The sequence below is a fragment of the Melospiza georgiana genome, chromosome 3 (genome assembly GCF_028018845.1).
Source record: "Melospiza georgiana isolate bMelGeo1 chromosome 3, bMelGeo1.pri, whole genome shotgun sequence".
Lineage (NCBI taxonomy): Eukaryota > Metazoa > Chordata > Aves > Passeriformes > Passerellidae > Melospiza > Melospiza georgiana.
Genome location: NC_080432.1, coordinates 59,374,590 through 59,590,242, shown reverse-complemented (window position 1 = coordinate 59,590,242; position 215,653 = coordinate 59,374,590). Strand labels below are relative to the sequence as shown.

General features: G+C 37.3%; 2 protein-coding genes across 4 annotated transcripts; one reads left to right on the top strand and one right to left on the bottom strand.

Moving 5' to 3' along the window:
* Positions 1 to 17,768: 17,768 nt before the first annotated feature.
* GREM2 (gremlin 2, DAN family BMP antagonist) lies at positions 17,769 to 58,707 on the top strand. 2 transcript variants are annotated; one of them, XM_058020517.1, is made up of 2 exons: positions 17,769 to 17,984; positions 55,688 to 58,707. In XM_058020517.1, the coding sequence occupies exon 2, from the start codon at positions 55,689 to 55,691 to the stop codon at positions 56,193 to 56,195; it is 507 nt and encodes a 168-aa protein (XP_057876500.1). In that variant the 5' UTR covers positions 17,769 to 17,984; position 55,688; the 3' UTR covers positions 56,196 to 58,707. The 2 variants fall into 2 exon arrangements, with proteins under 2 accessions (XP_057876500.1, XP_057876499.1); XM_058020516.1 differs by lacking the exon at positions 17,769 to 17,984 and adding an exon at positions 53,545 to 53,625.
* A 2,962-nt stretch (positions 58,708 to 61,669) lies between these two features.
* On the bottom strand, positions 61,670 to 214,666 carry FMN2 (formin 2). Of its 2 annotated transcripts, XM_058020006.1 has the most exons (19): positions 212,916 to 214,666; positions 197,711 to 197,877; positions 184,902 to 185,049; positions 180,593 to 180,651; positions 168,207 to 168,239; positions 163,355 to 165,054; positions 162,167 to 162,311; positions 151,657 to 151,744; positions 130,708 to 130,769; positions 123,185 to 123,276; positions 122,916 to 123,045; positions 121,884 to 122,030; positions 120,002 to 120,061; positions 119,699 to 119,819; positions 110,964 to 111,056; positions 95,732 to 95,783; positions 79,790 to 79,939; positions 65,150 to 65,231; positions 61,670 to 63,757 (listed from the first exon to the last, which is right to left on the bottom strand). In XM_058020006.1, the coding sequence occupies exons 1-19, from the start codon at positions 214,477 to 214,479 to the stop codon at positions 63,731 to 63,733; spliced, it is 4,920 nt and encodes a 1,639-aa protein (XP_057875989.1). In that variant the 5' UTR covers positions 214,480 to 214,666; the 3' UTR covers positions 61,670 to 63,730. The 2 variants fall into 2 exon arrangements, with proteins under 2 accessions (XP_057875989.1, XP_057875990.1); XM_058020007.1 differs by lacking the exon at positions 168,207 to 168,239.
* Positions 214,667 to 215,653: the final 987 nt, after the last annotated feature.

Below are 215,653 nucleotides of genomic sequence, written 5' to 3'. Positions count from 1 at the left end.
CTTCTACATTGTGATCAGGAAGAGGTCTAATTTGTCCACTGATACTCTGTTTTCTGTCAGTTCAAAAGGTTTGGTAGTGAAATTAGGGGAAAAGATCACAGTCAATTGGTGAGAAAGAGTAATGAGCTTATTTTTGGATTCCTCCTGCTGATAAAACCTTTAAGGATTTATGGCAGATCAAATTAGCAGGAGCTTTAGTAGATAGCCTCATAACCTTTGGATAGCCAACACTGCCTATGAGGCAGTTAAATCTACTGCACACTCCCCACGGGGAGCTTAATTCATCCTCCAGGACATCTGCCTTGGAGCCAGACACCCATAGCCAGACTCTTACACATCCAGGGCCTGCCATGTGGAGACTGAGGCCCAGCAGCGGACAAAAGAGTGCCTGCCTAGCGCTGCTGGTGGCCATGAGGGTGGAGCCGGAGCAATCCCCTCATGGGGCAGGTGTCTGCAATGAGCAGAACAAGCACAGGGCACCGGAGCATCTCCTGGGTGCTGGGGGGTGGGTCCAGTTCCATGGGCTCTAAATCGTTTGGGACCCTCAGGATCAGAGACTAATAAAAGCAGAGAAGGTGGCCTGTGATTGTAGGCTGCTGCCACGTCTTGGGGAAGGCAGGTCTGACACGCACTAATGCCTAAAGCTCAGTCACTGGCGCCCTTTGGATATTGCAGTGGATTTTACAACGCACATTTGACAAACATGCCGTGCGAGGGCCTGCAGGAAGAGAGTGAAACACTCAGCAGTGGGTGCTGAATCAGGGCCTGAGCGTGTAATCCAAGGCTATTTGCTATAAAGTCTAGGACATTCCCTTAAAAATGTTGAGTTGTGCAGGAAATGTCTGGTTACTTGTGTAACTGTTTGCAAGATACACAAACTCATCAGGCTCTGACTCCTAAGTCTTATGACAGTAATGCATTTTCTTCCAGACATGTTCAGTTGCATATCTGATACACATACTGCTCAGCCAAAATGACTTGTTAGTGATTTATTTGGAATATCCAGCCTTTACCATATGACATCACCTCCTCAACTTGATGAAAAAAAGGTTTAGAGTGAATTCTTCCCATTAAAAATAATGGGGCAATAGGTTTTTTCATGCCAATATTTACTGATATCAAAGAAAAATATTGTCTTGGTTATTTGTCTTAATTTAGCTCAAGCAGTACACAAAGCACAGTGTACAAAAACAATATGTTCTTTCTTCTAAACCAGATCATCACTTACTAATTGCTATATGATTTTAATGAAAACAGAGGCATGATTCAGTTATGCTTCATAAAAATTATCTCACTATATTTGTTTCTTTTCTTACCCTGATTGATAGAGAGGCCACATAAAATTACTTTCTATATCTGCCTTTACACAGAACCTCAGAAAGATTGCTTTTAAACTGTGCATTATACAAAATACCGGAGAATGAGACCCAGACCCCTTGCTAAGTTATGTAAGAAACGGTTACATTATGTATATGTAATTGTATATATACAGGTAATAAAATATGTACTCTGTGTCTGTGTGTGCCCACACATATAGAATTAATTTTTATGCTTTAATTAAAGCTTATGGATCTCAATGATGTTTGAACATTCCTAAAATTCAGGTGTTGTATTTGGATACATTTTGCACAGACCATTCAATATATTGAAATCCAATATAAAATCCAACCTAATGCTAGGGCAAGTTCATGTGAGAACTGATATGCTCAGAGAGAATGCTTTGCTTAGGAGCATGGACCTGGATGCAGACAGAGCCGTGCCTTACCTTCCTGTGACTTTTGTCCTGTTTAGAAACTCACATGGAATCCCAAATGTTGCAAGCTCAGATAAAACATCAGAGAAAAATAATTTCAAGCAAGGGCAGACATGTGAATAGCTAAAAGACTTTGTAAGAACTAGTCTGCTTCCAGCACACCAGAATAAGAAGGCTTGAGCCCAGATTTTTTACTGAGGACTCTAGGAGACATTTGATGATGAATGAAACTGCCCCTTCTCTGTTGCCTTTCCATTGGTTAAGAAACCTTTTTCAGAAGTTACTAATGCATTTTTCTCCTACCTTTCTACCACAGCACGACTCATTTACAGGCATTCAGCAGATCTTTGCTTTCATCTACATTGGGAAATTTCTCTTCCTGCCTCCTCTTGAGCAGTTCCCATTCCAAGCTCCACACCAGGGGTGTGGTGCAATGGCAACCATGTTCTGTCAGTGGCAAGCACATCAAAACCCATGAATTGGTGTCTCCTGGACTTTAGTGACTGTAAACAAGCCCAAACCCTGCCACACATGCAAAATTAACTTTTAGCCATAGCTCACACACTGCTACTTTAGGGAAGGAGGAGAGAGGATTTCTGCCTGGTTGCCACTAGATGGAGTGAAGCCAAAACTGTATATTTTATTAGGCTTGTGATGGAAACGCAATCTTTCCCTACATAGGTTTGGGGTTTTTGTTGTTTGGGTTTTTTTCTTAAATAAGTCTATTAAGCTGAGAACCAAGCCTGTCTGGTTCTGGACTGAGGGAGCCCTGTTAATGTTAGTGTGCTGCTCTGATTTGTAACTTGGGTTCATGCAAAGTATTGATAACACATGGACTTTCCATGCTGTACACCAGAGAACTGAAGTAAAAATTTTCAAATTACTTTCCTTTCTTTGTCTTCCAGCACCCAATTCAGATGAGTAAATAAGGAGTTTTAGCTGTGGAGAGAATCCTTGTGCTGCGACTACAGAGGCACACAGGTTCTATCTTTGGGCTTCTAAGGCAGATCATTAATACCTGGTGGTGCTGGCAACCTTCAAAGAGTTTAAGCAATAGTCCATCTTTCCTTTTCCTCTTTCACTCTGTTAGCCTACCTTTTGCACTTGTCCATGTGCATCTAAACTCCTGTACTCTGCTCAACTAATTACATGCTCATAACACATGGGGAAATCACAAGATATTTCTTCTTGGTGTGTAGTATATTATCAATCACTGTTTTCATAGCACAGCTGGTACTCCCTGATGTGCTCAGCATTGTTCTACTCCATCTAGGGGAGCTTGATTCTTGTTTTAAATGGCAGATGACAATAAGGTCACAGCTATGGTTTTTCAAAATCTAGTACACACAGATGTGTACTTTGAAAAGTGCAGTGCAGTTTGAATGGTGAGCATACCTACATAAAATTCATTACACTGTTGTTTTTTAATTATACCAAATCTGCATATGCCTGAAACACTTGAAGTCCCTGAAAGCCCAAGGGTGTTTTAGGAACTGTTTTGCTTAGAGAATAGAATAGAATAGAATAGAATAGAATAGAATAGAATAGAATAGAATAGAATAGAATAGAATAGAATAGAATAGAACTACTTGAGTTGGAAGGGACCTACGATGATCCTGTAGTCTGATCCATCAGATCCATCAGCCTGACCAAGGGCTGACCAAGTTTAACACATGTTCAAGGCATTGTCCAAATGCCTCTTTAAGGCAGTGAAAGGGTTTGGGCATTGAACACTACTCTAGGAAGCCTATTCCAGTATTTGACCACCCCCTCCATATCTACTAAACTCCTAAGAACATTTATTTCATCCTACATTTTATTTGGCAAGAAAGTAAGCAATTTTTTCATACTCTTCCTTGAATCTGAATTATAAGCTATTTTTTTACCCTTACTCCTTCTGAAGCAGGAAATATTACTATTTTACGAATTTTGAAGGCCTTCTGTTAAGCAAATTTAAACCTTGCAGATCTCTGCTACTGCTAATACTCTTCCAGATGAGGCTGCTTGGATGTTACTTCTTTTCCACCAAGTGAGGTTCCTTTTTACAGAACTCAGTGATGAAATGATTTAAGACAATAGCTGCTCAGAAATCCAAATACATCTCATCAAGAGCCTTTTAAAAGAAAATTTTGTTGAGGAATGTTTCTGCTTGAAGAATAATCTTGTATTTTCTCCAGGAAGTTTTGAACACATTCAGGAAAAAATAGAAACTTTGAAACATTAATATTTATACTTTACATATTCTGTTACTGTATTTTTCATATATTTAAGAAAGCAATGAAATTACTAATCATAACAGAATAAGAGATTATAAATATGATTATTATTAATTGATGGATATTTTGACTCTAAACATAATTTTGTTTGAGATTTTGAAACGGGTTAGTGGAAATTACAGAACAGCAAAAAACCCTGACATTTCAATGTAGAGTGCATCAATTTGAAACCAAACCACTGTTTCTCTCTGAAAGAGTTTTTCAACCACTTTCAGAGAGCTCCCCATGCCAAAGGCTCACCTCCCCATGTTCTGCATGCGCACTTTCAAGTCTGCCAGCGTTTAATAATGAGGGACAGATTGTGAGATCTCAGTTGTGCAAGCAAAGCTGATTTTTTCCATTCCAAGACTGGAATTGAAGTGAATCAGGGCAAGAGCCAGACATTCTCATCATGGACAGGAGAAGAAGAGTGGGCAGGAGTATAGAACAGAAAGGGACAAAGAAATGCTCTAGCAGCCCAGGCTTGCTGCTTCTGGGACTTCCAGGGGGAAAGGGAAACTGAGCATGGCTGGGCTGCTTCCAGCTAGGATTCTGACAACTTCCCACATCCCAGCTCTTCCTTCAGCAAAGCGGTGGAAACATCCCTCTGGCACACACAGTCTGTTTTCTAACCAAAAGGCATGACTTTCTAAGCAACCAAATTTTTCTAAGCTACACTTTGAGCTGGATACAGCTGTGTGTAGTATATTATCAATCACTGTTTTCATAGCACAGCTGGTACTCCCTGATGTGCTCAGCATTGTTCTACTCCATCATGACTTCCCAGTTAGGAGTATAGCAAGGCTGTCCCAAGTACTACAGGACATTTTGATGCAAAAAATAAAGGGTTCATTGACCCTTCTTCACTAATGATTTTCTGATTATCTCCCTCTTCCTTGAAAATCCTGCTGGAGTATCGGTTCAATATCACATGTTACAAACATCAGATACATCAATAGCTCTTGAAATTAGCATAGGATTTCTTTCAGGGCTCTCACACACCTTCTAACTATTCCTCATCCTATCTTCTTCACAATAGCTGGCACCACTGCATTAAAAATGTGCTACAAAGAAGTTTATGATGATTTGTTGCTTTGATGAAACACTGACTGTACCCATTAATATCCATATAAATTTCTAACCTGCATGGGTGAGGGTATCTACAACTAATTAACTTCACTTTCTTAAAAATCACATCAAATACAAAAGACTTTGTGAGATTTTTTGATACTCAGTGGAGAGAAAGAAGCATGTTTATAGGGCAAATAATTTCTTCTGATGCCATAGATGAGGCTATGATACCAATTACTCAAGGGGTATCTTTTTCCTTCTGCCAGTCACAAAAGGGCACCTAGGTGAATAACTTAAAGTTGATAATTATTACTTTAGAAGGTAAAATTGCGTCAGATGAATCCCAACAACCATGTTGTAACTTTATCTTGCAGTGAAAAACAAGGATTTGGCCAGCAAAAACTCTGTATTAGAATATTGCTATGTATATGCTTATGCATATATATTTAAATAATAATGTGTCTATCCAAACCCCATAAGTGAACCACTATATTATTCTAATAATATTCTAACAATATAGTGATTCTTTGCATCAACTAGGTTCTTTCCTTTTTCACCTACCTTTCTATCTCTTCATAGTCTGGAAGATATCGCTATCTAAATACTCGGTATGAGGTCCTAACTTTTTAACTTATTGAAGAAAAACTATTTGGAAACGTCTCACTCTCTTAATTGCATATTGTTTGGCAATATTCTGTAGTGCAAAAAGGGTTTTTAAATTAGGTTGCTTCCTGTAACTCACTTCCTGAAACTCATCTTGCAAGCCTCAAGTCTTTATGTAGTTTTGCAGAGTGAAATACCATTTCATTCTGAGGCTGTAAAGAAAATTGCTTCCTTCACCACTGTTCAGGCAGGATCACCAAGCAGAGGGGAGAGGGGATCCTGCTGGGGGCTGCACTGGCAGTGCCCGAGGTCAGGGAAGGGGAAAGTGAGGGGCTGCAGCTCATGTCTCATGTGCGCGCAGTGTTTGCTGCCAGCGCGCTTGTGCCTGGGAGCGCAGCAGCCACAGCCTGCGCGCAGGACGGACACAGCTCTGGCAGCGTGTCCTTGCCCTTCAAACCTGCCATTCAGCCTGCCCAGTGCTAGCCCTGTCCTTAGGCACGAAGGAAAATTATGCCAGTGAAAGCAATTCTTTTTGATATGGAAAAACGTCAGAAGGGGCTCGGATAAGATTAGAAAAACAATTTCCTTTGCTGACCAAACACAAATTTTAAGCCAGGTCACCAAAGGTGAAATGTCACTACACCAAGTTATGTAGTTTTGACTTCCCAGTTAATCCTTATTTCAAGGTAATGAAACTTAACTGTCAGCTGGAATACCGTGTCCAGCCCCAGTATCTACACCTTCAAAAGGATTTTGAAAAATTGGAAAGCATTCAGGAAACCACTTCAGGAATGCTTTGAGAACTCTTTAATCCAGCAGACAAAGGCATAACAAGATCCAGTGTCAGAAAGCTGTGTTTTGAAATATTCAGATTAAAATAAAGGTTATAAGAATTGCATAAGCAGGGAAGGACTTACTACATTATCCATCACTTCAAACTTTTGAATCTAGACTCCTTTATCTTATTAAAAAGATCATCATTTGCCTAGCTAGAACTATGGATTTGAGTTGAGAATTTCAAGATTTTTAAGATTCCTCTTGAGCCTTGATAAGCAATAAGTCAATGTGAAGTAAGGTACTTAACTTTCAAGCATTATGTCTCTTGTCTTCTCTCTTTGAGCATGTACTTAAAAGTTGGTACAATAGTAGCATACCCAAAGGAAAACCTAAGCCAAGCTTTAGGCAAACTTTGATCTTTGATTATTTTAAACTATGGTCTTTGATTCTTATAGAAGAAAAAATACATTGTGGTGGTTTTTGTTGTTTTCTTGGGGTTTTTTTGTTTGTTTGGTTTGTTCGCTTGGTTTTTTAGGAGGCTTGGTTTTGGAGTTTCTGGGTGGTGTTTTTTTTGTTAGTTTGTTCGTGTTTGTGTGTGTGTGTGTGTGTGTGTGTGTGGTAGAGATGTGAATTATGATGCAATCTTAGACATATGTTCAAAGTACGGGGGAAGAGATAGTGCTGCACTTAACAATTTGCTCTAGGACTCTTTCCACACTTATTCAAAGTTCACTTGCAAATTATAGACTCATCAGACTTGATCAGTATTTAGAGGCACTCAGCTATATTTTACCAAAAGAATATACTTCAGACCATTCGCATTTTCTGCATTTGGCATTCCTATTGCAATGGTTACCTGGTATTGTTTATGCTACCTGAGTAACTTAAATGATACCAGGAGTGGATGAGTGGTCTAACGCATCAAGCATGAGTACTTGTACATGCGTCCCATTCACAGAGGCTTCCTTGAGCAAAATTTCATTACTTAATCAGAATATGAAAAATTGCATAAGCAAAACTTTAATTATTTGAGGTCCTTAAAATATTCTCTGAGTTCTTTGCACCAGCCCAATGAACTTTCAGAGAAAAGTGGACTGATACATCAGAGAATTGTGATGTCCCCTTCTCTTTAACACATAATTTTTCTAGGTGCTATGCTGCATGTCCTTGTCTTTGTATGTAACTTTGTAGTTGTCAAATCCTTCTGTGACCAGAACTTTCGCAGACTTTTCCTTATGTCTGTTTTCCTCTCATCCTGACCACTCCAATTCCAGATTCTTCCGTTCCCACAGGCTTTAGGTGTAGAAAATTATGCAAATTGTGAAAATTAGAAGGCATATGGGCAAGTCCCCTTGCTATAGCTACACTATGGAGTTTTGCTCATCTGAAGTTCATTTTTCCACTGCAGATGTCCAGGACACCTGAATGAAGCATATGATACTTTATGACACGAAGTAATTTTTTCACTGTGTGTACCCAGAGCACTTCAGGAGCAGCAGAAGTTCTAACCTTTACCTCTGAATGTTTTTGAATTTCCTTGTGGTTAGAGGGAATAGCACTAAGCCTGCCCTCTTACGTAACATTTAAGCAGACAGTGATGGTATTGAAAGCAAATCTGTAGACATGCTTATATATTCAGAAGTTTGTTTGTTTACTTCTAATTATGTAAGTTGGCTTGCTAGGAGCAACATACGCCTTCCTTTTCAACTAAAGGATTCACGAGGTTGTTAAATGAAGGTACAGATCTAGGACTAAAACAAAAATAACCATGGTGTGCATTGCCTTCTGGTTTCCAGAATTATTCAAGTGGTCTAATCTTATTTCATTAGCCTGTGAATTTCTCCTTATTCCTACCCAGGCTTATCATCATATATAGAAAAGTGGATTATTCAGATCTTAAATAGCATGGCATGAAAAGAGAGTTAAGTACACATGGCAGTACTGTCATTTTTAACTTGCTTAAGATCCTTAAGTTCTTTGCAGTTGGAAGCTTTATAAATACTTGGTTGTAATCAAATACATCATTTAGAGAAAGTACACTGCTTTTCCACATGCAGTGTCAAGCACTCATGACAACTGCTGCAGAGCCTGTAAAATAATCAACATACCTGCACTGCCTGGACTGCTCTGTGTTCCCTGTGGATGAGCCCCTCCTGGTCCCTGCATAATTTACCATAAATTAAAATAGATAGTGTATTTCATCTCTGATTGATATCAAAATGGATAAGCATCTGTGTGAACAGCAATACGTCTCATTATCAAATCTTATAATCAAATTGAATAACTACTAAGTGATTGGTATAAAGCACCATCAAGTCCAACTCCTGGCCATGAACAGGACACCCCAGGAGTCACACCCTGTGCCTGAGAGCAGTGTCCAAACACTTCTCAAACTCTCTCAGGCTGGTGCTGTGATCACTTCCCTGGGAAGCCTGTTCCAGTGCCCATAGCTCTGGATAAAGAACCTTTTTCTGATATCTAATCCAAACCTCCCCTGACACAACTTCACACTCTTCCCTTGTGTTCTGTCCCTGGGCACCAGGGGGAAGAGATTGGTGCTTGCCCCTCAGCTTCCCCTTGCAAAGGAAGTTCTGCACTGCCATAGACCACAAAAGACCAAAAATTCCCTCAAAAGTTTTCTTGAATGTTAATAAAGGGCAGTTGATTTTTGAGAATGGACACTCATCTGCATTCATTTAGATTCTAGCTCAGCCTCCCAGAGGTGGCAGGCAAGCTGGGTTAGCAGCAAGCATCCTCATGAAAGTGAGGATGGCTGGAGCGGGAAGATGGCACACCTTGCTCCTAGAATTTGTGATAGAACTCTTCAATTGACAGATTTGCTCTTGAGATGTATTTTTCTTTTTTGGTAGTTCTGCTCTTTTATCAGTTTGAACCTGACATTGTATTTTTGTGGTAAAGGACATTGCTGGAATCCAAGAAATTCCTTGTCTCTTCAAGAAGAGGAAAAGACAAATCTTTATTTAATTTCTCCTTAAATTCACTTTCTTTAAATATTATCTCTTTACATACATAATTTTTCTTGCATAACACACAGTACTTGGGATCATGTTTTATTTAAAAGAAGACTTCATAGTGAATCCACCCACAACTGACAAAGATCTCTTAATAACTAACAAAAAATAAAGAATTTATTTATTTATTGAAGGAATTAAGAAACAATGTGCAAACAAAAATAACTATATATAGCTAACAATGTGCTATTAGTTACTGCACATATACCTCTCAAAGTTTAGATGGATAATTTAGTCAGAAATGAACATTATGGTGTGACATTAGGAGCAAAGAGAAGGAAAGAATTCCATCAGTTACATAAAGTTGACAAATTAAGTATTAACTGTGCATAAATTTTACAGAACTGGCCAGGTAAATTAACACAACTTGGCAAAAATAATTCAATTCATGGTCAATTTGTACAATTAAAACCGGCTGGTGCTGTTCAAACTGATACATTTCACTTAAAAATACATATAAATATTCCTAGATTTCCAGCAAATAAAAGACTGCACTTTTTCTGGCCCAATCTCAGTCCATTCTGTGTCATCCAACACAAGTGAATGGTTTTGTAGCGATACAAATTTTTTTTGTAATTCAGTTTTAATGGTCTCTGATCACATCTATTTATTTCCTATTATGAAAAAGTCTCTTAAGAAAATTACTTAGAATCATAAAATGTTAACGGTTGGAAGGGACCCTAAATATCATCTAGTCCCAACCTCCCCTGCCATGGGAAGGGACAGCTTTCACTAGAATATGTTGCCCAAGGTCTTGTCCTACCTGGTCTTAAACACTTGCCAGGGCTGGAGCATCCACAACCTTCCTGGGCAAACTGCTCTAGTATCTTATCACCCTCACTACAAAGAATTTCTTCACCATAACTACCCTTTTTTTCTCTAATTTTGTTTGCAAATGTTACTCCTTGTTCCATCACTACAGTTCCTGATGAAGTCCCTGGACAGTTTCCCTGTAGGCCCCTGCAGGCACTGGAAGGTTGATGTGAAGTCTCACACAACCTTCTCTTCTCCAGGATGAACAGCCCCAGCTGTCTCATCCACCTTTTCAGGGGACTTGCTCCAGTCCACTTAAAAACTTCATGGCCCTCCTTTGGACTTGCTCCGACTGTTCCATGTCCTTATGCTGGGGACACCAGAAGTGAATACAATACTCCAGGTGGGGTGTCACAAGAGCAAAGTAGAAGGGGAAAATCCCCTCCATCAGCCTGCTGAGCAGACTCCTTATGATGCAACCCAGGATTCCACTGGAGAATCTTTCTGGGTTGCCAGCACACACTGCTGGCTTATGTTGAGTTTGTCATCAACCATCACCCCCAAGTCCTTCTCCTCAGGGCTGCTCTCAATTACTTTTCTGCCCAACCTGGAGGTGTTCCTGGGATTGCTAGGACCCAGGTGTAGGACCCTGCACTTTGCTTTGTTGATCTCAAAGAGTTTTGCATCAGCCCATCTCTCACGTGTGTCAAGGTCTCTCTGGATGGCATCCCTTCACTCCAGCATGTCCACTGCCACTCAGTGACACCACTCAGCTTGGTGCAGCAGTAAAATTGCTGAGGGTGAACTCAATGCCACTGCCCATGTTGCCAGAAAAGATGTTGAACATAAAGGGAGCAAGCATTATGTTTTCAAGGGCCTGCAGAGACAGCCATATGTGGCAAACATTACATTATAAGATATTCTGTGCTCTATCACCTCATCAACTAATTCAGAAGCAGCTTAGTATTATTTCTTCAGAACAATTAGCTGACATGTTCATAATGCATTTGAAATATTGAAGAGGATACTGTCTTTTGTTTGAACTGATGGTTTCAGTTAAATGCTTGTGTATTTCCCAAAACATCCAGTGCCAATCACTATCAGTGAGATATATTTAGGTTTAATTAAAATATCAAATTCAATAGTGCCATGTGATATTAATATAACAAGGGATATTAACTTCTGCCTTATGTGATGCACATATTAAATTGTTATCACATGTACTCCATCCTCAACAAATCCCTGGCAGGATTCTTGTCACTTAAAATCTGCCCCGCTGATTTTGGAGCATCTTCTGCTGCGTGGGGTGAGGGTAGGCTCTGTTTGCTTTGGGCAGCTCCAACATCTTCCACAACCTTCTTGCTCTGTTGTAGTGAGGAAAAAAGTGCTTGTTAAGTTCAAAGGGGACATGACCTTAGTCATGGACAGCAATGGCTGCTCCAAGAGCAGTACCAGGGGAAAGCCTGAAGTACATAGAGAGCAAAAAAAGACGGAGCATTCCTTATAAGGTGTGACAGTAACAGCAGGCTGAGAATTGTCCTTTCCTCTTCTTCATAGCGGATGGACATGAGATCCACAAGCAAGGACAATATGTTGCTTTTTGTGAATATCTTCTCCTTTGCAACATGATGCAACTACTTAGGCTTCTTTAATCTCAGGGAAGTTCTGAATGATTTTTCCTCTGAAAGACTAGAGATTTGAAACACTTCAAAAAGAAAGAAGCCAAAGATTCAAAAAGGAAGAAGCTTGGGCATGTTATATGGGGATACAATAATTACAGCTGGGTTATAGAACCAGATTTTGAGAGGAAAACCACCAGGAGATGAAGACCTAAAGTGAAGCAAGGATACACTAGCTGATGAAGCTGGAGACAAACTCTTCTCAAATTCTGAAACTTGAATTTTACTTTTTCTCCCTTTCAAGTTGCATGAACTTGTGCTGTTTGGGAGTAGAGGGAGACATCACACAAAAAGTACCACTTGTAAGAATCTCACTCAACACATTTTCATGAAAGAAATTAACCAGAGACCCTGTTAATTACTCACAGTTCTTGGAAGAAGCTGCATTGGCTGCCTTCCTGGTTCCACACATATTGCCTTTATTAGGCGTTATACAGCAAGTGAATCATACATGACAGGGCTGGTCTGGCTCTAATATTCTGAGGTTATCTGGTCCTATTTAGTGATGTTCCCTAGAGATCCAGATGTCCCCACAGCCCATCATGGCAGTGAAGAAGGAAGAGAACTCATCTCAAATGGGCTTCTGTTCTCTGCTACTCATCTCTCTTCTTTGTCTAGATAATATTGCAATCTAACCAGAGAAAATAGAATGGAGTGGAGATTAACTTGTGACTTCATTCATTCATACCATCCCAGCTTTTGGGAGGGTTGTCTGCTCTAAAACTAATAGAGCATCATCAAAACAGGGAGGAAGAATGTCTAAGGTTAATTTAGAGAAGGAGAACACCAGACTTCAGAGAGATTAACATTTTTTTTTTCTTTTAATTGTTGCTGAAAGTTGTTACAAGCAAAAGTCTAGACTGGTCATAGAATGAATGAAACAGAAAATGTGATGCTTTGGCACATGAGATCACTGCTTTCATTCTAGATTAGCAGTTTTTGAAGGATTCTCTGTAGCTCAGGTTCCTCAAGTTATTTTGAAGAATTGTAAGGTTTTGTAGTGTTCATGACTTTATGAACCACAGCTTTAAAGATAGTGTTGAGAGGCACTTCATCAGCCAAAGCTGGAATCATCCCCAGGGAAGAAAAAAAAAATTCAATCATGGAGAAATTTTCTTCAGGCCCTGTGTAGACTAATCTTGTTTAATCTGGTAAAGTGAATTTGTGAGCCTTCTGGAGACTTTTCAAGGGTAGATGTGTGAGGAGCCATTATTTCCTCCCAAAGAGCAAACAAAGCAGAAACAACTTTCAACTACCTGAAAGCCTGAGTGCCTGGAGCACATAGATGGGCTCAGGGTATCTAGAGAGCTCAAATGAAATTTTGATGGGAATGAAGTGAAAGAAGCTAAAGAAATGTAATAACAGTTTTTTTTTCCTTCTAAGTGTATAAGGTGTGCACAGAGTAATTTATATTTGAAGTCAGAACAAGGCAATACTAAGAATGTTTCATTCATGATGACTGTGAAATACAGAGATGGCATTTTTGTCAGGAATGCATTTATCCATGTTAATGAAGTTCTTTATCGGGGGTTGTACGAAAGTATTTACTCATGTTCTGGGATGGGATGTTGCCCTGTCTAGGTAGACACATATTTTAGAGTTGCTTTCCACATAGCAAAGATAAAGTACTGAAAAAAACAGGATCAAAATTACCACTGCTTAGAGTGCTTTCCTGGCTTACATCCACAATGCTAGAAAGAACTCCAAACTAAAAAACAGGTGCACTATGTCCAAAGGCATTTAGGTGCCTAATTGTCTGTGAAAACAGTACGAGCCGTTGAAGATCTTGACAAGTGTGATTTATCTTGCAGGGACGCCACATTCTCCTGCATTCTTGCATCTTCTCCTAAGCCACGACCCGACATTGCCCACACGACCTATCCCACCGGCGGCTGAGTTATCGTGCAGATAAGCTGTGTGCCAAATGTTCTGCGTCAACACTGGGATATCGTGTTTTGTAATTCCCATTCAGAAAGGTGGCTTTGAACGGAAGTTATTAAGGAGCCACAAGTGGAATACTTGTGCTAAGTGAGTGTAGTTGGGGCGGGTCCAGCCACTGAAACGGAAGAAACTCAAGACCAGGAGTCAGTCACCAAGGACAGACCAGCCCAAGGCTCCAAATGGAAATGCGCCCAGGAAAAATGAGAAATCATGGGTACCTCAAACCAAAGAGCAAATCAGGAGCAAGGTGAAGAAATCAAAGAGCCTGCACTAAAGTTGCACATAAACATGAACTAGTTGAGAGGCAGGAACCATGAAGAAACAAAAGGGGTATTTGTAAGGCAGTGGGATCAGTTTGTGGGGCTGTAGCTGAGTCAGAAAGGTATGGCATGCCTTGGACAGTCAGGAGTCTCAGGACAGCAGTCTCCCAGGAGGGTACTGAGGCAGATCCTGTCTGCAGAGCTTGACCACTTACTCAGGGCCTAAGAGAGGAGGATATGTGTGCAACCTGACACAAATCACCTCTTTGTTCATTCAGTGCAGATATGTCAATATACAAACAGGAATAATTCATATGATCACCAGCTGGGACCACCAGATTTCCCAGGTTTCTTCTTTTCTGATTTCTGTAACTGTGGATTGTGTTTTGGGGCAGAAATGAGGTTGGGGTATGTGTCGGACAGTACCATCCCTCAAGCCTCCTTTGGCTCTGGGGCTGTGCTACAGCTCTTGGTGCTCTGCAGGCACTCCTGCCAGATGTGCTCACAGACCAAGACAAGCGCTGTGTTCAGGGCTGCAAAGCAGAACAGCTTCTGTAGTGGCGATGACAAAGATAGGGACCTTGCTGTGAAGGAGATGGGCACCAGTTGTTTGTGTTTTGTCTCAGTGTGAGACAAAAGACACGGATTACAATCATTCCTGAAGGGTGGCCACATCAGAAGTAGAATATAGTCATTAAATCTGTACATTAAAAGTAGGTACAGGCTCCAACATCTTGCTGAATTAATAGCTCTGTAAGTGCCAGGGGACATTCTAAGGTTAGTCTGTTAGTTTAAGTACAGCATACAATAGAAGTCAGGCACTCACAGTGGAGGAAAGAAGCAGCAATATCAATACTGCAAAATGTGCTTTACAGTGATATTGCTGGAGAAATGCTATCTGCAGAATATAACGATTTCAGTTTTTAAAATATAAACAAAAACCTGGATAAGTAACTATTTTTAATGGCATAAAATGCTAGCTTTAGACCACACCAAAGAATAAATATGCTGTGTATTTTCCCTGTCAGATCAAGACCCTTTGCAGTTCTCACTAACCAAATTGTAAAAAAAAGAAAAAAGTTGTTTAGAATCCAAAATGTCTCAGTTTGCTTACTACTATATATGTGAAAGAAATATGTGTGAAAAACAATCATTGATCCAACAGAAAATGAAACATTTTTGGTTTAAAAATAAACCCCATAATGAGAAAATAAAAATTATTTATGAAGTCAAACGACTTTTAAATCTTTAAATTCCCCACATACCTTCTAGGATTATAGTAACCTGTGGAAGGTCATTATAGTTATAAGGGAAAAGATTAAATAAGCACTTAAGCAGACATAAATAAAACAGACAGGTTAAAAGCTATTAAATTGAACAAGACTAGAGGGAAACTTATCAGCACTGTAAAGGAATCCAAACACAGAAAGAAACAAACACAATGTTGAAAATATCTAATGGGAAGTAGCAACTCTGCAAACACAAAATCTTACTAAGTCCCAAGTCATCTACACCAAAGAAAGTTCTTGGTCCATAAGGAGGAGTATGGCAAATATATCACATGAAAACTTCTCTAATAAGTTCAGAGGTTTTCCCCCAAATAACACATAGCAGGATATACAATTTGCATTAAAATTAGAAGACAATATGATTGCAACCTAGTGGCTAGAAGGAAGCCTAAGGGAACAGACTGCTATAACGTTTGCTGCAGACAATGCTCAGCTGGAGGGCCGTACCCCTTCCTCTGACACAAATACCTATCTGCTCAGGGAGAAAAACAGGAGGCTGAGAAGAGGCCTTGAAAATGGAGTCTACATTCTTCCCAGGAAAAAGTCAGACTGAAGACTTAGGAAATACTGAAAGACAGTGTACACACACATATATATACATATGTGTATTTGTATATGTATGTATGTATGCATCTGTGTATATATCGATATATATATGTCAGCCAGTCACTTGGATCAGGAGCACGCGGGGAGAGACATGCCTGTGACGGAGGTGTCAGGGCTGGGGGGTGACAGAAGTGCAGAGGCTGCTGTGTCTCTTGGGCCATGCCTGGAAATGTAGCTTGGTCTCTAAACCAGCAATTTCATTTCTCCAGGGAAAAATAAATCTCAGCATGTGAAGGAAAAACATTTAATAAAAAAGAAACGGGATTTTTTAGTTATTCTTGGGGGGTAACTAAAGTTCCAGAGGTGTAGCTTCACTGAATTCACTGAGGGATGTTTCTGCTAATAAAGCTTTTAAAATGGGGGATGGACTATACTCCAAGTATGGATATTTCTAAATAGGTCTGGGTTTATATATTTCTCAATATTTCTATTTTTATTTTTCTGACTTTTGCCTGTGCAAAATATAAACAAAACCATTCTTAACTAGTTTTCTGTATGCCCCAAAGAGACAAAAGTATGCATGTTTTATAGGGAATGAAAAGTAACATACCATTTTGTTGGAAAAATTTAATTAAATACAGAATCGATTAAAATGTTATGGAGGTCACCATTAAGAAATGTACATTCTGGTGTCATGCAAAGGTATCTCTGCAACTCCATCCTCTGTTTCAAATGCTTCAATCTGCCAAATTTGGATCAATATTGACTTTTAGTGGCATCTGATGTAGCAACAGGCATAGATGCTGCTAAATTCAACAGCATCAGTTAAATGCAGGTCATTGAATTAATTAAGAGTGCATCTGTTATAACTCATCATTTTGTTCTCCCTAATTTTAATAAGCAATTTTGTCAGCATGCTTACTGGAAGTATTACAACATCTTCTTGCACTGAGAAAACCCACAGGACCTATTCATCTGGTTCAACTGTACGTTGTTTAAACAGAGGGTCAAACTAAAGGCTCGCCACTTTGCCCATAGGACAGGTCAAAGATTTGCCTTAAGATTACAGCACATCTGCAGGAGGGACAATACTTTTCCACAGGTCACTTAAGTCATCCTGAGCAAAAGGAATACCAACAGCAAAGATGCACCAAGGAAGGACAGCCACAGCCGCTTAGAGTGAATAACCTGAGACTCAGGACGAGGAGCCATCCTGGTTCTATTTTCTGTGCATGCCGAGATTTGACGTGTAGCTAACCCAGCCGAGGCTAGGAGCCCAAATAGAGTAAGAAAAGCAAACTGAACTCAGGCAAAGAATGCTTTGTCCTACCTCAGATTTAGCCCTCAGGTGATCAAGCACTGCATGCTTTCAATTTTACCGGCTAGGGATATTTTTCTTGAATGTTCACAGAACAAACGTGTCTGAATATTGAGCATGACACAAAATGTCACGAATGCTTAAAGTTGCGGCTCCTTCAGCTCACGGAGGAAGATGCGAAGGGAAGGAGGGGTGTTTTGTCAGACCCAGGGTGAGAATGTCCCTACATAAACAAAGGGATTGGACGTCGTCTTGGGGAAGGGGGGGGGCGTAGCGGGGGAGCGGGAGGGTGCGAGGGGACCGAGCGGAGCCGGCAGTGCCCGCCAGGTTGGGGAGCCGGCGGGAGGAGCGGGGCGGCCGGCGGCGGAGGGGAGGCGGGCGGGAGGAGCGGGCGGGCAGGCCGGTGTGAGCTGTTTGGCCACCGGAGCCAATCGAAAGCGGGGCCTTGATCCTCTCCCCGGGCAGTGGCTGCGCCGAGCCAGTGCCGCGCTGCCCGCAGCCGTCGGGACCGGCACAGCCGCCTCGCTCTCTGCGCGCACCGCCGGCCCCACCGAGCGCCTATGGGCATCTGCAGCCGGCCGGGGCTTCGCACCACCGCCACCGGCAGCAGCGGCACAGGGCGGCGACCGCCACCGCGCTTCCTCGCCCCTTGGGATCTATAGCCGGCGGACGGAGCGCGCTGCGGACCCTTCCCCGCCTCCGTGCAGGTATGGGGCGGCCGGGGGACCCTGACCCGGCACCGCTCCTCTTGCGGCCGGCTCGCTCCCTTCCTCCTCCTCCTCCTCCTCCTCCTCCCCTGCCCTGCTACCGCCTCTCCGGGGACAGGCGGCGGGCCCCGCGGGCGCCGTGCGGTGACAGCCCGCAGCCCCGTCCCGTCCCACAGCCCCGCACCGCAGCCCCGTCCCGCAGCCCTGTCCCGTCCCATCCCGTCCCGCAGCCCCGCAGTCCCGCTCTGCCGCCCGGCCCGTCCCGGCTCGGCGCGGGGAGCCCGGCGGGGCCGCGCACGGCTCGGGGCAGCGGCGCGTCCGAGCCGCGGGGCGCTGGCACGGGCACGGAGCGAGCCCAGCGAGAGCGGCGCCGGGCTCCGAGCGCCCCGGGAAGGCACCTGGATGGCCAGGTTTGCCAGCGTTTGGGGCGTCGTGCGTCGCGTCCCCACGCTCCCCCGCAAAGGAAAAAGAAAGACAAACCAGAAAAAAAAAAAATAGTTCGTGCTTGAAACCTGTGCCCCTTTGTACCTTTCTTTCTTTGCTTTGGGTTAATGATGGTTTGTGATTATGAAACCCCACGAGGGATCAGCTCCAAGAGCGAATAGCATTACTTTAAGTCATGACTTGGAAATATACGTGTGCGTATACAGATACCCGGGTTTTTTTACCTTGAACTTGAGGATTATACAAACTCATGTCTGTCTCACAAGGAGCTACTGACTGACTTTCTGCTAAAGTTAAGGAAATATTTGTGCTTCCACAGGTCTTGCAGAATTGGAGGCACAGGTCTTATAAAAAAATTGCAGTGGCATTTGGCTGAACAGCTCTTATTTTTAGCATGCTATTGTGAAAGGGGTTATATAACTTTTGGTGGATTTTTGAGGACAAAATTAACAGCTCATAATAAGTTAAACCTCTTTTTTTTTTTTTTTTTTTTTTTTTTTCCTTCTTCTTCTTCTCTCTGAAAAGGAGAAATAAACAATGAAATCCCAATGAGTAGAGTCAGGTGAACTTCAGCTGAATGACAGAGATTCCCTGAGAAAAAGCCCCAGGTTAGGAATCCCACAGTCCTCTCAACAATCATGAAGCAGCAGGTGCAAGACCAAGCAATGTCAGCTCAGAGCTCCAATTAGGAAGTTGCTTATCAGGCTGCTTCAAGGTTATTTCTTGCTCAACCGGGGTGAAATTAGCAATCACTTCAGAATCTTGTGTTCCCACCCGTGCCAATACAATACAGATGCTGTGTTTCCTTAGGGGATTAGATTGTTTCTTGAACTTCAAAAAGTACGGACAGCCTGAAGTATTTGCTTATAATGCTTGATGTATTTTAATGCAGATGCTTCACTTACAAAACTTGGTTCCTGCTTCTCACGCTGGTCTTTCTTCATTACTTGCAAAAGTTTAGGAGTAAGATGCTAAGATTTTGAAAAATCGCTTTAAGAAAGTAACTGTGTGGAACAGCAGTGTGCCTGCCGTGAGAGCCAGGACGTGAGGGTGCTGTGACAGTGTTCACACTGAGCAAATTGACTCTCCCTCACTTTTGTTGCATGGTCCTCATGAACTGCTGTCATCCCATTGAAGTCCTGAGTTCTTGATTTGTGATCACTGTGCAGCTGAAAAGGGAGGACTGGTTTGTAAAATCTCTGTTCTGGGATGAGTGAGAAACCTCAGCAAGTAGGATTTTGCCTCCTCACCTCTCTTGCAGCCCGCTGTTCGGGCAGAGCTCTTGCGTGTAGGGAGGAGGTTCATGTGGTAGCAGGGAGTTTCACTCAGTCTTCCATTGCAGTGTGATAACTAAGTGAAAGATGTGTCAGTGAAAAGCATCAGTAAGACGTCCACAAGAGTGCCACAAAAATAAATGCGGCTAGCCTAAGGTTTTGAGCTGATATGTTTAGCTGAAATATATTTTCTTTTTTTATCTTTTAAATATACTGTGCATGACTTTCAGTGGGGAATATAACAAATGTATGAAAAGTTGAAGAATTTAACTGTGGAGACTTGTGCTTCTTTTCATAGTATCAGGTGAGGGTAAAAATTAATATCTGAAGTACCCACTGAATGGCATCAATAAATTGGAAAATGCTTGGTTTCAGTCACCATTTGTCAATCTCTTTGAAACAGCAAATCTCAGAGATCCAGATCATCTTTTGTAATAAGTAATCCTGTTTGAGTTTTGCTTAATAAATCTGGTAACTGGTTTAATTCTAACACTATTGCTAAAATAACTTAATATATCTCACCCAATCATCAGAAACTGGTAAATTCCAGTTTGGGATCGGTACAGTGATGTTTACCAATTTCTGATCTAGAGTTAGAATTGTTTCAGTGAGCAGTTCCAAGTTACTGAGTAAGAATTGAGCGGTTCAAGCTACTGTGGAGATTTACTGACATCTGAAGAGTATCTTAAAGAGTAGCATAAAAATGTCTTTCCCTTCACACACGGCTGCTCCTGGGTGTAGGTTGTGCAGTTATAATGTTGTGGTTCATGGCAGGAGTGGGCTTTTGATGCCTATCCTTCAGTTGCTCCACTTATTTCCCTCCTTCTCCATGTTGTTCATGGTGGGCCAGTTGGATTCCTTTAAGATGAATCTAAACTAAGAGATGTGCTGGAATTGTTTCTGGAAATACAATCCATATGACCATATCCAGCTTGAAGTAAAAATCTATAAAATACATACAGTGTCTTCTGTGCCTAAATGTTTTGCTGTGCCTGTCAGTTCCTGTTGGGCTGTGCTAGCTTCTACAGTAGACCTGGTCCATTTGCAGCATGCTGTTCCTGAGACACCACGCAGTCTGATGACCATACTAGCCATTTTTCCCAGGGGTGTGGGCTGTAGTCCCTGCTTCTTGTGCCATTGCTCATGTACGTGTTACCAGAAAACACCTGGATGAGCTTGACAGCACAGCCCTGCAACCAACCAGGGCTGTCCTACTGAGATATCTTCAGTTCAAAATAAAGATGGCTAATGTGGTGGTTTTTTGGTTTGTTGTTTTTTTTTTTTTTCCCTAGTCTGGCATGTGATAGGACACTAGTTTTTGAGTGGGAGCTTTGGATAGTGTAGCCTTGTGCTTGTCTGCTGAGCGTGGACACAGCAGCTGCATTTAGGAAAGGACAGCTGATGCTCCTTCATGGTCGTTTGCCTGTCACTGGCCATAGCCCTTCTGCGTATACAGGTCCGTAAGGCTGTTTGTATTCTTTGTTGCATTTGGGAGTGGTGAGAAATGTTGGCTTGAGACTTTAAAGCTGTCATTTAGAAATGCTTCACTGTGCTCCCTTGGTGCAGCATTGTGGCTGACTGCATCTCCCACAGGGCACCAGAAGAATTGCTTGGGAGCAGATCTCACCTGTGGGGGTAGTTCCTGGATTCCAGCACATGATGAGAATCATGCCCTGATCCTGGAGTCTAGTTGCCTCAACCAGGGGGAGAATGTTTAAGGGGAGATGTTCAGAAACATCCACTTAAAACTTCAAGCTTCATTAAAACATGTTAAACCTTTTTTTTTTTCTGCAGTTTTCACTGTAAAGGGAAAAAAGTTTCCATTTTCTGTTTCTTGGTGATTTGGCTGGTTTCTTAGAGTTTCATGTTTTTATTTGGTTTGCTTCTTTGGGGAAAATGATTTTAAATTAAAAAATCATTCTGTTAATTATAAACAGTTATCTCTTTTATGAAAGCATTTCTTACTTTAAAATATATTATTGGAGCAATCAGGGATTAGGTCCTTCTTTCATGTAGAAATGGAAGATCGTTGTCATTGCTGCAAAAAGTGGCTTTCTTACCAGCTCTTCAGATTTACATGCGTTTCCATTGGATTATGATGGAAATGGTTGGATTGCATGTGTAGAGCATGCTTGATACAAATATTCTTCTTGTCCTGGATCACTGGGACTGCTCCAAGACAGCATTTCGATTGCAGAAAATGTTGTGCTATATAGAACAATAAGAAGTGAAAAAGAAGAGAGGATTTCCTACTCCCATGACTGTATTTCTGTTGCTAGAAGCTGTCTACTCCAAGTCTTATTTCAATGCATAGCTTCTCTGTGGGATGATGTATAGATTTTAACGTGAGTTGTGTAGATGATGGTATGTCACTTGAAACCATGGTATTTCTCGTTCTCAATGCATTAAGGTTTTTATTATCAATTTTTAGAAGATTTTTGAAGCCTGTTTCAGAAAGGGAAGAAGACCATAAAAATCTGTTTCGCTCCAGGACATTAAAACAGAAGGCAATCCATCTTTCAATATCTGGTATGATACAATCATGGCAACTTCAGTTGTTAACCTGTCTTCCTCAAAAAGTCATCTTACAGCACCTACTTCTAACGTTGTTGTTTTTTGTTTTGTGCTTAACAATATTTATCTATGACATTCTGAACAATATTTATCGATGACATTCTGAATATTTTGTTCTTTGTTGCTGTTCAGATAATATCTCAAAGATTTATAATGGTGCATTTTAGATTAGTCATAAAAGTTAGGGGGATTTGCTAAGGTCAGTTTTCCATGTAGACCATGCTGCCATATAGAATTGGTTATACTGTAAACGTGAGTTGTATATAGAAATATGCATGTTACTGTCTTTATTACAAGAATTTTGGAGAAAGAAAAAGGGTGAATTTATCTCTCATTCCCAGCAATTTTAAAGTCATTGTTGCTTGGGAAGTGAGTATTTGGAGAAACCATAATTTGCAATGAAACTTGAGGAAATTAAAATTGTGATCTATTCAAGTAGAGAAAGACTCATAAAAAATTTTGTTTCTGTCTATTTTGTGCTAAGGATGTGGGAGAAGTAAAGTACACTGTGAAAGGAAAATATATTATTTACCCTCCAAATTTCATTTTGGAACCAGTTTTTATTGAGTGTGATGGGCAGTGCGCAAATACAGTGTCAGACTGTGGATTTAACACAATAAATCTTGAAAATTTCCTGAATTTTTAACATCTCTTAAAACTTGGAAACAACACTTGTACAGCTCATGCAGAACGCCTTGTTGACCTTGTGTTGTACAAACACTTTCTGGAGCTGGAAAACTCTGTTGAGCTGGTCTAGATGTGAATTATTTGCCCGTCTCCGTTTACATGCAGTGTTGTTGTGGATTCCAGCCATGTCTCATCTATCCTATTACTCTACTTAAGTGCTGTTATGATAATGCTCAAATAGACTGATATTATACAGTAGTGCTAACAAAAAAACAAACAGCATTGTAAAAATTCTCCGTGACCATTTCTGGCATGGAAGGGCAGGTTTTTTTTTCCCTGGTGCAAATCTCAGACCTAATCTCATTTCCAGTGAGGCCAAAACATAGCATGGCTCGGAGTTAAGCGAGATCCTGCCCATAAATCTGGCCAGTCTCCATTGAGATAACATCTGGAAAGTTGTCATTTAAAAATATGTGGGAGAGCTTGGGATAGGGGCGTAAATAGTGGGTCAGAGCTTCTATCCAAAAGGAAAGCATTCAAAAGGAAGCTCTCAGATGTCAGACATCCTTGCTCTAGGCATGTTCTTTGTCATGATCCATCTATCGTTTGTCCGTTCCTGTTCTGTCAACATAATTTGGAGCTCAGTGTCCTTTGTGAGGAACAAGATGAGACTGACAGGCAGAGAAGATGGGAATATGTGAACATGTTGCATGACTTAATGGATGCATCCAGTAAAGTCTGCTAATAAAGAGAGAGATAGCTATCTCTTGTATTTTGATTTAAATTGTTCTCTGGCTGATACCTTTCAGATTACTACACACAATGGATTTATACTTAGCATGTTTGTTGACTTTTGTCTATATTCTTCATTAATGATGTCCATGGAAACTTTGCCTGATTCTTCAGTGAGAACAGCTTTTGCTGGGATAGTCTGAAGAGTGACTACTTACAAACCGAAACAAAGTCTAAGCATCTTGGATTCCGTGTGGGCAGGGGAAGATTGTTCATCTGTCTCTTTAATTCTTCCATTCTTTACTGAAGCTGAGCCTTTGTTAAAGTCATGGCTCACAATGTGTGGCTTCTTAAATGGTAACTGAGGATTCAAATGCCACAGAAACTGATTATGGGGAATATTTATTGTTTTGTTCAAAAATCACAGAAGATATGCGAAAATAGCACCGTTGTGTTTGATTCTTGATAAATGTAGTGACTCTGTCTCTGTAGAAACCCTGAAGCAAACAAGACAAATGCACACAACTGGAAATTGAGCTAATATATGTTACCTGAAACTGTCTTGCTTTCGGGTTCCCAAAGTCCCTTCAGTCACTTACATAAAGTTATTCAACAACTCAGCCTAGATTTTCGGGTTTTTTTGAACTGTAAGACAAATCCCACCTTTGTCTACTGTACATTCCTCTCACATGAAAAGAGGCTTTAAATACAAACAGTACCATAATTGATCCCATTTTGTTTTCTTTATCTAATTTTTTTTTTAAAGTTGTCTGCACTTGGTGTTCTTTCTTCTTGAAGGAGCATTGCAAAAGCTCCTTCACAAAGTAAAGTCTCCTATTTTCTGAATTCTAAATCCAAAATTCCTGTTGCTTTTTTCCTTCAATTCAGGTAGGCTGCTTCCAACTAGAAAAATATTTTTCTGTTGGTGTTTCAATAGCTGACTTTAAAAATATGATACATGCAAACACTATTTTGAGTACCTATCAGAATTTGCCAATCTTCTCCTTATAAAAATAGCCATTTTTTTTTCAGTCCAAAAATATAATATTTTGTGAAACTTGTTTCTTTGGAAACAAGTTTATTGTGTTATTCCAAGTTGAGCCTAATTATTTTCTGGACATCTCTAAGGTTTCTTTAAAAGAAGCATATGATATTACAGGAAAAATGTTCCTCTTGTTTGCCAGAGAGCTGTACTATGTTTACTATAATAAGATTAAAGGAAATTTGAAAGTCAACGCTAGCTCAGTGGGAAACTGATAAACACACGTTGTACTTGCAGGAACACTCTGCCCAGTAGTATTAGGAAATTTATCACTATTTATTTAGCAGCTCAGACTCTCTCTGACAAACAGATTTGGTGTCCATTTAAAAGTACACCAGATGCTAAAAAAAACTTCTACTAACATTATGGATGGGATTTGTGGAATCTGAGCTGTTATCCTGGCATAGACATCTCGTGTGGTTTGGGATTGGGAATCTCATAGCATAGTCTCTCAAAATAAGGAGTCTGTATCTTATGGATCCCGTCGCTTTCCAAAAACTGTGGTTTCATTCCTGGCACTGCTGGTGAGGTTAGCTATTACAGCCACAGTCATAAACAGCAATTTTCAGAATTTGAGCAAGCTAGACAAGGGTGTAGCTCCTTGGAAAAGTTATTCTGGAAGAGGCAAAACCAGCAATATCTCTGGGTCCATATCATGCACTGGCAGTTTTTACTCTTGAGAAGCAATGGCTGTCCAGTCTCATATTTGCTCATTGTGCCTTGGCCAATGTTTCAACTAGAGAGTGAAATCTGGAGAAAGAAAAGGCCACAGGGATGACTTTTCATTCCTAAGTTCAAGTTGAGGTCATTTTTACGTGGTCACAAATGCTGCTTACACATCAGTAAAACAGAATGAAGAAATTTTGCTATGAAATGCATGCAGGAAGTCTTATTAGAAATTCTGTGAGTAGAGGGGAATGCGTAATCACACAGTGATACATAATCTACTGTTGTAAATGTCTTCACCACCTCCAAAATAGCAGATCTCTTGCTAAAGTGAGCAGATACTCACTGTGTGCTTCTGAGCGCCACAAAAGGCCAGTGGATTATTCCCACCAGGTGTTGGTAATTAGTTGGAACTGCAGGATGAAGTCACGATTGGTTATAGAAGCTACTGTGGTTATCTGTTCATGTTGTGTATGGTAATACATTTATTTGATAAATAGGTGATTAGGGAAATTAGTTAATTTCCACACTTCTCTCAACCACGAAATTTCTTAGAAACAAGCCTAAAAAGCAAAGATCACTCTTTGTGTGAAATTTATGGATTTGTATGCTACCCATGAAGTTACCCCAAAATATTAATTCCTTTTGCTGGGGATGTAAGATGTAAATGTGAGCTCCTAACCTGCTTCAGATGTAATTAAAGTCTGATGTAATTTGTTCAAGCTGTGGAGGAGTAATTTCATTCTCTTGTGTTCCTCTCCCTACCCCCCCACTCCTAAATGTTCTTTAAAGGTCTGTGGAATCAGTGGAGATGACCTGAGTTATCATTTCATTAAGGACCATGCCTGTCCATTATAGCCATGTACAGTCCAGCACGTTGTGGAGTCTTTGAGACTTCCAGGAACCATGAGAAGTTTTATTCTGCCTTTAGGTGATCCATTCAGGTAGTAGAACTGCAAATGCATGGGTACACAGCCCATACCAAAGGTTTCCTGTCTTGAAGGAGACTGTTGTGTGTGCAATTCTGCTGGCCACTATTCCAGGAGTGAGTTCTTCTGCAGGTCTGTCCTTGGCAAGTTCACCTGCAGATTGAAGAAATCTATGGCTTTGTCATTAGGTAAACCAGAGTGTTGCCTGTTTTGGTGTTTCTGCTTGGCTTTGTCCCCATAGATAGGCAGACTGCAGTCAGAGTGCTTGCAGGCTGCCCTGTTTTATACAAATGGTATAAAATTGATGAACGGCACACTGCCAGTTCATCTCCCCACTCGGACGCCAGCTTCGTTTACTCTTATAAATAACTGGATAGCAGTCAAACATGATTGACTTAAGCTGTTACTTTATCTGAATGTGTAAGATGCAGAGAGTTGGAGATGCTAATGCCATGCTTGTTGTTTGGGTTTTCTTCTTCCACACTGAAATTTAGATGTGTTTTTTAAGACCGTTGAAAGTTATTGGTCATTCATTGGGTTTAGGGTTATTGTCACTGTTTATAAAACTACCCTAAATTAGTTGTTTTTCTTGTTAAATTAGAATCTGCATGGTTGGGTTTGTATTCGTTAAAGGGAGGCTTGTTTTCTGTTGTAAAAGTGAACTGCAATTTAAGATTTTTTGGTTATGAAGTGCTCCAAATTAGATTTTTCAGAATCAGAAAAGGCCTTGATGCTGTGAAAGTGCTGCTTGGCAATAACTAAAACTTCCTGTGTTATCAATACTGTCATATCCAAAATAGCTGTATACCAGCTACTGTCAGGAAAATTAACTCTATTAACTCTCCCTGACGAAAGCATCACAAAGTATTAATGGTCCAGAGAGTGTCCATGATTTGTTCTTCTGCCTACAGCTGTGCCCATGTGACATCACTTTAGCTAGGCATAGGTCTAAACGTTTAAACTGAAAGGGTTATCCTGCCCTTGTCTCTGCTTCTGGCTGTTAGGCTGTGTCTTAATTCTGTTCTATCCTTTCTTCGTGCCCTCTGGCATGTCTGAAATGATTTGCAATCAATACATATGGGAAACTGGCTCAGAAACTGTGCTGTAAATGTTGACATAAGTGTTCAAAGCACTGTATATCCCCTAACTAATGAGGCTGGTAGGTGCAGACTCCTTGCATGATGTCTTGAAAACCCTGTTAGTACCAAGTGGCCCTAGTGGTCTAGATAGATGAGCTTAGTTGCTAAGTGTGGAAAATCTTTAGATAAGATTGTTATTTAAGACAGCCTGGAGACCATAATTCCCAAATCTTCTGAAATGACGTGGCCTAATGGGAGTGGTGAGACCCAGGAACAGCTTGCTGAGGGAAGATGTGTGTGTCTGCAAATGTTCAAGACCAGGCTGGATGGGGTTTTGAGCAACTTGGTCTAGGGGAATATGTCATTGCCCATGGCAGGGGGATTGGACTAGCAGGTCTTTAAATTTTCCTTTTAACCCAAACCATTATATGATTGTATAATGCTGTCATTGTTTGAACAGAACCTTATGATTCACTTTATGAACTGTAAAAACTCTTATAGTCATTGAGCACTTTAAAAAAATTGTGAAAGTCTAACATGTTTCTCTTATTAACTGCTATTGTGGTGTGATACATGTGCGTGCGAGCAAATATGAGTAGTGTCTAAAAGAGGTAGCTCTGACTTTATGTGTAGGTACAAAAAAATTAAATGTTTTGTTTTTCTACAAAGCCTATAAGGATATGAATTCTAATGCAGATTCGCACACACTGGATTAAATTCCTTGCACGGAGAAGGAGAACAATGTGTTACTTCAAGATAATGTGAATATTCTTTTATACTTAAAAAACCTAACACTTTTACCCATGCCTTCTATACAGTGAGAATTTCACCCCAGCGTGTATTGCTATGCTACCTTCATTATTTAGTGTTTATAACCTGGGACATCCAAAGTTTTTTATGTATGTTTTGCACAAGGCCATCCATAGATGTTAAAAAAATTTAACTGTAGTGAAAGAAAGAGACGATTGCTAATTGTCCTTGCACTTTTCACTTTTGAAGCAGCATATCTAAACTCAAGTACTATAAAGTAGGGAAGAGAGGATTTGCTTCTGATGAGTTTAATTATTCCATACATACATTGTTTATGGACATTTCAGTTATACCTTTTAGTTTGTGTGATTTTCCTGGTAGTTGTGAGTCAACATAATATTTAAATGGAAACTTTCAAAACAGCTTTGTTCCTACCTAGGTTTTATGATAAAACTTGTATCTTGTAATTCTGAAATTATTCAATCAGCTTTTCCTGACTTGCATATGTTGTAAAGGTCAGAATTGATTTCAAATTTGAGTTAAACTAGCTCAGGTGCTTTGAGACATGGAGTTAACCTACTAAAGATTATGTCCAGTAAAGGGTTGACATTAACACTTCTGAACTTTGTTCTTTAAGAGTCACCTTATTTATAGCAAGATAAATGCACTTTCAGCTCTTGCACAGAGTGGCAAAAGCATTCTTTGGGTAGCCTAAGTAATCTAAAATATATCTTATCTGGGAAACCTCAAAGAATCTATTTATTCAAGAAGCTAGGAAAATTTAAGGGATGTATACTTACAGCCTGGATTTCAGAATATACAACTGCTGCTTGCACATTTTAAGAGGACTGTTAATTTCTTTTAATTAAATAGAATTTTTTAAACATCATAAGCTATGTTTTCACAGAGTTTATAGGAAAGATATCTTGCCATGCTAGAAATTTATATAAGAACTTGAAAAGTACATTCAAGAAGAAAATCCAAACAGATTAATGCTTTTATGTTAGTGAAAAAAAAAAAGAAAAATGCAAATAGTGACAGAAATGAAAAGTGAGTTGAACTTTTCAGTGGTCTGAAGTTAACTTCCAGACTGTTTATGGCTTCACAGTGTGTGTGGGTTCAACAAGTGTTTTGGGCTTTTTAAAGCAGCTTTAGGGGGGTTTTTTGTTCATCGCAAGCTATTCTGCTCACACATTCACTGTTTTTTAAAGTATTTTTACATGGCAATTTAACATGATTCCTAAGAAATACTTGCAAGATGCATCTTTAAGTAAGATATCTGGCTGTAAGCTGTCTCTTAGGGTACAATCTTTTTCTAGGAGTGTATACATACAGCTTGCTGTTTTTAAGGCTTTTCATGAGAAGTCAAGTGGAATTTATTACTTCGTAGACTTCCTTGGTTAGCATATATGAGGGAACTCATGTCTAACCACTGGTAGATTTTTATGTTGAGTAACCTTTACAAGTATTCATTGCATGTTAACTCTTGACAGATAAAATTACTTATTCACTATTGACTTATCTTTGAAGGATGATTTACTTTGTCACTACTGAGTAATCTCCATGCTATTGAGACAGCAGTCTCTCTCCAGATCATCTTGTGGCTATTGCCCTGATGCAGAGTTGCTAGAGGTCTGCGGGAGGAATGTGCAGGAGAAAAGGGAGAAAGACAAATGCTGAATCTGTGCTGAGGACAGCAATCACTGGTGTCTGCAAGAAGAAGAGTTTCACATTGTAGATCTTGCTTGCTCCTGTTCGCAGGGCAGCTCTGCAGGGCATGGTAGGGGAGTGGGGAGATGAAGGCTAAGTATTTAGCCATTTTCTCTCTTTCTGTTCATGGGATTGTGTTATTTTGCTACACTAATAAAATCAAGAATTCAGAATTGCTGTGACATTGCTCCTCTGTCTCGGTCACCTTCTCATATCAGCTTACCCTTCAGTTAAAATGTCCCTGTTCACCCAACCTTACATATGCATATGACTTACAATAAATCCTCAATTCCTGCATAAGTTAATGAAAGGAACATTTTTCTTTCATTCTGGAGATTTCAACACAATCTCTGAGTAATTTAAAAAGAACTTAAGAATAATCTACATGTATCTAACCCCAGTGACACTGCTTACTTATGTGGTGGGTAAAAGTAGCCTTTGCCTTCTTCTCACCTATTTTCACTCTACAGAAGACTGGCCTCTTAAGAAAATCAGAAGAGTTCTACAAATAACAATGCTTAGAGTGCTAGTTTGTGAACAGGAAGCCCCAAATGTTTTGTTGGGTAACTTACTTACCTTAAACCTTTTTATTAACAGTGATGAAGTTTTCTTCTGCCTAAAATTCAAAAGGCTGAGAATTTTACATGCTCCTTGGTCAGTATGTGGAGCTGTGAAGATATATTAGCCAGAGAGTCTTAATTCATTGAATTTTGTAGAGAAGCAGGAGACTAATAGCTAAGGTAAACTGCGTTGTGGTGACCTGCCTAGGTGGCTTCCAAACAAAATGAACTGTAGACTGAACTGCACAGTATTATGGAAGTGCAAGGCATAGTTTTCCAAAGCACCTGTTTTTGAATGGGAAACTGAGCAACCAAAATAATTCAGTAGAGGCGTCCTTCTCAAGACTCCTAAGGACTATTGAAGAACACAAAAATTAGATGGCCAGTATCAGGAATTCCAGAAGTAGGGCAGACACCTGTAGCCTTTGTGCTGCCAATAGGGAGTTTGGGGGATTAGCTCTAAAGTGTACATGTTAATGTGTCAAAGTGGGAAATTATTAAACTTCAAATAATGCTGAAGAAAGTAGTGTTTACAGAGCCCTACATTTCAAAAGTGGAGGCTTCTGCAGAAGAGTTTGGAAGAAAAAAAGAAGGAAGAATGATTGAGAAATGCTGCAAGGTTCTGCTTAATGCTCCCATTTTTGGATGTATCTGCTGAGATTTTCAATCTGCCTGGAAACAGGTGCAACTGCAGGCTGGGATCACTATGAGGGTTGAATGCATTGGTTAAAGTACACTCTGGAACTAAAGGTGACAAGATCCTTGGAGCTATAAGAAGATGAAATTAGATCCAAAGTACAGCTAGACACATATTACCCCCTCCCCTCTACTGTTTAGCCCTCACATAAGGAATGGCCCCTGCTGCCAGTAGCCAGAATGTCACAGTTCAGAGCTGGTGAGCCTTTCAGGGGCTGTGGGATTTCCCAGATGCTGTTAAGGATCACTGAACATGACTTTACTTCAAGATGAGGAAGTCCCATACAAGAACCAATTTTTCAGGTCCAAAGTTCAGTTGGGAGCTGTGCACACACAGGAATACAGATACTGAATTCTTCACTGATACTGTATTAGCCTTGCACGAGAAGAGATTAGGATCAGCCTTTCTTTGCTGAAATGATTTGCCTGGTACCGCCAACTGGCAGTAAGTAGGTCCTTCCAGCCAGGAAACTACCAAACAAGACATTTGTGTTATGAAGCCAACAAGTAATGCAAAAACATTGTGGGAAAATTACCATTAGCCTCAGAAAAACAGTTATGTGTCACCATTGCTGAAACTGAACCTCGTGACTTCAGATGATCTGATATCTCTGGTTTGTTCAGCTGGTCTGGTATCTCTAAAGTGAACCTTAACTAAGTGTTAATTTGGTTCAAACCAGGAGTGTAAATCAATGGAGTATGGGGTGACTCCTATTATATTTATATATTTATTGCTTTAGAAATGCATGGCACTTGTACCACAAAATACTCCTCATTTCTTTACATTTTCTCCCAGAAAAATTTGTATTACAGCTTTTTCTCCTCCTTCACTTACTTCAGTGTTTTACCCACAGTGGTCTTCTATGAAGTTCTTACTAGATCCCTATACCTAAGGTGATGGAAAGATAAAATGTTAGTAGATAGTTATCTTTGGTATTGGTACTAAATTATTGTGGGCTCAAATGTCTTTGAAAGGCATTTAATGGGAGTCTGAACCATTCTCACATGTCCCAAGTGAGCCTGCCAGGCAGCTTCACTAACTTGCATAAGAAAGAAAAATCAGAAAGCAGAAAGTTTGGGTTGCCTCTGGCTGGCAGGATTTCATTGGACTGGATGTCTTTAGAAAAGAGGGAACTTGTTGAGGCACTTTTGGGGGATCCCTTTATAGCCATGTTTTATGGGACCTCTTGAAATACTGGTCATTTTGTAAAGCCAAGGGCTTCTCTAACCTAGATTAGGATTTGCTAGGCTAGATTTATTTGCCATTTCACACTAGGCAGAAAACATTCATCTTCAGACTTTTCTCTTCCCTTGTCCATTTTTTAGCTCTTCGCAGCTAGACGAAAAATAATTAAAAATATAAGATGATTTTAAATATAAAAAATAACTAAAGGAGCAGCATGGTATTAAGTGCAAATGAAAAATAATTTGTAGTAAAATTTCAAGATATTCTAAGAACATAAATGTTGTTAATATGTTGTTTTAAATTACTTCCTGGAAAACGTTTTTTGTGTCATATTTATTCTTTTTTCCCCCTATCTTTCAGCTGTCATAACTAATCTGTAAGCATTTGCTGGCTACTTAAAACTGATCAAGTATTTTAATGCAGTACATTTTTGTGCTGCCTGAAATGTGTCAAATATCAGCAAGTCTACCTGAAGACAGATCATAGCCTGATCTAAATGACTATATATTTTAAACCTCAAGGATTTTGTACCGGTATTTCCACAGAGTAAAATTATTGTGTCTCTATTGTGTCTCTGTTGAACTAAAATATTTTTTTCCGTTCACTTCAATGAAGTCAGTATTTGTCAAATAAAGTCTCTGAAATATTTTTAAATGCATATTTGCAGAGAATCCACCCATCTGCCGTGTTTTATTTTCCTGAGCTTACTGAACACAGTGGGCAGGTGTGGAACTTTTTGTTGTTAGAAGCACTGCCAGTATTGCCTAGTGCATGAAGCCTTGCAGGGCGTTCTCATCCTCTGCTGCACTGATCTGTTTAAGGATTCTGTCTTGTAATAAACTTCCCTTTGTTTCAATCTTGCTGTAATTCCTTGGCAAAGAGTGATGGATTTATTTTTTATTAGACCATGAACATATGTATATCCACTTGACTCTAGCTTTGCATTGGTTTATAAGAGAGTATACATGTAGCATTGGTTTAAAAAACATTGCATAGCAACTGGCTTCTCTCAGAAATAGCAGTATATTTGTTACTAAATAACAGTACATAATAAGAATGCAGTAGTAAAGAAATAACTAATATGGGTTGTAGGTTGCTTTTAGTGAATGACTCTTTCCTGGCTTTTATGAAACCACACACTGCCATGTCATCTCACCTGTTTATAGTAATCAGAAATATTAGATTATATGTAGGTAAGGAAGCAGTTCCTTATAGGGAAAATGCCAAGGAGAAGCCCTTACTCTCTGTATTAATTTTAGGAAACTATCAACAATAAGTAAATCTTATTTCAAAACTTATATCAGTGTTGGAAGGATAAAGAAGGCAGATGGGAAACTTGAATTCTGTTCCAGTGTGTGTTCAGTTTCTGTTTGAGGGCAATTTCATTATCTTATTTGTCGTGCTCTGTGGGAAAGGGAGTGTTGGACAGTGGGTACAGCTTCACAGAGCTCTGCTGTGCTTGTAGGACAAATACCATAGCTTTATGATAACAGCTGTTGACAAACTATTCCACACCTGTTAATTACAGGTATTACAAATAGAGAGGAATTTGGGTGTTTGCTGTCATGAGGACATTACAGATGTTTTCTTCTGTGCAAACCTCTGCAGTTGGCCTCAGATCTTTGAGGACATGGTTGTTTGTCAGCCTGTTCTGTCATCCTGAGACCTCTGGGTAAGAAGCCACTCAGCTGTCCCATTCAGTTTTTGGTTGTGGAATTTGGCAGCTCCATCAGCAGTGTCGCATCAGCAGTGCCATTGCCAGCCTTCTAGTTCAGTGCATCTGTCACTGCATCTGAAGGGACCGTGGGGAAAAACTCTGCATGGAACAATATTTCCATCTTCTCATCTAACCATCCTGGCTAATTAAACAGTTTGGACTCCTCTGTCTTGAAATTGGTCTTCAGATATGGTTTGAAACTATGCCCAAATTAGCCTTATATGGAAAAATGTGTCTATGTGTTATATCATATTTAAATATGTTTTAGGAAACCTGATTTATTTTCTAATGATTCATAACTTACATTCATTTTCTTGAGAAATAAACAAGGCAATGTTTCCTCTGAATAACTGAAATTTTGGAAAAGCCAAGGCATTCTTCAAAATCCCAAATCTTGACCTCCTTTGCCAACAGAGGAGCATTGCACAAAAGTTACGTATTCTGCCTGCAGCAAAAGAAGTCAAACTGAGTCTTTAATTCTGAAACCATCTGATCGTATCTGCATTGTAAGCCTGGTAGGTTCACATTTAGCAGATTGCAGTGTGTTAAACGTCAGGCTGGCTTTGAGTAGTGGTTTGGTGACTCTGTAGCAAAAAGAATGGTGCTTTATTTCTGTGATAGTTAGCACAAAACCAAAAAGCCTAGGAGGATGAGAAGAGAGATGACAAAACTAGGCAAAAAAACACTCCTACAAGCTATTAAAAATGGTCCTTTGGCAGATAATAATTATTCTATGTTATATATGTATATATATCTATTTACTTAAAACTGAATTAAAAGAATTTTGTGAAGTTGTCTGGCTCTTCTCCTGCTTATTAGGATCCATTTAATCTAATGTAATCTATGGCAAATGTGATTTTGTTTTTTTCCTTTTGCATCACATTTTCCTTAATAATCCTGATGATGAATCTACAAATTTAGGCAAATCAATTCCAATGCCTCACTCTCTGTATCATGGTGCTTGCTAATAGGAATATTGCCTGAAATCTTATCTGCTAACATTACTACATTCAAATCTATGAAGACTAAAACCATAATTTCATTCTTTGCTATTGCCCAGTATGCATTTAAAAGCTATTAACATCACTCCTCTGGACTTTGCTTCTTTGCATTAAAGAGCACTGATTCCTGCAATCTTGCCACATTGAGTTGGTTTCTGTGTGAATAAATGCTCTTGTCTTTCTTCCTTGCCTCCCCTTGGGAAGACTGCATGGCTTTCCTGAGGCATGGTGCCCAGAACTAGTTCATAATTTACTACTTTCCATTCTGTGTTTGTGCACCCATGTTTTCGGCGCCAAAAACAGACTCTTGATTTGTCCTTAACATCTTCAGTGTACCATCAGCGAAGGGTGGTGGCCACACATCTGAGTTTAGCATATAAATTGGATTAGCTTCTGTTTTTGGATTTTTGTTTTAAATTCCAGGTGCAGAGGAGTTTCTTGTCTAGTGTGGAATGTGTTGGGACAATGTATTACCGTGATGACCATTGTGAGAGGCACCAGTGCACACTGAAACAATAGAAAACTGAGGGACTGTATGGAAGCTGATTGAACAAAAAGCTGTCAGTGAAGTACAGAGCCTTTTAGAAGAATAAATATTGCTTCACAATTGATTAAAAATAAGAGCTATACATTTAAGATGGCAGTCACCTTTCCCTGTTTAAATGCCAACTGGTCCAAACTTCAAACTTATTCAACTGCTGTACAATTTCCATCTCTTAGTTCTAATTACAAGTGGGTAGAGGGTGTGTTCCCTGCTGCTTATGAATTGCTGGTGTGCAGGATACATTACCTCACTTTTCTTCTAAGGTCTGGTAACTTTAACAGGCTTTTAGGCCTGAATGCAGGAAGCTAGTTAAGTGTTTGCTTAACTTCTACAGTGTTAGTTTAAAGCTGCCCTGTCTTAATCAGAGTCCTAATTACTAAAACGCTCCCATACCTGCATGAGAGTTAGTCCTATCTGTTGACTATTAATTATATTACATTTATTCTTGCATAAAAGCGGCTGTAGTTAAATGGAAAGCCTTAGCCCACGTGGTTCTCAGAATCACCCAGGCTTTTGGAGAATGAAGGTGCCTTTGTACAGTATCAAGGGAGAAACTTAATAAACAAGTTCTGTGCATAAGGCATGTTCCCTTTGGCTGGTGATTGTGGTGTCTGTATGGTGGCAGACGTACAAGCTGGTGCTCTTTGGCACTGAAGCCATCACCTGAGAAACAGTCTGGGACCAAAGGAACAGACTGCTTCAGCCTTCTGCTGAATGAATGCTCCTGAATGTTTGCCTTGTGTTTTTCTTCTTCAGGTGTTAGCACCATCACTCCATCTCTTGCCATGTCTGTCAAAGCACAACTTATGCTTTTGCCTAAGGAGGGTAAAAATCCATACGAGTTCAACAGCAGAACAAGTGACCAGCTCTTTTTACAGCTCTAGGGCTCTGTTCTGAAAGGAAGGTTGGACAAATATTTGCATTCGAAATGTGTTAGAACTTCTGACAGATTCAAAAAAACAAAGTTTGGTTCTGTCTCATGAGTATGCTGGCAAATCCGTTACTTGGAAAGAGAATGGAAAAGTGCTTCCTCCAGCTTTTTTTGCCAAATCACTCTGCTTGTTTGTTTGTCCTTAATTTGGTTTTATTTAATTTTGCATTGCACTAATTGCATGGGCATATGTAGCATCTTCACATGAAAAAAAGAACGATCCTGTCACCATCTTCCAAGTTAGATTCTGGATCAGGCATGGAGAATCCAGCAAAGGTAGATGTTAGGGCAGGTAGGATGATATTGATAATGGAGAAAGAGTGAAGCAGAAGGCGTCAGTGTTTCATATATCATATAGATAATTTTTTTGCAGTGTAACCAGTGGTTTTGTTTAATCACTTAAAACCCTGATGTTTTGGCAGTAGAAACCTTTGCACTTAAAAGGCAAGACACTCCAAAGTCAGACAGAAGGATGGAGAAATTAGAGTAAATTTTCATGTTTCTTTTTCCATGTTTAATATTTAGTTTTGCACTACAGTTGCAGAGCATATTTTCAAGATAAGATACAGGATCCTCTTCTAAAGTACCCCATAGCCATTGAGGACTTGAGATAAACTGCACATACCATTTTTGGAAATCTAGTTGTAAGTTAGAGCTGTACTGTTTAAGACACTTGCTATAATCAAGTTCTCCTGTCTTTATAGCAGGAGGTTTTTATGGCAAGCTAGCTGCCCTAACACATGTGCCTGTTCAAATTTGCCACATATCTCACCTGGCCCCCATTGGCCGCTGTGGAGGAGTGTGCATCTCTCACAGGGTCTGTCTCTGATGTTTCAAGCTAAACAAACATATTTATGATTAGCATTCTCAGGTATCTGAAATGGTACTACTCATCACATTCTATACTATTATTATTATTATTATTATTATTAATCCTTCTCACTGCAGTGGTACAGACTGTACTACTGCCATCAAGCCGTTTAGATATAAGGACCATGCATCTCTCATGGGAAGCCAGAGCATGCAGTTTCATCTGTCAGCGCCGCCTTTATCAGCCACACCCTCCCGGTTACATTAGCCTCCCCCGCCCTGGAACAGGTAAGTTGGGTGACAGCGTTCCCAGGCCCCAGTCTGGAAGGAGTATCAGGGTGTGGTGTGGCCGCTGGTTGGAGGCAGCGTGCTTGTAGGCTGGAGCTGGGAAGGCAGAGCAGCCCAGCACTGGCATGGGGGCCCGGCAGCACCACTGATGCTGCAGGCAGAACAGAAAAAGCCAAACCTTTCTGGCTGGAGCAGCAAACTTGTCTTGCTGCCTGTGTGGCTGCACACATGCATGTGTCCTGGGTGGGGGGGAATGTGAGATCAGGAGCGGAGTGACAGTGGCTCACAGTCCAGAGGACTTAAACTGCATCCTGGAGTGGGTGACAGCCTAAGATGATTTAAGCTTTATCTCAGAGGGGCACGGTTGGCATTCAGAAATATATCCCGCTGACATTAATTGCTGTTTTGGTTATTTCCCCCGGTCAAATACAGGGTTTTCTATGGGTCATTACTCTTCCTGAAAGTGGAGTTGTGCTGTCCTAAAATGACTATATATAGTGGGAATATATATTTGAACCTATATGCTGCAGTATTCTAATCAGAATCTAAAACTGAGGGAAGAAGGCATAGGTTTTAGTGTTTTGGCCTGTGATTAGTTTCATTTGGACTCAAAAATCTAGAACAATTGACCTTCTTAATCTGTCAGGGAGGATGTTATAATACAGGGATCTTAAATCCCTGTATAAAGACCTCACCCTCCATACCTCAAAACCTAATGACATCAAAACAATGTTGAATATGGTATTGTAATTCCCTTCAGGTCCAGCAATTTTGTGTTTATTGCCTACCTCATAATCCAGCTTTAACTGTAAAATATGCTAAATGCCTATTTGTACTTTGCATTTTCTCACTAACCTTTTCTGCAGCTTTTAGAGGGTTTTTTTTTTGTTTGGTTTTGTTTTGGTTTTATTTTTGGTTTTGTTTGTTTGTTTGTTTTGGTTTTTTGTTTTGTTTTTTTTATTTTTTTGGGGTTTTTTTAACAATGGGAGGGGAAGGCAGGTCAAATTATCTCCGTTTCATGTGTGTACTGAAACCATGAGCTTACATTCATAAACAGGGAAGATGTTGCTGGAAGTCTTGTTACAAGAAAGATAAGTAGCGTCCCCCACTGGCTACATTTTTGGATGACTGGTAGCAAGCAGTTTGTGCTGTTCATCTTCCACTCAATGGTGGCTGTATGTGAAACACACATGACAAAGCAGGGCTCTTGGGGAACTGCTGAGAGGCCCCCAAATTTCATCTAGCATTTGGGTGAATGGCAGCAGACAGCATCATCACCTACCCAGCTGTACATCTGGGCATCCTACAGAAACACATGTGGACACATAAGCAATGTCACAGTCCAGAATAAAACTGGAGGCTTTTTAGGTGTGGGAACAGATGTTTTCTGGATTGCTGACATTGATTCAAGTGATATCTATGTCCCTGTCACCTATTTCTAATGTGTCTCTAAATCTCTTGTTTCTCTTAGATGCTTTGCCATGGATTTGGCAAGCAGCTTTAAACACATAATATTTTGGTTCTTGTGAGGGGGTGGAAAATAGAGATAGAGAAGACCTCGTTAAAACTGTAGTATTGAGGGGAGATCTTTATGTCTTCTGTACAGTTATGCTCTAAATCCACTAGTAGCTTGCATTCTAAAGTGTTTCTGTTATTTCAAAATCACCTGTCTCACTTTCTTTTTTAAGTCAGAAGTGCCATTGCACATTCTGCTTAAACCATACAGTTTAATGATTTAATTCTCACTCCTGTTTCTCTTTTTTTTTAAATTTTCTTACGTAAGCTTTCCTCCTCTTCAAGTTTATAACAAAGATGTAGATATTGAAATGTGCACTTGCTTTGATGTAGCTTTTTGTGTCGTTCATGTTGTAAAACAAAGTGTTTTATTTTGAAAATCAAAAGGAAAAAAGCCCCACAAATGTCCCTGTGTTTTTAATAAGCAGAGTTTTGCCAAGTAGCAATTAGTACTCTTCAGTTTTTGTGCTAATTAAGAGCTTCTTAGGATCCTCTAAGAAGAGCTTTTGCCGAGCTAGCAGATTTCCAGACAGGTGAGCTGCTTTTGGCTTTACCTTTGCTAGGTGCATTTTTTGTAATGTTTTTCGTAGTTATTATTCTGCTGCTCTGACATTCACCATGCTCTCATGCTGCCCAAATCACTGATGTGATATGTATGGAGCTTCTCTATATCTGTGCTGGAAAAAAATTACAGAAGCTGAAATAATCACTCAAAGCAAAAGCTGTTGTTCTGAGGCTAAGTAAGGGAAGAGAGTCTTGTTTTCCTAAGCCAAATTCTTTACTGAGCCTCCTTTCAAAATACAAGTGTAGGAAGTCCCATGGGGCTGTGGTTATCACTGACCCATTGAGGTCCATCATACTGCAGGAATTGTGGTAAGTTCAGTTGAAACTGTTTTTGTCTTTTCACACAGTGGGAATGAAGGTTTTTAGAAGTGTTGATCAAAACTTTTTCTCAAAGATACTTTTTCACTGAAAGAGATACAGACATTTTTAGACTGAAAGCACCTGAAGGCTGTAGTTTGAATTGACATGCATTTTTAGGGTTTTCCCATTACTGAGACAAAAATGTGCTTCATGTTAATTCTGTGAAATGTCTTGGCTTTTGAGGATTTAGTAACTTTACATTGATAGTATCTTAAAACCAATTTTTGCTCCCTTCAACTCCTTTTTGAAAAAAAAAGGGACAATTCAGAATCTTATTATTTAGCTAATCTTAAGTGGAGACATAGGTCAATGTTAGTATTTGCTCCAATATCAGGATAAGGCTTTCAATATGTCATAGTGTCAGAAGATATTTTCCCTCGTTCCTTATTTTAGATACCTATCCTCTTAATCCCATATGACGCATAACTTCTTTAAAAATTCTACTGTTTAGCCAAGACATAGGAAAAAATATTAGAAAAGTCTAGTTCATAGGTGTACATAATGATTTTTGTATTTTTGGTCTAAATCACTCATAAATCATCTATGTGAGGTGTGTGTGAGATCACTCATTAGGAACCAGAGTAAATCTATGGATCAGAGCATTTTCTTTGGGACAACCTTATTTAGCTATAATCAGACACAGTGAGACTTAGCTGGTGGCACAGATGGCATCTGGTTGCTGAGCCATTACAAGCACTTTTATCTGATTGAACAAAACCTTCGTCTGATCAAACTCCCTTGCTGCTTCAGTGTGAAATATGTGATTGCTTGAACCAGCACTCAGTGGTTAGGATTAGTAGAATGGTGTGACCTGTAATGCCTGTGTTCTCTGACTACTTCGTAAGAACAGAAAAGAAACTAAAGCAAACCATGAATGGGTAACCTTCCTGATCGCTCATTCCCTCTCTTCCCAATCGGCTTTGCATTTACTGGTCATACATGGACTTGTTAGCTAGGATCTCACATTGTAGTCATGTCAGAAGGGAAGCTCTTTGTCACTTCACTTGGACCATTCATTACTCTCAATCCAATTAAGCATTGAAGTGCAATGGGGTCTTGGTATCTTTTTCCTTCTGTGTAGTAACATGAGGTCATCCAACATTACCGGATTAGAAGTGTTGCCTCTCTCTTGTCTAGATTCAAGGAGGAGCTGCCTAGGGTAGATCTGGGGAAGAGTCCTTGAATAGACCTGGAAGAGAAATGGAGTTTGCAATCTCACACTGAAATTTATAGATAGATGTTGGCTAACTCTTTCCAAGATATTTTCCTGACCTTTCTGAAATTAGCTTTCTGAAAGAGCCATAGAGAAGAATCTTCAGATTTTCTTTCACTTATTGTCTATTTCTGCTGAGCTTGAAAGCATCAATAATGGAAAAATACTCAAACCTTAACTGTGGTGACACAGTTTGAATGGCTTGTGGCCAAACACTGTAAAAAATCCAAGGTCAGAATAAGTTAATAACGAGCCTCCAGGTGCAGTTTATCTTCTGCCTGTGTTTGAGTAAAGAAGGTGCCCAGTTACTATGAGCCAAAAAATAACCTCTCTGCCAGTAAGTCATGAAGTTGGAATCCTTCCTCTCCAATGCTGCAAAATTGTAAGTGCAACTGGGGTTACAGAGATAGGAGTGGTCCTGAAACTCTCTACAGAAGGGGAGCTCTGGCACTTTTCTGTGGATGTGTGAGCAGAAGTGGTTGGTGATTGCCCCTGTCAGCATTCTCCCTTCTTCTTTTGTCATAGGGGAAGATATTCCCTGCTGTTATTAAAAAGCGTTTGAACTCATTCCACCCCACAGGGCTCCTGTATGATGTCTGATTTCTTGTCACTTTTCATGCTGGCTTTAAAACTGGATCTACCCAGATGACTCAGAAGACTGAACTTTCAAATCCAGGTCTGATCGTCTGTTTATCATGCAGCATTCCATTTCCCAAGTTCTGTATTTGACTGACAGCTCAGTTCTGAGACTTTGTCCTGCTCCTAAGGTTCAATCATTGTCAAAACTGGCAGATGTGGATCTTGCCTTCCAAATAGTGAAGAAGTTACTTCTTTAACTCCATCACTAGCTTTGCCTCTGGTTTACTAGTCCAGTGGCACACTAATGAATCTCCTTTTGTGCTGTGAAGGGAGTCTGAAGAAATCAGCTTGTGTTTTTAATTACATGTTTTTTCAGCCTTCCGAGGATGTCAGGAGCTGTGAACAGCAAATGCCAAGTGATTTGCAGGAAGAAGGCTGCTGACTGCAGTCCATCATAGACAGAACCGTTCTGTGTAGCTGCCACTGCCTTGCCATGCACATACCGACGATATCTGATTTTGATTATAGTCTCTCCTCTGATGATAGTGCTGTCTCGGGTTCTCCTGGAGACAAAGTCTTGGTCAAGTGAAAACATAAGCAATGGTGTAGTCAAGGACAAAGTCAGTCAGTCTCCCCCAGATTCCAGTCTATTGACTCTTCTTTCTTCCTCATTTGGAGTGAACTGAGAGGCCAACGATCTCCCTTTAAATGAGCATAACTTACTGTATTATGTTAGTCTAGACAAAGGAAATCAAATTAATTAGCAGAAAGACTGCAAATGTGCTGTGGAGGAGGACCTGTCATTAGAGTACCTCATTCAGGCTCCTGTGGCTTGCTGTGTATTCAGAATGATAGCTCTGGTCTTTCTCTCTGCAGAGGAGAAATAGAATAATACTAGGCTTCAATTAGTGACAGAACTATAATTCAGTCATGGGCAAGGAGAGGGGGAGGTGAGTAGGAAGATGACTGCTCTGCAAAGCCTAAGTCATAAAACATAAAATCCTAATTTACACGTGGCAACAGATCCTTCTGTGATTGAATTACAGCCTGCATATTCAGTAGTGGGTCAGGTCTGTAAACCAGAATACAGACAGAGCAAATATTTACATTCTGTTTGTAATGACAGAGGGAGAATCATTGATCTGAGCATGAATCAAAGCCACGAGAACATAGATGTGGGACAGACATGTGTTGCCAGCAGTGTGAAGTGGGAGGAGTGAAGTAAATTTCCAGTATTTGGATGTTAAATTTCCTACAAATCATCCTACAGCATTTAACTGAAAATTTGTCTTCTATTTACTTTTAGTTGTGACACACATGCCAATAACAGTGCATAAATGGCAGTTTTCCCTTTTATTCTGTGTGCTAAATGTTTTCTAATATTTCTGGAAAATTAATTGAAATGTATAGGTATTTAGCATTTCATGTTGACAGTGCATATATAATTAAAATCTTATTTGTATTCCTGACTTCATAACATCTCAAAAGATTTTTTCTTTTGACAGCTGTTGAGCTAATGTGATTTTTTTTGGTCCATTTGACAACTGTGACAGTCAAAAAGGTTACTGTCACTTTGGAAATGTCAATAGACATGTCGTGAAGTAAATTTTTTTTTTATGTAGTAGAAAACAACTTAAAAACAAGGGTCAAAATATTTGCAAACTGAAGAACTTGCATCAAGGCATCAACTGGTGGATGGGCTAGGGTAGGCAAGAAGCCGTGTAACTCTAAAGGTTTTCAACTCCAAATGTCACGTTTGTTCATGGGCTTGCAAAAACACAGAAAAAGTCTCTGTCAGAGCACGTGGTTTCTGCACTTTTCAGCCCTTATAGGTGCTAATGATGTTTCAGTTGCATACATCAAGTTTTTCTTGTAGACACCCTGAGTGAGCAGGTTCCTTTCAGAGCAGAGCCCACAGCTGAGTTAAACATTTGAAACAAAACTAATTAAACAGGGATAGTGAGGGGGCATTGGTTAACCCACAAAAAGTAACTGCAAAAGTAAGCCAAGCAGAGGGCTGGTGCTCTTAGGGAAAGAAGCAGAAAACCTCTGGTAATTCTCCAACTGAGTTTGTGAACAGAAGGGGTTACACAATATTACAGGATGAACCCAAGGGTGATACCGTGTGTGGTGTGCAGCAGTGACTTGTTCCTGCCTGGCATGCATCGACACAGAGTGCAAACAAGCTTTACACTGTTGGGCCTGGGTGAGAGAATGTGTTAAAGAATGTATTAAATGGATTTGAGGTGACCTGCTGCCGTTTCAAGGTGTCTTGTGTTACATGTGAACATAAAAGCTCACGAACTCTGATTTTTCTATGGGTGTGTTCAGTGTGCCAGTCCACCACAGTAACCCTAAACGTTCCCTTTACTACTCACACTCCTGCTCTAAATTCTGATACCACTGACTTGTTCTGCCCATCTCCTTCCCTGAAATATTTTTCATGCCTCTTTGTGTACCCTAGGAGATAAAACACTCTTAGTGCCATGCAATAGAAGTTCCAAACCTGCCTTGCTGTCCAACCCATTTTAAATTTGGCAGAAGGAAAAAAAATATTAATTGTGAGGAGTTGTCAGATGTGTTGCTTATAAACTGAAGGAAAGGCAAAATAGGATGAGAGGATTCCCTAGATTTAGCCTCACTGAGGAGTTAAAAGTACTTTTCTGTGACACTAATAACTCTGGTAAGGCTCTTAGTTATGTGTTTGCATGGCATAGACCTGGTTGGAGCTAGCAGGCTACATGGGGTCAGCACTTGTTTTATTTGCTCGTTAGCACAGACCTTCTGCAGTCTGTCCCCAGAACTGCTGCAAGTTTTAGTCAGGAGGACTGATGCGTTGTCAAGCACATTTAATCAGAAATAAATGTAAATGAAAAATGCTCCAAGCAATAAATCTATGCCATTTTTAAGACAACTATATGAAAATACAGCTGGAATGGTTCTTACAAGTGACAGATTGGAAAGTAGTGGGATACATAGCTGAAATTTTGTTCGTATGGGAATTTGCATACTACCTAATAGAAAGATTAGCCTGTGGGATGTTGGTATAGGACCAATTCTTATTTGAACCGTCTGTGTTTCAGCTCTATAAATAGGATACTGGCTTACAAAAATTCATAATATAAAGACTAGACCATCAATAACATTTTAGATTTTTCAAACAGGAACAGGACCAGAATCATAATGTGGTAACTGAGGATAGCATCTTGACAGAGAGCCTGAAAGAATAAAACTATCTGAATCTACCAGAAAATCTGGAAATTTTAAATGTTACTTCTCTGCTGGTTAATCTAGTGTTTCTTTTATAAAAGATTGCATGCCACCTGTTGATTTTTAGAAGTACTTGCATTTTCCTGATCATTAAGAGAAGCAAGCACTTCTTTTGAGGACGTTAATGATGCTTTAGAGACCTCAGTTTTCTCCTAGAACAGACCTTGTTCAAATGCCCTCTTTTTAGAATAGTGCAAGTACAGTAAGGAACATATATTGAAGAGTAATGGTCATCTCCCTTATTGAGGCTAGAAAATGAGCTGTGCATTCTAAAAGTAGTGTGTTGTTTGAAAATATGAAGAAGTGAAGCTCCTAACTCCATCCCTGTTCTATCATAACTCAGGGAAACTATATTGGAAATTTTCATACAGAACGATTTTCATTTACAAGAGTATGATGTTTTTAAAGAAAAGCTTGCCTAAGGGTAACAAATCTCTGTTTGTTTGCAAAAAGAAGAGTATTGGTGCCATGCAGTGCAATTGAAAGATGTTGGATACAGTCCATTCTCAGTTAATTTCTGACCTCCAGTAAATCACTTCCCCTCTGAGCTCAGTTCTGGTCCCGCCATATGTTGGTCACCAAGTCAGTCTACAAACATTTGAATTTGTGTTGTTTAGTCAGGCATTGGTCTTGGATGAGATTTCTATGTTCTGTTGTAATGCAAACAACAAAAATATAATTGAGACTGTTCATTGCAAAATAGTCTTTTGTAGCATCGATTCTCCAGTGAGGAAGCAACGAAATGAGCTATTGTATTTAAATGCTGAACTTTCCCCATTCTTGTGTTGACTGTCCTCCATTCCAACAGGCTGAGGGATGGTCACAAATGAAGACGTTTGCTCAAGTCACCGCTTCCCTTCATATTTAGTTTTAGTTTCCCAAGGGCAGAAGTCTGCTGTTTTCTCCTGAATGAAATGCTGCCAAATGGGAGTGTAACAGCTGCCTTCAACACAGAAGAATAAAGTTAAATGTAGGCTGTTTTTACTTGCTGTTTGTCAGTTTTACAGAACTGACTTGCCTCTTTGGGGCTCTTTATCTTGTGCTGTAAAGCTCAGAAACACTGAGAAGGAGACCAAGTATCTTTTCAACTTAGTTCGCTCTTGAGGGGAGACATTTTTTAAATTCATAGGAGAAATATCAGTCCTTTCCAAAAAAGATCTTCTCCTTGTATCCATTCCTTCCACCCCCTGACTGTAGCATTCTTCAAAACCAGGTTGTGAGGAAGAGAATCAGCCTCATGGACAGCTAGCAGAAATCTGGTTTTATTTTGTGGGTTTTTCCCTCCTCCCACTGCCCCTTTTTTCCCCCAGTGTTGCATATGCTGCCAGTACTGATGACTACCCAGACACTTCTGCGTAGGACATCTCACTCTGCTTGGGACAATTCACATGTGCTCACCAGGCAGACATTTGTCTGTGGTTGGTTCTAAAACCACAAGTTCCTGAAGCTGAAATAGCAACAAAATTTAGGGCTTTTAATCATAATGATACAAAAAACCCCCCCTTTTTCCAGTTACCTGCTAGTATTCAGAGTTATGCGTGTTCCTAATCCCCTAAAAAAGGCCTTTCTATATTACGACAAGTACTGTAGGACGACTTTGCTTTTACATTTCTTGCAGCTTTCGTTTCTTCTCTTTATTTCACTTTTCCTGTTTTAAAATGATAAATGTTGACACAATTGTTGAATCAAAATCTTTGCTACTGATAAATACAGCGTCATATGAAGCTGATAGTACCTTTATTCACTATATTACCTGGCTAACATTTAGCCTTAAAAAAACCCAGACCAACAAATCTTGCAGCATTGTTTCCTACGCTATTTTTTTCCAGTTGGGGCCTTAGTAATTGCATCTATTATATGTGTGTGTGTTTTTTTGGGAAGCACTGGTATTTATCATGGACATAATCACAGAGGACAAGTAAGGTTAGAAGGAACCACAGTGGGGCATCTGGTCCAACCTTCCTGCTCAGACAGGGTCATCCTAGAGCACATTGCACAGAACTGCATCCAAACAATTCTTGAATGTCTCTAGTCAGGGATACTCCAGCACCTCTCTGGGCAATCTGTTCCACTGCACCCTCATCCACACATTCAAGAAGTTCTTCCTCATATTCAGATGATACTTCCCATGCATCAGTTTCTGCCTGTTGCCTCTTGTGTTATTGCTTGGCACCACTGAGGAGCCTGGCTTCATCCTCTTGGCACCCTCCCTTCAGACTCTTTTAGGCATTGATGAGGTCCCTTCTCAGTCATCACTTCTTGAGGCTGAACAGGCCCAGCTCCCTCAGTCTTTCCTCATAAGAGAGATGTTCTCACCCTCATCATCCCTGTATCCCTCCACTGGCCTGCTCCAGGAGCTCCATGTCTCTCTTGTACTGAGGATCCCAGAACTGGACCCAGCATTCCAGATGTGCCTCACCAGGGCTGAGTAGAGGGGCAGGATCACCTCCCTCGACCTGCTGGCAATGCTCTTCCAAATCCATCCCAGGAGACCTTTGGCCTTCTTGGCCATGAGGACACACTGCTGGCTCTTGGACAGCTTGCTGTCCACCAGGACTCCCAGGTCCTTCTCCTCAGAGCTGCTTTCCAGCAGCTCAGCCCCCAGCCTGTGCTGGTGCAGGGGCTTTTCCTCCCCAGGTGCAGGACCCTGCTCATGCCTTTGACAAATTTCAGTCAGTTCTTCTCTGCCCAGCTCCTTCCGAAGGGCTGCACAGCCCTCTGGGGTACTGCCCCCTCCTCCCAGCTTTGTGTGCTCAGTGAACCTGCTGAGGAGGCACCTGCCCCTTCACCTGAGGCATTGATGGACAAGGTGAACAGCACTGGGCCCAGTGCTGGACCTTGGGCAACACCACAAGTGACAACACAACCATGTGCCACTGGGTACAACCCTCTGGGATCTGTCATTCAGACAGTTCTGAATGCACCTCACTGTCTGCTCATCCAGCCTGCACTTCCTGACTGTGCCCATGAGGATGTTGTGAGGGATGGTGTTGAAAGCCTCACTAAAGTTGTGGTAGACAATATCCACTGCTCTCCCCTCATCTATACAGGTTGTCATTTCATGGCAGAAGGCAATCAGGTTGGTCAAGCATGATTTTTTATTTATGAATCCATGCTGACTTCTCCTGATCACCATTCCTGTGGCTAGAGATAGACTCCTGAATGAGGTGCTCCATCACTTTTCTCCGGGTTGAGGTGAGGCTGACTGGCCAGGGGCTCCTTGGGTTCTCCTTCTTGCAGTTTTTGAAGACTGGTGTGACATTTGTTTTCTTCCAGTTCTCAGGCACCTCTCCTGACTGCCATACCCTTTCAAAGATGATCGTGAGCAGCCTTGCTATGGTGCCCACCACTTCTTTCAGCACTCATGGACGCAGGGCCCCGTCAGGGCCCATGGACTTGTGGATGTCAAATTTGCTTAGGTGCTCTCTAACCCAATCCTCCTTCCTTCCACCAGTCCTTTATGCTTGTCTCCTGGGTCAGAGATGCCTAAGAGATGTCCTATGAGACCAGTGCAAAGATGTTCAGTCACTCTGTGTCCTCTGTTACCAGCATCCCCACTCCATTTAGTAATGCATCCACATCGTCCTTGGTTTTCCTTTTGCTATAGTTACGTTTGAAGAAGCCCTTCCTGTTCTCATTGACATACTTGGCCAGATTTAATTCCAGATGGCCTCAACCTTCCTTGTCTCATTTCTACTTCCCTGACAACCTCTCTATATTCATTCCAAGTGGCCTAACCCTATTTCCATCTCCTTAATCATAAAAGTATGTCAAAATACCAGGGCTGACTTCATCAATACTTTCCTTCCCCTCTCTCTGGTCTTCAGGAGCTACAGTTTGCAACCAGGTTCTTCAGTGACCCTCCTCACAAACTTCTGGTCCTGGTTTAAAAAAAGAGAAACTTCTTTCTATTCCTCCAGCACTAATACTCCTTAAAAAAAACCAAACCAAAACAAAACAAAACAAAAACAAAAACCAAAAAATCACAGGTTTAAATGCTATGCAAGATAAGAAGAATTCAGCCTATGAAGAGGTGAATACTATAAATCAGTGAAACAATATTTTATACAATATTTAGGTCAATATACTTTGTGGCAGGATGAGAGTGCAAAGAAGAACTGCTGGAGTAGTGTGATCCTGTAACACTGATGAAATGACCAGATACATTTAAACAAGGTTTGAATGAGCTTCTGTTAAATTCTGGAAGGGAAGAATAAAACATGAATTTCTGCTGGCAGTAAAGGCAGATAAGAAAGAGAGAGGACAAGATGAGAAGGAAAAATCCAACATTCAAGCTGGTTAGTTTTAGTTTCAAGGGTTGGTTTACTTTCCAGTTTTCTTCATTATTTCTTCTGTGCTAAAAATAACACATAACATATTGCTGAATAATTGGCTGAATTGTTGGTTCCTCTTGTATTTTTGTGCATGGATCAAAAATTCTTTTAAACTCCCTGTCTTTTCAGGGAAAATTCAAGGTAAAGGTCTTGGTAGTAGAAAATCTATTCAGTGAGAGCTGAGTTAGTGCAGTGGAGCATCCTTTCAACTAGCGTAGACTGTCTCCACCAGTGTCTTTTACACACTTCCATTTTGTTGATGATTTACTTTATTTTTCAATACTTCAGGTTCATTGTTTGCAGGAGCTACCTTGATAAGGAGAACTTCTAAGTTCTGGCATTACTGGGGAAATGCTGTCCTGAAGAATGCAGGCTGGCATTGTTGAAAGCTAACTTCATCTCCCCCTTGTGAAAAACAAAGCAAGAGCTTGCACAGTAGAGTGTGACTCCTGAGATGTCCAGCCTGCAGGAGAACCTTGCCTGGCTCCTTCAAAGCTTTGTGGTGTGCCCTGTAGGCAGTCTTGGCTCTCTGGGGGAGAGGTGTTGGTGCAAGAGAAGAGTGTGGATCTCCTTTGTGGAAGGGAGAGAGGAGGATGGAGAGGAGGAAGGGTCTCCATTCAAGCGAGCCAGTGAGGGTACTAGGAATTTATTAAGTCTGAAAGAAATGTTTTCCCCCCAGCCATCCTCTGTTAGGGCTGTGATGCAACAAAATAGCTTTCTTTCAAATCACTGTAAAAGGTTCTTAGAGGACAAGAATGGAAACATTTCTGCCTGTAAATTGCAGTAATGGCATTAGATATTTGTGTTTAAATAATTACTGCCTTTTTTATTTAGTGCAGTGGTTTTGAAAAGTGATGTGTTGTACTCCCAGGACATGGTAACTACTGCTACAATGCAGATCTGAATAACTGAATCCTAGTTGCAGTATTGTGGTTTCTACACTTTTAAAAGTTTGGTCTGCCCAGCCTCCTGCGTGTTTTGTTGTTGTAGCTGGCCTCACTCTTGGCAATTTAGTAATGGGAATCTATTAATGATGGAATGATTTAATAAGACGCCCATGTCTCTGCAACAGGAGATACAGTACAGTATTCAGTTATTGCTAATGCTGTTGTGACATGGGAGAAATAGTTTCCAAAGGATAGTTAAAAGAGAAAAGTTAGCACCAAATACCTCCTTTGCACAAAGATGCCTGATTAGTCTTTATTGAAGTCTTTATGAGAACATTGTACCATTAGAATCATGCCTAACTATTAATAAATTAAATAAATAGCATTTTTGGCTTTCTGGTAGAGAATTTGATATTTCCTGGCTATCCACATCTGTTTCTAAAGCCAAGTTTTAGTTCTTTGAAAAGCTATTGCCTGGCTTGTCTTCAAGGAACACTTCTTGTGTCCCATCTTAAATGTGAAAACTAACCATGTACATCGTGTTCTTATATTATTATACATATGACTGGTTTATACAGATTCTTTTTCTGACTAGGTCTAATAGGAAAGTAAAGGGGCCTTAGAAACAATTTTTTTGGAACAGGGCTTCCTGCATTCAGCCATGCTCAAGTGATCTCTAAGGAGAGCTCTCATGTCTCTGAAGTTTACAGGGTGGAAACTGGAAGCAGGTGATACGGGTGGTCAAATGTGGCCGTCTGTGTATTGTACTACCTAATGGGACCTGATTTAATCTAGTCTGTAATGCCTGCCTTTCGCTGGTAGTCACAGAGAAATATTTGTCCAAGGGAAGCTCTTCTGCTGTTAATTAAATAGAATTTTTTCAAAAAGCAGAAAAAAATCTCTGAATTTTTTTATCAACTTCCCAGCCACTGGCTCTTACAGTACTTGAGACTGTACTTCTGATGGGTGTATGATAGGTTTATAGTACTAAATCTTCTTCATGAATCCAAACTCTGATTTAGCTGAATACACAGAGTCTCAAATTCCATGGTAAGACAGATTTTGCAAGTTTGGATTTTTTTGTTGTGGGTTGGTTTTGTTTTGGTTGGTGGGGTTTTTTGGTTGTTGTTGTGTTTTGTTTTGTTTTAAATTGCCTACAACTTTTATTTCTGAATTCCCTCCACAAAGGTCTGGTGAAGAGATGATTGTATGATACCTATATCAGAGTTGGATGCTTCCAGGAATGCTGATAATGCTGAGTGCTTTGTCTGTGCTACAAAGTAGGTGCTAAAGGAAACAGGGGGTCTCACACCTCCTGATTTCCGAGCAGCTAACACAAAATATCACAATGATCTTTCAGTTACATCCCTCTTTCTTTCTGTCCACTTGCAACCTTGAAGTAGGCTGATCTTCAAAACAGTAATTCCCAGTAAGAATCTTCATAGTGAGCTGAGAAACTGGCTGTGACTTTGAAAACTGGATGAAACATCAGAGCAGCCACTCAGCACAGATGGGCATGGGTGTTACCTCCTGCCTTGCCTTTCAGACCATAGCACCCACTTCTTCTCAGGGAGACTTCTCTGAAAACTATGATCTTGAATTCTGAAAGCAAATCCATTGCTCCAACGCAGAGAGAACTTTCTTAAGCACAAAACTGTAAGCAATTTTGGGGGTTACATTACTGCCTGTCCTGCTCTGGAGCTGGATTACTTTCAAGAATGCGTGAGTTATAGGGCCAGGAGATCGGTATGGGAAAGGGAGCCTGGATTGGTAGGTACTTTAGGACACAGTAACTGGATGCAAATAAGAAATAAAGCTAGGGGCAGACACAGTGATGCTGGGTCTTCCCCTTCCAGCAGTGACGTGACCTCTGAATGACAGAGCTGGGTTTTGACAGTCTTGCTTCCACGCCTAGGATTTTTTACACTCCTGAGCCTGACAGCCGAGCTCCAGCATGTTGGGTTTGATGAGTTTATGAACTCATACTTGATGCTGACTTCCTTATCTCAGGGAGAAAAAACTTGCCACGTGATATATAAATGCAGCCAAGCCTTGCTGGGTGTCTTGTCTAAGGTTAAGTAATACTCAGCTGGAAAAAAGGTGTGGGGGGGACTGGCAGCAGCTGGCAACAATGCTTGAAGAAGTTGAAAACTGTCACAAGGGACCTGCCACTAGGTCTGCTATGGGGACCCCCAGTGCAGCAGGAATGGGGGGGCCCAGGCTGGCGCTGGTGCACATTGTAGGGGCGTTGGTCTCTTGAGGCAGTTCTCACTTGCATGGTCTCAGCCACATGCTGTTTCATTCTGTTCCATCTAAGTAGGGCAGAGCAGCCCTGTCCTTGCCAAAAGCCAGATTCTTCTCCAATACATTTTGTGTTTCTTCTCATCCCGCTCTGTCTGCAGACAGACAGCATTCACCATCCTGCTTTGGGCTCAAATTCAGTTTGCCAAAATGTTCTCTTTCTCTGGGAGTCCTGAAGTTTCTCTTCTCTTTGCATGCGAGTGCTGAAAATATATGTGTAGTCCTTGGCAAGTTGCTGGCACCGTGTGACCTTGTTTGCACCCTTACTTGCTTGAATAGGGGATTTGTATGGCAGGGCTTAGAAAGGGGTGATTTGCAGGCTAGTAAGGGGTAACGCTGTGATTAGAAATTCCACGATCTGACAGAATGCACATTTGACCTGCTAGTGTAGAATGGATCATTACTCCGTTATGTAAATATTTTCAATTCAAGTTTGATAAGGATCAATGAGAAATAGGTGGTGTGTTCCTACCTGTCTGTAGAAGTACTTGCACATATTGCAGTATTTGGTTTATAACTGTACAATAGTGGCTTTGATTAATAATGCTTTATTAGTTATAAACACAGACTTACTGAATAAATCCTATTTACTCTATTGAGTGACTCTCCATGCCTACATAAAACCATTTAAGCAATTAGAATACTGCTATAGTATTTCTCTATATTGTAGACTTTGTTGTTAGTTCTCTGTCAGCTTTCCTTAATTCCTACATAGGATTTCTGCTTGACCACCAGTCTTGGGACAAAAAGGAAACATGTCCTTTCGAGTTTCATTTTATGAAGAGAAAGGGCAGGCGTGGTAACACAGGGTTTCATAGAATTGTAGAGCCGTGAAAGTTGGAAAAACCCTTAAAGATCATCCCAAGAAAAGAGGAGGGGGTGGGGGAAAGGGTGTGTCTCTCCTTCTGACCTTTGCTGTCCTCTTCTGTGCCAGGATCAGAAAAATGAGACTGGAGAGGCAGTATTTGTGTATCAAAAGAGTAGAAGAGTATGCCTGAGAAATGTGGCATAAGGAATCTTGTGGAGAGCTCACCTCTGTCTTTTTCTAGAAGACAAAGGTTTGTAAATCTGGTTTCTTTTCCTCCCCTTTCTGTATAAAACACAAAGCACCGGGAATCAGTTGTTTTATCTACTACTGAAATGCAGCCATCAGTGCAGAATAACATGAGAACAATTTGAAAGGAAGCATGGAACACTATATTCAACTGAAACTAATTACCTGATTAGGTTTTGGCCTGGCTGTGTGGGTTGACATCCAGTGGACTTGGCGACAATACCTGCCTGTAAAGCCAAGTCTAGTCTTGCTTCGTTTAAAGACCTTGGACAAAACTTCTGGACTTGCATGCTGAATGCTAAGCAGTGTGAAAATAGGCCACTGATTTAAAGTACCCATGGCTACACTGGGTGTTCAGTGGGGAGATGGCATGGTTGCAGATAAATGAACTTTTTTGTGGTTTAGAAGCACTGATTTCCATTTAAAGGTGGCTCTCTTTCAAGCATACACTTGGGTGATATTTAACTCTGCATCAGAACATCCTCTGTTTACAGCTATACGATTGGCACTTTTGTTTCCTTCAGCACTTCAGGCTTCTCCCCTTAGAAACTTAGCCCAGGTCTGACATTGAGATCTTGTAGACTTAGAAAATAACCTTAAGCAATGTTATCTATCTGCTAGAGTAGTTCCTTTTCTTTATCTCCACAGAAGTTAAACATGTTAGGTCTGCTTTATTAGGTGAGAAGCATTTGTTACTGCTATTCTTGTCTTCTTTTGCACCTTTACTACAAACACTTTTTTGATCTTTTGGTGTCATTGTTTGGAAAGTGGCATGTTTTCCAGATGACCTGTGCAACATCCTGAACATTAGACATTAGACATACTAATTACCGGTGTGATGGTAGTTTTTGGCCTAGGTATCTCTCTAAAGGAAAAAAAAAAAAATAAAATCATTCCAATGATTAAAATCATTGGAAGGGATTGAAGCTTTACTGTGAGGAGAGGGGTAAGACTATCTTCTGTACACTATAAAAATATTCAGTCAGAATAAAGAAAGATTTGGATGGGAAGCTTCTGTGCACCCACTTCTGGCACTGAAGAGCCCCTCTGTTCTCTTTTCCCAGGGAGACTGGTATGAAATGAACTGCCAAATGAGCAGTTCACTAGTGAGACTTTATAAGGAAATTTAGTACACCTAGTCTGATGTTTTGGAAGCACATTGAGACCCATTACTAAAATGAATTGGACAAGAGCTGGCAAGAGATGCTCCACAGAACAAGAATACGTAATAGACAACCATAGAAAAAATATTTTTGCCATCTGCTGACTATTTTAACTTAGCAACAAGCTTATGCTCTAACCTATTCCTTAAAATCTAAAATAAATATTGAATCCTCTCATGTTTACAAACCTTCTTAAACCATTTTCCCAAGAGGCCTTGCATTTGTGAAGTTCTCTAAGTTGTGTTTAAGCATTTCCTCTTACTGCAAAAATAAATCCATCAAGGTTTTGGCCTCATACAAAGACAACAAATACAAGCCTGTAAGTGCCATAAGAGCCCTAAGAAACTTAAGAAGCAATTTAAAATAATAAAACTAATTTTTTGGACACCCCCTGCTACTTCTGTGGAGAATGAGGCTGGGCTGGGACTCGGGGGCTAAAGAGACATGGGTGTGCACTTTGTGTAACCTGGTATTCACTTCCCCTCTCCCCTGCCATCCCAAATCAACTCTCACCATCTTGGCAAGAGTTTCTAGAGCCTTTGCTAGCCAGGAGTTTGCCCAGCTGTTTGGCCCAGGATTTCACAGAGAAGGAGGAAACGTTTCTGGCTGAAGCTTTTGTAAAACCACCACTTCAACCACCAAAGCATCAAAGTCCCTGTGGAGAGAAAACAAGTAGTTGGAAAGTTTGGGGAGGGGTGAGGGGGAGCAGCGTGACTTTCCAAAGGGCCTGGCCTCTTCCTGATAAGTAATCACCGTGGAATAAAGCTAATCTAGGAAAAGTGATGGGATTATAAAGTCGATAAGATCTCCACTTCTAAAAGCATGCGTGAAGTACCAACTCCATTCCATTTCTGTGGTTTGAAAATATGTTTCTCCTAACAGTGCCTTGTGCTGCCTTTGCAGGATGGTTTGGAAATTTGCCCTGTCCGTTCTTCTGATGGCAGCACTGGTCCGAGTGTCGGAGGCCAAGAAGAGCCGCCCCGCAGGTGCCATTCCCTCCCCGTACAAAGGCAGCAGCAGCAACCACTCGGAGCGGAGGCAGCAGCTGAACAAGGAGGTGCTGGCCTCCAGCCAGGAGGCTCTGGTGGTCACCGAGAGGAAGTACCTCAAGAGCGACTGGTGCAAGACGCAGCCGCTGCGGCAGACGGTCAGCGAGGAGGGCTGCATCAGCCGCACCATCATCAACCGCTTCTGCTACGGGCAGTGCAACTCCTTCTACATCCCGCGGCACGTGAAGAAGGAGGAGGAGTCCTTCCAGTCCTGCGCCTTCTGCAAGCCACACAAGGTCACCTCTTCGACCGTGCAGCTGGAGTGCCCCGAGCTGGACCCACCGTTCCGACTCAAGAAAATTCAGAAGGTCAAGCAGTGCCGGTGCATGTCTGTGAATCTGAACAGCTCAGGCAAACTGTGAGAACAGGCACGTAGCTGCTGCTTGGTGTTGTCTCCATCAGCTTTACTGCTGCCTCTCCCCTCCCACTGAGCGGACTGTCCATTTCATTGGTTTGTTTCTTGTTTTCCTTTTTTTTTTTTTTTGGTGTTTTTTTTTCTTTCAGGAGGCATCTCTCCAGCAAGGAAAGGCTCCTTGTCACTTGCCTACTGGAATAACGCTTTATAACCAGCTGTGTTAGGCACTTCACCATAAAGTTTCATTGTATTTTAAATATCATCTGGCAGTTGAATCTTCTGGAGTGGAGCAGGCTCACAGAAGTTGGGACTGATCATCTAAGTGACCAGTTGGCTGAATCCAGCATTAAATGTTTCCACTGTGTGGAGTAAAGCCCTCTGCCCTACACTCCAGTTCCCTCCACAAGCTGAGAACGCCTTCCCCGTACTTTGGTCTGGAGCTTGCTTCTCTCACTTGGAAGTGCTGGGGTGCTGCCCAGGACTGAGGGACACAGATGAGGGAGAGTAACGAGGAGTAATGTGTGAAAAGCAAGTGAGACTTTCCGATGAGGCTCCTCTCCTTAAGACAGCTCCAATTTTGCAATGACAAATGATTCTGGGCTTGTTGTCTGAGCGGCAGATCAGAAGCAAGGGGAAGAGGGTGAGGCGCTGGGTCAGCCACGGTGACCACAGAGCAGACTGAGGGTGGGTTCTGATGCTGTTGTGGTTAGAGTATATTGAACACATGGCCTCGGCAGCAGTGTTTATTTTGTAACCTAGCTATAGTAAACAGCTGTTTAAAGTATTACAGACCTAGCCATGTATATTTTTCTTGTGGCAGAGTATGCCAGCAATTAAAATATGTTAAGAGACTCGGTTGCTAGGTTGGCTGCCTGGCTTAAAATGGACATGGTTTTACTATGCTTTTGGTAGGTTTTTGTATGTTAGATATGTGTGTGTGTGTTTCTTACTCCAAAAAGGACAGCATCCATTTATTACCTGACATTTATGCCTGCTCAAACCACAGGAGGTATAAGGGTAGTTGGAGAGAATGTTTAAGGGAATGATGTGTCCCCAGAGGTATAAAAGCACTGTCACACAAAGGACAAAGTTTGTTCATTGCTGGACTGAATACAAAAGCTACATAGGTGTCATCAAGTTTTGGGAGTGGTGTCTCTCCCATGATTGGAAACCATGCTAATGTGTTAGTGTTAAAGGACAAATGCCTCAATCAGTGCTGGTGGAATGCGTCACAGCTGTGGGAGCAGGGAGAGAGTAAGTTGTAATTGCTACACTATTGGTGGTCCACTCAATTTTTGAGACCTGCACAATAAGTGTTGGTGAACACTTGCAGTTCATGTTAAATCATACTATGTTGTTATTCAGTTGATGGAGTTTAACATTTGTCCTGTATATCCCATTTGTTACAGTTCTGACTTGTATTAGTCCCAGCTGCATTAAAATCCTGTCTCAAATCAGCCCCTTCCCCCAAACCAAAGCCAGTGCACACACAGTTGTCTGAAGCTTACAAATTAAAGACGACACGCCGACTCCCTGTGCCTGTCACACTGCTCAGCATCTGCAGCCCGCTGCCGAGCCCTCCCCAGCAGCCTCTGTGCACGCAGCCACTTCAAGGGGTTAACGCGTTCAGCACTGTCACCAGCCAGCCGGGGCTTCAGAGCCACAGCTCCCCATTATGTGACACAGGCCTCCCTAAGAGGCTTTGAGGACTGATCTCCACAGGAACCCCAAGCGGTTTACAGGGGCTGCCGTGGCCAGGGGGAGGTTGCTCGGCTCTGGCAGCCCTGTTACACGAACAGACGTCGCTTTTCTGCTCTGACCTTCCAACGTGTCACAAGTGCACAGGGAGACTCCTGGTGCAGGGAATGCTTTAGGCTTTAGGGGCTGCTGCTGCTGCCCTGTGGCATCGCACCAGCCCCAGGATGGGCACAGTTCAGACTCGGTCAGTCTTGAGAGTGTGGGTGTGGGTGGGGTGCAGATGGGGAAGGTGGCAATATAGTCTACTAAGACTCTGGGGATCTCAGTCTTCACCTGAAAGGAATCAACTGAAAGTCAGACACTTTGGACCAGAGCGAGAAAAGCACCCTAGTAAATTCACTTAAGAAAAATGTGCAAGAATCTTTACCTTTAAGCTATGCCCTGCCTGGGTTTTTCACCAGTTTGCAATATGAATATGCTGCAGCTTAAAGCTCCTTCTAGGAGCTGTGTTTATGTAAAAAACTGAGTTGAGCTTGTAATGGTTAAAACTGTATTTAATTCTTGTTTTATAAATGAAAACAAAAAATGAAGAAATGCTTTAAGTATAATGTAATTATTTTATAGGTCAACTATTAAATTATAGATTAAATAATAAAGCTACTCTAGGGTTATATGGCATCCAGGTGTTTTGCTTCAACATTTTGTGTCGAACTGCTCTCTAACCAGCTTCCTTTTCACCCTCCCAAATATAGGTGAATGATGGCTCACCCTGACAGGTTGGGAAAACCTAAATACTTCTCCCCTTGTTTCCCACTCCCCTCAGAAGTACCTGGAAGGCAGGAGGGAAAAATAAAATGCATTGTTCTTAGATTCTGGAGTTGATTTTGCATGCACTTATTCTGGGTTTTTTGGTAAACTGACGAACAAAGCTCCAGCACTGGCTGAAACACTGCCATCATTTGCCATAAGAGGAGTAACTGGCCTAAATAATTTTGTTTAAAATATATACAGATCCTTATGTAACAGGCACTGAAGTACTCATAAGGGGAAAAAAAAAGTTATATCCTAAGATATAGGTGAGTTTTAGTTGTTGCTGTCAGCTCTTGAAGAAGTTCAACATATGGCAGTACAAACATGGGGTACTATTTTGGGGCTTGTGGTGTTTTCCCCTACCAGCCCAGAGATAATTCAGTTTCTTAAGGGAAAATTTCTGTGTGGGAAGGGAGCTGTCACATTGATTGATGAGCCTCCGTGTGACCAGAAGAGATGCCTGTGATGGGTCTTGAAAGAAGCAGAACGTAGACCACAGCTAGCAAGGGAGGGCTCGTTCCTTTATGGCACTGTGCTTGTAGGAGCCCTTTGCTGTCTTCCCTTCCCTGTCTCTTGCCCAAGTCTTCTCACAGTTCAGTGTTTGGAGACTTTTTTTTAGTAGCTGTTGCTTTAGAGAATAAGTGTTTTGCTTTGCCTTAGCTTCCTAGATGTGGGCAGGCTCCCTGCTCAGACCTCCCAAGCACCTCTGTCCCTTGGCTCAAAGGGAGCTCAGCCGTCACCTCCTCGAATGCCCCTCTCTCATTCCCACCATCTCTTGGCCAGTCTCCTGCTTTGCAGGCCATGGATGGCCCAGCACCCACCTAAACCTCTGCTGCTTGAGGCACAGCCCAGACTCCAGCTCCAGTTCTCTGTCTGTTGCTGCCCAGCTGTTGAACCATGATTGTACCAGAGGCATGCTCTGTGATCCAAAAATCTCCCACGCATGGAAGCAACCCAAGAACAAGGTGAATCTCTCTGAGTAGATGGAAAAGCTGTAGGTCAGACAGATGCAGTTACTTCTTAAACTGGACAGGTGCTACAGGAGAGGGAAAGGCAGGAAGACAGTGCATGTTAAGCTCAACCACAATTGAGCTGCCATGTTGGCAGCACCCCAGTTTGAGGTGGGTGGCAAGTGAAGTTTTTAAGATGGTAAATTTGACCAGCAGCTGGGAATAAATGAGATAACAGTGTTGATGCAATAGGGACCCTTTATGTTCAGAAACACAGCATTTTTACAGCATTTTTTTTAGGCAATGGACTTATCCCTGGATGCTCTTATAAGAAGAATATCAGATACAGGAACAGATGGGTCAGTTGTAAGCAAGAGAATAACTCAGAGAACCTGTTCTGTAATGAGAATCCTCTTGATGGGTGGCAGACATGAATGGTATTGGGGCATGGTTTTCTCTTTTCTCCCTCTTCTGACTTGTTTATACTTTATTCAGAAAAACTCAACTTCATCAGTTTTTGCTGATTCTGTCCATAGCAGTTTCAAATTATTGTAACTGAAGTAACAAGTATAGTGGATTTGTCACAAATTTGGCTTTGCTTTTAAACTAGAGGCTGCAACAAAATAATTGCAACACAATGACTTGCTATATGTTCTCTCAACGAAATTAATATTTGCTTCCAACTTTTTAAACTGATCACTGAAAAACTGGGCAAGAAAAAAAGTCAGTCTGTGGAAGATCCCTCTAATTATTATTCCCACTGCCCCAGCTGGTTAATACTTAACTAAGTTTTGGAAGTGTTTTGGGATGATGAAAGGTGCTACAAAAAAAGCTAAGCCACTACAGTGTCACGACGTGACAAAGTGCCATGCTTCTGAAAGAGCTTTAATTGGCAGGCAAAACAACATGAATCCTCTTAGCTCCTCATAAAAAACCAAATTGTTCTGCCAGCATGTCACATCTGCTGCTCAGGTATGAAAGTCCTTTTGCTGCTGCATTTAAGTAACAATGAACAATATGTGGTGTTAGCAATCAACAAAGGCTCAGAATTTTGTCTGTGAGGGGCAATACTTCAGTGTAGAGTGCTTGATGTTGCAGTAAATGAGGGGGATGGCAGTAAATGAGGGGAGAGGAGGCCAATGGGGGGTTCCTATTCTTTTTTTAAAAAACCCAAAACAAACAAAAGAGCATTGGTCAAGAATTCTGTAAAAAGTTGAGTATGCTGCTAAAAACAAAGAGCAGAAGTGAAACTTGTGCTGTGAGAACATTCCCTTTGGATGTTCTGTGGGTTAGCTGTGGTGCTGCACATAGTGGGCTACTTTGCGTGGAGGTTTGGGACAGGTTGGAGAGGAGCTGTGTAAAAGGGAGACATGTTCTATCAAATAGGCTGTGTCTGAGTAAAATGAAAGAAAAATCCTTGTAGCAGCATGTGTCTTAAGATCATAATACAGTTCTATCAGCTGCAGTCAACCTTTGACATTTCAGAAAGAGAGATCCTTGAGGTAACTTTTATCATCCATGCTGCAGATCCTATAGAAAGGGTATGTATGTGACAGATTTAAGAGGTTGCTGAACCTTTTAGGAGGTTGCTAAAACACTTGCATATATAAAAAAGGATTATAATATGCAGATTAACTTCTCAATGCATGCATGTTTTTACCTTACTAGCAATTTCATGAGACTGTTAAATCAGCAATGTAGTAGGACCAGGTTACAAACCTGAGCCAATTGTAAGACTGGGAGGCATTCACAAGCTGGAGAAGTGAGTTTTACATAGTCTCCTTGGGTAAAGAACCTGGAGCTCTCACTACCATCACCTGGGGAAAAGGTAGTATATCCACATAACTGGGAATTACTGTCACTACCCTTCCAAAAGGCAAGCAAAGAGAAGTCTTACTTCCTCTGCTCTCTTCACAAAGGCTGTTGTTCCTTGATCATGGGAGCCAGAATGGGATGTGGTGTTTAGGGAGCAAATAGTTTGTAGCACACTACAGCATAGCCAGAGAGTGACAAGGGAAGGTAATTATTTCATTATTATTCCTTTTATTTTCTTATAAATTAACATTCTAAAAAAATTGGAATAGAAACACTAAATACAGTATTGCACATAGTGATCTTTGTTAGATGATCTATTATTTCATTTAGTATAGTAATATACATACTGTAGGTACTGAAGAGAACAGGAAGGCTACAAATGAAAACATGCTACTGCATCCTTGCACTTAGGAGCAAAGTTAGGAGGAAAAGACTATTGTTTACATAAATACAAACATGGATTTGAATCAGTGCCATTAAAATAGCTTTACTCTTTAAAGTTTTTTTTCCATAAGTTAGTCGTAACAGCAAATAATCTCTTGTTTTCTCTTCCCCAAATAGTAATGTTACTCCCGTCAACACAAAATTTTAGAATTCCATTCTTGGTAATTTATATCCCTGCCAGAAATTACTGCTAGTACAGATTTTCACATAGGTTTATCAGCAACAGGAGACTTGCTTTTCACACAGTGAAAAAAACCATCTTTTCTAGTGCTTGGTATATGTGAAGAATAACAGATTCCTGAGGTCATATTTTGCACTTCCTTTTATGACACCCTGTAGAGTATATTAGCCTCTGAACAGCTCGGAATGTCTCTTGATGTGCTAGATTAGACAGGGAATGATGCAACCCAGCAGGTTAGAGCTCATTTGCTTTACCCTGGTGTCTTTTAGGCTCCAAAGCTGTGAGCAACGTGCATCCAACTGAGCTGCACACACGGTCTGCTTTCAGGAAAAATTAGCTTAGAAAGAAAAACGTTGTCAATCAAGCTGATTGGTTTAGGGCTAATAAATAAGGACTGGAGGAAGGGGTTGTTATCAGTTGATTAGTCCAAAACTGATACGGTAAATTCTGGATTGCAAAAAGGAAGTAAGCATGTGGTCTAAAATGGAAGCCCTAAGTAATATATTTCAATCATTAACCTCTTATTCAGGGACACCGAAAGCCTGGAGGAAATGTCTATAATTCTGTTAAGTGTGAAATTGACGTCAATTAGTTGGTAGTCTATGTTCTGTCACTAGAATTGGCTACTGTTTTCCATAAATGTTGTCTCCATGTGCATCTTTTAATAGCTCTCTAAAGGAGTTTTAAATTAACTGTAAAGCTAATTCCAGAAGGGAAGTCATGTACATGTGGCCAAAAGCCTGACTTAAGTGATCAGCAGTTAAAACTATACTATACCTTCTAAAGTTCATGTAAAAGTATTAGCTGCTTTATATATTAACAAACTATAATAGCCAAATCTCTCATACTCTCTATCATACTTCTGTGCTTTTCTGTATTTTTCTGCTTTTTTTTTTTGCTTTTTTTTTTGCTTTTTTAGTGCTGGATTTCTGACCCCCATACCACCTGGCATTCACTATCTGGCAGAAGATGAAGTAAAAGTATGCTGCCTTATCGATTTTAAACATAGTTACAGTAAACATCTTGTTCCACAAATATTTAGTCATGGAGGGCAACCAAACAAGTTGGGAAAGCATTGATTATACTGTATAAACAGCACTTAACAATTCAAAATACAAACTACAAATGCCAACATGAAACGGATACAAACAATTCACTAGGAGTAACATTTCTTTCCCTAAACTAAGTGCAGTGCCATGAAGTATTTGTCAGATGTTGCCAGTAGGAATGGAAATGTTTTACTGTACCAAGTAGCATTCTTATGAAGTTCAACTTAATGCAATTTTCAGCATGTTCAGAACTGATGCAGATACCACTTTTTATGCATGCTGACTTGTCCTATTTGTAATATACCATACACTTTACAAAATACCATTTTTGAGTGGCAAAGGAGATACAGAGTACAGGGAAGGTGTTTCAAGTCCATACCTAGTCTATTTCTGGGCACTCCAATAAAGTGATTACATTTGTGAATGAATGCACAATAACACATCAGTTGGTGGAAAACTAGAGAACAAAACGCAAATTTTAAAAGGTCAACGAAGCAAATGATCAGGATGATGTAGTTTCCTTCCCTCTCACTCCCCACCCACAGGCATGTTGAATTTTGGTAACCAGGTAACAATGGCTTTTGAATTTCTTCTCTCAGATTTTCATACTTATCTTTGCTTTCTGAAAATAGAAGAAAATTTAAAAATAAGGACAAAATTTGAGTGTACACAAAGCCAACTTACACAAATATGAAAAGCATAAGAAATACATAGGCAAATGCTAGATTATATTTACTGTAGCACTGACTTCACAAACTTTGAAGCTAGAACTGAAGTAGACTACAGCTATGCACTGCTTGTGAAATATTTTTGTTTACTTTCCTGTTCACTCATCAAATTTTCACTAATACTGAAGGTCCCTGTTTCAGTGCAAATAAGAATGATAATTAAACAAATACTTATTTCTTAAAAGAAATCTCTCAATGTCTTCATATAGAGCAGTATGTAAGTTAGATGGAGAACTCCCAAAAAATGTTAATTTGGGTTTTTTTTTTAATCAAATGTTGACCTGCTTTTAAGTAAAATCAATAAAATGTAGTTTATAACTCCTTACCAAGCTAGCAATCAATTTACATTTCTTGTGGCACTAGCTACAATCAACTCTCTCTAAACATTCAAAATAAGTAACAATAAATGCAATATTATTGCTTCCTGTATCAAATTATATTAGTTGGAATACAGCAAATTACCTCATGCTTCATTTACAAGATGTGTCACAGATTATATGACTACACAGCTATGACTACAAAGCATGAAAGAATTAAGTCCTGTCTTGGGGTGGTGGGGAGCAGAGGACACAGAGAGGGGGACACAGACACATGAAAAAAAATCTTCTAATATTTTTCAAACAAAAATGATGGCCAGTTTCTACAGTTATGAGGTAAATGTGAGGTACCAGAATAATTTTTCTGTAAAATCAGTCATGATCCTTACAACTGTTAGGCAATCATAGGGGAAAAGTGTCATTAAATGACCAGAATTACTCGTCTATTATCACTGAAGTTATTTATTTGTTTTCAAAAGAATGGTGAAAGCACAGTATTATCTTTTTCTAGTGTTTCTATTCCAAACAAATCCATATCAGTGGATCAGAAAACACTGTATTTGATACAGTGATCCAGCTTGAAAAATGTGTAACTATCAAAATTCTTCCTTTCATGCTGTATCTGTAGAAAAGAGAATGAATACAAACAGAATAAGCTGGAAGACCAAAATTGCCTTTCTGCCTTCTATGTGCATCCTACACCAAGACTGGGAAGAACACAAATTGGCACAGTGGGGCAATAATAAACTGCTCTTGCTTGTGCTACACCTATTTTGTGGAGTAATATTCATAGGCAGATTTCAAATTTGTTAATTTAACACCTTTAAGAAAAATGTTAAACGTTAAAAGAAAAAAAAAAAAAACAACCCAACAAAAAACATAGATCAAGAATAACCTACCTATAAAATGCAAAGAGAAAAAGATGAAACAAGTGATATAAACAGAAGCACTGCTACAAATTTTACTTACGATTCCAGAGTCATGTTTTGGTCTAATATTGTACAGCGACTTCCCCTTTTTCTGCCTGCACACTTCCTCTGCTTCTTTGACTCTGAAGAGAGAAAAATCTATAAATACTCCTGTACACCAACAACATTTACAAAGACAATGCAGTATAAAACTTACAAAGTTAAGGCCTGAGGACACAAGTGGATAACTTTATTCTCCATATATTCATTAGCATGCTCCACAAAATAGTTCTTGCACTTCAGGGCTGCTGTAGCCATACCCAGCACTTACACAGACAGGCATAACCAATTGAATAATCAATTCTAGTTACAAAAGCAATCAGTACTTACTGCAGCTGAAGCTTCAAATGTATGAGGGTTTAAAATACACTGGATTATATGAAGCTTACATTTGAGAGCATTCATGCACATATTGCTAAGAAAATTACTTTTCTTTTTTCACTGTTTAAAATACTTCTTCATCTATGCCAACCCTCAGTACTTCAATTACAGTTTAAACAAAGTTTGTCACCAAGCTATGTTCCCCTCCACCCATTTTTGTTTGTATTTAAAATGGCAAAATAGCTTAACCTAAATTTCCAGTCTTTACTCTCAAACTTTAAAAAACAAAAAAAAAAAAAAAAAAAAAAGGAAAATTTCTACAGAAAACGATGTTTAACCCAAGGTGATGCATGTGATTGCACGCATCTCTCTAATTCCAAACCTGAGGAACCTCAAGGCTTATGTGACCACTGGGGAGGAATGCACTTTGGCTGCTTGGATTTAAAGAGAGAAGGAGGTTCTAAAAGCAAGGGTCTACTTAGTGCTCTCTGACATGGCAAACAGTACCAAATTAGGACCTTGTGAAAGGCCACCACATTTTTGGTGAGAGAAACATCCTTTTTCATCATGCAGATAGAAAACAAACTGTGAAAGGCAGAGGACTAGACTCAGACTGGGAGCCTGCCAGAATCCAGCTGATGAGTTCAATGTCACACTGTAAAATGTTTCTTTACAATTTTCACTCATTTTATATATCAACCTTGTAAATACACATGATTGCTGGAACACTGATAATACAGATTTTTGTTATGAATTCTCTGAGCTGCAGACTTAGATAAACACTCTCTATAAGAGAACATTAAATCATGTGAGATCTTTAATTTTTTTTAATAAGAAATGAGAATTTTTTTTATAAATAAGAAAGTAGAAAACAAAAATGCAAATCCTATATTGGCTTGATCTTGCTGAAAATATGGACTTGAGATGGCACTTAGTCTAACTTTTCACCATTATCCAAGACTGAAAAAAGAAACAACAGTTGAATGATATTAAGAAATCATATATCCTTGGCTGGTTCGTTGCAGTTCATCTCCAGACCACTAGTATGCCTGTTACGTCACTGAGACTACACACTGAGAATCCAACTTTGTGTTACTGTTATTTTTGAATATTTTTGTGTGTGTGATAAGGGCCAAAATTTTGAAAACAAAACTCCAACTGAGTCTGCTAAGCACATTAAAAAAAACCCCTTCATATTCATCTCTACTTTATTCTACTTCACCATACCTTGTTCTTTTCATAAATTTCAACTTGATACATTCCAAAATTAATTTAAATGTCAGCTGTTTTCCAGCACTTCTACAACCTGCCGTCTTTAATGGCCTTGTATATGTTGTTAGTGTAGGGAGACCTTCATGTGCACAGGTCCGGGGGAAAAAACGTTTTGAAACCTCTTATTTCAAGCTGTAATGCTTTCTCTCTGACTGCAAATCAGACAGAATGCAGCATAATCTAGAACAAAAATGTCAAGCAGCCAAGTAATTCACCTTCAAAATGTATACAAGTAGATTCAGTAAAAGAGGCAGCCAAAATGTGGTGATAGCTTCAAACAGAAAATTATGGAAATTATGCTGAATGGAGAAAAATTCAAAGACATTTTCTTTTCTCTATAACAACTTTTCTTCTGCTTCATGTCTACTTTTCTCCAAAGGAGGAAAAAATATCTGTGACAATGATCTTCCCACGATCTTTTCTAAACATTCAGACACATTCCAACCTATCAATGGCCACTCTTACGAAGTCAGATATAAAATAGCAAATCTATCATATAATTTCCTCTTTTTCAAACACAAGTACAGTTGGCTCCCCTCACTGTAGACATAATTTAAATAACAAAACAAAATCTTACATGTGTGTAAATTAGTATCAAACCCCTGTATGTGTACAGGGGCTATACAAGTACTATTGAGTTTATCAAAATGACTGTTTTATCAAAGCAGTGGAATATGTGCAGGTATTCAGACTACTCAACATGAAAATGGCAGCATATGCAACATAAAAAAAAATATTTAACAAATCAGTTCTCACTGATCTAGATGTTATTCTTGGGAAATGCCAGGGAATCTTCAACTCCAGTCTTTGTCCCACCTAAACATCTCCCTTCCAGGTTGGATTCCTAACTGCCTGCTAAGGTCATGAGACAACACAGCTCCCTGTGGGTCTCATGTTAATTCAAAACAAAAATCCTCACACAGCAAGGAACCCTTGATAATGCAGCTCTTTTCTAAAGACCAGGTCCCATTAAGTGTCACTGTCAGTGCAAAACGTTAATAACATGCCACCCTGTGAAGGAGGAAGTCAGAACTTCTGTGTCCCTGAGATAGCCCTTCAAAAAATGATCCACAACCTCCAGACTGATAAGTGACAATTTTAAGGTTGTGTTTCCCAAATTTCCAGTATTATGTAAGAGGTGCTGGTCTCAATAGTAGGGTTGCAGTTCTCAAGGTTTTGGGAGCTTTATGAAATTCCTTGGAGTTTGAGCTTATTTATTCATACCAAGGGAAATACAGAAGATGAGAAGCATGACTCCCTAATGCACTTAAGGCCGAGAGCAAGCAACCACTCAGTTCCAACCATATCCCTGACTCACTGTGTGGGTTTGGGACAGTCCACAGCCTCCTGGCTCGCATCCTGCTCTCTGTGCAGGAAGCTCCAAGTGGTTGGACAGAGACTCAGTGAAGCCCATGTGACCCATACATATGCTTCTTCAGCAAGAAATGCCCTGAGAAATGTAAAGGTAGCACACCAAAGGCTCATTTCAAGGAGGTTTAGTTTGTGACCATATTAAATCTGGAAGCATGGAGAACTGTGTAAATCTACAGCTATATTTAAAAAAGAAAAGCTAGCAGACTGGTGAAACAGAGTCAAAGGCAACTACTAGCCTTCCACAGGGCCAAATCATAAACCAGTGATTGTGGTTAGCAATTCTGACAGTGCGCAAATATATTTTGTGAAGGCTGATCATTCAGCTTAATTAAGATTTTATTAAATGTAAAATTAAAATAACTTAATCCTTCTGGAAGAGGAAAAGGATGTGTTTTGTAGGAGCATCAGCAACATTTAAACTGTGTGACCTGGAGAAGCAGATAAAAGGTTACATTTGAAGTAAGGGCAATAGTCTTAGTCCAGCTGGAAAATAATTACCACTGGCAAGTTTCTGTCATCTCTATTGGCCACAAATGTTTTTTTTCATCTTTCCATGAAACTAACAAGATTTAGGCAAAAGCACATTGCTTGCCAGCTCATGGCTGGTTCAAGCCATATTTCTCTCAATGGCAAGCAAATCCCTGTGTACCTTCCTCTTGCTCAGGCTTTTCCTGCACTACTTCCCACTGACTTCAGTGGCCCCCTGATCAGCACGGAGGTGCAAGACAAAAAAGTGCAAAAATTGCATGAACACTACTGATTGTGGGTTAACTCAACTATGGTGAGTTAATAGACATTTATGAAGAAACTAATGGACCTAATTCAATAATGGGAGGAGGAAAAAAGGATTTTTGGAGAAAACAGCACAAGACTCCCAACAGTCACAAAAGGAGAAGCAACAGAAACACAACAACATATTTCCAAGCTCCAGTCCAAAATGACACTACCACTGTGCCAATGCAGAGCTCAAAGAGCAAAAAAACAGTTAAAAAGATATTCCTAGGAAAGGGGTAGGTATTCAATTGTCAGGCCTTCTGTGGAAAAACAGGCTGCCACTGGGGAGACTGTGGAAGAAAAGTCTGAGGAAGGTGAGTGTTCCCCAGTTCCTGAGAATTATAACCCTTAAGCAAAGCAGGCATGTGATAGATTGATTTATTGTTCAGAAAATCTGTTTCTACTTAAACTATTTAGTTCTTCACAACTAATACTTTTCTGTTAGACAAGCTTTCGCTCCCCTCCCAGAGCCAGCACTCTCAACAGCAACCAAATCCTCAGAAGCAGGACAGACCTTTCAGGCATGATCTGAGAGTGAGAGAGGAAGATGGAGGGGGAAAAGACATGGTGTGCTCTTAGAGAAGCCGGGTGGTATCCTTAACTTCCTAAGTGTGGTGGGAATGACTTGCAAGCTTGCAGTGTGCTAAACTTTGCTAAACTGATGCTCAAACTGTCCCACCTCATACTTTACAACCACTTCTCAAAATCACTTTGTTTCAGCAAAATTACTTTGGTTCATTTACTATCAATCCCTGTCCCATTTTATGCCAATTCTGGCTCAAACTGAGCATATTAGTTTGACAGAAAAAATAACATCAGCTGATGTTATTTTTAGAAATTTTTGCTTCTTATTCTTTTCCCAAGTATTTTCTTGATTTTGTCATAGTGAGCACATAATTCTACAAAAACTAGAGTTCTCAGCCTAGACAACCAACAAGTTGATTAAGTCTCACTGTAGTAATCTGAAGAGCAGAGTTATTCAAGCCCAGGACAGATTCTATAAATACTTGTTAAGAGCGCTCATCACTTGAATCTCCTTAAATAATAGATTTAGCTAAAGCATTTTCCCCATTGTTTCAGAAAGAATATACTTCCAAATAGCCCCAACAATAAGAAAACATGTAGGGAACACAGAACATTGGGTGATAAGTGAATCTGTTAAAAAAAAAAAAATCTACAAGGGAATGAATAGTCAGTCACTTACAGAGCCTAAGAATTATAGTCTTGAAATCTGCTACTGAATAAGATTGAGTTTATCAATTGTCACCTGTAACAAAATAGTTTCTTATTTCCATCATAATAAAAACTTTTCTCCAGGACTATCATCTCCTTGTACCTCACATTTATTGTGAGACAAACACATAAAAATTATGATTAAGTTTAAAGACAGCCTGTAAGATGAATAAGCAAATTTCACTTCAGCATGCACACAGGAAAAACAAACCAGACATGCTTAAAAACCCAAAAGACAGAATGTTTTTATCTACCTTCTAGACCAAAAGCCAGCCTGGTCACAACCTTATCAAGGCTTTGAGACTTTCTGTCATCATTCAATCCATTGAAGGGGTAGCCACTTCCCTGCCACTAAACATTAGTTATTTTGTCTGAAGTATCTGTGGCAGACAGATTCATTTCTTACTGGCTCCATCTAGGCTTGGTCGCCTCACACTTCACTAGCGAGCACAGTGACATGACAAATGTAATCACAGTGAGAGGACTGGAAAGTTGTGCCTTAGATAGCAGAGCTGCTCGCAGAAATTTCCACGATAAACTCAGACAGATATTCCTTTTACAGTTGCCAGTATAGTTTATGAAACCCAAAAGACATTTTTCTGCAGATATTCTGCATTTTTTAACACAAAACAAGGCTGAGGCCAATACTCTTTATACTACCAAGTGCTTATTATCAGTTAAATAAAAGGAGTGTTGCCAAAATATTTTATGTAGCTTTGTCTGGGTTGAATATTGAGTTAAACTTGTTTATAATAATAACAGTACCTTTACATCTAAAAAAAAAATAAAAAATCCTCCACTAAATTATTGAATGCCAAATGTCTTTCAGATTTCAAGGGCAAAAAACTTTAAAACACTCTCCTTAAACTCTTCCAGGATAATGTTCTTATATTTTATTCATTGACTAAAATATTTAAAATATTTTTTGCTAAGGGAGAAACCAAAACAAAACCCATAATGGAAAATTACAGTTTCCAACATAAAAGTTGAATAAAAAAATGTAGAGCTTTTACTTTCATGCCAATAGGCTTGAAGTGATGACACAGATATGATTCAGTAACTGACTGCAAAGACTTTATATAGATAAGAAGTACACTGTAATGTACCTGGTCCCCTCAAACAAACTAATGAAACCTAACTTTAGCCTACCAATGGAGAGATAATGTATTAAACTATCCTGACATCCCTGCTAGCTCCTTGCATGGTTAATTCAAGGACCATAAGGCAGACAGTTGCTGTTGGAAAGACACAGTGATTAATCATAATTTTATCCAGAGGACCACAGAAAAAGAGATTAAAACATTGTAATCTGGCCACTTAACATACACAATAATCTGCAGCAGGACCCTGAATAAGATACCTCCTCTGTCAACAGTGTAGACGTTGGGGAATACATTTAACATTTTTTTCTAGTGTGAATCATGTCAAATGGACCTAAAATAAAGCTTCAAGGCCAACTGAAATAAAAATTAGACTTTCCCATTTACAGTCTCACTGTGCTTCACCAAACGCTTAAAAATATTCTGAAAGTATTGTAATTCAGAAGTATTTAGTTTCCCTTAGTTCTCTCTAGCAATCATACTCTTGATGATCTAGGGATTCTGCTCTTGTCTATGAAGAGATATACAGATATAAGTAAGTAAAATAAAGAGAATACTGTGCAAAACATGATTTAAAGATTATAATTTTAAAATTCAAGAGAATTTCACATTGAAAATGTAATGAAATAGAAGAATTGATCTGTTAAAGAGTGGCTGTGCTTGTAATAAAATGCAAACATACATATCCCCACTTAAATACATTAAATTTTCAGAGTGGCCCGTATTGCAGGCTGTTTCTGGCTACCTTTGGGCAAGATGAAAATCACTTTTCTACAGACTTGACATATCAAGATTGAAATTATGCTAAGAAAAGTTAGTCATCACCTTCCACTGTTTTTCTTGGAACTGAAGCCAGGTTGCTCTCAAAGAAGCTGGCTACATTTGGGCTATTTGATTAGGAAATCTAACAGTAAATAATAGGGAAAGGGAAGAAGACTAGAAGTGAGGTAAAACTGGTAACATAATCAGCAAGCAAAAGAAACAGGAGTGTGAAATTCAGTGTTAGCTGTAAAATGTTTTTAAGCAGAAGATGGGGTAAAAGAAGGCAAAAACCCAAGTAGAAAAGGATAAGCAAAGTCTTGGTAAACAGACTTCATGGAGAAGATGATTCTTAAAGAGAATAAGGAAATATATCCTAGACAGAAGTGTTGCTATAATGGGTATGTTGGGGCTACTACATTGGATAATTGATAGCTACCAAATTGTAGTACAAGCAAATATGAGACATGAATGAATAGAAGGGATCAGTGAAGAGAAAACAGAAAAACCTGAAGTCAGCTGGAGAGCCACAACACTAAGAGATCTCCAGTGCACAAGATGGGAAAGTAAGAGGCCTTGAACTTCGCTGCATGAGGTCAAAAGTGCCCATCCATCATCAGGTAACAACTCAAAAATTATAGCAGACATCTTTAGGTTCTTCTCAAGAACATAAGAAAACCCTCTGATATTAGACTATTCCCTATACTGATGGCATGAGACACGCACAGAGCCATGCACTTACACTTAATGGATGTTGCCACTTGGCCAACTCCATGCACTGGTTTGGCAAACTGCTGGAGAGCAAGGAAGTTCACATCCTTGATAGTTCAGGGTCAGTCTGGGTGACAGAAGGTTTTAAGCCTTTGTGAGCATTTCAAATGTTTGGGGGCTGATATTTAATGACAAATGCTGCTTGTTTGTAAAGCGTTACAATGCTTTATTGCACCTCAAATGCCAAAGTGATCCTTTTGCCTGGGAATAAAACCACTAACAAGTATAACAAGTGTAGTGCCTGACAAAAGTTCTGCTTACATTTTTTAATTATATAATTATTTTCACCGGTATACAAGTAACTATTGAATATGCAGCCCCTGCTTTTATCATAGACAAATGCCATTCTTTAATCAAGAGGCAGTGAACAGGAAAAGGTTAAAAAGAGATTGAAAAGATCACATGGTAGAAATAATGGTATCCTGTCCTATCACTACAGCTTTGACTACGACTCCCAGTCTGACATTACAGCCATGAAAACAGTCTGTAAACTTCATTATGAAATGATGATTCTTAGCTACCTTCTTTTTATGCAAAATACACATACTAGGATGCAACATGACATGCCAGCATGGTACAAAACCATCACCAGATAGATACTACTGAAGAACCCTTTGCTATTTATGTGAGGGCCATTCTGGAATCCAACCTCACACAAGTCATGAAAATTAGGAAATATTACACATTTGGAACTAGTTTTTTACTAGATCCTTCACTTTGTTTAAGTTTAATATTTGTAAGCACCAGTTGGCTCACAGCTGTAAATGGAAATATTTTTCCTGTCTTATAAAACACAGGATTGCTTGAAAATGTTAGACTAAGGTATTCAAAAGGATTTTCTACCAAAGATCCAGACTGAGAAATGCATCTCCAAATGCTTTTTTTCTCACAAACCTTTCCCTCAAAAGTAATGCTAAGAAATGAAAGTTCTGTACACCTCCCCCTAACCAAAGTATGATGATCTATTAATTAAAAAAAAAAAAAACAAACAGAAAAAGTAATTGCCAAAAATGCCCAAGGAAGAAGAAAACAAACAAATACATGTTAAGCAACCTCTTTTATCTGGATAGCAAACAGCATCTTTGTGACGTACTGCCTCACAGATAGCTACTGAATCTTTGGTGTGTTTATGCTTTTTAAAGTAGATTTTTCAGGGCCCATAACAGTATATTCTGATCAGAAAACTATTCAGGTTAACAATTTTGAAATAATCCCAAAAACTGAAGATCCATGTAATTATTCGATCGAATGTCATGTAAAATTGTCTTCTGTTTTGAAATGTCATTATAACTGAGTTGTAAACCCATGCCTACCAGCATGCAGCTCAGTTGGTTAGAGTGTAATAAACACATTGAGATTAAAGCTTCCAAGAGACGTCAGCAAATTTATCTGCCCATTACTACTCACCAACATAACACTTGGAGCTTTCAGTTGGCATTACAGGAGCATGCCAAGCAAAATGTGACCCCACTAAACATACTCCACATGTTCATCATTTCCTTCTCATGTTGCAGTCCATATACATTTTTCTTCTCTTTTCTTCCATCTCTGCATTTCTTTGCAAGTACCTATTCCCATGTCCCTCGATGTCTCACTCTCAAGTCTGACTCACTGGTTCATATTATAAGCGTTAAAAAAATATCCCTTAAATTACTCTGAGAGGACATTGCTCGTGCTATGGGATTTAATGCCCTCCTCTGCAAGCAGAAGTGGCAGCTTACCAATATGCTCCTCACTGTGCAACGTACAGATATCCCATGCCAGACTTTAAATTGCTCAACAGCAAGTTTTAAATCATCCTGCCGAGGAGTCTGTAGGGAGACATACCAGTCTTTCTGCAGAGGGAGATCAATGAGCTGTGGAGACATGCTGGCCAGGAATCTCCCTTTCATCTAGATATACACAGTGTGACACACCAGGTGCCAGCTTAACTGCTATTCTTACGGGAATGGGCAACTTCTGCATTTGAGAGATGAGTGCATTTTTCTGAGTTTATAGATTATTTTCAATGTGTCAAAGATTTATCGTGGGAGTTAAAGGGTTGAATAAAGTCAGCCAAAAGAAATTCTCAAGCTTAGTGTGATGCAAGATATCAGGGACTTACAGAATTTTACCATTGTGTTGATCCTGCTTATGAACTCTCCTCTGCTGGCATCCCTGACACAGCCTCTGCTCAGCAACACAACTTGTTAGTAAAGGCAAGGGCCTTTGTGTACCTTATACCCACATTTACAGGCCACCTCTGTGTGCCCCTCACTCCTTCCTCCTCCAGCTCTCCCATCTAGAAATACAACTAACTTGGTAAATCTTTGCCAAGTTTCACAGGCCCTCTAGAACAGCAAACAGTTTGAAGAGAGGGAAGCACATGCAGAGTTGGAGAGGACTAACAAGTGTAAGCACCTTACTCACACCCAGAGAAAGGGAAGGGGAACTGCAGCCCTGCACCCAAGCTTCTGCCGTATCATTGATCCTTTTCTAGCGAGGTCTGAACTGGTATCTGTGACCTGATGATACTAACATTTGACAGCAATGGAACTTTGAAACCTAAAATTTCCTAAAAGACTCAGTGCTTTTTGCTACTGTAATGAGCCAGGGTCTATTCCATGGCCATAAAGAAAAGATGTAGTCCTAAAGATGAATAATTGTTGTCCATAGCAATATGAGATTTTCTGATAAATAACTGCATTTTTGTATCTTAGTTCCAGGACCAGCAGTTGCTTAACTTTTTAATTTTTCAGAATATTTCAAGACTTCCCCCATGGGATGTTGCTTTACGAGCTCTTTTTATCTTTCATTCTTAGGACAGGATATCTTTTCCTGGTGGGAAAATGGTAGGGTCTGGGCAACAATTCTACAGGCCTTTGCTGGATGGCAAGAAAAATAAAAATACTTGCTCTCACAGAAGTCCTAGACTGAAATAGCACACTTCAGATTGACTACATCTAACTACAAACGTAAAGAAATGTTTTCAGAAGCTAAAGAAAAGAGATTAATGAGAAAAAGGTTGATACATTTAGAGGTCAGCTCATAAAAGACACTTTTTTTCCAAACAGGAGGGAAAACTAGGCACTTGTAGATTGGTGGTCTGATTGCCTAAGAGTTTTTCTAAGAAGGGGAGACTTGCAGAGCTGTAACTGCAGCTGTATAGATGCATAGATATATATATATAGCTGTATAAATGTATAGATAATAAGGGTGCTAAAGAGGAAGCTTGTGAAGTTCAAAATCATACTCTCTCTTTTCAAACAACGTAAAAAAATATTAGGGAAATATGTCAGCTCTTCTAGTCTTTCTTGCTGATTAAGCACAAAATGCAGGCTATACTAATAGTAAAATTTTCAAGAGTTTGCAAAGTCTGAATGAAAACCATAAACTATGACTGACACATTATAAATATATTTGAAGGACAATGACAACAACATCACAACTGGAAAAAGTCAAAACATGCCCCAATAAGTTTGATTATGGCTCTCCTTTTCTCGTGGGCTTTTCTGGCTTTTATTTTTTCCTTTGGTGGGCTTCTTGTTTATTTTGGATTTTTTTAAAGTTGCTTATCAGAAAGTCGTATTTGAAAATTTTCACTTAAAAAGATATATATTTAGGATAGATATATCATCAGAAATGTCAATCTCCACAAAATATCATAAAAAAGTTTATAAACAACCCAATATCAATTTCTGATGGAATGATCTACTCAGCCTTAACTGTGGTGTGACCACAAAAAATAGTACTGCTCAGAAAGCCTCTTGGCAGACCTATGCTTTTACTGTAATTTTCAGATGTATTTTTTCTTTTTATTTCTGCTGTATTTAAAAGTTTATCATATATAATTTTCCCAAAAGATGGTATTTTCCAGTTGTGCTTTACTTCAAGTGAGAGAACAGTAAAGGCAGTAGAAAACTTCAGAAAAATTAATTGTTTTTAACTTTGCACCATTTTTCTTTTCTCAACTTCTCGTAAGGAAATACAAAGTCTGACACTTCAATGCTTATCTTTTGCATATAAATGCCTGGCAAACCAATATGCAAGTTGAAATGCCAAGTGAAAAGTGTTTAAAATAAGAACTGTCTGTCTGACTGCTTTTGTTAGAACATACACGCTTAACCTATCACTAAGAAAACATAGTACCACCTATGGAAATACCATCTATGAAAATTCTTTGGTTAAATTATTGTAAAAGAATAAGTAAGATGCATATTTGCAGCTACTAAATGAGGAACAGCCTCCATTAGCAGTCCATATGGAAACTGGGATACAAAATATACTAGAAAAATCCCACGCAACCAGAGCTTGATAAAGATGATGAAGCTAAAAAACAGAAGGGAATAAAGCTATACATTTGACAAATAATTATTGTAAATAAAGTATGTTTCATGAGGCAGAAACCTGGTCAATAGCTCACCAAGGTGGCATACCACAGTCTTTGAAAATGTCTCACCATATCCGTCACTTGATTTTGCTGCCAACAAACAATTACAGAAAGTTTCTCTCATCATTACTGTTTTAGCCTGCTCCTCAAATTTATCAGCAGAAAAAACTCCAAGAACATTACCTAAAGGGGAAAATCTACTTTCTTGAAATAATTATTTATATTTTAGTGGCAATAGGCAGTTTTCAGATTTTTGTCGCCTACAGATCTCTTGAGCTAGGCCGGCATTTTGAAAGCCATCACGATGTACATTCTTACACCTCTGGGCAACATGTATATTTCCATTGAGATTTTTCTCCTTTGATTTCTCAATACCAAGACACCTTTATAGCACACCATCTTGTCTTTTATTAAGAGATACAGAAATGCAAAATCAAGAAAAAAAGCCTAAAAGACAGCTTCAGATATCAGGTTGAACTATGACTGGAGAAAAGGCATTTTCTGTGCAAAGGCTTTGGTAAGACAGTTGTTTAACTAAAGAAGATCCTCAATTTTCAGGAAAATTATATATCTTACTTTAAAAACTATTACTCTTACTGCTAATTTGGCCAAAACATTCTAATTCCTATAATGTAATGAAGAGAGCTTCACTTTGCCAGACCTGACACAGCAGCACCGTACCAAAGATCTGAGAGCTGAGTACAACTAGACATCAAAGGTCCCCAAAGTCTAAACCCTGCCTCACCTGAACAAACAGAAATTGAGTGGAAGATTTAAACGTAATGAGGCAAGTAAAAGTTAAAATTCAAACCAAAAATCTACTTGTAGGTAGATTTTCAGGATGTATTATTTTTATTCTTAATTTCAGTGACCTCCTGGACTGAAGTTACACTGTCCTGCCTGTTCTTCCAAGGGAAAGCCTCCTTCAACTCACCAGTTCCGAGCCCTGGTTTGAACAACAGTCCCTCTGCTGTTCTTCCAAGGGATCTCCCAGTTTCTTTCCCTACTGTACATCCTTCTCACTGCCCTTTCCCTTCCCTGTCACATCTTGTCCCTGCAGCCATTTGGTAGGTTATTTATGTTCAGTTCCTTTTGGGCTACAACCACTCTTGCCCTAGAAGGGGCAGGCTGGCAGCTTTTTTTCTCTGCTGCTTCAACACATCTTCTTAGTATACACATACACTGACACTCAAAGAGGGTCAAATGATTGTATCTCAATCCCATTCTTCTCTTAAGCTTTAGATGTTTAAGGAGGAAAAAGCTCTGTGCTAATTTAGTTAATGTCTCTTAAAGAAAACTATTTTCCTGTGAGAACCCTCTGGGGGATTTATTGCTTTTTTAAAAGAAAAATAGCTTAGTATTTTGAAATAAAAGAACATTTTGCTTAAATCCTTTTCTATAAAATATATAAAGACTAAATTAACCTGTATTAACTAGGCAGCTAAATCGCTGTATAGGAAAATCAAAGGTATTATTTAACTGTCAGTTAAATCAGTTTCAAAGAGATGTACTTAATTACATAAAATAATTCAGACAGTCAGTAATATGAATGAGATCCCCAGAGATCTGCTGTGCTGTGTTAACATTTGCACCATGCTCTTGCTATAGTAGCAGAACCCAGGTTTTTTCACTGTGAGACTTCTTGTTCCAAAATGTACCCAGTTACAGCAAATATATATGGTATACACAACACTAACTGTAGAGCTGCCTCAGGGAAGTCTTCAGTAACTTTCTAAACCAGAAGTCAGATGTCTGTGACAATTACATAGGATGAGTACACTTGAAAAAGGGCCTGTTCTTGTCAAATTACCCAATAACAGGTTGATGTTAATAATTTAATTAATCCAAAGCTTCAATCCCATCAATTTTTACACTCAGATGTAGCTTCAACTCAAGCTGCCAACAGTAGTAGGATTATATAACAATGCTTAGAATTTACATGTTTGCATATGTTTCATTTTTCCTGATATGACATTTATTGCTATTTAAACAACTGATTAATTTTTGGCATAATTTTTACAAACAAAGGGCGAACACAATGGACTATCTGCATGCAGATGAGTAGAGATTTCATAACTCTTCTAAAATATGGACCAGACACCATGGCTGATTTTCAAAGCTCCTGTCTCATTTCTTTATGCTATATTATACCACACCTGCTCTTGTGTACCCCATCACCCAGGCTGTGATTTGCAATATGATTCAGTCTTTTTTTAACACAGGGCTAATTGACTTATTCCTTCCGTCTTCCTTTTTCCTAGCATTGCCAAACAAATATTTACAATATGCCATGTCCTAATGCCTTGACTTTCTTTGACTAAATATGCCAATGATAATTTTAATTAACTTTCAGGCCTAAAACAAGTCTTCCATTGCTTGGATTCATAGTAGCATAGTAGTTACATGCTCTGCCAAAAACACTGTTCAGGTAATGGACCCAAAAAACTTTAGCACAAACTGGTATTAAAATTCCATTCAAAAATTAGGATGACTGGGGGTTGGGGTGGTGAGGGTGGGTGTCATGATCTGTTAAAAAAACAAAACCTGAGAAAACTCCAAAAGGCATTCAATGGGTTGTGTGCTAATGAAGTGTGGCTGACTGGTTTCTGTGCGATTGCTCCCAATAACATTCTTTGAGAAAAGCCTTTGAACAAACAAACAAATGTACCTTTCTTGAAGAATAAGTTTGTTTTCCTTCTTCCAGAAGTCTTTGAAGTCAGAACTGAATTCATGCCAAATACTGAAGAAAGAATGTGGGGACACCTCCTTCTCTCCCATTTTTGGTTTCATACAGAAATAGGCTGTAGTTTCCAAAAAGCTGTCAAAGAAAGCAGAAATAGCAAATGCTTCAGTAGTCACTGATATTGATTTCTTTCTTGTACTTGACACTGAAATAGTATTTAATTATTCTTGGTAGCAGATCTAAAATAAAAGAATAGAAAAACATACCAGTTCTGAGCTCTTCACATATAAGTAGGTATACAATGTAAGATGATTTTTCAGTAAAGTTGGCATCTGGGATTTATCACAGTTTCTAGTTTTGACCAAAGTATTTTCCATTTGAAAAGCTAAAATGAACACAATGTCCACAGCCCTGAAAATCCAGATATCCACACTCCCCCATATGCTGCTTTCCTGTTGTGTTTAAAGCTGTTTTCAAAACGCAGAGTCAAAACCCATCAAGGACTGTAAATAAACTTCAAGTTCTGTTAGGTCTGTGCTACAACACAATAGCTTAGGCTGGAGACTACACAGAAATATTAAAACTCAAACCTGCTTTGTACTAAACAAGAAATGACGCAACAGAAAACTTGGCCCAGGAAGGGCTGTGCTAGAAAACAGGTGCCCATTTTGACTCTACCAGAACAATCCAACAATCCCTTCTGAGCACAGCCAGAACAAAACTAATGCAGCAAACACATAAGCTACTCCTCAAGTAAAAGCTACTCCTGTAATGCAAAGGTCATATTTCCCACACTGAGTGAGGACTGTGAGTGCAACTACAAGTTAATGTATTTCTGAGTTTGAACTGTTTCTATTTTATTTCAGGAATGTTACAGGAAGGTACAGAATAATTATTTTTAAAAATATTGCTTGATTAACTATTATTAATTTTTTTTTTCATTGTATGTTTTGTAAATACTGGAGATTTTAAGAATGTTTTCCTGATCTGAAGCTCAACATGCAAGCCACTGGATAATTGCTCATTTTATGAAAAATGCAATTGAAAAGTCTCACTTGAAATAGAATTGTAGGTGCTTTGCTCACTGATCTATTACTATTCATTGACTCCTATGATAATTTTCTCTGAATCATAGATCACAGTTTTAATACTTTAATTATGGGGAAGAATCCAATTTTGGTTAAACGGATGGAAATGTAATTTTAGTCTCAGAAGTCGTATCTTCATTCATGGATTATGATGGTGAAAATAACATACAAAGATTCAACCATTCAGAAGGGTCCCTCACAAATTCTGCAGGAAAATTTCACCCTAATTCTCAAACCCAAATATTCCAGTTGTTTTGCCCAACCTGAAAAATAAGCATCTACATATATTATCATATTGCTGAATAAAAAAGTCTACATCTTAAAAATTTAACATCAATTTACCAACCAAATTTTACATCACATTTTTTTCTCCTGACCTGGAATTCATTTTTCCATCTGCTGAAGCAAACTGAAGATGTTGAGCAACAGAGATGTAGCACATAAAAATATAGAAAACATTCTCATTTTTAAAGTCATTACATTGGTACTCAAATGCCACCTTACACAGTCAGGTAATTTCTTCAGTTCTGTCAGCCTACCATGGCTCTCTGTTCTTTAACTCAAGTGTTTGGCCAATAAATGCCTTTTTTTTTTGGATGGGTTGTGTTGTCGGTTTGGTTTGGGTATTTTTTTCAGATGATTTATTAACAATTAACAAAACTGATTAAAATACTCAATTTTACTTACTTATATTATCCCCACAGTTTTATACTGGGAAAGGTATTTATCATCTATCCTCTGATTCCAGAGAATGACTCAAAAAGAATATCCCTGACACTGCAGTCAGCTGCACTGTTTTAAACTTCCTCCAACTGTCACATATGTTCAACTTTTTGTAAGACTACAAATGTTATCATTTTTTTGGGTATTTTTTCTCCCAGTCTCATCCCCCTTACAGCTCTGCAGCTGGCTAGTGGAGAAGTCATATTAAAGGCTTATTTGAATTTTCAGAATGAGCTGACAATATTTTTGGAGGAATGTGAGAGACAAAGAACAAGAGAGAAATCTTGAGGCATCAGCTGAATCACTAATTTTTTAAGAAGCCCTCTGAATGAAGTCCATTAATGATTTACAAAGCAGAGAAAGACAATTTCATATAAGAAACCTCATTTTGGGAAATATATGTTCAAAACATTTTGCAAACTACAGTGATGAGAAAAGAATTTGACAGTGAATGGCCATCCCAAGTAATGCTTTAATATATGAGATAGTGAGCTAGAATTCTATCACAGGAAAACATCCCAAGAAACAGGAAGCCAAACAAAATGAAATTTGTACTGTATAAGTGAACGCGCGATTTAAAAAAAAAAAAAAAAAGATAAAGAGCACTAACATCTATTAGAGATGCAAAGAATTCCACTGCTCTTCAATTATTCCAACTATCCTCTGAGAGCAGGAGGAGATAACCAGTGTTTTTTCCCTAGTGACTGAAAACCTCCCTGAGGACTACTTGTATAACCATTGCAAACTTACACATTCATACAGCTGCGTCTAACAGCTGTAACATAATTACTAGGTTTATAGAAAGCAGAGAAATGCTCGTACAGGTTGCTTGACTCCCTAGCAGTTAGTTTGGGAGGTAAGGAAAATTAGCTGTCTGTGAAATGCGAAACAGCAGCAGCATAGCAGGTTGTCATTGTTAGTATGTCACACCTTTCTAATGCCCAGTAACAATGCACAAGACATCAGCTGCAACACAATAATACTTCAGGGTGTAAATCTCCACGAATCAAATATTTTTTTCTATACATGCAGATCAAACAGTTAAGACAGTTGCCATGTTTTTTCCAACCAGAGAGGTCTACCCTTCTTTAGCATTAAAGTATCTTAGAGTTCATTTAGAAGACATATGGAAACCTGCTTGTTATACATTTGATGCTGTCATTTTTGTAGGCAAAATGGCCTATTTCACACATGAAAGACAAAGCAAATAAAGCAAATCCAAATGCATCAAATAATAAAACATGGACAGCAATAAATCCTCTCTGTTACCATGGTCTTTAAATATCTGATTTGGAAATGTTTACATATGTCAAACTAGATATATCTCAAGGCTAATTCCAGGAGGGGACATGCATTTTAAATACACAGAGAAACTTGGATGATATTGCCATAGCCCCAAGACTAGATACAATCCTTTCAGACTTCAGTCAGGCAGAATATATCTTAAATATCTTTGGTCTTTGCTCTGAAAAAGCCATTCAAATTTTCCTTTTCATTCTTCAGCAGATTTTAAAACAAAATATCTGCAAATACCATTGTTACTCTTCCTAACTGTGCATCTCATAGATATTTTGAATCAAATAAAGAACTAGTTATCAAAAGCCTTTTGTTCCTATACTCAAATTAACTTCTGCATCATACAGACTTGGGAAACTCATCTGACCTGTTTAAATTTCATTTCACCTATCTGCAAAATTAAACATTCATTTTGAAACAAGTATTGCTTAGTGTCCATTTCTCAAGTGAAAAGGTTCCTACTTATGCATACTCTTTCTGAGAGTCTTAAAGGAAAAGAATGTGCATTAGAGAAGTTCTTTGAGTCATGGAAGAGGGAAAAAAGGGCATCCAACTCAGGGATTAAAAGAGGTAAAGGAGGTCACTGCCTTTGCTTCTAACAGCCTGACTTTTCAAGCATGATTAAAAATAAGACAGTGATGTTCACACTACCGTCTCACCCTGACACAGCAAAAGCCAGAAATCTTTGAACAGATTACAGACTGGGTTTCCTATCCCTCATGTTGGCCCTGAAGGAGAATTAAATAACATCATCTTTCTCACAACAATGGAAGAGTTGCTCATCTCTGACAAGTAAGAAAGGAAATAGCATCAGGAAAGATGGCTAGTTCCTTTTCTTTCCTTCTTGTCTTCTACTGTCTTTGTTTCAAGTGTTTGGGCAATTCAGAAAAATCACTTCAGACTGATCTCTGAACTCACTGCTTACTCAAATGTGGAAATTTGATGAATGAATCACTAGACTTTTATGTGTGCTCCCTTGAGTATAACTATGAGTCTATGAAAGTGATTTTTCTGTTTGGAGGGAAGAAAGGAACGGATGTACTAACAGCCAAACCAAATTTAATCATATGAAAAAGAAAATAAGCTATTCACATTGCAAATAGCTCATTGACAGCAACACTAGCTAATAGATCTGATCCATTAGGAATACTTTAAGAGCAGCTATGGATTATTCAGCTTTTTTTCTCATTCTATTCTGAAAATAGAGAGCAAAACGTTGCACACAATTCCAATTCAAGCCTGCTGTCTGGGATGCATTGGCTGGTTTATAAATGTGTACTCAAGCAAATCAACAATACTAAGACAGCAGTAGTTTCATCTCAGCATTATTTGATCAGGCTTCCTTGGCCAAACAAATAGCAAAGAAACCATAGGTACAGACACGCCCTGGCTGACCTTTCTGAGAAATGCTGAACACACACACACACACAAACACACATGTATCTGGTTTCCCCATACAGCAAACTAAATCACCTGCAAGGGTGAAGGTTGGCTCCAATGTGGATTTAAAACCAGAAAAAAAGGTTTTCTGTTCTACTTAATATTCTTCTGTTTAATAGACTACATATTTTGGTTAAAGTTTGAACATGGATATTCTTTTCTATTTTGGCTTTATGAATCTCTAAGCATCACTTATGTACATTAGTGATTACGAACAGTTAGTGTAAATGATTTAACTTGTTACTTTTGTGAAGCAGTTGTGCTTCAGAAGCAGTTCTAAATCAAGCTGAAACTACTAAAGTACCTTTTTTTTCAATTAAACTCATGAATAAAATTTAGAACTAAGCACATTCTACCAAAAGAAAGAAGGCAAAGGGAAAGAAAAGACTATATGTGCCTACTACTTTAAAACTGACATGAGTCTTATTTAAAGCCAAACTGAGTTGATGAGCTGTAAGCCTGTTCACAGTGTTGATCCTGAATTGTTGTCTATAAACAGAAGGTGAGTACAATATATAGGTAACAGTATTTCCTTCCTGGATGCTAATAATTTGAACCATCATATTAGCATTTGGTTTGTTATATAAATAGGCCAAGGCTTTGTATCTATTTTCCTACTGTATTCAACATCTGAAAGCAAGAGTCAATCTTCAGATAGAATACCAACCAGTTCAACAAGGTCACACAAAATATGTAAAATAAAAGAGTACAAGTATCCTCATGACTGAGATACCACAAGCCTGTTAGGAAACTTTATATGCACAGCATTTTGTGAAGGGTGTAATTTTCTATTGATGTATTTTGTTGAGGGTCCTTCTCTGCACTATAACTTTACATCACTTTCTTCACCTTTTCTTTACTTTTTAAAAAAAATGTATAATTTCCTCTCCTCAGTGCAGTCTCTTGTTCTGCATAATTATAAGTGAAAAAATGCAAAAAATAAGTATAGGTTCATTCAAGATATCCAGTACCTGAAGGCTGGTAAAGAAATTTCTTCTTGTCCTTTTATTTCCCCCCCTTTTTATAAAGGAATAAAAGTAACTTTCTTATATTAAAAAGAAAGTTGAGATAATATGCCAGTTTAAATTAGCTTCCAGAATCATTAATCTCATCTTTCATTTGCCAATTTATATTGTGTAACTGTGTATTTTGTAACATTGTTCCTTAGAAAACAAAGGTCTCAAGAGATTTTTTTCTTCCCTCTAAAAAAAACCTGCCAAACATTTGCAATGTTTTGAATCCTAAGTCATCTCCCCCATGCCTGGTCCCTTGCCTCCTATAAATTCATATTAAACAGAAACACTTCTTATTGCTTCAACCATATGAAAATTAGCAGCTTCAGTAACTGCAAAAAAAAATCCCTCTACCTTTGAAGCACCATTTCTTTTTTTCTCCCAACAAAAGGTCAACAAAAAGCATCCAATATGAGGAACAGAAAATTATGTATTGACAGGCCAGTCTGTCTTGTTCATGAGAATTTTAACACCCTCCCTCCCACTACTAGGAATGCTGTACAACTTTAGTGATGATATGCAATGATCAATATTATCAGCTGTACATAATTATCAGTGACACAAATGCAGAAGTTCCATAGTTTATACAAATGGCAGCAGACCCTGTACCTGGAAGCTGTTACATAGCACAGAGCACATATTGTGACACAGACTGTTAAATTCCATGGGTATTAGGACTATAGCTTTGCACTTAAACATTTTGGAAAAATAAATTTTTAGGAAGACCAACGATCTCAGTGTGTTAACAGGGAATAAACCCTTCACATATCAGATTGCTACTTCAACCTGAATTTAAACTGCTGCTCCAGACACTTCTATTTACTTAATTCAATGGGAGAGTAAGTTCCTGTCTTTCAGGAACAAAGTGCCTCATGACAGCAGGTTGCAAACCAGCAAAACAAAATGGTCATAACTAAATTAAATCATACTTTTGTTGAAAGCTGAATGCGAGCACTGAGACTTTCAAAACCTTTATTTTAGAAAATATTTTTATCAGGTCCAGATTAAGATATATTGGTTGGGTGTGATGAAATTTGCCTAATCTATCCTTGTTGCTTATATCTTCTGTCAACATCAGGCTATTAGGGATCATGGTTAATACTACATTTAAAAAGCATTCTGCAAGATCTTCCCTCACTGGTTTAATTATTTTTTAATTTGTATTTTTACCCTCATTCATCTCTAAAACAATAGGATACAGCCTGGTCCCTCTATACGTTTGGGTTGATTCCAGGCTTTTTTTGCATTATTCTGATGTAAAAAAGTGCTCCACTGATATAAAAATACCATCTTTTATCCAAGGTGGCATAGGATTAGGTGCTAAATTTTATCAGGAAGGAGCTATCTTGGCAAACAGAATTTCTGCTGACAAAAAAACACTGTGCTGAAAAAGCCATTCTGCATATACTGAGTCAGATTCTAGCCATTTGAAAATCAAAGATCAGGAAATGTAGGTTAGAGGTACTTTTGCTACTTTCATTGTATCACATGCAAAGCATTGGTCAGCTACATCTCACCCAGTGACTGGGGCTTACGTGAACCTAAATTTTGCTGTGAATATTATCAGTCATATTTCCATTCAAGAATATTATTCAGAATAAAATATGAATTGAGAAAATGCACTAGAAACGGAACTAACTTTGTCTTTTCTTTGCCTTCTAACAAGCCACTCCAAGGGAAAAAAAATCTAAAAATCAAGCATTTTTTAGCATGACTCTTCAGATGCATTTTTAATTTGCATGTGCTCTTCCCATGAATTTTAAAATAAAAATTTTAAATCAGTTCAAACTTTCTCCCAAACCCTTGGTTCGAAGTAGTTAAAGTTCTCTAGATGCACTGGCGTTAGCTGCAACCCACTGTTACCTGAGTACCTTGCATCAATGTATGGGCTCTCTATCTTGGACTTTAATGCTTTTAATTCATGTTAGTGTGGATATCGTGCCCATGCCTGCCAGCTAAGCTGCTCCAGACATATGGCTAGCTCTGTGCTAAGCTAGACACAGGCAATGTGAGCATGTGTAAAACAATACCATGTAATTTTGTGCACTGGAGAGTCAGGCCCAGTAACATATCCAAGAGAAAATTATTTTTCTCTCTTAAGAAGACAAACATGTGAGCTTCAAACATATTAAATAACCCTTGACTGGCTGAACTTGAAGAAATAATAAGGTGCTGTTAGACACAGAATACAGTGGTAGAATGAATTTCAACAGCAGCGGGCTGACACAAAAGCTGCTGCCTCAGTGCTCTAAGAAACAGCTAAAAGCCTCATGTGAAAGCCCAACTTGACTTCAGATCTTTATGTTAACACTCCTCATGTTCACTGGAGGCCTTCTAAGCAATCATTATTACTTAAAGAGGTTATAATTACATAAGGAAGTAGCGCAGAACTGTTGTGCACTAAATATTGTGTTAAAAGCTTATAATGGTTTTTCAATTTATTGATTACAGCCTCAGCCTTGTAATCTGTCTGCTGTCATGGTATGGCTCATTTCTATAAGTGAATTCATGAAGAAGCATGGTCAGGGTTATCTAAGAAAATACCAATTATATAATGGAATAATATTTTTTCTTAAATCTAGAGCAAATTATTTAGATATCTAGATGGAAACTACACACATGCTTTACAAAATTTCAGGTACACATAAGATTAGCTCATCTTTAAAAGTATAATTCAGCATAGATAAAATTTTATATATGTGCGTTGACAAAAATACACTTTAAATATAGCAAGTGAAATGAATGTACAGGGTTTTTTTTACATAATCATACTAATTTCTATTATGGTGCTCAAGTCAAACTTAGGTTTCAGTTTCTATTCTTTGAAGTTTTATTCTTTATCGAATAAAAACTGTCTGAAATACTTGGTTATTATAGAACATCCTAGCATTTTAAAGGTCTTTTGATGCAGTTTCAACTTAACCCTTTGTGATTGCTCTGGAGAGCATTCTTAATTCATTGTGTAAGAGCTCTGTCCTTAACATGCATCCACTCATATCATCATGGCCAGCACAACTATGAATAGAAGAAATTGATCCTTTGCTGAAAACAGAACTGTTCATGGGGGTTTTCATATTCTGAAAGTCAATTACAGAAAAATCCCATGACAGAAAATTGAAAGGCTTCAAAATCTCTAAATCTCTCTTGATGAACTGTCAGGTTGGAAAGGTCTTTATTTGCATTTTTCAAACTTTAAGCACTTGAGGTTCAAGTCTCAAGTTATCCCAATATATTCTCTTCATAGAAGTGAAAGAACCTTTCTGTAGATGAGTACAGAAAATGGGCAGAAAATCCTTATTTTCTATAAGGATTGCCCATGAAAAGGTGGCAGACACTAAAATTAATAGAAATATTGTATTAAATAACCATATCAGCTCTGGATTTGTGAACCATTAATATTCACACATCCAAGAAAAGCTAGAAAAACCATATTCCTTTGGCCTAAGAAGCCTATCTCTGGGCTGTTCCTATCCTTTCCAAGGAGGCTTCGTGGGGTTTCTGGTCTGGGGTCACCACACCCTAATAACTTTCCTTAGGAGGAGGCAGGAAGTTTTACTTCCTTCACAGACTGATTATGGTAGAACTATCTTTCAGGCAGCAGCTGAGAAAAAAAGCAGGTGAGGCTATTTCATGAGAAGCCCTCATGTAAGACATAGTACAGAAGGGATTTGGCCCAGTGAAGCTGTTTCTGAACTAGCTTGTTAGAGCACTCAAGGAACAAGGCAATGAGGGTGAGCAACACACAGAGGAAGAGCAAAGAGACAATGCCTTCTCTCCTAGTCACCTAAGCTCCATATATGAGAAGAAGAACTATATCATGGATGAGCTTGCGGAGTTTCAGCAGTAGGCTGTTCCCTATATTATGGATCAGCTTGTGGATGGCAGCCTTCCATCAGCTGGAAATTGTTATGGAAGGAATGACCTATATTGCACAGATTATTACTGGATAGTTCCCAGATGAGTTAACACAGCAGTTGTGACCTAATTAAATCCCATCCCTGACGTTCTGCTTTTCTATTTGCATATACATAACAACAACAACATAATATTGTAATACTTAAAATAAATTGTAACATGCAGCAAGGAAGAAAGGAACAACTCCAGTGGCAAATCAGCATAAGAGAATAAAAGAGACCCATTATCCACATTTAAGTCACAGACCTTGCAAATGCAAACACTGACTAGGAAGGTCTTAGGAAACCAACCAAACAGCTCAGGTAGACAAAATGATGAAAGAAAAGTCCTGCTGAACATAATCAGAAGCTGATGCACAAGGGAGAGGCACTGGAGCTAATCACACATACACACACGCACACAAAACACTTTACTTCAGCTGCAACAGCTCAAGAGGAATATCTTGAATTTTTGAGGGCTACTCAGTGAAACCACCTGCTGAACATAAACTGGAAGCCAAACAAAATGTGACACATTGAAAGACTTTAATTCATGTATTATTTTCCCACTAATTTTACTAGCTACATGGTTCCCCTATTCTTTTCTCTTTTTTTAATCCTCAGTCTGATGCCATGGCATTAGTTTTGAGTTGATCAGATGCAAGTTATTTTAACTATATTGTTATCAGGGTGTTAGCCGTATTGTCATCAATGCTATTTAGCTGTGTAACTGGAGTTGCACCTTAAACTAACATCCTTTACCTTTTACTCTAAGGTCTAAGAGTAAACACTAACATCCTTTACCTTTTACTCTAAGGTCTAAGAATAAACCCTCTTCATGAACTTTACAATAAGTTGCATAAAAATCAGTTTACATTGCAGAATATTAGATCTCTGAATTGTACCCCAGTCTGTAAGGAGTTGCATTAACTTTTGTTCATACTAGCACTGAATGCCATTAAATGCCAACTAATTTCAAACCAATAAAATAAAATTATTTTTCAAAGCCAGTAGGCCAAAATATTTTCTTTTAAAGATAACATTCTTACAGGCAAAAATCAATCATCTAAATGGTTAAGGACTTGTGTCACTAGGCAAATATTTTCAGAAAAGGACAAGGACTTCATCTTCCAGGATAAGACCAATTACCCATATTTTAGAAGAGACTTTCTGACATAACTGAACTGCTGGCTAAGTTTCCATTACTGCATATCTACGGTCCTGATATTTTGTCAGAGACAGGATACTAAACTAGAATGATCCAAACTGTTTAACAGTCTGTAAGCTTCTTCTATACACATCTCCCCTGCTCAGCAAGTATTTACTTTTTGCTGATCCAACTAATGTATACCTAGGGTCTGAAATGTATTACTCTTAGTGATTCCAGCCTACATGCTGGGAGCCACACAGCGAGAAACAGACATAACAGTGAAGAAACCAACAATAGATGAATGGCCAAAGAGTAGTGAAAGACAAAGTCCAATAGTATATTCTTGCCTTTCAGTTAAGTTTCCTTCTGGTTTTTTTTTGGTTTTTGGTTTTGTTTTTTTTTCTAAACTACATACCTCTTCCATTCTAAGCTTTTCACCAGTTTATTTCTATCATTAACTCAATTTTCTCTTTAACTTTATAGTTCACTTTTGGAAACAATCCAAAACATTGTGTGGAGGGTAGCGAGGTGGGAGGAACATTTAATGTTTTGAAGGATTACCAGACTTAGGTGCTACATTTCGAGGTGTTGCTTTTCAGCAGTGCCATTGTACCATACTGTCTGCTATTTCTCTAAATGTCATCAACTTGTCAGCTCATAAGCAGGTGTAAACCTTTGTTCCTCCCCAAGTTCTCATGTTCAGTGATGTAAATGGAAGTCTGCAAAGAGTGTTGTGTCAAGAATACTGGGGTTTTTTTGCAGGCAATTTAAAGGTAAACATTTCTCTTCAAAATTAATGTCATTTTGTTGCTACAGCAAAAGAAAGCAACAACACATTTCTAACTGGATTATTAAAAGTCCTGAAAACAGAAGAGGTGCCTGGGAGGCTGCACTCAGAAAGCACTTAAAAGCCCAAAAATCACTGGAATGTGCAAGTAATGGAAGAATGGAAATTATAAAATAAACCAAATAAAAATATCCAGACGTGGAGAGATGAGCATTTTATACCAAGCCACACACATCCTAAATTCCCCACTTGATATTTACGTCAAAAGGCAAAAAGTCCTCTGTTTGACTTTTTATAAAACAAATATATATTCTCATAATGCACTGAGATTTACTAAAGGAAAAAATTAAATTCTAGGATTTTTTTTTAATCAGTGATCTACAGAAAGCCAGGATAGCAAATAGAATTTCTGTCCTTCCAGGTCTTATTAGGCATCAGCAGGAAAGACAGGTGAATGATTTTAAACCACCAGTATGTGAGACTGTTGCCTTTCTGACTTATCACTTCAAGCAGGGTTATACTATCTGAAATACTAAAAAAAAAAAAAAAATCTTTAGTATTCTTTAACATTTCTAGCATACATTGTCTCTTACAGGAGTGGAATATTAGTTAATTATATGAAATATGAATAACTAAACTTTTAGTGCTGCTGAACTGAATTCAGAATCGAATGCTTTGTTGTTACACTAAGAGATGACAGGAAAAATTGAAAAGCATTTGACTGTGTCTTAGACAAAAAAAACCAATCTTAATTAAATTTTTGAAACCAAGTTGTTATTCCAAGAAGAGAAAAATGTTTGCAAAGGGGAAGGAAAAGAGCATCTTAACTATTTCAGTGGAAGAGAGATCAATGTTACAAGTCTGGATTTATTTGCTTTTTAAAAAGATGTGAATCTGGAAGCCTTCTAAGGAGATAAGAAATTGATACTGGGTGAGGTATTATAAGAAAAAGTAACAAAGCTCTGTGCTACGCCTCTAGAGCTATTCAGTTGGTGAGGTATCAAGGCAGAGAATTATGACCTTCAACGTCACTGAATGCTGTTTCCAGTAACTTCAGTCAGGTTGTTTGGCTATTGGTTCTTCAGAAATGAAGTGCAGGAAGAGGAGTAACTAATTTCTGATTTTAAGTCTGCAAAATGGTATTTCTGCTGTTGCTCCTGCCTTTCATCCTAGCCCGACAAATGAGGTATCACTTGTCATATTATTTGGATGATAATTTTGATGCAATCTTGGTTCCTACTTTTTGTGCATACTATGATAAAAGTCCATCTCATTCTGAAATTGTATTAAGTACACCTGGAAACAATAAGACTTCATTTTTTTTTTTTTTTTTTGCTGCTTAAGTAAAATCACATCTGAAAAGACGAAAAATATTTAACACTAAGTAAATGAAAATAAGAAAACAGAGAGCATATCTATAATACAAGTCTTGGTATGGAGAACATTAGTTCAAATTTAAAAATAAAAACAGAAGAAAAAATAAAGGGGCACCGAATAAAGGATTCCTAAAATACAGAGGGATCTCTTTCCCCTCCTCTCTCTTTTCTGTTTTACTTCTCTCACCTCCCCCCAAATGAGTGATTTTTGCTTTAACTTGACAAGTATTTCACAGTTTCTCAAGCATTTAGCAATGAGGATCTAATTGGAAAGTGCCAGGTTCTTTCTTATTGCACTTTATCAATATTGTTAAGGGAATGATGTAATTGTTTGGGGTTTGGTGAAGACATTCCATGTCACTTCAGTGTTAATACCAGGCTGGAGCCTTCCTTGTCTGCCTGCGTAAGCTAGATAAACATAGACCTGTGTGCTTTCTTCTCATCTCAGGATACTTACTCAGAGAGATCTTGGAACATATGCCTATTGTGAGCTAAACATTTCACTTTTCATTTTTATCCATGTGCCAGAAATCCATTCCTAGGATAAACACTTTACATACTGACACTCTTAAAGTCACTAAACACGATAAATAAAGAGAGAATACATCATTTCAAAACTGATTAAACATTTTCTCACTTGTGACAAATGAACAGCTATACACTGTATGGAGTCCCTGGAGCAGACATTCCATTTTCTTTGTCTTCATTTTCTGTGTAAGATTAACTTTCCATTTCAGCTCATCTATTGCACAACTGAGATTTTTTAAAATACACATTGCTGCATTTTCCCCAAATCATTATTCATTTCAGAAACAGGGTTTTTTATTGCTACAAGATCTTTTCTTCTGGATTTTTGTATTTTAATGGAGACAAACTAACAAAGAAAATACTACTAATAATAAAAAAAATCATAGTTTTTAATGAAAGCTAAAGAAATGCTCCCCTGCAGTAGACCTGAACTTATACATAGATTGAAGTCATCCACTTCAACAAGGAAAATCCAAGCACATTAATCACATTAACTTTGCTCCATCTAATCCATCACTTTTCCTTGCACTACTTGTTTGTCTCGTCATCCTATGCACTGCTGTCTACCTATGATTAGTCAAATGCAACTAATCTTTTATTTAGCTTCTTAAGCTCCTATCATCTTTTTCATCCACTCCTGACAAAAAGGATCCCAAGCATTTTATTTTCAAACTAAATTAAAAATCTTACTGAAATAATCACACATAATACTAAAACTGTATATGAAGTTGTCTCCAGTGTTCTTACAAAAAGCACTAATCTGATCAAGAATTTCAGTGGGAAGGTGGAAGGAAGAAAGACAATATCCTTGCTAGATATTCACAGAAAGGAGTAGCGATGAAGCAGAATTTTCTTCTTTGACAAATTGTGTAAAAGGAGCTGGGAGAAGAAAGAATTAGGGATTAAAGTCAGAAGAAGCAGACCAAGCTGAACAAGAATCCCCAGAACAGTTTGCTTTCTTCCCCCATCAGGCTAATAAAACCAGTAGAAAGTTTTTGATATGGTTCCAGTCATGTCAGGGAAAAAGATTAGAAGGGAAAGTGAATTAGATACCAAAAGATAGTGATAAGTCACAAGATTTCTGAACAGATTGAAGATTCCACTGTCATTAGATTTCTGTCACCTTTGGATTTGTATTCAAATCCACTTTTGACAGGACAAATATTTTCCTTAAAAGAGCAATTAGGCATCACAACAATCTCCTAACAGTGCCAGCTTCTCTCAAAGTTTTATTGTGAAGGAAAATTTTAAAGATAAGAATTATGTAACCGAGCAGCTAAACAAACCTAAGAAATGTCAGGAATGCCTTTCATATACTTGAGCAAGAGGCACGATACTACACCAAAGCAATAATACCCTAATATTATCTCAGCTTGTTAGAGCATTGTGCTAACAGCGCCAAGGTTGTGGGTTTGATCCCTCTATGGGCCATTCATTTAGGAGTTGGACTTGATGATCCCTGCAAGTCCCTTCCACCTCAGAATATTCTGTAATGAACATTAAGGCAACACAGACCAGTTCAAAGCAGCTGTCTGTGATTCCCTTATACTCCCTTTCCACACCCATGATGTGCCACTCAAGGAGCCACCATCTCCCCACAAGTAAGAAGGGAGGCTCTTGTGGCACTCACTCCTCTTGGCTTCTTTTTCAGGTACTATCCCAAGGTACATGGCCCAAGGAAATAAAGAAAAAATGTACCAGGAAGGACATCAACCACCCTGTGGCATTACTGCAGGTAGCAAATTTGTTGAGGCCATAGAATGGCTGACAAACCTAGTAAAAACTAGGAACTTTTATAGTGATATCTTTTAGAGGAATCCTATTGAGAGACTTCACAATTCTGGGAGTATAGAATGGATATATGCATTAGTAGTTATTAAGTGATAGCTGTAGCTAGTAGAAAAAGAAAATGCTATTTTCAGTGAAAGAAAAACAAATACAGACTGCGAGTTTCCCTACATTTGGGCTATAAATGCTGTGCACCATATTTTGATCTCTTTCTGGGACTGATAAAAATCTTTCCCATTTAAACACTGCTGCTAGAGAAGTCTCCAAAAATATCAGAACAAACCACATGTTGTGCAATGGAGTGAGGTTCAGTTTTGAAAACTGTCTCAACTGCACAGAATTAAATTTAATGAGGTATTTTGCTTTCTGCCACAAAAAACAGTATTTGAAGATCTATTAGCAATTCTACAATGGAAGTCACATTTAATTTTACATTTAATTTGTTTATTAAAAAAAGTTGTTTTTTTAAATAAAATGGATATTTTATAAGTACAAGAAATGGGACCTAATAATACTTGTTTGGGGAATGCGAAATACCTCTCAAATCACCATGATACTGGTGTAGTATGAACAGTGTTTTCTCAGTCCAGATGGTATACTCTGAATTTATTTTTACATAAGGTTAATGCATTTTCTGAAAGACAGGAGTAATGTACAATATTCATTTAAATTGTTCCAAACTTTCTTCATTTGCAAATTAAAATTCACAATAACTAAATATCACTTTTCTTTCTAAATGCATTTCTATATCACTCAAAAACACAGTAATACTGGCTACTAATACATCAACTGCTAAAAATACCATATTTTTCAAAGAAAGGTCTTATGACATTACTCCTTCTTACCTTTTATGTGCTTCTGTGAGTGACTTCTCTTCATTTTCTTGGTCTATTTTGGCTGTAAAAATACAATCAAATAATTAGCAACAAAGTGAAAGATAGAGATGTTTCAGGATAATTTTAATTTTACATATGTCATGTGTAAAATATATAGAAACCACCTGAGGATATACTCATGTACATCAATTCTGAGGAAAAAACCAACCAATCAACCCCCCCATTCAACAAACAACCACACAAACAAAACGACACAAATTTTGATAACCCTATTAAAAAGGAATCCAAAACCACCACTGCAAAAAGAAAGCAATCCAAAACTCAAAGCCTTGAAAAGGAAAAAAAAAAAATTTCCCAGTATTCTAAGCAACAACCAAATAATGAAATTGACTTAAAACCAGATCTTAAATAATGATTCCAAAAACTCAAATAATACGGGAACTTGTCTACCAAGAGGAGGAAAAGCTGAGCAAAGAGCAGGAAGGATTCAGCCTTACAGCTTTTGTACAAGTTGTGTGGAAATTACAAATGAAAACTCTTTCCTCTCCCTGCACACACATCCATTAGTGAAGTACTACAGCTGTAGCCAGCCTGTATTGAAAACATGATTACTTTTACATGAAGGATATTAGCATTTAGTGATCATGTGAATGAAATTAATATTTTACTTGTATCATTTTATATATAATTAATATTTAATTGCATTAATAATACAGCAAGAAACTGTCCTTCCCACACAATGGTGAAAATATTCTCCATTTGCCACAGGTTCTCTTTTTTTTTTTGCCCACATTTCACTAAATTTAGATGACTGAAAGAATGCTTAACAAAAAATCTATAAGAATGTGCATGTTAACTTAGGCATTACCAATGTGCAAAGCAATTGTCCATCTGCTCTGAGCATGAGCTTAGGTGAAATTTATATTTATGCAGTCATTCAGGTAATACAACTTAAGTCTCATTTAAAGTCCCTGCATGCTTAAACAGAAAGCTCTTTTAATTTGGTACTTGGCTCTTTGTTCAGTCTGCTAGACTTCTGGACTGTTAACTTGCAAGGAGAACTATAGTATTCCCAAGAGTCAGAAAGTTTTGAAAAATGAAAAGGCTCTGAGCTGTCCTGGTAACAAATGTCAGTGCTATAACATTCATATAGAAATCTGAAAAAGAAGGAACGTTTCAGCTATTTTTTATTCCACTTTCAAGACATAGCTCTACAATATTAACTCATTAAATTTATTTTTCTGCATCATAGATACACTTTCTTTGAAAATTTCAAATTTTTTGGAAAAAAGCAAAGCAATGGCATAATTAAGATACAAAGATAATCACTGTTTTTCAGTTAAAATGTTTCAATCAACAGTAATTTACAAACATACACTGAAATAGGCATGTGAAATCTGTAGCAAGGAAATACAAACGGAATTGCCTTTTACTTTCCCCAGTCACAACAATGAGCTTTGTCTAGTGCTGCAAATGCTTTTTATTAGTAGCAATGTAGTCTCCTGAGCAGTAGCACTGCTGACTAGTGCCCAGATATTTGGAGTGGGAAACACTGGATTTGGTAATCATTACTTGATGTCTTGGGCTCCACCATTGTTATCCTGAAAGTGAAAAAAAAATCCCAGCAAACCACAGAAAACCTGAGGGAGAGATGGGTAAATGTTCTCAAGGAAATTGAAGAGCACGTGAATCCTGAATGATTACAGGTTTCAATACCAAATTGAATCTTGGCCCAGATTCTTCAGAAGGTTTGTGAGGGCTCACAACCCTTCTGAGTGAAGTTGAGCCCAAAGCTGAGTGAATTTGGGCTGACTCAAGAGCTTTTCTTGAAAGCCTTGCATCGCTTTGGATAAGAAACCAGGTGAAATGTGGCAGCTTTTACAGAATTTCATTAATACTTTTCTTTTTTTTCCATACTTTAATCCTGAAAATCAAAGTATGACCAGTAAAAACTTATAGTTCAAAAGAAAAACTGCACAAACTCTCTGGATGAAACCAGATCAAATACCTCATTCTGCATTAACACAATCACTAAGTATCTGTGGATGCAACTCTCAAATAATTCTGTTACTGAAAAGTGCAATTTGGACTTCTTTCACTTAAACAATGCTTAGAAATAGAGGCTACCATATTCCATCCTACAACAGTCTTGTATACTGGTGCATATGTTGTATTTTAAGGATATAAGTATTTTTATAATTTTCAAGACTGATGGGATGGAATATCAATAGAGTTGCCTTGTTTTAGGTACTTTCTTCTTTATTTCAAATATTCTGTACCGGTTTACAAATAATTTTTTACCCACCAGTAATGGAGCAAAAATTCCACAATTTATTTCTCAAAAGAGTGTAATCATATTATCCTAAGCTTATCAAAGCATGTCAGAATACCCTCATTTGGGCACAAGTTTCCTTTCAATTAAAGAAAAAAAAAGTTATTGTGGTCCAGAGAAGAAGAAAAACAAAACAAAGCAAAGCAAAACCAAGTTATTTCTGGTATCTATACTTTCGACAAATTAATAGAGAATTAGTATTACACAATGAAAAGAAACTGTAGAAACCTTGAATGGCAGAGATGCATGCAATAAAGAATTTTCTCTAAAGAATTTCTTTGTAGTTGTTCCAAATGCAATATTTTTAATCCTTCCTCATTTTACCAAAAAGATATTACATAGGTGAAAATTTGCAACCCTTTTGCATTATCATTTTTCTAGACAGAAAAAGTTACTACGAAAACAATTCTTCTTCCACAAGTCAACAGGTGGCACCAGTGAAAGAGAAAATACGGTATTTGCACTCAGATCTGTCCCTGTCCAAAGAAAATAATCAGATGACTGCTTTTGCACTAGACACAGTTAACATCCAAGAGCTGTGGAAAATGGCTAGCTGAAGATTTGCAGTGAAATTTAATTGGCAAGGGAAGAAAACCTCCTGTTATCAAAACAACAGAATTTTTCCTATCCTGGATACCCGGATACAATGGAATAACTATTAGATGTTGAAGCAGCTGGAGATTGTTATAACCTGTACATTGGGAATATTAGCACCTGATATCAGTGGTTATATGTACTTTGCTCAGTAATAATCACCCCATTGGTAAACTACTTCAAATTATGTTTTCCTCTTTGACTAGGCGCAGGAAAAATTTAGTTATGATGGATCCAGTTGATTTGCCCCAGAATGCATTATACTTCATCATTTCACTCATTATCATGCATCTATATTATCACTTCGTCCTCCAAAGCAATTCATCACAGGTATAAAAAGAGTGCATGAAAGGCACTGGTTTGGCTTCTTCATTCTTGGCATATATCCATTAAGAGCCAAATACCAGCTAAAAGTTGCCCACTTTGGAGGAACATTCAGGGGAGAAAAGTGGACTTCCCCATTACAAAGACAACACCTATAACAGGTGACATGAAAAAAAATAAATTAGTAGCTATACCCAGTCCACAGTGATCACAACATAGTGATCATCAACTGCCAACACAGAAAAATTAGATAAATCCTGGGATACCATGGCAGCTGACTTCTCTTCTGCTTCTATAGAAGCACTCTCTTCTGCTTCTATAATTATTCTCTATCTTCAAGAAATAAGATTATTTCAAAAATATTATTTGATTGTCTTTGAAAAACAATAAAGAAATCTTGTAGACATGCAGTATCCATATCTGCTTTAATATATATTTCCAATCCATCAGCTAATATAGCAGACACTGCCTCGATGTAGGAATTTCTGCTTTTGAGTTAGTTTTTTTCCCAGATATTTTATTGGCTCATCATATTTTCTAACACTCCCAGCTAAGAACTTGATTCTTGACACTAATTGCTGAAGTACATCCAAATAAACAGTTCCAAATCTATTAAAAACTCTATGATACCAGGAAATTCTAACCCCTCTATTTTGTGTAACACATCGGTAAGCAAAAGTAGCAGATTTATATGTTGGCTGTCACACACTGTATGTGTTGTAGGACTTTTCATGCAGCTTTCACAATACTGAAGACATATATATTCTGAAAAATCTACTCCAAGTTATATAGCTGAAAAATGGCCTTAGGTCACATTGAAAAACATGGCCATCTCAAAACTCACAGCAATTTAGAGTCAAAGTGACCTCTAACAGAGTGAAGTGACCTTATCAACGGTTTACAACATGCACTGGTTTAGTTATATTTTCCCTTTTTAGTTTGAAAGCATCTTTAATGCCTTCTTGTTGGATGACATTCCACTGTTTGCCTGCTTTTTCCATTAAGATACCTTCAGATTATTTAAAGTTGGTCTCCTTTTAGAGTGAGGTCTATACTTCCTAAACACTTTATATATTTGGTCAAAATTCAAGTACATTCCTTCCTCCCTACGTCATTGCTTACCAAGTGTGAGGACTGTACTATATCCAAGGCTCTTATATAAATTCTTTTAACTACAGGACATATGTATCTCTTCAAAAATTACTCACATCAGATGTCCTAATTTCTATTCTATAATTTTCTTTTTTTTTTTAATTTGCTTAAATTTACTGCTTGGTGTTTTATAATTGGGGCATAAAACTTGATTTCATGCAGCTCAAAATGAGGTTTCAAACAAGATCTCACAAATGAAGTCTAATTAACTGAATTCTCAAATATTCTGTCCTTATCAGCACATACCCACATTCCAGAATTATACATGTCATTGTTTTGCGCATTTGCTCTTCCCATTCTTTTTTTGATTACAGTCCTGAAAATGTTCCATATAAACATCTACAAAGGCACGTAACTAAAGTGACCTACACATTTGTGAAAATGGGATGTATCTCGCCAAACTGAATGTGAGAAATAGACACAGGCATTTTAGAAAATGCTGGTTTTCAGAAGAATTGTAAAATTCGGTTTTCTGTAAATAGTATTTTGTTTTCAAGAAGTCTAGAAGATTAAATTAAATTAAATTAAAAGGGGCTCAAAGGCAAGATATAAACCATTGATTGACCACAACATTGTCCCTTCTAACTTCAGTGGATCATTGTGGATGTTATGCTAAGTTCTCTGCAGAAATCAAGCCACACTGTGGATGAAGACAATTGCCAAGTATCCTCTCATTTTCAGTACAAAAAACTTTCTCTGCTAGTCTCCTCCAAATTTAAACACTATACCTCGTGAACGATATCTAACTTTTAAAAAGCTAATAACATGAATATATCTATTTTCTATACGTACAGACCATTTTTTCTGTGAACAGATATTGCAAAATAACATCTGTTGTCTCTATTATTAATTGTTGTGATTTCTTGTTTGAAAGTGTGATATTTCACTATATCATCTCTTTCACAGGATTAAAAAATCTAAAAAGAAATATTTGACTTACAACTCAGTGAAACTCAAGACATACAACTGTTTTCGACTAGGATTATTGTGCTCCCATGTTATATACATATTATTAAAAAGCAGGAAAATTTATAGAAATCCTTTTTACTGAAAACAATCCAAACAAATAAAAGAGAAAACAATCACTAATATTTGTACAAACCCTTGTTGGAGATTTACCTGGATCTTTAAAGAGGATATATTTTCTTCCACACTGGTGATGGGTGAATAGTAGCTGAGGCTTTGAAAATATACCAAATATTTCCACTGGCAGAGGCACAATTTCCAAAAAGTCCCAACAAAACTAAACTAATAACAAAATTGAGGGTAAATTGCCTTTTTTCTTAAAAAGTGTATGGAACTTCAGGTAGTTCACCTGTCACTTCTGACCCAGCTTCACTAAGGCCTGAGGACCTGAGGTGCCTGACAGAGGCCATGAAGATACTGTAGGTATCTCAAGCATGTGACTAAGACAGAAGGAAAATGGATACAGAGAAAATTCTGAGTGAACTACCAGCACAAACAAGAGCATGCAGTTACTCTGTCATTATCAGGGTCTAAGGTCCAAGTTTACAAGAGCTCTGTCAGTGCTTCTCAGAAAATTCCCCTATTCTCCTTGGTGGTACATATACTTTCAAACACCCTCAGGAAACACCAAAATAACACTTTTGTTTTTGGCAGTTAGCATACTATTCAACACTTTGTTTTGAAAAACCTTCAAACACCAAAGCAGAATAGCAAATACCCCTGAATCAATAGAAAGTTCTTGAGAAAAGTTTCTTTCTTACCCTCCCCCTCTACCCCTACTCCCTTTTAGACTTGAATTTGTTTTGACTCAATTTTTGGATTTTGTTGGTGTTTGTTCTCTTTGCATATTTTATTTAGTGTGGTTGGGCATGAGTAGCACTAGGAAGAATTAAGCCATTTTGGATGGTCACTATCAAAAAGGAAGTGGGTTTTGGGGAAGACTGAAAAGTTAGACAATCATTAATTTTTAAATAATGACAGGGGCTTGTGCTTAGTGGCTTTGTGAAAAAAAAGGACATAAAACTCAAGCTGAGAATTGAATCTGAAGTATGCAAGGGATTTGATGAAAAAAAAATAGACTCAAAGTTAGCAAATAATAAGAATTATCAATGCCCTCTATGTATAAATGTACTAGATAAGCATAGTCACACAACAAGCTGACCTGTTGGTGCCTATTCAGAAAGTATTCCAAGTAGACCTTGCAAGTCTACTCAAACTGCCTTCAAACACCCTGACAGAGCTTTTGTTCCACCAAAAGTTTTTGTTGTTGGTTTGTGGTATGATCTTGACCCAGTGATTACTGTCTGTAGTCACCGTCTGGCCCCAATCCCTGCTGCAATTTAAGCTATTTCTGCTGAACCAGTTTCAAAGAGCTATGAGTAAGGAGATGCACGAAACTGCCATCCCTTCTGATCTCCCGATCTCTCTTAAGGGAATATCACATCTTCTCAGGTAATTGAATACAGGAATGCATCTGAGTAATCTCAGATGGAAGGCAACAAGAATCCTTTCATCTGCTTGTCTATGTCCTAAATCTTTTTGCCTTTTCCTCTCTTTTTATTTAAAGTGTTAACTAGTATTTGTTTATAATTAGCTATGAATGTGCTTTCCAGTAACTTTCAAGTGGAGCCAGTTTTTTGGGGTTTTTTTCCAACAGATACAAAGCCTTTTCAATGACTCATTAGAGCTGTGTTACTATAGTTTTGAGACTATTTACACCAAAAAAATATCTAATTACATTTGGATGGCTGATTATCAGGTAAACTCAGTCTAAGAAACCCTTACAAGAGTATAAAGCAGGATTTCTTCTGGAAATCTTATCAAGAGTCTTAAATACTTCCATACTTCCTATGACAAATTCATAAAAGGTTGTAAGCATAAAAAATACCTATTTCCCCCCCCCCCCCCCCCCATTTTGTGAGATTTTTATGCATACAGGTCAGAGAACTGTTAAATAGAACATTTAAATTTAAACACTCAGAGCCCAATTTCTTGAATGTAACTTGGGATAGATCATCCAATATGCTGAATATTTTTCTAATGGTGTTATTATTTTTTAAACCTATGATCAGATAAATACATAAATATTTACATTGATTCAAGCCCATTATACTTCCTTATGATGTTATACCCTCGCACAACAGGAATACAAATTATGTGCTAGCTCCATAGATTGTGAGCAAGATTTATAGAATCACAACTTAAAACTTCATTGAATATGCAAGGGCAAAAACTTGAACTTCCTTAAAAGTTAAAAAAAAATTAAACTTAATAGTCTATAAAAGGAGCTTTACTTTTGATTCAGTATTCATCAGCAAGTGGTCCAACCACATTGCTAAAGTTGCAGAAAGCAAAGGCAAGGACTGAGAGAATGAAGAAGACTGGGTTTGAGACTAAGGAACCTGAAGGTACACAAGCTCATGGGACCTGATGAGATTCATCCATGCCAGAAGAAATGGCTAAGACACTATCCATCATATTTGAGAAATTGTGGTTGTCCAGTGAAGTTTCCAGTGACTGGAAAAGTGGAAACACAACCCTCCATTTTAAAAAAGGAAATAAGGAAGACCTGAGGAACTACAGCCCAGTCAGTCTCAAGTCAGTGACAGGCAAAGTCATGGAGCAGATTATCCTGAAAACTCTGCTAAGGCAAATGGAAGATTAGAAAGTTATTGGTGACAGCCAGTATAGCTTCATTAAAGTGCAAAGACTGCCTGACAAATTTGGTGGCTTTCTATGACGGGGTTCCAGTGCTGGTGGGTAAGGGAAGAGTACTGATGTCACCTGCCTGGAATCATACAAAGCATTTGACACTGTCCCACATGGCATCATTGTCTCTAAATTGAAGAAACATAGGCTTGACACATGGGACACTGGGTGGATAAAAAACCTGCTGATGTTCACACTCAGAGACTTGTGGTTAACAGCTCAATGTCCAAGTAGAAAGCACTGACAAGTGGAAGGACTCAGAGATTGGTTTTGGGACTTTTAACAGCACTTTTTAACAGCTTTGTCAGCGACATGGACAGCGGGATTGAGGGCACACTCGGCAAGTTTGCCAAAGACTCAAAAGCTTTGTGGTGTTAGGAAGGGATACCATCCAGAGGGACTACAACAGGCTTGAGAGGTGGGCCTGTGTCAACCTCATGAAGTTCAACAAGGCCAAGTGCAAGATCCTGCACCTCAGATCAATCCTGAGTACAAACACAGGTTAGGCAGAGAACGGTTTGAGACCAGACAAGAGGAGTAAGACCTGGGGGATTTGCTCGATGAGAAGCTCACCATGACTTGGCAATGCATGCTCACAGCCCCAGAAGCCAGCCATGTTGTAGGCTGCATCAAAAGCAGAGTGGCCAGCAGGTGAAGGGAGGTGATTCTCTCCCTCTATTTGCTCTTGGGAGACCTCACTTGGGGTGCTATGTCCAGCTCTGGGGTCCCCAACCTAAGCAGCAACCTTTTGGAGCAAGAACACAGAAAGCAATAAAAAGGCTGGAACACCTTTCCTATGAAGACAGGAGAAAACAAGGCTTTAGGACCACCATACAGTACTTAAAGGGGGCTTACAAGAGAGTCGGTGAGGAACTTTTACAGGGACATTTAGCAATAGCACAAGAAGAAATGGCTTCCGACTGAAAGACAGTCCATTTACATTAGATACAAGGAATACATTCTTCACTGTGAGGGCAGTGAGACAGTGGAACAGGCTGCCCATAGAGTTTGTGGATGTCCCATCCCTGGAAGTGTTCAGGGCTGGGTTGAATGGGGCTCTGCGCAATCTGGTCTAGTGGAAGATATCCCTGTTCATGGTAGGGGGTTGGAACTAGATGATTTTTAAGGTCCCCTCCAACCCAAACCATTCTATAATTTGTCAGCGTTAGAAGGATGACATCTCCTGTCAGCTGAATTAAGGGAGAGAAAATTGGGACCCAAATACAACATTTAAAAAAACTCTGAAACATAACAACAACCAAAAAACCCCAGCAAATCACTCTATCATACTTAGCTATGTATGTTTAGCAGATACTCACTGTAATGTTGTCATGTCTCATTCACACAAGTAAAATACATTGTTATTTTGCGTGCAGCTTTGAGCTCCTCACATGACGTGCCCTGCTACTGATATTAAATCCTATGCTGCCTAAAAGTCTCATTCAGGACTAGGCAGGAAACAGATGTGAAGTCAGAAAGCATACCTATGACTAAATATATGTCTTCAGGTACAGTAAAGATCCAGCAAGAGAATTGTTCATCTGTGAGCCTGGACTTCACAGTGCAGAAGAGCATATGCCATTGTGATTAGGGCTCATGAAGGACCTAAGCTTTAATATCCTCTTATTTTTCATTCTCCATCCCTGGAACTATGTAATAAAAATAAAAAAATCTTATTTGATTATATTTTTACTGGAGAAGAGATTTAAAATGTGAGTTTTCAGCCTTCTCCAAGTATCAAAAAAGTTTTTAGCAATTTTTTTTAGAAGGCATTTTTTTTCATAGTCTTTTGCGTTGGATGACTTGTATCATGCTATTCTGATACTCATACATTGATCTGTTCTCATGTGATGACAAAATACCTTTTTTAACTCTACCACACCTGTGCTGTCTGAAACCACTGTGATGCCTACAAAAATGATTATATGAGATCCTGTGCCAAAGGAATAAAACAGCTGACAACCCCAGTCTAAAAGTTTGGTCTTTCATGGACTTTGAAGCGAGGAAAGGCTAATTCAGTGAAGCCTGTATAGTGTTGCAAATACAACACAATCTGAATTAGGATTATTATGTAAAAATGCACACCAATGGAGGTGCTGACATCTGAAGTAGGAACAAGTTTATATCATGCTGACGTTAAACTATTTATCAGCATTAAGATGTCAGTGTGAGATTACAAGAATACTTTCAGGACAAAAAGAGCAAGTTTTAAAAGCTCCTTCAATAATTCAACAAAAAGAATATTAACAGAAAAATGCAAACATTTATAAAATTAAACTGCTTAAGTTGAATTCCTGCATCTTACGTTCTAATGAGTTTATGTTGCTTGCCCTTCATATTCCTCCAACATTTTATTCTCAAAGGAAAAAAAAGTATTTTTTAGATATTACTAATGAGGATATTTTGGTAATCATAATAATATTTAAAGTGAGTGTCTCCACATAAATTACTAATATCCAACCTCTTAATGCTCCGTGCAATTTTTTAAAGAAAAACAAAAGCATATTTATTCATATATCTTCCTAATCATGCTTCAGCCATATTTTCCTCAAATTATTTTTAGAAAAATTATGAACTACTGCTATGTTCTCCCTTATATTTATCAAATTATAAACACAATATTTAAAGAAAATGAAATCTGCAAAATCAATCATTCTGGGTTAGAAAAGGCCAGAATTCAGATTACCATAGCAGCACTCATTTTGCAATCATCTACAGTATTTCTGGAGCCAGGAACTTAACCCAGACATCCAAGATTCAGTCTGATGCTTTAGTCTCATTCACAATCCATCATTTGATGATGCACAGCCTTTTGCTACTTGACCTAAGAGAGCAAGTCATGACCAACTATCTGGTTGCAGCTACAGCGATAAATAGAACTCACTGTGACTTATACATTCCTTTAGTAACACTTTGGAAACCGGGTTCCTGAATGCTCTTCTAGGCAAAAGAAGGAGGTAGTTACAGACAGTTCAACCAACAGAATAATTTTAGCATCTTTATTCTGTAAGATCATGAGGATGTGACTAGAACTAATGTCTGGAGAAGAGTCTATATTCTTGGGTCCAGCAGAACAAAACCTGGTGCTTGTATTCACTTACAATAGCAGAACTGCAGTTTTGCAAATTTAGACCAGAAGGAACCAAAGACTGAATGGCTACCCTGTGGTCCAAAACTTAAAATCACACTGGAATAATTCTTATTGCTTTTAAATGAACTAGCCAAACATCAGAAATTTTTGTTTTTACTTCTGCAAACAATGCTTGTACTTCTCCCACGGCATAATGGTTTTTTTTAAGTCTAAAACAAATTATATTGGCTTGGCTTCTTAATATGATGTAGGATGATTTGCTCAGATTTGAAGCCTGCAGCATTTTTACAATTTATAGAATCTCAGTGAAAAAGCTGTGATTTCAACATACTGAATCTTCCCACTTCCCTAAAAAGACTTGCTATTCTGAGGGAGTGATGGCTGCTACCTCCTGCCATAAGTTTCCTGCTTTATCAAGCTGACAAGGATGCACAGCCAAGACAGCACCCAGAGACTGCTTTTCACTGCAAACTTAACCACAGTTAAAACCTGAGGACTACAAATCGTTTGTGGTTCATGTACACACAGTTCTTTCAGTTTCAGCTGGCTAACCTGTCCAGTGGGGACAAGGCTAAAGGACTACTAACTGCTAATGAAATTCCTCTACAAACCATGTGATAATTGGTACCCTCAGCATTTCCCCACTGTCTCATGTCAGACTCATTTTCACCAGAAAAAGAAGTGATTTCTGAAACTCTCCAAGCTGGTAGATGTGATCTCTCATGTATTTGCACCCCTATCTATCCACAGCTGCATATGGAACAATGGAGACAAGGTTCCCAAACAGTGCTTTGCTTTCAATCTCTCTCATTCAAATTGTGATAACTTGTGAGGAATACCTCAAAGACAGAAAATGTGACTATATATGCTATATTGGGAACATGCAAATTTTAAACTTCTACAGTTTGGTATGAATAAATTTTCATTGGAAAGGGCAAAATTTTATGGGGTGAATCATGCTTGCCAATATCCACTAAGCCAATGTAGAAAGGAGAGCACAGGTAATTTAACTTTCTGCTAAGTATACTGATCACTATAGGAATGATCATGAAGTCCCTCAAGAAAGGACTGGCATCCTGTCACTAATTGCATACTTTAATGCACATGCTGGCTGTTTACCCTACTGACTTGGATAGCAAGGCAAATACTGAACAGCCTTCATCAAACGTACCACTACCACTTTAAGCTAAAAATTTCATTATTCTGAACACATTCTTGCTTCTTTCCCTTCTTTAGCTTTCAGATGAAACCATCTTTACAATCAAGCTGGAGATATACGACCTGTTTTGTCTCTGATGAATCTACTAAAGTGTTAACATTAAAAAACTATTTTTTAATTAATACATAATTAGCAACAATCAGCTAGACTAGTTGCAGTAACATAACCCAAAGTTATCTAGCTGTGTGTGGCAGTTACTATTCTTATAAAGCATTGCATTTCTAACCCCTTGCCAAGGATATTTAATTTGGTATCCAAGTTTTCTTGCCTGTGGGAAAACCATTTTCCATTTTAGCTGCTTGCAACACATATAAGTGAATATGCTGTAAGTAACTAGCTCCTTTGAACTTTTGGGTCCCATTATGCACACAAGTTATCTACTCTGAAAAGGCATCATATAAACATGCCAAATAATTCAACCTTATGAAAAATGCTTTTCATCTGAATTATAAGTTAAAACTTTTTCTGACTTTAGAGAAACTGGAACTTGAAAAGATAAAAACGTAAAGCTTGATTTTTCTTTGCCCAGAGCATATGTTATATAAACAAAAATCCCCAAAAGGTGCCAAGAATTGTCCCTCTGTTTTTCTAAATGATCACGTGTGCAGTCTAGCTGAAAAGACTCATCGATTATGTCTACACAAACAACAAAAGCCCCTAGAAAAAATATCTAGATCAAAAGCTTGTCAAACACTGAACAGGAAAGAGAAATCCTGCTTTAAACATGGCCTCTTTCAAGTCAGAATTCAATCCCATGAAGTAAAAACAAAGGATTTCATAATGAAAGGTATTTAAATTACTTTATTTTTGGAACTTAACCAGGGATTCTTTCTTGCTATATGTTAGCCTTTGTCTTTCTTACATTAGGACAGAATTCTGCTTAATAGGCCCTACTATTTAAAAAAAATGTAGATAATTATTTAGTCACACTTTTACTGTGTTCACAATATACATTTCCAATTATTTTCATCAACATGACATAGTGATATTTTTACTGACATTATGGGCTTCTCCCTTTGTTAACCACCCAACAATATACACTATAAATATGGGAACACAGCAAACCTCCTAATGGATGTGATGGATATACCTTTTTCTTTTCTTTTTCCTGACTCTCCTAAAGTACAGACACATAGTCACAAAAGAAATTGCATATCCTTGCAAAACCAGATCATTATACAGCATATATAAAATTATAATCAGGAAAGTGTAGCCAGAAATCATAAAATAAGCATAAGTATAAAGTTAGATCCTTTTAAAAATATGGTTTCTAAAAGAAAAAACACAATTTAAACAAATTTTACTTCTGCTGAAACACAATCATATAATCACAGAATGGTTTGAGTTGGAAGGGACCTTAAAGATCATCTAGTTCCAACCCCCTGCCATAGTCAGGGACACCTTTCACTAGACAAGGTTGCTCAGAGCTCCATAACCTGGCCTGAACACCTCCAGGGACAATCCTCATGTTTGATTTCCTACTCTGTTAAGAAGGTTAAAATGACATGATTTACAGCATACCAACAGTGATATCTTGCAGACAAACTTGTGATTTGAATGTCCCCTATCTATACACAAAAACTATAATATGAACCTAATGCAAAACACTTGCTACATGTTCAATCATACCACTACTGAAATATTTGTATGCCATACATACATAACCAGAATTCAGCTTGAAATTGGTTCATACCTACTAGTGCTGGAGACAACACCCTGATTGCCAGACTTTTCTTAGAAAACAGCAGTTCATATTTGATGATTAAAAATATTAGGTGTGCTCAATTTATTCCCTGTAATTGAGAGTCCTGTAGCATGGATCAGCACATGTGTAGCCTGGTTCAGTCCCCTCCAACCCACACCATTCTGTGATTCCATAGGTATTCCACTTATAACATTTGGACAGATAGTCATCTTGGATACTCTAACCAGGAAGATATACAAGCATATCTGACAGGCCTCTCAAATACAAAGCACATTCAGTTAATAAATATTTCCAGATATGGTAGCTCTAGGTTAATGAATTGATAAATCAGCACTAGAAACAGAATTCTCACATAATGCCTGTTCAGGAGACAACAGGTCTTCGATTATAAAAGGAAATATCAAAGCAGAATGAGCAGCAAAATGTAAAAATTATGTTGGTGTACTCATCAGGGTATTGTAACCCTGATGCATTGAATTCTGACTTGTACTAAAAAGGCAAATTGGTTGATGCGGAGTAGATATTCAAGAGATGCTCTGACATACATTAGTGAAAACCCAAAGTTATCCCTTATTTCCTATAATCTCGTCAAAGAAAAGTCTAGTAAACCATAGTCTATTCATTTTTAAAGTGTTTTTCTCCTAATATTCAGGATACCAGTTGATCCTGGATATTTTTAATATATTTCTTTATTGCAGTGCTATTCATTAATCACATCCAAATATTTCATATGGATTTGCAGTAGATATGAAAAACCTTTAACTACTTTTGTTATGCTTATTCCATGTTTTTGGCGCATACAAAAGAATTATCTCAGTGGAATGAAGTTAATGAAACAAATCCAGCCTCAATAATTTTTCAAGGAACAAAGGCTGTAAATTTGTTTTCTACAGGAATGTTGAACTTAAAAGATCACACACTCAAGCCAATAGCATTTGTCTTTGCTGTCATGCAAAAGAGAGTGAGTCACCTACAGTACAAGAGAACAACTTTGCAAATCTGTTAGAACTGTGTGGCATCTGATCAAACTAATCCATGTCTTTCTATGATGCCAAAATAAACAGTCCCTTTCCCACAATGTATAAACATTGTTCCCATAACTTTCCTTTGAAATGTCATGAAAAGGTTAAGCGACGTTTCATTATTTACCTTGACTAATGAATTGCTCCATGTTGTCTTTGAAGGGCTGTAGGTGCTCTTCTAGTGATAGCTGATAAACTTTTGCTGCTTCTGTCTCACATGCTGAAATTGGAGTAACAGATTAGTTTAGGATGACACATCATAGCATGGATCTGCATACTACAAGAAAAGACACTTTAATTCATATCCAGGGAAACCGGTGGAATATGTGCCTCAAACACACTACAGGTACAAACACTATGATAATAGAGTCAGGAACAGTCATGTTCCCAGTAAAATATTTTTATATGCAGATAATTTGTGGCCAGTGCGTGAGTTTAAATAAGTGGTAGCAAAAAATTAACAAAAGTATCCAGTGGTTTTGAGGGAGAAAGACAAATTTAAAGGGCAGAATCATATGGGAACAAAATTAAAAACTCAGATTCTGGGCTGTATTGATATACCTGCCCCCAGGTAATAGTGCCTGAATTAAATAAGGTTCAGATGCAAAACCTGCACCAAACAGCAGGAATGACCTTAATTTAGGGAGTTAAGCCAGAGGACGCCTTGATACTTGATAAAAACAGAGATGTGGTGAAGAGTTCTGCATTTTTCAAAAGCAAAAGGACTAAAGTGAAAGATTGTAAGAATACTCATGGCTCGAACTCTCTGAGAGAACTTGAACAAGAACAGCTTGCTTCTTATTGGACTAAAAACCAAGACAGAGAATCTGGAGCCTAAAGCAGCCCTGACACAACAATTATTTGTGGGTAAGGTGGTACCTTCACACTTCCAAGCTAATTTAATTTGGGTTAAGAGAAGACCCGAGACTTTAATTTCAGATGAATGTTGAGCTCCAATTACCACCATAAGGGAAATCTTTTTAGGCTGTGACAAGCTCCTATCATTCAAGAAATGAATCCTCCTTGAATTCTGTCTCAGAATTTCCAGTTCAAGTGCATACATTCCAAAACATGCATTTCCTTGCTTTCTGTAATTTGTCACTAGAATATAAAGCCCCACTATTCATATAAGCCATTGCTATTCCTCATTGTAACTGAAGAATTTAGAGTGTTGATCTTGATGAAAGTAGTACAAAATACCAGTTCCCAGTATTTCTTCACAAATGAAGAAGATACTGAGTAAATGCTTGCGTCAGAAGGTATGTGAGAATACAAACAGCCTTCTAAATGTAATATTTTTTATCCTCAGCTTCAAACTCAAATACATTTATCTCCATGAAGCTGCTCAGCTAAACATCCCAAATATCAAAGGAATAGATTGGCAAAGGGAATCTGCTGTGATGACTTTGTAACAAAGTTTTGTCTAAAGCAAAAGCTTGTCTGATCATTCTTAATTGACTCAAAACCTGGTCTTATGTTCCCTATTCTCACGTTTAGTTATTCTCTCATTTTAGCAGATATATATACAATTGAAAAACTTGGGCAAAGTTAGCAAATTTTAAAAACTCCATTTGCTCCCAGCAGATTTTAAATTTTCTTATATTGAAGGAATTGAAAGGTATTCAAGGCACCACAAAAGAGATTCATACTGGCAGTCACAAAAGCCAAGCACGAGGTAGAAACTGATGTCACAAGACTGAATTGCCCAAACAGGAATAAAGATACTTTTTGTTACTTTAAAGCAAGGTGAAGGTTTCAGTATCCTCTAGTCCCAAATTATGCACTTGAGACCTTCCAAAGATCTCAAATCCTAAATAGAAGTTGGCAAGGGCAGAGACACTTTTTCTCTAGATCTCTAAATCAATTTTAACCTATAAGCAATACATAAATAATGGAAAGGACCGATAGTACATCTAATTTCATCTCCTCTCAAGATCATACACTGCAGAGAACTGTATGCCATTTTTCACAGAAGCAATCAAACCAGATTCTTGTGGGCAATTCAAACTGGTAGCTTTTTTGCCCATACATGCATATGTGTCTCAAATGCTTCTGACCTGGAAATTGATGTGATATTCTGTGCTCAAAATCAGTTTAGAGATTTAAACAAATTGCAATTTCAGCTGTATCCAGTATCTCAATAATTCATCTCATTCTCTATTTCTATGTTAAAATACAATTAATTGCATTTTTTTTCAAGCTATTGTGTTAGCTTGCTCATCCTATATTTTTGTTTTATTTTTATTTCAGGTCAATTTAGTAAAAACATACAAAGTTTCATTACAGCCAATGTCATTTAAGAGACATCTATAAGGAAAAGGAAAGTGACAAAACACTCCATGCTTTGCACTAACATTTTCAGTAAGTGATTGTGGTAAGTGATGTAAAATGTGCTCAGTCTCATTATCAGAAAGAGTTATTTTACCTTTCTGAAAAGGAGAAAAAAAAAAAGTTTTCAACATTCATACTGTCTAATGCATATTTTCCAGCTGGTTCTGTTGGATACTAAATTTTAGCCCCTGGAAGCACAAATCTCTTCTAAATATAAAATATTTCTATTTGAACCAAATGAATGACCAGATGACCAGCTGCTCCTCAGGCTTACTGCATTTTCTTTGGCAAGTATAACAATGGGCAAGAGGAGTTTTCATTTCAAACTCCCAAAATATAAAAATTTAATGGAAAATAAAAGCAAACAAATAAAAACCCCACACTGAACACAAAAACCCCAACCTATAAAAAAATAAAAAAGCAAGCAGACTAATGAATTATCCTGGATGAGTAATTAACAGATCCATTAAGCTGTTTTTGTTAAGTAATTCAGAAACTGCATACTTATCTATAGAAGTCTTCTAGAAGTCTGGTGGATTTTCAAAATAGTTTCAGATATTTGAGAGCACACCTTTAATTGAGACTTGCTAGACTGTTTGTATTAAAGTTTTTATGGAAGCTTTGAAATTATGTCCTTAATTTTCTAAGGTTCGGACTACTCAGGCTTCCACAGGAGATGTGGCAGTGTCCTACTTGTCCAAAAACTATAGAACAACTTTATCACGCCTTTCTCAACTTCCTCAGTGCTTTCTGGATCCCCTACAACTGCAACCTGTGACTTTAAAAGAAAGTTTAGACTTTATCTAAAGGAAACAATGCTGGCCTCATCAAAAGACACACTCTGATGAACCCAGCCACAAATACAGAAAGAGGTCTTAATTTTCTTCTATTTATTTTTTTTGGAATTGTAATGACTTACACTAAGAACTGCTGAGTCTTCAAGGGCTTCCACAGACAGCTCCTTGTTTGGAGTTTTAAGGACAGTAAAATATGACTCACAGATTGACTGAAAGCCTGGCTTTAGTTTACATCTGGTTTAGGTTTAGGAATCTGCATGTGGCATAGCTGCAGCAATTAACCCTTTCAGTGATAACAGAACAAACAGATAGAATTTATGGATGTACAGTTGTAAATGAGTAGGCAAATGTAAATATTTAATTTGGTTAAAATAATACCTGTTTCTGTAAAGGTAAGTGATACAGATAACTGGAGGACTGACCCAAACCACTACTGTTGCTATTATTTTGCTATTAATTACCTTTAGTGATTTGGCATTATTTTATAAAAGACTGAAGGAATTTTTTCACCAGAATATGGATCTATGGATCATAGAAAAAAAATAAAGGCTCTATTTCTTAATTGGGAAATATCTTCATTCACATTTGTAGCAAAACTATTAATGGAGAATGACAAAACCACAAACATTTCAAATTCTGAATGTTTTTGATGATGCAATTCAAACTCTAAAGAATACAATTTTTTTCTCATTTCGATCCTCTCTACTCCAGCTCTGCCTTCTCTTGAAACTTGAAATACTAAAAATAATAAATAATAATAAATAAATATAAAAAACTTTTTGGGAAATCTCTTAGGATATTTATTTCATCAAACTTTAGTTTTTTAAAAGACAGATCACCAGACTAGGCTCAAGGCCTTTTCTTAACTGGAAAATCTATAAATACTTAGATTGTCCCTCTCCTCCTTTAGGAGAGGACAGTCGAATTTAGAAGAGCAATCCCTTCCCTTTATTCCACCTGAAGTGGGGCCCTAAATAGATTACGACTGCTCAAGTTTGTTAATTGAAGTTGCAATTAATACCACTCTTACTTCTGATCAAGAAGTGGCATTGGAATGTTGCTAGAGTCTTGGATCCATAATCAGAACTATGATGGAACACAGTCTTGAGAATATGAAAAGATACAAGGATACATGTGTGTGTGTGTGAGAGAGAGGGGCAAATAGAATGCTGCAATTTTTTTAAGCTTTAGTCTGAAAGCATTAATATTACTTATTAAAGAACTAGCAGTGGATGCAATCTTATTTTGCAAAGTAAGCCCTGCACCCCACAGATTTGACCACGAAGAGGAAAATTCCATCTCAAACTACAGCTTGACTGAACTCTCAGGGTTGGGAACTCTGTCTAGGTATTGAGGATAACCTTTACTGAGGTAAGAGCAATGACTAGAAAGCTTATTGTTGTCTGAACTCTCTCAATTGCACATTGACACCATCCCAAATACAACCTTTAAAAGCCTTTTTATTGCATAAGATGGTACTTCCAATGCTCTTATTCACACAGCAGGTGTTAAACACAAGAGCACACAACTCTACAACTAGCAGGTCCAAAATGAACAGGTAACTTCAGGTGACTGTAAGAAGCACTGAAAAAAATAGGGAACATGTATTTTTCCAAGATACTCTGGGGCTTTTCTTGGAACATACTTTTAAAATACAAAGTGTTCTGCAAATGCTTAACACTTTATAAACATTCTCAGTCACATTTATTCCAAATCAGGGAGATGTACTGGGCCACACAGCCTAGCTTCTTTTGGATGGAGAATTTTCAATGAGTTGTAAACACTCAGAATAAGAAAAGAAAGCATCACTACAAAAATAATGTTTAATTATTATAATTATTGCTTGTAGTCAGTTTCCAATTAATATATTAAATATGACATTATGAAATATAAACAAGTACTGAATTCAACTCAATTTCATAGCAATCTGCATTTCATTGTACTATTAATCTCTTCTCCTAGTCAGATTTACTTTTGGCCTGACATTGTTTCTAATTCCCTTTTAGCTGAGCTTCAGTGAAAGTTTTGCAATAAGAGACAAGTGATGGATTAGTTTCTGATTAGCAAGAATAAACTTAATGTTGTAAGGCTAGAATGCTAATGTGTAGCCAAAGAATAGCTTCTAAACATTTTTAACTTGCTATAATTCTATAACTCTCAATGCCATTCTAGTGTTCTAGTTCTTTCCTAAACCAAATACATCTGGAAGAATTTCATCCACATCCATTGTGGATTTGGGCCACAAATCCAACATTTTCCTAAACAAAAATTTAACCTCAGAGCAAAGAGGGTTAGAATCATGATTAATTTACTACATGCTTTTCCACATCTTTCTGCTTTACCTGGAGCACTCTGAAGTGTCTAGAAAAACATACTGGTACTAATAGTTATATAACAGAGGTCCTAATCAGTGAGTGTCACACACTGCTCCTGTGACCCTGGCTGCCCAATTTTCTTTACATGGTGAGTTGATTTAAGTCATGTGGCAAGTGCTAAAGTTTCTTCTGTGGAATGACATAGGAACAGAAGTCATTGCTTGGCATGACTGCATCAAGGAACATTGCTGACAGCCAGGAGAGATCAAAAGCAGATCAAGTTGCTTAACAAACTATATGTCACTGAAGTCAAAAAGGATAAAGTGGGAATCCTGGAGAGCTGTGAAATCTAGGAGCAACAGATGGAGCCAAACTCACTTGATTTGTTAGTAAGAGGATCTACTTGTTCTTTGGTCTTCTGTCTTACAAAAAAAAAAAAAAATCTGGTATATAAGTGCTATCCTTTGGATCTGTATTATTTAAAAAACTGAAATTTCTATTCATCTTGGAACAGGCAAATGGCATGCTTCTAAAACTCCTTGGGATTTGCAATTTTAATCTGAAATACTAGAGGAGATTTTCTTTTCCAAAATTTTACAAACCGCCAAGGCACAGAGTTCATAAACACTTGAAAATGGACAATAGCCTTGATAGTCAAAAGGGAAGAAAGTATAGAAGTTTGAATGAGACCTTTTTCTTTTTAAACAGTCAGCATAACTCTAATACAAACATAAACCCAAACTCCAAACTGCAAAAGAACACGTTAACAAAATAATTTTATAGAAGCATGAAGATTATTTATATCTGCCTGTCTCTGTGTATACTACTGACATCTTTAGATGGAAAAAACACTGCAGTACTAAAACGAACTGCTATTGTTACAGCTATTAAACTTTTTTTTCAATAATAACTGTCCTCTACTTTATGGGTATTCTGTTGAGTTTTTTTTTAATTAAATTTACCTTTGAATAATGATCATGGAAAGTTTTCTAAGACAGCAATAGTGCATCTGCAGAAGACTTTTTTCTGGGTGAATCAATATATCCTTCCCACATTGTAATAAGCATGATCTCACTGCATGGTTTTCAGCGTATTTGAAACTAACATTAAACTGTTAGTTCCTGCATCAGTATCTACAAGTTGCAGTTTCTCCGTAACAAAGAACAAATTAAACACCCACCCTCACCAAATGGTGAAATCCACTCTCAAAATCTGCCATCTAATTCCTGATGAATCTAAGTCCAAGGCTACAGTCCACATCACAGTATAAAATTCTAATGTATTCTGGGCACTTATTTCTATACCTCTAAAGTCAGTGTTTCCTAGGAATAATCAGTAGTCATTTAATCACACTGACTTCAAAATAATAAGTTCATATTTAGAATTTTGTCAGAATTTTCTCACCATCATACAACCCTCTTCCTGTTCAGACACTTGGTAAGGCCTTTTCTAGCTCTAGTAACTCAAGATTCCACATGTTCATTAGTAAAACTGGTAGTGTACTTAAAGTAAATGAAGAGAAAAATAGCCCCTTGGAAGTAATTTGACACATTCTGGTAAAACTTGTACTCTATTTATAAATTACTGTAATTGAGACAGGCTATTCTATCTCACTGAAATCATCACAACAATTAAGTAATCAAAATACACAGAATTTTTAGTGTATTACTAAATTTTACTATTACTGCTCTTGTGGTCATGAAATCTTTTAAGACAAATGGTTTTTAATTTGTCTTGTCACTTTTCTTTGAAAAAGAAAGTCAACACAAAGCATTTTGCATATCTGGAGACTATTAAGAAGTCATCACTGATATTTAAGTCTGGTGTTGAAACTGTCACTTCATATTCAGGATAGGATGAAGCTGCTGGTGCTGTCCCCAAAAATGTTTGTACCAAATGCAATAGAGAAAGAGCAATGGTGCTTGTAGCTATTCTTCAGTTTCATTAACTGCAAAACAGACTGACAAGAGTCAGTCTTACAATACAACCCCTTGAGCCTAAGGGTTGGATTGTAAGCACAGAAAGAATTCAACTGCAATCTGAAGGCAGATTGAAGCGTGTAATTTACATTTTTAGAGAACCCCTGCTTTGATCACTACACAGTGTGGATTTATTCCACAAGAGATTTATGTCTTTGTGCAAATTTCAATTTTGATGTGAAAATATTCAACCATTCCTGTACAAAAAAACATTTTTGGTGAATTTGTGAGGAATTTGTGAGGAAATGTATATTTATTCACTTGCACCTGAATTCAAGTATCTTTTTGAAATAAGACCTAAGTATCATTCTTCTACATGTGCCAGTTTAGATGTCAGCTCTGAGATTATCTAGAAGTTGCAAGAAGTTTTCATTACTGAATTCTGAGACTTTTTCCCCCTAGGCAGGTCAGGAGCAGTAAATGGATGATACTACTGTTCATTCCTCTGTGTCACCCTGAATGACTTTGATACAACTTTAAATACTAAAAATACTAAATACTTTAAATACTCAAAATATTTAAAATAATTTTTAAAATATCCAAACAGAAAGTTTCATAGCAGCAAGAAGAGAAGGTCAGATATCATTTGGTAACCATGTTATGTTTTTGTTGTAATAGAAAACCTCCCACTCTAGGTCATCCAGGGATTAATGGATTACCAAACCACTCCTAGGTCTCTAGAGGCACAGCATTTAAAAGCAGCAAGGCAACAGTAATATCACTCCTTGATTTGCATTTCTCCCTCAAAGATTTAGCACAGTAACATAACTGACCAATTTAGCAGAGATTTTTTGCAGTAATATTGAAGATTATGGATGATTTGAGCAATCTACACTTACTTAACAAATTCAGTATTTAGATCCCCATGTTAATAAGAAATATATGATAACTATTCCTCACTAAAGTCTAGCAAATATATCTTAAACTTGCTGAATTCACTTAAAGAAAACATTTCATAAGAGGAGAAAAAATACTTCCTTTGCATATTACTGTTCAGTAAAATCCAGATATTTCAAGTGTCTTTAACAATTTCATACATATTATTTTATCTTCTAGATAGTATTTAGACCTGGTTATAAACTTTTTTTTTTATCATGGACATGGTCCAACAATTTGCAACGCTTTTTATGGTCAAAGATTTGAAATCAGCTTACACAAAAGGAAAACTAAATTAGTTTTTTAGTTTGGTTTTGAAACAGAAGATTTAAACTAAGTGTTTTGATGCTGTTTAATTTAAAAACCTCCTTCAGGTTATCTACACAATTATGGAATATGGCATAAATGGTCATAGAAAAGCAAATTAAAGAGGCAAACTACTAATTGAAAAGTTAAAAATACACAACTATTTTTACAGTAACATCTAAATTCTCAAAATGAATGAAACAAGAATAGAAGAGATATAATGGTAACAAAAAATAGCTTTTAATCTAGGTTCTGTACCTCGCAAATCTTTCTTCATTTTGCGGAGATCTTTTTGAAAATCATCAAACTTCAGTTGTGAAGCCTGGAAGAGATCTTGTGGATCCGGAAGAGGAAAGATGCATTGTTCCCTTCCAGCATCCTGATGAGTAAACAAATGAACAGTTACCTAGTGCTCATTACTTTTGTTCTATACTAAAATATATAACTGAAATCCCAGGGAATATTTATACATATTTCTGCATCTCACTAACAGAAGAGCAAATTTAGTAAGATGGGCTGCTTAATCTGAATTTAACAGAGTTAATTTTAATTTTCACTCACCTCATCAAAATTACGCAAATAATATGAGACAATGTACGATAGAAGACTTCTGCTGTTGTCCTGTATAGAAGAGAATAGAGTTTGCTGTGTTACTGAAACTCACAGAAAAAAAAAATCAGAAAACATAATTCTGATAAATGAAATATTTAGTGTATAAAAAATACTTTGTTGGTTTGGTCCCTTCATTAAAAAAAAAACAAAAACAAAACAAAACAAAAATTGAAACATACAAAAAAAAACACCCAAACCAATAAGAAGCATAGTATTGCTTCTAATTACAAAAACAAACCACACCTTGCAGTTCCATTTAATCATTAAATAAAATCAAGAAAGAGAAAACACTCATGTAACACACTCCTCATATTTTTAATTCTATCTGATTGCAAATCAAACCCTTACATTCTGAAATTTCCCAAGAAGGAAAAGAGAAATTCTTTCTGGGTTCATGTATATACAAGTTCGTTTGCAACACTACAACTATAACCAAAGCATAGTTAAATTAAACAACGAAAGTTTTTTAAAAAATAGAATTTGGGGGGCTGGGGGGAGCATTGGGGGTTGAGGGAGCTTTTTAATTGCTTCTCCTCTGTAAGCTCTCTAATGAAACTTCAGCAAAAAAAAATCTTCCATTTGAAGAGGATTTCTGACAGAATTAAATTTTCAGATATTTTCAGAAAAGGATTTTTTAAGAACTTTCCTGACTGATCAGTTGCAAATGAACTGAAAATATATCTTCCAACTGAAAGCTTAATAGTCGTAACATTTCCAGCAAATTACGTACTGAAGTCTTGAGTTACCAAACTAAATTTAGTGTGCCTTAATTTCCTACTGACCAGAGCTCTAAAACTGGTGATGTATTGGGTTTAGAGTCAATTTGAAGTAAGCTGTTCTGAAGCGTCATTCACATCACTGCTCCCATGGTTTACCAAAGAAACCAGCATGAAAGAAGGAAATTCCTCCATTTTAAAAAGGCAAATGACTGACATGCTCTCTCAACTCAGGGTTAAAGCTCTGCTCACATCACCTAAACCAGCAGCTAATATGTATGTTTAGTGAGGGACCAAGAATGGAAACCAACACTTTTTTTCTGCCATTTGCAGAATTGAAGATCTTGACAGTGACTCGCCAGACAGATGTAGCAACAAATTTTAAGGCTCAAGAGTTATGGCTACAATCTGTCACATGCAGATAAGGTTTGTCATTAGCCATAGAAACTCTAAGATTGTTTCCTTGTAAACAAAGCAGGTATTTGAATGCAACCCCAAAATGATTAACTGAAGACAAAAAGTATTGGTAACACACAAGTTACAGTTTAGCACTGGGCAAGAAAAAACACTGAGATTACTACACTAGACAGATCTTGAATCAAGAAGTCCTTTACTCAGGTGGCTACATGTTCCATTGTCAAATTACAAACTCTGTAATCATGGTGTACATAAAAAATGAATTTTGGGTTATCCCAAATGCTCTGGATGCCTATCCAATAATTTTTAGGAGTGATATTTTTCCCCTCACAAATATTTTGAATCAGCATGGAACTCCTTCCACTTCCGTAATAAACTTTTAACAGTAAGATCATAGTATTGCTTCTAACACAAGAAAAGTTGAAATTATGAAGTGCACTGAAAACCAAATTTACATCAAACTAAGAATTAAAACATAATTTTAAGTATTTTTGTTTGTACAGTAGTGAAAAGAGATGGTTAATTTTTATAATTCTACAGAAATGCATCCAACTCTAGAAGTGTGATCAGGTAAGCACAGTAGCAAAAGAAGTCCCTTCTACATGCCTTCATAAGCTTCACACAATTCACTCAGAAACAAAGTTATTTTCAGAGATTTTAACCTTCTCAGGCCTTCAGGAAGTCTTGAATCAACTTACACTGCTCTTGACATCTTTCAGTTTTGGCAGAATATCTAGTCCAAACCCATCAGCCTGTCCTCGTGTCCTGTTTCCACCATTCATGTAATTCCCAAAGGCAAGAACCAAACCAAGAACTCGCATAACTCCTGATTCATTCTTCAATGTCTAAAATACAGAGAAAAAAATTCTGTTCAAAGTCCAATAATATTTATGGTTAATGAACAGATTTGTTGATGTTGTGTTTAGAAATAGTACTTGCATAAAGACTCAGATAAAGGAAGTTACCTTCTACTGCAACATGCAGTAGAACAATGTTGATATGTAATTTTATATATATGGAGAATATTATCTCAAAAATGGATACTTAGAAAAAATAACAGAAAATCTGTACAGTATTACCAGTCATGACCTGTTAAGAAAAACAAAATAGCAATCTTTATCTGATACTGACATTGTGAATGACATATTTAATTTCACAGAAAATTCATCAACAAGTTAATAAAACACCGAGGTTGAACAATTAAAAACATTAAATAAAAGATATTACATAGTAAACCGTAAAACAGTTGAAATGGTTCTAAGTTATTAAAATACTGATGAAACCTGCATTTTAAAGCTATGTATTTGTTTTTTATGGGACTGCAAAATTTCAGTAATCTCTTCTGACTAGATACAACATTGCTATCTCTAGGTATCAGAGATATTACTAAGTTGCACATTTCTCAACCAACACAATGTTAGCTGAACTGGCATTCCTTTGAAAAAGAGTGATAATGGTGACTGTGAAAAGAGAAGATTTTGCTTTAACAAAAGGAGAGGGTGCATGGTTTTCCAGAGACTGATACACACTGATGGCAAAAGCATTATATAATTTATTAGCAAAAGCTAATCTTAAAATTCACTTTGATGTTAAAGTACAATCATAAAATGTGCAATTCTGCTATCCTTCAGATTTTAATAAATAAAGTGAAAACTTTTGAAATATGAGTAAAGTTTAAAAAGATTAAAAATCAGAAATTTAGATCTGTTTTTTCACAGAGCACAACCTACCTCACACAGTTTCTGTAACAATTCAAGTTTGCGACGGATTGAACCAATGCTTTCTGAAAACGTTGATTGGAACAGGATGCAAAACACACGTTCTGAAAAGTTGGGAATCAGTGAGAGTTCATAGAGGAACCTGAAGAAGTGATTAAAAAAAATTGTTTGAGTCACTGTCAGCAGGTACAGACTTTGGGGGGTTTTTTATACGTATTTTACTACAGAAGTGAAAGTTTTTCTAAGTGAGCAAAACTGCTCTATCATAAATATGTTCTTACTGTTCTGGCTTATCCAAAGACTTGGCATTTTCTTTTTCCTTGGATGCCTTGCTATGCTTTTCTATTTTTTCAAGTTCATCTGATTGTGCTCTCTGGAATAAAGGAAAAAAAAAACAAAAACAAAAACCAAAAAATGGTTTTGACTGGTCAAACAACAGACAGAAATATGCCCTTGTAACAAAAATCAAATTCATAGATTTTTCGTTCTAGCATCCGCTTATGGTAAAAACCATAGGAGTCCACAAAGTATGAAGTCCACAAAGTTTAACTATAAATAGATCTGCTGGAGAATAGAATATCTTGCAAATAATAATACTGACTACTAGCAGTCTGCAAAGTATTGACTCATTCAATGCACTGAGACAATGATCTTAATTCCCAATTCCTCTTCTTTGCTCATTTACGAGATGTTTGAATTGAAGGACTCAAGAGGAAAGTTATATTTCTCTTCACAAATTTGTTGGGTTACATTTGAATGTGATCTGATCTTTAAATATATATTTTAATAATACATTTTCTTAAATAAATGAAAACAGGTTTTTTTACTGCAATTTAAATTTTCTTTGGGATTTGAAAAAACACTTAGGAAAAACCCCATATTTATAATGGAACTATCATACATATAATACATGAGAACTACTACATAATTCTTTGAAGTAAAATTAATTTCATTTTTATCTTAATAAGCAAAAAAAAAAAAAAAAGAGTACATATAAACTGCCTAGCTTCTTGAAGAACTCTGTGGCACACTGTGAAGTCTCTTCTTCAATATTCCAATCAATAGAATCTGAGCTTCACCATTTTTTTTTCAGTGCTCCAAGCTATGGTAAAATTTTTTTTACAAACAGTAGTACTGAAAAATGGAATGGCATGGAAAAGAAAAAAAGTGAAAAGAAAATTTCTCCTTCTGACCCTTTTTTTGACAATCATAGCAGTTTCCAAGAGAGATCCAAAGCATTAATCTGCCCAAGAGTTAAAAAAAAGTGTATCTACCTTTATTCCTTTAAGAAAAATTACACTCATTTTTTAACTTTCTCCACCACAGAACTTGAAGACAACAGTGAAAAATTATATTCTAATCATTCAGATAATGGCAAAGTGTAAGAAATGTTGCACCTGCATTCTCTCTTGAATGCTTTTGCAGAATTAGAAGAAGAGCTGTTTAAAATCATTATGACTACTCCATCAGGAACCTGAAACCAGAAATTGGAGTTTGGACACTTTTTCTGAAATTGTTGAACATCTTCCCATGTGAAAAGGCTGAAAATACTGATGTGAAATAGAAAGATGAAGAGATTGAAGATTCATATAGCAAAAGCCCTTCAGAGTGTCTCTTAACACTTCAAGAAGCCTGCAAATAATGCAAAGTCACCTGTCTATGATGTCACATATCCTAGTATTTAGTCAGCCTTTCTGTGGATGCTCTTCAAAGGTCATCTCTAAAGTGGCCCCATCTTATATATTAAATACTTCAACAGATGGCAAATATATATTTTTTGTCCAGAAAGAAACTTTTTTCTGGACACTAAGAGATTAAATTTGTGGCAGTACCTGTACCAAAGATTAACAGAATAGCTGAGGTTTGAAAGGACCCCTGGAGACTGTCTAGGTGAACACTGACAAAAACCAGAGGCAGCTTGCTCAGTATCACATCCTACCAGGTTTTGAATATCTCCAGGGATGGAGACCTGATGCCTTCTCTAGGCAGCCTGTTCTAGTGCTTCAAACTCAGGAGGCCCTCTATGTCTTGTCCTTATGTTGGGCATCCCTGAGTCTTGATATGTGCTCTTTAGTCCCCCTCTCCCCAGTGAGGTATTTATTTGTACATACTGGTAAGATTCCTCTGAGCTTTCTCTTTTCCAGACTGAGCAACCCCAGCTGTCTCCCAGCCTCTCCCTGAACAACACTTCTCCAAGTCTTTAACCATCATTGCTGCTCTCTGCTAGCCTTGCTCCAATGTGTCACTGCCTCTTGCCCTGGAGAGGCCACACCTGCACACAGCATCCTAAATGTGGTCCCACTAGTGCTGAGCATGTCACTTCCCTTGACCTGTTTGGGCCTCCCTTTATCTGCTTGTTTATATGGCATCAGACCTTTCTCAGTTAACAAGGGCTAGGCTGAGGCTTGTTTACCAGTTTTTAATTTTAGAATACTGGCAGTGGCCATTCATAACACTCAGTTACATGAATTCCCTAACCCAGTTTTACTTCAGTGTGGGGAAAGAAACTTGGGGATTCATCCTCCAAAGGCACTTTTCTGCATAAAGTCAAGGCAGATATAGGATCTGTGAATACAATTACTGTAGCAATTGTTTCTTGTACAATGCTATCCTGAGAAGAAGAAGGTTTCCAAGATACTAGGATCAGAAAATTTAATCAATTTTTAATCCCATTTTAGAAGACTTTTCCAGGATGAGGGCTAGAAAAAGACAACTAACTGCAGAAGTATTAACTTAAATATTGCATGTGCTGTTGTGGAGAAGGCCTGGGTTTGGTTTTGTGTTAAAAATGCCAGTGTAAATGGGACATGTCCACACTTAATCTAGAACACTCTTACCCAGGTGAGAGTTAAAAGAAAAGAAAGTTTCCATCACTTCTCAAATCAGTAAGACCTCTCTTGGCAACAGGTGAAATCTACAGATTTTAGAAGCTGGAAGGATGCCAAGAGAGGTAGCATCGTTCCAGTGGTCACTTCATCAGAGCCACAGAGCTCTAGGTGTGCAAATGACATGACTGCAGGAGGAGCTATTTTATTTATTCAACTTGTATTTCAAAAACTTCATGTAGTCAATTTACACTTTTTTTTACACTAAGTTTTTGAAAAAAAGCTCAGCTTTTCGTAAAAGTAAACTAGTTCTCATGCTAACAAATTAAATTAATTTCCGTTATTTCTGGTCACTCTTTAAATTATCTTCTCTCCTGTTAAATGAAGGAAAATCACTTAACATTTTTTTCATAACAGTTAAAGAGAAGTAAGTATTTTAGCATGGAGCATAAACCTAAATGCTTATTTGCAAATATTTTAGAATAAATACTCAGAGTTCTCTCTCACACAGCCTTCTACACAGACTGAAATATTAGAGTGCTTATCACAGCAATCTATCACATACATGCATGTTCAAGCTCTTGATGTTTCTCCACCAAATCCCACGGGCAAAGGTTAGGCAGACTCCCTATTCCTTATTTAAGCCATTATTCTCAGGTTGTGTATGCAAACAAGTAACAACTGTCAGAGATACAAAGGCTAAGCATGATCCACTCATGGGCAGGCCAGAGCAAAAGTCAAGAAAGAAAGTTTACACCCTCCACCAAAATCAAGAAGTTGAAGTATACAGCCCAAGTTCAGACTCAAACTGGAATTTCAAGTCACTAATTAGGGCTCAGTTATCCAGACTTGTGATCAATGGTACTTTAAATTCTGACAGAAAAGGAATACTGTGTCTATTGCACAGGTATTATCAAAAATAATTTCTCAGAATTTTACCAGATTTCTTTATTATTAATGCCTATTTTTTCTCCAATTTACAGATGGATAATTTTTAAAAAAGCTTTTGTATTGCCTTCCAAATGTGTGTCAAGAGAGAACACATTCAATAAATACTTATCATAAAAGTCATTAACCTGATTTCATTAGCATCTCTTTGAATGTTACTGCTCTTTCTCTCCTTGACTTTTTGCTAGATATAGATATATATAGCATCAAAAGTGGAAAAAATAATACAATGTACTAGAATTTCATATTAACTATATCTAAAATCAGACAGCAAAAATCTGAATTAAATTACTGCAAAAATATTCTTCTTCAGTTTAATTCTTTTCCCATTTTCTTCCAGAGTATGAATTTAGCCAGTATTTGCTCTTACCAAAGTTCATAAGGGCCCTTTTTCCATCTCACAAGATAAATCTCATACATATCCTGGTTCGCTTTTTCTTTCCTTACAACAGAAGCCTAGCTCTGAGTTTTCATACATTTCAAATGTATGAAATTTTATTTTTTTGCAAACTTCACTTTAAAAGTTTGTGTTCTATCTTTCAAAAACAATAAGTGAGTCATCTAAGGAATTTTGTCATTAGCAGATGAAACAAGGATATACAGAGATACCCTGGTTAATAATAAATACCATATTTTTTTCAAGCTGGATCATCAGAACTCAGTATAGTTATAGTTTGTAAGTACAGTTTGGCTTTGCAAAAAAAAAAAAAAAAAAAGACATCCCATTCTAATTGCTAGTTTAAAATAAGAAAAAAAAATCACAAGAAATAATAGAGGAGAAAGTTTGAATCTTAAGGGCAGAGAAGTGTGATGCACTTCAGACTTGTGGATGCCCTTTCTCTCCAGCAAAGGCATTTTGAGGTTTTTGAAAGCATCGACCTAAGTCTTTTAAAGATAAAGACAGTATGGGCAATTTACTGGGAGCCTAATTATTAAAATATGCATGTTTCTTTTGTGATGGAAAAAGGGCAAAATGAAAGATGATAAATTATTCTATAGCATTTTTAATCCACTTTTATACAACTGTTTCCATGACATAGCAAAGACACAAGCGGAAGCAGACATACCTTGTTTCAGTGATGCTTAAGCTACAACCCCAGCAGCTAAGAGGCAATCTGTTTCAAAGTAAACATTCACTGATTTGCCAGTTGCTACATTTCTCATCACAACCAGTATGTCCTAACACCACACAGCAACTGGAATGTTTACCTGCCTTCTCTCTCTCTAATTATAGCTATCACCTGATTTCATTGTTATTAGAGAATTTGGAAAAGCACATTTACATGTAGTTTTATCTACAAAGATTCTCCTATTAAACTGTCTAGATACAAATACATAACTAATTATCAACATGTATTTAAACAACTCTTCACAAAGCAAGCTACACAACCACACCTAAGAGCTATTTGACTGTACAGTACAATGCTGCACTAACACAGTCTTTCTCACTTAATACAATTCAACTTAATAATATTAAATAAATTATTGAGGGCTTGGGTCTTTGGGCTTCTTAGTTTATAAAAAAGTCAGTAAGATATAGACAATATCTTTGTGGTTTAACAGGAGTCAGTAAACAGGAATTGAACCCTCAGGACTGTGGCTTTTGAAATTAGGGTGTGTTTAGGTTTGGAGACTGCCCAAATTTCATTCACATTTAAGAAGGGAAAGCACTATGCCAGACACATGCAATCAGAAAAAATGGTTACATTCTGAAGGAAGAACTGTAAAACAAATGCTCCCATATGTTCCATACAGATTAAATAGAAAGACTGAGGACTAGTATAGTGGTATTTAAATATCCAACAAAAAAAAAAATTCTCAATCCATAAAAAAACCCCTAAGAACTAAAAATTAAGTCAATGGCTAAGAAGTAAATGCTGCAAAGTTATTCCCACTTACAACACAGGATGAGATTGAGAAATAAGGGAGGAATCAAACATGCTAGGCTCTCTGGTACCACCCATTACTTACAACAGCTATTGAACAATATTGCTGTAATTAGTGAAGCTAGAAAGGGAAGAAAATGCAAGGTCTGAAGTGTTTTGACAGAGGGCTGAAAGGAAAAAAAGAATAGAAAAGTCAACTAAAAAGAAAGCTTCTTTCAAGACAGAGTTTCATCAAAAAGAAGATCCAGGATTAAAATTCAGGTCCCCTTATAAAATCCTACCCAAGTAATATGAGGGCTTTTCTTGTAATCTGTTTAGCTTTTGGTTGTGGTTTTGGGGTTTTTTTCTGTTTTCCACCCAAGCAAATATAATAAAGTTGGACTGGTCTGTTTTCTATTCAAAGCAAAGAGATATATTAGACAGTCGAAAACTTGATTCTTTCCTGAGATTTACACATGGTATTTTCCTTGATCAGGACATTTCCTAGAAATCTTCTGTAATAAGTGAAGGCAATTAAAAAATGCACACAATGTCATTTGGTTATTTCAATGAACTGCAAATTTGCAAATAATCCATTATATTAAGATTCAGAAGTATATTAGAGACAACATTAAGTAAAAATTTAAAAAGTTTTAGTACATTATCAACATAAGAGGAATATATTTTAAAACTGAAATGAAAAAAAACCAACTTGTTCACAATAAGAAAGAGAAGAATGCAAAAACTGATTATGACTGCAGTATGTATTCCATACTTCCCACAAGAAAATCTCTCACATTCACACACATGTAACTTATAAAATTAATTCAAATTTTTTGCCTGCTAAAAACTGCATGGCATGGAATATATATGCACCGTGTAAGGAAGCAGATTAAAAGTAATTTAAAATAAAATACCATAGGCCAAAACAAAAATGTTGTGGAGCAAAGAAGCAAAGAGTTCATAAAGATTTGGAATGTTGTTAGAAGAGGTTTTTCTTTTGACCATTATCTTCTGAGCAGTGTTGGTTAACCTAGTTCTTCAGGAATGAATAGCAAAAGTCCTTTCTAGCTCTCGTCAGACTTTTGGTTTCTTTCTGTTTTATTTAGCTCCTCAGTTTCTCTGTAAAGTGGACTAGAGCTTACTATCTCTCTTTTTGCATGCCACAGTGGATTATTTAGGGGGACTTGATAAACCATCAAATCATTCCAAAGCAGGTGGCTAAAAGCTAAAGTCTAAAAACCAAATATCTGAAAGGTGTAAAATTAATTAACATTCTCAAAACCACGAGGGAAGTTAAGGATCTCGTACAATAACATACACTGGCCTTCAATGCTATTCTGTGGCTCACAGCTTTACATCTTGTATTTTGAAGTTCTTTGAAGGGCAAAGAGAAAGCCTCCTCACTCTTTCAAGAGATGCCTAGCCAGACCTCCACACATCCAGGCACTGCACTCACAGACAGGGCAATGTTCACTGGCCCCAGCTGAAGGCAGAAATACGCTTCTAAGATACAACATTTTGAATTTTTTACTTTACAGGCTTTGTCAAGTTTTAGAACATGCTTGAGCATACTCTGAATCCCTGACTTTACATACCTTAAGGTTAAATCTCTCTGATTATTACTACCAGACATTTATGAAGCCCCTGGAAGTTTATACTACTTTTTAACACACCACCTTAGAGAAATTCTTTTCCTTTCAAAGAATTAAAACTATTTTGGAGCAATCCCTGAAGCAAGAATAATTAAATGCTCCAGTTCCATAAAGAGAATAACTTCTGTTATCAAAACTTGTTTTTCAGTTGAGCAGGATTTTTATATTAGTGAAATTACTAAGTGAATTCAAAGGTGTGGAGTGTAAGGTTTGGTTCTATTGATCAAAGACTGCCACACCCAAGAAGCAAAAAAAGGAGCAAAATTAACATCTGTTTAGTCATTTAGAAGTTGATCGTGTTACTCATGTAGAAATACATGCACTTCATAAAACACTCAATAGGAATAAATGCAATTAAAATACTTGGTATTTTCATTGCTTTTGGGGAAAATAAAGTCACTTCAAAATAGGACTTCTACAGGCTTTCTGAATATTATTGATGCCAAGTAAAAATACCTTCACATGGACACACAGTATTCCTACATTTTATGGACTTCCTCTGACTACTCACATTCTCATAGAGGGCTTGCAGCGTCTCTAGATCAACCACAGAGTTGTCCAAGTTCACAACAGCTATGAAAAAGAGAAAAGAAAAAAGAGTTAGTTGTTCAGGATGATAATCCAGCTGTGAAAGAAAGCTGGTCACAATACTCAGCAACAGTTTTTTATGACCTACTGGTCATACAGCTTAAGGTTTTAACTTTATTAATGCCTTGAATAGTGCAGTATAGTATGGCTAGAAACCTGGCAGAGTCAGGTGTCGAGTGTTAAAGAATTCATCTCCCTCCCCCCATACATATAAACATGATCCCACAAGTATGGCCATAGTCAGAGATCAGAGATAAGCTTTACATCAGACTTTCATGGTCCAGCTGAAAGCATTATAAAAATTTGTAAATCTGCACCACAGCCACACACACAACAAAGCTCATTCCTGTCGCTGGTTGACTTCAGTCTTAAACTCATTAATCCATAAGTCAGCCAGTTAACTTCAAAACACCTGACAAGGGTCAAGTCTTCTATGCACTAAGCCAACACATTTAGTACGGATACAAAATATGCCTTTCCTGTTCCCAACCAATTCTGGTGCCACACACACACTGTATTTTTTTTCAGCATCAAAAAACCCCAGTGGAACAGCTCAAATACAGTGATATCTATCTACCTAACTTGGATTAAAAAAAAAATTCATTTAGAGGTACACTCATTTAGAAATGGAACCCTGACTCCCCACTTGTTATAGAAACATTTCACAAGGCACAGGAAATATTTGCGCAAACTACTGAAAATATGTTCTCAGCTAATACAAAGATTTATTTTTCAAATGGTGCTTTTCAGCATTCCTCTTACATGGTTTTGCAAGCACAGTGACCATTCATTTAAAAGCTATATAAATCCAGTTTTCCTCATCTATATCTTGAAATTTAGAATATTGTATTAGAATATATGTGATGGCACACATATTTTTGTGTGTGTGTGTGGTGTGTATATGTGCACTTGCACAATAAGCTGAATAATTCCCTAGGTGAGATTAACCTAGAAATTGCAACATTGCTCAGAGCTAGAGACCCAGCAACAAGTTAATTTTTGTCCCATAAATCCATGTCCTTAATAGTCACAGAGAAATTCTGTATACACTTAAAGACTACAGAATATAATTCAAGCTCATGTGTTTCTGATTGCCATCTAGAGATAGCACTCTGAGTCTGGGACTTATCATGTTTCCCCTTTCCAGGCCTGAGACATAGTTTTAGTTGCAGTTTAAGAAAATTATAAACAAAAAAGTGTTGACCTTGATTAAAGTAAGCAGGTCACACTGTATCTCTAAGCAGAGCACAAAGCTAACTTTTAGGATTAAACCAAAAATATTTTTAAAATTCTTTACTTTTTCAGAAATAATGTGGGTTTTTTTTCTATTTTTCCCTTACTAGAAAGCAATGTAGCAGCCTATGTAACAGTTAACCGTTCAGGAAGCAACATGTTTTTTGTTTTCTTTTGGGGTAGGGGGCACATGCAAAAATATGCTACTAATTATTTGGGGTATTTTTAAACTTCCCTCCCTCATCCAAGTGTAATAATTGCTGCAACAGAGACTTAAAGATGTCCTCTACACAGGGCATGGTATGATACATTATATTTAATAAACCCCTGTTGCTCAATCAGACTATCTGTATGCCTCAAAATGCACCAAATTTGCCTCGTAGAACTGGACACTAAAATTAGCACACAAATAGAAACTGGGTTGAGATAGGTTTGAGAGCCCTACTTTAAGAAAACACTAACATCAAAGCCTACATACAAACAGCTTTATTAAAGCCAGGATATATTATGAAACTCAGTTTATACTATCTAACATTTCAGCACTTTTATGCTTATGCAATGTTTTCATATATGGACACAGTTGCAACCCTTAAACTATTTATTTGGAGTTGTGGCTGTCTTCTCCCTACTCCACCCCCCTTTCCTTCCAGAGACTGTTCACTCCTGAGCTAAGAAATTCAACATAAGTTCCTGCCCTGACTTTTGCTCAATGTTAAGATCACCCACGGATTACTCAGGGAGCAATAGAACACTTTTGTTTGAATGCTTGCAGGAGATAAGAGAACGCCTGGCAAACACAATGGTGCCAGGTCTGTGTACTTTCAACAAAACAGGTATGCAGAAGAGTGTACATACTTCAGGGAGCTGCTTAAAACAAATCAGTCTGAGACAAGGACATGGGGAAGTTAGATCCTAGGATATATCCTTCAAGTCTCTGCCTCCAAAGAGAAATATATTTCTATATGTTTCATCTAAACCTGCATATGTTCATAAGTAGCACTCCAAAATCTCACTAGGATTTTTCCATGTACACCTTAGATATGCTCCCCATACTTTGAGGAGTGAGGATATGAGCTTCTGTTCTTAGGCAAACCTGCATCATTGCCATACAGAACGTAATAGCTGACAAAATAAATCAGAACAATTGCATATTTAATTCCATTATCTAGGCAATTTGAACTGGAAAAAAAACAATGATGTCTCCTTATGCAGCCAAGCTTACTAGTTAAACATGCCCCCTACAATCAGCATGACTACACAAACATCTAACCAAAGGATTCCATATGTGGTGGCAACAGAATGATGAAACGCAGACAAAGATTAATTTCCTCATATGAAAATATTTTTAGCCATGCTGCAGCTCCAGTATACTTTGATGCAAACAACTGGAGAAGGGTTTGTGTTAGTCTTGCAGACGGTAGATATTCTCACCCATGTCATTGGTTTAGAAAGTGATTTTTTCTTGTTTCAAAGCTGACATTGAATTTCCTGGCCTTGACTACTATGAAAGTGAAGAATATCTATTGGCTTTTGCTCTAACAGAAAGAACTTTAATCACATCAGATCCAGAAATTTAGTCCTTACTGTCAAGATCTCATAGTTTTGTTATTTTCTTGCATTCCTATTACCAGTGCTGCCAGTTAAACCACTTTAAAGCCCTAAAACTGTAAAATTATTTGATCCATATATATAATTATGTATATATACAAATATATAGATATAATTAAATCAAATTTGAACAAAGTATGTGCAGATGCCCACAGAAAAAAATTAACGGAATTACAAACCAACAATTTCTTTCTTCTATTTAAGCAAGCCAGGGTAAACAGATGACTACAAAAAATCCACCCAGTAAAATGAGGGGCTGGGGATCAATCAGAAATGATTAGCTGATACTATAAAGAACAGAGAAGAAGAAATTTCAAAGGATTTATAACGAAATTAAAGGGTTTGGGGAACTCTTGCTGCTCCTCAGCTTTCCTGATATTTTCACAGTTTTGGTTACAATCTACATGGAAATTCTAAACTGGTATATTTGTGACAGAAATTATATCTTATTATCTAATGGCAGAATATGAAAATTTTAGCAGAATGGAACAGTTTTCTTTCCATTCTGTATTTTTATTATATAAATTGAATTAGAATATATATATATATATGTATACAATCTCACATTAGAAAAGCCAATTTAGATATTAGATTGAAGCTGGAAAGACAAAAGAAAAATGCAAGCAGAGAGAGAAAGATTTACTATTTTTATTAATAGCAAGTGATTTGCAAGTGTAGAAGTTATGTCCCCTGACAGGAGGATATGCGGCTTGTAAAAAAATGAGATTAGGGCACATGATCATATTCAGAGGCATGTTTGAACTGAAAACTGATGGACCTTCTTCCATATACACAGAAGACAAAACAGAGACACAATTTTAAAAAACCAAAAAAAAAAAAAAAAACCCACCCCAAAATAAACCAAAAGAAAGCAAAATACAAAAAATAAACCAAACATTAAATTATCAGAACCCTCCAGTCTTCAGGGCAAGACAGTAACGAAGACAACAAGAAGATCAAACTTCTTGCCAGCAAATATAATTCTGAAGAGGAAATGTATGAGAAAACATCATCAGCAGAAAGCTGCAGGATGCCCAGTGTACTTTTAGGAAGACCATAAAAGAAAGTTGCTGTACTTTTTCCTTTGTTAGACAGATCACTGCTGTTGATATTCATATATCTAGGAGCACACGATCTACCAGTTGCCACTAAACCAAAGTCAATAGACAATGCAGAAACAGCTAACCTACCTAAATTGGTGAATTTAGATTCATACCTATGGCTATGAATCTAAATCCACCAATAGTACCAATCACATAAGCTGTTAGAAAAAAGAGAACTTCTTACAGCTACCCAGTCTTTGGAAACCTTATTTTGTTCGAAGTCCAAAGCTTTGGAATTTCCTTTTAAAATGAAAAGGCCAAAATTCAGTTTCCCACTGAGTAGAATTTCAGAAAGAAAAAAAAAGTGTTATAAACCAGACCCTTCAGATCAAACTTTTGTGTCATAAAACTCTCATTAGCACGATCATATATGGATGATTTCCAGAAAACTGGTATTCAGTTGAATTCTTAGTCTTAGCCTTCCCTTTTCTCAGGGCAGGTTTCAAATTAATAACACCCCATTTGTTTGGCCTTTCCAAGTATGCTTCCTAAGCTTTTCTGTCTCTGGACTCCATCTAAAATTAAGCATCTCCTTCTTGAAACCTCCTGGAAGCGCCACTGTGTCCCAAAAAGCCTGACTAAGCATTTTCCAAATACTACTTGACTGATAACAGATTACAGTTTAAGTCCTCATAAAGAAGCAGTAGCAGAATTAAAACCACATCTGAACCTGTATTGCCCTACTCAGATCCATCCTTCATGATTGCAAACAAGCAAACCACCCACCCAACTCCTTCCTGCTGATTTCCACCTCAATTGACTTCTCCGTGACTCTCCAAAAACCAAGCAGTATTGCTTCAAGAGGCCACTCCTTTTTTCCTCCTGCACATCTTTGCCTCCTCACTCTCCCATCTGCTCTCTTTCTCCAGAAGAACACCAGGGGTTTCTGCACGACTTCACAACTTCTCTGACAAACGGCAGAAACAGATGGTCAGTACAGCAAAATACAAAGGCAGATCTATTCTTCTTCACTGAGAGAAGGACCTCCTGTTTCTGCAGCAACTAACCACAGTGCTCTTACCACACAGTTCTGTGTGTGGCACTCATCTGGGGGTCACTCAGCTGTTATGCCCTTCGTGAGACTCTAACATGCAAGATTATAGGATACTGAGAGGTTCCAGCTTCCATGGTACTTCTTATGGACTTTGATCCCCAGATATTTCTACTCCACTGAAATAATCCAAACCCGAGGAATATCACTGTAAGCTGAAGAGTAAAAAAAACTGAAAAGGCATCAAGCAGTCTTACAACAAAAAGTTGATTCTGTTGTTATGAAGAACCTGTATCAATATATAGAAATATAGAAACAGTAAGCTTTATATAATTAGAGTCTCAAAACTGCTATGTAATTTTTTAGGCACAATGGTACCATTAAAATTCATACAACCAGATCTCACAGGACTTAAAATTATTTTAAAATATCTAAAAAGGATATTTGCAAGGAAGAAAAAGGCACATAAGTGAGTACGTCCAATGTGTCACTCTGAATGATCTTCCTTGAATTATTATTTCTGAGTTAATTAAAAACAATAGCTTCCTCAAGTAAAATGTACAGGCAGTAAATTGAAAGTAGTCAAAATCCAACACCATTAGAAAACTGGCAAAACCTTAAAAATTGGAGAACTCTGATACAAGAGAAACAAGTCAGATAATATACAGCTTGATGCTTTTGCTTTTATCAACAAACAAGGAAACTTATGCTTTCATCAACAAACAAGGAAAAATAGATACAGAATACATACAGAACTGGTCTGTGAATACAGAATGGAAGCCTTCTCAGACAGGTGTCTTTGGAAGAAAAAGCAACATGAGACATACAGACACAAGCAAACCAGGAAAAAAGTTTCGATGCAGACAATTTCAGGTTCATTGGAATGACTGAGAGCTGACCTGCTCAATTCAGAAGTAGAAGAAAAAGCACCTGCATCAGTGTTCTCATCAACAAAAGGGCCAAAAGAGCCTAAGAAGGTGATCAAACTGCAATGACCTCTTTTGCTCCTATGAAGATTATGTTTGGATGTAATATCAAGCTACTTGCAAAATAAACCCAGATTTACACCCAATAAATACTTAGTATTTATATTTTAAAATAAACTAATCTGCAAAACTTTCAGTCTCTTATTGGTTACATAGAAAACCCATGACTTCAAAACTTTATATCCCTTGATTGGCCCCTACTCCCCAACCCCCACCTCCCAATCCTGCCCTCCTCCTCCCTTTCCCTCCACCCCAGTTTGTTCCTTTTCCCACATATCACTTTTGACCTAATTCATCTAAAATTTACAAGGTCATATTTTTTTCTGTAATAGTTCCAACAACTTGACAACTACTGCTACTGTCTTGGGATTCTTCTTTATCTTAAGTAAAAGAAATGTGAATCTCCAATGCAGAAAGTTAAATCCCAAATGAGACTCGGAAATAAATATATTGTGTTTACACAACAGTGCTAAAATCTTGTGTCCCTGTGCTAAAGCAAGTTGTGGCAATCCCACAAGGGTCATGACAGCATAATTTTTAAAGAGCCTCAAAAAATAAGTAAAATAAAAGAATTTTTAAACATGACTTGCATAACTTGCAAACCAACCCCCACTGAAAATTGGTAGGTGGGGTATGGCTGCACTGAGTTGCCAAAAATTAATAACTTCATATTATTTATTACTTACCTCCTTGCCCTCAGTACCTTTGTAATACAATTTTCTATTAAGAAATACTCAAAGTTTTCATCCTGACAATGTTAAAGGGCACAAAGCACAAGGGAGACTGGGGCTTCAAGACAGGTACATACAGCATGGATCAGAGGCAAGACACCATTTAGAACTGCTTGCACACAGTTTTACTGTGGCAGTAATTCACCTTGATCTAAAGCTTGTGTAAGAAACCAGAACAGTAAACAAAATTTCCAAGCAGAAGCCATGGATTAAGTTGAGCTGTTGCTTCAGATCATTTTTAAATGACTTAAGAGTTTTAAATACCTTCAAGAACATGCACCCGCATTTCGAGGAAGCAATAGAATAAGAATCAATTAAGCATGAATATGTTTTGCAAAATGTGAAGTAACAAAAGAAGTAGACTTCATTGAAAGGACTGAATCTTTTGCATGATTTTTCTCTTATAAACATAATTCAACTTCTAGACAGTTGTCGTGTTCCCTAACTTGTATCCCAAATATAAAAACTGTATCGATAGAGGTTTTCTACATACATATAAATATATATTCACACATAAAACAAAATATATCATCAGATTTTATATAGCTGTACACAGCTAATATAAACAGTTACATTACATACATTTCAAACAAGTGCCTACTTTGTTAAGGACAGCAGTTACCGATTATGTGAAGTCAAACTTCATACACCTATACAGTTTGTTTACAAAAAGTGTGCAAGTTCGGCTCATAGAGAACAAATATATTTTGTTTGACTCAGTATGTCGCCTTCTTGTCTAGGCAGGAAAAAAAAAGCTGAGAGCAATGCTGTAATCCTTTCAGAATAAAATGTTTAAATACAAACATGATTGCCATTGTAGACTGTTTAATTTAGAGAGATTGTATTTCAGCTCTGGCTTTGAGAGGTTTGCTGATTTGACTATAGAGACTACTTCAATGCTTATCTTAATTGTTTAGATAAGATTTGTTTGAATTTGGCAGGTGAAAAAAACATGGGTGTGGGATATAGGAAGGTTGAGAAAAGACTGGCATTTTACCAGATACTGCGAATTTTAAACTACAGTGCACAGAGGAGCAAACAGTCTCAATGAACCTGCCAGGGGCTGCTCATCGGGGAATGAGACTGAGTGGCAGGATTCAAGATTTTCTGCAAACTGAAAAGGATTACTATGATAACTCCCAAAACACTACTGAAGGCTTAACATAGTATACAACTGCTAATTATATAATACACATTTAAATAAGTTTAAAAATATATAATTGTGCTTTATGATTATAGTAGGGGCTTGTTCACTCGGTTCCTGACCCTTAAATGTATTTTTAGTGTTTCAAGAACAAGATTTCAATATAAAATTAATATTGGCATAAAGGTAAATTTTATATGTAAGAATTTCTTTTACAGAAAATATAATTATTGCTTTAAAAAACCCCAATGCCCTGTGGCTTTTATTTCAGTATCAGTTTGTACTAATTTTTTTCAATTTCTGGTTAAGGTAGTACAGCATACCACAGGCATTTCATTTAGGGGTTCCCAAAAGAAAGACAGTCATACCTGTCAAGTATATATTTTTTGGGGGCAGACTACTAGAACATGATATCTGAGGAATATACTTTGGGGATGTTTGTGTCAGACTGCATGTTATAAAAACAAACTGTACAAACACATGAGCTGCAAAAGCATGTATGCAGTAGGTCTGGCATTGTGTATCAATCTGTCTGAAGACAGACATGATTTGTAGCTTTAAATTTATTTTTCAGGTGACATAAAATTTGGATTTCCTGTGTGTTAAACTTTTCTTTTAGATCCATACAGGCTCTAATGCCTTTCAATCTCGATTTCAATGGGTTTAAGACCAGGCTAATTTTACCAGTGATTGTGTAACTGGAAGAAATTAGCAAGACTTACTTGGAATGCAAATGAGGCTTCAGGCTTCAAACTAATTGAGACTTTGAATTACATGTGAATTTTTTTCAGAATTCAAATTTGCTGATCCAAATTTCAAATTCCACCTAATCTATTTCTATAAGAATAGCTCACAGCAAACAAAGTCACCTCTAACACTGAGAAGTGCAGCCCATAAACAGAGACATGCTTTTTATTTCTTGCTTTAGGGAGCTCATTATAAATTATAAATTTAAACAAAATGCAGGAGGAGAAGGAAGAAGAAGAAATTTATCTGGAACCATCCACTAGTGAACTGCTGCATTTGATAAAATTATCAGGGCAGATACCTAAGACACTTTCTTTCTTCCAAATAATAGATTCTCTGCAGTAAGCAGCTAACTTGGGATCTTAGCTTTTATTCTCTTCATTTACCCACAGTTAGTGCATAGTTAATGGAGCTCCTGGTGTGTCTGGTTGGCAATGTAGAATACTTACATTATATTATTTATCAACACTAAATGAGCTAATAGCTGCCCAGCTCATAGATCTGAAAATGTACTTGCTCTTGAAACATTACCACAAAGGAGAGAGTATCTTAGGCTTTCATAGGACTCTGCTCCCAGCTTACTGCAAATATCTTTATCAACATTGAAAAGCAAGATATTAAAAATAGTGATTAATCCTCAATGAAATCCAGGTGGCAATGGTCTGCTGGTTTTGGTCTGGTTTTGGTCTGCTGAGCAGACCAAAACTCACCCAAAGAACTGCTTTGATTGCACTGTCTGTAATCACGATCAATGACTAATCTAAAATTCTCAAGGAGCGGCTAGAAGTTAAAGCAAGTTTTGAACTAGAGCTAGAACCAGTGCAGTATCAAAATGATCAACAAAGGAGACAGCAGAATAACCTCAGAATTTGTCTTTCTATTGAATTGCTTGATCTATTTAACTTACACAAGTTAAGAAGCTAGATGTTTACATACCTGCATGACAAGATACCTGAAAGTAGACGGCTCTGTAATTTCACAGACCAAAAGCATGAAAGAATGAAGGGTATCTGTAAATTAATCTGGCAAATTCACTATGGGAAACATATTTAAAGTGCTAAAAGTGAGAGAAATCAACCTTTTGAACAATGTTTCATGGGATATGACTTCTCCATCACTTAGGGTATTTCTATGAAATCCTAGACTCACCAAAACCAACTGCAAAACTTTCAGCAACTTCAAAGAAAGCAAAAGGTTGAAGGGTCAGATTTTCAGCTGGAACTCAAGATCATTTACACTGCTAAAATGTTCATATTTATACAGACTAACAGCCTGAGGCAGAAATTAGCAGGCAATATTACATAACTTGCCTTATTTAGCAGCCAGACCAAATGCTTAGAATGTTCCTTCTAAAACCCTAGACTTGAGCGGCATGTCTGCCTTTTGCTACGTCTCTCTGAAATTCTCTACCATTCTTCTGTAACATCAGCAAGCTTAAATCATTTTACACATACTACATGGAATGTTGTTACTGTTTGGTGATTTACAACAGAAAGTACTGCAAGTTCTTTTAGCCATGAAGATACCTATTATCATTCAGAAGCAAGTTTTCGCTGTTTATAGTTTCAGCAAGCCAGATGTGTGTGATATCACTATCCACACAAGCAGAATTAGGAAGCACTGTGTGGAAACATACAGGGTTTCAACCATCATGCAAAGCAGGTCCTCCTTTGCCTGTAATAGCTGCACAAGCAACAGCTTCAGTCACAACCCAAAATGCAAATTTTCTTGGTCAATAACTACGAAAACAAAACACTTGAGAGGTTTCCTCTCAAATCGAAATTTCTCTTTCCTTCTGTCAAATGGTGGTAGTATCTCACTGAAAAAAATTTACATACTTTCAATTTATTCTCCAAATAAAATTAAAGGGGTTTTTTTGGCACTGCAGAGAGAATATTATTGTCGCCTAGTATTCTACATGTCTGCCCTGTCTGATGTCTGGATAAACACACCAGGGATTTCATCGTATTAAGCCACATTAAGCCTTTCACCAAATATTCTGAAGTTAGAGTACTAAGGAGCTACAGATGCTAAGAAAGTGATGTAATGATCTTGTGATCTTGTGACACCACGTTGTAAGTGTGGTGGGATTATGAAAATAATGCAAAAAGATTTTTGGCTAGGTACATGACAGATGACACAGCTTTACTAATTCAAATCACAATACTGTGATAGCTGAGTGCAGACGGATGCCTGTGTTTGGTTTAAGTTCCATCTTTTTCACACTCCAAAGTATTTCTCAAAAGCTGGTATTAATTCAAGGAAATAAAGGCTGGGATAACAACAAAAACCAAATGCCCATGTATGCAGAAAACCAAAATATATACATTAAAAGAAAAAAAACACTTCCTTATTTGGAACCACATATGTACGTTTTTTACAGTATAATGACTAGCTTTGGCCTACTGACTTTAAGATTAGGGCATGCACTCGCTATTGTTTCAGCTCAGTAACACTGAGCTGTGTTTTGTGTCTGGGAAGCAAAAGCAATTGCAACTTCACTAACAACAGAAAACACACTACACTGAAACAGAACTGCACACCCATTGCTTGGGGAGGTTTCATGTGAAACAGCAGAACAACAGAAATTAACCTATCTTTCACTGCCGGGGGATAACAACAAAGCAAGAGAAAGACGAGAAAGCAGTAAGTAGGAGAAATCCAGGTATCTCATAAAGTGGCAGGTACAGGAACACCAACACACTGACTCAGCATGGGGAGCAGTGGGCACTCAGACTAAGCAAAAAACCATGATTTCCCCGGCACTCTTCCTTACCCCTCATCATGGATGAGGCAGGGACACAGCAAACAAGCCACTCTACCATCTACGAACCACGCTCTCTCTTCCTTGCACTCGGACCCCTGTCTAGCGGAGCTATTCCCTGCGTGAGGACCGTGCCGAGCAGCAGTGCAGCCGCAGGCTCCAGCGCCCTGCCCGGCCGGGCGTCTCCCGGGCGCTGCGGCGGCGGCTCCGCTCTGCCAGGCCGGGCCGGGCCGGCTCTCCCGGGAAGGGCGGCCGAGCTCCCGGCTGCGGCAGGAGCAGCGCGGGCCGCTGTTGCCACCTGCTGCCGGAGCGGGGGCCGGGCCCGGGCGGGCAGGCGGCGAAGGGCCCGCGGTGGGCGAGGGGCCGCAGCCGCCCCGCCCGGGGAGGAGCGCGGAGCGGGCAGGAGCGAGGGAGGCGAGCAGAGCGGCGGCGCAGGTAAGCCGAGCTCAGCGGGAAAGGCCAGGCTGCGTGAGTGGTGTGCGAGTCATCTGACATGTGCAAAGGGAAGATTTGTATTTGCTGGTGGCGGTGATGGCTGTTCCGAGCGGTACGGAAGGACGATAATCAGCGTGACACTGACAGTGTAAGGCTGTACATGGTGCCATGAAGGTTTACGCTGCGGAAGAGAGGCAGCGAATACTGGAGGGAGCATGAGCCGGGTAAGATAAAGCAATTGGGTGTAAAAGATGCACCGCGTTCCCTATGGAGGAAGTTCTCGCCTGAGCGGAAAAAACACAGTCAGTGCCCTCCTACAGATCACTCAACAAGCAGCTTAATAATGACTCCTAAATGGTATTGTACCATTTCTGTGTTAGCCGGTATGCTACATAGCAAATATACTAGTGTAAGGTTTAATCTGTTAGCCATATTTCTTGAGTCATCATTCGGATCTAAATTTTACAGCATGAGAGTTATTACTCAAAGCTGCTAGGCAGATTTACCAAAAGAGGAGTAACGCTTGATTACTTCTGAATAAAGTACAAAGCAATTGGAGACGCCAGACCAGCCTTGAACAAAATTTCTCCATAGGATAAGGGAATAAGATTTTTAGGAGTAACACCATAAATTTAGATTTTACAACCAGAAATTAGCTTAAAATGAGAAGTTAGTTGAAAGGCTAAAGAAAGGTTGAAGGTCAGAAGAAAGCTTAAAGACACTTCATTTGAGCCACAGAGAAAAAAAGTCAACTGATAAATTGAAATGCACCCTTTTCCCTCCCTTGTCTTTTCACAACCTCAATATTCCTACTCCTCAAAATCACATATATGATTAAGTATAAGAGCATGGGGGACACCTGTAAGTAAAAGATACTCTTCAAAAGTGGAAATCAGCCAAAGAAAACAAAAAGCAAAGTCTTGGAAGTTCAATGTAAATTGGACAAGAACAAAAAGGTCTAAACCCAACTTGCCAAATGCATAAAGCTAGTAATAAAAGTGCTTTCAAACACATCACATGTATGAAGCCTGACAGGAAACAGCTGGGCATGCAGATAATCTGGCTGTAAAAAGAGCACAAAAGAAAGAGAATCAGAAAAGGTTAAACAAACTATTTGTGTAAGGATTCGCAACCACAGCAAAGGTCAAAGGGGTTCTCAGACAAGTTCTGTACTTCTCAAGTGATATGTTTTGGGCACTGTCTCAAATTGAACAAGCTTCAGAACATATAAATAAAAATTTTAAGAGGATTCCTCAGATGATACTGGAAACTACAAACCAGTCAGTCTGATTTTTATGCCTGGAAAATGCCTATGTGTTATACAAAAGAACAGTTTTTTTTAAAGAACCTACAGCTAAACCAATGTAATGAGAAAGCAAGGTAACACAATTTGTAGTAGGCACTCACGAGCAACGAATTAAGTAGAACTGCTTAAATGAAGTGTCCATAAAGGCCCAGCTAAGAATGATCAGGTTAATACTGAATTTGCAAAAGGCTCCTCACTATCCTTTCCTAAAGTTTCAGAAAAAATTTTGCTGTTGTGGTATAAGGGGAAACATCTACTTGGATTAAAAGCACCCACACCAACAGACCAAAACCACCCAAAACCTGCTCAGAAAAAAAAAAGGAAAATCAATTACCAAAATGAAAGATTAGATTTCAAAGTAGAAATTTGCATCAAAGAAACCTTACTAGGACTTCTACAGGTTTCTGTGCTATTTAATGAGCATGAGGCGTCAATGTTCTCAGATAGTAAAACCACGTAAGCTGACCACAAATACATATAAAAAGTTCTCTCAAATATTCAGTGTCAATACATGCAAAGTAGATGGGGAAAAAAAGAACCCAGACTCTAAAAGTCCTGTGAGGCATACAGAATTAGCAACTGCTGCCCCAAAAAGACACTCAGGTATTTTGCATAGTTCCCTGAAAACATAAGCTCAAAAATTAGCAGCAGTGAAGGGCAAACAAATTATCAGCAACAGTACAGAAAAAACAGAGCCTGAAAGAAGATGATGTGACCTCTTGGCACAGGCATATGGTGCACAAAGATCTTGAAAGCAGCATGCAGAGCCAGCCAGTCACCTCCTCGGCAAAGGGAAGAAAAGAATCATGGGCTGTAGAGTAGTGACAAGGAAAAATCAAAAGAACAGATAACATGTATGAAAGCTGTTCCAAATAAACTTTACAGTTTGAAGCCAACTACTCAATAAGATAAGAGACCTATGAAAATTACATAATGAGCAGTCAGTGCCCCTCACCTTAGCTTTTTATTTTATGATTATCTACAGAGGAGATCAGGTACAAAGCTAGATAGATCTCTGCTTGGCCAAATATAACATATAGTATTAATTGAATTTTTTTAAAAAAAGACACAAAAATACAGTTATAGGTACACTGAATGTTAAAAAAAAATTTTACCTACATTTCTTGTGATGATACTAAGGCCCCACTTGAACTACCTTGAATTTAAATTGTTAGTAGCTGTATACATATTAATGGCATTAATTTTTGAATGAATTTTTTTGTGTGTATAAATGTATACAAATCTAACAAACACATGAAAAATCACAAACTCACTCTTGTGGCAAACATCCTTTTCTTTTGAACCTTTTCATGTAATGAAAAAATATGTAACTGTATTATTGGAAGTTCTTAATTAGTAGGGATTTCTTAATTTTATAGTGCTAGAACCTCTATGTAGGTCAGCAATGTATAAGAGTATGACCAGTGGAAAATACTTCTGCTATAAAAGCAACACAAGGTGCTCTTTTTCTCCCTCCTGCCACTCAATTTTTACATGGTACTAATGCTAACAGGACACATTTTGTTGCTTTTATGCTAAGAGTTTTGTAATCATCGCTGTTCCGAGTGAGTACACAGTTCACAAACGAGAAATAACAGTACAGGGTTTTTTTGTTTCTTTTGGGAGAAAAGAATGTTCCTGAAACTTTTCTCTAACTTTCAAAGTTAGATCAGACTTGCAAGAAAAAACTCATGGTTTCAACTGAAACAACAGACAGACAATGCAGTTACATTTTCTTACAAAATTCTCTATTAAATTACATTCATATGTTCTTAACAACAACAAAAATCTTTAATTATCCAAACTGTGCAATGTGGCTGTAATTAGTCTCTGCTGATTCAAATATTGTGAAGAAAATTCAATTTTATTTTCCTCATTTAAAACTCTAAACTTATGTTCTTTAAAATGAATTTTGTACTATAGGAAAAAAATGTAATAATTCTATAAATTTGGTTTTAGGTGTAAATATCGTATGACATGAAAGATTCAGTTCCTTTCTTGATGATACTAATATTTCTGTCCTTCATTATCTTGATTTACTGTACAAATATTGAAAGAAAATTATAATTGAAGTAGTATTTTTCCCCATAACAGCTGTTGCTATTGCTTTATTGACCTCTGGTCGCTGTAAACTAAGTCTCAGAAAATCTTAGAAAGAGGACTAGAGACATGCCTTAAATACTCAGAGCTGGTTTTCAGGACCTTTATGCACAGCTCAGGGGTTTATGCCACATCCATTGGAAACTCCACCTGTCCCCAAGGACTTTTGTTGTCCTTCCTCCCCAACTGTGTCTGACAGGAGGGGCTGGGCAAGGGGTCCAAAATCACTGCTCAATACAGAACACCAGGGCATAGTAACATCATCAAAGCAATAGAAACAGCTGCAGCAATACATATGTGTGACACTCTAATTTAACTCTAGCCTGTATTCTATAAAAATAATTTTGTATATTCCTTTATTTTTCTTCCCAATAATTCCCCAATAGGAGCTTGTAAAGTAATTATAAGTGAATAAAATGTGTAATCATACAATCTAACAGCAGGCATAATGTCATGAATATGGCAGCACATAGTCAAGAGGAAGCAGAGAAATAGGACTCAGAATTATGGGGTGAAGTTTTGAGGAGGTGCTAGTACACTAGACAAAAAACTGCTGAATCAACCCAATCTTTACTTGGGTGTGTCCCTGAAGGATCTAAATAGGTGTTGGAAAGGCTATCAGAGGGGAAGATTAAACCATAATATTTTAAGGTGTTGGGTGTTTGCACACACAGTATTTGATTAGGAAAAAAGAGAAACATTTAAACAATTTCAGTTCTCTACTAATAATCCTGAAGTGACAGGTAAAGTTTCAGACTTTGTAATTAACCTGCACTGATTGCAAGAACTTTATTTATCATTAATTTAATAAAGAAATACAGACTTGCCGCCTAACACAAAAAAGATCTGGATATCTTCCTACAGCCAACATTTTCCCCCATAACTTAAATGGACGGGAAATAACAAATTTGGGCGGCAGGTTACTTATACTAGTAAACAGTGGCCAGATAACTTGATCTAATCATGTATTGTTTTGTCTTCATAACTTGTTTAATCAGTAAGATATCTTTTAGGAAGGTACTGAAATATTTGTGAAGAATGGGCACTATAAGTTTCAAATGATTGTGCTTGTGCACACACGTTGTTAGGATAAATAATACTCAGATCACCTCTGGACTCTCTATGAAATAAACTAATCCTGAGTCTTATTTTCCAGATGTTCAGTCATTCTTTCCTGATTGCTTTCCATTTTGAGCATCTCTTGGACCTAGACTACGTGATAGTTCAATACATTAATAATCCTGCTCAGAACATTGAAATAATGCAGTGTAGAGACATTTTATCATCCTTCTCTAGTGAAATAATTTAGTTAAACCTCGACAAAGTCTCTCCTTGCTCATCATTTCTACATGTCAGCATGAGTGGTCAAGTAAGCAAACAAACCCAAGATTTTCTCTTTTCTTTTGTCACTAATAGTCAAATACGAAGAATAAACATTTCTTTTTCTTGCTAACATGTAAAGTATGTTCACTTCCTGCACATCTGTCTTGAATTCAGGGCAGAAGATATGTTTGTTGTTCAAAGTTGTACTGCTGTTAGCAGAACAAACTCTGCTGCAGATATAACTTCTAGTAAAATAAGCTCAAATTCAGATTACAGGGTTGGTTTTTACCAGCTGTTGGGTGAATCTTCCTGCCCTTTCTCTAATTATTTTTCCAAGTTCATTCTTTTTGGAGGCCTGTAATAGACAGTCTTGGCCTTCCCTTTCTTTTCCCCCCTGCAGATATCAGAGTGGGACAGGTAGTTCAATCAAGTTCTGCACACTACCAGTGTCTCAGAGAGAGGGAAAAAATGACTTATTAAATGAAGAAAATGAAAAGTCATCCAAAATTCAGAGGCATAAATCCCCAAATTACTTCCAAAACAGCCAGGGCAACCACAAGGTGCTATGCAAGCTTTTACAGAAAAATAGTTAAGAGTATTGTAGCAACACAGTCCCTGGAGTGACAAACCTTGTTGAGAGAAACTTAATCAATTGGAAACGATAACAGACAACTTCAAAAGCCAAAGAACTGCATATGCCATTTTTGAGAAACTTGTACTTTCAACATTTACAAGGCATGCTTAGAACTAAGACAATCTTCATGTGCCAAGAAATAATTTCCATACATGTAACAAATAGTAGATTAAAATCTCACTGTGTAATAAATTTAATATTTAGGTGCATAAAACACCCAGTTTACCTTTTTTCCTGGCTGACATCTTCAGCTTAATTTTTTCCTTCTATTTTTATACACACACAGAACTTTTTACTGTTCTTACTGCACTTATTACGAGTTGTAAACACAAAGGAAGACACACTGTTTCTGTATAAATAAGGGGATTTAGGAAGACACTGACAAACTTATTATTTGTACCATGGCTGAAATGTCAAACAGTTGCTATATTCCAAGTGTTGACAGACAGCTTGAACAAAGATACCTTATTTACAAGACACAGTCTTGAAATGCAGACACAGGCTTAACAGTTATATTTTAATGCATAAGGTGTGCATCATAGGTTACTCTGTACACCAGAATCTTTGCACGCTTTGCATCTCTGAAATGTTAAGAAATGCCCCTTGCCAAAAATGTTAATGTTAAACCCCAAGTCTTTTCTCTAGGAAGAAAATCTGAACTATAAAGGAAAAAGAGGTAAGAAGCGCTTGTTTGGCATTTCTCAAGTTTTGGCCCTATCATGCAGTCAAATACAACAATATTTCCACTGGGAACATAATACTGGATAAAGGATATTTGTGGTGGAGTGAAAATACAAAAGCAAGCAAAATGCCTGGATAAAGTGTTTTGCATAGTTGATAGATGATTGCAAAAAGGCCCAGACATCAGTAAGACCTTGCATGAAATCAGAGAAACCACGAGTATTCATTTTTATACTAATACCAGAGAAAGGGCACAGAAACTAAAGAGACCAACATTTCTTAACAGTTCTAGCCTTGCCTGCATAAAATAGATGGGAGTTCTGTTAGGAGTTAGAATCTACTAAAAAAATCCCCACAACAACAAAAACTAATCTAGCAAACTTTGAAGCACTACTAGAAAGACACACTAGAGTACAGAACAAATGTGCTCTGCTTATTACAACTAATCCTTCCACACTGTAAAAATATTTTAAAAGCAGACAGTCTCTGGGCATTTGTCTTACTAAACCTATTTCCAAAGCTGGAAGCAGACAAATGCAATTCTGCAAGCAGACACTTAACAGCCATACAATAAAATAAAACTATTTAAAATGTATTACAATATACTGAGATCTTCTGTTAAATGCCACATCTGATCAGATATGCAGACAATATTCTTGCAGACAATATTTCATCTGTATTTTGCATCTTAAAAAGCAAATGAAATTACACCAAAAACACCAACCAAAGAACAAAAATTTAACAAGACATGAAATACTACATTTGACCAGGTCTCAAGCTATTTTAAAGTCTTCACTAAACACAATCAGATTTAAAACTTCCAATCCTGAATTTATTAGGTGGATTAGTACCTAGCATAATTGTTTTCCCTTCTGTTCACATAGAACTTCAAAATTTTTCAAAAGCACCAGAAAAATACAACACAGTAAATATCATGCAAAACAAGAAATGTAATATCAGTCAGTACTGAAAGTTTCCCTCTCCTCGTGGGTGCCTTTCTGAGGCCAGTAAAAAAACAAAAAACCAAAAAACTTCTGTGATTTGTGTGAACACTGCATCCTAAAAGTATCCTTTATGTTTGAAAAAGGGAATATTTACAAGAAAGCTATAAGTAAGTTACCTGGTATCACAAATTGTCAGGAGGGGGGTGGGGGGAAAGTTTCATTTGACTGCATTCCTTATTTATGGAAAACAATTGCTTGTAGTGTTCTGAGATATGTGTAAATTTATATGTCAGTGTACATCAAACGTGGAAAAACCTCAAGACCACTACTAAAAGGCCTACCCTACCCCTGGGCTAGGAGACAAATAACACTGATCACGTTTTTTACTGTATTCATTGTCATACAACGTAAATAATAAAGTTGCAAATACATCAACTGTTTTTGTTAGTGCAGGCACTTGATCATTATTTGAACTTTTGTTAGTATATTCTTGTTAGTATGTTCAAATTGCAGCAGAAAATCCTAAATGTTTTAACACTCAAAAATATGTAAAAGCCTTATTTTCAATAAAGAATTAACAACGTTGCATACATAAAGGTAAAGCTAAATACTTGGGGTTTTGATTCTATAATTTCTGCATGAGCTCTATGGTTAGATCACTCAGAGATCTCTGCATGGAGTGACTGATGCCAAAAATACTTTTGGGCAATATCTCTATTTTCCTTATCCCCACCATGCAAATATTTCCTGCTCTCCTGCTCCTCACCACATTTTCTCCATGCCTATTCTGTGTTCTCAAAAAAAAAGAAAATAAAGAGACTTCTAGCACCAATCATTTTCACAAATTCTCCCACCAGAAAAAAGTTTTCTTGTGTTTGTTTAATCACTTCTGCACAGCAAGGGAATGAAAGAGCTATTAAATTCCCTTTTGCAAAGACTTTTGGTTTTAGAAAATGGCTATTGAAAGAGGAATATCCAAAATCTGCACACAGCTCTTAGATGATCATGTGTGCTTAATATTGTAATAGGATAAAGGTTAAGAATAATATTGTTTGACCCCTTCAACTACTGACATTCATGCCATGTTATTGTTAGTGTTGCATGTTAAGCAAGCAAATTTTCAATGAACTTGTGTTGGCTTTACCACAGACACAGATGTTAGGCGGACTCCTTTTTTCATAAGGTTCTCATTATTAACTGAAACCAAGTTGAATATTTGACTGAAGGAAAGGACCATATCATTGTTTTCAGATTTTGCTCTATGACTTAACTGAACTACATCTGCCAGCTTTGGAAATACCAAGTACTTCTTGGCGCCAGCACTGGCGCCTTGCTCTATGACTACCATCTTAAGTGCTTCAGCTTGAGGAAGTCTAGTAACCATCAAAACAGTTTAATAAAACCTTAAAACTGTGATTACGAGTTACTCACTAGCTGACAGAGTGCTCTCAAATTTGTTCTATTTCTGAATAATTTCGCAAAATAAGCAAATCATAGTAAACTGAATGCATGGCTGTAAATATGTAGCCTAGAAAGTTCACAAGATGTTTTTGTGATTTATGAAGTCTGTGTTATACTTGAAACCACATTTATTTAATAGATAGGCTGGCACTTCACAGGATAATTCAATCTGCTTCAAATCTATCCAAAGCCTTTGGGAAACATAAGGGATGCTCTGAATATAAATGCAATTCCACTTTTCACCTTTTTGCACTACTGTCTCTTAGCATAAATGTGAAAAGTATTACGCTCCCCTAAAAGATCTCGCTTTGTAAAAAATGCTGTTGCAGATGAAAGAACGCCACAGTTTGTGCTAACCCAAATATAGGAACTATTTTATAAAACAAATAAATTAAACACTATAATTCACTTTTCTGGATATGTCCCCAAGGTTTTCTGAATTAAAATAAACAACACATCATTTCTTCCTCAAGAAAAACCAAAAATCAAAGTGTCTATATTATATACCACTTACACAGCTGATGCTGAAAGGGGAATAAAAATGCCAGAACAAGCTATTTTTCAGAAAAAATAGTGTAAAAAAGGCCTCAATTTATTTTATATATCAAAAGATATAAATATTTGGCATTTCCAGATCATTAATTATGTGATCTGAGAATAATCAATAGTTATTTCACTTACCATGCTGAATGTCCTTCATGTCTAAATGAAGGCTAGACATTAATATTCCAACAGCTTGAGATCTTTTGTTACTTAACAACTTGACAACCTGCCAAAAAAATACAAGTATTATTATATTATGCAGGATAATATACAAGATATTTTGCATTACTAACAACATATTCAAGAAATAGTTCTTTTAGTCTATACACATATCCAAAAATGAGGAAAATTATTATTCTTAAAGTTTGCTTCTGGTGTATAAACCCATTACAAGTGTATGTAACTTTATCACCTAGTTGAATTTAATCCTAAATGGTTCCCCTAGTCTTCCTTCTTCATTAGAATGCACACTCTACTTCACACTGATGTTACTAAGTGTATGAAAAACACTGTCAAATAAAAAAAATTCCAACTGTGTCTATCTTGGAATTGCTTTGGTTTCCAAAACCACACAATGATTTCCATCTTTGATGTAAGTTAAAACTGTGAGAATTTGTATTTTATTTGAATGTTTGACGTAGTAGGCGCCAATATGAATTTTATTTTAAAGTCAAAATAACCACGTACACATTGGGGTTTTCTTTGATCAGTTTAAGGATTATAAAAGGTCACAAAGCTTTTTTGTTTCCAAAATAGAAAAAAAAAAACCAAAATCAAGCCATCAAAATGTCTTGCTTTAGGGGGCTAAAATCAGTGATTAAAATAGACTTTCATACATGTTGTTTTTACAATCATAAGAGCAGCATGTGATTCACAGACTATCTTACAAAGAGCTCTAAGGTTTTTGAATTCAACTTGATGTAAATTTTATATCATTGTTAGGAGAAATAAGTAATGCCAGAAAAGGACTCTTATCTGTAAAATTACATGATTCTAGAGGAAATAATTTTCAATGCCAGGATTCAACCATTGCATAGAAGAAAGAGATTTAATATTTGCTCTGCATAGGTTGCTGAGTTTTACACTGTACTAATCACACTGATGAAAACCCTTGTGAGTCACTTGGAGGAAAAAAGAAAATACAGATAACTAAAACTGTTAGTTCATGTCAGGAAGCATATACATATTTTTCAAGTTATAGTGCTACTGTTGTAGTGCCAGGAGGCTGTATCATCTACAGCCACACTGGCAAAATTATTTAACAGAAAAGAGATAAGAAAAAATAGAATTAGGTTAGCCAGAGTAAAGAATGTAATGATCCAATTCACATCTTAAAAGCTAAAAAAAGTACTCAGAAGATGCTTGCCGTATGATTCACTGATTCATTGCCAACTTTGATTCACTTACATTTTCAGATACAGGTCTGTACCCTGATGTTTGAACAACAGAAGAGAAGTAAAAACCTGACCCTGAACTGTCCCATTGGAACTACTTAGGAGAGGAAACTTGAGAAACTCACTGTACTTACAGTATAGGTTTTCTGAGGATGTGGTTGGCTGGCCAACTGCTTAATTTTATTTTTTCCCTTCTTAAATCTTAATAACCATTGATTGTGAAGATATTTTATCCCCCTTTTCTCACAGATGCCAAACTAGCTGCAGTGGAGTGAAAATACAGCTGTAGAAGCCCTGAAGATAAGGGACTAATGTCTGTGTCTCAAACATGAAGAGCCAAATTGCTCTGCTGCCAACCAAGGATCCTTGGTAATAACATGCTGTGAGAAGTGACAGGATGTGGCTGGAGAAGGGGGCCTTACAGGGGCAGGGCAGCAGTTTTCTGGGACAGAAATCCTTGTTCTGGCTCCTGGAGATAAGCACAGTTGGACATACAGGAATGAGGTCAAGAAAAAGGATTGCTGACTGAAAGCCAACGCAACAGAGGGGGATCAAGACACCAGAGACACCCCGAAGCCCTCCAAGCTATTTCCAGAAAGGTCTAGAGGAATGAACTGTGCATGACGACTAATTTGCATAGAAAGCAAGAAACTTATCTATAAAGTAAGTACCCCCATGAGGCTCCAGGACTTCAGTGACTATTCATGGCTCCAGGACTCTGGACATCCCATTAGCTGGATCAGCACTGGAACAAGGACTGGTGATCTTTGTCCCTCCCTCCAGTTTCTCTCACTCACTCTAACTTTATTCAGAACCCACCACTGTGTGCTTATACTGGAAAATGAGGGAATAACATATCAATTTCCAGGACAAGTGTATAATTTGCTAATAAAACTCTGTAAGCTTTTACAGACCTTCTGGCCTTTGTCATTCCTTGTTGACCGTGAGCATCTGCACACCTGTGTGTTCCCTTCCCTTTTGGGGTGGGATATCTCAACAGCAAAAAGTACTGCTCATTAACCGAAAATTTTAACATTGGAAAACAAGTATATCGTAACTGATGTTCACAAGGTTAAAGATCTAAATTCAAGGTATGGCTACTCACATCACCTGTCAAAAATTAGCAAGAGATTCCTATTTAACTTTTAAATCCATTTAATATACTATCTGGAATTTAAAACTAGGATACGATAGTCAGGTTTATTTGGATTTCAAAAATAAAATTAATGTCATTCATAAAGATAAAATTAGGATAACCTGCAACAGTCTTCTAATAGGGAATCATCACTTTGAATATTTTTTTTAATGGAACAAACATTTCATTCAAGCCTGGAATAGAGATAAATCCAGGTCACTAAGAGATTTTCTTCTTGTAAAGAGAAACTGTTATAGATTTATTTCTTTGCAGCTACAAAAGGATTACAAAATAAAGTAGATCTTGGGTAGCAATGTATAGATCAAATCTTTCCAACAGTTAAGTTGCAATCTGTAATAACAACCAAGCAAGTATTTTCAATTCTATAAAAAAAAAAAAAAGTGTATACAAAATTTAAAAAAGAACAGAATCTCTTCAAATGATGTTGCTACCAAACCATACTTCCTTGAAAGGCAGAACAACAAAAGAAACAATACAGTATGTTACGCAAAAAAAGTTCAAAAACTTCACTCTAAAGTTGTGTATTCCAAATACACAAGATTGAAGAAACTGAATTTGGTAAAGATGATGTGTGGGGAACTGTTGATTTCAGCTCCTGTCGTTATCGCTCAAGTCCAAAACATCTTGTATTGATAGCATAACTAACTTGCTGGTGCCTGCATATAGTGGGAATCCTTTGCTGCCTTTATTTTGAACTAGAAAACTATCCCAAAGCAGACAAATAAAGTGAATTAAAAATCAAATTCAAAGTAATCACAAAAGTGCTATCAGAAAACAACAGTAGTCACATAAAGTGGCAAGAGCTCATCAGAAGTAAGCTTGTATGTTTACTATCCCTCAAATTCTGCAAAAATGGAGTAGAAATGGAACTGATGTAGGATACTATGTTATTGAGGAGTAAAACAAAATAAAAGAGGAAAATTGAGAGTAAAATAGCTTTGCGAAGTGGTCTTCCACAAAAAAAATATTACAACTGCATTCAGGGGTGAACCTACCTAGAACCAACTTGACCTTTCCAAAGGAAGCAGAACTATACTGTTCTCTCTTGGAGGCCCAAAGAACACGGATGAGTTGGAGTCTGATCTTGGGAATCTCCCACATCTAATTCTTCACCCACGTACTATTATATTTTCTTCAAATTGTGAAATCAGAGTTTCTATCTTCCATCAGAATTCTAAAACTCAGAGAGCTACTAAGATCAGGCTTACAAATACAACCAGCAAATCAACACTAGAGAAAAAAGAACCAAATAAATTAACTATGTTGTTGCCATGCAGACTAGAACAGGATTCCTGTCCAGGGGGCAGGACCAGACTTAGTGACCTAGTAGATCCTTTCAAGTCCTGGCTTAAAAGTCAGCAGGAAAAAAAGATGCTTTTTCTGAAAGTGAGGCAGTAGACAGGAGAATAATTAGTTGCTGAGTGCCACGTCTTGACAGTGATTAGAAGCAAAACAAAACAAAAAAACCACTGTCCACATGAAGAGTTATCTTTGCTGCCAAAATTCTGAACCATGAGGATATCAAAAGGGTGACAAAGAGCATGACTTTCAAGTGAATGGATGCAGAACAGCAATAGATGAAGCAGTTTCACATAGCAGCTACCAAATTTCCCTGGTTTTATTCAAAATGTAGGGTTTATGTCAACTTTTGTCAACTAATCTCTATTATGCTGTTCATTCCCATTTCAGTCAATTCCATGAATACTAGAGTTTCCTCTAATAGAATGGATATAACAATACAACACTAATTCAGAAAATATGAATATTAGCATAAATGCCTAAAGCAATTCCCACATTTAAAAGTAAAACAATAAAATAAATCAGCTGCATAGTCTGGGCCTACAGGCTACAGACAAGTGACGCCATTTAAAGGCAGAACAACAAAAGTTCGATAAATCCAATCTCTGCAAGATCTAAAGCCTCAGACACAATACACAGCTCCTTTTTAGTCTGGATTCTGGAACTCTGCTTTAAACAAATTTTAAAAAAATAAATAAAAAGGAAGCTAGAGATATTATCTGCAGCCTGAAGTCTAGGACAAACTTTCTAATTCTTGAGTGGTCCTCATTGTTGAGCATTAACAAACTACATGCCAAATTTGTTCCTGATTGTTTAACACAAGCAAAAACAGTCAAAGAGATATTTAGTGAAAGGTAATGCAAGACACATGTTTGATGAGAGCCCCGAAGCAAAAAATATGAAGATTCCTTTTCCCCAGAATAATATTTAGTTAATGCATGGAATTTTTCAATGATTCTTGCTTTCTATTTCTGATTTTGAGCATTTAGAAAAATTATCCCGAAGTTCTCACTGGTTAAGAGGAACTGCTGTACATTACACAAAGTCACATCCAGGAAAACCCACTTTACAAAGATCCATTTCTCATACAAGTGGCAGGGAAGAGGCAGAAACAAAGTTCCAAATCAAATGTTAAGAGACAGGATTGAGGCAGTAATAGTCACCTTCTCACTGGGCTCCATGACAAGCCTTTTCTGTAGATTCAAGTGTATTCCAAGTGTAAAATGGACAATCACAAAAGTGGACCCCATCATATCTTTCCCATGTATATCTTTCTTATAGTTATAACAGAATACTCTTACAGGCAGGGGATTTTTGTGTGTTGTGGGTTTTAGTTAACCCTTTGTTTGCCTTATTTTGAAGGTAAATTCAGAGGTAACTTCTGGCTAGTAATGGCAACTGTGAGAGTGGAAATGGAATACTTCAAGTAGTGTGGTCACTTTGGTGTAATAGGAGATCAAAATTTTTCCTTAATATCTACAAAATACCCCTAACCCCCCAAAAACCAACACCCAGTCCCAGCTGTCTAACAATATATCCATGCTGATGGCAGATACTGATTCAACTGAACTCACAGACCATCAGACACAAAGCCTAATTTTCAGCATCTCTCTGTCTCCCATCCTATCCAAAATGGAAAATCCCCTGTGGAAACGAGCTAGTTTCTTTACCCACTGAAGAATTTCTTAATCTATATCTTTCTCTTTCTCATATAATTTTAGATGTAAATTGTTGACATGTTATGCAAATTGGTAAAGTCAAACAGCCATATCTGAAACTTTATGCTTTAGGGTAGCAATGAAACATAATACTTACTTTTCGTACATTTTCTCTATTACCCTGTTGTGTTATTTCATAAATAAAGCTTTTACCAATCTGGATGAGAAACAATTAATGTCCTTCTATGCAGTTTTAGCACTAAAATAGCACTATTTGAAATTAACATCATAAAACTATTACTGTAGAAGTAATCTTTCACTAAGAGATTGTTACCCCAGTTAATATTCATAATTTATGACATTAGGTTAGAAAAATACTTAGAGTGCTTTAATTCAGTTAGAAATTAGTTAAGTTGGATAAGCATTGTGTTCCTCAACAGGAGTCTGAGAAATAGTAAAATGTCCCTTACTAAAAAACAAGAACCACATTCTAACTCTGAGGACTGGAGTGGTATTTTATTTCCAGAAGTCTTCTCTTCCTTCTTTGTGTCCAACTTAAAATTCAAATATCCTGAAATCATAATATAAACAGTTTCATTGGTACATCTTTTATGGACCTAAGGCTTTTGAAACCAAATGAAATTTTAGCAACATACTATTTATATTCTGGGATGGAAACAGTGTTTAAAATATTCATGTCAATAGCTTCATAGTGGACTTTCCACATGAGAAAATCTTTAACATTTTTTTCATTTACTCGATAGATTATAAGCACATGGTCCGTGATTCAAAAATTCATCGCAGTTACTTCAATAATATTTTCCAAAAGTACAGTTAGAGGGTTACCAGTAATGTTTCTAAAATGACTGTTCAAAAGCTAGGGAAGGAAGTAACCTATGCAAGTCAACTCAGTCCATTCTATATCCTTATTATGCTGACTGATATCAAGGTTTTCTGATTATATACCGTTTTTCCACCAAACTCGTTCAATATATTCTGGCCAATGTTTGCCATGCAAGTATATTCTTAATACTGAGAATTAATATGAGAATTATCATGAGAGCATTTTCATGAGCCTGAATCATAAGACCATTTTCTTCCTCCTTTACTAACTACTTGTGATTTAAGTGCTGCAACAACTTCTATGCAGCAATTTCTGACACAGGTAAGAGTTTAATTTAATAAGTAATCATTATGGACTGTGCTCATTTCACGCAGATGATATGAGCTATGGAAAAGGTTCTATGAAAAAGACTACCCAGCCACATATTCCAAACTTGTATTGTAACTACATGGAATAGCTGAACAAGACACAAGAGTGAGTTTCACCCCCTGCTTGGATCAAACATCACAGGTTTGACAAGATTGACAGTTTGGTTTAAAGGATCACCCAGATCAAAATCACCCCAGTATCACTAAAAGTTTGAGTGAAATGGCTTTAGACAGAATAAGAGGTGACACAGAATCACAGTTAATATGCTCTATATTTTCAGCTGTCAGATCTCCTCAGCTAGTCACTCCTTCCCCAGTTACTTTTATTCATCTTTCTTTGCCTCCCTCTTCTTGGCTCCTGTTTTCCAAACTACCAGTAAAAAGTCAGAGAAAAATCTTCAGGATTATACCTCAAGTTCCTCTTAAGCAACAGGAACAGACCTATAACCTGTTGAGTGTCAAAATTCAAGACACCCTTTATACAGCAAAAAATATACATGTAATTAAATTTATCCACAATTCAGGTCTAGGAAATTATGAGGACATGAGCAAAAGCAGACCTTGTTTCCTTTCTCAACACTGGCAAAATGAAGGAGACACAAACTGGGGAAAAAAACCCAACGCAACAAAACTTACAGTCTAAAGACCTAAATTTTGGTAACGTTATAACAAGGACTTCTAATGAAAGTCAGACCACTTTAATAGGTAGTAATGGCAGCCCCACCTACAATATAGCCTATAAAGGACTTTCTTTGAAGATTTAGTAGGCATTCCTGTTGAGTGAGCCTGCACACATTTACAGCAGCTGAGAATTTGATATATATGCATTAACAGAGCAAAATAAATCACAGTTTGACCCTAGCACCAAATAAGAGGTGGTAAGAACAAAATCAGCTGCATTCACAAATAAATAATAACACTTCATTCTCTCTCTTTCTTTAAAGTTCTGGAATAGATTTTAGTGAAGCCTTCATTCAATGCTAGGTATAATATTGATTTTTTTAAAGCTTTATAGATTTATATTGTATTACTTGCAGATGATCATGCTGAGAAAAAAATTACTATCTATAGCTGGGTAGGGTGAAATTGACTCTTTCATTAACAAAGAACCCCAATCAACCCAGAGCAATAAGAATAATTTTACCACTTAAAAAGTACTCACTATTCAGAAATTATTCTATAATACATATCTATATACATACACAACAAACATATGCATGTTTGCACACACTCTCTGGCTTGGAGAATGAAAGCCCTATGTGCAGAACAGCAATGTACTTCAAAACCATTAATCTTTCACCCACTAAAACATCCCAAAACTATCAAATCTTTCTGCAGATTAGCTAGAATTCCCCCTCCTGCCATGTGCAAAAATACATTTTTATTTCAGCTTGCAATAAAAACAGTTCTATTAAAATCATATGTTTATACAGAGTACCAAATACTCTATACATTTGAAAGTTATCTGTACATTTTTTAATTTTCACTACTATTTCCAATGTAGCCAGTGCTTTACATCCAATCCATCTAAGCAATACATTTACTCAGCAGACCCTGCACATCAACACAAGGAGCAAAAACAATTGCCAGACAAGAGCTTTTTGGGAAAGCAGCAGAGTGAGAGTCCTGGTTCTCTTCTGCACAGTGCTTCTTCATAGTTCAACAGGTGACAAAACACATCTGCTTTGCATAACATGTCCCTGTAAAAATCACTACAGAAACACCATTTGTAAGACCTTTACAGCACCCGTAACTATCATAGAAGCCATGTGAGTCAGTAAGCACTTAAACAGCACTTGGTGCTCCCTGTAACAAACACACTTGTGGAATTACAGCCTTGCTTTCCCCAGGTAACTGTTTCTTCTCCTAAACATGGATAGACTTCATTATCCAAGTGTTTACTTGATTAAGAGAATTCTAAAGAGAATTTACTATTGATTAAGATAATTCTAAAGTAAAGTCCTGCATTCCAAATTGCTGAGAGGATCTATGTGGAATATATTTGTGAAGCTGTTCTATTTCAATTGTCTTATGGCAACATTGTGAAAAGCCCTAACTGGATTCTCACACATGAGTATTTAACTTTGACATCTGCAATAAATGATAGCTCTAACCATAGTTCTAATGAAAGCCTGTTTATCTGTTTAGTCAATCTTTTCTCCCCAGATACTACAATTCAACAAGTCAGACTTCTCTAGTAGGCAATTTCTTTCTATTTTTGAGAGCAGTACATTTGTTTGATTATCAGAGGAAGAGAAACAGAATTATCTTCTGTGAATTAAGGTGGCTCACATGAATGTTTGTCCTAGGTGACAGCAACTACTTGATTGCCTTAAACTTCTGTGTAGAAATTTCTGTCAGAAAAAAACCTGTTCTCGTCAAAGAAGTTAAGAACAGTCATTTTAATTTAGCTTTCACTACATTTTTTTTGACTTACTGACAACAGATCTAAATTTATGGCATTGCAAAAAAAAGAAATATTTAGTATTAAAATCCACATCTAATGTTCATTCATAATTACTGTCTATCTTTAAGCTCTTTGTATGTTACAGAAGTAAACGGCCATGATTTCCACTCTGTTGGGAGATTTTATCACCAAATCTGAAATTTTCAGTGACACACAGCATCACTTTTGCATTCCTTTTTTAACTTAAACAGCTATGACAGTAATTAAGCTAAGCATAACCATTAAAAACCGGCTTTTTCTAGAAGATGGAAAGAGGAGCAAAGGTCTTGCACTTTGGACATTTACTGCAGAACAGCAAGATAGCAATGGAATCTTTCATTTCATCCCATCCCAGTTAGTACAGCCTAGTGCAGCAGAGTGGTACGTGTGTTTGCACTGTCCTTTCCATCCATCCATCCATCCATCCAACACCTTGGGATAATCATCCTACCTTCATTACCAGCTCTTTTGCCTGCTGCGAGTTGTCAGCACAGTAAAGCGCCTGGCCAAAATGTGTCTATGGCGGCAAGACCTCCAGAACCAAGAGGTGGAGAACTAATAGGTCACATTCAGATATAGAGATTTTAAAGAGACCCACTTTGTATCCATGTTGGAATAAAGTCTTGTACCACACTAACCAGCATGTCAAAAGATGATAGAAAGATCTGCCTAGCTTTGAGTTGAGTACAAGAACATGAAACCAAGATAAAACAAGAACCTTAATGACTTTTTAGGAACCCACATGAGACCATCCCCCTCTCTGACCTGAAAGTTTAATTGAAAATTACTTAGTATACCACCACAATTTGATTTTTACACAAACACCAAGAAGATTACAGCCAAATAGTCATGTAAACATTCGGATTAAATTCTTTTACTCTGAGGTTTAAACTTCTACATTTTAAAGTGTTCTTCCTATTTTTATTATATTGAACTGGTTTGATTAATGTTGGATTTTTCCCAGCTGTGCTGGTCATTTATTGTCTATATAAACTTCATATTCTTTATATGCATAAACACAACACAATCCTAAAACCATTCTGATTGGTGTAACACTAGGAATTAGACTCTGAAGCATAATTTTTCTCTGAAGTCATGGCACTTCATATGCAAGTCATTATTTAATGTATAAAATTAATCAGAATAATATATATACTACTCCTTGCACATCTGTAGTCAATTTCAAAGCATCATCTATGCACCTAATTATTTTAGTATTATTTTTGTTAAAGTGGATAAAGCAAAGATATTTTTAAGAAAATACGTACTTGAAAAGTAAGTTATGAAAAAAGAAATCTTCAGCCTTTAATACATACAGCTTTGAAATACATCCTACATTCTCTCCTTCTCTTAATTTTCTATAATGTGTATTTATAAATGGTAACAATTCCACACCAGACTTAATTCATCTCAGCTGCATGCAAAAATCTGTCTTTATGTAAAAAACAGCCTAGAAAAGATCTTAAATTAAATGAATACTCACTTGTTTAGTCTTTGTTTTTGTAATGGTGTCCGAAATGGGTTTCTTCCTCTCTTTAACAGCTGTTTTAGAAAACAGTTCTTCAAACTCATGATAATCTATGGAAGGCTCTTCAATTTTTTCCCACACAAGTGAAGCACTAGAATCTCTAAAGTTAAGCAAAAGACCTATGTAGGGCAATGTCAAACTAAATAAGGTCATAAATGGAGGAATTAAAAAAAATAAAATAGCAGCAAATTATAAGTTGTTGCCTAAATTCTACTAGCAGCATTTTGATAAAAACTACTGTTGATTCTTCCTCATACTTCTGGGTTTTCTTTTTTCATGTGTGATACTGTCAGGCTTACTTATATTCATCCACTCTACATGCCTAGGAATAAAAATAGGTTGTATATAGGCTATAAAATGTACAGACATGGACAGGAAGAGAAGTAGAAATAGACAGTTATTTACTGGCCACCTGTGCAACAGTGGCAAGAACTTCAGAAGAAAGAATAAATTCATCATTAAATAACATCAGATGGGTTTTATAATTACTAGTCAGAGATATAAGAAAAATAGTTACAAGGAAACTTTTTTCACAACCAGCAATGATCTTTTACAAAACCCCCCCAAAAACATCAACAACTGAAACCAAGTCATATCAAAGCTATCAGAATTGCTTTATGCAAATAAATTGCAGATTCTATCTGAGTCTGTTGAGTGTGCAAGGTGCAAAAAAAAAAAAAAGTATTTCAAGGTCACTGAAGAAAGGAAAGAGAAGGATAGAATATGTTCAGCATAGATCCATCTAGAAGGAAGATGCTACCAAAACTTGCAAACTGCTCCAGAGAGAGACCAATGCTACCTTGAAATTTGAGGGGAAATCACAAATAATTTGACATTTTCAAAAACATTACACAGAACACTTGGTGGCACACCATCACCCTCGGATCTCTTGTCCGCATGTGATACGTAGCCCCAAAGGACACTGAAAACGCTACCATCAAAGAGCTTCCATGTGCAGATAACTTTTGTGCGCTTCAAAGAAAATGGGCATCCTATTTATATATCCAACTACACATAAAACCCTGCTTGCATCCATGTTCTCCCAAAGGCCTACCTAGCAGGAAAGACTTTTGCTAATGATAAACAATACCATTGAGACAGCCATAAAGCAGAATCACCACTCTACATTACTCTATGACTTACCTTTTACTGTGGAGCTGAATTCTTGTCCAGTAAAGAGGCTTCATTGGCCGAGAAGGCTCTATTACATGTTTCCTGCTCCCTTTCTCCTGATTCATCCCCATTGCAAATAAACCAGATGGTAATGGAGGAGGAAGAAAACCACAGCCCTGGGGGACTGCTGGGTAGCTGCTGCCCTGGACTGCTGCTGGAAGGGGTGGTGCACTTCCAGGCAAAGGTGGTGGGGCCGGAGGAGGCATCCCCAACCCAGGCAAAGGAGGGGGTGGTGGAGGGACACCAGCTCCAGGCAGAGGAGGTGGAGGGGGCACAGCTACACCAGGCAGAGGAGGTGGAGGGGGCACAGCTACACCAGGCAGAGGAGGTGGAGGGGGCACAGCTATACCAGGCAGAGGAGGTGGAGGAGGAGGTACAGCTACACCAGGGAGAGGTGGTGGAGGAGGTGGTACAGCTGATCCTGGAAGAGGTGGAGGAGGAGGTACAGCTACACCAGGCAGAGGAGGTGGAGGAGGTGGTACAGCTGATCCTGGAAGAGGTGGAGGAGGAGGTACAGCTGCACCAGGCAGAGGTGGTGGAGGAGGAGGAGGAGGTGGAATGCCCCCTCCAGGCAGAGGTGGGGGAGGTGGTGGCAATCCTGCTCCAGGGAGCGGTGGTGCTGGGGGTGGCAATCCCAGGCCGGGCAGCGGAGGAGGTGGAGGAGGGACACCAGCTCCAGGTAAAGGTGGTGGTGGTGGAGGGGGAGGTGGGATACCCCAACCAGGCAGAGGAGATGGGACTCCTGCTCCAGGCAAAGGTGGTGGTGGAGGTGGTGGAGGGAATCCAGGGCATGGAAGGAGAGGAGCTGGAGGCAGCATTGGTATCTCTCCACTTGGCAATTGTGGAGGAGGAGGGAGAGGTGACATTGTGGCACCTGGGAAAGAGTGGTCCAGGTCTGTCACTGCTGAGACAGCAGAAGAAGGGAGTCCTGAGCCAGGTAGAGGTGGTGGCAGTGGTAATCCTGCCGCAGACATGGGAGTAACAAAGGAATGGCCATGTGCTCCAGACAGGGGGGCAGCCCGTTCAGTCGCTGGCAGTGATGGGGGAATGCTACATGTGGGCTCTGGGGGCAAGGAAGGGGGATGTTCACTACAAGTTACATCTACAGTACTTAGAGGCTGATGGGAAACTGTCATTTCAGTCGCTCCTTCAAACGCAAGGGACAAATCAACTTTGGGTCCTGGAAGAGGTGACTGCGGTATACTCTGTACTGATTGGCTTGCATCCAATGGCACTGAGATTAACTTCGGCGACAGAATTAAGGAGATTTCAGAACAAAATGTGGGCTGTAGTTCTAGAGCTGGCAAGTTCTGAGTAGGCCCTTCACTTTTGCCCCCTTCTAAGTGCGGTGGTGGGGGTGGCTGTGGCAGTGCACTGGCTGAAGGCATTGTATGTGTTAAATAATCCTCTGTGGGTGACGTTTGTACAGATCTCGCCTGTGACACAGTCCTGGGTGCGGTCTCCTCTTCATTCCTTTGAAGAGTCACACTGCTGAGTTCCCCAGAGTCTGCGTGTGCGTGCTCATTTTCCTGCTCCCTCCCAGCAGTCTGTACCTCTGCAGCAGGAAATTGTTTCTCTAGTTCTGCAATTTTTGTCCTCAGATCCTCAATAGTTTGCTCAAGTTGTCGGATGACACTGGCACGCTCCTCAGATTTCACCTCAAAAGCATCCTTTCAAAGAAAACAAATAATCAGCTCAAACAAGGATAAGATAACATTCATCATCATATAAAAACTAAAGTTAGATCAAAAATATTAGATCAAGAATACTCTTATTCCAGAGGTTCAAAAATAAGCTATTTATGTCAAGGCTTGAAAAAGTGTGGAATCATTTTGGCTAACTACATTTTAAGTGGAAGAAGACAGTTTAGGAAAATTACTTACTTATTTATGACAATACCTTTGTCAGTACAAGGATATTTTAGACTGTGATTACACTTGTCAAAAGCAAAAATGAGTAGCAGCCCCTCCCTCCCTGCAAATACCCTGGCTGAGAAAACAACCAACCGCTGAGCACAAGTACCACAAGCATTTGCCTGCACGTGGATATGAAGACATGGTGGTGGGAGGGCTCAGCATTATTTGAATTCTGTTAATTGAAAAAAATGTTCAGTGATTCTTTAAAGGGATCACCATGAGTAGCAGACTCAGCATAGTAATGACTGCTGCATTTCAGTATGCACCTTAATGATACAACACAGATCAGAACACCACAAATGCTATCTTTTGGAAAACAGCTAAATCTCAGAGCTGAAAAAGTATACTTTTCTCCAGCCAGCATGACTAGGAAAAAAAAGAAGCAAGAAAAAACTAACTGAGAACTTTCATTCTACCTCAAATTGATAACACCTCTGCCAAGAGACAGACTGTGATAGGAAAGATTCCTGCCTGGAATGATCATTCTGTATTTAACAGGTTTCATATTTTTTCCTCTCTTTCTCTAAAGCATCTGATCCTGCTTGCTGTAGACTGAGTAGAGGAACCATTAACCTTAAAGGTACATTTATTCCTACAATTTTAAAGAGATACCTGTGACAAACTGTACTAAAGATAATAGATATGTGCTTTCATCCAAACCAGCTAATAGAAGAAATCTTGTCCAAAAATAGACATTTGTGCTTATTCAGGATTGATGAACAGGAGATAGACTTGACCTTACAACAAAAAGTATTCTAAAAATCAATTATTTTCTAGCTGCATACACTTACATGTACTTTTGGTAATTTTGTTTTCTCTTTCAATTAAAAATACTAGCCAGCACTTCAAGCATTTAGTTGGTCATGCAAGAGGTTTCACAAGTGGTTACAGCAAAACTTAAGTGCCTTTTTATTTCTTTTTACCAAACCTTATGCATCTCAGATGAGACCATAGGCTTGCTTAATAGGAAATATTTCAAATATTCAAATTATAGGTTTTGTAAAGAAACCTACAAATAAACATACAGTACTTGATATACCAATTGCCTTGATTTGTTTCAGAGAAACGTTTTTCTCATCTTTTGAGACATGAAAGTATTAAAAATATTTTTTTTCTGGAAAAGAAAGTTATAACTTCCAGCTGGGGATTGTTAATAAAACTTAATGTTCAATAATACTTAAAAAATGTTTCTGCACAGAATCAGTTTTCAGATATAAAATTTCAATTTCTTATTTATCTTAGAATTTCTAGTTGTTCTAAAGCAATCCCAGAAGTAAAACAGCAACAGCATTTAAATCAAAAATTGCTTGATTTTTAAGTACCCTTATCAAAAAATTTTCAATCTCTTAGATTGTTTGGACTTTCTGGAACAGCAGTTTGAACCAAAGGCTGGGTATTACAATTAGGTCTCCCTGCCACAGGTTGACAAAAATGTAAAACAGAGAAAGGAACATGAAAAAATGAATAGTGAAGGAATTAAGACAGACATAATAACTAACCGTGTAATAAGAAGGAAAAAAGGCTGAGAACGACATTCCCATTATAAATTACTCATGATACTTCAGTCCATCCAGTTTCCTTTAATAACTCAATACTTCATAGCAACAACAGTTTTATTGAAGAATTTCTTAATAAAGGAGCAATACAATATTGTTTATCCCTTTGCTTCATCTGCTCTTATGCCCCTACCAGTCACCTGCAAATACAATAAGGCCTATCAGTTCTTCAAAAGGCAGCACTATCAAAGGAAATGTGCTGCCAGGATTATTAAGGCCACACACCAGTTTTCAGCTGAGATCAAATCCAGTTTCCCCAGACTGTAATTCTCCTAAGCTCCCATTTTATACTCTAAGAACACTCCACAAGGGTTTTACAGGAGATAGAGTAAATTCATTTCTGCCATAAACAAACTGCAGCCAACAGGATTAGGCACAATATTCAATGGCTCTGAAGAGATCTGCCTTAAAAATGGCTGATCTCAGAACAGTTTACTGTTTTAAAAACTCTTCTACTTGGGAGATTAGATTCAATTTCTAACAAGAAAAAGAAGTAATTCTTGAATACTGTAATTCTATGTTAGCTGCAGGAAAAAACTAGAATCCACTCTCCTACAAGACAATTTACCCTGCAGATTAAGAAGTTTCTTTCAGGAGCAGAACTATTTTAGAAAGATTTTTAAAAATGAGCAATGCAGTGAGATGAGTTATCAGTTCAGACAAGAAATTAACATGTCCCGATGAATTAAAGGGGCTGTTTAGCCACGCCCTAAGAAGCAGCATTTCTGATATCCTTGAGATAGAGAATTTCAAACAAGCGGGTGATTTCCTATCATGTTCTACCTAACAATCACCAACATATCCAGTTTTCATGGAAACAGCATTAGTATGAACAAACAAGGCTTTGATGTGAATGAAGAGATATTTATCCAGAGGATATGATGTACTTGAATTTGTTTGGTCTAAAAAACAAGGAAACCAAAAGCAAAACAAAACACAGCCCCAGTATTTATGTGTTTCAGTAATTATTTTAGACAGACATATTTTTCATTTAGACTTTTAAGATGCCCTCAGAGTAGTTTAATTGGATTTTTGACTTTGTCCTATTTTAAAGTTGACCTCTAGATTTGAAAGGGCTTATCAAACAAGAAGGAAATCAAAACTATATAAATCCAATCAGGAAAAAAATTCTACTATTTTCTTAGAGAATAAGCAGGAGAATACTCAATTTTTCATACATGTAAAAGATGGTCAAAAGCTGTTGACAAGGAACAGAAGACTGAGATTAAAAAACCCACACACACATAATGAAAAGAAGCTTCATTTTCAATCCAGGGGACAATTCCACAGCAGAAACCTATGGGTTTTAAAAGAGATATGAGGAAACTCTGTCTTGCCTAGAGTTCTTACCCAGGACCCAGGTACTGTGGAACAGTCTTCTTTCTGTAAAGAAAGAAAGAAAGGTGGAAGCTTAACCCTTGCTTTATCCTGGTGGCTTGAGTATGAAAGAGTGAGCAGGAAAAACATTTCAGAGGTGTGTGGCTATAGAACAATGCCCAGCATTTTTCACACAGGCTGTACATGTTCCATGTGCAATGAGTTGGATTTGCAATCAGTCTGGGACTGATCTCTTTGGGTTGCACTGATGCGATTGTTTGTACACGGATCTGGAAATATTTGCTTTGCTGGCTAAAGGTTGTACACTTGGATCTGCACATGTACATTACATAGAATTCATTCCAATCCTGTCATGTTTTCCACATGTGCATTTCAGATGTCCAGCATAAAGCTGATCTATATAGACAGAACATGTCCAGGATCTTCAAACATGTAAAAGATCAGAGTGCAGCTACCTCCTTCTACAGAGCTGACAACCAAGTTTGTCAGATGAGTGACTGAAACCTATAGACCCTTCCATAACTAAATTTCCAGGTAGAAAAAAACCCCTCATCTGTGAAAGTTAGCCCTAGTCTATCTATATATAGACATACATATGTGTCTGTACTTGTCTATAACTTCCTATCTCAGCTTTCATTCACTTACATGCTTTATGAACAGCCATAAAGTATCTTTTTTTAAAATAAACATAATGACAGTTCCTATTGGTAATTTTGTCATATTTGAAGAAAAAAAAAAACATATTATATCTTGGTTCTAGAAATTAATACCTTATGCTATTACAAGTCAAAAAGTTGCATCAGCTCTGTGATAATTTTCAGCAATTTGTCACCTAGTGTCATGAAATTTCCTCTCTGAATAGAATTTATATTTATATAATAGGATTATATTTGCTTTGATTTCTCTTTTTTTTTGAAAAAAACCTTGACTTTTTAGTTTCTCTGCATCACAATTCATGAATCACAGTCTATGCTCCTACCCAGTTGCAAGCCCACCCAGGAAATAGAAGCATATAGCTAAACAGAATTAAGATGGCAAAATAAGGGCCCCTCAGGTCTTCTAGTAAGTGTTCCTGGGAGCACTTGGAGGTACTAGCAGTGCACAGGAACTTGGAAGGATGCTCTTTCCAACTGCTTGTTAATAAATGCTGCTTTTTCTACGCGAAGTGAAACATTTTTGAACGCGCACGCTCACCGAATGGCACAAAGTAGAGCCACAGTAAGAATTTAATTCAGTCAGAGAAATGTGACCTCTATTCAGGTTTCTCTCTTTAAAGCTGTCTCATTTTCAAAGCTACTTCTTGCAACTGCAGATCAACCTTAAGAAAAGGAGACACAACATTTAACAGGCATTTTTAGTGCTACAGTAATTGGCAAATGAGAAGTACTGGTGGAGACTTGATTTGCATTCAAACAAAATAGCATCCATCTAATTATTTTCACATTTCACTTAATCTCAAGGCTCATTGCAGCATTTTATTTTTACAGCAGTAGAAATTGAGTCAAAAGTTGGCTCAACTTTTGACTCAGGGAGAATTGCTGAAGGAGTAGAATTAGTATTGGATACTAGTTTCTTCCTCAGATTACCTGATTAAACCTTTTCAAGTGAAGCTTTTACTATTCTGAGATTGCACATATAGCAACGAGGGGTACGCTTTTTCACATTGGTCGATCTTTCTTCCTACAACCACAAGTAAGTGATGCTCCCCACTATAACAATGAACAAGCAAGCCCTGAAACAAAATACAGTGCTGTGCATTGCCCTATCTGAAGTCATAAAACTTATTTGGTAAGTGTGAGCTACTCCCACATATTGCAACAAATGGATTACCCCAGCCTGCACAAGGCTGGCAATGGACTAGGTAGCTCTTTCTGTCCTAAAGAGCTGGGACATGTCTAATCAACCCAGTGGTTTTGTCACACCTATCATGCGTGACAAAACCCCCCCAAACCATTGCATGCAGAGATCAATAATTATTGAAATTCAAATAGTTCAGATAAACTAACACAGAGTCAACAGGGAACCTATACCTTTGAAGAAAGATGCAAATGCTGACTTGGAAAGCTGGAAGTCAGAGGAACAAAGAGCTTAGATTCTTGAAGTTTCTGTTCCTGAACAGTTTGAATTCCTTATCCCTGAGCTAAGCATATTTCAGAGGATAAGATCTCAGTTCTTTACATTACCCATTTAAATAAATAATCAACTTGAGATACATCAAAGATTGAAAGAGTTTTCTCTTTTTAAGGAGTAACTCTTAACTTAGTTGGAAAATAACCTTAGATTATCCCCAGGTTTTACTGTGATAGAAATCTCAAAAGAATTTTCATAGACTGAAGACAAGGTAAAATAAAATCTCACAGAACCACTGACCACCCTAGGAGATGCACAGGAGTCAAGTTTAATTACTGTAGTATTACATAGCATTACTTTAAACCTTCACAAATAACACTTGTGGAAGCTTACCCCTCACTTTTTATCATGGTAGCTTGAGTATGAAAGAGTGAGCAAGAAAAAAATTCTGTGTATGGCTATAGAGGAGCCCCTAGCACTTCTCAAACAGGCTGTGCATGTTCCATGTGCAATGAGAAATGTCCTGACTATCCAGGCTGAAAAACCAACCAAAATGTCCCTCTCAAATTTTGAACAAGATGAAATTTCATTATTAGGGAGGCATGAAACAATACATAGATAATTATGACTTCAAAAGGGGTTTACTATCCACATAGCTTAATTTAGCTCAGAAATTCATTTAACTGTTCTATCACTCATCCAGTGTAAAACAAGCATGTAAATGAGACTGGATACAGAAAGAAAAGCTGAACTTTAATAATTTTATTATAAAATTATGTAACCTGTTTCTGGTGCCTTTGATTTATTGTGCTGTGGATTGCAAAGAGACTGTTAGTGCAGATGAAAAGATAACTAGAACCTAGCCACTTATGTCAGCAGCCTATAAGCAAGAGGTACCTTAAAAGTCAGATTTCCTTAAAAGTTTGGATAAAAACTGTCTGGATTTATTTTCTCCTCAATATTAAATTGCTTGCTGAAATGCCTAACGCATGATTAATTGCTTCCTTTCTTTGTCACCTGTGTTTTTTCAAAAGTATTTCAGCTATGATACCAAAGCGTTTGGTAGTTTTCCTGTGTATCTGGGCCAAGGCAACAATTCATCTCATTCTGTTAAAACATAAAATCTGGCATACCTTGAACATTACTGCCTTGACATATTAGAGAAAGGTGTTGAATTTTTCAAACCAGACCTTTCCCTGGTTTTCAATTCCACTTGAAATTGTCCAGCAATCTGGAAAGCAGTCACTGTGAAAACTAATTCTATTATTATTTTCATGCTCTTTATATGCATCAATTGTAAGCTTTTATGCTAGAAATAACAATATGGATTCTATGAGCCAAAATGTGAACATCAATGGTTTAAATTTGAAGGGCCTAAAACACCTTTTAAGCTCTAGTAGGGGAGATCAAGAAAGGTGAAGATTTTTCAGATGAACTTTGCCCCATTCTGATAAGCAACTGTCCAGAGTATGATACTTCTGCACGGTACTTGTCCTTTTCATCTCAGAGTTCAGCCAGACCACAAAATGGGAGGTTCACATGTTGCTTTTGTCTTAAGCTTCCAACAGGGAATAGGCAGCAAAAAATATCCACAGTAACAATAAATCTTTGTAGATGCCCTGAAGCACAAGCCCACTACTCACAACAGAAAAGGTTTGGAGAAAGGGAAAGAGAGCCTCCACAAATATATCCATAAACATGCTGAAGGCAGGGGCCTGAAAGTATCTCATCTTTTTTAACTTTTATAAAGTGTGAAAGTTATATTAGAAACAAAGCCGTATCATTTTGAGTGAAAGAACTTTAAAAAAGGCAATCAAAATCAAGTAATCAAAAATGAGCTTCAAGTATAGGAAAGTTAACTAAAATCTTTCTGGCATAGTGAACATTTAAGAAACCCCTAATTTGTATATTTAGAAAAAGTTGAATAATCATAAACAGCAATTGCACATTCTGGAATATGCAAGTTAGTTTTTATGAATAGTTTTGGCCTTCCTCTCTAAAGAATAAATATGAAGAAAAACAGGTATTCAAAATACAGAAAAGGAAAAAAGTGATTTTACTGCTGTTGTTTGTACCAGCTTAAGACGGAAAATGTAGTAACTTTTGATCTAAATGTAAGTAGAAGATAAACTGTTACTCTACCTTGTATCCAAAGAGTAGAAATTATTCTCAGCCTTACTTTTAGGTTCTCATTTAGGTTTGGAAGTATGTAATTTTTCGTTTATTTTTAAATTATTTAGGGCACTATCGAGTTAAATGCATACTTATTTTTACTAAGAAAAGCATTTTTTATCTCCCTTCTACATGGAGAATATTGTAGAAAATCTCAGGATTTACACCACTAAAAGGTAGCACCTGATATTTAATGCCAAGGGAAATATAAGAAGAACTTGAAAGAGTTCTCACTTTTGTGTGGAGGAGGTCTTTCAAATAGTTTAAATCCACTTGCCAAATTAAATGTCCTGCTAGGAATGTTACAAGAAGTTTTCACATACTGATATGTACACATACACACTGACTTACACACATACACTTTTTCAAACTGCTTTCCTGTATTTAATGTAATTTCTTCATATGTTCTCTTCAATTTTTGTGGAATTCTTTTTTAAGAAAGCTTGAAATCTAAATAGTGTAGTACCAAAAAATATTCTACGTAATCCAAGTATAGGATGTTACCATTGAACAAACAAAATCTCTGTTTTCACTGGTCTACAAAAGATGAGAGAAATTTAATAAGTAAATAATGGAACTTACAATACAAATCGTAGTTTGGTATAAAAGGAGTTTATGGACTTTCATCTGAAATAGGATTTATGGTTTAGACAATTTAGGAAAAAATTGTATTTTAATAATTAATGAATACAGCTCATAAGTTTTGCTCTAAACAGGAATTCATAGATGGCAGAAGAACTACCTCAAATTTATCTATTTTCATGAGCAAGAACAGTGAGAAGTCAGAGAAGAAGAGAGTAAAGAATTTAAAGAGAATTTTCAATAAGCATAAAGCTACCATGCATTTGCATTCACTGCTCCCTAAGGGAAGTTACAGTGCTCTGCTATTATTTTACAAGAGACTCACTGTAAAAGGCAAGAGAAGAAATACATTAATGCTTAGAATCAAACACAGACAGAAAGGTGATAATTATTTCTGTGCAATCCCTATCCCATAGTTCTCCCTTTTCAGAAAGTGAAAGTCTCTCACATTATAGTGAGAAGATTTAAAGCATTGGAGTTAAAGCATTGCCAAACAATTCTTGTTAAAATAAATTATTTTCTCAGTTTTACTCTCATTCTCCTTTTCCTCTCATCAATTATTGCCCAAACCCTAACACTGGTGCTGCACGTCCAAGAATTTGTACCTTAAATGACAAAAAACCCCATCTTTGTCTATGTATAAAGCATAGTCACACAAAGAGAAGAATGCCCATATGATTAAAGGATGTAAAATCTACATTATTACCATTATTGTTGTTGATATTATTATTAATATACATTCTCATAAAATCTGTGATGAAGAAGCTGTGAAATGAGATTAGTTGCAAGAACTTGACCCACAATTTAAGAATTTTAGTCAATGCCTGAAAGGAGTAACTCACAGGAAATAGAGGTTTTTACAGCACACACTTTCATCTCTTTTAGCTGTTATCAAAACAATGCATCAGAAACAGAGCAAGACTTACCATTTTACCACTGACTAGGCAAAGCAGGAAATACATACTACCATTACCTCATACCCTTGCTCAGAGATGGGCAAAGTCCTGAGAAAAAAGACCAAACATGAAAGCTAACCTTGCTTGGAGGAGGGCATTAGTGGAAAAGAGTTTGTACATCATGACCTCCTAGTTGAGTGTCCTAGTTGAGTGTTCCACTCAACACTGAACTGTGATATGATTCTTATGTGTTTCAGATCTATGATATATGTCTGTCTCAATAAAAGTGGAAAAAGAGAATAAAGAATCTTTGAAACTAAAATGAGCACAGAAGTAAAACTTCATCTTGACATTAAGAACACACATTAGAGAAAACAAATTTTAGTCTCACCACGACTAGGAGGAAGAGTGCAAAAATGTGTTATTGTAACTCCACTGAAAAGAATAAAATGTATTGTTTCTTTTAAAAAGGCAAACATTGCCTTCAAGCAAAATAACAGAAGTCAATCCAAGTATTGTGAAGTCTGGATATAATACAAAACACTAATATTTGTTCTGAGAATTAACTGCTTACATTTTTCTACCACACAGGCATGACATTCTATACTCCTGTTTTTTCATTTAAATATGTAGTCTGTGATTTATAGTCCATGTTTTTGTCAATTAATTATGTCCAATGCAATTTTTTCCCTTTTATTTTTTTTCAACTTCTGCCTCATCAAAACTAAATAGAAGATGGGTTCACGATTGTGGTTGAAGAAACAAATTTTGTCTTCAACAGGATATTGACCTATTTGCTTAAATGATACTAATTCATTTATAACTTTTTAATTATCACTTTAAAGGAAGTCATCCATGAGGCTGGTAGACCAAACCAAATGTTTTCATTTCACTGGTTTAAAAAAACCCAACTAACTAACCAGAACAACAGTGACAGAGCAGTGCTTTCTAAATATTTAGTGTTTTGAGGAGTTGGGAAGGTAGAGGATCTGCTTTGAGAGATGCTCAGATTGCTAAATCTTGGTTTGATTAAACAGGGCAAGTGTATGTACATTCTAAAGGCTAAGTTATTAATTAGCAGAAAGCCGCTCCTTTGACTGAGACAAAAAAAATTCCCGCTGTAGGGTGTCTGCAGGACCGCCTGGGAATGAGTTGCGAGTGCCTCGCAATCCATTCAAAAATACTTAACTGCCATCTAGTGGCTGAGTAAGCAGAATTTAGGGTGCCCTTCAGACTGTCTAAATAAGTACTTCCTCTCTTCTGATATTTCTATTTGTCTTCTCATCCTTCTTTCATGGCCAAAGAAACCCCACCAGTATCAGATGACAGTATTTAGTTGCAAAGCGGCTACTAGTCATGTGGGAAGCAGCACAGACTGGAACAGACAGTCTCTGTTTAAGCTGTATTAAGGCCTCAACTCAGAGAATATCACTTCATATTTCAAAAAGTTAATTAATTTACCTGCTGCAGTTTTAGGAAATAAAACATCTATTTGTGCTTGTAAGGCTTTCTGAAGACAAACCAAAAAATAAACCTGAGAATGGCAGCATGTTTGAACTGAAAAGTAACTTCCAATATTAAGAATCTAAGAATTCCATCAATAAAATTTGAAACTTCTGCATAAAAATTATGTTTCATGAACATGAACATAAAACACTTGATTTGCATTAACTTTTTCTGGAGTTCCACAAAGTTAAATTCCCATTTACTGCCTAAGCAAAACATGCTGCATTTCAGCAGTTCCAATGACCCTGGCAGTAAAGGCTCCTGCTAGGTTTGTATCATTTCATTTCCTGCAAACTTTGTTTTCCTTTCTGTGTGTTTCCGATATAACATCATTTACTTTGAATGCTAACAAGAAAACACCATCTACCTACATTGCTTCCCGAAATCCAACTGCTTAAAGCTAAGCTATCCCAATTCTAACTTTGGACTTACAATTAGAATGTAAGTTCCTCCACATCACATATTACAAATCTGGCTTTACATTTTGCAAGATAAAAAACCCCAGAGAAATATCTCTGAATTTCTTAAACTTTTTGTTTTCTTAAATTTGGGTGTTCTGGCATGATTTTGTAAAAAGTTTACATTGTTACAGTTCTTAAAAGAAGAAATGCAATTCTATTCAGTTGATTCATAAGGAAATACCCAAAAAAAATAACTTCTGTCATAATCCTTTATTTCCTCAATGAGACAATTGTATAAGTAGATCCTTTTGAATATTTAATGCATATTTTTGGTTTTTTTTTTTTTACCCAAGTATGTAACTTATTTTTCCCTGCTGAAATCTACAACTCTGGCAGTCATATCTTCGTAGGAAAATAATTGTTTTAGACTAACTGCTCATTGCTTCCTCAAGCCTTCTCTTCCCCCTTGCAAAAATTAACCTGTCAAAAAGCAAAAGGATGGAAGAGGACTGACACTTCTTCACTTTTTTTTTCTTAATAAATATCTCAAGAAAGAACACGCAGAATCAAGCAGTGTTAAAAATGCCACAGCCACAGAGCTGTTTGCGAGGCAACAAAGAGTTCCCAATTTTCCTCAGGTTTTTGTTGAAGCCAGTGGTTCACTAGTCTTATTTATAGTTAGTATATGTGCTGATAAAAACTGTGTAATACCAAAATAACACAGGTTTTATACCAGACTACAAGTGTCTTAACAGTCTAAGGCAGGTTTATAAAATCTCACCTTTTTAAAAATTCTTTTTTGTATTTCACTGTTTGAGACTAATCTTTTGTCTACCTTCTTTATCTTACCTTCACCTATAAAGAATAATCTCTGAAACTTACTTTAAGAGAGAGTTTTGGGCAGCATGCATGTTTCTGAGACAAATTCTAGTTGTGACATTTTATAATAATGAAAAGTAAATTCCAGTCTCACCAATGTTTTATACTTTTTAAACAGACTGATTATGTATTTATCTTACAGGATTTCAGAACCTTTTTTCTTGTATTACTAAGTGTCAAAATTGGAACATTTCCAATCTCACTAAGCTATTGCCCTAAGGAATTACAATAAGTCATAGTCAAAAACTAGCATCTGAACGAAGGTCCCTACTGAGAGAGGAGTTACCAGTAAATTGGGGTGTTAGGCATATTCTAAAGATACAATCCATGAGTCTATTTTTATAAAGCAGAAAGTATCTTCAAGATGGCAAAACCTGGGATACAATTTATTTTTTTAAGATTAGAATTGTTTCCCTATGATATTGCTGAAAAGTATGCCAATAGATCATGCAGTAGAAACCCATCTTTAGCACCTCAGAACTGCCAAAATTTTGTCTGGCTTTCAGTACCAGTGGAAGTACTTGGAATTCCAAAAGGGCATATCATTTTGGTTGAGGATTTATTTGTTGGGTAAGATGTGGTGAACCAAACCAAACTAAGACAGAAACATTATGAGCATAAGGGTTTTTTGATGACAAGCTTTTCTGATGTAAATAGGGTTTAAATAGTCAGTGTAAACTATCTTATAACCAAACTGCTATAGACTGCAACAGTTTGGCAAAACCTTCTCTCCTGAGGTGGGAGTACAGGGACGAGGCATGAAGTGGCATGAAGTATTCATTGTATCCGGATGCTGACAATTAAATAAATTTAAAAAGGGCTTTGTTTTTAAAATTGTGTGGTCCACAGAATGGACTCCCATCACAAAAGATCCAACATAGAAATTTAAAATAATTTTATAATTTAATAATATGGTGTATAAAACAATTCTTTTAAGTGCCTTTCAAACAACTTTAGGTTTCTGGCTCTGTAATGTCCCACTACTAACCAAAGCCTAGTTTACATATACTCATCCTACCATTAAAGGATTTTTTTTTTCTTCATCTTTTTGCTAAGAATCTATTTTTACCTACCATGGAAACAAAATCAAGCTACTCTGAAAAGTAAGTTAAAATGTACGGAAAAGTATGAGAATAGTACAGAGAAGATCAGGGGTACAAACAGAACAGAAATTGGTTCTTGCACAAAGTACAGCTGTCAAATTTAAATATCAGGTTTGAATCTAGAGTTTCTAAATTAGAACGCTCAATTTTTCTCTTCTTCTTTCACTAAAGGAGTTAAGGCTAACAAAACGTTCTCTGTTCGTACTGGGAAGACTAAGCACACATCGTTGCTATTTGGCATTTCAAAACCAGGACTTGAAATGACTGCCAACTTTTCTTACTTTTCCACTGCCTAACAATTCCTGTATAAAAAGCAAGCACGCCCCCACATCCTTGTTTTTGTAGCTGTAATTTAGAAAAAATAGATATTTTGGACTCAAAAAACACTCTTAAAAAATGTCCAGAAATTATGCTATAAAATATTCAGATTATATATAATATTGTAAAGATAAGGAAATGGAGAGCATACATATAAAGAAGCTCCTTCAAGTGACAACAAATTATACAATCCAGGCTGTATTACTTGTGCCTTTAAATTAAAGTTATTCTGATTCTTTTTGTTAAATGTTTATCATAACTGAGATAATTTATCAGCACATCATGTTACAACTCTGTTCTGGCCAATAATCTTCAATTATATTAGTAGTATGTGGGAAATGTGTTTTCCCAGAGAAAGGAGGGTGAAGTCTGTAAAAAGACTGAGTTGATCAATTCAAATTTTAAACTAGAGCTCTCTCATTTATGTATGAAAAGGAAAAGAGAAAAATCACCTACTAGGCTAACTTCAGCCAACCCTTTCTTTTTTCAGAAATTAAAACTGCAGACCACACAAGAGGGTAGATCTCTAATAGAAACATGTTCATCACTTAAAAAATGTACAGATAACATGAAGAATGATCTGATTGCAGTACAGGATTTACCTACAAACATAATGGCCATGCTATTTTCTAGATGTTTTTATAGATTGATGTAGTTAAATACTGATAGATGATGGATAGATAGATAGATAGATAGATAGATAGATAGATAGATAGATAGATAGAATATGCTTGACTGCTTTAATCACTACAGAAATAATTTGAACACACGACAACATTTTATCCACATACAGTTCCTCAAAGGAAAAAAACTGTAGACTCTGATTTTAAAAATAAACCAGAATGATGATGACATAATACAGCAAAAACTTCACTTTCTGCAAGTCAGTTGATCCTGTTAGTCCTGCAGGTCATTGATGAATAATAGCATAGAATGGAAGAAGTTCATGTTACTGCCATAAGGGATCACCACAAAGTAAGAGGGATGGGGATCTCCTAAACACTAGCAAATGGAATTTAGGGATTGGACAAGATACTAGGCTAGTCCTAAAAATTAAGAAAAGCTCCCAGACACAAGTAAATGCAATTCAAGTGATCATGCAGTGCTCAAGAGCTCCTGGTTAAACTTCATTCTCATCGGAATTCTCAAAATACCTTTTTTTAAAATAGGTAAAATAACTACATATTCATAGACCTATTTAAATTAATTACATTTCCAATAAGAAAACCATTTGTATAGGTCATTTCTTGCAATGAATACAAGAGACTGGGTAAATCCATTCCTTTCATGCAATAACTTCCTCGAAGTATAGGGAAAAACGGCTTTACCACAACTAATAATTGAAACCATTGTTAGGGAAACCTGGGTGACTGAAATATAAAAATATCATGAGAAAAATATACTTTAGGCTAAACTTAAAATACCAGAATGAAGTATTATTTTGTAATATTATTTTAATTAATGAGCTGCAGTTTTAAAATGTTCCATACTATGAAGTTAGAAGAATTTAGATAACCAACTAGCAGAATTCTTTACAGTTGTTTGGCAAGGCAAGCCATAAAGTTAGCACACATACGCTCCCCACCCATGGCTCACAAAATATGTGATCAAGCCCAAATGAAATTTGTATGTCTAATGATCAGTAGTATGCATTTAACTTCACATTCCTTATTTTTCCCTGAAAAGCAAATTACTGACCATTTTCACAAATGCTGCTTGATACAGTGTTGCTTGAATTGTCCTGTCATAACACAAAAAGCCCCAAAACAAATACCAAAACCCAAAAAAACTACCAAAAAACCTTAAACCCCACAACAGAACACCCAGCAAACCAAAAGAAACAAAAAACACCCCATAAAAGAAAACCAAAACAAACACAAAGAAGGAAACAAGGGAAACAAGCTGTGAAATAGAAGAGGAAGAGAAGAGATTCCAAGAGTTTTTGGTCGCTGCTTGTTTCAAACCAAGATTTCAGAACTTAGCCTTCCTTCTAATGACTTCCAGAACAAGTGAATAGTGTTATTCACAAGACAGACCAGACTGTCTCCATTGTCCAGGCATTACAGGATCTCCTTTTTAAGGTCAGCATGCCCTCTAAACCTGTTCACATACTACCCCTGCTGTAAGCTTGAGGAGAGAGTCAGAAAAAAATCCCTGCCACTATCTTTTACATGCACTTTTATAGATTAGCTACTATAATAAGATATTTTATAACTATTCCTTACTAATGCCATCATAGGGTTAACTTATTTTTGAGTAGACGATAACATTTTGTAATAATCACCTTAGGCAGGCAGGAACCTTCAATCCTTACACCTGCATCCACTGTGGAGCATATAAAACACCCTCACTTTGGAGTTTTTTCATACAGAACATTTAGTACACAAAACTATTTCAAAAATATCTGAGAAGAAGTAGTGCTTCCTGCCCGCTTTTAAAAAAATGATAAAACATTTCTGTAAGAATCTTACCTGTGCCTGCTGAACACCACCCTCTTGCTTCTCTGTTTCTAGGACCGTAGATTTCAACTCTGAATTTGAAAAGAAGATACAGATTTTAATATTCTATAAATTAAAAAAAAGACTGATCTTTTAAAATAAGCATTAAGAAATTCATGAAAGGAGTATAAAGTTAAAAAGAAAAGAATGGTACTGTCCCACTTTCCAAATTATCCCAAAAATTACCTGTCCTTAAAATGGATGACTCTTTCCAGCTATGTTTTCCTTTCTTTCACCACCACAGAAATTTGAAAACTCCACAGTGCTACAGGTACTAATATATATCTTAAAAATAGATCAAAACATAAGACACTCCACAGCTAGGTCCTATTTCTTATTTTAAAACCAGATGACTTTTCTGACCTTAAAGAACTACACTGTGTCTCAGTTTCCTTGCCCAATAGGAAATAATCAGGAAAAGGAAAAATCAAACAACTCCACAGCAGCTACATCGTGCAAAGATCTTTAATCAGTTTAGGAGCTACAGCTAATGATGTCTCTTCACTGATCATGGCACAGTTATTTACACATAACAAGAACAGAAGTATTTTTCTCTACACCTGCCCAGAGACTATATGTGTGGTGTCTTTGCTGTATGCTTACAGGTACCACTATTCAACAGGGAAATCTCTTGACCATTTGCAGAAAGAGTGAAACAGCTGTGAACTAGAGCTTCTGGATTCATCATTTTTGGACACCTGGCCTCCTCACAGCTTTCTGACAATCCCAGCTGTTGGGAAGTGAGGCATACAAGGAAGAAGTTTAATTGCAAGTATGAATTATGTCGCAAGGCTTGAAAATTTACAATCCACAATTTTTTTACCTGGCTGTGGATAAGCTGCACCTAGCAATAAATAACTATTCATTTAGATTTTAGATTTTTCTGTTTGAGAGAAATGTTAGTATCTGTTTGATCTTTGCTCACAACAGATTTATTCTATGCTGATTTTCTATTATTAGACATGCACCCACAATGCTGAATGTTTTCTGCCATTCAAATTAGCATAACTACCTCCCTTACATAAAAATGCTTAACAAAAGAGGACCAGACTGCTCCTATCTATTAATCAATATTAAACAATTTGACAGAATTATCTAGCTTATTTTTACCAAAGAAATGTTATCCTTCTAAAAAGGATTCTAAATATAAGCTGAAGTAATGGTGATCTGAAAAGTTAACTTTAAGGTTAGTCAAACAAAATTTGGAAATAAAATCTACTTCCAGCAGACCAACAATTTTTGCTAAGCAAAATGAAAAAAAAACCCCAAATGCTACCATCACAGTTGGAAAAAAAAAGATTCGGGAAAAGAGTGCTGTATGAGAAATGAAACCTTTCCTTTAAAGCAAATCAAACAAATTTTTTGATTGGGTTTTTTCTGTTTTTTTTTTATATATTTTTTTAAGAGACTGACTTGGATTTCAGGTAAACCCAGACTGCTATTTAGTGGTCTGAGACTTTTTTATTTTGCAGAAGTTGGATAATCTTTGAATGTCTTCACAAGTGGTTAAACAGCCCCATGGGAGATGGGATGATTTGACTCTAGTGCCTGCTTACTTGCCTTTTCCTGCTTGTCAAGTAGAGTAGTGTCATCAGCAAAGAATTAAAATAATTGAATTGCAAATGCCCTGTTGACTTTAGATTTGGGCAACGTGCTGAGATGTGGTAATGGTGGAGTGAAATGCCATAAGAACAGACAGGAAGAGATTGGGTGTTCAAATAGAAAATTAGTCCCATACACATTGATCTTACTGTTGATGTTGGCCCATTTTGTCCAAAACTTTAACTGAATCCAGAACTGAAAAATGCATTTAGTATAAGTATTTGCTGACTTGAACCCAAATTCATATTAGATATTTCCACATGTCTGTTTTTAAATAAATAACCAACCTAAAAAAAATCATGAAACAACAATAATTAACCTGACAAAACCCACTGCCCCAAAACCACAAAAACTCCCAACCGCTCTAACAGCCCTTTCCACACTTCCAGCAATGCTTCACATGATACAGAGCATACAGGAACGCTATTAAACACAAACTATACTAAACAGATGATTAACTACTTTGAAAAATTTTGTCTCTTGCCTTACTTAAAGCTTGAAGTCCTACTATATTTTCTAATGCTAATGCATACAATAAAAACAAAGGTTCTATAAAAACATCCTGCTGCATCCTCTCTCAATTAATGCTTTTGTCTAAAATGCATGGTTTTTTCAGGCACTATTGTTTCTAATGGTGATCTCTTTAATTCAGACAGTAATAATTATATATTAAAAAAATACAGATATCCTGCACATAATAACTTAAGCTTTTTTAAAAATATTTGTCCCCTACGCACTGCAAAGAAATAAATACACAAAATAATTTAGTTAAAAATTTTGAGGAAGGTGTTTATGCTCAGGTTTCACATCACTCACCTCCAGGTTCTTCCAAATGGCAAGCATGTGAACAATTAAAGAAAGTTAAATTATTCACCTGCCTGAGCTGAATTCATAAGAATTATAACTTTTTCTTTTCCTCCATGTCATACATTGAAAAATCACACCAAAATTTCAGTAAATAAATCTTAAGAACTACTTCTATTAAACTTAGAAAAATTCCTGATACATAACTTTTCAATTTATTTCTAGCTCTATTTCTTAATACTTTTGCAGGTATTTTTTGAGAGGGCACTAGCTGAGATAAGGAGCAGAAAATTACTGTAAATGTTACATCCATGTAGTAGGTGCAATAAACAGAAAAACATAGGATGGAAACAAATCACATACAAAATTAATACATTTTAATATTATTAGTATTGTACTTTTGATAGAAATACACTAAGTGTATCTTTAAATTTCCAAATGTTTTATGTTATCAACATTCTTCTAGATTTTAGAGAAACTAAATTCTTGTTGACTTACATCAACCTCTGTTGGGCTAAAACCTCAAAATAATTTAATTTGAAAGTCACCCTTTTGTTCTTCAAGTGCACAGCATGTTCATAAATAGTGTGATCACACATCCATTAGGTAAGTCTCCTAGCTGAGAAACACAACTCTCAGAGTAGATGGCATTGAATTCTACTGCTACATATGGCAGCACTTCCATTGAGTGCAGCATAAAACAGGAGATCATTGGTTAAAACCTGGACTAGCTCAACAATCCAGCACTGCAGAGTTCCACACTCTCAATTGCATCAGTGGGATGGATGCAGAAATGTTTCCTTGATCTCCAATAGATTTCCTTTGGTAAAAGGCATAGTATTAAACAGAAAAATACAGCAGTATTGCATTTTTGTTTGCATTGCTTGTTTTGCTTATGAACACTGAAATAAGTAATACCAGTAAAAGTAAAATGTTGCCATGGCAAAAGGAATAGTTCAGACATTTCCAGAGGAAGTGGCAGAGAAGTCCCAAAGAGAAGCAAATCTGAAATTAACTCCACCCAAAGCCTACAAGTAATACATAGAGATCTGTTGAAATAATAACTCTTCAACTCTGAGCAACGAAAAGGAGGAGTGGAAAGGAATGAAAAAATTGTGAATACCCAGTGGCTCTCCATGGACAGCATGGGGATGAATGCCGTCTACAGTTTTGAGAGCTGCTGAATACTAATTAATGGAAAGCAAAGCCTCCAGGAACCTGTGGTATTTATGGGTCAACACTACTAACAGAAAACAAGCTTGAAATCCTCTTCTATATTTCTTTGTCATCTACAAGGGAGGTAGTTGCTTGGTTTTAATTGTCAGTGTCAATAATGCTCTTAAAAAGCATGAAGAAGACCGCAGAAATTCATCTGGTAGGATAACCTCATAAATTTTAAGATAAACTGACCTTGTAAACAAGTCCTTGTTTTATTTTTTCAGATACATTTTTTCTACCCCTCTGTCAGCACAGGACTGCTGAATCTACAAAGGAATACTTTACACCACTCTAATAACTTTCAGTATAGCACCAGTTGGCTTCTGAAGTTTTCATATTTTTAAGAAGAAAAAAGAACTCATATCTCATAGCTCTGAAGGTATGTATGCTGGAAAAGAATAAAGATCACAGCACCTGGCAAAATCCATTATTTAACAAATGCCAGGTACACATCTTGTTTGCTAACAAAAAGAATGCATTTTTGGTGAATATTTTTTATTAGATTCATACTAGCTGACATTATTTCTGAAGTTAATCCAAGATTCTCAAAACCAGGTGTTTGTTAGTAGCCAAGATACTAAGTTTATATTTCAGATTCTAAAACACAGCAGCCTCCTATATCCTATACATTTATCTTCTCTATTTCCAAGAACTGTACCTTCTCCTGAAATTTTGAGCCTTTGTTCTTCATCTGGAGGTTTGGGTGGAGGCCATGCAGATGGAATTCTCCTTGGAAAGCTTCCTTCAATGTAATCTGTTGAATGTGTGGGTTGGCTAACTGCAGCCCAAGTGTAAAGCTGGTCTTGCTGTGATTAAAAAAAAAAAAAAAAAAAGGGGGAAAAGTTCATATAGAAAGACAAGGTCAAAATATCTAAGCTTTTGTTTCCAGTACAAATAACTCAACATCCCCTATATCAAGACAGACTTAGTTTTATGCTCTTTTGTCTGATAAAGACTTAAGATAAATCTATATTAAAATATTTATGTTCATTAACAACAGAAAATTAAGCTTTTGGTTTTCTGGTTTGGTTTTCTGTTTTTTTTGAGTAAGGAGCTCTTTGCCACTTCTTTTCTTACAGCTATAACATATTCTCTCCATCATGACTGCACTTTGTCACATATGGCCACTTTTATGGCTTGGAGGGAAATATTTCTTTCCACACCATACATAATCATTTTACACCAAACACACAAGCAAGGAAAATGGACAGAATTATTTCAGCAGTAATTAAACCGATATATGCACTCTTTGCAGCCCTATTTTTATCCTTTCCATTTTACTATTTTTAGAAAAACAGGTAAAAAGGTGGATTTTCTTTTGAAGTACAAAGAAAAAAACTCCAAACCAACAGCTAAGGTGTTCTTAGTCCTCTGAGCTCAAATCAGATTAGATCCTTATTAGTCAACAGCTTTGAGTTTGAGTCTCTGATTAAAAGGAGCACACAGAGTTTCTGATGAAAACTAGGGCAAACTTAGAATTTAAGCTAACAGCAAGATTTTAGATGACCACAATTCAAGCAGTTATTCTTGTGACTCCTAGTCTGCATCAGCATGCACAGCTTGTGATTAAACATTTATAATACTGTAAATTCTATAGAGATCATTCACAGCAATTGCACAAGTAACCTAGCAAATTATCTGGACAGATGGAAATATTGTAGCACAAAACTAGAAAAACCATCGTCACATAATGAAAATACAATCATATCACAGAAATACCTTCTTACAAAGATGGTGTTCATTGGACTTCATTCATTCTACTGACTGAGTAAAAGTGGGTACATATTTCATTTTCAGATTAAAAATTTTTTTAAAATTTGACAGATAATGAGCTTTAAAGAGAAATGCAGGAGCAAGAAGAAAATGGTGCTTGTTTTTGGGATAATCACTATTCTATGTGACTAAGTTTCTACTTGCCTAAAAATAAATTGCTGTAAGAGTAAAAATGTTCCATTGGGAGCAACTTACTTGGAACAGACAAATGCTGGTAATAAAGGAAAACCCTCTGTTTTACAGAGGGTGCCTCAGTCAGGGTCAAAAGAAGCTCATTAGACCTTCCCAGTACAATAAACATGGCAAAAATCGAGATACATACATTGGCTTTAGATAAAGGTAAAAATAAATGGATAAAAAGCTTAATGAAAAAATAACATCAGGTTCTTTACATAACCCTGAACTCTGTGATCTTCGAAAAGCCTGTCCATTAGAGTAGCATTACCATGCTACTCTATTTGAACATCTGAAAAGGCTTGATTAATTCAGTCCTTGGAGTCACTTAATTCTTTCCCTTTGTCTATTTCCAGCTTTTTAAAGGATATGAGTTTCTGAGTTTGTGCCCAATTTCCAATACTGTTTGAGTAAGAGGTAGAGGGAGTTCTACCTGTACATGTTGTGTGAAGAAAAAGTCTTGGATTTTGCTATTAGTCATGTTTCTGCCCCATTTAAATCTCAAAAAACACCGAGGAAAATAAGACTTGAAAAAGTCATTGAGAAAAAACAGAACAATTTTTTTCTTGCCCATTCTACCACTTTTTACAGTCCAGGGAACACAGGGAAGAACATGCTCTGCACAGGGTTAACTGACTAAGCACAGATGACTTTCAACAGGATTGGATGTAGGGTTATAGGGCAGTAAAACAAATGACAACTAGGTAATGTTGACATAGCATAAATGAGGAGGACAAACAGTTAAACTGTTCCTGGACATGACATTTCACCATGCCAGTTCTTGAAAGATATAATAGAATAATTTAGCAACAGATCCTTGAAATGAGATAAGTCTACATGAATCAAGATGTATTAAAAAAAAAAAAAAAAAAAGAGCTCAGAATTATTGTACAGATGGTACACATTATGAAGGCAAGAAAATATGAAGTACCTATTTTCTTGCTGATATAATTTACAGCATATAAAATATAAGGCGTTATAAATTAAATCATCTTACAACTTGGTAAAAAACTCTTAACCCAGCATGGGAGCTTTGTTTGTGAGTTTAAAAGACAGCATTTTTTGGTTGCATTGCATTTCAGGGGGATTTCTTTGTTTTGTATTCAATACAGAGAAGGACAATAGACTAGACACCTCATATAACGGAAATTTATAGATGTAAATGTAGATTTTCAAAAATGCTATGGACTTGCACTATAATGAAAGCATATCCATATAAACAAGGTATTTAACAATAACTACTTTCAGATTACTTGCAAGCTTATAAATGCTATTTAAAAATATGAAAAACCCTCATGCCCTCATGACAGAAAGATAGTCTGGATGGCAAGTTGATAGTCCATAAATTACACTTTAAAGGGGAAAAGATTAACCCCATCTCTACTTTCATGCCCTTCAAAAGATACAAATAATTTGAATATCTTAATTCCTATGTACTGAAGCTATGGTCCAAAACCTAATCCTCTTTGTGTTTTGTCTTCAGCTCCTTTTCAGTCAATATACTAACCCACCTCATTTCTCCTCTTACAAATCTGATAACGCCATAAATGTGCATGATTTTTAGAACTGCTTGAAGAAATATGCAATTCTGTGATGCTGAAGTCCTGTTCCAGCAAAAAAACCAAAATAGTCCAAATAAAAAAATTAAAGTTTGTTTTTTAGTATTAGTAATTACAAAGCAATCATCCACAAACCTAGATTTCCACATTCAATTTTTTCTCCTTTAATCTTTTCATTTCAGAGGCAATTTTTACTAAATATCATTGTATGTACAGTCAATGAATACACTTACCGTGATCAAGTTTTGGATACATCTGGAATTTCCCCTTCACCTTGCTCAGACTCCACTATTTAGTCTTTAAAGCATCTCTTTTGAGGGAAAAAAAAATCACATACATGTCCTAGTAATAAATGATCCCAGTCTTATTTATTCAGACTCATCTCTGAAAGCTTCAAGCTGTCTGAGTCCAGCGCACTAAGCATGATGTCAAGAAGAGTTCTTGTTTCCACACGTCCTTACACAGCACTTTCCACTGGTTCTTAAAAGTGCAGAGCATCTGCACATGGGCGAGGCAAACTGCCTGCAGGATCTGATGGTACCTAATCAATATACATTTTACCACTTATAGATGCTAGCACTTAGAATCACAGAGTCAGGGCTGTAGTTTAACTCACTCTCTTCCCAGACAGCTCTCAGTGTGCACAGAGGAGGGCTTTTTGTTAAAACTTTTCATTCTCTGCTACCACAGTGTTACATTTCAACTATGTAATAAATTAATATCAAATATTCACTTCACTGCTCAAGCTGGAGATTCTTTCTGGCTCATCTTTAAAAATGGAAATGAATGTTGGAAGCTACTCAAAGAAAGGCCCCTAGCAAATGCCATGTGGCTGGTGGACCCAAAAGTAGGGCCATGAGTTAGACCTGCAGCAAACATCAGAAGTCATTCTGACGGGCCTGGACCTTTCAGAAAAGGGTTCACACATTTTACACACAGAGACCAGTTTTGTTCCCTGGGCCACAGACTGAATTACAGATTAGTAAAACCCTCACTGCAGGAATATAATATGCAACCTTGAATGCATGCTGTATTACTCCTGGAGCTATGCAGGTAGTACCACCTTCTACTCAAAGCTGTTTCAGTTTTTAATCAGCTGTTTATCTGCTTCTAGTTCAAAGAACAAAAACAGCCATGGTGAGAAAGGCTTAAAAGCTGTATAGGAGATGGGGTTGAAATAACAATAGGTGTATGCACCTTTACCCCACATGGCTGCAAAAGCATGAATTAGCAATGGGAGGATCAAGGGGGAAAAATCTTACCAGAAGTATTTAGAAAATTCTCAAGGAAAAAAGCCAAAACACAGTCCGGTGGGAAAGGTGAGACAGCACAGCAGCACAATGCTCTAGTATTGGGCAGCTGTAGAGGGAGGAAGTATTTCAGCAGTACCTCTAAACTTTCTTACATGAGAGTGCATTGGTACTCATATGCCTGCTGGTTCCTGTATTGAGCCATGATGTAATAGGCCTCTATTTTGCAGAAATATCTTTTTTAATATTAAACTTGAAATTTTTTTTCACTAGAACTATAAAAATTCAAAGTTATACTGAAAAGGGAAGAACAGAATTGTTGGCATGTTCTCAGGCGAGTGTAAATGGGCCAGGAGTAAACACAGAGCAGTGGTTACGAGAAGGTTCCTACTCATCAAGTCATTCTGGATGACATTCTTTCAGAGTGAAGAAGTTGAAGAATTAGGAGAGGAAAAAGGATAATTCCATTCAAGATGTAATAAGATAAACTCATAGAGGAATTCCATTTTATGTTACTTGGGATAAGAAAGGACCAGATGGCACGTCTCAGAAATGTTTTCCAGGCTAAGAGCTCCAAAGAGTTTGTCCAAATTTGTATATAATTTCTTGGCATTTAGTCTGTTTCAAGTGTGTTGAAGGAATTAATATTTTTTTTCCATTCAGGAGGTTTAATCATTCTAGTATAGTAAGCATAGTACCTCTAAAATGAAAGAAAGTCAACTGCATGTTCTCCACTGCATACAAAGAGTTAATTGTGGAAGCAAGGTTTTAGTTCGAGAAACTAGAGCCAGACTACCTCAAAATGCTCTTATCAGCAGGAGACTGCTTTATTTTAAGCAGCTTTTTAAATAAAGAAATCAATACTTTTAAGAATGGGGAAAGTGGTTTACTTTGTGAGGACAGGTTCAGTAACAAAGCTCTGTCTTGCCACTGACAGAACCAGAGCAGTGATTAAACATGGCCCTTGACTTGTGCTGCCTTGGGCTGCACTAGTGAGTTCAGATGCTTTCCAGCAAGTCCTTCATAATACTGTAATGTATGGCTGAAGCAGCACTTTATCCTCATGAACTAAATTTGTTACATAAGCATTTTACTTGAGTCAAAGGGTTTTTTTCTTTTTAGAGAAACAACGTGCCTCAACAATGAAGTTAAAAACACTTCAATTGTCAAAAATCATGAAACATTTATTTCCTATTAAATGACTTCAGCCTCCTCAACCAAAGAGAAAAATCATGCTTGATCCCATCAAACTTCGCTCAGGATTCAACACTATATCCCAGGAGAGGCAAAGAAAGCCAATAGCTCTGCAGTTAGAGCTCTCACTGGGAAAGGAAATCAGGAAACAAAATTTCAGATTTCCACATCTATTCTCATTCTGTTACAGTGCTGTCTTGGTCTTCCTGTTCCCCAGTAACTCCCACATTTTTCAGAGCTGAATAGGCTCAACTGGTGAGCTTACAGTAAACTTTCCTTGGAAGAAGGAACAGTGGCTAACCTTCAAGAAAACAGGTCAAGACCTACCTTCTCTACACATCCAACTAAAACACCCACTTGGAAGGCCACATCCCAAGACCACCAGGTTATCAGCTACTACTGACAGGACCTGAGGGTTTGCCTTCTCATTGATTCATCAGAAAATGTAAGCTGAGACAAGAAGCATCCTCATCAGGAATTGTTTTCATTTTCACTGACACAGTTCTTCTACAAGTTTGGACTCTGAAAAATTTGAATTATGCAAATCAAACTGCTTATTTAGAAAATTTCTCTATGCAATTTGACAATGTAATTTTTACTATTGTAAAAACTCTCTTTGAAAGAGATATGCAATATATATGCAAATTCAACCCTCAATTTATTTGCAATTCCAAGTAAGAAAAGGCATCTTTTTATGACTGACATTTTGAAGAAAGATAACTAACCTAAAGAAAGTCATAAAATATAAATATCTCTTGAGGTGGCAGGCTGACCACCACCTTCATCATATGCACAATGATACTAAAAATTTTAAACAGGTACTGTAAACTTAACATTCAGTATATGGCTCTTGAGGCTCTTCAGAGCAACAAGCAAATTATCAATGTTCACGGCAAAAAAACGAACTCTGAAAACCTAGCAACATGCTACACATAAAACATCTAAGTTGAAAGTGCATATAGTAGCATCATCACAAAGAAACAGAACAAAGAAAGAAAAATAAGAAGACAGTAAAAGAAGACCTCAGGACCTGAGCTAACAACAAAAACAACAACAAAAAAAAAAAAAAAAAAAAAACAAAAAAAAAAACCCAAAAAAAACCAAAAAACCCCAACCATTTTCCTAAGAATGGAAGTAGAGAAATAGCATAAGAACAATACTTCAGCCCAACAATCAACCAACTGCTTGCATTGTAGTACACTCAAGAACATTCAGAATTGCTCACCACAAAAGACAAAGTGCCACTAAGTGTGACTGGGCAATGGAAGAGGAGACATGGAGGCTTTGATTTGGCCAAAATGAACTGCTATGGTAACCTACACTTGAAAAAAGGTTAAGACAGCAGATTAACCATCTATTTTCTCTGCTCTAGTCCTCAATTTTGACTTGTTCACTTTTAAATTTTTATTCACTATTGACTCCAATGTATTATGATAAAATCAAGTACTCAAATGTACTGCTCTGATAAATACTGCTCTGAGGTGGGACTGCATTCAGTCTTACTTATTGTATGCCCAAGCATTGAAAGTATGCTTGTAAAAAAATCTGCATGTATTGTTGCCAGCTATCTGCTGCAGTTTAGAATTAAAGTTCTAGCTGCTCTCAGTACTTGGGAAAGTTCTTTGGAAACTGAATCACTGGTATATTCTGTCTGTTTTCTGAGAAAGGAGTCTATTTACAGTCTGTTTTCCTAATAATTTTCAGACTGATATCAGCAGTGCAAATAAGTTAAAATTAAGTCAAGCCTTCATGTCACTAATTTCTCTTCCTTCCGACTTGCAAAGTCCCACCATCTGCTCCTACTCAGCAGAAAGAAAGCAGTGTCTTTATTTCCTTAGAAAGAATTTGCATCGCCACAGGTGGCCAGGAGATAATAGGAAAACAGCCATTTTTTGCAGCATTTTCCATTCATGCTGTCCGTCTCTCTGCTTCCTTGGGGAAGCATTATTTCAGAAACAGATGACAGCCTAGTCAGGCATCATAACTGCAAATGGCACAAGGGGAAGTGCCTATCCCAAACTGTCAAACATGACTGTATAAAATCACATCATAATACAGCAAAAAAAGATACCAGCCAGAGGACTTTATTTAGCCCTTTCATTATAGCATGTATTGAAACTGTTAATAAATCAAGAAGGCATTAACAGCTGTACTCAACTGAGTAACAGCATTAAATAGAAGCACTGAAAAGAGATGCAGAGATATAGCTGAGTCAAAATCAAATCACAAACAAAGAAAGATGAAAGGAGATGATATTTTTTTAGTGCCCCTTGAAAAGTAGTCATTACTGGACCCTTCAGTGTGAAATAGAGATTAAGTTCTTCAAACAAAGGAATTCATTATGAATATTAAGGTATGCTCAGTTTTCTTTTCAAAAGCACTTACAAAATTATAAAAGAAAGCCCCTATCACAAAATAATTTTTCATTCAGAATTTAGGTGTTTTAAACCTAATGCTCAGAGACAGCACAAAGTTACTTGAAAAGTCTGTCAGAAGAAAAGTAGGAATTTTCTATGAAAGAAAAAACTGCCCAGAGCTTAAGACTATACCAGGTGAACTGAAAAACCTGAAGCAGGAAGTCATAAGTAGGGATTACACATCCACAGTGTGTGTTAATTGCAACAACTGGATAAAATTCAAACATCAAGTACTGTCAGTATTTCTTAGCACTGAGATATTAAAAAAGGTTGCCTCATATTGATAGGAAAATGCCAGATTCTTCCTTGTTATGAACAGTTTAAATGCTCATGAAAATATTTATAATTTATACACATTACTGATGACTCTCTAAAGATAGTTATCTTATACCTTAGGTGATTATTAAGAGAGGAGCTAAGCAAATGAGAGCTCTACTTATTAAAGACTGTGATCCTCCAATCGGAAGAAAAGACTTGCCCATTGTTACATTCTTGCCAAAGATGCACCCTGTAGACATGTCAATTTCAGGATTATTTTACTCTACTAAGATAACAGATGTAGCATGCTAAAAAGCTTAATACTACAGCTGCACTACATATAGGAAGGTAGGTAGCTATCACAGTGGCAAATAACAAGACAAGGGGCAAAAGCCTCAAGCTGCACCAGGGGAGGTTTGGATTGGGTATAAGGTAGGATTTCTCCATTGAAAGGGTAGTCAGGCATTGAAGAGGCTGCCCAGGGAAGTGGTGGAATTACCATACCTGGAAGTGTTCAAAAGGAATATTGATGTGGCACTTGGGAATACGCTTTAATGGTGAACATGGTGGTGCTGGGTTAAAGGTTGGACCTGATGATCTTAGAGGTCTTTGCACACCTTAACAATTCCATGATTCTATGGTTTATGAATGGAAGACTTTTTCACAAGGCATTAATGTCTTGCATATCATTCACTCAGAGGATATTTTGTTTTATTTGAATCTTTAGAAACCCTCTTGAATAAGTCACAACTGCTGAAAAGGGAGAAATTCAAAAGGCAATAGCCATTCAAAAGGGAAGCAATTTTTTCAGAGAACACGCTTTCTGTAGGCTTTTAATAATCTATCTTTCTAGGTTGCCCATTTACTTGCTCACTTTATTTTTTAGTTAAACTCCCTGTTTTTGTTTTATAAAATACTAGCAGAAGCATGAAAGACTAAAGATAGCCTGATGAGTAAGTTGCCATGACATAAATGAAGCAATAATTAGCAGCCTCCCTTGCAAACGGGAAACTAGCAGTAAGGGCAGCTATGTCTAGACAGAGAACCTACCACTGAACATTTACTTACTCTAAGATACTCTTTACATTGTAGGAGTAGGTAGGAAGAGCAATGACAAAAGCTTCCTTTGCCTCTTAACAGCTAAATCTTAAAAACACCAGTCCTCGTCTATTTACATTACTTTTAAAGCTTTATTCAACTTGTATTTTTCAGACTAATCTTTTATTCTGGGCAACTGCCATCAGCTGTTTCAAAAGAAAATTGATAAAACAGGCCAAGATTGAACATGCAAGTTTTCTTATAAGTTATTAAAACAGTTCTAAAATTTCTGTTCTTTGGGCTAATTTGACAAAAAGTTTAGAGATACTTCATGAACATGTCATCTCCAATCATCATTAAAAGACTTGAGTAATATAAAAGCCTTTGGAAACTGGACACTATCCTCAGCATAAATGTGGTGACAGCTGATGATCCTCTAAAGGTTTGTGCTCTAATTAAGCATTTGTTGATCCTTCATGTTTACCATATATGAAAAAAGGCGTAAGCATCACATCCACAAACCATAGTGTACACCTGAGACACAAATGCCAAGAATTTAAATTAAACTGAATTCTAGGAGCCATTATAAAACTAGCCCAAGAAACTAAGAGCTGTGAAAGTTGTCTTTACTTTTAATGCACTGCTTAATTGCAGCCAGACAAAAAGGAAGAGAAAGAAATATGATCCAAAGTGAAATCAAAAAGAGGGCTTGTACTATTTTTTAATAGCTTACACTGAATCCTGGAATATCTTGGGACTAAAAAAGCAAACCAGATCTCTTGCATTACTGAGAAAGACACAAGATTTGGATAAACATTTCTAAGAGAGGGAGAAGTAGAGGTGACCAGCAGGCATGAATAATAAAGAAAATAAGAATATAATCAAAATGTGCAATTGCAAATATTTCAAGAGATTTCAGCATTATCCATGTTAAATTAAATTCTAGAGGTCATCCAGAAAAGACCATCAGAGGGAGAGAATAGGACTTTTCAATAATCTGTTTATATTCATCTCAAGCCATGAGCAATAGATCATAGAGTGAACAAAACTTACTTAATTGTTTTCATAAACTGTAACCTAACATCTTCACAAAATGAAGTCTGTGGGACCACACTAAAGCAAGAAGGGAATCATGGATTTTATTCAATTTAAAAAATAGTACTTTGAAGTTCAGAAATACAAGGAGTAATTCACAAAAGGAGAAAAGGATTCAAAGATGGGTTTCAGTGGAAAACGTATTGGAAATTCTGCAAAAAAATATATATATTCTGAAAGAGTGACCTAAGAGACTTTACAAGCACCAGACTAAGATGAAAATCAAGAGAGGCAAAGAAGCAACAGTAAGGAACAGGCAACCACCATGGAAGCACCTTCAAGAAGGAGGAAGGCAGGCCAGCCAGGTGGCAGGGACCAGGCCAGGGCTACAGGAGCTTTGCTGAGGGCAGTTTCAGCTAAGTGAAAAGGATATCAGCCAAACTGGAGGCAATGCAAAACTGAACTAGGGGTCTGATGAACTCAGAGATGAACTAAGAATATGGGTCTGGTTCTGCTCCTAATTTTGGAGTAAAGTCAAAGATGTACGTCTTAATTCTAGATGGGTGAAATTTAGGTATTAAGGCTAGTCCTTAATTAAGTCCTGATTCCTAAGTCTTTAAAACAAGGTGTTAGGTCAACAATAAAGTTTTGCTCTAATGAATTTAAAAAATGCAAACAAACAAACAGGAAAAATATGAATAGGAAAAAACTCAAAAGTACCCACATGGAGAGAGATGCAAGAGAGGACACAACTAACCAACCTTACATGTCCTTTTCAAAGTAATATTCAGCATCACCATAATTTTTTTCAAGCTATTTAATTCCCTAACCTAACAATTAGCATTTATTCCTGTAAAATACTTTAAACTTACTCTAAGAAGCAAGGTGATGCCCAATTTTCAAGTTTTCAGCCATTACAATTTATACTGAAATTTCTAGATATTTTTGTTTCGGATAACACGTAATGAATAAACTGATAGGTGTTCCTGTACTGTCCTGGGTCAGCAAGGCTGGAGTAGGAACATATTCCAAAACTCTGCATCAGCAGCTCTCAGCTCTGCACCACATGGAATTCAATTATGGATATCTGGTGCTCAAGACAGCTGTATGCTCCTTTGAAGTATGATGAACTCCTGGTTACATAACAGGGCCGTACACCACTTCTGATATTGTGTGTTCTACCAAGAGTGTGATCTATTTAGGGGATTTATACAGAAAAATAGTCACAGAAACTGTGACATTTGTGGTTTACTGATAGACTGAGCCACATTAAGATCGCTGCTAATCCAGCAACATCTTAAATTCCTGACCTTGACAGATGGTTGACGTGGCACTCGGCTACTACGATGTCCCTCTATTTGGATGTGTTAAACAAAAGATAACTAAAATATCTGTTACTCAGGAAAAGCATGGTATATCAGTTTTAAAAAAGAGTATTTTCTGTTTATTTGCAAACTTTGAATTTGAGAAAAAATCTATTTAGAATGCAAGAGAAGCTTTTTTAAAATGTGGTGTGCAATAATCTATAGGAAATTGCTGGATATATGGTAACAGCAGGAGAGTGGAAAACACTACCGACTGTTTTAAATGACCTGAAAAATAAGAAACTTGTCTATTCTAGTAACTTTTATGAGTATATTTAACCATGAGCACTTTCAAATGCTGCGTGATTTTAAGTTGCCTGAGTAACCTCAGTTTTATAGTTTAACTGCATTTTCCAAATAATTTCAAAAACCCGTTAAAAAAAATGCCTCAAATGTTGCATCTTAAAGAAAAACAAAAAGTAACACCAAAGTCAAAACATAAAACAAAGATATTGTTAGAGAACTTTGTAGATTAACTAGGTTATTTAGGAATGCTTGTATAAGAATTCAGTGGAAATAATTTATTCTCACAGTTATCCCTTTTCCAGTTGTGTAAAACTATTCTTCAGGAAAGATTTAAAGAGTTAAGAAGTAATCATGTTCTCATATCTATGCCATTTTTTTTTTGAGTGTTTGTAACCAAACTTCAGCTTAATGTGTAGAGTAGGGATGATCTTAACTATATCAGCAAGACATTAAGTAGATAAGTTAATATTTGTATACTATTGTGAAGTTAATTAGTAGAGAGAAAAAAACCTAATTATCTTTAGCCACATAAAATGGTATTAGGTGCCATACCTTACAACAAGATGATCCTAATGTTGAATTAATTATCCAAGAGAAAGGAAAAGTATGTAAGGTAATGTCTACACCCAGGTTTGTAACAGTAGGCAAACACCTGGCCAGATAGCCCACAGGTACAGATAACACTATAGCCAGAATGCCAGCATATTTGCATTGACCTCTGCACTATTTTGTATCAAAAGTATTTCAGGGGGGAAAAAAAACCCAAAACCTAGCATAGACATCCAGTTTGAGTTCTGTGAAATTTTGCGACATGCTGTTTTCTGGTTATCCATTGATTTATATTTTTTGGTGAAGCAGCTATTGATGGAAATCTTGGTAGTCATACTGACTGCTTGGATTCAAAGAAGACAACAATGAAAACTGCAAATGAAGGACAGACTAAGATATGAGTTAAAAAGTTATGAAATCAAGTTCTAGGAGAACTTGCTGATGTGGATACAAAAGCGTACATACCTTAGCAGAGAAAAAGAGCTGGTCACTCTCCTAAGGGCAATTTTCATTAAAATGACAAACCAAATTCTTTCAAGAAGGATAAACTATTAGAAAATCATGTCCTGCTTTAAAAAAAGAGACAAAAGACAACTTTTTCAGTACTTACATCAAACGTGGGTGTGCTTTGCTTGGCACTCTGGTTACATGGCTCTCTGAAGCAGTCAGTGAATGGAAGCAAAAGACCCATTGCAATAATGCGAGAACAGAGCTTTTCTGCTTCTTCTTGTGGTGCATTTTCCTGCTGGCTGAAGAGCTTTTCCAGCAGAGTTCGTCCTGCCAAGGTGATGAGAGAGCAATAAGAATTTGTAGCTACACGCAGGACACGAGTATTTAGGCATTACAATGTGTATTGAAAACTTGAATTATTAGAAGTAAAAAATATTAAATAAAAATATTCTTAAGAAATGTGTCTGATAGTAAGTCTTCAATATAAAACATTTCTACATAATGATTGTAAGTGCTCTGGAACCTGATTAATTAGGATCAAGAAAATTTTCAAGAAAAGTATGTATACATTATATGTGCCACTGCACTGTAAAGCATGAACAAAAATCCATGACTTGTTATTGTAGCATCAGTTTCCTATAAAATTTTTCTGAAGAGAAAATCAAGACATTAGCAAGAGATGAAATAACTTCTTCCAAATATGTCACACAAAGTTAATGCAGAGTTTAGGCTGTCAACTCCTGGAATGAGCCCTTGTTTTTTGAATCATAAAATTGTAATAGTCTTTGTGAAATTTTGCTCTGTTTCTTTGGAGAAACTCAATAAAAGAATAGTGACAAAAAACTCTCATAAATATTCTGTGTAAAATTGTGTTGTATACAGCTCCAGAGTGGTAGAGTGCTCCAAACTAAAATGCAGTGTCACAAGCAGCAATTCAGAGAAGAGAAGCTTATAAAGAGCAAGAAGATACTTATTCTTCTTATAGGGCCAGATTTCATTACCAAAGTGTTTTCTTTTGTTATCCAACCAGAAAATGAAAGGAAAGCATATGTTATATAATATATAAGAGGAGAAAATCTTAGTGGTTTGAAATATGACAATGCTTTGTGAATTTAGCCAGAAATAGACTATAAAAAATAGTTGCATACGCAGGTTGCAGTAAAATCTACACAGTAAGAATATTAAATTGCTTAAGCTCTAAAATGTCAGATGTAAAAAGATGTCAAAATTCAGATTTACATGATATGGATAAAGAGATGAAATATAGATCTACTGAAAAAGAAAACACAAATGGAGTAATAAAGTTAATTTCATGTTTGAGTATAAACTAGCTGGGAATACAGCTTGTACCTAAATAAGTTCTATAGCCTGTTTTTTCCAGCCACTCATTCAAAGCCAAAGTTATTAAAAAGAAAAAAAAAACAAACAAAACCCAAAACTGTTAAGAAAGCATTTTAGTGTAATTTAGCATAATAAAAAAAATCATTGATAATTACAATTCTACTGGTTTTTGCATGCAAGATTTCTGATTGAACATTAACTTTGTTCAAAATGTAAATTTTCCCAGGCTTTCTGAACATACTAAAAAGGTTTTTCTTTTAAACATCTGGAAGAAATTTTAAAAGGATTCTGTAAGTCACATTTGGCTAGAAATCACTGTAAATTTTAATTTAATGTGGCAATACACTAAAATAAACAATGCATTAAAATGTTGGAAGTTGTTTCTAAGATTTTCTTCTCCACATCTGAAGATCTGATAATTATCTGATTATTAGTCCAAGTTTGCTAGACCTTTATTAGACAAAATATAATACATTCAAGGGAATAAAACAGGAGATAAGCTATGAGATAAACTTTTACAAGACATAAATTTTGTTACGTTTGACAGTTCGATTGCTTCTGTTTCTTGGCTGCACCACCTAAAATGCAATGCCAACAAAACTGCTTAATCAACATATCCCTCTATCAGAGTTCAGCTGTTAATTCTTTAATATAATTTATTAGTTCAAGGCATCTTTCTTGCTGACCACAGAGGATCACTTTGCTCACACCCAGAAAGAAAGAATTATACAAGAAAATGACACATTTCTGCATGCCATGCAATATATTGAAATGTTATCCATGACTACTAAGTATCAGACTTGATAAATTTCCTCTTTTTTTTCTTCCCCTGGACATTTCAACATTTAAATAAGCTTGTCATGTTTAAAGAGTTGTCTCCTGCATATTCAGAAAAAGAATAGCCCCTTCCTTTTGCTTTCACCTAATTAGCAGGAAAAATATGTATAAATTACAAAACAGGATATGTAGCTTTTCTCCCCTTAATTCACCCAGTCTTTTGCTAATTTTTATAACATTTAACTGTGTTGCTCAGGTTCAAATACATTGTTCAGAAACTTAATTGCTATTCAATTGCAGTTTAATTTTCATAGTAATTTTAAACTATTTTCTAAAAAAATTTATTATTCAAACAACAGAAAATAAGTATATGTATATAAAAAAAGTCATTAATGAATTTAATTAACTCAGATTATGATAAGAGAAATTATATCATTTTGCCCACCTGAGCATGAATAAGTCTTGGAATAAATAAGATTGTAAAATTATTTCATTATGTTAGCAACTACTTCTTAACCTAAAAGAATTAAAATTTGATTTAAACTGATTTCAGGCTAAATTTCAGTCAACTAAAAGACTTTTAACTACAATTTTACATTGTTAGTTTATAACTAAAAGGCACCAGCAACAGCTTTTGGCCTCAGACACCTTAATCATTCATGAGGTAAATACATGAAGTAATAACTTCTGGAGGTGAAGATGTTTGCAAATAATCTGGAACAATTAAATTATTTGTAATTTTATAATTATTAGATGATCGGCTGATTTCTGCTATGAGTTGAAATGGAATGGCAAAAAATTTCTCTTGACTGCCTTCACCTGCTATGGAACCAGTAAAAATTAAACCCAAGGTCTCTGAGATCTCTTTTTTCCCCTAAGAGGTTAAATTGCCACTGCTCACATTTAAAACATTTCTTCCTAGAAATCCCAAGTCACTAAGTTATTGAACCCAATTCTTACCTTTCCCCTAATTATTTTGGCAAAGCATGGGAAGCATACTAAATTTAGAATTAGACAAGAACTTCAGCTTTAGATCAAATAAGCATTCTGAGCACCCTGCCAAAAATCTTCAGGAAGTAAGATGACTATAAACTCAGAAGATATATTTTAGGAGCTTAGAATAGCTTATTATACCCCAGTGAGGAATAAAAATACTTTCATTTTTCTTCTGTTGCAAAGAATTACACAATTAATCAACTAAAAGAATCAGAAGATGAGATTAAGTATCAGGTATTCTGGACTTCTGTGTATATTTTGTTATAATTTGCTATTGTGACTCAGCAAGAATCTTCTGGCTCAGTTTCCAAGTTCCTTATTCTCCACGTCTAGATGACCTGCCTCTTTCTCCTACTCCCATGAAGATGAAGCGCTATTGATCTTGTCTCCTCCACTATGACACAACAGGTCCTCATCCAATCCCTCTGATCAAGAATTGAACACCACTGTTCACGAAAGCCATCTCTGTAGGATATGTAATCTATTCACTACTGAATGAAAATTCACATGTTCCAGTATTGTTTCCTTTCATACTGTCTCCCTGTATGAAAAAGGTGGGTAAAAGAGTGGTCAGCATTGTCCATGGAGAAGTACAAGCAAATCCTGACTCAATGAATTCACCTTATAGATCTTTGATATGCTCAGAAGACAAGCCCTTCAAAGAGCTACAAGGTGAGCAACAAAATCCTTAAAAAGCAGCAATACCATAAAAATGTTGTTAGCTTTGAATTTGCCTAATTATCAAGGGGAGGAAGAGACAAGAATGGAAATGAAAATAGGAAAAAAAACTGGAGTAATCATACTCACAGTCTTACTGAAAACGTGCACACTGAGGCACTGTGCTGCAGCAGAGCTTGCAATAATGCTTCCCTGAGGATCTTGCTGTTATAGCCTCACATTTATCTTTAAAGATGTTCTTCTATCCTCCTTATGCTGGATTTCCAAAAGCCCAGGAGCACAGCTGGTAGTGAGCACCAGTTGAGACTAATGATCAAAATGAGTTGTACTCCGAAAGCTCCCCCTTCTGCCAGTCTCAGTGACTGCCTCTCCAAAAAGCCAGAGCACTACACCACACTTGCACCATTGACACAGCAGCTGCATCAGTACATCTTAACCTACACACACACTGCAGACTTTCTATTTTTATTGTTCCTAATGCAAAGTGAATGGCTTCAGTATAGCACGAGTTCTGAACACCCTTATTCAGTCACCTCAAGACCTAGCTACGTACATATTACTCACATCTTTAAATGCTGAAATCTGCTTGATTCCTTTTCCCGTTTACTCTTCTTTTGTCCATTTTAGTAAGATCAGAAATGCTCACACTGCAAAGCGATTTTATAAGCTTTGAAGCCAAATGTGCCATAGGCCTTGCTCTATTTTTAGGAAACAGTACAAGAAATAAAGGAAAAGGAAGAAGAAGTAGACAAAATAGTGAATTTCGATTTAAAATATTTTCTTTTAGTCTTGCAAAATGTGAAAAGACAATTGTAGTCTTCTTACAGTTTCTCATTTAGAAAGGATTTCAATTATGAAAATAGTTTTGCAAACAAAGACTAACAAGAAACAATGAACACCAAACTAAAAAGAGAGAGAGAAAATAGGAGGCGAAAAAAAAGGAGTTGCATTCAAAAATTAGGAAATGCTGTACTTCAGCTATCTGCTGTTCAATATTAGTCTAAATTATTCCTTCATTCCAATTCTTTTTCTATCTCCTTTTCTATGTATGCTGCCAGCAATGTGGCAGCTAACTCAGGCCTCAGTCATCTGGCACAGCACCTGAACAGTGCAGCACCAAACATGCCCCAGAATACCAGAAGAGGACAAACATGTCAGAGAGACAAAAATACTGTAAAGATGTTCATATTTTTAGCTGAGATAGCAATCGCAACTACATGCAATTTCTTAAAATTTTCCGTACATATGCACCCATTCATTGTATTCACTCAAACTGTACAGCAAAATCTTAACGAACAATTTTTCAGGGCAAATCAGTTAAACTCCGTTTTCACCCTTTTGCTGTTCAGTGTACTTTACCAGGTCTCAAATATTTCAAGCATAATAATATTTTACATATAAAATTGTTATCTCAGTGACAAAAAAGTATTGAAATGCTTTAACGTTTTTATTTAATTTCAAAATCTTTTCAAATTTCCAGTTTTTCAGCTAGCCTATACCACTCAGCCTAAATATAACATGCAACACATGATTGCTGAGAAAGAAGAGGCTTTCCAAGATGCACATGAAACCTGGGAATGTGCAGAATGAAAACAGAAATTGGTATTCTTGCTGACTTTTCTTCAGATGATAAGTCCAAGTACTGTATAACAGCATATTAAATATGCATTTGCAGTACAAAAGAAGCAATTTAGTTTTGTCTGTTATTTGCCTGAAGACTGACCTGGGAGATTACACCCAAAATTCCAGGATTAGAAACTTCATTTATTGTTCTTTTTCACTGCAGAATTTCTAATCCTCTTCTGATTTAAATTGGAAAACTGTTCTAGATGACTCATCCTGTGAGGTTGCTTTAGCTGTTTTGTTTTCTCTTTTCTGGGTTTTTTTCTTTTTTTAATTTTTTTTAAGGGATTGAATTTTTATTGACAGATACTTTTCTAAAATCATGTGATGTATTTCTGACAGCCTGGTTACATAAAACATGGAAAATCTAGTAAGCAACAGCCTCTGCACAATATTGTTTCATAACAAAAAGAAAAAAAAAAGCCTTCTGCTTTGAATAAACACAAAATAAAATACATTTTAAAGTCTATAATTTCTAGGCAGCATAAACTTTAAATATAATGAAATTGGTCAAGGTCTAGGGTTAGGGCACACATTGCTATAATACTGTCAAATATATTTCCTTTTGTTCTTATTATCCATGTGATAGTTGATCTCTTCTTTCACTGATTGTACAGAAGCCTATGTTTCTAAGGGGGGAAAAGCCCATAGATGATATATATGGATATCTTTATATATTTCTACTGTATATTTCAATATTATGTATAAAATACTATTTCTTCATATTTATATATTATGCTTTAGTATTTAGAATGTTAATCAAGTTAACGATATGTGGAAACACCAAAGAAGATTGTCCTTCCTTCTCTGATGTTCCTCCTCCAGATTTCCTGGCTATGTTCACATGGATGCTATGAACTAAACCCACACATCATCTTACATTCAGAAGTCAAAGTAGAAAGCCTGTCTAAGCCTGACAATTAAGAAAAAAAGACATATCAACATTATCTCCCTCATTCCCACAGTTTTCTATGGCTGCCTACACACAGTTTCAAAGTCAGAAATATCTATTTATTAAATTACAGAGAATAATGTATTGATTGGATCGATTCATAGACTATTCAAACAACTAGAATAACACTATCAATTAGTTTTACATTTCTCAGTCCTGTACTTGATTGTCACAGTAAACACTATGCTTTACTTTTGCCAAGTTGTCTGAATTTCTTGGCATCTTAATCTCACTCCTTTTACAATGTCCTATCTCTCATAGTATCTTTGTTTAGTATTAAAAATTTTCCATGTAACTCTTCACTAGCTCTAAGGATAAGACCAGAGTACATCAACTCCTGTGCAACTCAAGCAAGTAGGTTTTTTTTCCTTTACTTTAGCCTTACATTTATCACTAAAAATTTAAACAGATTCTGGATTGTGCAAGACAGCTTTAATAAGTGTATAAACTGTGAGATTTCAACTCAGCTAAGAATAAGCAACATCTTACACAGAAAAAGAGAGGGAATCATATAATTCTAACAGCTTCAAGTGCTTGAAACATCCCAAAGAGAGCTAAGGAGCAAGTGTGCATGCTCCCTTTTGGAAGCAAGGGCATTAGCTGCCACTGGAAGAGAATCCTGCCACTGCTCCCAGGTGCATGCAGGGCAAAAGTAGCACCTCAGCAAAATGGCCCTGAAATTCTTCCAGAAATGCCCTGATGGAAAAAGCAGAAGTCTGACAAAATTTGAAAAAAAGGATTCTCCAAAATTAAAGGTGAAAAAGACAGATCACTGAATTAAGGAAGTAAAAATTCACACTGGAAAAGATGTTACAGTTTTCAAAAAACCCCACATCGCCTCCTTGATCTATAGTTCTTGACTGAGCCAAGCAGCTGTATTTTAAAACAACCTGTTCATTTGTGCTGACTATGAGACATGACAACACCACCAATTTCAGCATATAACCCAGTGGTCTATTATAAGATTACTTAAACAGATACTGTATTTCCACAAATCATGCTAGAAAGCATGTGAAAATCTAATTAATGCAGACCTTCATCCTGATGAATGAAATCCTAAGGTCAGTAACTAATTTTGAAATTTGTGTCATAATATAGAAAGACAGGCATAGAATGAAAATTTTACTTGGCAGTAAAAATATCAAGCCCTACAAGTGCCATGGCCAGGACAAAGGTGAGGACGTAGGTCTGATCTTGTGTTAATTATGTAATATACTTTCCACAGCCTGACTGAGCCCATCAATCACAACACTAGGGGGGAGCAGGCCAAAATGACACAGTTCCTCTGGTGGCAGTGAAGTAACAGAGTCCCTTATCTAAAATCACAAGGACTTCTCTTCTTTGGCTAAATGATTTGCAGTGTTACCATTATATATGGAAATGCAGATGAACGCCTTCTTACCACTCTTGTGTTGTCTAGAAAGCAGCTGTAAATAAAATGTTATCAATGTAGTCTTATTGATCTTTGCTAAAACCATGCTGCATTTTGTTGGTTTTCTTTACCCTTTTGTTATATACTCAGCAGTTAATTATATCTTATCATTTCCTCCTTCAAGACTTGTTCCAAAGACTTGCTTGCTGCTGCAGTCAAAAACAAGATAAAACTGGCCTGATTATTTGCAATAACAACATCTTACTTTTTATAAAAAGCAGATATCATAGCTTTGCCATCACCAGAGCTTCAAAATATATTAAAATATTTGTGAGAGACTGTCACAGTGCTTTCAGCATTCTTCCAGATTAGCAAGTTTGTGAAGCACTCTGTCTCCCTAACTCAAACATAAGCTCCTTGAAATTTTGCTTCCATGGTGACTAAGATTTTACACCTTTCCCCCACAGTGAATTTTTTTACATATGACATATGTATAACAGGATAAGCTGAGATGGAATGTAAAACTATTCTTTTATCCCTACCTTTTGCTATATATCATTTATGGATGTCATTTAGTGACATATATAGGAAAAAGTAAGAACACCTTTTTCAGAAGTTTTCATATAGCAAATTTCAGAAGCTGAAGAATTTAAAATTATTGTTAAATACCAGAAAATTCCTCAATTATGCTATAGCAGTGGCATGGAGGACAAGATGCCTTTCTAAAAATATGAACAACATGTTCCCCCACCCCAATATGAAATGACATGTCTCCCTCCACATGATTTCTCTTCAGGCATGCAGTACTATTGCAGCTTACAGAGGTACATTTTTAAACCTTCCCTAATTACACCAATTTATATGAAGGAGAACCTATATGTGTCTGTCTACCAAATCTTTTAGGCACCATATGCATCTTTGGCAAATTTCATATTGTGTTTTCCAGGTACTTAGCTTCCTCTCAGCAAGTATTTAATTCTGTCTCTTTACCCTTTTAGTTTCTGTGGTGATTTGTGATGTGAAGGCAGTAGTCTATGCCAGGTTCTCACAGACTGCTGGAAAGCCACAATGCTTACTGTCTAGCTCTTTTAAAGTAAGAAGCTCCTCTGATGTCTTTTTGAGCATCTATTACTAACAGCATCTTTTGTCAGTCTAACCTGATGGAGACTATTCCTTACAACCCAATTTTGTAAAACTTTATTCCATATATAATACAATCTGGCCTATCTCTACCTTAGAAGTAAATTCTCAAGCTCAAGCAGCCAAAAGTCACAAGACACAAATGAACTCAACCAAACTGGCGGTCTTTAAAGTGAGACACAAATAACACATTTCGTTCAAACTACTCAATAGTTCCCAGGCATGCCTAGCTTTCTTTCTCTTCCATGACCTGTGTTCCCAAGGGCTGCTAATCTCCAAATTTAATAACTGATTTTTAATATTTATCAAGATGTACAACAAAGCTCTTCTTTGTATCCATAAACAAACAACAGTTAGATGAAGAAAGGGCAAAAGCAGAAAATTAGAACTACATTCCACAAAAATGAAAAACTAGACATGCACATCCATGTATTTGTGCAGACATGTTCTTCTAAACTTTATTTGAAGGAAACCTAGAAACACAACTCTCTCACTATAACTGGGGCTTTATGTTCTTTCACTGATGTAATCAAATATTTCCCTTAACGATTTCTCTGCCTAAATTATTTCTTGAATCGTTACATGACAAAATAGCACTTGGATACGCAAACTCTTTTATAAAGGCATTTTCTTTTTTTTTTTCTTTATAAACACTTTCTTTTCTTCCATGACTTTTAAGATGTGTTAAGGTAGACAGTTATTCTGATACTACAGCATAGATTTCTTTCTTACAGTGATTTTTTTTCCTTATCAGTGCAAGGAAGAAGAAAGTATGTACTAGGGAAAAAGAAACACCTATCCTATCTCTGCATCTTCAAGGGACATCCGAGACAAATCTCAGCATCAAATGACCTCTAGAATGAAAGGAGTCTTTTGTAACTAGTTCCACAGTAAAGTTATCTCTGTTTTCTCCCGATTCAAATTCACATCAGGTTCAGAGCTCTGGCATTGCTGATAACTTTTATATAGATCCTGAGACCAAAAAATTCATACTTATATTGACAAATAAGAATGTCTCAATAAATCTCATTTGCTTTCCTGCCCCTACTTAGCTATATATGTCAAGATGTCAAAAAGATTATATTGTCAATATTTATCTACTTCTTCTATATTTATGTGTTTACATTTAGCTTTATACATATTAAGGTTTACTTTTACAACTTATGATGTTTACACACACACTCTCATAACCACTGCTTCTTACTGTTGCAAAATTGCTAACTTACTTAATGGTTATACTGCTGTGCAACTACAGATGAAAAAAGTCATGGTCACTATTTATCTGAGGATAAAACAAGATTTAGCATCAGAAAACATAACTCATTTCCTGGTCAGAAAGCCTAGCTATTTCCATCAGTGTAAAGAAAAAATTCTGGACAGCAGCAACACAGAAATAAAAGGAGGAGCGGTGCTTTTTTCATTCAAGGTAAAAAAGCCCACCTTATTGTCCCTAATTTTCTTTACATTAACTGCAGGAATGCAGGAAGCTGCTGTTGCTTAGAGAAGATAGTAGCTCCTGAGCCCATTTTGCTGCCTTTTCTAAAGCATTTAATGAAATGCAACCGGCCTTCTATTATCATATCAAGAGGCAGGAATGAAGTGACACAATGCAAAGTCCTAACATCTGTCCATCACCTTCCTGGTACAGCTTGCTTTTGCCCTGTTCCCTTTGTACCAGCTCACCCCATTCCCAAAAAAGAACAACTGCCTGCATAAAAGTAAGTTTCTGGAAACTTGCAGTCCAGCTAAGTGGTACAGAATGATGTTTTTAAATGCATCTAAAAATAACCCGAGCTGCAGTCACCCACACCCACACATATAGGGTTCATCACCACTACTCCTTATGTAAGCTGAAATTTTGGCAGAGGTAGGTCTTAAGGAATACACTTGGCCATATCCTGAGCTTGATTAAAACACTAAACAAACAAAATATCCTGGGTAATTAGTATTTCAGTTGTTTTTCATCACCTGTATTCACAACTTAGTCCTTCATATACAGTCAGCTTAAAATATCCTTAGAGTTGCATTTGAAATCCAAGGTTTTTTTGCCTTAGAACAGCACAAGTAAAAAAAGGACTTGTTTCAATAAATAGGTTTTTTAGGGTTTTTTTTTCTGCAAATAAGTTCTACACACAGTTTTGTGTTTTTGTTTTTTTTTTTTTTTTTTAAATAGACCAATGATGTCCCAAGCTATTAAAAAGGGATGTATATTTAAAAAAAATAATAAAGGACAATTAGATCCAAGAAATATAATCAAACTTAGCCTCCACATAATTATTCCCACTGAAATAATCCACTGCTCACTTCACAGAAATGAAGTCACTGAAGCACACAACATCCTTGAATGGTCAGTTCCAGACAGGCACCTTGTGTGATGGATATTCTAGTGGTACTGTGTCTCAGAATCAAATAGAGATGCACAAACTTCAGCTATAAATTGCCCCTTTTTCTTTCCCCCTTTGCACCCCAAAAAAGACCATCAGACAACCAAGACCCCACAGTCCTACCCCAGACACGCTGGGCTGCCAATGATGCCTCAGAATGTGGCTCTGCTCAGAATGTGCTTGCCCAGCAGATAGAGCCACTCAATCTCATGACCAAAACCTGCTACTCCCAATGAAGTTCCAGATAAAGATCAAAGTATTAATCATGAGATCCCATCAAAACAAGCCTGTGGCAGCACTGAATTCCAGTGGAATTACTTATGTTGCTCCAAATCCCATATTGCTGTTAAAGTAACTTATCAGCACTCAGCAGCCTTTCAACAACATATTGCAGCCCATTTTCAAACGCAATTTAGTACAGTTGAAGGGCAGTGTTGGAGTCATCCCCTCACCCCAAGTTTTGTGTGTACTAGGCAAAAAGAGGAGGATCTTTCCCTTCAGATGCTCGCTAGCAACACTCAGTGTGGCGTGTGATCACATACCACATGGAGGGTGCTGCTGGGCAGCTCCCTCAGTTAGAGGAGGCTACACCCCATCTGATAAAAGAATCATCTGTATTACTGCTAACAAACATCAGCAGTGCAACAGCAAACCATAAGTAATCTTAAATAACAGCTGCATGATAAACAGTCTTGCTCAGGATGCCGACAGATACAAATCCATATTGTGGGCAGCATCACATGAATCAGAGAGCTTTTTTTTTAAGCCCCATAAAAGGCATTTAAAAAGATCTACTTTGCATCTCAGAAACAAACTTTCATCTAACTTTTTCAAGTTTTCACATACTTATCTGTACTAAACCTAGGTACATGCCTGCAGACACTGCACTGCAATTGCAAATGGGAAGACAGCATTAGCACAGTACAAAAGTAAAATAAAGCAGCAGAAATCAGCAGACATGAGTACACAAGCACAGCACTGGCTTCAAGTTTTGTTTTATGGTAACCAGGGTTTTTTGTTTGCCTCCTCTTTATAGATAGAGCAGAAAAAATATAAATCTCTGAAGAAAAATTTAAAGATAAAATATCTGTTTGAAAGAGCTTCATGCAGCAAGTGTGTTACAAGCAGCCAACAGTGATTAGGAAGGGCATGGGTTTGTCTGGGTCAAGTTTAATTACCATCTGGGGCAGCTGATGCGACTCATTCAATTTATGTAAAAGACACCCTTATTAGTTCCTCTGCAATCACTGCACCTCAAATTAATGCAAACTTTTTTCTAAATCTGTCTGCTGCCCCTTTCACTTCAGTTATGTTAATGTTTGGAAACATCAGTTTCATTTTCCCACCCAGATACTCACTTCACTTTAGTGCAAATTATTCACTGCCACATACCAAAGTGAGAGAACCAGCTCTTGTTGAGCTCTTGCTCTCCTGGGACCACCATATAAAAACCATGGCTCCACTGTGCATTGGGTAATCTAGAACTTGTAATTACTGTCACTACAAATTCAAATGCAGCTATCCACATAAAATGTGAAATAGATCCATGCCTGAATTACAGAATGGCCTTAAACTTGTCCATACCATTTTCCTAAAACATGCATAGAATTCAAAATACTGTACTTTTCTTCCTATATAAATCAAAATTAAAATATGCAAAGTCTCTGCCATTCAAGTACTTGGCTTCCATCTACATTTGACATTAACACAGTCTTAAAGAGTTCATATGGCTCTCTGTGAAAACCAAATGGCACACAGCCAAACCACAACATGGTGCAAAAGTAGGCCAATCATCTGCATAGGACCTGCTGTCATTGAAATCGATGATAAAGTGCTGTGGAATATTTTACTTGATTCCAGTTGGAAATGCAGAGCAACACTGCAGTCACTGCACAGCAAAATGGGATTTCATGCTGTCGGCAAGAAGCTGTTTTGGATTCGGTTTGCTTTGTTTTTGTTTTTTAGGCTAGAATTATCCCACTATAAAGAATCTTATTTCTAAAAGCCTGATGCTAATTCCCAAATCAATATACCTCATGCATGCAAGTAAAATACATTTTTCACAAGTAATATCAAATGAAAAGAAAATTATTTCTGTAATCATTGTTGTGTGGAAAGGTTTCTTTTAAGAGGCTTTTCTACTCTTACAGCAATAGGACCTTATGGAAAAAGTAATGTGAAGTTTATTTTCCCTTTTTATTGTACACTAGTTGTTATTTTTAAATTCTCAATGAATTTTAGCTTGTAAATACATTTTTCAAACTGTGAATGGCCAAACAGAGATGAGTCATTTCCAGTTCCCTCACTTTAAGCTTTTCTGCATGAACTGAAAGATATAATTGTCCTCTGCTCGTAAAGACAGCTGGTATGTACATGCAAATGAGGGTCACTGTAATTTCCATAAGAGATAGAACTACTGTTGCATTGGACACCGGTCCCTTCACAATAACAGTCTAAAGCATTGGTGGGAAAAAAACCCAAACCAAAACAAAAATTTTAAAGTAAATCAACACCTTGTGAGGAAATGTGAAAAAGTCTATTTCCCAGAAAACAGATATCTAAAAAGAAGCACCATGTTCTCAAAGTTTGCCATATACAACTTATTTCCATCATAGCACCACCATAAAGTCTAATTATAGATGTAGCAATTAAAAATTTTCTCAGTTGTTTGTACGCTGTCAAATGTTGATAGCAAATAAAACCAGTGTGCTTCTTATATGCTATTAAAGTAGTGAACACCTCAAACTGGAAAAAATTAGGTAGCATGTCCAAAATGAAGTCTAAGAAACAGGTGAAGGGGATTTAAAGCAAATAAAAAAAATATTCAGCTCACTTCATAGTGGGCTAGTCTCAGAGGGGCTGGCTTTTTCTGTGTTAAAAATTTTGGATTCTGATTTTCTACACTGAAATTGGAGATTTTAGTTCAAGGCTACTAAAAAATGAAAGCATTGTGATTTGAATCTAGAAAATAATTTCAGTTATTTACTTCCTAAATCATACTTTTTTGTTTGCTTTTCATAAAACCTCAAAAAAAACCCCTCACTACATTTTTTGCAAAGACCTTGTGCTGGTGTATGGTTGCTGTGTTCATGTATCCAGAACTAATTTCATTAAAATAAAAATCTGATTTCATCTAATAGCAGGTACTCTTAGGGTATGTTTTCTTAGTTGTACAGGTTCCTCAAGTGAAAAATCTATGGAATATGCTGCTGAGTTTTCTCTGTATACATACCTCCTATGTGGCAGAAGTGTTCCTAATTACGAATATATTACCTTCAGAAAGAAACTTAAGGTGAGGGAAATAGAAAGGGAAAACCACCTCTCAGAGTGAAGGAAAATATAAGCATCTACTCACACTACTTCATTTGTGAACTTTCTATTCCCATGTCTTAGGGACAGGATGCAAGCTGCCTAGCAGGCAAGGTAAAGATTTACTGAATGAGTCACCTTATGTAGCCTGAGCAGCAGCCTGTCACAGCTACCAAATTGTACAACCCCCAGTTTCCCTTCTCCTCCCCTGTTTTGCTGCCTTTCAATACATTCACTTTTTTTTTTCTTCTCCTCCTTCCCCCTTTTGAAGAGGAAATTGGTTCCTTTCTGAAGTGCTGTCCATCTGTGCTTAGCATGGCCTTTTCCTTTTTATATTAAGCAAATCCTCCTCATTGCCTTAGTTTAACACCAGGTGCAGCTCTCATGTGTTTATAGTACACTAGAACTGCACCTAGCACAAGAAAACCCCAAACAGGATCCTGGCTACAGAAAGCTTTGCATTTGAAAGTTCTATTTATGCAGAGAGCTGATCTGCCTACAACAGTGCAGCTTTTCGCATTTTTCAACAAGGATAATTTAAGGCATTCAGCCTTTTCCTACAGGATGTAGACAAAGGAGACAAGTAGAAAGAAAAACTTCAAAGAGTTATGCACTTCCTTTACTGGCAGTACTGCCAGGCTGATGAAATGTGACTGTGTTTGTAAGATCAGGCCTTGGATTGCAAGGCCAAGAAGTACTACATGCAATGAATTAAGGTATTTTAAAAATATTTTCAAAGCTGTTGTGGGAAGAGAAAAAAAACCCAAAACAACTCTTAATACATATCACTCACCTGAAAAGACATTGGGAAATGTCTCCGTAGAAGCCTGGACCCCTGAGGACTTTCTTGAATGAGTCAAAGGCACTCTTTCTGCTTGAATTTTCTCTCTAAACCCCTTGTTCTCCAAAAAGTCTGCAGAGCTCACCTTCTCTGTTATCTCACTTTTGTGATTGGACACCTCTTCTGTCCAGTCTGCAGAGCGACTGAACAAACCTGCCAAACTAGCAGACCTCTTCTTCCTGACTGAGACTTTTTCCTTTTTGTGGAAGGACTCCTGCCTCCTTGTGAAGAGGGGGCTCTGGGATGGAGAGGGAGAAGGTGAATGGTTAGGAGAACTCAGTTGCCTAGTTGTGGTTTTGATGTAACAGGGATTAATTAGATAGGGCTTAAAACATCGGGAACCAAGCACTGGACTGTCCACTGTTCCTTCAGAGGACAAACTGCCATTTTTCATTTCCGTGGATAAACCATTATGCAGCTCCTCTTGACTGGCTGACAGAGTATGTTTCCCTTCCTGAGTCTCAGCAGCATGATCATGGCCTGCATCTGAAATATCACTCTCTATTACTGAGCCCTGAAAATCAACAGCCAGCCCTTCAGCAATTTTAGCCTCAGCCTCTGCCACTGGAGATGGAAAAGGTTCTGTGGAGCTGTGTGTCTGAGCCCCGTTTTCTACTGCAGTTCTATCCAAACCATCTTGTAGCTCACTGGCTACAGCATCCACTCCAGCAAGGGGCTGCTCCTCAGTCAGTAGCTGACGTTCCTGTGTTTCAAATAAGCCGTTACCAGGAGAGCCTGTGCCATTCACCACTTCCTTCGGCTCACGTTCAGCTGCACAGGAGACGGGAACGCTTTCCACAATTTCCAATGTCGCTGGAAAAGCCCCCTCAGTGTCTGGGCTCCTCTCTTTGTCAGTGGTAGTTACTGAAAAAAACCGTTCAAAATCTAAGGGGGTTGCTTGAGAATTAGCCATGTGTCGGCCCATTGTTTTGGTGACAGAGTCCTCAGTTCCAATGTTAATTGCCCCCTGCTGCTGCTGCTGCTGCAGTCTAATAGCTTGCTGGATATCAGAAAGCAAATCCTCTTGTTCTGCGGCTGAATGGAAACTGTATATATCCGTATCAGAGCCAGAGCTGGTCCTTTGTCCATCCTGTGTCTCTGCAGCAGCTGGAACAGTTTCATTTCTGATTTCAAAATGTTCAACATCTGTGTCTGAGAGACCCCCTTCATCTGCAGAGATGCTTATATCGGGAGTTTTGGTTACAATTGAATGAGTACTGTCCAGCTCCCCAGGCTGCAGGGCCTGGCTTTCCAAAACATCCTCCCGTGAGCTGCTATTCCCATCTTTAGCCTTGGACAGATTTTTTCTAATCCTCAGATTCGAAAACACAGAGGGTCTGGAGTCCGACTTACCCTTCTTCTTCCCCGATTCGCTTCCCTTTGCATGCTTCCCCAGTCCCCTTCTGCCTCCCGATACCTTCTTTGTGCCGTCCGTATCCTTGGGCCCAGAGGCATCCTCTCCTCCTTCTTGCACATCACCTGCATTTTTCTTTAGCTTCCCATCTTGATTCCCCATGATTTTTCGCAGTGCAACACCTCTGGCAATCAAGCCATGCTCGCGGGTTTCATTCCTTTGGCCTGCTGGCGAGATCCCCTCTAGCGAGCCAGGTTTGTTTGCAGGCGGCGGTGATGCAAGTGAGGCAAATGCTTGCTGTGCCTCTCTCCCATCTGCTGGAGCTGCCCTTTTGCATAATGTGCTGCTGGCGCTGGGCTCCGCTGGGACATGCTCAGTGCAGCACTGAGAGCTGCAGACAGCTCCTTCCAATGGCTGCTGCTCCTGGAGCTGCCTGCTCGCCGGGTTTCTGCTGCACTCTTGGTGCTTCAGGAAGGATTCTGTGAAAAGGGTTTCCTTTATAAAAGTCACTTCTTTTTCCACGGTTTTTATTGCCTGCATTGCAAGCTCAGCTTGTCAACAAATCATTTATGATTTCAGTGCTTCAAGCTCCTGAAGGGAAAAAGGAGAAAAAATGAGTTACTTTAATTACTCTGCAACTGCTCAAACAAATAAACAAGCAAACTTGGAAAGAGAAATATTATGATTATTTAATAGTTTATAAGGTGCTTAGGCATATGCTGCTTTGACAGATTACACAATACCTCTGGTGATTTATATGCTTGCTATTTAAAGGCCACCAAAACAATACAGAATTTTAAAAGAAGAGCCATTCTTTTAAAGTAGCTAAAATAAAGATAATAAACAGAAAGTTCTTTCCACATTTTTAAAGAGTTGCACTCAAAATTCAATGCATTGTGATAATTATGCTATAAAAAACCTCCCACAATTTGTATTCTGAGAAGGTAGATATACTGTTATTCCCAGGAGGAATCAGCTCATCAATATTAAAACATATCACCATTGTTTTCCCTGATAAGAACATCTGGCATGAAACAAGATAAAACAAACAAGAAAAATAGCAGTATTCAAATGCTACTAAGGAAAAAGATACAGTAAAGTACTCCTCTATTTCACCCAACATATTTAATAATTGATTTAGGTGGGAACACTTCCTTACTACTTTGGAAACTTGTTCAAAAGTTTTAATCAGTTCCTTCTTCTCCTTCATTTTTGCTTTAGATGTATAAGCTTCAATATTTCATAAATACATTTCCTGAACTTTTAGACATTTCCTTCCATTTCAAAATTTAGAATTAATATAACAGAAATAGGAATCAAAGGACTTGAGAATGCA

Excerpts from the sequence above, each read along its gene's own strand:
- GREM2 (XM_058020516.1), top strand. The coding sequence starts at position 53,558 with ATGCCTGAGAAATGTGGCATAAGGAATCTTGTGGAGAGCTCACCTCTG. Across the intron at positions 53,626-55,687 it reads TCTTTTTCTAGAAGACAAAG|GATGGTTTGGAAATTTGCCC; the intron begins GTTTGTAAATCT and ends CTGCCTTTGCAG.
- FMN2 (XM_058020006.1), bottom strand. The coding sequence starts at position 214,479 with ATGGGGAATCAAGATGGGAAGCTAAAGAAAAATGCAGGTGATGTGCAA. Across the intron at positions 120,062-121,883 it reads TGAAAGATGTCAAGAGCAGT|GACAACAGCAGAAGTCTTCT; the intron begins GTAAGTTGATTC and ends TCTTCTATACAG. Across the intron at positions 63,758-65,149 it reads CAAAACATGACTCTGGAATC|AAAGCAAAGATAAGTATGAA; the intron begins GTAAGTAAAATT and ends TTCTATTTTCAG.